The following is a 288,358-nucleotide window of genomic DNA, read 5'->3' on the forward strand; positions in this document are numbered from 1 at the left end:
AGTTCCCAGATCCAATCGCTGCCATCACCAGATAGGTCTGGGAGAGGTGCCTAGTCTCAAAACCAGGAAAGGTTTTGCTCAGCAGTGTAGACCAGTGGTCCCCAAACTAAGGCCCGGGGGCCAGATGCGGCCCAATCGCCTTCTAAATGCGGCCCGCAGATGGCCCGGGAATCAGTGTGTTTTTACATGAGTAGAATGTGTCCTTTTATTTAAAATGCATCTCTGGGTTATTTGTGGGGCATAGGAATTCATATGTAATTTTTTTCCCAAAATATAGTCCAGCCCCCCACAAGGTCTGAGGCACAGTGGACCGGCCACCTGCTGAAAAAAATTGCTGACCCCTGGTGTAGACAATACTGAACTAGGTCACCCAGTGGTCTGACTCAGTATAAGGTGGTTTTCTCTGTTTATTACACATATTTGTAGCAAGCTCTACAAATATGTAAAATTCACTGGGCTACTGACAGGACAACAATTATTATTTTAATTTTTATTATTATTATTTTGAAATCATTTTATTTGATTTTGCAAATACAAGTTATGTTTTTTTTAAAAAAAAAAAAAAAAACACATCCAAATATATATCCATAAACAGAGATTACTCTGCATCTCGGAATCACCCCCATGGGGTCCCATGTTAAACATTTAAAATTGCATAATCTTCCAAACTCTGTTATATCAAACCCATCTGAAGTAGCAGTAAAGTCCAACAAAACAGAAGGGAACACCCAGATATCATCTTCCAGTGCTTTGGGTTGAAATGCAGCTGGAGGGGTTGGGCATGACTTTGAATTAGAAATGAAACATGTCAGTGCTTTGGAGGTAACTTACTTGTCTTTAAAGAACATGGTTTCCCCTCGGAGAGAACAAACGGCATCAAAAGCCAAGCGGGGGTCACACAAGTCTGTGGACGGTGCCTCTGTTGGTGGCTCTGGGTTTCCCGACAAACTGTCATCACCATCTTCACCACCTTCAGGGGGTCCTTGAAAAGGGGTTCAAGAAAGAACTGAAGAACAAGCAAGATTTGCAAGATGCAGCTCAGAGCAAGAGACTTCATTGGATGATGGTCAAACCCGACAGCGGATGAAATAACAGGTTGGCTCCGCCAATTCACATCAGGTGGTGAGCTGAACTAGAATCCTAAACTAAGGAAATTCACAGAAGGAAAGTTCCCAATCCCTTCTCTTGCCCTGCCACCGCTGCCCCTGAAAAGCCTCTCTTGGGGTTTAAAGGGCTTTCCTAAAAATAACAATAATGAGAAAAAACAAAATCGAAAATTCTTTCTAGTAGCACCTTAGAGACCAACTGAGTTTGTTCCTGGTATGAGCTTTCGTGTGCATGCACACTTCTTCAGATACCAAGTGTGCATGCACACAAAAGCTCATACCAGGAACAAACTCAGTTGGTCTCTAAGGTGCTACTAGAAAGAATTTTCGATTTTGTTTTGACTATGGCAGACCAACACGGCTACCCACCTGTAACTGGAATAATGAGAAAGAGCATGTAGGGGTTGCTGGGGGGTGGGGTGGGGTGGGAAGGGGGAGGAATTGCCTTCAGGCTCTAAGTTACTTTAAGGAATTTCATGGAACTCCAGTTTCCTGCCACTGTCTTCCACAGTCTCTCCATAGCATACTGTTCAGAAGGCCACTCTCCAGAGTTTCTTTTGCTGGAAGAGCAGGCAGGAGGAAGTGATGGGCAATTTCCCTTCGGGGAATGTCCTTAAGCTAAGGGTCCAGGCCAGTGCTCTTCTTGCATGGAATAAACCCACACAATCATCTGGGATTCTGTACTTACCATAAAGGGACTGGATGCCTTCAATGTCATCTGGGTGAAGCCTGAAGTTTTGAGGGTCCATAGCTTGATAGGTTTTAAACATCAGAGCCCCCCAAAACCTAGAATGCCTGAGACCCAGTGAGTGGCCAAACTCATGAGCAGCAACAAGGAAAAGGTTGATTCCTAAAAGAAAACAGGAAGATTGTCAGTAGTTGCAAAACTCACCTTGGTATAAGATAGTGGAATAAAAAAAAAAATGTTTATCACTCAGGAGGCTTTAGGGATGTGATTTTTGGCAAATTCCTGTAGGGAATGACCCAGTTCCACCCTTTCTTGCCTAATGTGTGGCAGAATGTATCTATCTAGGATATTTTGTGCTTCTAATGTGATGCCTTTTTGCATTTAAAATTGCGTTATGTTGCATTATGCAGGCTTTGGCGGGGGGCGGCGCCAGAAGATTGGTGTCACCTAGGGCGCCAGAAGCCCTAGCACCGGTCCTGCCCACATGACCCATGAGAACACTGCCCTTGCTACTTGCCATGAAGGCTAGTGGCCACTGATAGCCTTATCCTTCAGGGATTTGTCTAATCCCCTTTTAAAACCACCCACATAGGGGGCTATTGCAGCATCTTGCAGTAGTGAACTCCATAGTTTAGCTGTCTGGCGTTGGGTGGCTTTTGTGTGTCAAAAACATAGAGTAAGGCCTCTAAACAAATAAGGATTTTCATGCCTAGGACCCTCGTACCTATGGTACCGCCTCTCCTGGTATTCCCCGCAGAGGACCTTAAGGTCCATAAATAGCAACGCTCTAGAGGTCCCGGCCCCAAGGAAGTCAGATTAGCCTCAACCAGGGCCAGGGCCTTTTCAACACTGGCTCCGGCCTGGTGGAACGCTCTGTCTCATGAGACCAGGGCCCTGTGGGTTCTGATTTCTTTCCGCAGGGCCTGTAAGACAGAGTTGTTCCGCCTAGCCATTGGCTTGGAATCAGCCTGATCCCCTCCCCCTCTTTCCTTTTCCTTCTGTGATGGTACCCCCTTTTGGGTACTTCCCTGGCTTTTTTTCTGGCCAACGTAGGACCAGTCTGGATAGTTTGCCTTGGTGAAGATTTGACGTTTTCTCCCCCCAAACAGTTTTGATTCTGACCTTCCACTGAAATGAGGCTGCATTCAAGTTGTATTTTAATCCTGTTTTAAAGTTTTATTTTAATCAATAGTTTTTATTGTTAGCCGCCCTGAGCCCGGTCTTGGCTGGGAGGGCGGGGTATTTATTATTATTATTATTATTATTATTATTATTATTATTATTATTACACCCTCAGATCTGAGCAGTACCCACGTCCCAAAATTTTGCAGTAAATGTAATGAAGAGTCACCTTGACAGCCACTGAATATATTACAGTTTAATATACTAAGCAGTCGAATAAATTATAACAATCTAGAGAATGTAAACAGCTGAATATATTAAGAGATAAACAATTAAAATACCTGTTAAATCCCTTGTCCAGAGTTCGTCCTCATCAAAATGGACCCTTCCACCGTAGGCAGGTGAAAATGCATGAGCCAAATCGTAACCTGGTCCATAGAAGGGAATACCGTCACCATGATCTTTTAAAAAATAATAATCAAAGGACATATATATGAATCACCCAGTCAGGAACTTGGGTAAGCCTACTATTCTTATTTGCATTTGCCTTACTTACCTCCAGTAACGAAAGAGATCTCAATATCTGCAGCTTCCCCATAAACCCTGGTGAATGTCAGGGGAGTCACATCGCTCCACACTTTCCAAGCTCTCTTGATTGCAACATCCACATCAGCGCGGTCCATGTCTGGCGTGTAATTCAGAACTCTGTGAAACACACAGTAGTAGATGAAACACACGTTTGAAAGAAAAAGCATCCCACGCCTTTCAAAGTCTTACCCTCTGGTGCAAGAGGAGACGTCTTCCTACAGCTGAGCACATCTGACACAAAATCCCTGCCCCTTCTATTTCTAGGTGCATTAAAGTGATGCAGTGATGAGCAGGCTTTTGCACTTCTTACAAACTACGGATGTGCTCAACCACACGAGAAATATGTAAAATAACCAAGCAAGTGTTAGAAACCACCCCAGAATTGGTCTTACTAAACATCTTCCAAGACAATAATGCCCACTTACAACACAAAGAACTCATAATCCATCTACTCTCAGCAGCCAGAAACATCATAACCAGACACTGGAAAGACCTGACAGGAGCAAACATGGACCAATGTTACCAAATAGTATGGGAAACAGCCCTACTAGAAAAATAACCAGTTACCTGAAAATGACACAGGGACAAACAGAAGAAGACACCTTCACCCCGATGTGGTTTCCCTTCATCACACACAGAGTCCAACAAGACAATGACAAAAATCTACTGACAGCATACAAATCAGTATGGCTAACCTGATCCAAAACACCCACCAACCCCACTCACACAGAAAGAAAAGATCACCACAGCCAACCACAAATGAACAATCACACCCTACGCCAACCCCGACCTCTCTCACCACCAAAGGAGCACAAACGAACAACAGAGAACCTACACAAACAAGGCTGAGACCAAACTCTACTCATATCAAGTAAAATAAAAACATTGTCACCCCACCCCACCTATCTCCCCATCCCACCCACCTCTCTTCCCCCCTTTTTCTTCCTAATGTCTCAAAAACAAAAACTGATTTGTAAAAATGTTATACGAGACATTGCACTACCTTTGTAAATCAAGAAAATCCTTAATAAAAATAATCAAGACAATCAAGAAAATCAATTAATAATAATAATAATAATAATAATAATAATAATATAACAACAACAACAACAACAAAATTGTGCCTCAGCTCTTCATTACAGAGGAACACCAATAATGGTGGACCAGACAACTTTAAGGAAAGACGTTAACTGTTCCTACTGACAAATGGTAACATTCCAATGAATTCAGGCTGAAAACAGGGTTGCTTACAACTGGGAGTTGTACTATCCAAAATTGGCAGCCTGGAGTGTTTCTGATTAGGATTCCAGCTGGCCAGGCAAGCATTACATCTTTTAGGATACTCCATCCCATTCTCTCTCCCCCCCCAACTGAATATTCCCCCCCCTCCCAGCAGTCTTTCAACATTCTGAGATAGCAATAAAAAAGGAAAGTGGGGGACAGCTTTCTGATTTGCTTCTCTCTTCTGGCACCAAGGTACAAGGATAAAGATGGAGAGGGAACTAGGCTGTCTGGTATCTATGCCCTCGCCCATGCTGCGGGCTCCCTGCAGTTGACTCACCTTTGCCTCTTACCCACAACCTTGAACTTGCTTCTCATTATCCACTAGAGGTTCCTGCGGGGAGTCAAGAGCTGAAATCTGGCAATAACAAGCATCTTACATTCAATCAGGTGCGCTGAAACCTTACCTATATGTCAGTTTTCTTTTCTTCCATGTTGGATTCCCATAAAAGGTGCTGTATTTTTCTACATCAGGAACCCCACACCTGGGCTTCCTCATTTCAGCCAAAGTGTTTGAATCGAATCTGCCTGTCACTTTCAGCCCAAAGCGTTCCTGCATCAGCTGTATTTTGTCAGCAGGAATATCGTCACTTCCTTTGCTTCTTACGACAGGTGTAGATGTTGTATCAGGATAGTAGTTTTCTATGTGTATCTGATGGGAAGAAAAGATGCATTTGATTGCTTGTATAATTATTAAATGTTACATACTAAAATTTTGATTTTTCTACCTCCCCCCAACCAATGAGGAAGGTTATTTGTCCATTGCACCCATTTTATAGACATGAAAACTGAAGCTAACAGACATTAACAGTGAATCCTATGCACTTCTTCTCAGTTCAGTGGAACGTCAACACGTATGGATGTCGGATTGCATGTAGGCGTGTAGTCTATTTTACCCAACCCCATTCAGTAAGCCTATGGAGGAGCAGAGGTTGGAATATACATTTTCACAGCCTTTAAGTATACACAACTTTACCTTGAGTGCTACTATGCAAGACATTTAGTGACTGACCACCTTTTTCTGCTAGTCAAACTGCTAGTGGAATTCTGCTTCCCTCTGTGCTACCATCGACCATTACCTTTGCAAAATCCAGGTCCGCTTCACCCACTTGATCAGCTTCATGGATTAGGGGCAAAGCACAAGAAAGTGTGCCACAGAGCGCAATTGCCAGTAGGAAACTCTTCATTCTGCTTTCACTTCTGTGCACCAGTCTTGGAGAACCCAGAACTGTCCAGTCCCTCTGTCAATGAATCTGCCTATGTGCTCCCAGTGGACCTCTATATATATTTCATGTCTGTTCTATAGAATCATGACTCACAACTTTATAACATCCGTTGATTTGGCAAACACAGAAAATGTCCCTTTTAGCAGAGTGACACGCACAGAGTCCGTTAAGTTCAAAAGTCCTAATTTGGCCATTACCAAGAAAGTGACTGGGACATTTCCTCCAAATAATTAAATAATTAGAATGGCACCATTCTCAATTTATTCAATAGAGGTGGAGCAAATAGAGGTGGAGTCTGGTGTCCTTTTTAGCAGAGTTGACACACGCGGCAGAGTCTGTTAAGTTCAAAAGCCCTAATTTGGCAATGACTAGGAAGGTGAGTGAGGTTCATCACACAGGGTTTTGCCTCCAAGTAATTAATTAATTAATTAGAATGACTCCCTAAAATTAATAAGCCCAAATTAGCTATACTCTTTAACCTCAAAATGTTTACTTTGTGTAAGACTAGTGGTGAACGCCACCAAACCTTTTCTTTTTAGTTGAAGAAATCCCATTATATTGGGATCATGTCAACTAATAGACTGAAATCTTATTATCTATATAAACTTGAAACAATTATAGCAATTGTGGCATTATCTGAATGAAACATTAACCATAAGATATGATGAAATAAATAACACAGACATTTCCAATTTCAAGTTCTGGAAATTTTAGACAATTTTCCTAGGAAATCAGCAGAAATTGTTAGAAAAATTCTGACATCGATCAGCATAACTAAGTCTGAGAAGTGACCTTGTTTATCATTTTTGGGTACAGAACATTATTTGCCTTCTCTCACTACAGTTGATAAGGAAAGAAATTTTGGTGTCTCACAGGGCAAAGCTGAAATTTCAAAGCCCAAAGTCTGTCTCTGCCTGGGTTTTTTTCCTTTGCACAATTTACACAGTAGTAGACCTATAATGCTGCTCTTCTGGGATTTTGTCAGCAGCACAAGAGAAAACAATGGTCTCAAGTTTCAAACACATACAATTTATGGCTTTCCCTCTGTACACACAAAAGATAAGCATAAATGCTTTACTGCAGGGAAACAACCCTATTATTTTACCTGTAACATAGATACCTAGTTCATTCATCAGTTATCTGAAAACAGAAATTGAGTCTGTTGGTGGGTAAAACACCATGTCCAGCAGGAAACTTTGCAGTTGCCAATAATGGACTATTTGGAATGATCCCTCCTAAAAACAGAAGCTGGGGGGTGGGATGACAAAAAATAATAATTCTGTAGCAATTTTAATTGACAAAAAACTCAACAGGGACAGGGGCAAATTCAGACTCATAGTAAAGTGGAATAAAATGATGTAACGAAAGGATGCAGAAGTCTGCTTTAGTTCGTTAATGAATCACTTCCTAGAAGATAGCCGAATGTGACTGAACAATGAAAACCTAAAGAATAGAAACACATGTGCACATATGTTGATGCCCAGCCTCAGCTGTTCATGTTATGCGACCTCCCATCTGAATTACTGTATTGTGGGGCTGCCCTTGAAGGTGGTCTGGAGGCTGCTACAAGTGCAGAACACGGCTGCTAGGTTGGTAAGTGGGGTCACCTGGTGGAACCATGTGTTCTCACTGGTCCGGAAAGCAAGGCCTTACCCCCACATGTGCCACTCTTGATCACTTCGATCGGCAGAGTTGGCACTACTACAAATAATACCCGTTCTGCGTTGTAAGAGCTTGATTGCTTAGTGTCGCAGTGCCTACACTTTGGAACTCCCTGCCTATTGAGATCAAGCAGGCCCCTCTTGTCGGCACTTGCGAAAAATATTATTCTCTAAACAAGCCTAACCAGTTGCTTAGAAAGATGACATAGTTTTAATCCGTTCTTCGTAGCTGCTTACAGCTGAGTGGTAGAGCATCTGCTTGAAATGAAATTAATGAAATTTTATTACGAAAAACACCTTTTTTCCCAATGTAAAAAATATGTGTAACTGGTAGCTGTCGGTACAGCCTATGGGCTGTTCTGTGTAATATATTTCATACATCCATAAATGGTATGGTCTCATGGGTTACTTCTTTAACTTAAAGACATTTCCTTTTTTTTCTTGAAAGAAAAGTTTCCTCTTTTAGCAAAAAGAGAAAGTGATGATTCAGGAGAAGCTCATCCACGACCCTACAGGGAAGGAGAAGTCACACAGTCAAGCTAACATCAGGAATGTGGAAGACTAAATTAGACTAAATTAGACTAAGACTAAGATTAGAAAGAGAAAAGCAATGACAAACCTAGACAGCATCTTAAAAAGCAAAGACATCACCTTGCCGACAAAGGTCCGTATAGTTAAAGCTATGGTTTTCCCAGTAGTAATGTACGGAAGTGAGAGCTGGACCATCAAGAAGGCTGATCGCCGAAGAATTGATGCTTTTGAATTATGGTGCTGGAGGAGACTCTTGAGAGTCCCGTGGACTGCAAGAAGATCAAACCTATCCATTCTCAAAGAAATCAGCCCTGAGTACTCACTAGAAGGACAGATCCTGAAGTTGAGGCTCCAGTACTTTGGCCACCTCATGAGAAGAGAAGACTCCCTAGAAAAGACCCTGAGGTTGGGAAAGATGGAGGGCACAAGGAGAAGGGGACGACAGAGGATGAGATGGTTGGACAGTGTTCTCGAAGCTACTAACATGAGTTTGGCCAAACTGCGGGATGCAGTGAAGGATAGGCGTGCCTGGCGTGCTCTGGTCCATGGGGGGTCATGAAGAGTCGGACACGACTGAACGACTGAACAACAACAAGATTAGAAATCTGAGTTAATTTTAGATCCCATCAAGAGACTGAGGAGAGCCAGCGCTGGCCATTTCGGCTGAAATCTTTCTGACACCTTCATTTATGTAGTTTTGTCATATGCTGAAGACCCTCCTTACCCTGACCCGTTACACCTGGGATACGTATTTCAGATTCCACCCTATTCTCACAAATGAAATAATTTTAACTGATTTTCAAATTGTATTTTAAATAATTGTAACTTGCCCTAAGACCTCGTGATAAACCACGAATAACAATAACAGTAATAATCATATAGCAACAGCAACAATAGTAATAAAAATTCACTTTATTACAATGTAGCATAGAACATACATATTCTTCACTGCAATAATTTATATTAAACATCTGTTAATTTATGTAACAAAAGTTATATACTTCTTGATTTTGAATAAAACCTATAAACAGTTTACAAAAAGTAAAATGAACGTTGATATAAAAGACAAAGATAGAAACAGGATTATTATTTTTAAAAAATAAAATAAGATCTTTGGTAAGTTACAGTGGGGAATTTCCATTTTAGAAGCTCCTTATTCAAAGCGCAGCTTGTTCCGTGGCTCATGCAACCACAGGACAGTCCAACAAGCACAATGCCCAGGAGATCCCCTTCTTCTGGGTTGCATCACTCTTTGTCCCATATCATTGGCACCCGAACCAGCTGTTGCTCTTCTTGATGCCAATAAATCTTTTGGTTCTGCTGTCAAACTCATATTGTTCTGAGCCAATGAATAAATAGAAATGTCCTGGAAAGAAAAATGAGGGAGAGTGAAAACTGTGGATCTAATGGATGATGGAAACTCTCAAAACCCTACAAAACACCTCAGTGCAGAATGAGTCTACTCACTTTTCCAGGAATACATGCATCCCAACCACTCTGCTCCACCACAATGCTCCATTCCTACCCAACCTCCCCCTGCCAATTTCTTTTTCTCCTCCTTTCCCATTTCAGCCTTGGGCTGTTCTGTATCCTCCCCCCCCCCCACCTCCAACTATTCCTTTGTACTTCTACAAACCTTGAGTTTCCCCTAAGCTGATATTCTGCTGATCAGCCGTGGTTCAAAATAATAATAATAATAATAATAATAATAATAATAATAATAATAATTTTATAATAACTTATTATTTATACCCCTCCCATCTGGTTGGGTTTCCCGAGCCACTCTGGGCGGCTTCCAACAAAAGATTAAAAATACATTAAAACATCAGTCATTAAAAACTTTCCTAAACAGGGCTGCCTTCAGATGACTTCTAAAAGTCAGATAGTTGTTTTATTCCTTGACATCTGCTGGGAGGGTGTTCCACAGGGCGGGCGCCACTACCGAGAAGGCCCTCTGCCTGGTTCCCTGTAGCTTTGCTTCTCGCAGCGAGGGAACTGCCAAAAGGCCCTTGGTGCCGGACCTCAGTGTCTGGGTTGAATGATAGGGGTGGAGACGCTCCTTCAGGTATAATGGGCCAAGGCCATTTAGGGCTTTAAAGGTCAGCACCAACCCTATGAATTGTGCTCGGAAACGTACTGCCTCTTGGAAAACTTTCTGCCTCTGGGGAATTTTCACACTCAGTTGCACTAGCACTGATGCTAAGCAAATGCTGTCGTCTGCAGAGAGTCCTCTATGACAGGGGTTCCTTAACCTGTCCTTTGTGGACCCCCAGGGGGTCCATGGACGGGCTTCAGGGGGTCTGTGAACTGGTCTCAAAAACTGCGAACTTTTGTACTCAGCTACCAACCTGGTTCTGAGAGCTAAGACCTACTTTTTAGATCCTGACATGGACGATGGGCAAGGGAGCAGTCCTGAGATGCTCAGGTCATTGAGCAACTTGCCACATTTGCAGATGTGGTCAAGTCCTCCTATGATCTCACCATCACACTGAAGAAAATATTGTGTAATAGACTATGCACCATGAAGATGATCATCTGCTCACCATGATTCAGAAAAGCAGCATCCACCTTGGCGCCAACCTGATGGAAGTCGGCTGCTATCTTTCTTGGGTAGCCTTTCTCCATGGACTTCTGGGCTTCATCATATCTATAGAAATGAATGGGTTGAGATTTCATTGCTCTTTGCACCAGCAGAAATAGCAACATTGAAAACTCCTTATATGTGAAGCTACATATGTACAGTGGGGAGCATTATGAAAGGACTTTCCTTCATTGGGGATTTTTAAACAAAGGTGTCTTCCATTGGTTCTGGGATGTGTGGCAAAGCAGCAAGAAGCACGTGATACATTATTTGCATTTCAGTTGCAAAGGATTTAAAGGAGGATTGCTCCTCCAGATGTCACTGAGACTACAGCTCTCAACATCCCTGCTCACTGGCAATTTTGGTTGGGGCTGATGGGTTTTGGAGTCCAATGGCATCTTGAAGACCACTAGTTCATCATTTCTGATTTAAAGAGCTTCTCAATGAACTTTCTGGATCGCTCCACGTGAGCTGGGTAAATTCCCCTTACCTCCAGTAGCTGTTTCCAGAGAAGAAATATGTCTTCTTTGAGTTGCTGTCATGAGCAGCTGCATCAATGCTCTTAACGCTTCTGGGGAGGCCCAGGCTGTGAATATTCTGGGGGAAGCCGCTCTGTATAATATTCCCCTTGGTGGCCCAATACTTGTGTCCTGTTAAGCAAAAGACCGAAAGAAAGAAAATGATGGAGAGAGAGAGCTTTGCATGAATATGGAACAAATCTGAATGAGAGAGCCGAGGATCCCAGGATGTTTTGAAGCACCCTGCGATCTACTAGCCTTTCTTGGCTTACACGAGAAAGATCCTGTTTGGAATCATCCTCCCCCTGAATCAAGGCAGGCCCCAATACAGGTGGTATTTGTGTACCTTGGTAGAAACTCATTGATTTCCTTAGGCCTTTCCAGGATATTGATACCACTTGACTATAATAATACGTCTCTTTTGGCCTAATGCTGGCTGCTCATCTATTTGTTTTGCAAGTTACATATTGAGGTCATATTGAGGTAATGTTTCTTCAAAACCTCATGATGGGTATGTCAAAAATGGCATTGACATGGTTTTAGTAAACAAATAAAGTGGCTGAGGTGACCCAGTCAGATGGGCGCAGTACAAAAAATAAAATTATTATTATTATTAGACTGATATCCTAAGAAACGCATAGTAGTTCCACTAACAGCAGCACAGAATGTATGTTATTTATACATTATTGTGTTTATATTCCACTTTTTCCTTCAAAGAGTTTCAATACCCTGACAGCAGTCCTGTAAGATAGGTTAGGACTGAGTTAGAACTTCATCCCTAGCCTCCCAAGGTCTTACACCGCATTCTAACAGCCACACTTTGTAGCTTAGGAGTTGGTAAGTAACATTCTGTAGCCTCTTACGCAGCTATTTCTGCTTAATAACACAACACCCTCCACTCAACTCCTTCTTAGCTCCTTTATTTGCCATTCTTCCACACTCACAAGGGACTCGGAACATTTACCTTTGAAGAGGAACACTGTGTCATCAGCTTTGACTTCATACGCAGCATCTATGCCCTTGCTCAAAGCTGGCCAGAAAGCAGAAATAGGATCCTTTTCAACATCTCTTCTTTGGGGATTCTTTCTCCAGAAAAAGCTGGGGGAGACAATGTGAATGTTTAGAAACACAGAATCATAGAATGGCGGCGTTGGAAGGGATCCCGAGGGTCAACTAGTCCAACTAGGCCAACTCCCTGCAATGCAGGAACCTCAGTGGTAGATCACCAGCTTAGCATGCAGGAGTTCCCAGATCCAATCCCCGCCATCACCAGATAGGTCTGGGAGAGGTGCCCAGTCTCAAAACCAGGAAAGGTTTTGCTCAGCAGTGTAGACCAGCGGTCCCCAAATTAAGGCCCGGGGGCCAGATGTGGCCCAATCGCCTTCTAAATGCGGCCTGCAGATGGCCTGGGAATCAGTGTGTTTTTACATGAGTAGAATGTGTCCTTTTATTTAAAATGCATCTCTGGGTTATTTGTGGGGCATAGGAATTCATATGTGTTTTTTTTCTTTCCAAAATATAGTCCAGCCCCCCACAAGGTCTGAGGCACAGTGGACCGGCCACCTGCTGAAAAAAATTGCTGACCCCTGGTGTAGACAATACTGAACTAGGTCACCCAGTGGTCTGACTCAGTATAAGGTCGTTTTCTCTGTTTATTACACAGCAAGCTCTGCAAATATGTAAAATTCACTGTGCTACTGTCAGGACAACAATTATTTTTAAATTTTTATTAGTATAATTTTGAAATTATTTTTATTTGATTTTGCAAATAAAAAGTTATGTATTTTTTTAAAAAAATCCAAATATATATCCATAAACAGAGATTACTCTGAATCTCGGAACCACCCCCCATGGGGTCCCATGTTAAACATTTAAAACTGCATATTCTTCCAAACTCTAAGTGTTATATCAATCCATATTATCCATGGTAATTGTTACACTACAAGTGAAATAATAATCCTGCCAATGTTTCCATCTGATTACAGTGGTCTCCTAGATAACTTATAATTTCCCTCCATTCTTTCATAAAGCTTTTATCCTCTTGGTTTCTGAGTTTTCCAGTCAGTTTTGCCATTTTGGCACAGACTTTTTATGTACGGAACAACAGCCGCCCGGATGCTAGTAGCCCGGAGATGGAAAGAAGACAAGGTCCCTACCAGAGAGGAATGGGAAACCAAGATGGCAGGTCAACAATTAAACCCATCTGAAGTAGCAGTAAAGTCCAACAAAACGGAAGGGAACACCCAGATATCATCTTCCAGTGCTTTGGGTTGAAATGCAGCTGGAGGGGTTGGGCATGACTTTGAATTAGAAATGAAACATGTCAGTGCTTTGGAGGTAACTTACTTGTCTTTAAAGAACATGGTTTCCCCTCGGAGAGAACAAACGGCATCAAAAGCCAAGCGGGGGTCACACAAGTCTGTGGACGGTGCCTCTGTTGGTGCCTCTGGGTTTCCCGACGAACTGTCATCACCATCTTCACCACCTTCAGGGGGTCCTTGAAAAGGGGTTCAAGAGAAGAACTGAAGAACAAGCAAGATTTGCAAGATGCAGCTCAGAGCAAGAGGCTTCATTGGATGATGGTCAAACCCGATAAGGGATGAAATAACAGGTTGGCTCCTCCAATTCACATCAGGTGGTGAGCTGAACTAGAATCCTAAACTAAGGAAATTCACAGAAGGAAAGTTCCCAATCCCTTCTCTTGCCCAGCTACCGTTGCCCCTGAAAAGCCTCTCTTGAGGTTTAAAGGGCTTCCCTAAAAATAACAATAATGAGAAAGAGCATGTAGGGGTTTCTGGGGGGTGGGGTGGAAAGGAGGAGGAATTGCCTTCAGGCTCTAAGTTACTTTAAGGAATTTCATGGAGCTCCAGTTTCCTGCCACTGTCTTCCACAGTCTCTCCATAGCATACTGTTCGGAAGGCCACTCTCCAGAGTTTCTTTTGCTGGAACAGAAGGCAGGAGGAAGTGATGGGCAATTTCCCTTCTGGGAATGTCCTTAAGCTAAGGGTCCAGGCCAGTGCTCTTCTTGCATGGAATAAATCCACACCATCATCCGGGATTCTGTACTTACCATAAAGGGACTGGATGCCTTCAATGTCATCTGGGTGAAGCCTGAAGTTTTGAGGGTCCATAGCTTGATAAGTTGGAAACATCAGAGCCCCCCAAACCCTAGAATGCCTGAGACCCAGTGAGTGGCCAAACTCATGAGCAGCAACAAGGAAAAGGTTGACTCCTAAAAGAAAACAGGAAGATTGTCAGTAGTTGCAAAACTCACCTTGGTATAAGATAGTGAAATATATATCATTTGGGGGGACTTTAGGAATTCGATTTTGGCAAATTCCTCTTGGGAGTGACCCAGTTCAACCTCTTCCGGCTTAATGTGTGGCAGAATGTATCTAGCCAGCAGATTTTGTCTTTCTAAAATGCCTTTCTGCATTTTAAATTGTGTTTTATTGAGAGGTAATATGTTCTGCAACATATATTTAGCAGTAAGGTAAAGGTAAAGGATCCATGGACGCTTAAGTCCAGTCAAAGGCGACTGTGGAGTTGCGGCACTCATCCCGCTTTCAGGCTGAGGGAACCGGCGTTTGTCCACAGACAGTTTTCTGGGTCATGTGGCCAGCATGACTAAACCGCTACTGGTACATTCAAAAATATGCATTTAACTCTCTCTCTCTCTCTCTTTCTGTGTGTGTGTGTGTGTATTTGCTGCTTTAATTTTTTTTAGAAGAATAGAAATATTGGATGGAACAGATTAGGCTTCTGAAGAAAAAGCTCCTATCAGACATGGTTTTGGAAGGAATAAATGCCATGAACATCAGAAGAGTCCTGCTAGATAAGCACCCAAGACCCATCTAAACTCACATGCTGTGCTCACGGTGGCAGTGGTGGCTGTCACTCATTGGGACTGGCGAAGTGGGAGTCAGAAGGGCAAGCAGCAGACGCGGCCAGAGCCAATGACAGTCAGAGCCCATTAATTCCAGGGTTGCCTCCACCCACCTCCCTGCAGGGCCACCCATCAGAATGGTTGTAAGTCAAAAGGAAAGAATGTTGGCCCCGAAGGAGGCAGCACTCCATTTGGTCCTAATGGACCAGCCTCCAGAAGCCTCCAGAAACCCACAAACATGATCTGAGAGAAACAATGCCTTTTCCACTTGCAGTTCCTAGCAACCGCTATTAGAGTCATGAAGTTGGGATGCATTAGAAGCCACTGGTAGGCTTATCCCCCATGAATTTGTTGAATCCCCTTTAAAGCCACCCACATAGTTTGACCGCCTGAAGACAGGTTGCTTTTGTATGTCAGAAACATACCGTATTTTTCCGTGTATAAGACGATGCTTTTTGCTATTTTTTTTTTTAAAAAATTAGGCAAAAATTGGGTGTCGTCTTATACACAGATAGTGAATGCAGAGGGGGGACGTGCAATTAATGGCAGTAGCAAGCAGGAGATTGGCTATGGCAATTGGGCAAGGGATTGGTGGCTGTGGCGAGGCAGGCAGGTGATTGGCGACTGTGGCAAGTGGGCAGGTGGGCTGTTGGTGGTGGTGAGCGGGCAGACAATTGGTGGCTGTGGCGAAGTGTGCGATCATCAGTGGCTGTGACAAGCTATTTGCAGTGGTGGGCAGGCGGGTGAGCGATTGGCAGAAGTGACCTCCCCCACCCCCACCCCCCAAAAAGATAATAAACTTAATTTCTTAATTTTGGGTTTAAAAAATAGGGGTTGTCATGGGGGGGCATCTTATACATGGAAAAATGACGGTAAACATTTTTATACCTTAGGATTAGAATGGTATCCGTGTCTCACTATTTTGCAGTATAGGTAACTAAGAGTCACACTGAAAGCCATTACAGGCAAGTGTACAGCTGAATATATTGAGACAAAAGTAAATAAATTACCTGTTAAATCCCGCACCCAGGATTCATCCTCATCAAAATGGGCATTTCCACCGAAAGCAGGTGAAAATGCATGAGCCAATTGCCCACCTGGTCCATCGAACGGGATATAGTCACCATGAGCTTTAAAAATAAATAAATCAAAGAACATGTACATAAATCGCCTGGCCAGGATCCTGGGTAAAACTGCCTATATCTATTTGTGTGTGATTTACTTACATCTAGCAGCAAAAGAGATCTCAATATCTGCAGGTTCCCCATAAACCCTGGTGAATGTCAGGGGGGTCACATCGCTCCACACTTTCCAAGCTCCCTCAATTGCAACATCCACATCAGCGCGGTCCATGTCTGGCGTGTAATTCAGAACACTGTGAAACACGGAGTCGTAAAGAAAATGTATGTATGAAAGAAATGGCACCACACATCTTTCGAAGTCTCTGCTGAAAGAGAGACTTCTTTCTATATCTCAGCACATCTGACACAAAATCCATGCTCCTTGTACTTCTAGGTGCATCAAAGCGATGCAATGATGAGCAGGCTTTTATGCTTCTTGCAAACTATGAATTACAGTGGTACCCCGGTTCTCAAACTTAATCCGTTCCAAAACCAAAGCATTCCAAACCCAAGGCACAGTATCCCCATAGAAAGTAATGCAAAACGGATTAATCCGTTCCAGACTTTTAAAAACAACCCCTAAAACAGCAATTTAACATGAATTTTACTATCTAACGAGACCATTGATCCATAAAATGAAAGCAAATCAATGTACTGTACTATAAAATAAATAAGACAGTATTGTAGATTATTAAAATTATTATTTTTTCTCACCTGCACTGATGATAGTCATTGTTTGGATGGGGGGCTTTTATCTATTTCCACAGTCACACAATCAATCAGTAGCTGAACTGGGTTCCACAAAAACAAATTAACCGAAAAAGCTTCAAATATGAAAACGCAAAATAAATAGCAAAAACAAAAGTGCCAAACTTAATTCACTCCGGAAGTCCATTTGACTTCCAAAATGTTCGGAAACCAAGGCACAGCTTCTGATTGGTGCAGGTGCCCCAGAAACAATAGCCAACAGCTGCATCGGACATTCGACTTCTGAAAAACGTTCGAAAACCGGAACACTTACTTCCAGTTTTTCGTCATTTGAGAACCAAGGCATTTGAGTACCAAGGCGTTTGAGAACCAAGGTACAACTGTAATTAATTGTGCCCCAACTCTTCATTATGCAAGAAGATCAATCATGGTGGACTAGACAACTTTAAGGCAAGACCATTACTGTTCTTACTGAGGAATGCCAACATTCCTAGCATCTTCCAATGGCATCTTAAAATCAATTAAGTGTACTGAAACCTTACCTATATGTCAGTTTTCTTTTCTTCCATGTTGGATCCCCGGGAAAGGTGCTGTATTCTGCTACATCAGGAACCCCACACCTGGGCTTCCTCATTAAAGCCAAAGTGTTTGAATCCAATCTGCCTGTCACTTTCAGCCCAAAGCGTTCCTGCATCAGCCGTATTTTGTCAGCAGGGATATCGTCACTTCCTTTGCTTCTTACGACAGGCGTTGATGTGGAGTCAGGATAGTAGTTTTCTATGTATTTCTGATTGGAAGAAAAGATATATTTGATTGCTTATAGAATTATTTTTCACATATATTCATTCGCGTTTTAAAATTAGCCATTCATACTTTCTGCCTTCGTTCGCAACGAAGAAGGTCATTCACCTATTGCACCTATGTTGCCGACAAAGGAACGGAATCTCACAGACATTAACAATGCAATCCTAGGCATGCCTCCTCAGCTGAATGAGAGTTGCTCCGAGGTGTATTTATGTAGGACTGCATGAAGAATTAACCCATCAAGCAGCCCTGAGGAGGAGAGGACCGAATCTACATTTCCCCCAGGCTATAAGCATCACATTGAATCAGTGCCAGATTTACGTATAAGCTAAACAAGCTATAGCTTAGGACCCCACTCTCTTGGGGGCCCCCAAAAAAAATTAAAGGAAAAAAACCTGGATATACATTTCCAAAATATAAGATAAAAAACCCAAATAAAATAAAACCTACATACAGCAACAGTGTTTTGTGTTGTGTAGGCTTCTATTTTGTTATGTGCAAATGGCTATAGATACCTATTAGGTCCGTAAATTACCATATAGCATATATTCAACACAAAAAACAGCAACAAGTTGTTGACAAAGGACAGCTGGACATATAAAGGGCCCCACTACCTTTCGTAGCTTGGGTTATCATCAAACCTAAATCCAGCCCTGCATTGAATGCCACTTTGCATAAAGCATTTAGTAACTGACTACTTTTTTTGCTAGTCAATCTACCAGCAGAATTCTGTTTCTCCTCCATGCTACAATCAACCATTACCTTGGCAAAATTCAGGTCCGCTTCTGCAACCTGATCAGCTTCCTGGGTTAAGGGCAAAGCACAAGAAAGTGCTCCATAGAGCGCAATCGCCAGTAGGAAACTCTTCATTGTCTCTTTTGCTTCTGCGTCCCAGCCTTGGAGTCTTAGAACACTTCGGTCCCTCTGTCGATGGATCTGCCTGTGTACTCCCAATTGACCTCTATATATACTTCGTGTTTGTTCTATAAAATCAACAGAAGCATGACTCACAACATTATAACATCCGTTGACTAGCCAAACACAGAAAATGCTCCTTTTAGCAGTGTGACACACAGCAGGAGCTGCCAAGTGTGAAAACCCTGATTTGGCAATTACTATGAAGGTGGCTGAGATTCGTCAAGTGGGACTTTTTTCACCAAAGGGAAGGGGAACAGTTCTTTTTTTAAAGATAAACAAAGTATAAGGACAAGCCCTTGCACGACTCAAATACTATGCTTATTTGTATTATCAATCCTTCCTAGACATTTGGTTGCATTCAACTAAGTCCTACTCAGAATAGACCCACTGAAATTAAGGGATTCGTCAGATCAATAGATCCACTCTGAGTATAACTAGGACTGAATATCACCCATCCGTTTGCTATTTAGTATTTGACAGGCTCACATTTGACCGACAGACTGAATTCTTATGATCTATATAAATTAGAAATCATTAGAGCAATTGTATGAAGAATTGAATAAAACATCAATTTGTAAATATAAGATACGCTGAAATAAATAACACAGGCCTTTCTGTTGCAGCAGGTTTTGGAAATTTTAGACAATCTTCTTAGGAAACAAGCAGAGATAGAGTAATTTTGACACTGGATCTGAAGACCAAATATGTGGCTTTGTTTTCCATTTTCCGGTACAGAACAGCATTTGCTGTTTACCACAATAAAACACCTGGTTCACCTGAAGAAGGCAAGAAACTTTAGGTGTGCTTTGGAAATGAGCCAATTCCTCCTTCGTTCCCCCCTTTTTACCAGTAAGTGACAGAGTAGGTTGGAGAAACAAACATGCTTTTCAAGCTCCCCCTACTGATGGTGGGGAGAGGTCAGGCTAAATCAGTTGCACTATGTGGAAGTTGTAAATGTCCATTTCCCATTGAAATTAATGGACCTCAGCATACATCATGACTAACTTTTCACATGGGTTTCAATGGGACTGAATTCCAATTGACTTGTTGATGTTGTAACAATTATATCCCTGCTTTCCTCCAAAGAGCTCAAGGTGGCATACATGATTCTGCCCCTCACAACAACCTAGGTTAAGTGTGACAGTGTTAGAATGCATATACAACACATATAAACGCTTTTACTTTACCAATCTAGCTGAGTCCCAAGTAAGCTTCATGGCTTTGTGGTGGTTTGACTCCTGGTCTAACAAGGTCTAGTAGTCCAACAACCTAACTGTGGCACAACACTTTCTCTCTTAGTCTGGAGGCAACCCACTATGGTTTCATGAAAAGAATATTCAGTTGTCTTGAAATATATTATAGACAGTCATGACATAGTTTCTTTGATTTTGGACTCTATCACTTCACACACACACTTTAATCTTTTGCATAATTTTATTCACCCATACCATGTCCCCTGTTACTTATTTTTTTCTCTAAACTAAAGGTAAAGGTAAAGGGACCCCTGACCATTAGGTCCAGTCGTGGATGACTCTGGGGTTGTGGCGCTCATCTCGCTTTATTGGCCGAGGGAGCCGGCATACAGCTTCCGGGTCATGTGGCCAGCATGACTAAGCTGCTTCTGGCAAACCAGAGCAGTGCACAGAAATGCTGTTTACCTTCCTGCCAGAGCAGTACCTAGTTATCTACTTGCACTTTGACGTGCTTTCAAACTGCTAGGTTGGCAGGAGCAGGGATCGAGCAACGGAAGCTCACCCTGTCGCGGGGATTCGAACTGCCGACCTTCTGATTGGCAAGCCCTAGGCTCTGTGGTTTAACCCACAGCACCAACCGCATCCCACCTTTTCCCTAAACTAAAAAGCCACAAATATTTCCTGATAAGAGTGCTGCTCCAACACATTTGGCTGCTTTCCATGAACTCGTTCTGTGGAATATGTTATGGTTCACTTTGCCCTCAGACTGTTTCTGGAGAACTTTCAAGGAGAGCCTCATGTCCAGCAACCCAGTAACCTGAATGTGCCCATCCCAAGGTTTGTCAACACCCACGGTTGCACTTTGTAAAGTGTGTCAGGAGAGGATCTGACTAATTCCACACGCAGGCAGTATAAAAACTTCCGACTAGGAGATAAGAACCCAAGAAACAGCTGAGCTGAATCAGGTCAAACATCCCTCTAGTCCAGCACCCTGTTCCCTCAGTGGCCAACCAGATGCCTATGGGAAGCCAACAAGCAGGACCTGAGCATAGCAGCAGTCTGTGATTCCCAGCTAGTCTCCCTACTCATGTCCTTCCTAACATCACTGTAGAAAGATTGTGTGGCAAAGATGAATCAGTAAAAAGAAAAGTGTAAGGACTCGGATCCAGCTAGAAGCCCCTTGATGCCAAATTCGTGAAGATGAGAAAATGGGGAAGGCCACGCACTCTGCACATGTTCAGATGAAGACTTAAAAACAAAAATACTTCCTGCATTCTAGAGCTGAGCCTTGGGTCAAATTAGCCCCCCTTGTCTCTCTGTGTCCTTTTACCTTGTGAAATAATTGAGAACCAATTGGGACAGCCCACTAATGCAACAGCCATTATACTAGCTGGAGTTTTGCTCCTATTGTGGCGCAACAGCCAAATCCATTGGACAGCTTGGACCAGTGAAAACATCTGTACTGTTTTTTTACTCTTCCGCTACTTCCTCTTGTGCCACTGCTGGCACAATGAAAGTAGTTTGCACAACAATGCCAACTCTCTTGCTTTAGGCACTCGCTTGACATTGGATCCCGACGGTGCTATTTTTCTAGAAAAAGAATTGCCGGAACTCACCATGAACATCTCCCTTGTTCTCTTATAATGGCAATGGCACCCACCTGAGAGATGCCGGAACTGAGTTCAGGCTGGAAAAAAGCCCTGGATCTCGCCCTTTGTTTTTGTCTGAAAAAGTAGAAGCTGAAGCCTATCAAATGTAATTTACACCCCAATAGATAACGTACAATTGGCAAGCTTTTCAAGCAGCAGTCCAACAGGACACCAGAAGTGCGTGCCCACTCTCTACACATCCATTTCGTATATGAAAAGATCACCTAAAGATGACAACATACGCATGAAGAGGCACATACAAACACACACACGGAGCCTCGCAGTTTACAGTCAGCATAGTTGTGGCCGTCTGCAGCATTTCACAGATGGCAGCGTGTAAACACAGGCCTCTTCATGCAGGAACTGACTCAGAGGAACCCCCTTCTGACTGCTCAGGAGGCTCGGATAGGGCCAAAAAATCCCCTCACGCCTCTTCCTGGCACACCTGTGGTGCCGAGGAGGGAGTTGGTGAGGGAGCAGGTGAGGCAGTTTGCAAGGTGTGGAGGACTGGAAAACGCAGCCTTGACTCTTCCTCACACACACCCCTTCAGAAGCTGGCAATCTTAATCTGCCGGTAGAAATGTAAAGAAAGGTACAGAGAGGTACCTTACTAAGACAACAGAAAGAGGTACTGAAGCACAGTATATCACCACGTTCAACAGTGCCTTGGAAGATGGGTGCTTCTCCCTGAAAATCCTTGAAGTAACTAAAGAAATTCAAGTCTATTTCTCCCTGCTAAAGACTTGAGGAACAGTTGAAGGAGCTGGGTGTGTTTAGTCTGCAAAAGAGGAGACTGAGAGGAGATGTGATAGCCATCATAGGAGCCAACTCCTAGGGGTGAAGGTCTTTGCCCCACCAATCAAAAATTGAGGGGGGCCAGGGCATTGCCATTCGAATCGTGTGCATGAACTGCATCATGTGGTCGATTATGGGGCTTACCCGCCCCCCGCCAATATTTTATTCAAGTTGGCACCCCGATAGCCATCTTCAATTATCTCAAGGGCTGTCACATGGAAGAGAAAACAAACTTGTTTTCTCCCGCTCTGGAGGGTAGGACTCGAACCAATGGCTTCAAGTTACAAGAAAGGAGATGCCGACTAAACATCCGGAAGAATGTTCTGACAGTAAGAGCTGTCCGACACTGGAAGGGTCTCCCTCAGGAGGTTGTGGACTCTCCTTCCTTGGAGGTTCTTAAGCAGAGGTTGGGTGGCCACCTGTCACGGATGCTTTAGCTGAGACTCCTGCATTGCAGGGGGTTGGACTGGATGACCCTTGGGGTCCCTTCCAACTCTACAGTTCTATGGTTCTATCATTTTATAACTTTTAACTGCATGGGGACACTTTTTTTCAGACCAACTCTGTCCCCCTCCAGGGTCTGGGCTCCAAAGAAGCAGGCACGAAGCCCTTGCTTTCAGCCTAAACTCTGCCTTACCCGGTAGAGAACTGGTGCCTCTGCCCTTCTCACAGCTGTTGGTGCTCAGCCATGCCAGGTTTGTGGGAAATGGGGACCTTTCTCACAAACAGGATCTGGATGCAACACCAGCCTCCCCTCCTGCAGTTTCCAGCGACTGGTATTTAGAATCGTATTGCTTCTAGCGATGGAGATGGAATATAGGCCATTGTGGCTCGTGGCTATTGATAGCTTTCACATCCATGAATTTTCTAATCTTCTTTTAAAGCCCTCCAAACTGTTGGCCATCAGCACTACCCCTTGTTTACACACTGTTCAAAAAAGTACTTTCTCTTGCAAGTCCTAGGTCTTTCAGCATTCAGCTTCACCAGCTCTGAGTTGGATGGCAACTCTGTTTCATAGAGTCATAGAGTTGGAAGAGACCACAAGAGTCATGTAGTTCAACTCCCCCTTCAATGGATGCAGGAATCCTTTTGTTCAATTTGGGGCCTGAACCCATGACCCTGAGATTAAGAGCTCTACCAGCTGAGAAAAGGGAAAATATCTTCCGTAGGACCCAGGTGAAGGAGGCATGATTTGTGTCATTGCAGCAGAATAAAAAACCCAGACAACTTAGTAATCAACAGAACTTTAGAGATCCAGTGAGCCGTTATTAATGAGAACCAATCTTTGTCGTCAGCATCTGAGTAACATGTTAAGTTCCAGAAGGGTTGCCAGACAGGGTCTTTTCTGCCAAAATCCTTTCCAAACTAGACATGCTGGGTTTGGGAAATGCCAGAAAAGGCCCGGAAACATTCATTCATTAAAATAACTCCATGCTTGGAAATACCCATGTGTCTCAGGTATCATGGTGTGTTTTGTTTTGTTTTGTTTCATTAATTCATTAATTCAATTCAATCATGCTCAAGTTTTGGTCACAGTGCCCAAGGTGGATTAGCAGATAACAATAGCGGATTTAAACCAAATATCCAAAGCTTTGAAACATCTCCATCATCAGCATATTTACATGCATCAACAGGTAACATCTGCGTAGTTATTAGATTAAATTGAAGAAATATTGGCCAGTTTAGGCAAGTGCCAGGAGAGAGAGGTATGGATGCTGGGAAGCAGTAAGCCCCAGAGGAAAAGGGCAGAAAAATCGAAAGGATGGGGCTGGGGCAGGTGTGAAACTTAGAATATACCCTCCAACATGTCGAAGGGAAAAATCAGGACGTCATCTTTTGGGACAACGTTTTCCTATTTTTTCTTCACGAGGTAACAGCGGCCATTTGGGGTGCCACAATAATAAGTGGGGGTTTTGTGGCATGGTGCCTTAAAATGCACATTTTGGGATGTTACACAAGATTGCTGTCCTGAGAAAAATCACTTTTTCCAGGGGAGGGGGGTGTCACAGTGCGGAATCGCGAGTGATTGAGGCACCCAAAATGGCCACTGTGCTCTCACGAGAAAAAACAATGTGTGCCGGTTTTTCCAGGACAGTTGAATAAGTAACTATGATAGGTTTAGTGACGAGAAATGTATTGGCACAGTGAAGATGCTAAGAAGGCCAGTCAAGAGAAAGAAGAGAAGGTTGATGACAGCAGGGTGGGGAGATCGACAATGAAATTCCAACTGTGCCTAGAAGGAACTACTGTTGAATTCAGTGGGTCTTATTCCTAGTTAAGCTGGGTTAAGAGGTGCACTCCGTTCAAACCAGAACCCCATATAATAAATTATATATATTGTCAGGGACTGGGCGAAGAAGAAGAAGAAGAAGAAGAAGAAGAAGAAGAAGAAGAAGAGGAGGAGGAGGAGGAGGAGGAGTAGTTTGGATTTGATATCCCGCTTTATCACTACCCGAAGGAGTCTCAAAGCGGCTAACATTCTCCTTTCCCTTCCTCCCCCACAACAAACACTCTGTGAGGTGAGTGGGGCTGAGAGACTTCAAAGAAGTGTGACTTAGCCCAGGGTCACCCAGCAGTTGCATGTGGAGGAGCGGGGACGCAAGCCCAGTTCACCAGATTACGAGTCCACTGCTATTAACCACTACACCAAACAGAGGAGGAATGGTGGAGAAACCCTCTCCATCCTGAACTGTCCAGGGAGGAGGAAGAGGAAGACAGTATAGATTTACAACAGGGGTTTGAGGGAGGTCACAGCTCAGAGGCAGATGAGGGGGAAAGTGGGAAATAAAGGGAGAAGAGGGGGCAGGACCGGAACGGCAGCTGACTGACACAGTGTCTTTAGAAAGCATTCCAGACCCTCCATCTCCCAGAATCTGGAGAACCTTAAAAGTAGGAGAGCAAAGAGCTCAAAGGCAGAGGGCATGTAGCAGCAACCGTAGAAGAGACATTGAGATTGGCGAATGAGGAAGTGGGAGAGACGGGTGTCTGGAGATTCACTCGGGACAATGCCATTGTGCAAGAGGCTGGGCTCTATAGCCTCTCTATGTACTTATTGGATTAAAAAGGATGGTAAGAAACTTTTCCTTGTCTTTATACTTTCCTGGACAGCCAGCTGGGAGCCACTGACAGCATCCTGACAGAGAGAGAGAGAGAGAGAGAGAGAGAGATCGCTTAAATGTGTAAAAAATCAATCAGACAAGCATTAAATTATAAGCATCCATAATCAGAATGCACAATAAAACTGTCCCATTAAAATCATAAAATATAAAGCTCCAGAAGTAAAAGATGCAATAAAACAATCCCATTAAAACAACAAAGCAATTAAAACAGGAGACTCAACTTGAGTGATTCAGGGAATACTTGTGCATTTAAGGTGTGCCCGTAAAAGCTGGCAGAATGCCAGTACAGACGGCTTATCTCATATACCAGCTGGGAGTGAATTCCATAACACCAGTGCCACCAGTAAAAAAAAGGAAAATGGGGGGGGAGGCTTTATATGTCAAAAACACGCACACAGAAAGATCTATTAGGTAATGATAAGAAGGTAATGTCAAAAATGTTTAAAATGCTGTTACAATGGCAAACAAAATTCAACAATGATATATTGCGTGGTCAGGCGGAGTCCCCCAAACCCCCAGGCAGCCCCTGAGCGGAATAATGACAAAAGACAACGTTATATGGGATTAAAATTGGCCACAACTTTATTAAGATTCAGATGTAGGGAGACCTTGGCTCAGGCATTGGGCGTTTATCCTTCCCAGCCCCCCAGCCGGGGAACTGAGTAAATTCAGGGTTATCCAGCATGTTTGGGGGTTGGGCTAGCTCTGGAGAACATATGTTCAAGCAGATAGCCCGCCCCCCTGTTCGCCGCCACTGGAGGAGGAGGGCAGTGACAACCTCTGAGCGTATGGCCATTGCCTCCCCCTAAGACCCCTCTAACGGGAACCCTGGTATCGCTGCTGCAATGGGGGTGGGGGGTCACCGCCCCACGCCCCCCATTTAGGTAGATGACTAAAGGATTCCACCCAAGGCCTGCAACCACCAAAGTTGTGACGAATTGCTACAGGAAAGGCAAAACCTGCCAATGCAGGGAAATTCCTTTCCGGCCCTTCAACAGCGGCCTTGACATAGCAGTGCCTGTGTGCGTGTGCGCCTGTGGAAGAAATGTTATCCTGCAAAGAAAGCGTTAATTGAGGGAGTGGATGGTGGGGAAGCTCTGGAGCCGACTGGACTGCGCTTCCCAGGTATGCCTCAGGTATGTCCCACCTTCTATTGTGTGCACTGTGTGGTCCCTCCTCCTACCTGGCCAATCCCCCTGGCAACACCTCCCCAGGCCAGATTGGACGGCTGGCTGGGTAGGCGGAGACCACGGGTATCTGACCTGGGAAGGTGGCGCCAGCCTGAACTACCATGTGCTGCCCTGGGATCAAAGGGGGCTGCGCGCGACCACGCAAAATGCACATCCCATTTGATGTGGGGAACGATCATTGGGCAATGGATATAGGACACAATATAGGATTGTCAGCATAGGAGTGATTGTGGAATGTAGACTTAAAATTTACAGCATGTTATGGAATAAAGGAAAATTACATGAAGATGATGTATAGATGGTACCTGACACCTAGTAAGCTAGCAAAAATTTATAAATCACAATCAGATACTTGTTGGAAATGTAAGGAGAAAGAATATACCTTTATTCCTATGTAAGAGGGAGAAAACATTCTGGGAAATGGTTTATAATGTGTTGAAAAAATGTTTAAAATAACTTTTGTGAAGAAGCCAGAAGCTTTCCTTTTAGGAATAATAGGAACAGAGATGCCAAAAGCAAAAAACAAAAACAAAAACAAAGTTTTATTTATGTACGTGACCATGGCTGCTCAAATAGTGTTTGCCCAGAAATGGAGAGAAGAAACAGACCCAACAAAAGAAGACTGGCAACAGAAACTATTGGAATATTCAGAAATGGCGAAACTTACCAGAAGGTTAAGAAATCAGAAGAGAGACATTTTGATTTGGAACGAAAATCCTTTATTGAACATTTGAAAATCTATTGCACACAACTAAAAACATTAGCAGGACTGACGCAAACATTCACAGTGATTTTTTAAAAATAAAATTAAAATAATAAATGATAAATAGGGGAATCATGGAGGTGCGGTAGGAACAAGATATATTACATGGAACTGCAGAAGGGAGGGGAATGAAGTCGAGGCTGGAGGAGTTCTTTTTCCTCTTCTTTTCTCTCTCTTTAGAGAGACAAAAACTGTGATGACTATGTAAATTGTAAAATGAAAAATAAAAAAATAAAATGTATAAACAAACAAACAAACTGATGCAAAGAACTACAAAAAAGGTCAAAACCTGTATTTTGAATTGGGTGCAGTTGTGCCAGAATTGGTTTTCTATGCTTGGACTGTTTTGCCTTGTTCAGGAGTCTGACTGCCAAATTCTGCACCACCTGCAGTTTCTGAACTATCTTTGAAGGCAATCCCATGTATAATGCATTGCAGTAATCTATCCTATCAGGGCATAGACAACAGAAGTTAGGCTATCCCTGGCCAGATAGGGAAGTAGATGCACCACCAGCTGAAGCCGATGGAAGGCACTTTGCACCCGAAGCAGCTTGGATATCCAGTGATAGGAATGGACCCGGAGGTACACTGGCACCTGCTCCTTCAGAGGGAGGGTAACCCCGTTTGAGGCAGGCTATGCACCAGCCAGCCGGCCAAGGGAGGCACCCACTAACAGCACCTCAGTCTTATCTAGAATAAGCTTCAGTTGAATGACTGTAATCCAGCCCATGACTGCGGCAGGACTTTGGTCTAGCACGTCCACTGCCACACCTGCAGATGTAAAAGAGAAGCAGAGCCGTGAATCATCAACGTATCACTGGCAACACACTCCAGAACTCTGAGTGATCCCACCCAGCAGTTGAGATGACCTTTCGAAAGCAGGATGGTGTACAGTGTATCCCAGCTCCCTTGTATTCAACTGACCACCTAAATACAGATAAAGAATTGCCCTAGACGACTCGAGAAAGCACTGGCGTTTCCCACAGCCACATGGAATATAGTGCTGTCCTGGATTTAGGCGAAATGTAAAATTGTATTGTAATTCTGATGAATTAGGATCCTTCCTGGCTGTTGCTGTTTTTGAGTGGGATTGGGAATATAGGAAGCTCTCTTACACTGAATCAGGCCACTTACATCAATACTGACGATGCTGAGTGGCAGTGGCTCTCCGGGATTTCAGGCAGGGGGTCTCTCCCAGCCCCACCTGCAGGTGCCAAGGATTGAACCCGAGGCTACCGGCCACAAAATGTAGCTGCTTTACCATGGTGCTATAACCCTCCTGCTCTCCGTCTTTCTCATCCTGACCGTATGTTTAATTGTGGTTTTAGAGAGCATAATTAAGCATTAGTCTCATCACCAAAGTGATTAGGGATCAGTTCAGTTTTTCACATTTCCATATTAGTATGCAATTTATTTATTATTTTGAAATCTCGTGAAAATTTGTCAGCATTTCAATGTGGGTTTCCTAATATACACATTTGTGCTAAGCGATTTCCCCAGTAGAATGCATTTTTGTATGTTATTTTTACACACACACACACACACACAGAAAAGCGCAACTTTTGTAGAAGTGCAACATATTCTGAGAAGCGCAAATTTCAAAGGGTGGCTGTTTCAATTCACGTATTGCTTCAGAAAGTAAGGATTCAGCAGATTCACGTTTAAATATGAACTGAATCAAGTATCTCTCCCAACCCTAGAAAGAAATAGGGTAAGGGATGGGAAGGTACAAAATGCCAGGCACTAGAGGGCTTTAAAGGAAAGGGTAGAATCCTGACAGTGGAAGTCCTGGTGTCTAGTCATGGAATTTCCAGCCTTCCTTCATGTGTCAGAAGTTCACTAAAAGCACAACACTCTGTCACTGTGCATTTGTTTAGATTTGGCAGAGGCGATCACCGGTCATTTACTCAAAAAGAAATCCCCCAGTTAATTTAGGGTGGCACTATATATACAATATATTATGACGCAAACAAGAGTTTCTCAATCCTGTATTTCCCCTGTAAGGCACCTTTCATCAGCTTGGCGTCCTCCACATGTTTTGGGATGTAGATCCCACCACCCCTGGCTGTTGGTCATGATGGCTGGGGCTGATGGGAGTTGTAGTCCAAAACATTTGGAATGCACCCCAGGATGCGGAAGGCTGCAGTAAAGGAGCTCAGCTTTACTTGGCTGGGTGGGGTGTGCTTAAATCTTCCCCTCTCTGCTGACCACCCACTCTAAGGCCTGCCATTTCCCTGCAGGCAAACTCTGAAATTGGATGCAAGGAAAACATGACTGATCTGGAGAGGGGCTAGGGAAGGGGGAATAGGCAGGAGACAATCAGGGGCATACCTAGGGGTTGGTTAGGTTGTCCCCTGCCAAGGGTGCAGGCTCAGGGATGAACAAAAATCATGCCTCTCCACTCGGACTCAGGGGGTCTAGCAGCCTATCTGTGTGCTCCTTAGGCTGCTCCTCCGCTGCCCTGGGTGACTGGGCGAGGCGAACAGGCTCCTCGGAGGAGGAATCTGGTCACTGGCATGGGCTGTTACAACAGACCTGCAGGCGGCCCTCCTCAGTTACTGTCAGCACTATTTTGAGTTTCTGGCCCAGGGTCTCTTCTAGATTTGGAGGCACCAATAAAAGCTCCTTGCCAAGGAAGATATGGGGGTGGGGCACCAATACATCTCCTTGCCAAGCATGCAAAGGTGCCTAAGTATACCTCTGGATACAGTTGGAAGGCACGGAAGGAACAGATCAGCCCTCCCACCGATTATTCCTGACACTCATGCTACTTGACAAGCACTGTTTGTGTATATGCATGTGCAAAAAAAGCATGTGTAGTTCAGGGGTAACGAACGTGGTACTAGCCTGATGCTGTTGGACTCCAGCTCCCATCCTCCCTGCCCACTGGCCATCCTCTCTGGGACTGATGGGACCTGGAGTCCAAAAGCAGCTAGGGAGCACCATGTTGCCAGCTCCTGCTGTAGTTCGATCCTTATAATTCTGTGTCCAGGGCAGCTGTCTACCAGCTCCATTTTGTAAACAGGCTGAGACCCTACCAACCTGCAGACTGTCTCACCAGAGTGATGCATGCTCTGGTTATCTCCTGCTTGGACTACTGCAGGCATCTTCAACCTTCAGCCCTCCAGATGTTTTGGATTACAGTTCCCATCATCCCTGACCACTGGTCCTGTTAGCTAGGAAACATGGGAGTTGTAGGCCAAAACATCTGGAGGACCGTAGGTTGGGGATGCCTGGACTACTGCAAATACACTCCACGTGGGGCTACCTTTGAAGGTGACCCGGAAACTACACTTAATTAAGAATGTGGCAGCTAGACTGGTGACTGGGAGTGGCTGCCGAGACCATATAACACCAGTCCTCAAAGACCTACATTGGCTCCCAGTACATTTCCGAGCACAATTCAAAGGGTTGGTGCTGACCTTTAAAGCCCTAAATGGCCTTGGCCCAGTATACATGAAGGAGCGTCTCCACCCCCATTGTTCTGCCCGGACGCTGAGATCAAGCTCCAAGGGCCTTCTGGAAGTTCCCTCACTGTGAGAAGTGAAGTTACAAGGAACCAGGCAGAGGGCCTTCTCAGTAGTGGCGCCCGCCCTGTGGAACACCCTCCCATCAGATGTCAAGGAAATAAACAACCACCTGACTTTTAGAAGACATCTGAAGGCAGCCCCATTTAGGACAGTTTTTAATGTTTTTAATGTTTGATGTTTTATCGTGTTTTAATATTCTGTTGGGAGCCGCCCAGAGTGGCTGGGGAAACCCAGCCAGATGGGTTTGGTATAAATAATAAGTTGTTGTTGTTGTTGTTGTTGTTGCCTTGTCAATGTTGTTGCTCTGTATTCTTTGAATTATCCACACTGGTGCAGAGTGGAGTGCTGCCTCCATTTATGTCCCCCTGCCAACAGAGAAATGGCATTCTGTATCCAGTGAGCATGCTCAGCCCTCACTGAGACATTTTGCCCCAATGCTTAAGGGTGGGGTGCTGCTGGTTTCCCCCCTTACCATTTCTGTAATCTATGTTGCCAAGCAAATGCAGGCAATTGAGAACACATATTTGTGTAATAGTGAGCTGACGGTCGCATAGATTTCGTTTGGATTCACGTGGCTTTTGAAGAGCTGACTGAACGGTACCATATTTGAGAGACAACGGAAATGTTTTCAGTCTCTCTGTTCCTGCTGTTTTCATGTAAGCAACGATCACAGAAGGTAGACCTTCACCTCATGACCTCTGTTGTTACGGTGGACTTTAGCACTTAGTCAAAAGTTTGTTCCAAATAAACAAAACCAAATTACAGTAATTTTACAGGGCACTTTTTCTATAGCGCTTTAAACAAGCTACCCACAATTTCTGTTACGGTCTGTTAAATATCAGTTGCTTGTTTTCCTGGAGAGTTGCAAAACGTAACCAAGGACTTAACTCACATGCCTAAGCTGAATCAACAAGATGGGATCACCAGGAAAAAAACAGATTTTTTGTTTCTGAATGTGATTCTAAGGCTTCATAAGGACATTTCCCATGCTAAAATATTTGCTGTTTGGAATACATGGTATTCTCAGCCCCATTGGGCATACAAAGTATGCATTATGAAGTACCTACACTTGGTTAACAACAACAACAATAATTTTATTTATTTCATTTCATTCCATGAAGCCACCTGGAAGAGATTTGCAATATAATGACATACCCGGTATATCTTTGGTGCCTGCTAAAAACATTCTTGCTTCGACAATACTCCCAGGATACTTCGAAAGTTGAATTTTAATTTGTTTTAATATTTTAACTTTTGTACATTTTAATGGATGGTTGTGAAGTTTTGCTTATTTTACCATTTTATCTTTTGGAAACTGCTTTGAGGATTTAACAGTCAAGTGGTGTATACATTTTGTGAATTAAGTAACATAAACAGATATATAAAACACTTCCACATATTTAAAAAAAAAACAGTTTGAACATTTGCATATAAAAAGAAGATGATGCGGATGAGGTGATCTTTGAGGTATCCTGGTTCCAAGCTTTCAAGGGACTTTGTACACTGATACCAGCACCTTAAACTTCACCTTGTAGCTAATTGACAAACTTTTGGTCAGATATTCATCAATGCCAAACCAGCCTTACACTTCAAAACTGCTACTTAAAGAAATACTATAGTTATGATGAATTTGCGAGCAGGATTTGAACTATGAGCAACAGAAGTACCGTAACTAGATGACAGAACTGTGGTTATGATTTAACAGATAGTCTTTTACAGGGTGCGGCAGAAGAGGAGAAACAACAACTCCGTGGAAAATGGGGTGGGGAGTCAACAGAAAATAAAGGGAAAAAATGTAATTGTGTATTGGATCGTATATGACAAAAATGTAGAAATTTCATAAAATGCAGTTGGAAAAGCAATACACTTCAAAACTTTGTGGTGGTTTACATTTGGGCATATGCTATTCTGGAAGGTGTTCTTTTGTAATCCTCTTTCTCTTAAATGAATTCACTAGTCCCTTTTCACCACACATGGGAAATCTTAAACCTTCCAATCACCACCCAATGAAAAGGAAGACCCAGTCATCAGACGGCTTCTCGCCAGTCATCATTACCAGACACATTCATCGGGACACATGCAGAGCTCCAAAATAAACACAACGGGCGAGAACCATTTGAAATGGAAAACTAGTGCAAGTGGACAGATTTAGTCTTCTGCTCTCCAGCAGCAGCTAGTGGAGCAGAGTGGGGTGGAATTGCATCACTCACCTGCCTTCCCAACACAGAGGCTGCTGCCAGTAACCAAGAGGAACATGGGGATGGGACAGGGAGGTTGGTGCAGTCGGGTGCAGCAGCAGAGCCAGTGAAACACCATGGCAGCTCATTGCTATTTTAAGTTCTATCTGAGGGCAGCAGGCTAGATCAGGCATGAGCGGGCTTGGCCCTCTGGGTGTTTTGGGACTGCAGTTCCCATCATCCCTGACCACTGGTCCTGTTGGCTGGGGATGATGGGGGTTGTGGTCCCGGAGCGTCTGGAGGGCCGAGTTTGCCTATGTCTGGGCTAGATTAAGTGGCACAGGGCAGGCCACAGGGCAGTTCTGTCATCCAGCATCTACTGCTGGCCCTGAACCCCTTACACACATACACAAACAAGCTATGAACTCTGATATCTGCCAAGTGCCAGGAAGTAAGAATCTTAAGATTTCTTCTTTGCAAATGCTAGCATCCTTCACGGTTTGAGGATGAGCACTCTGAAATCTGTAGAAGACAATGGTTGTCCCTGCTTGGTATCACAGCAGAGTTGATGGTATAGTGGATGATTATCAGGAATAGGATTCATTGAACTTCATAAAAGGTGTAGTCTACTTCTGATTCAAGTAACTTTTGTTGTTGGTCTTTATTTCAGTTTTGGGAGGGGCACAAATGGAACAATTACAAATGATTGCCATAGCTGAAAGTGTGTACCGGCTGTGTTGTGATCTCTGCACCATGCCCTCAGTATGCAAGCAAGAGTTGCCTTCTAAGGCCAGGTTCTAGAAAAATGGTCATTCTACCTTGTCCGATAATGGTTAGGTCTAAAGGATTTCCCCAGTGTGCTGGGCTGGACTGCCCTTTTCTCATCTGTACAAGCAATTTGAAGTTTCTTGCACTGTAGAACAGTGTTTCTGAAATCTGGGTCTCTAGCTCGTTTTTTTTTTGACTGGAACTCCCATCATCCCTAGCTAGTAGGACCGGTGGTCAGGGATGATGGGAATTTTAGTCCAAGGGCAGCTGGAGACCCAGGTTGTGGAAACACTGCTGTAGAAGGTCCTTGGAAGGAATCTTCTGTAAAGCAAACAAACATCTGGAGGGGGAGGGGGGAGGGTCCTGTCACTTGATAAACAGTTGAACCAGCAGAGGGAGGTTCCTGTAGAGTCACTGTTGGAGCAGCCTATTTACATTCGGCAAAGCAACATTGTGAGGGAGATGTCAAGTGAAAGGTTATTATAGTGCGGTACTTGAACACAAGGGTAGGCACTTAGCATGATGAATGAGCCTTCTGCATTTCCAGAACCTATGAAGTGTTAAGACCCAGTGCGTGCTCACCTGCCAAACTCTCAGCTAGTGGGAGGTCTTCAATTGTAACTTGGTCCCCCACATTGCAGAAGAGGAATTCTGCTTCCGCCAAAGCTGCAAATGACTTATTAACTAGAGTTAGTTAACTAGTACGGACTGTTTGTTCCTACTGTCAGTGCTGCTCCCTAACTTCAGACACTGAATGATACTAAGAATTAATATGCTATGGAGTGTTTTGAATTTGTATCAACCCTGTAAACAAGTTTATTAATACAAGCAATGTAAAGAGAGGAGGGGTTTAACTAAAGAAGGGATGGGGAATTTAATTAAAAAACACACATATTTATTGCTATTTTAAGTTCTAACCTAAAGAGGGGGAGATTCTCTGGGCACTTTGAGAAAATTGAGATATTAATGTTTTTATGAAGATAAATAAATGATAAATGTGTGTTTTTACTAAGGGAATCAGCTGACCTGGAAGTCACGTCTCTCCTAAGCTCATTACAGCTCTTCAACCATCTCAGCTCATGACCATTGGGTGACCAATTATTAGGCATGTTGCAGCCATGGGTTTCCTACATCAGCAGAGGGTGGATGAGATGATATCTGAGGTACCTTCCAACTCTCTGATTCTACAATGTTTCCAGTGCCCCCTGTTATAACCCTGGTGAACCATACATAAGGTTTTTTTCCAGCAACTCACTAGTGGAGAACAGCCCTCCCTTAGTGGTCAAGGAATGGTCGTTCCAAGTTCACCGCAGGCTCTTCTTCTTCTTCTTCTTCTTCTTCTTCTTCTTCTTCTTCTTCTTCTTCTTCTTCTTCTTCTTCTCCTCCTCCTCCTCCTCCTCCTCCTCCTCCTCCATCTTCAGCATACTTCACCGACAAGCCTTACGGCATATGTGGCACGTGCTTGGTTACATTTTTGATCTGCAGACGGTTTCAATGCCCTGCAGAAATCTGGAGGAACAGATTGCTGAAGTGACTCATTTGTGCTTTGATGGTATCAAACATCATGTGCTGGGGAAATATTTGCATCTTTGGTTGATGCAAAGCATCACACTGTTTATACCAGGACTGGGGGTGGGAGCTTTCTGCTCATTCTTCCAAGCGGGGCTCTGGGATTCTGCCCTAAAGTCTTGTCTGAACAGCACCGCTGAGCAAAAAAGAGGCACAAAGCTACAGACAAGCTACAGACAAGCTACAGACAAGTGAGGTGGGATGGGAAAGCTTTTCGACCAAATGCTCCCTTTCCCAATACTGGCGCCACTGAAACAAATGAATGCTTGGTGCACTCCTAATGGTTTGTCCTGCCTGAGAAGGCAGCCTATGGTTATTTATTGAAAGGAAGCTAGATATTTTTAGAGCCTCTGCTCTGCCTGTTGCTTTCAGAGGGGATACTTCATAATACGGTTTCTGAACAACAAAATCAGGACGCGTTTGCGAGGTGTTCAGACCAAACAGATTCAGTTGTTTGGGTGGTCAGCTTTTCCTGACATTATGGTAAAAGGTTGGAGAAATTTCTTGGTGTTCAGTTTCAAGATGGTGGGCTGCTTAACACCTCACCTACGCTTAAGCAACTGTATTTGCTCCCAGCATATTTCTGAATTGACTTGAAACCTTTAAAACGCTACACAACTTAGAACTCAGATATCTGGTGGGCCATCTGCTCCCGTATCAGTTGATCCCTCAGGCTCTGGCTTACCCAATATGTGGGCCTGGCGTCCCGAGAAGCAAACTCCACATTACGCTTGCAATCACAGTAGATGTCAAACCTCAGAAGAATTGGTCAGTATTAGGAATGGGGGATCAATTCACATTTAAAGTCAAATCCATCAATATTCCACTTTCAGAAACATTATGAGGACAGCTATTCTTCTAAATTTGCACTTATCCGAATTTTGTATCACAGTTCTCTGACAAATCAACGTTTACAAAAATGGATATATTGGGGGGGTGTTCATAAAAATGAATATACTAGTGAAAATAATGTGTGAAAATGAATGCTATTAGGATAAATTGCTTGCAAGCATGTGCACGTCAGTCAAAACTGCATACAAAAATGTGTTTATCAGGAGAAATTTGCACTAGAGCACTGAATAATTTCCATGAGGATTTTTTAAAAAGTGAATTTTTAGATCGCTGCAGAGATGTGGAGAACGAGCTTTAAGATGGAAACATGAGGAAGTGAGAGAACCGAAACTGACAAGCGCTTCTGTTGTTGGCCTGCATTAAGTTGTTTAAAAACAAACAAACCACAAAACCTCACAACCGCCAGTATTGCATGAAATGGCACATTCCAAGATACCCATTTTCAAATGCCGCCTTAATACCCATTCCTTTGCTAGGTGTACTTGAAAAGAGGAAATAAGCAAACTTTAGCATTTTTAGAAAGCAAATTACCAAAAAAAAAATTATTATCTTCCTATTCAATGGGTCATCTTGGGGAGGTTGCAGACATAATTCTAATAAGTAGAAATATTGTACTGAAAGAAGGAGTTCATGCTGGAATGAGCTTCTTCGCATACTTGCAAGTTTCTTAAACTCAGCCATGAAGCTGACTGGGTAATGTTGGGGCCAGTCACAGTCTCTTAGCTGAACCCGCCTCACAGGGTTGTTGTGGGGTTAAAACTGGGTGTGGGAGAACCAGGTATGGCACTTGGAGCTCCTGCCTTGCTTTGGAGCTTCATTTGAACTGCCCAAGGCCTTGAGAGGGGGAAAGGAAGATTGAGAGAGTGCAGTGTGGTCCAAATGTTAGGAATGTGAGATGAAAAGGCTCAGAATCATTTGCTTATCTCCAGGCCATCCTCACTTCAGCTGACACGCTCTCCTAATCAGATTGCATGTAACAGCAAGCATGGCTTCCTGTTATTTAATATCCCGGCGTGTTGTTACTTATGTAATTTTAGGCTTGGGTGTTATGTACGTCGCAGAGCAGAACTTTTGTCTTATCGCAAGGAAGGACAGACACACAGCGGCGAGGTTTTAACAGCTTCTTTTACTTAAGATGAGCAGCCCTGACAGGTCTCAAACAAGGAACGGGAGACAATAAGTGTCGGAAATGTAAAGGGGAAGAAGGTTATTTTTATCATATCGTGGTGGTCTTGTAGTAAGGTTAAGGCTTACTGGGAAATGATATACAATGAAATTAAAAAGATGTTTAAAGTTTGGGGGGGGGGAAACAAACAAACCAGAAGCCTTTCTCTTGGGAAATATAGGGACAGAATTATCTACAGGTAAATTGCATAGAAAATTATTCATGTATGCAACTACAATGGCAAGAATGTTACTCACCCAAAAATGGAAAGAAGAAGTTCCAGCAAAGGAGGAATGGATACAAAAACTTATGGAATATGCAGAAATGGCAGAACTCACCAGAAGAATAAGAAATTAAGATAACAAACTTTTCATAAAAGAATGGAAATGGTTTATTGAATATTTACAGATAAATTGTAAACAGATAGAAACACTGGCAGGATTGTTGTAATAACCTGGAGTTACGCTAGAGTATATATTTAAAGAAGAAAAATAAATGAATTTGGATATGCAGGAGATATTAAAAATAAATTTAAGGAACCACAGAAAGAGGAGGAAGGAGGTCAAGTTTTAAAATGTCAAAATGACTGTAAAATCAGTGAAATGTATATATCTGAAAAGTATAATTAAAATTAAAAAAGGAAGGGGAAACAAAAATCTTGGCTCACAACTTGAGAAAGCTATCCAGCCTCCAGATATATTAACCCCTTGGTGGCCTTTTGTTCTCAATACAAGTGTATATTGATTTAAGATGTTTTCCTATTCCACCAGGGTGAGTTGGACTGAAAGAGGTTCCCCACCCTTGGAACAGGACTTCCTGGGAAGCAGTCCGTTGAGTGATGGTGGTCTGGAGTCTGTGAACACACAGCCAGGCCACCTGCGCACTCAAATTTCTCCACAGACATCCACATGTTTGTTTCAGGAAAAGGACCCTCTGAAGCCATGGCAGGAGCTGTGATTCTCCACCCTAGGGGTTTGACTTCACCCCTGGAGGCACACTCCATTGTCTCTCAAGACGTATGGATGCCAACATCATTATTCAATATGGCGAAACACAACGGGAGATTTGTCTGCCTTCAGATGATTCCTGTATGTGGTAAATTTGTCCTTATGTCATTACCGCTCGATACATATCCTCATAAGTTCTTAAGAAAAAGACGAAACTGTGGTCATGAAAAGAAATTTTCATTTTGTTGTGAGAATGACCCTAGAAGGAAACTAGCTCTCGATGACAACATTCTTTCCTCAAAGTCTCAGAAACAGATTGCAGCATATCACAATGCCTTGTCCTCATATGCCCATGAGAGGAAGAATAACTGGTTTCCTCGAAGGCTCAAAAATGGCTTACAGGGTATCATTTCCCCCGCAACCTACTATCTTGTATACTGAGAAAGAGGGAAACTGTGGTTACAAAAAGGAAATTTTTACTAAGTGTTTGTTTTGATGATTTATGAAAGGAGATTTCATGACAAAATCCCTTCCTCAAGTCGCTGCATAATATTATTAATCTGTTGCCATGTGCAGTCTTAATATGGCCATAACTCTTGATAAGGCCATAACTCTTGACAAGGACAACGTGTTTGTTTCTCACCCATAGCTCCTGCTATGGGTACTTTAAGGACACTACTAACATCCCAGACATGCTGGGTATTGGTATTTGTAATACACCCTAGGCCAGGCATGTCCAACAGGTAGATAGTTATTTACTAGTAGATCGCAGGGTCTTCCTGGTGGATCCTGTTATTTTTTTTTTAATAAGAATTTTATTGGTTTTTTACAAAACAAAGAACAACAAAACACATACAACAACACAAACACAACAATCAAGACATAATGAAAAATAAATACAAACCACCACTAAGACACCAATAATTCTTTTTGTTGTTTAGAACAAAAATAATAATTCTTGTTTGAATCTATACTGGGTGACTTCCCCCGTTTTCTCTCCTTTGGTTCCGATTCTAATTTACTTTAATAACTTCTCATCTCTAAAGTTTAAATCATCCGAAAAATCTAAACAGACTTCTTAATAATTATTTTTACTTCAAAATAACCTATTACTTCTTAACTCAAATCATACATCTTATTTCACTTAAACTGCTGCTAATAAAAAATTAACATATCTCTTCACCAGTTCAAAATCTTAAATTCTTAACACACTGACTTCAGGGTACCATAATAAGCCATCCTAATTATATTTTAAATATTCTCACCCTATCCCTTTTCTGACCATTTTCCTTCGCCATCTCGGGGTCTCCCCCCAGACATTTCTCCATCTCCCTCCAACACCATTGTCCAGAATGTCCTCTTTTTCTTTTTCTATAAATCCACAGGTCCAGACGCAGTCCATAAATGTCCTTGCAGGGAGCTTCAGGGTACACAAATCATCACCTTCCAGCATCTCCATTTCAAAGTTCCAATCATCTTCTAATTGTAGATTCACAAATCTTCTTCCCTTCATTTCTGGGCTCTCACCCCAGAAATTGGATATAAATTGTCTTCTAACCCTGGGTCTCTCACACCAACAGGATTTTCCATCTTCTCGGAGTTGCATAGACACTGTACTTTTCTTCTCAAAAATTTCCTCAAGTTCCCTACCAAGGTTTTCTTCCAGTTTAACAAAGTTCTCAAGAGTCTTTCCTGTGGGATATAACTTTTCCTCGACATCCTGGTTCAACAGATTTAATTTCTGATTTAACAGTGCTAACTTCAAAAGAATAATCCTTTGTTCATGGGTCAGTCCTGAGTCTAGAGCCAGTTTAAAAACGAAACTGAGCATGGTAGAAGTAGGCATAGGGTATCAGGTTTCAGTATTTTTCCATCTTTAACCATAAGTTTCAGCCGCCGTTTTCCCCGGAGTCAGGGTGAAAAGATTGCATTCCAACAACTTCAAGAAGAAATATTTCCAACAACTTAATTCCCCTAAAAGGGATTCAGCCAGTCTCACTTGTAAAAAAAACCACTCCATCGAAACTTTGTATCCTGGTGGATCCTGTTAGATGTTTGGCCCCTCAGTGATCTCCTCCCCCCCAAGGGGGGGGGATAACAACTGTGGCTCAACAATTTTGCCTTTCCCCAAAAAGCTCAAGAACTTTGGCTTCCTAAAAAAAGCTCAACCGCTTTGGTCCATCCAGTGACAATGGGTAAACCACTGTGAGTAGATTGCTGTCCATTGGGAGTTGAGCGTCTGGTTTTGAGACATATCCAGTGCTCAAAACCCTACGCTACTGGTTTTGAGACATATCCAGTGCTGCAGCTTCTGCTGGTGCAAAGGACTTTTATGCACACAATGGGAGTTCCTCTCCCCTCCTGTCCCCTCCAGCTTCAAGGGTGAGGGTTCAGGGGGAGAAAAGGAAATAGAAGTCGCATTGTGCCAGCTTTGGATACAACCATATGTTCAGTGAGTTTGGAGGTGGAAAAAAACCCTGAGATGCTGGTACTCATACACTGGCAAAAGTGGCAGCACAAAATGGCTCCCATAGACAGAAAAAGAAGAAGTGGTACTTCTCTATACCAGTGAGTACTGTCACACAAAAAGCCCTCTATCAATGTTATAGGTAGGTAGCCGTGTTGGTCTGCCGTAGTTGAAACAAAATAAAAAATTTAAAAAATCCTTCCAGTAGCACCTTAGAGACCAACTAGGTTTGTTATTGGTATGAGCTTTCGTGTGCATGCACACTTCTTCAGATACTTTTTTTATTTTTTATTTATTTATTTGTTTGTTTGTTTTTGTTCCCTCTATCAATGAAATTTAACACCTTATAAATTGAATTTAATATGTGTTAGGATCGGATAAATGCTGGAGATGTGGATTAAATAAAGCAGATTACCTTTGAGAATTGTTCTCAAGTAGAAATATTCTGGAAATCTGTTTAGGGTAATATCTCCAATATGTTAGGATGTCATATATACGCATGGGGCCTAGAATGTTTCTACTTGGTTATCTAAAATATATTACTCTGGGAAATGGCCAAGCAATCGTGTTTAACCTTATAACTGCCGCAAAGATTGTAATAGCTAAAAATGGTGAGCATATCTTCTGCTATAGCTGAATGGATTGAGAAAATTTGGTCCAAAGCAAAGCCCTAAAACATCGCTTGGCGTGCGGCGGCAGCTGGCTTGCTTACTTGCTTGGCCGGCCGCCGGCGCCTACTTTCCTTTTTTTTAAGGGCTTTTTTCAGCGCTTGGCTGCTGAGGCGAGGGGTGGGCCAGCGAGGAGGGGTGTCACGCTTGTGGCTGGCATGACACCCCTCCTTGCTGGCCCACCCCTCGCCTCTGTGGCTCCGTCTGGGCCAGCGCTGAAAAAAGCCCTTAAAAAAGAAAAAGGAAAAGGAAAGGAAAGGAAAGCAGCGGCTGCTTTCCGTTCCTTTTTTTTCTTTTAAAGGGCTTTTTTCAGCGCTCGGCTGGGCGGAGCCGCACTGTACAGAGTGCACATGTGCAGCATTCCACACATGCACACTCCATTCCAGATGCCGTATAGGCGCCGCCCCGGGTCCTGGGGGGGTGACAAAAAATTGTTGCCCCCGGTACCCTCTGGGCTTGCTATGCCTCTGATCGTACCCACCTGCATGTTTGGCAGGTGGAGCTGTGAATGCTGTGCTGCACCAACGTAGGCCAGCAAAGGAGAAATGGTATGTCTGGAGAGACCTTCTGAAATAAAGAAAGGTTTTAGCAGACATCTAAAGATGCCTGCCTGCCCTTGTTGTGGTTGTTAATGGTGTGGCTGTTGTTATATAGCACATATTATGGTTTCAAGTTATTTTTTAAATTTTATTTTATTTAGCATAATTATTATATTACAAAATAAAAACAAAATATTACAAATACACACATACATACATATTACAAATATATGCGTATATATGAAAAAGAAAAAAAGAAAGGAAAGGGAAAAAGGAAAAATAGGGAAAAGAAAGAAAAGGGGGAAAATTGGAAGAATTTCTTCTAAATTTATTCTACATGTATCTCAATATGAAAATAATAATAAAATTTCATTAGTTGCAAGTTAACTAAGAAGTGGAAAGTGACACCTAGTGTTGGCTTGGAGAGTTTCCTTTTATTATCAGCCACCTATAGCAAGCATCCCCAAACTCGGCCCTCCAGATGTTTTGGGACTACAGTTCCCATCATCCCTGACCACTGGTCCTGTTAGCTAGGGGTGATGGGAGTTGTAGTCCTAAAACACCTGGAGGGCCGAGTTTGGGGATGCCTGATCTATAGGAAGTTTATTTAATGCTCCCCTGCACTCCAGGAGCCACAAATGAAGACCCACTGTTATGCCCAAGATTAAATCGCTCAACCCCAATTAGTACAGATGCACTAGGCAGTAAAATGGGGGTTGAGGAGAGGAAGGGATGGGGGATCCCTAAAGAAGGGAAGAGGCACTGAAATATTCAAGGAAACCCTGCTTTTTCAAATCCCCATCACCTGAGATGCCTGCAAAACATGTTTGGTGTTGGATTGTGAGGTGTGTGTGCATGTGTGCTCCCCTCACATTGCTGGTAAATTTGAAAAGGAGGGAATACTGGCCTTAGCTCAGTGGCAGAGCATCTGCTTTGCACGCAGAAGGTCCCAGGTTCAGTATCCAAAATCTCAATGTAGGATTAGGCATGCTCCTGTCTGAACCCTGGAGAGCCCTTGCCAGGTTAGGTAACACTGACCTGGGTGGACTGAGTATGAGGCAGCTTTCTATGCTCCTGGCACAAAGATGAGGAGCCCTCACCCAGCTCTGACACTTTTGCCAGCCCCCCCCCAATTGTCTGGCAAGGCCCCTCCCCCGCCCACCCAAAGCACAGTCTCACACACACACCTTAATGTGCAGAGAGCAATGGCAGACTCGATGGCTTTGGTAGTTCGTTGTTGTTTAGTCATTTAGTCATGTCCAACTCTTTGTGACCCCATGGACCAGAGCACGCCAGGCACTCCTGTCTTCCACTGCCTCCCGCAGTTTGGTCAGACTCATGTTGGTAGCTTCGAGAACACTGTCCAACCATCTCACCCTCTGTCATCCCCTTCTCCTTGGGCCCTCCATCTTTCCCAACATCAGGTTCTTTTCCAGGGAGTCTTCTCTTCTCATGAGGTAGCCAAAGTATTGGAGCCTCAGCTTCAGGATCTGCCCTTCCAGTGAGCACTCAGGGCTGATTTCCTTCAGAGTGAATAGGTTTGATCTTCTTGCAGTCCATGGGACTCTCAAGAGTTTTGTAGTTTAGTCAGGTGCATAGCTGTCAACTTTTCCCTTTTTTAAGGGAAATTCCCTTATTCTGAATAGGAAAAGGGAAAAGTTGACAGCTATGATCAGGTGCAAAGGAAGCAAGAGTGACTGAGCTTTTTGCATTTGTGCGTTAGGAGCAGAACAAGCAGCTCTTGAAATCCTACAACATGGAACCTATTGAGCAAGGAGACCAGAAGGTGGAGGCCAGAACAAGCCAGAAGCGTCTGGTCCTGTCAGCGGAGTGTTTTGGGGAGCCTACAAGAAAAAACCAAGCATTTTGAGTGTGTGTGATGGAGCCCAGTGCAAAATTAATAGCTGGGAGGTGAGGATGGGATCCAACCTTGCCCCTTGCTTTTCAGGTATCTCCCCCATCCCAAGCAAAAAGGTCTGGACAGTCATGGCTTTGGGTAGGGCATGAGTGCTAACTGTGTGGTATAGTGGTTAAATTGTCAGACGAGAAGAAGAAGAAGAAGACGAAGACGAAGACGAAGACGAAGAAGAAGAAGAAGAAGAAGAAGAAGAAGAAGAAGAAGAGTTTGGGTTTGATATCCCGCTTTATCACTACCCGAAGGAGTCTCAAAGCAGCTAACATTCTCCTTTCCCTTCTTCTCCCACAACAAACACTCTGTGAGGTGAGTGGGGCTGAGAGACTTCAGAGAAGTGTGACTAGCTCAAGGTCAACCAGCAGCTTCATGTGGAGGAGCGGAGATGCGAACCCGGTTCACCAGATTATGAGTCTACCACTCTTAACCACTACATGACACTGGCTCTCAGGAGCTAGGAGACCAGGGTTCAGCCACAAAGCTCACAGAGTAACCTTGGGCCAGCCAACATCCTCTTAGAGTAACCTACCTCACAGAGTTTTTGTGAGGCTAAAATAGGGAGGGGGAGGATCGTGGACACCTTCTTGAGCTCCTTGGAGGTCGTGTAGGATATAAATATAGAAATGAATGAATGGAATTAAAACATGACTGCTTCGAACAGTCTAGGCCCTTTGGGTGGCATGAATGGAATGTTTGCGAGTGTACTTCAAACCAGGAGGTCAAAACTGAGGAAAGTTTGCAGAAACGTGGGCCCCTTTTTGTATTATGTGGCGAGTCCAAGAGGTGCAATACAACCTCCACTTCTCCAGAAATCTTTTGGATTAGATTTATTACTGAGACACCTCCCTGGCTAAGCAGCCCCTTATGGTTGTTGCTAAGGGGATAGATTTTGTGTGTTTGCGACTTTTCTCTTTTAACATGTAGTGAATTGACGTGCACTGTATAGTTATTGTTGTGCTTACGCTAAAGTTCTTCTTAGAATTATATATTGTATGATGCTGTGATGTTATGGATTTATAAAAATTGATTTTTTTTAAGGAAAGGAAAAGAAAATAGAGAAATGAAGACTTTGCATGGGAACAGAGAAATGGGCATCATTAGTTGCTGAGACACCGAAGAAGGGATTTGCTTATGAAAAGCTATATTGTGAAATTGTCTGCCCCAACAAATTTCTTTGTAAAGCACATATCTCCTCTTCCTTTCAAGAGCATATGGGGACAGCAGGAGGGAGGGAGAAATGTTATAAACTCTGAGAAAATAATGTTGTCATCAAAACTCTGACACCACATCCTTGAAATAAATCTCCAAGCGAAATAATATCCCTTTGTAACCGCAACTGTCCTCTCAATGTCATCAGCAGTTAAGATTCCAACTGAGAATGGGGCAAGAGAAATTGACCATGAACAGCACAAAGTTAAAGGCAAAAAGAAATGTACTGCCACAAATGTACAGTACTGTGAGCTGTACTTTGTTAAGGGTGCTGAGGGTCGCTAGGAGACCCCCTGTTCTTCTCGCACAGCTACAGTTCCCAGAGTTCCCTCTGAAGAGGTCTTGGTTGTTAAAGCACTCTGAGAATTGTAGGGGGATTGTGAGTGTTTTATCTGTAAGCTGCCCTGGAAGCCATGACTGAAAGGTATCTCCCCAAATGGACAGGAGGCTGACGAAACTTCAGCAGGGTAGCATCCCTGTGCTCTGCATCTTTAAAACCATGGGTTAAAACCATCCTGGAGATGGAAGCTCTGCCTTCGTCTGTAGCATTTCAGGACTTCATCCTGAAAGCTGCCAAGTCTCTTTCACAAGCTGCCTGAGAGAATAGCAATGTGGCAGGAGCTGCCCACAACTCCTGGCTTGCTTCAGGATCTGTACTGGGAGGAAATGGTGCTTCTGTGGAGATCCACTCTTTATCAGGGGCATACTGACCAGTCTGTAACCCTACAAATGGCAAAATTTGTAACTTCCATAATGGATTGTTAGTAGGAAATTGAAATTGAAATTGCATGGAAGTAACATGCACATTATTTTTGTATATTTATTAAGTTTTTTTATTGCCAATAATTTTATTCTCGCCAATTTCCTTTTAAATTCAATTGTGTGAGTGTAATTGCTGTTTCTGCGTTTTTTTGTCTTGTCTTGCTATGAGCTTAAAGCTGAAATAAACTTAATTGTTTTATCAGGGGCAAGACACCCAGAACCACCACTGGCATCAGTCAAGTTTTGATGCCCTCAGGTGCATTGTAAGAACTGTAACGTGTACCTGAGCTTGCTCTTCCATCCTCCCGCCCATTCCCTTTTCCTTGTGTGCTATGTCCTTTTTATATTTTGTAAGCTTGAGTCCAAGGACCATCTAAATACTGATTTTTGGCAAGCCACTTTGAGAGCCTGTTTGACTTAAGGGCAGGATGCAAATGCTACCAACAAACAAACAAACAGTAAGTTGCTTGCTCACTTTGAGTTCTCGAGTAGTATAATTCTACAGGGACAGTTTTTCTATCAGCACATAACTGGAATGTTGCCTGCTTCTACCGTCATCTTTTTTGAACTGCAATGTCCCACAAGATATGAATGCTGTCATTTAAAAACATTTTTTTTTATTTCAGTTCCAGACTGATGGATGTAGTGCTATACAGCCTCATATACACAAAACAAAGTCAAAGGAAGAATGGCAAAGAGCTTGTTCACAGAATCAAGCTGACTGGTTAAAATACACACACTCAAAGACTCTCTCACTCACTAGGTAGATCTACACACAGGAGGAAAAAACCTGCTATAAATAAGTCAGAAATTAGATTGTTGTAACAAAAGAGAAAAAACCCCTATGGAAAATTGCGTAGAAAAAAAATCTGCTCTCTGGCGCCATCTGGTGTTGCATGTTTATAATGCAAATTGTTGATTTATTTTTTTTACTAATGTAGCTGAGCCCACTCACCTTGGCCTGAAAAGCAATATGAGTGCTGCACCCCATAGTCACCTTTGACTGGACTTAACAGTCCAGGGGTCATTTACCTTACCTTACTCTCTCTCTCACACACACACATATAAAACCAAACACCCACAGTATAATTTTTCATGGAAGGCATTTCCCCCCACAGTTCAGAACCTGATTCAGAGCAATCAGCACCAGAAAATGGAGTTGGTGTTCAAGACCCGAATAATTCTTTCACTCCAGATGTTGAATTCGAACTGCAGAGGTCCATTGAAAAAATAAATGTAACCTGCAGAGGAAGGAAACCATTCAAATAAGATTCCTGCTTCACGTTGCTGCTATTTCTTTTGGTTTATATTATTTCTTTTTAAAAACAGTAAATCAAAAAGCATTCCTCCCCACCCCCACCCCCCAGCTCACAAAGCAATTTGATGATTAAGGCTGCACTCCGACCCTCGGATTGACTTCACCCTGGAAGGCAAACTCCATTGTCTCTCGAGATGGATGCCAAGAAGCCCGACTGAATCGAATAGGATTTACTTCTGAGTAGACATGTTGAGGACTGTAAGGCAGGCATGTACAACTGACCACCTGTCCCACTTTACAGGGAGCAGTTCTGTTTGGAAGACAATATTCTCTTTGAAGATATCCTCTGTTTGAAGGGCTGTTGTGTTCAGGTTGGTTTTAATGATAAAGAACCCTTAGGAGAGAGAGCGGCGGGTGCCTTGATGTTGCCCATCAACACTTTTTTTGGCCATGCCCCACTTAAGCATCTCTAAAATCCTGATACCCACCCCCAGTGACATATAATTCTTATTATTCAGAAAGTGAACTCCTATTCACGTGGAGGAAGCCTAAAAGGCCATTAACTGTTAATAACTCATGTTTTAATTAAAGGTAAAGGGACCCCTGACCATTAGGTCGAGTCGTGTCCGACTCGGGGGTTGCGGCGCTCATCTCACGTTACTGGCTGAGGGAGCCGGTGTACAGCTTCCAGGTCATGTGGCCAGCATGACTAAGTTGCTTCTGGCGAGCCAGAGCAGCGCATGGAAACGCCGTTTACCTTCCCGCTGGAGCGGTACCTATTTATCTACTTGCACTTTGACGTGCTTTCGAACTGCTAGGTGGGCAGGAGCTGGGACCGAGCAACGGGAGCTCACCCCGTCACAGGGATTCGAACCGCTGACCTTCTGATCAGCAAGCCCTAGGCTCTGTGGTTTAACCCACAGCGCCACCTGGGTCCCTCATTTTTTAATTACCGGTAGGTAAAGGTAAAAGTACCCCTGACTGTTAGGTCCAGTCACGGATGACTCTGGGGTTGTGCGCTCATCTCACTCATCTCTTTCGAATTGCTCCCCCCCCAAAAAAAAATCAAATTTCCCCCCTTTGGGGCGTGTGCCCCATGTTGGGAAGCAGGGGCTTGGAGGGCTTCCCTTTACTATCAACCATCTATAGGAAGTTTATTTAATGCTCCCCTGCACTCCAGGAGCCACAAATGAAGACCCACTGTTATGTCCAAGATTAAATCGCTCAACTCCAATTAGTACAAGGCATGCCTCACAAATAGATGCACTAGGCAGTAAAATGGTGGGTGAGGAGAGGAAAACCTGGGCACACCTGGCTTGCAGAATGAGCAGGCTCACAAGGCACCTGCTGACAGTGTTTCCCACCATGGCAAGATGTCATCATCATAACTATTTCTAAATTTTAATATATACATATACATTAACATATGTACGTTTTTATTCAGCTCTATGCCCACTCTTGGCTTTTTGCAATCTAAGTGTCCACAATAACACTTTGTGATGAAACTTTGGAGAGCCCAAACCGGGTGCCTAGTGTAATGGCTCCCCCCACCTCCGCCCAAATGATTCTGGGAGCTGTAGTTTGTTAAGGGCGACCCCTGTTCCCCTCACAGAGTTACAGTTCTGAGAGAGGTTTAGCACTCAATCTCTCTTCACTGGGAACTCTGAGAATTGTAGCTCTGTGAGGGGAAATAGGGGTCTGCTTGCAATTCTCAGCACCTTTAACAAAGTTCAGCTCCTGGAATAATTTTGGGGAAAGCATTTGTGCTTAAAGTGGTATTGTAGTACTTTAGAGGTATATGCAATGCTGGATTTACATATAAGCTAAACAAGCCATAGTTTAGGGCCCTACTCTCTTGGTGTTTTGTGTTGTGTAGGCTCCTATGATGTAAGTAATGGCCCCCGCCTGCTAGCCTACTCCCTGAAATATCACTTGTTTGCTCATTTCTATATATAGTGTGCCTACATTCTGCATGGACTTTGCATTCTGCATGGACTTTCCAAAAATTACTTTGATAAAATACATATTTTGTTATGTGCACATGGCTTTAGATACCTATTAGGTCCATAAATTACCATATAGTATATATTCAACACAAAAAAGTGACAATTTGTTGTTGACAAAGGACAGCTGGACATATAAAGGGCCCCATTACCTTCTGTAGCTTAGGGCCTCATCAAACCTAAATCTGGCCCTGGGTATACAATGTGAACTTGACCAATACTGAGATGGATAGACCAATGGCCTGATTCTGCATGAGGCATAGCTGTCAACTTTTCCCTTTTCTTGTGAGGAATCCTATTCGGAATAAGGGAATTTCCCTTTGAAAAAGGGAAAAGTTGACAGCTATGGCATGAGGCAGCTTCCTGTATTTCTTTGACTAGCTATTACTCTAATTTCCACAAACTCCCAGAGCAACCTTATGTCAGTACAGTTGTGCCTTGATTTTTGAACAGCTTAGTTCTCGAACATTTTGGCTCCCAAACGTCGCAAACCCGGAAGTGACTGTTCTGGTTTACAAAAATTTTTGGGAAGCCGAACGTCCAACAGGGCTTCTGCGGCTTCCGATTGACTGGAGGAGCTTCCTGCAGCCAATCAGAAACCACGCTTTGGTTTTCGAACGTTTTGGAAGTCGAATGGACTTCTGGAATGGATTCCATTCGACTTCCAAGCTACCACTGTATTGCGAGAAATTAAAATGGTGGCTAGACAAAGCTGTCTGGCATGGTTTGGAGCACTGGGCCAGGAAAAAACACGAAGGGTCCCCCAAAGCAGGCATCTGGAATGGGCCAATCTGGGACCCTGGTTTTTCACCCCAAAAGGCCAGGTGTCAACACAAATAAAATGCATACCATTCTTCTCATAAGCTGCATCCACTCGGTGACCAATCCCAGGGAAATCCTCCTCAATATATCTAGGGTAGCCTTTCTCCATAACTTGGTTCTGTTCATCATAACTTCATTTGAGGGGGAAATAAAGTAAATGAGCAAGTGTTTTATTTATGTATAGCATTATGCAACGTAATTCTGTTCCAATTCAATGCAGCTGGCAACAAAACGCAAACATAAAAAGTCTAAAATCCAGACCAACAAATGATACCATAGAACTAAAAAGACAGGATACAAAAAGTGTCAGCATTTATGGCAGCAACCTGTAAATTCTTGCTAGAACAGAAACATATACTAAAAATGGCTGAGGGCGCATCACGCTATCTCTATACAATATTGAACATGAAATGGAGGCAAGTTCCTTGAAGCAGGTGCTGCTTTGCAAGAGAATTCTTCCCCACAACACCTCACACTCCAGAACAGGTAGGAAACACATAGCCAACCCTGGGGGTCTTCATCCTTGGGTTCCCAGGTGTTGCTGGACCAACTTCCACCATCCCTGACCTGTGACTAAGTTAGCTGGGAATGACAGGAGTTGTAGTCAAACAATAACTGGGGAACCAAGGTTGAAGGACATTGTTCTGCCCTATTCAGAAATGATACGCAGGAGCTCAAGCTAGCTAGCACATGCAATATCAAGGATGGGACTACTAATGGTGCGTTCGGACGTGGGGTTACCTGTGTTAGTTTTCCTGACCATAATGCTAGGGCTTCAATCCTGGGTTCTGATGTTGCTTTCACATGGCACTACTTGCTACATTATGGATCGCGATCAATATACCTCCACGTCATGCTAAATTTTAAATGCTGGGAAAGGACAGTATGCTGGAATACTGCCCCCAATTTTGTCATGTGAAATTACAATGAGAAACTATGGTTTTCTGGGTTAACGGGGACGCAAACGGATTTCCCCCTAGAAGCAAATAACCTGGAAATGAGTGCTTAAATGTCCACTAGTTTTTCAGAAGTGGCTTTTACCTATTGTGAAAAATCACATAAAAACTTGGAAACGTTGGGTAAGGAAATGTTGTGAAAGTGGAAAAAAGTGCTGCCTGAGTGTTCCCTCAGTGTGGGTCCTCCCTTGCTTGCCCATTGGTCTACCACAGCGCTAGTCAATGTGGTGCCTCCAGTTACCGTTGGACTTCAACTCCCATCATTCCTTACCACGAACCATGCTAGCTTGGGCTCATGGGAGCTGGAGTCCAGCAACATATGGAGGGCACCTGGTCTAACACATGAGTACATCAAAATGTAAGTCTATGGAATAGGCCTCATCAGCTTATCTAGAGGACTCATTGTTGTGGGCTTTAAGAGTGACAGAATGCAGAAAATGTCATTGAGTTAATACCATGCTCCCATATTTCTAAATTTGGTGGAGCCAAACCAATGACAAAAAGTTGTTTGGTACTAAACGTGGTTCTCACATCGTTGGAATAGTGGGAAATAATGAGAGAGAAACTGATGAAACTACTATGGGGAAGATAAGAATTTTCAACATACCTCCAGTATTTTTCTCCAGCGAAAAAGAGAGTCTTGCCACTGTCTTTGATGTGGACAGCGGCATCGACTCCCTTCACAGATCTTGGAAAGCCCAGTTCATAGATCTTTTTAGGGTAGCCTTCTACTATGTCGTAGGCATTCAACGCCCAGACTTTCCTCCCTGTGAATAAGTATGAATTAATGTATTAGGATTCAACCATGTGATTGCCAGATATCCTTAGTCGTGTTAATGTCTAACCTTCAGTTCCCCTTCTGTAAAAGGAGGATTTAATTCACTGGAATGAAGTTAGGATGGGTAGGATTGGTACAATCACACAATTATACAGCCTTGTCGGTGGCATTCCTTTCTGAGAAAACATCTGGGGGCCCAAGCCAGAGGTGGGTAGGGCCAGAGGAAAGAACAACAAATAGGCTTGTTTCTGCACAGACTCCCATGCCCCTCTCACTGAGGGTGCAAAGCAGGGGCAGTAAGGGGCATGGCCGGTGGGGAGGGAGGAGAGGGTGTGGTTGAAGAGGGTGTGTGGTGTGGGAAGTGTCATGAGGACCAGGCAGAGAGATTTCTGCAGAAGACCTACCCCTGAAAAGCAGCACATGATCGTTGGTAGGATGCTCATAAGCCGCGTCAATCTTGCTTGGGATTTCTGGCCAAAACGACTTAATTTGTACCAAATCCGCCTCAACCATCTGAGGATGTAGGCGCCAGAAGAACCTATGATAGGAAGAGGGATGTTCTAACATGGTAGGCTAGCGTTTTACCCAAGTTAAAGATACTGAATAGTACTCCAGAAATTAATTTGCTAATGCCATTTCTCAGACAACACAAATAATATGCAAATATAATAGTTGTCAAATAATTATAAATAAAGTCAACCATTCAAGGTACAAAGCATGTTTCTCCCAAGAGCTGGTGTTAATGGATTCACCAATCAGGCTCATCTTCAGTGTTTTGGAGCAGGTCTTCACAACATTCCTTGTTGCAAAGTAATTTGTGAGACACCAAGCCAAATGCAGGCCACTAATAAGGGCCCCCTCTGCACTACACATCTAAAGCAGTATCATAAAACTTTAAGCAGTCATGGCTACCCCCAAAGAATCATGGGCACTGTTAAGGGTGTTTCAGTGGCGGAGCTCATGCTCTGGCACCGAGGGGCAGAGAGCAGGCAGGGCAGGGCTGGCGTGCATCCTGGGGGCAGGGCGCACCACAAGCGGGGGTGTGGCACTCAGCGCAGGCGGGGGGCAGTCGCAATGGCACCCTACAGGGATTGTGCTGCCGGGGATGGTGCACTGCCCCCGCACTCCTCTTCCTCCACCAGTGGGGTGGTTGTTAGGAGACCCTACTCGTCTCATGGAGCTACTGTTCCCTGTGAAGAGGAATTGTTTGTTAAACCATTCTGGAAACTGTAGCTCTGTGAGGGGAATAGGGCCTCCTAATAAATCTCAGTACCACAGGAGAACCAGATTCATCCTATTTATAAGAAGAGCCTGCTGGAACAGGCCAATGACCCACCTAGTCTAGCATTTTGCTCTCACAGTGGTCAACCACAGATGTCCCTGAGATGCCTCCAAGCAGGAATCAAGTGCCACAGTGCTCTCCCCACTTGTTTTCCCCCAACAACTGGCACACACTCTCTGGCAGTGGAGGTAGAGCACAGCCATCATGGCTTCAGCCTTGGGTAATGGGAGAACTTGGCTATTAATGCTCTCCCTAGCCTTGCACCCACACACCACTGCCTTTTCAGCACCAGTTTCAAGACTTTCCTCTTCTCCCAGGACTTTTACGTTGGGGGGTTGGCTATTCAGTCGTGTGCTATTCACTGCAACATATTATACTGGTTTTCAAACGTGGCTTTATATGCTCTCTCTCTCTCTCTCTCTCTGTGTGTGTGTGTGTGAAAATTTTCAGTAGGGATTAAAGTGAAGAGAAATCAAAACAAGAGAAAACAAAACAAAGCCCCCCCCCCAAAAAAAACCCCAGTGCTTATATGTTGTCTCTTAACCTCATTGTGGTTGCCTTGCAGTGTGGTTATTCTCCTTTTATTTGTACAATGCCTACAGAACTGTCTGCAGTCATGGATATAATAGAATGAATAAATGACCCTTAAGATGAGAATTGGTTTTTTGTTTTTGTTTTCCACAAAGGTGGCCCTATTCAGCCTTTGCAATATTGGAGGCTTCTGTGTGGCTGGCAGAGGGCATCTGACTGGGTGGGCTTCAAGTTGCACAGGCCTGCTCTGTCAGTAGACAAAAAGTTTACGGGTGCACATATTTCGGTTGTGCCGCACCTGTCCTTGAAGATCACCATTTCTCCTCGAAGCTCCGTGATAGCATCTAGCGTCAAGTTTGCATCACATTTCTCAGGCGTTTTGGGGTGATCGGGATGGGGGTCGTGGTCTCCTGCACCTGTCCAGTAAAGTACATGTGTTATACAGGAAACTATAAGCCTTTTGACTGTATTTAGGAACACAGATCTGATCATTGGTTCATTTGGTTAAGCATTTTCCACACCAATTGGCAGCAGCTTCCCAGGATTTCAGTCCCTCCCAGCTCTAACCTGCATGAAATGAGGATTGAACCTGAGGCTTTCTGTATGCAAAGCAGAAGCTCTATCATTGAGCAATGGTCCTCCCTTATTTTAACATCTGAACATGTGCTCAGTGTTTCATGGGATCTAATACAGTGGTACCTCAGGCTACAGATGCTTCAGGTTACAGACTCCACTATCCCAGAAATAGTACCTCGGGTTAAGAACTTTGCTTCAGGATGAGAACAGAAATCACGCTGTGGCGGCAGCAGGAGTCCCCATTAGCTAAAGTGCTACCTCGGGTTAAGAACAGTTTCAGGTTAAGAACGGACCTCCAGAACGAATTAAGTTCTTAACCCGAGGTACCACTGCATATGGAATGCTGGTAGAAAATTGTGGTTTTATATGTGCAATCTAAAGTCATACAGTGACAGGTCTCGCCGCATCAGGCTGGTGAACAGAAACAACAGGGAAATTTATTACTCATAACTTCCATTGCGGAATTGTGTGTACACATAAGGAGAAAACAGGAAAAAAAATGCAGGCATACCATATAGAATCTGGATCCCTTGTACGTCATCATCTGGAAGCAATAAGCCTTTATTTCCCGTGTATGTGTAAATTGGAAACATCAAAGCTCCTGGGTCTCTGGAATGCTCAAGTCCCAGTGAATGACCAAACTCGTGGGCAGCCACAAGAAACAAATTATATCCTAGAAAACATCATGTGCATCTTGTTATATGAGCTACAAAACTTATATCACTAGGCTGCTTTAGGCTGGTTCTTTTGTTTAATACCTCCTTTTGCAACATATTAAAATATTACACCTGATATCATTCACTACTCTTTTCTTTGCATTACAGAGAGAACAGAAATAGTATCTGTCATCTGTTAAGGAAATGAACAACAAGACAGCAAGGTAGCACATCCCTGATTTAGTCCAGGGTTGTGGAATCTGCATCCCTCCATATGTTCTGGCACTACAACTCCCAGAATTTCTGGGCATTGGCCAAACTGGCTGAAGCTGATGCGAGGTATAGTCCAACAGCAACATTTGGAGAGTCACAAGTTTCCCAGCTCTGTTTTAGCTCCCTTTAGCCTTGGGCTGCAATCCTTTGCTTGGAAGTAAGTTCCACTGGATTCAGTGAATCACACTTCCAAGTTAATATGAAAGCCTCAGAGTGCCTGTGTTGCTTAAGGAGGTATGGCACAGGCAATATGGGTAAGGAATGACAAAAGAAGCAATATTCAAAACAACCTGTTCAGTCATTATTTACTATTTGTGAAATTGTTAATTTCCACAATTATGAGTCATGCAGCAAAACAAGACAGGAGAATCCGCTTGGTAAGTAATTTACTGGTCAAACATTTCCTGGCTTCACAGTGGATGTTATTTAGAATCAACAACTCGCATAATGGTACTGAAAATTATCTTCAAAGCATACGTTACCTTTGGAATCTGTTGACCACAGCTCGTCCTCATCGAAATGAGCATCTCCTCCAAAATTTGGCCCTGGAGGGAAAGCGTGAGCCAATAGCCCAGAAGGTCCATCAAAGGGATAGAAATCGCCATGCTCTGTAAATATTTGAAACAGCAATGAATATTATCAGTATGCTGAATTGCAAATCAAGCAAACAAGTAACACAGCCATTAATATAGCAATTTCACTCTAGTTACCTCTCCTTCCAAAAGAAATCATGATATCAGCAGTACCACTGTGAATTCTAGTAAAGTTGAGTGGCGTCACATCAGACCAGACCTTGAACGCTTTCTTGAATGCTCTGTCGACTTCAGACTTTTTCAGATCAGGGGTGTAATTTAGAATCCTATGAGGAATGCAACAACAAACAAACAAAATCCAAATACCTTCAGATGGTTCTCTGCAAACTTTAATAATAACAATAATTTATTTAAACCCCGCCCATCTGGCTGGGTTTCCCCAGCCACTCTGGGCGGCTTCCAACAGAATATTAAAATACAATAGTCTATTAAATATTAAAAGCTTCCCTAAGCAGGGGTGCCTTCAGATGTTGCAAAACATCCCCTATCACAATATTTCAAATGTTACATGTCTCTCTCTACTGTCAATTTAGCAAATAAAGTAAGAATACAGATATATGCCCCTTTCCTGTTAGAGAATGTGTGGTTTTTATTGCTGAGTTATAATAAATTCACCTTCTTCTTTTTTTGGAAGTACTAATAAAGGACAATGACCGAGACACAATGAAAGTGATTCCAAATAACAGAGGCCCAATTCAAAATAGGTTTATTTGGACTTGCTTTAGAACGCCAGCATTTAAATGTGTAACTTCCATTCTATGTTAAGAAGGTAGGGTATTAAAATAAATAAATAAAGCCAGACATATTGATGGTTCAGCTAGATATTTAAAACTTTACTTCCATTCCTGCTTTTATTAGATACATCTGAGCACCTGATTCACAAAAGGTACTGTGTTTCTCTTATCTGATTCCTCACTCGCTATTTGGAAAAGGAAATTGTGTGGGACAAATTAAATGAACTCAAAGCTTATAGACTTTGATGATCTAGAGACAGTAACATGAGATATGACGTGAGATTTTCAAATGCTGCACATAACCTTTTCCCACATCTTGTTAGTCTGCAAAAACAGCACACCAGGTTGGCTTAATGTCACAAAATGCATGCTAAATGCCTAACCCTGCTGTAAATGCAGTGCGTCTGGCTGTTAACCAAAAGGTTGGTGGTACAAGTCCACGCAGGGTTGGCTGTGGGCAGGATTCCCACACTGCAGGGGGTAGAACAGACGACACTCTATGATTCTGTGATTCCATGTTGCAAAGTGTCATACTATTAAACATATTACAAAAATAAATCCTTTACGTACTGACTCAGCTGATTTCAATGGGCCTTACTTCCACATTAGTTTATATCCTGTTTAAGAGATTGGCTGTAGTCCCATGGTAGGCTAAAATCCAGGAATAGGAAACCCGAGGCTCTGCAGGTAGTATTTGACTACAACTCCCATCATCCCTGACTATTGGCCAGGATGGTTGGGGCTGATGGGAGCCAGAGTCTACTGGCACCTTGAAGGTCACCTTGAAGGTTCCCCATTCCTGCTATAATTCTCACATATGAGATCAGAATTAGCAAACCCCCTGAGATCCTGCAGAGCACTCAAGTGACGAATGCGCCAAACCAAAGTCTCTAAAAAAAAATACCATGGCACAGGTGTTGTGCTTGTGCTGCATGAAGATACTGTCAAGCATCAGCACAAATGGATCTGGACCCAGAGCCAGGGTCATTTTTACCTGTATGTTATATTAGTGTGAGGCCACTTCAGCTTTCGAGGGAAAAAGTTGTATTGCCCAATATCAGGAACACCGCACCGCGGCTGTTGCATTAGTTCGTACGTCTCTTCGTTGAGCTTGCCCGTTACTTCCAATCCAAAAAACGCCTGCATTTCTCGAAGTTTGGATGTGACTGTATCACCTGCCTTCCTCTGTATCCCAGCCGGGTTGGACTGGAGATTGTAATGCCTCTTTAGATAGCGCTGGGGGGGTGGGGGGAGAGAAAACCAATTAGATTTCTAATTCACTGCTACTGCAATGTATTATTCTTATTAAATTTACAAACTCATATATGCAAAAAAGGACAAGCCTCTGCCCTGAAGAGCTTACAGTCTCAGTTTTGACAGGAGAGAAGACAACAGAGAGAAGGCAGAGAGAACAGAGAGCCTATTCTACTGTAGGTCCTATGCCATACCTCTGCTAACTCGAATTTTTCCCTCGTGAATTCATCGCTGTCGTCTTCGTCTGATATGGATATCGGCAGGGCAGAACACCACGATATGCCAAGCAAGAGAAAGAAGGCAGCTGCAGCGCTTGGATGATTCATGATGAATGCCACGGTTTTGGAGCTCTGATGGTTCAGCTTATAACGTGGTTTGGCTTTTATAGAGCTGCACTGGTGATTCATCATCTCTCAGGGACAGGTTACAACTTCCGAGTGACTGTAAAATAAACATGCTTTCCCTGCTCCCCTCCTCCTCCTCCTCCTCCTCCTCCTCCACCACCTCTCTCCCAGGGAGTCTTGGTTTTAGGAATCTGTTGACCTACTGGTGGTGCAGAAACCATGACTTCACATAAACACAATCTCAGCATATTCCCAGGTGCTGTGGGAAGGGTTGAGTGGGGCAAACGGCATTTTTGACTACGTTGCAATAACTTTATTTGACCTGCCTTTTTTTTCTCCTCTTTGGAAACAATCCTTCTTCCCTTTTGTTTTCAATAGACAACTGCGTTGCAAGCAATATGGGAGCCAGCAGCTTGGCTTAAAGGATTTCCCACCACATTTCTAACTTCCACATCTGTGCACGGAGCTTTTCTCGTGTGATTAAAAACTCCAAATGCCCCTGGAATATCAGTCAGCACCGGTGGCCTTGCCTCAAAACGTATATTGTAGAGCTGGAAAACCTTTCAGAAAAGGGCAACCTATATGATCAAGGGGCTGGAGCAGCTCCCCACTAGGAGGAAAGGTTGCAGCGTTTGGGACATTTTAGTTTAGAGAAAAGTGGCATGATAGAAGCGGGGCTTTTTTTCAGTCAGAATACACTCACACTCGGTTCCAGCACCTCTCAGGCGGGTGCCATTGCCATTATAAGAGAACAAGTGAGGTGTTCATGGTGAGTTCTGGCACCTCTTTTTCTAGAAAAACAGCACTGGATAAAAGGTAAAAGGCAGTGGCGTAGTGAGGGTGGGGCGTACGGGGCAGGGCGCCCTGGGTACCAGGGGAGGGGGGTGACACTTGGACCAGCCCTGCCCCGCCCCGCCGGCAGGCCCTGAGCAAGCCGCAGAGTGAGGCAGCCTCACCCCACAGCCTGCTCACAAACCTGCTCGGCGGCCTGCAAGCAAGCCACGGAGTGAGGCCACTCCGTTCCACGGCCCGCCCATGGCCCGCCCGCCGGCGCCGCTATGGGGCAGCACGCATGGGTTGGGCCCTGGGTGGAGGCGAGGGGCGGGCCAGCGAGGCGTCATGCTTGTCGCTGGCGTGACGCCCCTCCTTGCTGGCCCGTCCCTCGTCTCCTTCTGGGCCAGCACCGAAAAAAATCCTCAAGGGAAAAAAAGGAAAGGAAAGCAGTGCAAGCGGCTGCTTTCCTTTCCTTTCTTCTTCTTATTTTTTTTTTTAGGAAGGGAGAAGGGCCGAGGAGCAGACTGCACTCTGTAGCGCATGCGTCGTGATGTCACGACGCATACGCTACGGAGCGAGGCCCCGCCCCCAGAGGGTGCTGCTTGGCTTGCCACCCCTGGCAGCCAAGCAGCTCGGTACGCTGCTGGTAAAAGGTAAAGGACTCCTGGATGGTTAAGTCCAGTCAAAGGTGACTATGGGGTTGTGGCGCTCATCTCAGCTTTCAGGCCGACGGAGCCAGCATTTGTCCACAGACAGCTTTCTGTGGCCTGGATGTAGCCAGCATGACTAAACTGCTTCTGGTGTGACGGAACACCGTGACGGAAACCAGAACGCACGGAAATGCTGTTTACCTTCCCGCCACAGCAGTACCTATTTATCTACCTGCACTGGCATGCTTTCAAACTGCTAGGTTGACAAGAGCTGGGAACAGATCAACGGGAGCTCCCCCCATCATGGGGATTCGAACCACCGACCTCCCAAGAGGCTCAGTGGTTTAGACCACAGTGCCACCCACGTCCCTTTTAGCACTGGATAAAATAGAGAAATGGTAGAGAAAAGCTTCCTTTTTTCTCATAACATTGGAACTCGCAGACCTTCAATGAAGCTGAATGTTGGAAGATTCAAGGCAGATAAAATAAAGGACTTCTTCACATCCCTTTATCTTCTGCCTTACAGTCAGAATAACATTTTTACAAATTTATTTGTTTATTTCGCTGTTTTATTTAATTTCACTTTTGGCTCCCATTCAAAAGTGGCGCAGGTTAAGCGCCTTCAGGAGGCGGCAGGAGAGAGGGTGGTAGATGTCAGTGTGACTGGGTTGGACCCTGAGGCCCTTTCAAGACCCTGGGGCGCATTGCTTTCCTGAGATATTACAAATTTAAGGCCTGCTAATGCCTAACAGCATGGGCTGGTTTTTTGACTGCGCTATGGGAAAGTTTCCAAGATATCATGTGCTTTTTGTGTGTGCTTCAAGTTACTTTGCTTGAATTCCCTTGTGTTGGCTATTTTCTTTTTCAAAACTGTGCTCCTTTTGACGAAGAGCAATGCAAAAGTGAAATTAATAAAAAAAACTAATTGAATAAACCTGAAAAAATGTTGTTTTGACTGTAAGTCAGAAGATGAAGCAAATTTAATGCTTCTTCCCATAATACTTTGAAGGTTTGTGGTGTGTGGCCTTTTTTGCTTCCAAGGCAGTGAAAATAGTCTCTTCTGTTCAATGATATTCTTTTGAGAATTAAGATTTCCTATCACAGGCTGAACCTGTTGGTCTGTGTATATTGCATCAAGATTATTTTTATTACTTCCGGACTTTATCCATTATTCCCCATTTAGTCACAGAATATTTTGCTGCCCGCTATATATCCAGACTGTTGACAAAACCATAGTCAGACAGGAAACAGTAGTGGTTAAACTTCAACCACCTTTTTTTGGATAATAACAGCCTTATATCAAGCCATGCCAAAAGAGCAATAACAATGGAAGAGGAATAAAATTAATCAACAGGCTAATTTTCTAGTTTCATTCAGTATTACATATAGTAGTTATGCAGGGAAATCACGAATCAAATCATGAATTTCCCCTCCATGTGTTTGCAGAGGGAAGGAATTTGGACAATATAGGAGATTTATAGATTGGTTGTGTGTTCACTTCCTCTTTTATCACTCCACATTGGCTTGAGTCATAGGTGTTTTTATTTATTCATTACACTACATTAACCTTTGGTAGGGTCCGCCTTAGCGTAAGTTAATGGGAAGCAGTTGTATCAGACTGCAGGTTTCAGAAGGAGTGTCATTTTCCTGTCTCCGATCGCAATCTCTGTGTGGGTTTTGTACTGCATTTTTGAGGTGTTCCTGTGGAATTATTTCTGTAAGTGCAGTCAGGCAATTTGCTCAAGGCAGTCTCCATGAATCATAGAATTGCAGCTTCGGAAGGGACAATGAGGGACATCTAGTCCAGCCCTCTGCAATGCAGGGATTCGAACCTCCAACCCTGAGATTAAGAACCTCAGGGTTATCCCAGTTTGTTTAAAGATTGCCAAAGAGCAAGGCTGAACGCAAATAAACAACCGGGACATGGCACCATTTTCAGGGCTGGCCAGCCCATGAGGCAGACTGAGGCAATTGCCTCAGGTGCAGAACCCCAAGAGGTGGTGCCCAAGTAGGTGTCCTGGCCTGCCACTGCCAGAGAAGTATTGGCAGCTTCCTGTGAGATCTCACCGAATTTCTCATGAAAGCTTGTGTGCTCCGTGAGGCCTCCTAAGAGCTTCACGAGCTCTTGCAAGATCTCACTGGAATTCGCTGCCACCATTGCTGCTTTGTGGGTGCCACCATATGACCCAGGTAAGGAATTACATACCAAGATGGCCCATATTGCTTGTTTACCTAAGCTAGGGAGGCTGTGTGTCCTGCTTTACAGAGGACAGTCTTCCCACCAATTTAAGTCCAGTATAAAGTTAAAGTTCTCCAAGAAGGATTAGACAAATTCATGGGGAAGGCCATCAATGACTACTTGCCGTGATGACTCTACCTCCATAGTAGGAGGCAGCAATGCTTCTGAATAGGTAAAGGTAAAGGACCCCTGGACGGTTAAATGCGACTATGGGGTTGTGACACTCATCTTGCTTTCAGGCCGAGGGAGCCGGCGTTTGTCCACAGACAGCTTCCCGGGTCATGTGGCCAGCATGACCAAACCATTTCTGGCGCAACGGAACACCATGACGGAAACCAGAGCACACAGAAACGCTGTTTACCTTCCCACTGCAGCGGTACCTATTTCTCTGCTTGCACTGGCATGATTTCAAACTGCTAGATTGGCAGGAGCTGGGACAAAGCAACAGGAGCTCATCCTGTTGCTTGGATTTGAACCACTGATTGGCAAGCCCAAGAGGCTCAATGATTTAGACCCCAGCGCCACCCACATCCTGCTTCTGAATACCACTTGTTGAAACCCATGGGAAGAGAGGGTGCCCTTGTGCTCATGTTCTGCTCATCAGTTCCCCACAGGCAGCTGGTTGACCACTTCTTGCATTCCCTACTATGGTGAGATCTATTGCATTTCCATTTAATTTGTAGTCATTATTTCTAAACTTGCATTTATACATATAAGTTATCATATGCAATTTTTATGCAGCTCTGTCTTCTTCTTTTTAGTGATGTGTTAAGTGAACAGCCTAGCCTAACCTAAGGCTGTTTTGGGGTCAACCCACATATCAATGCATTTTTAGGATCATGTCTGTTGGAACTCAGAGATGGAGCTTCAGTACGCATTAAGCATAATTCTTGTCTGTATGCTACACAATGGGTTTCTAAACTGGTTAACATTACCCTGGGTGAAAAAGCAAGCCACACATCCTACATTGTGAAAAACTGGAAGTTTCCAAAATCTGGGTAAGCAAAATATTGATGCAGCTGTAGTATTTGGAACATGTATGAGGTCAGCTGGATTGATGGGAAATATCTGGCAGAAGGGGGAAGAGAGCATTTTTCTGGAGGGAAAACAAATTATTGAGCACTACTCAATGTTTTGTCCCCAAAAGAGGTCCGTGAGAGGATGGTGGAAAGGAGGGAAAACTGACCTAAGCTGCTGTATTAGTGCTAGTTATTAAAAGAAGAAAGTCAGACCCAAAAAGTAATTACAAAATTCCCACAAAGAACTATCAACTGTGCCACATTTGAGTTGATTGAAACTGGGATTTAGAAAAGCTGCATTGATGAACAGTTGGAGGAGTTGGCTATGATTAGCATGGAAAAGAGGAGACTGAGAGGAGCCATCTTCAGATATCTCAAGGGCTGCCACATGGAAGAGGGAAGAAGCTTGTTTTCCGCTCCTCTGGAGGGTAGGACTCAAACCAATGGCTCCAAGTCACAAGAAAGGTGATGCCGGCTAAACATCAGGAAGAATGTTTTCACAATAAGAGCTGTCCAACAGTGGAATGGACTTCCTCCGTAGGTTGTAGAACCTGAATCAATAGGTCCATGTTACAAGAAAGGAGATTCTTACTAAATATCAGTAAGAACATTCTGACGTCAAGAGCTCTGCAACAGTAAAACAGTCTCGTATGGGAGGTTGTGGACTCTCCTTCCTTGGAGGTTTTCAAGCAAAGGTTGGATGGCCATCTGTCATGGATGCTTTAGCTGAGATTCCTGCATTGCAGGGGGTTGGACAGGATGACCCCCAAGTCTACAATTCCATGATTCTATGCAGGTTATAAGAGGGAACCATTGCTGGTATCTGGTTGGAGAAAACACAATGGAAGCCACCTTCTTTGATGTCTAGGCCAGGGGTCAGCAACCTTTTTCGGCCGTGGACTGGTCCACCATCCCTCAGACCATGTGGTGGGCTGAACTATATTTGGGGGGGGAATGAGTGAATTCCTATTCCCCACAAATAACTCAGAGATGCAATTTAAATAAAAGCACACATTCTACTCATATAAAAACACGCTGATTCCCGGACCGTCCACGGGCCAGATTGAGAAGGTGATTGGGCCGTATCCGGGCCCCAGGCCTTAGGTTGCCTTTCCCTGGTCTAGGCTCCGGAGTAGTGTCCCTGCAGCTGCTCTAAGAACTTCTGAAAAGGACTCTGCCTTGCTGAGAGAGAGAAAAAGTAGAGTTGATACTTCAAAGCAGATGGTCATGATGCAAAGTTGGAAGAAAAGAAGAAGACTGGTCAGCCTTAGGTTAAAAAAGTCTGGGACAGATATGTATTGCCAAAGATCCAGGGAGAGATCTGAGCTTCACATTAGCCACACAATCATGAGTAACACGGTGCTGTGCTGCAATGGTGTAAATATGATGCACGGTCATAACAGAGAAACCACATTTGGGTGGCTTGTTATACTCTGGTTTTGAAAACACTTATGGCAAAATGGTCATTTCGCTTTACTGCAGTTCACACATGACTGCAGATTAAAGAAACCACATCCTTTAATCTTCCAGTTATTTGGGATAGGGCATAGGGGAGAAATCTGGTTTAGTTCACATTTTAACGTGAAACAGCCTTATGCACAGTTCCTGAAACAAGGTGTGAACCGAAACACAGCTATCCTTTGAAATTCACTCTTTGAATTTTGTGGTGTCGTTCTCCAAGCAAATAAGGGGCACAAAATGCATACATTAGGTGTGCACAAAATGCATACATTAAGGCATTATGTTAGGGGAAATTGCTTGCAAAAATGTGCATGTTTGGGGGGAATTGCATTTTTAAAAGAGTATAAGGAGAAATATCCGCTAAAATACTGGTGAGTTTAATAAGGACTTTAAAAAAAAAATAGTGCAAGTTGATCTGGAAATGTAGGTTGTAAAAATGAAAAACTGAGAGAAACTTAATTGGCATGACTGTCATTTGCAGAGCACAAGGGAAATGTTTTGATGCCCTCTTATAATACTAGAACAAAGCTAAATGTTGGAAGATTCAAGACAGATTTTAGGTTAGGACAAATCTCTGTATGTCTTAGCTTTTTGACACATTTGTTACTATTTCTTGACAAAATATATGCCAAGAAAGACATATTAGGATTACGACTATCTTTATGTGATTTATTGCTATGCAGTAAGGTACAACAAATCCTTTACTGTTTAGGAGGCAAATGGATTTACCTTGCCCCATCCAGGTGTATGGCTGAGTGATGAGATAGCAAAGAGGACAGTTTGAATCTGGGTTTAGGACAGATGATGAACTTCTTAGAGGGCTTTGTGAAGCATTTTTTTTTAATATACAATAAACGATTCCCATTTGTGTGGGCAACTCATAACCTGGTGAGAGAAAAGTCCTGAAATCGAGTAGTTAAATCTCCCTAAGTCAAAATAGACATGACATTTTAAAATGTCACAAAAACTACATGCACCTAAGTAAAGATATTTTCCTTGAAGCTTGATCCCGTAAAAGTATCTTGCTGTAGTGTCAGCAACTGGCTTTGAACAATAATCTCTTAACCACAGGCATTTCCCCCCCGTTAAACAATGTGATATAATGCCTGGACCTGGAAAAAGATTGTGCTGTTTTCTTGTAGATAAGAGATAAATCAAGCTACATGTCCTATATAAAATTGTCCATACAATTTGATCAACCACAAGCACTTCCCAAACATGGAACATTAGATCTCCATGATCTATTGCAGGGGTCAGCAAACTTTTTCAGCATGGGGCCGGTTCACCATCCCTCAGACCTTGTGGGGCGCTGGACTATATTTTTTTTTGGGGGGGGGAGTGAACAAATTCATATGCCCCACAAATAACCCAGAGATGTATTTTAAATAAAAGCACACATTCTACTCATGTAAAAACACCAGGCAGGCCCCACAAATAACCCAGAGACACATTTTAAATAAAAGGACACATTCTACTCATGTAAAAACATGCTGATTTCCGGACCATCTGCAGGCCAGATTTAGAAGGCGATTGGGCCTGATCAGGGCCCCAGGCCTTAGTTTCCCTACCCATGATCTATTGCATAAGCCTAACCCAAACACCAAGGGATTGGTGGGTGGCACTGTGGGTTAAACCACAGAGCCTTGGGCTTGCTGATCAGAAGGTCGGCGGTTTGAATCCCCGTGATGGGGTGAGCTCCCGTTGTTCGTTCGGTCCCAGCTCCTGCCCACCTAGCAGTTCGAAAGCACGTCAAAAGTGCAAGTAGATAAATAGGTACCACTCTGTCGGGAAGGTAAACAGCGTTTCTGTGCGCTGCTGTGGTTCGTCAGAAGCGGCTTAGTCATGCTGGCCACATGACCCAGAAGCTGTACGCCGGCTCCCTCGGCCAGTAACGCAAGATGAGCGCTGCAACCCCAGAGTTGGACACGACTGGACCTAATGGTCAGGACTCCCCTTACCTTTACCTTTAAGCCAAACACCAGGGGTGGCCCCATACATTTTGGCACCTGAAGTGAACATCAAAATGGCATCCCCCTCCCTACCAGGAAAGAAGGGGCATGGGAAGATCAACATTAGGAACAAAGGGGGAAAGAAATACGGACATCAGGATCTGCTGCCCTGGTGGATTCTGCCGCCTGAGGCAGCCACCTGACCTTGCCTCTTGGTTGGACTGGTGCTGCCAAACACTCTGTTCATCCAGAGACTCTACTCTGGATTCCTCCCCCCCCCCCAAAAAAAAAGAAATCAGGTGACTGGAGAGAGGTCCCTTTCAGCCACAGCATCCCATTTATGGATTGCCCACCCCAGAGAGATTCACCTGGCACCAATTCTGATGTCACTCTAGTGCAAGGTAAAGAGATGCTTGTATCTCACCCAACATCCAGCATTTTATGCTGTTGCTTTTGCACTGCTTTCTGTTTTAAATCATTATTTTATTTATTTTATTTCAACTCTATATGCCACCCTAATAGTGGTTTTTTCCCCTAAATCATGCTGTAAAAATCTTTTAAACAAATTAAAATACGTTTTCCTTCCCAAAGAAACTGCTACTGAGACCTAAAACCAAACCTTTGTGAGGTACCCAGTTCAGCACCATGGCCATTATTTTGTTTTCACTTAGGCTGACCTAGCGTTCACTACATCTAATCTCTTTCGAACTGATAAGGCAGGACTACAAGGAAACCTGAGTCATGTAAGATCTTGAATCAAGTCAGGCCTTGCTCAGCTAATCTTGTCAAACAACAGGAAGTCCAATGGAACCTGAAACTCCCTCTTCTAATGTTCCCCTGAGGGGAAAGAGAAAAAGTGTGCGAGATACCTCTCCCACGTGGTCATTTATCTGTGATTCACCACTGGGCTTTCCACAGCTAAAAATAATTCACTGATGGCACCAAAACCAAAACTTTTGAACTGAACCCTCACTGCCACCCTGCACCACCCCACCCCATTAGCCATTTTATGAGTAGGCATTTAATGCTGCCCCATTGCACCAACCTGTCCCATCCCAAAATAGATGCAAACATTTTGTCTTTAAAAAAATATGATTTTCAAGTTTATACATTTCAATAATTTTACAGTCATTTTAACATTTCGAAACTTGACTTCCTTTCCCCTCTTTCTGTGGTTCCTTAGATTTATTTTAAACATCTTCTGCATATCCAAATCAACTTAATTTGTTCATTTATTCATCTACTTTAAATATATATACTCTTATGTAACTGCTGGTTATTACAATAATCCTGCCAATATTCTTATCTGTTTACAATTTCTCTGTAAATATTCAGTAAACCGTTTCCATTCTTTTATAAAAAGTGTGTTATCTTGATGTCTTATTTTTCCGCTAAGTTTCGCCATTTCTGCATATTCCATAAGTTTTTGTATCCATTCTTCCTTTGCTGGGATTTTTTCTTCTTTCCATTTTTGGGCAAGTAACATTCTTTGTACTTTGGCCACCTCATGAGAAGAGAAGACTCCCTAGAAAAGACCCTGATGTTGGGAAAGATGGAGGGCACAAGGAGAAGGGGACAACAGATGATGAGATGGTTGGACAGTGTTCTCAAAGCAACTAGGCAGTGCCTGGCGTGCTCTGGTCCATGGGGTCACGAAGAGTCGGACACGACTGAACGACTGAACAACAACAACAACAACGAACATTCTTGCCACTGTAGTTGCATACATGAATAAGTTTCTATATAATTTAGAACAAAATCGAAAATTCTTTCTAGTAGCACCTTAGAGACCAACTGAGTTTGTTCCTGGTATGAGCTTTCGTGTGTATCTTTTCGATAGTATCTGAAGAAGTGTGCATGCACACGAAAGCTCATACCAGGAACAAACTCAGTTGGTCTCTAAGGTGCTACTAGAAAGAATTTTCGATTTTGTTTTGACTATGGCAGACCAACACGGCTACCCACCTGTAACTATATAATTTAGGTAGTTCTGTCCCTGCAATTCCCAAAAGAAAAGCTTCTGGTTGTTTGTTTGTTTGTTTTTACAAACTTTATTTTAAACATCCTTTTCAATTCATTATATATCATTTCCCAGTAAGCTTTATCCTTACTGCAAGACCACTACATATGATAAAAGAACCTTCTTTCTCTTTACATTTCCAACACTTATTTGATTTAGAGTTATACATTTTTGCCAAATTGCTCGGTGTTAGATACCATAGATATATCATTTTCATATAATTTTTCTTAGTCGATAACATGCTGTAAAATATGAATCCATTATTCCACAATCGTTCCCAAGCTTCCATGTCTATTTTATGACCAATATCTATTGCCCAGTGTATCACTGAGGATTTTACTTGTTCATCCTTTGTCTCCCATTCCAATAATATTGTATACATTTTAGACAGCACTTTTACATTACATTCCAACAGGTATTTGTTCCCCAAACTTATGGAGGCAAACATTTTGTCACAGCTGGCCCTACCATTAGACAGAGGGAGGCAGCTTCTTCAGGTGGCAAATTACGATGGCTTGATGGGTTGTGGAAATGGCCTCAGCCCTCCAGCCATTCTCGCTTTTGAAAGACTATAGTGTGTGTACCTCCCTAAGGTAGTTTGCTGCGGACCACTGACATTGGTAGACTTTGGGCTCTCAAATTTCAGAGGCACCCTGTGTGATGCTAAAATTCTTATTTGGGGGGGGGGTGCCTCTCTCACTCCATCCTACCTCATTATTGTGTCTCCCTCTGTGGCACCAGTGTGGCTGAACCATTCACGCGACCCTGAAGCCGTCTCTGCGACTGAGCCCAGTGAAACAATGAACTATTAAGGCAGCTTCCTCCTGGCCTCATCAAGCAAGACAAGCAGCTCTAATCAACCTCGTCTTAATAAGCCCCATAAGATGCCCACAAACATCTCTATCCCTTCGGTCAGAATCATTGCTCCAGGAGTCAAGTCTGGCTTCAGGGATCACCAGCCGGCCATCTCTGGTCTGTGGCAAGCGTAGCCGATAAAAAGCACTGCTTCCCAGCAGAGATGGCCTATGTAGGTCACACACCATCACCTACGTCGAGAAGGCTAGGGTGGTCAAGGAACCAGGTCATGCTCTGAACAAGAGCTGAATGCCAAGCCTCAGCTGTTTTCGTTTCTTCCTGAAAGGCTGCTTTGTGGGGCAGTGGCTTGTCTACTGTTACACCACAGCCTTTAAATAGAATGCGTACCTGTCTCCTTATTGCCTCTGCTGCTATTTATGCTGGGCATTTCTTACCACTCATACTGGCAGGAGAGGACAACTCTGGGCTGTTTAAATTCCAATAAATAAATTAAATTGCACAACGTGGAGATGTGCAAAATCTGAAGGATAAATACATTCCAATCCACTCTTTAGTCTGGGAGGGATGAGTCAGGTCAGTTCCCATCTCAATTCACCCAAAAAATAAATTCCTCAAGTATCCCCAGTGCAGGGTTCAAAATTAGCAAGGGCCCAGGCACATTTTGCACCTAAAAATTCTCCATTTGCGAGCACCTCCAAAAGTCTGGGTGCCATTTTTTTGTGTGTGCCTGGCTGACACTAAAGGATTACTGAAATGTATGTGCTTTGAAGCCTCAGAGAATATGTTGAGGACAGACAATATGTTAAGGAGTTCAACAATAAAGAGTGTTTTGAAAACTGAAGTATGGTATCAATATTTTTATTGACAACACCAAATTAAACACACATTAACAATTTCTGCTAAAAATGTGATATTAACTATGTGTGACTTATGTGAAATGCATATTAATTCATGCTTATCAAAATAATATATAAAAAGTGTTGTTGACCCCCCCCCCCCCCGCCCAGTGGCGCCTAGACATTCTGTTTTGGCACCCAAAACCAGAAGCTATTTGGCTCCTAGCTTTTCTATCCCAGTTTCTAACACTCACTGCCCTGGTGTAATGTTAAAAAACACTCCTGTCCTTTGATGTGTTGCAGGTATATTTCAGAAGGAGGAGGAAAGGGGAAATAATACTTTTCACCTATGCTTCAGACAAGGGTGGGCAAATGTGCCAATTTCAGCTTCTTCTAGTTTCCCTTTCTTCCAATTTTCTGTTCAGCTCTCCGCATTTTCACATCGGTTTGTGAAAATTCATTTCAATGCAAATTTCTCTTAGGATACAATATATTGTATCCAAATATAGCCCAATGCACATATTTTTCAAAGCAGTTTTCTCCAGTATAAACAATTGTTATAGTATGTTCACGAATATGTGCTCTTTTATGCACACCTTACTTTAGCATTTGCCTTTTTGTAGACATTACTTTGCTGCAGAACTGCATTGCACAATTCAGATGAGAGTCAAAGGATGGTTCTGTTTTGCTTCACCTATTGTTTTGGAAAGTACTGATTATGTAAGTTTCCCTTCAGATGTGAATAGAATTGATCTACCCGCATCCCTAGCTAGAAAGTTGTGCCTGCCATGTTTGTTAATACCAACTGACATGTTACAGCAGCTCTTAAGTTGCTTCTCAATCTGCCCAGGAGTAAATGTGTGGGAACATGCCTCTCTCTGTGTACATAAACCACAATGCCATCTGGGATTCAGCTGCCACCCAGTCAAACCCAGTCAGCTCTGCTCCATTGGAGTTGGCTGGCATCTGTCCTTTGGATGTAGAAAGACTGGAATCTTCTTCTGTGCATTGGAAATTCCCAGCAGGGAATATTTTCTGACTCTGCATTTTTGCCAGACGTTGGAAATAATAACATAAACACGCACAAAATCTCCCCCAAATATCTTCTTTCTGCACGGCTGGCTCATCTTCAATTCACGGTGACCTCAGGCTAATAGTCACATTCATGTTTCGGAGACAACATTGGCAAGCCGCCATGAAATGCCACCAAACGAAAATAAGAACCGGAGCAAAAACCACCAACACAAATATTATTATTGCAATGCCGCATAGAGGAAGCGGAACACCACTTGGAAGATACATTTCTATGCAAGTAAAATAAAATGCGTTTACAGCATTGGCCAAAGAAGGGGGATGGATATCATCGTCCTGTAAAATGTTAAGAGAGCCAGGGTGGTGTAGTGGTTAGAGAGGCAGAATAGGACCCGGGAGTAAAGGTACCCCTGACTATTAGGTCGAGTCGTGGATGACTCTGGGGTTGCAGCGCTCATCTCGCTCTATAGGCCGAGGAAGCCGGCGTTTGTACGCAGACAGCTTCCGGGTCATGTGGCCAGCATGACTAAGCCGCTTCTGGCGAAACCCGAGCAGCGCATGGAAACCCCATTTACCTTCCTGCCAGAGTTGTACCCATTTATCTACTTGCACTTGACGTGGTTTTGAACTGCTAGGTGGGCAGCAGCTGGGACTGAGCAATAGAAGTTCACCCTGTCACGGGGATTCGAACCCCCAACCTTCTGATCGGCAAGCCTTAGGCTCTGTGCTTTAGACCACAGCACCACCCACATGCCAGGAGACCAGAGTTCAAATCCCTGCTCAGCCACAATGAAGCTGTCTAGGTGAACCATGGGCAAGGCACAGTCTCTCAGCCCAATCTACCTCGCAGGGTTGTTGTAAAGATAAAATGAGGTGGAAGAGAACCATGTGCACCTTGAGCTTCTTGGAGGAAAGATGGGGCATGAATGCAGCGAGATAAATAAACAAAATCAGAGTCATCTTGGAGACCGTTCCAATAAAAGAGAAGCGCTTAATCCGAAAGGTGCAGATGCGAATATTGCATTTGGATTAAAATACAGACGCTGCTAGCTGTAATGAAATTTAAGAAAGAGCATGTGGGGCATGCAACAAATGGTTGGAGTGTGACATGCTCCTGGTCATAATTCCAGCAAACCCGCTTCATTCTCCCTCTCTCCCCAGCCTGGTTTTCCATTCCTTATCCCAGGCCAGCTGAGGCCAAGAACAAGATGGCGTCAACACCATTCCTTGTACAGAAGCCAACTAGACTAGCAGCTGAGTCTTACTTTAATACAGGTGAGTGAATTGTCAACACCTTCCAACATTCCTCTGATGGAAAATAGGGACTTTTCTCACTTCCCCCCAGTGACCCTCATTGACTGCCCATTTTTCTTCCTTCCCCCCTGCAGAGTACTTCCTATCAGAAGAAGGATGAGAACTATCACTGCTACCCCAAGAAGACACACAGCACACACACCCTCCACTGTCCTGATAGAACAGATATCTTATTTTTTTACTTTGGTAGATTTACAAAAAAAGAAAAACCCATACCAAAAAATAAATTTTAGAAAGGGGCAAGATTAGACGTGGATGCCCAAAGCACCTCAATGACCTTTCCCTACCTCCCTGTGCAAAATAGGTCACTGAGCAATAGGTGGCTTCAATGTCTTTCTCAGTTGTTTGCTGTTTATCATTCCAGGACATGTTGAAACCCTTTGCATTTATTTGACTACACTCTCCGAGTTCTTGCTTAGGCTGGCTCGGCTCCCCCCTCCCTTCCCCCCTTCTTTGCTGGGGTTGTAAGATAATCTCACTGCTGCCAGCTCACCCTTACCCTCAAAACATGGGGTTGACATTCCTAGAAGCTCGACTTTGCCAGGAATGGCAACCACAAAAATTGTCACTGTCAGTACTTTGCAGTCAGGAAAGGCAAACCACACATTTCTGCCCTTCTCCAAATGGGAAGCAGAAAGGGTAGGCCTAGGCCATCCCGACCAAGAGGTGACTTGGTTTCTGTGTCACGCTGCAGGTGGGGAGAAAGACATCGCCCACAGGAAATAACTGATTTCCCAGTTGCCAGGAAAGAGTGAACAGAGCATAGCTTCTTGGCTGGATCATGGAACTAAGAGTTTTTCAAGCAAGGTACACAAACCATTGGGGCATTTTGTGTACAAGTCCCCCGAAATCAAACAACTGGACCTGAGAGGCTTGGGCAGAAAACTGAGAACCTGTCAAATGACGTTCCTCTATTTGAAGGGTTGTCCAGTCCATAAGAACACAAGAAGATCCCTTTTGGATTAGGCCAAAGACCCATCTTATCCAACACCCTGTTCTCACAGCGGCCAGCCAGATGCCTGTGGGAACCCTCCAAGCAGGAGCCCAGGCCATTTTCAAGACGAATAACCCAAAAAATGGGAGAGCAGAGGTCTGGATGTTGCCCGTCAGCACCTAGACAGCAGGCAGAGGGGGCACACGGTTTAGGTCACATGGTCACAGCCTTCTTCACTAGGGCAAGATTTCTCTTTATTAAATCATCACCATTCTTTCCAAATTTGTGTCTATACTTGTCACACAGTGTTGAAGGAGAACTGCTGTCTGAGCAGTGGCGTAGGAAGGGGGGCTTTGGGGGGTGGTGCGCCCTGGGTGCCACCCTGGAGGAGGGGTGACACTTGGCGCCCCCCCGTGACACCCAAGCCGAGCCCTCCCGCCCGGTTGAAAGCGCGCGCCAACGGTTTGCTCGCAAACCTGCTTGGTGTGCGCTTTCCTTTTAAAGACTGGGGCAGAGGTGAGGGGAGGGCCAGGGAGGTCCCTGGCCCGCCCCTCGCCTCCGCCTGCTCTGTAGCGCACATGCACATGTGCGCTACAGAGCGGTGGCGCGGCAAACCCTCTTGCTTGCGGGGTTTGCCGCAGCGCCACTGCAGAGCGCGCATGCACTGCTCTGTATGACGCATGCGCGCTTCGGAATGGCGCTGCGCATGCACGTTCTGTAGTGATGCCCCGCCCCTGGGGGGGGTGCCCCCGGTTTTGCCACTCCCTGCAGCCAAGTGGCTTCGTTCACCACTGTGTCTGAGGCGAACCTCCCTGCTCCGCTCTAAACAAAATTGGGCTCATGGAACTAGTTTCCGTTATTTGGGTCTTGACCATTGTCCCTGGAATATCTACCAACACCAGAAGGTCATCACTTTCGCCATTGGCAATTCCAAATCACCTAGTTGAAAAGGCTACAAGGATGAAGCTCAATCTTCCCTTCTCATCCCCCCCCCCACAAACAGGGTGGGGGGAATCTGGATTCATTCCCCCAATCTGAATTTTTGAACCAGATCATACCTTTGCTTAACTGCACATGTTGTGGTGCAAGCGGGCCTTGAAAGTGCGCAAACACCCCAAGAAAAATAAGGAAAACTCCACAGTGCTGTAATTTTGTGAAAACTGCAAAGGAGGGGCTGGAAATGTACGATGAATCATGAGTGACTGGACTTTAGTTGCAAGCGCTTGTTATTCTGCAATTTAAGAAATATATACAGATAGCTTTTCATATTTCACACTATAATTAGGCACTGCTCCTCAGGCATATATTTTGCCAAAATAAAAGTGGTCTCTTGAAATTACTGAAATATGCAACATTCCTATAAGCTAAATATCTTCCTGGGATTAAATCTTTTCTAAATAGACAAACAGACTCCTTGGGTTGCATTCTGTCCTGTGCTGGCAGAGCATGTCTTGCATTGAAACCAAATGATGAGACAGCTGTTTCAGCATTCACCTTTCATGCATAGGCAGCACCCCTGGGGTGGGAAGCCAGTTGGCGTAGTAGTTAGAATGCCGGACTAGGATCTGGGAGACCAGAGTTCAAACCCCTACTCAACCATTGGGTGACCTTGGGCTAGGCTCTTACTCTTAGCCTAACCTACCTCAAAGGGTTGTTGTGATGACAAAATGGGTGTGTGTATGGAGAACTATGTAAGCCACCTTGAGCTCCTTGGAGGAAAGGTGGGATACAAATGTAATAAATTAACAACAATAGCAATAAACAAGCATCAGGGGTTGCAGAGGCCTTGGGATGCAGCCCTGACACAACAGGAAAAATGCCTCAGTAGTACAATTTTAAAAACTGGGCATAATCAGTGCCAGTAATACAATACATAATAGAAACAGCATTTGTTTTCATCTAAAAAGAAAGGCCCATTCAGAAAAAACCAGGACAGCATCCTTTTTGCAGCTCCGTGGAATTGGGGTGCCAAGTGTTTCTTGGCTCAAGCCTACAGGGCAGGGCAACCACTGGGCACAGAGCAACATTTCTCCAATTAAATTTGGAGAGGCTGGCCAGCCATTGGGAGCTCTGCAGCAGACAGCTGCGAGTCGGCATCGAAGCTGGCGGAACATCAAGTGGCTTTGCGCTCATCTGGCAAGCACAAAGCGGCGACTGTTTTAACGCGGAAAGCTCACAGCAGCCTGGTACTTCTGCCGCAATGGGGCATGAAAAGTGATCTGATCTAGCCCCATCACAGTTTTTTGGCTGTTCAGCTCCTTAGCCCATGCTGTGCCTTGATGCGAACTAAACGACTAGCGTAGCAAAAACAAACAAACCTGAGCTCACCAAGGGAGACATTAGTAAATGCAGGCAGCAGGAAAAGCATTTGTAAATCAAGACCCTGCTCGGATGAGAGCTACTTTCTATGGACCATGTTGGTATTCTAAAGAATGGGAACTGGGGGGTTTGCTGCGGTTTTTGTCCTCATAGCATGGTTTTTAGGGCCCGCACGGTGGCTTACGACTTCCAGTATGAAAGAAGTTCCAGTCCTAAAGCAAATAAAAGCAGTTGAGAAAAAAAAAGAGAACCAGGACAGGATTATTAACAAGATGTGTAAATCCCACCTGTCCAATGCAGTCACAATATTCAGGATTACAGGGATGGGGGAAGAAATTCAGTTCAGTTCACATTCATAGGCAAACCTACTTAAAGTAGGGCTGCCATATTACAAAAAGTGAAAATCCAGACACTAAAGTTGTTGAGCTTCCAACATAGGTTGTCCGGGTTTTCCATGACGTTTTCGTGATTATCGCAAATTCCGCCCGGACACTACGCTATTTCCGACACACGAATTCCTAACCAGCATAAAGATAGGCAGGTGACAGCAAGCCTAGTGGAGGCTGGTCCGTTAGGGAAAATGAGGTGCTGCCCCAGCCACTTCAGTCTGCCCTCAACCAGACCCCACCTACCTGCTTTGTGACTTGTATCCAGTCCAGGGGTGGTGCAGCCTGTCAGTTTCCTCCCCCTGGGTGGGGGGGACCAAATGAGAATTCGTTGGCTCTGCCTATCATGGGGCTCTAGCACCACCTACTGTTGGACTCCCTGTCTTCCACCCAACCAACCCCAATGGACACCAGCGGCCAGGCTGGGCAACTAAGTCCACTGGGTAACTTTGAGCCAATCACTCTCTCAGCCTAACCTAATAACCTCAGTTATTTGAGATTCCATGGATTCTTCTTTGTTGTTTTGTGTATGTTTACATACAATAATCTAAAGTCTGCCAAAGTACTAGAAGACCCCTAGTGGTAGCAGCTTGTCATACAACATAAGGTGATTTTTGCTTTTCCAATAATAGACAAGCAGAAGCTGTATTGCAAGCAGTGGTTGGAGTGCTGGACTAGAACTGGCAGACCAGGGTACAAATCCCCACTCAGCCATGATGGGCCAGTCACAATCTCTCAGCCTAACCCACCTCACAGGGTTGCGAAGATAACATGCATAGGGTGGGGAGGGCCCATATATGTCACCTTGAGCACCTTGGAGGAAAGGTAGGGTAGAAATAGATAAATAAATCCTGGGGTATGGTCTGTAAATGTGCAAGGCAGCCATCTTGCTGGAGCTAAGCTCATATAGGTCTGCTCCGTGTCTGGCTGGGAAACACACTTAAGCTGCCTTAGGTTCAGTGATAAAAGGAAGGCAGCATATAAATGTAAGATGAACAAGCAAGGGACAATCTTGGTGGGCCAGGCTCTATAAGGCGAACAGGCACAACTGTCCTTTTTAACAACTCGCAATACTTAGTACCAGCTCTGAGGCAAAAATACCAATGGGACAGATAAAATATCAAACGGTTGGCAACTTTACAGGAGAGAAATAAGATCAGCATCCACTAGGGCAGGGGTCGGCAAGGTTTACCTCGCCTGGGCCGGTTCACTCCAACGGAGATCCCTCCAGGGGGTGTGTATGATTTCCGGTGTCTGCGCAGACGCGATTTCCGGCGCCGCGAAAGCGAGTCCCCGCTCCACGTTGCACCAGTTTAGTGCAGCGTGCAGGGAATTGCCAAGCAGGTGGCTCGTGGGTCAGTTAAACGACCCCCATGGGCGGCTTGTGGCCCATGGGCCTTAGGTTGCCTATGGCTGCACTAGGGGGAAGAATTCACTGGTAAAGGATGCTCTTGACAAGAATTATTAAAGAGCAACTGCTGAAGGATCAGGTGAATGGTGAGTTCAGGTGAGTGATGTTCACTGTGTTGAGGGAACAATGCAAATGGGGAAAGAGGTCATAAAGAGCCTTTTGTTCACATGAGGAAGTATTAATAGTAGTGGAAAAGTGGAATACATAGGTGCCTTATATCGAGTCAGACAATTGTTTCTCCCAATTCAGTACTATCTACACAGACATGCAGCTAATATTCAGGATTTCAGACAAGATTCTCTCCCTGCCCCACCTGGAGATGCTGCGGGTTGAAACTGGGACCATCTACATGCAAGTCTAGATTTAAAATGCACAACCGTTTTTAATGAGGAATTTTTATAGTCAATGGAAACTTTTATCCCATTGGTTTCAATCCCAGTCTACAATCCTATGGAAAAATTGAAAATCTTGACATAAATTCGGAGCAACTTCTCAACAAACCACAATAAGTTTTCCTAGGTCATGCATCATAATCAAGTTATCTATCCTATGTGGTAAAAACAAAGGCAGAAATGACACGACAGTATCAAAGCTCAAACTTGCGGCTTTATAACTTGACAAAACTTCTGAGCTGCTTTTAACCCTCCTCCCCGTAAATATATACCTATGATTGGCAACTGATTTTCTTCTTGTGGGATGGAAAGACCGCACTTGGAATTGAGCAAGCCTAAATTACAGATTTGTTTATAGTTGTTCATAAAATGCTGGACGCACGTTTCTGTTTCTGAACTAGCATAAACTTTCTAGTTGTCTCAAGACTTAAGATCACTAGAGCTCCTACCTTCTACATTCCAGAAAGCTAAAGACACATACAAAATTGCATTTTGGCACACACATTTTTTTTTTAAAAAAAAGGTTTCACAAAAAGTCAATCAGCCGCATCCCTGAATTTGTTGAATCTGAGTGGTACATTTTGTAAGCAGTACCAACGCTGACCTCTCAAAGATAAAACACTGAAGACAATTGAGCCTAATGAATGCAGTTCTTTCAGGCAGCTGAACCCATGGCTTCAGGTTCTTGCCACAACAAACTCATTCACTGTGTGTCAGTAATTATTAACATCTTCATGGGAATACTATTCTGTTTGGTACCAGCATTTCCACAGTTGGCAACAAGTGCTTTTGCTAAATTAACCCATCACACCAAAGAGACAGAGAACAACTCCATTATTCTGTGATGAAATCAATTGGAGACTCTGTATCTGGTCAGCTCTGTTAAGTTGCTTGTTTCACAGGGATTTAAATACTTAAGCTCCCCCACTCTGCCCCATGCTTGTCCATTTCAAGGACTCGGGTGCTCTACCAATTTGATGGAGAAAAAGCAACACCTCACTAAAATAAGGTGGCAGGAAACCAATAATTTTGTACTTTGGAATGAATACACTATTATAGAAGCTCTAGACTGGATTTCACAAATCTAGTCAAATGGGACCTATGAAGATTTATGGAGAATTTATCACCTTGTTGGTTGAGAGATTTTCTTCAGCGTGAGTCGGTATCCATACCTTATCCATATTTCCACTGTCAATAGTTAACATGCATGAATGACTTTAGAACCAGTTGTATAAGTATCCCCACCTCCAAAAAATGGCCTGAAGTTTGCATATGTTGAGCCTCCCTTTAAAATTAGTTTTGGTTAAAACATTACTTGTGTTACAAATCAAACTTTCTTATGCTACCACAGTATTTGGAAGTATTCCAGTTTTAATTAGTGTCTGATAACTGAACACTGAATAATTTTCTTTCTCTCTGTCTTTACTTAAAAAAAGCACTATGGAAAATCTTCTCAATGAAATTCTATCTTCTTGCAGAAGTGGCTCTTAACATGTAACATACACCTATTATCATTTTAATAGTATATTGGTACTTTAAAAACCACTCACAAAAAACAAGGTCTAAGTCCCTGAAACATGGTTTTATTATAAGAATAGTGATAAAACCTCAGAGATACAAGTCATACACAGCAAGTTGATACCTTCACATTAAGTAAAGACACTGGCAATGGTGGAAACAACAGTCTATCGATTTACCATGTTAATACCAGCTCCTTTGGGCTAGCTTTTTTTTAATTAATCACTTGAATTAAAAGATGGTTTTGTTTACATTATAAACATAGTTGCGCTTTCCTGATTCGTATCTTGAGACTTTAAAAACCTGAGAGAAAGGTTGTCTAAAGCACAACACAAAGGACTGGATGCCAATTAGGATGACTTGATGGTTCAATCCTATGCATGCTTGCTCTGAGGTCTGACCCATTTTCTTCGGGGTTTAATCCCCAAGAGATTGTGCATATCACTGTAGACGTAATTAGGATGGGGACATGTTGCAGGGGAAGCACCATGGCAAAAAACCAGGGGAGGAGAATGACCATGTGGCGACCTGTGCCTTATCACTAGATGCAATTTCAAGCTGCTCCATCCCATCGGTATCAGAGCGCAAGAAAGTGCCCATACCAGAGGCCAGTCCAGCACTAACTGTGACAGGCCTCCCTCGTGGCTGTACTTCTTTTAAAGGCTGCATTGCCCTCTTATGGGAAGGACTTCATCCTAAATCAGAGCCTGTCCTGGGAAACACCAAAAAAGCTTGTACCAAGGATTGGGGTTTGGAACAGTAAATAGCACTTTGCAAAAGCAATCTCTTAAAGAAAACATCTCATGTCTCATTTAGACACACTGCAGCATTTTTCATATCCACGATATTTTTTATCTGATAATGCATTTTCTTCTGCCCACTCGCACTCTGGAGGTAATCAAATAGCCATCTTGTACTGTCCAACAGTGTTCTTTTGATGCACAAACTTGCAGCCCAGTACCACCAAGTTCAATGGGACTTGCTCCCAGGTGAAATATGCTTAAGACTGCAGACATAGGATGGTATGGCATCAAACATTAGTAAGTGGCTATGTCAATGCAAAAACAAAAACTGGTACAGACCATGTTCATATGAGGCTAATAACTCTCCCAAGGTTTTCTAAAATGTAATGGCATACACATTAACACAAGCAATGAAGTAAGAGCAGCAAGTTTGAAATGTTAGATGCTTCCCCTCACTCCAATCTCCTTTTTCCTGTGCAGAATTACAGAAAAGCAAAATAACACAGTGTAAGGTCATCCCTATAAGATGACGCAAAACAATTCCAATGTCTAAATTGGGTCACATACATCTGAACAGCTGGCGGAGCTGCAAAAGAAATAGCCCTTTTCTATTGAATACCCAAAACAGATACTTAAGGACTCTATGATCAAAAGGGGGAAAATGCAACAAAGCAACGTCTTGTCTGGACAAAACATTTTGGATATCTTGTACTACCTGAACCTGCTTACAGTGCACACAACACATTTCCCACTATCCTGAGCCAAATGCTACCATGTCTCACCTATCATGGTAAGCTATGGGGGTAATTAATAAAGTTGACCTAGATTTGCTAAAAGGATGATGATGTAAACAGAAATAGCATCCTGAGTGGAAGAAGGGATGCAAATGATTTCTTTAACATTCACCGGACCAACTTGTTGCCATTTCACCCCATGCATTTATTTATTTATTACAAAATAGGCCTTGGGAATTCCTATGTTTGACAGACTAAACAGCCAATCTCTCTGTCTCAAGATATATGGAAGTAGAATTTGAATGTTATGGCAGTTATGATGGTGCTCAAATAATAAACAAGAGAGATAACTGAGTACTTCAACTTTCTGCACATGCCTTGATTTTCAATGCAACTCAGCACACACAACTGTGCCTTTTCACGTTTTTGCTAAATGGCAATGAAACACATGAGGATTCTGCAACTTTTCTTAGTTCAGGCTAAGTAGACACATGAAATCAGGTAATAAAACCATAGGTCCCACATTAGGAGCTGAAGAGGAAGGAGGATCATCTGCAGTGTTTTCATTAAAGTTCTAGCTCTGCCTTCCTAGGGTTTTTTCAAAAAAACATTTAGGCCAATTTCTAATCAAACACAGTTTAATGTTTTCAAGGTCCTACAGATGCTACAGACATCACCATCCTTTTAGTACCTTTTAAGTTAATTCATAATTAAGACAATTATGAATGTTTCATTAGAAGACAAAATGTTGGGAACTGAAGAAAAAAATATTTTAAGGCCATGTCTCCATATGAAGCTGTAAACTATGGCACAAGCGATGGTGGGTGTTGGCAAAACACCAGCCAAGGCTTCAATGTTAACATTTCTTCCTAAAAACAATCATTTCATCAGCGACCTACCATATCAGATTCCTTTACAACTACAATTTTAAACACATCTCCAGGATTCAAACACTCATACAAGATACTTCTGATGCACTCTACAATGTTTTGGTTTTGAACATGGAAACCACAGTCATATTCAAGGGATATCCTTCACTTTTAAGACTGTTACAAATCTGAATCTTTATTGTTCTGAAATGCTAGAAACTTAAGACGAAACCCTCCAATTTTCAGTCTCAGAAGAGGTGTGGTTCAATGCCCATTTCACATGTAACAAGGCTTCCTTTAAAAATAAAAGGAAAAAAAATGACTAAAGTTCATAAGGATGTGAACGCAACCCTTGGTTTTGACTCAGTTTTTGCAACATCACAAGATCCAGCACCTTCTTCAAAGCTGCTCTTGCTATGATGCTTGGCGAACCTTTTGCCACTCCACAAATTCATCAAGAAGAACAGGCCCTGCAGAAGAAATAATGCCAGTTATAACGTGTTGCGTTTTAGTTGAATCATGCCTCTTGGCAATAACAAAGACAGAAAGTATTAAGTCCTAAATTATCTTAACGTGTAGTAATATCTAGCTCAGGATTGGCTAACCTGTTTCAATCATCCCTGAGGGCCACATCTCACGTATGCAGCACCCACATTCGCTAGGCATATACCGCCTCATATATACTCACACACACTCACACAAATATGCAGAGATGCATGTACACGTGCAGCACTTCCAGCCTTACCCATTCTAGTACTGTGGCAGGAGTGGGAGAAAATCCTGCCTTTCATATGCACAGAATGATTGAAGTAAAAGGCAGCATTCCCACTCACCTGTTCTCCAGCGGTGGGTTGGGGGGAGGATCCTGCCCTTTAAAGAGCTGGCAGGGGACACTCCCTTCAATCTTAGCACTGCTTAGTGCTTACACTGAGGGTAAAAGATCCCTCTGCCTGCTCTTCAAGGAGGATAACTCTCCCTATTTAGAGCGGATCTCCAAAGAAAAGGAAGAGGGATTTTTATTTCCTGATTTCAGTGCCTGAGACTGAGAGATAAATCTGCGGGGATTAGGGTATCACTTAAGAGTATTTTAATAAAAATGGGAATACTCACATGCCCCATCTTCATCATAGTTGCTAAGATCTGCATGGACAGTTCTGCTGAATTCTAACACATTGTACCACTGATCTTTGTTAATTACTCTGTATTTTGACTGCTGCAGAAAAATAAGACATCAGGTCTCAGCCCGCAATGTGTTGCATATAGAAACAATGTGTTCAGTTTTCTTTGCACAAGTCAAGTTATTACAGTAGCTGAGGAAATGTTTGAGGAAGAAGTAGGTGTGGGGTGGAGGAGCCGCCTTGAAGATTTCTTGCCTAGTAATGGGGAGCAATGTTGTGCAAGGCACAAAGGAAGGCATGCAAACATGGGAAAAAGGCAGCTGGTAGCAAATGACATCATGTGGAGCAGAAAGGCAATCAATGGGATTGATATGCATAAGGACCAGGAGCTGAAGTTGATACAGAAAGCATAGGAAGTTCCAACATTTTTTAATAGCAAAATAATATGGCCTGAAATAAATTTGTTAGCAGTTGCTTGCCAGGATCCAAAAGGCAAGCTGCTATTGTTTACTCTGACAGCAGAGCTAAAGGAGGCAGAAACCCACCTAAGGGCTGCCTTATCCACAAGACCCACCTAGTGGTGGTGTCATGCAAATCTAATTCTGCTTGTCCATTCTAAAGTGGTGCCAACAATCATAAAATATTTTGTTTCTAGGGGGTCGAAACATATGTAGCAACCCAAACATTTCTTCTGAAATATGAAGGTTGGGTGGACATAACCACTCAGCAGATGAAATTTGGTTGATGGTCAGTATAGAAATGGAACTAACTGAGTGCATATAGAAATAAGAGGCACTCTCTCCCATTCCAAAAGCAAAGAGGAGATGAAAAAAGGCTTAAACTGCCTGACTGGATTGCCTATAGTGAGACCAAGAAGCTACACAGTCATAAACGAAGATCAGCTGAGATTTTGTTTTTGTTGTTATTTATGGTGTTTTTGTAGAATATTCACAAGGCAAATCAAAATATGCAACACCTTTTATTTTTTTTAAATGTGTGCTTACCTCCAAGTATTGGTAAAATACTGAAAACAGAGGCCACGTTCTTCCAAGTAGAAGAGCTAACATAGATTTTGCAGTGTCAATATCCAGACTTCTCTGGTCTTTATCCTAAAGAGATAAAAAAAAGGCAGCACTCAGATATAAATGGCAAGTTCCTTGCATGTTTTTATAAGGAGAAGATGCACTTACCCTTGCAAAATCGAAGGCATATCTGTAGATATTCTTAAACGTTGAAATATCATTCAGTTGCGAGCGCAAAAAATCAAATTTACTCTGCAGCTTTTCTGTGCAGTCACATCTTAAATAAAAGATTAAAAAATTACATGCCAAACCTTCTTTTTTTTGGGGGGGGGGTAGGAGATAGAAATACATAAAATACACTTTTTCAATGCACGCTTTTAACAAAATTGTAGAAAAGCATTTAAACTACCAGGATTAGGGCTGTTTCTACAGAGAATATACAAACAGAGGTTCAAAGGACATTCTCGGAACAAGGAACACTGGAAGGTTGTACCCTGTCTACCCTCACTGACCAGTGAAGAAATAGCTGCAGTGAGCTTGCTTACCTCTTGGCTGCCAAAAAGATGCCTGCTCTAACCACCAATTGACCTAGGACTTCAGTGGGGAGGACATTATTACTCTAGTTCAGCTTTCCTCAATGTGGTGCTCTTTTGTTTTGGACTATGACTCCTATTAGTCCCAGCCAGATAAAATAGGAGGAATATTCTTATGCAACAAACAGCCTGCAAGTTGATTTTTTTTTACAACTGTATAAATCACACAGCAATAATTCATGGAGTACTGGCTTTTCTGATATATTTTTTTAAAAAGTAGAATTCAACACAAAGTTCCGTGGTCTTTAAGTTAGGAGCACCAGAAAGTGACAGGACCTTTCCAGGTCAAAGCCAAAAGCCCTCTTGATAGTAGTGCCCAACATTCCATCTGTAGTGCTCTTTGCTAATGTTCTGTAGAATAAGTTTGCACTTTCAGCCATGCATGAAGATGATTTCAAATATAAAAAGCTTACTGTAATGAGGTCATCCCCTTTAACCATTCTTCCTTTGTAAAAAATCCCATGCTTTCAGCCTCCAGTTTCCAGGCTAAAACTAGCATAATAATCTGTATGGGAATGGGAAAAGGGAGAAATTAAAATTCAAGCTATCTGGTGGACTGCCTGCACCTGTTTCTGCCTGCTGGACATGGAGATCTATAATGGAGGCCCTCCTCATGTGTTCATTTCCTACATCAACAAGGTTGGGCGCCATGAGGGAGAGAGCCTTTTCCATGGTTGTTCCATGGTTTTGGAACTTCCTGCCAGCAGATCTATGGCAGGCTCCTATGCTTCAAGCCCTTTGGAAGGTCCTAACAACATACCTCTTCTGACAGGCATGCTGTTCTGTCCCGCAGGTACTAGTGTAGACCAATCAGGACATAAATATATTGATGGTTGTTTTGCATCCTGACTATTTTTTGCTATTGATTTTAATTGTCTGACTGACAGGTTGTTCTGGGGGGGATTCTTATAGTTTTATGTTTGTTGTAGTGATATTTTGTAATTATTATGTAAGTAGCTTCAGACCAGCAGCCTAGCAGTTACGGGATGATCCAAGATTGCGAGGTAAACTGTGGTTGTTTGGCTGCTTCACTGAGGAGCTGTCTAGTGTACCACTCCTCTGAGCACCCAAGCTGGTCTGCTCCTTCCTGGCTTTTCCTATAGAAAGGCTGGTGGGAGGCTGGCTTGGCTGTAGATGCATGGAGGCACTCAACTAACAGACTCCTCACCTTCCTCTTGTACAGAAAGGGTGGTGGGGAGTATTTATTGGAATGGGAGGGGAGAGAAATCTGGTGACCACAATCTCTGGTTTGGATACTAAGGCCAGCCAAAATTACAGACCCCTAGATCAGTGTTTTTCAACCACTGTTCTGCGGCACACTAGTGTGCCGCGAGATGTTGCCTGGTGTGCCGTGGGAAAAATTGAAAAATTACTTTATATATAGTCAATATAGGCACAGAGTTAATTTTTTTAACATTTTCTAATGGTGGTGTGCCTCGTGATTTTTTTCATGAAACAAGTGTGCCTTTGCCCAAAAAAGGTTGAAAAACACTGCCCTAGATACTGTTATTTATTAAACAACTGTTCCTATTATGAATTTGGTGTGTTCAATACTTATATATATTGTTATAAATGTTTTTTGTCTGCTTCGATACAGTGGAACCCCGGGTTACGCACGTGATCCATTCTGGATCGCTGTGCGTAATGCGTGCGTGCGTATCCTGAACGCACCCCCCCCCAAAACGGAAGTAGTGTGATTTGAGCCCTTCTGCACATCTGGGGGGCGCACGCGCTCCAGAAATGCTTCCGGGTTGCAGGCGTTCTTAACTCAAACGTACGCAACCCAGGGTGTGCATAACCCGGGGTTCCACTGTTTTTTGTAGCTGATTGCACAGCTACAGTGAGTCACTCTAAACATCATTTTATAGAAAGGCAGCATAGAAATCTGATGAAGAGGCACCTGTATTGCAGAACTGGTGAATGGGGAGGGGTTAAGCACATCAATTTCCACCAGTAAAATTAATGCACAATGCAAGTGAAAAAGATGTTTGTTGGGGAGAAGACCACTTCTGCGCATGCACAGGAGGTGGCATTGTGGGCATTTACGACTCGATCACGCGCACAGGGGTTGAGAGCTCAGCCCCTGTGCGATTGGAAGGATTCCCGCCGCATCACCTGAAGGCCGACCAACCTGGTCGACCGGAGGCGGAGGGGGCGTGTCCTGCTTCCCTTTAAGCAGGAAATGGCGGGATTTTTTCCACTTGGACTAGCCAAGGCGGTTTTTTCGCCTACCTTGTAGCAACTCGTCACAACTTTGGTTTGGCGGTTAGGCATTGGAAAACATCAATAGAGGTGAGAAGGGGAGGTAGCGCCATCCTCTGCCCCTCATTCAAAGGGTATTCCGTTAAAGGATTCCGGGGCCATGGCCCTGTCCGAAGCCTAGGGAGGTTAGGGCCTAAGGCACACCCATAACGGTGATCACAGGGGGAGTTCCAGTAGATACGCATCACTGGGCTCCTTCCTGGTGATTAACCCTTCCCGGACTTCCAACACACGGGTTGGGGTCGGATATAGTCAGTTAGGGTACAATGCCTAAGCCAATACCGCTCAACATCCATAACCAATAAAGTAGTGGCCTTTCCGCCCATTAAACCCCTATTACGTCTCGTGTCATTATTTCCTATGGGGATGTAGGGGCATTGCCACGCAAGGAGAAAGACTTGAATATCTGACTCTAACGATTTGCACAAAATAGCATATTGATCATTAAGGGCATGACTTACATTTTCAGGTTCAACGCCAATGTCCTCACAGAATTTCTCCATTCCTTCTGGCCCTACCACTTCATCATCACCTTCAAAACAAAAGAAATCAAGCTAACACATGCCATACAAATATCATAGTAGTCTTACTTCTGATCAAACAAAATGCTTGGCAGCACATCCATATTTGGATTGACACAGAGATATTAACAGACAAAGGAAGGGTTAAGCACTCCCTGCCTTTGTGCCAGTTATCTACTATAAATTGCCCCTTACCCATGTTGTTTTTCAGTTGTTCAGACACCTGGGGTCCCTGGACCTAGAACAATGCCACTGAACACATGGCTGCAAATTCACAAGACCAATTTAAGCAATACATTGTTGGATATATTTGGTTTAAGACTACTATCCTGAACCAAGAGTCCTAACTGAGAAGCATGTCCTCCAGCTCATCAGCTCAGTTCACTGTTTGTTTGGAGTGAGATATCCAAATTTCAACCACTTTGGTATGCCTCAGGGAATGTCATGCCACTGTTTACAGTTCTGAACAAACAGAGGCAATTATTCAAGGGATTCTCTTCAATGCTTTCAGTTCAGCCTCAGATTAACCCCTTTTCTGTGAAAGCACAGAGGTTTAAACAAGCTAAATGGTTTGTGCAGCGTATCTGATTACACAAAACAGGCTCTCATTCACTTACATACAAAGACACATTACAACATAATTCTGCAGTTTGGAGCGAGATATAATCATCCCAAACTGGTGTTCTTCTCAAGAGGCTCCAAATTCTTGATGCTTCAGTATTTTCTTAAGGTTCAGTAGATGTTTATGAGTGAAACAAAAACAGGGCCTGAGATAAGAATGGCCTTTTATTGTTGACTGACAAGTGCCAGCAGTGAACCTCCTGGACTTTTGGGTAGAAGGGACAGGCAAACAATGTTAAGGTAAGCAATCATTCCTTCAGTAATTGTTTGCAAGGCTGTCTTGCAAGCTTCAAGTGGTTTTTAAAAATTGGACACTGTATACAAATGCCCCCTACCCCATTATGCCTAAGTTCGTGTAAGTGAAATAGTTATTTGAGGAGGAAAGAAACATCTATCAATTATTACTAAATAAATGAAGCAAAAACTAGAATTTAGAAATGTACCAACTTCATACCTGCATATTCATAAAACCAAGCCAGGCACTTCTTGCTTGAAAAATGCTCCTCACCGCTTATCACTTTACTAGAAGCTTGAGACCTGCAGTAGCTTATGAAGACATAAGAAAAACCTATGGTAAATATCACTTCTTGGAAATATTCCCAATAACAAGTTATTAAAAACAAGCAGCAGGAGCAACATGGGAACATTTCAACAGTCTGCACCAACATGCTGCTCATTCACATTAAACCACTTTGTTTTAAACTATGGTTTTAGGCAGTACACAAACTGGACCACTATATGTTTGAAATCAGTAATAAATTAGGTCCTCACAAAGTGCACTTAATAGTTAAAATAACTAAGTATCTTAGAAAACTTGGGAAACTGCACTGCCATTCAGATACACCGTTGAGCAAAGGAGCTCTGCATTTGGAAGTAATCATAACTGATGCAGATCTTGATGTGCATCTCCTCTAGGCAAACTACTGGTTGTGCCTTCTGAAGCATATGGGGATCTGGATCCCTATCATGGCCACTAATTGTTATGCACAACATTGCTTGCAAGTACAGGCACTAATACTAGTTTAATTGTAGAACAAAGTTCCAGTTACAGGTAGGTAGCCGTGTTGGTCTGCCATAGTCGAAACAAAATAAAAAAATAAAAAAAAATCCTTCCAGTAGCACCTTAAAGACCAACTAAGTTTGTTCTTGGTATGAGCACACAAGAAGTGTGCATGCACACGAAAGCTCATACCAAGAACAAACTTAGTTGGTCTTTAAGGTGCTACTGGAAGGAATTTTTTTATTTTTTATTTTGTGTAGAACAAAGGATAAACAAAATGATGCATGGGAAATTGAGGGAAAAGCTCTGCCCTCAGACAAGCATTTTCTATTACTTTCTGACCTGACAGTAGCAGTGATCATAGATGTAAACTAATGTTGATGGACTATGCAAAATATATTCTCAGCAATCGCTAAAATTAAACTCTCTGCTGTTCTGAACCTAGCCTATTTGACATAATGAAGTTCTTCGGCCACGGAAATGGACTGGCTACTTACTAGAACCTCAAACTGTGTGAAATCTGTTACAACCTGAAGGGGACTCTAGCTTTTACTATCCGTTCACTCAGGAAAGCAAGTTACTTGTTTCATTTGATGGTGGACTGGCAACTGAATGAGTTCAGGATGACTTTATATTCCTGTCTTTATATTATATTATGATGCCTTGAGTGCTGTTTTTAATGTTTCAAGTCTTTTGTAGGCAGCTTGAAAGCATATCTAAAAGGCAGGGAACAGAATAAAATTGTAATGGTTTCATCTTAATTATGTTACCTTGACTGTATGCCGTACTAAATGCAAAGGGAATTGTTTTCTAGTTTTCAGCCTTAAAAACACATGTCTTCTCAACTGTACATGGCAGCTAAGAGTCAATCGTTTTTACATGTCATGTAATAATGATATCTGTGACTATCAGTTTCAGGTTTAACTGAAAGTCTGAATCCCAGGTGCCACTGAACACTCATACCCCATAAAGTGAGTATTTTAATGCAAGTCATTACAGTGCTGCACTTCACTCAACTGTTGCTGATGACAAGCACTTGACAATCTGATATTTAAAGTGAAGCATCTAATCCATTCTATTCCTGAATAGATAATTAAACATAGCTTCAAGTACAGAAAAGCACAGTGCAAGAATTTACTATTCATGGTGTTGCCAATTTTGTGCATATGATATCTGCACAGATGCCTTTAGAATCATGTTGACTTCTGCATATGACAAATGGCAACCTGAGTAACTGGATTGTCAGAAACTCATCCTCTTAACAGCCAACACATATGCAGCTAAAGCTGCCCCAAATTGCTTCACTATTTGCCTCTGCCTCCACTTTCCTCCTGCTCCTCTGTTAGTATCCCTCACATTGAATGTCAGATGGTAAGGTCCTCTGGGCAAGGACTTGCTTTATTGTACTCTAAAATACTGTGGACACTGAAAGCACTACATAAATTTTGCTCTGCTGCAGCCACTGCTCACTCTACTCATTGCCCACTTTCTCCTTCCTCTTATTTAAGAAATCTGTCCTGCTGCAAGCTAGAAGGGAAGACAGATGACAGAACATGAAGGGGATGGCTGAATCTATATTCCTAGCTGGGGGGCAGGCAAGAGATGAAAGTTGCAACCTGGCTATCCCAAATGTATTTCATTGCATCATCCTAAATATTTCTGCCATCTGGAATGTGGCAAGATTTTTCAGTGACACTATGAAATTACATCACCATTGATCCTAAGAGCCATCTTCGTACCTCATAATGTCTGGACAATTTTATCCTAAAGTATCTCCTACTATGTTTCATTAACTGTGTTGTCTTCTGATCCATGTATACAATGCACTTTTTATGCCAATAAAGGAGACTGATTGATTGTATATTTCTGTCACTGCTTCTATCTACAATACCAGCATATTTGATTATATTACACTGGTGCACATTAGTAAAAATAAATTAAAAAATTGCTTCCAGGAAATTAAAATCCAATAGTTTGAACGTAGAACAATGGTGTAATGGTTGTTCACCTTGCACTTAGCAACAGATACTGATTTGTGCAAGCATTTGGCTATTTGTGTAATAAGAAATCTAATGGCAAGTATCTCTTTGTAGATAACACAGGTTCTTACCACACATAAAACAAAACATGCTTTGCCAATGTGCAGGACATGGCCATGAGAAACTCATGGCCTAACACCCAGACAGACTTTATACTAGATATAGTTGTTCTTTGTCCAACATAAAAGCCACTAAATCAAGGTTTCTCAAAGCAGTGCAAAATACAGTACAGGTTGTTGGGGCGGTGCAGGGAGGAGCTGGTTGTTCACATGCCTTCCCAGAACTGTCATTGCTAGTTCCTAAGAGGAAGAGACCTAGGAAGCTCAGCATGATGTGAAGCCAATCCAGTGATCCTGCAAGCATACTCACACTGTTCTGTGCTTCCCACTCATCTCAGGGACCAGCAGCAATCATTGGTGTTGGGAAGGCACATGAGCAACTCTGCCCTGCCCTGCCCATGTTACCCAACTGACTGCTACTGTTCAAATAAGAGTAGCATGCAAAATAAGATAGCAATAAAGGTTGCATTAAGCGCTTCCTTGGAAATCACATATACACCATAATTTTAGAGCACTTGTATACTACTTCAGCAGTAATGGAGAATCCTGGGAACTGCAGCTTGTTAAGAGTGCTGAGAAATAACACTGGAGGGTAATTTGAAGAACTGTTTCCCTGAATCTTAGTTTACATTAGAGAAAGCGGTTGAGATCTATAATAGAGATGGGTGAGACCTTGGTATAGATGCTACGGTGGAAGCCAAATGGGAGGTCTTTGGAATTCAGACTGTGCTCCTGCAGTGGTGGTTGCATCTTTCTGCTGTATAGTATTAGCATATGTGAAATGCAGAGGATAAGTAGGTAGGAGTTTAGGGATTGAGTTGATTATCTCTGGATGGATAAAGCACACAGGCATTTCTGTCACAGGGAAATGGTCTCACAGGAGAGTTGAACGTATGCACCTTGGAGCAGAGACATATCCTGTTACTCTGAAAATACTATGTAAACATGAACGCACCACTATAAAATTATCAAGTGATTCATTCTGCTGCATGGAGGAAGTTGGGAAGAGTAGTAGGTGGGGAACCTCCTCTTTTCAGAGGTGCTGTCAAAGTCTGGCATCATAAACCAGCACAATATGACGCAGTTATGACATAGTTTGGCAAGAACTTAGAGAGGAAGAGCTACAGCACATATTTTGCACACATAACGTCCCACATTAAACCACTGGCGTCATCGAACAAGGTTGGGAAATGCCCTTTTGAAACCATGGAGATCTGCTGCTGGTCTCGGTAGACAATACTAAGCTACATGGAGGAATGGCCTGACTCTGCATTAGCTGGCTTCCGATGAGGCAATGCCAATTCAAGATCTACAGGCTAGGGACACAAAGTGAATCAAGTCCATACATGAGATAGGGCCTGGCTGGTGGTGCAAAGAAAGGCTGTTGGTGTTTCTGTTCAGCACTAGCGCCTTAAGACAAGCAGGCGCAACTTTTTGACAAAGGCCTATTACAGCATTATGCATTCCTTGATAGAACTACAGCTGCACATTCGCAGCACTGCTTCAGTGGTACAAAGGGAAGGAGTGTGTGTGTGTGCATGCGCATGTGTGTATGTGAAGGATGCCTGTGACCCAAGAAACATACCAAGTTTTGCTCAGGCTGGGGCAGAGTTAAAACATAAGGGTGAAAAAAATGAAAGGATATGCATAACCTGCAATAAGTTACTGAAGCTTCACTTCGTGCAAGGATAGGGTACAGCCTGGCATATATGTCAGAAAAGGTGAGGTGCAAACATAGGAGCCAACTCCTAGGGACCCGGGGTCCTTTCAGCCCCCCCCCATAAAATATTTGAGGGGACCGCCCCCCCCCAGTTGAAGGCCATTGCCATTCAAATAGCATTCATGTGCCTCATCATGTGATTATGTGGGAAGGGGCTTACCTGCCCCCCCCAATATTTAAGTTGGCACCCCTGGGTGCAAATGCAAGAGGGGAGGGGAACCCCTCGCTAAAGGCTGCCTTTCTGGTATCACAAAAGACCCTCTCCCGCCTTGTGTCACCAAGGCAACGGTGAGGAGGGGGAAAGGGAAGGCGCTCGGTCCCCACCCCGGCTCCCCCGCCCCGCCGCGGAGCTGGGCCCGTCCGCCGACGCGGTGGCTGTTGGTACCTGCTGATTTTGCACTTCTTGAGGCCCGTCTCGTCCCCCGCCTGCCCCGAGGATTTGCGCTTCTTCTTCACGGGCATCTCCCTCGGTTCGCCCCGGACGGGGGCGCGGAGGCGGAGGGCCGCGGGGCCCCTCGGGAGGGGGGAGGGAGCCGCCGCCTCTTCCTTCCCTCGCGGCTGAGGAGGAGGAGGAGGCGGAGGAGGAGGCGGAGAAGCTGCCGGTGCCGTCGCGGCTCTTGCCTTCCTTCCCTTCAGCTCGCCACCGCCGCCGCCGCGCCTGGTAGATTCAGGCGTGGGAAGGGGGAATAACTGGGGTGGGGAGCGAAAGAAAGAGCTTTCCTGAGGGAGAAGCGGCGGCGGCGGCGGCGGCGGTGGCAACGCCGGTAAAGAGCGGAAGAGGAGGAGGAGGAGGAGGAGGAGACGCGCCGCGCCGCCCCGGAGAGGCGGGAGCAGGAAGTGACACAGGCGAGCCTCCAACGCGCGCGCGCGCGTCTCGCAGCGAAGGCTCGTCCCGCCTGCCCCCGTCGCCGGGCGGAGCTAATAGACGGGGGCGGAGCCAACACTGGCCCCGCCCCGCCTGGCGCGGGGGCGGGGGAGGTCGTGACGCAGCCCGCCTCAGGGCAGCTGAGGGGACGGCGGGGCGTTGTGAGCCGACAATAAGCCTGCGCTTCGCCCAGCTCCCCTCTCCCGCAATTATTCTTTTAAAATAAAATTGCGTGTGTGTGGTTTTTTTTTTTTAAGGATTCGAGCCACACCCCCCCTTAGTTAAGCAGCATCGCTAGCCCTAGGCATGTTTACTCAGGACAAGCCCAGTGGAGGTCAAGGGGGGCGGCTGTTACACCCCAAGGAAATGCGTCAGGGCATCGCATCTGAGGAAGCGAGCTGTAGCCCGCTCTCTTGTCGCTTTGGACTACAACTCCCATAAGCCTGCCTGGGGGACGGTGGCTGATGGGAGTTGCAGTCCAAAGAGGCTGGCAAAGGGGGGGGGGTTATGTCATCACAATAAGCTTGCTGCAGACAAGCTACACTCTGCCCCAAGGTCGCTAGGGGGGAAGCAGCATCTGAAGCCCAGCCGGCTCCTGCTGGTCAGGGTGGAAAGCGAGGTATGGGGTGGCTTGTTTTCTTTTTTCCCCTCAGCCAGCTACCCGCTGAGACAGAAGGAGATGGGCAGGTTGGGCCCCTCAGCCTTAGCAGCGCCGGATTGAGGGTGCTGGGGGCAGTTCCCCCACATACAGTGTGCCGAGCCCAGGCGGTACAAAATAACAATAGGAAGAATATTTGTTTCAAAAGCAAACTGTACCAAAAGGAATTACAGTACTGTACTGTGAAGATAAGAAATAATGGGGGGGGGGGGGAAGCAAATTTTGTCCTCGCTCAGGGCGCCACATCGCCAAAGCCCAACCCGGCATCACAATCCGGTGGCTCCTGAGCCAGCCCAGCTCTGCCTTGCACCTGAAAACGCCACTTTCGGGGGTACCACCAACTAGACTCCCAATATGATTAGACAGAGTTCGGGGCTTCCCACAGCATAACAATCAGTGATGGTCCTCTCCATAAGCGGAGAGAGGGTCGTGTGCTTCATCGTAGCTGCCTGTCATTCATTAACCTCTGCGAGTTAACAATTGCAACTTAGCTGCCCAAAGAGTTTATGTTGTTCAGGAAACAGCATGTTGGTTACTCAGTCAATGATGTACACTCGCATTGCAATTATTATTATTAATTATTATTATTATTATTATTATTTTAAAAACCTTTTAAGAGAAAACAATCCATTCAGTTAAACTGTTGTTTAACATAAATAAATAAAAACCAACAACCCAGCAGTTCCCTCGGACTGTTTCCGGAGTAGCAAACAAGAGGCTTGCTACCCTAGCCCTGGGCGATCCGAGCCCCGCTTTCTTTCGTATTTCACGTGGCGCGCAGAACCACACCGGGGAGAGCCGCCTGGCCTGGCGATTGCCGATCTCGCCGACCGATCTCGAGTTCTGGAAAGCGGCCGTCGCTTGCTCTGGCCTGGGAAGGCGAGCGCGCATGCACAGACGACTTCCTCGGGGGTTGGCGGCCGCCATTTTTGCCCGCGTTACCATAGCAACCCGGCCTCGCATCGCAGCCTGGCCTCACAAACCGGCTTCTCTCCTGTCTCTTGAGGTTGGGCCATGTAGTAGCAGCTCTATCGTCCCCACCCCACCCACCCGCCTCTCAGCGAACAGCTCCCTGCTTGGTATGCGTTGTCGGGCCCCTTCCCCCTTCGCGACACCGGTTTCAGGGCAGCTTTTATTATGAATACTACTTAAGTAGTCCTCCCCGCCCACTTTCGTTTCTTATCGTGAGGCAATCCTAACGAGGCCTGGAAAATCGTTCTCCTCCCCCCCCCCCCGTCTCTTTCCCCAGATCCCGGGTCGAGTCCCTAGTGTGATGCCCGTCTGAAGAGCTCTCCTCCTCCCAGGTTCCCCGAACCTCCCGCGCTTCTGTCGGCCGCCATGCCTCTGGACGGGGACGGCGATGGAGACAAGAGGAAGATCTTCATTTCGTCCACGGCCGCCAACTACTTCGGTCTGTCGTCGTCCGCCAGCCTCGCCCCGCTCTCGGGCGGCCCCGAGCTGGCCAACTTCTTGGACGACGGCAACGAGTTCCTGCTGTGCGTGCAGCACTCGGAAGACCGCCAGATCGTGGTCTCCAACAGGGTACGGGGCTTGCCTTCCTGAGCTTGCCTTCCTTGAAAAAGTTGGGTTCGCTCCCAAGAAACAAGCCAGGAGCGAAACGAGGCATAATTTCAGCCGGGTCAGACACCCAGTTTGGCACCCTTCCTTGCACATTTGCGTACACACACACACACACACACACACGCAGGCAGGCTGGGAGCCCCAGTGGTGTCTCTCTGGAGGCTTCATCTGGGGCAAACCCCCTGCCAAATGTAGCTTCGGCTTCCTAGGATTGCACTGTTCTGACTGCAGCCTGCTATACAGCAGGGACAGATAGCTCCCTTGGTAGAGCACAATCTCAGGGTTGTTGGGCAATGCAGAAACCTTGTGGTCTCTTCCCCCTCTGCAATTCTATGATTCTTTGGCATCCTGAGAACTGAGGGTGAGGAGGAGGATTGCAGCTTTGTGGCATGTTTGCATGTTTCGAGGATCCCCTTGTGAATCCAGGCTTCTAGGCACTTGAATGCTGAGATGCTATGCCTCTTACAAGTCTGCTGCTCTGCCCTGCCAGGGCTCCTGTGCTTTTAACAGCTGAGCATATGACTGACAAGTGGAAATTTGACACAGGAAGTTTTTCCTTCCTCACTACTTTTTCAGTTGAATTGAACCTGGAAACTGGTGGAATCAGGCCAGAATCAATGCAATACACTCAGGCTTTCTGATTCCTATCAATAATCTGGTTGCTGAATTCTGCACTAGCTGTAGTTTCTGGACTTTCATCAAAGGCAGTCCCACATGCAATGCACTGCAGTTATATAAGACAGAGATTAGATTACAGCAATCAAACATCCAAGTATACAGTGTGTGATGTATGATCCAGTTACTTAACTGACAAGAGCAATGGGTGTGTAAAACTCTTTCTGAGCAGGTGCTCATGCTTTGTGGATAGATAGACTGAGGCTGTGTGCATCCTCATTTAGGATTTTATAGGAGGCCTACAAGTTCCCCTGAAATCAATGGAGCTTAGACTGTAGTGCTGCAGTGCTTAGACTACATTTATTTTAATCTGCTTCCACCGTTTTTATTGCATACGTATAAGCTGAGGTGGGCAGAATTAAGTTGGCCATGGCCACCTTCAGGTGGATCACCTGTTGCATACTATTTGTTGGAATTCTTATAAAGAATGCTGAACTAGATGGTCAGATCCAGCAAAACAAGCCAAATTCTTAAGCAAAAAGACTTGCACCTTTGTTTTTGTTTTTTTAAAAGGAGGACAAAATAGCAGGTTGTGGATCATGGGAAAGACCTCTGCTTAAAAACTCTTGAGACTGGGCTAGGTAGACAAATAATCTTCCCTGGTATAAAGTAGCTGCTTTGACACAAATTAGCTGCAGTTTAATTGATAAGTGATCTTGAGCATTCATGGTTTATACATTCCAAACCATTGGAAAACTATTGAGATTTTAGCAAAACAAAAAAGCAAGTCACAAACCTGAAGTGAGTCTTACCCGGTATAAACCATATGCTGTACAAAATGCTCAGGCAACATACTACTGATTCTTGTATATAATGTAGAGCAGTGGTTCCCAAACTGTGCTCTGTGAAGCATCTCCAGTGCTCTGTGAAGAGATTAGAAAGAACAATGCACATACGTGCCTTTGGCATAAGAGCAACAATAGTGCTGTGTGACAAATTTCCCTCCAGAAAAGTGCTCTGCGACTAAAGTTTGGGAAGCGCTGATATAGAGTATGAGCAAGAAGCACATCACTATACGTGTAATTTACATGCACTATAATTTTAGTGGTTTATAAATACTACCACTTTGGTTAATAAGTTTTCTTCTTTAGACTATATGAATATATGTGTTTCTTGATTGTATAGGTTGAAGCTGGCAGTTCAGAAGACAGAATGCTGGTATTCTTCAAACTACGACCAGATATCATCACAGAAGAGAACCTTCATAGCAATATTCTTGTATCATCTATGCTAGATTCTCCTGTAAATATGCTTTATCAGGCAGTACGGCAGGTATTTGCACCAGTATTGTTGAGGGTGAGTAATGCAATATTCAACTTATTTCAATATGCATGCGGGTTTGTTTGTTTTTTTGCTGCTATTTTACTATGGTCTGGTTCATACTTCACATTAAACCATAGTGGGGTTTTAAAAATGCTTTAATGTGAATGAGTTGAAGTTCCTGAATAGCTCCTCCATTACTCTTGCCACACTGGGGATGAAACAAATCAGAGGCTGGCTTTATATGCAATCCAATGCTTGTGCTTTATTTCCCTAAAAAAAACACCACATTTTGGGAATCCGAGGTTTGTTCTTGGCCTCCTGATGATGAAAACAAACCATGAGTGCTGGTTTGCACATAAGTGCTGCTTTGCACATGTGAAGTCAGCATCTAGTTTACTTCTTCCCTGACATAGCAAGAGGAACAGAAGAGTAGCTTGGAAACTCTTGAGTAATGTGCAGAACAGAGCTCTGGGTGATGCCTTATCCCCTGGCAGGATGGATGTTTGCAAGAGAGCTTGTCTCTCTCATCTCTCCACTCCTAAGGGCCAGTAAAGTTCTGCCCCAGGACCTTTACCCCTCCAGCTCCACCACAAGACCATGGAGAGTTTTTATGCAAGGACAAGAAGTTTGTGTTTTGTTTGGGAGCGGACAGGGTAGAGCTGATAGGACTGAGATGAGATGGTGGAAGATCAGAGAGGATAAGGGTGCATTCATTAACGCAAGATACGACTAGGGCATAAACCATAGTTTTTCCTACATAGGTAGAGGACGAGGCCATATTTTTGCAGTGTTGTAAAGAGGAAAGTGGTGCAACCTTGCAACAAATAAGGGGAACAAAGGAGGGAGAGTAAGCTTTTACCTGTTCAGCATGGTGACATTGTTAAATTAAAATACTCAAGAAGAAGGGGACTCGAGGGAAGATTAGAAGTTTAGTCTTGAGCTTGAGTTGACAATGTAGCATCCGAATGGAAGTGTCACAGAGGCAGAGGTGATGGAGATGATGAGAGAAGGGTCTGGGGTAGACAGGTTGAACTGGATGATGTGTATATGTGGTACAGAAAGCCATGAGATTTTATGAGCTCACCTCTGAAGAGTGTGTAGTGAGAAAAGCAGAATAAAATCCTGGGAGACTTCAATAGAGGGAGGGAAAGCAGAAGAAGAGATTCACACTAAGGAAACATGAACAAGAGAATCATTGGAAGAAAGAATCACTGAGACTTAGGGTATAGAGGTAGCCAAGAAAAGGTAAGAGACCAAACATGTATCAAGGACAGCAGAGGTACACACAGAGAGAGAGAGAGAGAGAGAGAGAGAGAACTGGGCAGTGAGGAGGTCATTGATTATTTTCCAAAATATGGTTTCAGTGCAGGAGACAGAAGCTGTATTGGAGGGAATGGAAAATGAAGTTAGAGAAACAAAGGAATATAGGGGACTGCCTAATACTGTGTCAGATTGTTGCTCTATGTAGCTCAATATGGCCTGTACCAAGGGTAGGAGGGCCTGCGGCTCTCCAGATGTTGTTGGACTACAGCTCCCATCATCCCTAACCATTGGCCATACTTTCTGGGGTTGATGGAATTGGAGTTTGACAACATCTGGAGAGCCTCAGCTTTCCATCCCATAGCTAAACTCACTGACTGTGGCTTTTAGCTTTTCAGCTTTTGAATCTTAGCCCTTTCCAGAGAACCCAAGTCTTTTGAATGCAAAGCCTGGACTCTACCACAGAGCTATGGCCCCATAGTCTGTAGCCAGTGGGAATGCTCAGAAGAGTTTGGGGAAAACAACAGAAGGGAGAGAGGGTGTGGTGAAGAGGAGGGATAATGGTAGGGCAGACGGCAACTATGAGTTGGAATGGGTAAAAGAGAGTACATGGGGGAATCAGATGAGGACCACAGAGAAGGCAACTTATTAGCGGAGATCAGGATGGAGTAGAAGAGGAGAGGGTTGAGGGAAGTGTTGGATAAGGGATGGTTTTAGTGTGAAATTTTCATCACTTGAATTTCTTATTACAGGATGAGAAATGGAGTAGAGAATTTGATCCCAAGCTTCAGAATCTTTTACGAGAGTTAGAGGCTGGTTTAGGTTCTGTTCTGAGGAGAACAGATGCTGCTTATGTAGGAGCCAAATACCGGGAAGATGATGTTCAAGGTATGTGTTTTGACTCTGTTTAGTTGTTTTTAGTTACTGTTGTTTGCTAATGTTTTCAAGGTTTTAAAAATATTTATGATTGTCTAGAAATTTTTTTAATGTTATACCCTGCCCTAGTATCAGTTACCAGTGAAGAGTGGGGCTTTAGGTTTTTTTTTATAAATAAAAATACACGAAGCACTTATTTACAGACAGTGGAATTTAAATTAGAAATGAATTTGTAATTTGTGTGATACAGCAACCTGTCACTCCAAGTGTCACTTGTAAATGTATTCCCTTGATTTCAAAGTTCCCTAGATTTTGAAATAAGCAAATTGAGAATTATGATGTTATGTTTCAATACTAGTTAATTCTGAGCCATTCTTCACATTGTATATTTCCATATGAACATATTTTTATTCAACGTTGAACTGCATTGCACAGTATAAATTTACTGAGATTTAACAGAAATTGATTAAATATTGTAACTCTAGCATATCTTCAGTCTGTTTCATATACATTAATAGACACAACTCTGAATGTTGTATTTGCCGGATTTGTTTCTTTTTTTACAGCAATACTTTGCCCAAATGATGAGTTTCAGTTCTGGACAGAGCGTGCTCAACGTGGAAGCAAGTCATCTAGCAAGGAGAGAGCCTCACATTTTAAAGAATTGTTTGAAGGCATTGCATATGTGTGTAACTTTTATTTATTCAGTGATGTTCTATAAAAAACCTGCCCCCGTCTAGCACAATAGTCACAGTCAACAGCTCCACATGCATGCTTAATTACTATTCCCAGCTTTGAGAGATTGAAACCCTCTTTGCATCTTCAGGAATTTGGCTTCACTGGAGTGTAGTCTTTGCTTGGAAGCATAGTTCAGTGATTTCTTGAAACTGCAAAGAATGGTTTGAAGGATTAGGTACAGGGCCCATTAGGAATTTGCCCAGTTGAATATTTTTGCTCTCTACAGAAAACAGCAGTTACTGTCAAATGTTTGAGCTTATTGTTATCTGGCTCCATTTCAAATATTTAGGAATAATGTGGGACAGCACGTGCCCTGTGGCACCCAATGACATCCCTGAGATTGCTGAGAATGTGCATTCATTCATAAACCTTTGGTTGATTGAGCTCTGTTTGTGAGATGTGGTGGCTGGTGAAGTGGCATGCTGGGAGGAAAGTGGTTACAATTGATAAGCAGAATCTGTGCGGGAGGGGCTCCTGATTCCTTACCTGAAATGTTGTGAAACAGAGGCATGGGCATGCTAGGCTAGAATTGCCAGCACACAGCTCATAAATGACCAGACAAAGCTATGCAGCTGTTGCTATCTTGCAGTACTGTCAAGGAAGGGCATTGGGATCCCCTCTTCTTCTGCCACCTCTTCGTTCACTGCCAGTCACTAGTTGCCATTGTTTCGTATTGTAAGCTGCTTCAGACAGTGCATTTGAAAAATGGGCTAGAAATAATTTCAAGAAAATAAAATACATTTGCATGTAACTGCATAAAAAACAATATTTTCACAAAAATGAACAGGGCTGTCAGTTCTTGTTGTATTAGGATTTTACTGTGTGTCATGCCTCCAAAGATGTAAGTCAGCTTTCACTAATCTAGTGGCCTCCAGATGTTGATGGACTACAACTCTGGTCAGCCCCAGCCATTGGGTTGGCTGGAGCTGATGGGAGTTATGGTCCAGCAATATCTGGAGGGCACTAGGTTGGCAAAGGCTGGCGTTAAGAGGTGAGTAAATACCACAAAAAATTAACAATCAAAATGGCAAAATCCCAAAGCATTTGCAGTCAAGTTTCTTACAGTGTTTTCATTAAAATATTCATAGGTAAAGTCCCGTATAGATTGTAGCCCTGTTCTTTAGGTAGAAAGTTATGTTTTTAAAATATGTATTGTATCTCTAGGATTATTGCAATTTGGACAGCTTATCTTTATTTGAAGTTGTGGATTTAGTCGAGACTACACGGGATACTGTAGATGATGTGTGGAGACAGCCTGAACATGAACCTTTTCCTCAGCCACGCATGCAAAATCTTTTGGATGTCATAGGTAAAGTTGTTTGTAGAGAAACTCAATTGTGATGAACAGAAGCTTAAAATATAGGTTGTTGCTCTTTGAGGAATTTCTAGCATTTTGTTTTTGTACTTATGTGCTTCTCTAGAATTGTGTGGAGAAGTGCCTCAAAAGGGAAGGTAATATGGAGTAAAATTATCTGAACCAACATCACTCTTCTTCCTCATGTATTCTGCGCAGTATGAGATTCCAAGTTGTCTCCAGTGTGTTGCAGATCTGCATGGACTGGACACAGATGCTCTATACCTTTTGGGGAATCAGATTTATTAAAGGAGGGTACTGGGTATTTGGCCATTCTGTGCGAACATACCCATAGTCCGCTGAGCCAATGTTAAATATAACGTGAAAATCTGGGGGTTAGCGTTATTCCTCAACCCTTACAAGGATATTACTGGCTCCTCTACATGTAACCTGTGTGCTGATATGGCTGCTGCTCAGAGCTTTTGAGGTACATCTTATTTGGGTCTGCCTAGATGTGCCCCTGAATTAGATAAAGACATCTCTAGTTGACCCTTCAGCCCAAGTCATTGAACAATCTGTAATGATGCTTGATGCTCCTCATGTCAAGTCAAAATCCAGCTAAGATATGATTCTAGTCTGCAACATGGATTGGCGACTATTATCTCTGTACCTTTTTTGGTATTGCTCTGCCTGTACAATCTTCTTCACTGTGTTGGTGAATGCAGGTTTGGAACAAGTATTTCTGTTGAAAGTTTTAAAAAAGATAAAGTAGTAAACATGATTATAGGGAAATCCAGCCATGGCAGGTCTACCCATTTAGTGGGGGCAACATTGATTGGGTTGGACTTTGGGGTGGGGTAGGTTTTAGATAATATTGAAGTTACTGGTAGTCATTTACTAAGTAAAGTATCTGTGTTGTCCCTTGACCGATGGAGGTTGCATATTATGTCCAATTATACGAAGTATTTGACTCAGTGGTATATAATTTTTTGTGATTGCTGCTTGATACTGACAACATAAAGGTGTCATGTTCTGAGCTGAATTATTACACCTGTCTAGTATGTTAAAAAAAAAAAGCCTAAAGCCATAAGTAGTGATGGGGAACATTTCAGCTAGAGAAGGTACAGCACGTTTAAGTAATTTCCACTATCTGTATGTGATTTCAGCTGGCTCTCTTGGAAGATTTGTTCAGAAGAAACTAGGAACGTTAAATCTATGGGAAGATTCCTTCCACATTGTGAAAGAAAATCTGAAGGCTGGCATCATGATCTGTGAACAATGGGTAGCAGCCTGCGATCACCTTACTGGGCAGCTGTGGCAGCGTTATACCCCACATGTATGGCAAGATGAGAAATACGTTCCTGAAATGCTAGGGAAACTTGGTAAACGACTTGAAGAGGTATCAATTTGCTTCATTTTCTCTTTTAGGGTGAGGGGAAAGAGTGGAAGCTTTTAAACATAATGCATTCTATTGGGGAGTGCCCAGAGCTCAGTGACAGAGCAAAGTTCAGTCCCAGGCATCTCAAAACAGGGTCAAGCAACTTGATGAATGATGGAGATCCGTGAGTTGCATCTCTATTTTTGCAAAAAGCTGCTGCAGGGGACCTTATTCAGACTGGAACCCTGATGCTGAAGGATGGGGTGGGGAGAAGCACTTTTTTAACCCTTTCCATGTTTGAGTTTCTCTAAAGGGGGAAGTAGAAACTTCATATTTGGGGTGATTTTCATCAATAAAATAATGTGGTGCTGTGAGGAGGAAAAGGTTAATTCTTTCCAGCACTGTTGCAATTTTTAAGCAGGTAAGGGAGATAATCATGGATGCTTATTGGATCTCTAGTGTGGCTCTGAGACCAAGCTGCTATTCATCAAAATAGACAATATTGGGTTAATAACATCAATGATCTGTCTCAGTATAAAGGAGCTTCATATGGTCAATTCCTAGGAATTTTTTGGGGTCAAAACTATATTATTAAGAGTTCTATTCTCTTATGGAATTCCCATTAATATTAATATGGCATGCATACATTGGAGAAAATATTGGGTATAATTCTATAAGGTGCAATTGAGGTCTGTTAATGTTAAGTAGAGGTTTACTCTTGGCCTCAGTGGTATGTTGTTGTATTTATTACTTCAAATAATGCAACATTATAGATATTATAGATTACTTCAGATAATGCAACATTATAGATATGATTATAGGTATAATAAATTATTCTATTTATAGCTATGATCACAAATCTAAATGTTAATATGACAATGGGTTATTGTAATTTTCACTTGACAATGCTTTTGTTGAGTGCTTTATTGATAATTTTTAAGAGAATGTTTTAAAATGCTCTTTTATTGCCTCTAGAATTGGTTGCATGCAGTTTTGTTAGTTGATAGCCTGTTACAGGTGAGGGGTTCATATATATAGTTAAAATATTCATTTTCTTGTATAGGTGCTAACTATTAGAACACTTCATGAGAAACTTACATATTTTTTGCCAACTGGTGAACAGCAAGCACTGCACCTTGCCCAGGTCTTTGAGCCCTTTGCTGGTTTGAATCCTGTGCACTATAATCCTTATACAGAGGTATTAACTCTTATATCTTATTGTTATACCCCCTTTAGCTTGTATTTGATAGTTTTGATGAAAATGTTCCCCAACTAAATGGGTGTTCTTTTTCCCTAGCCTTTATGGAAAGCAGCAGTATGTCAATACGAAAGGATTATTTCTCCAGCAGAACAAAAAATAGCAAGCAAATTGAAAACATTCATTTCAGAAATTCAAGACAGTCCACAACAGGTATTTAAAAAAACAAAAAACAAAAAAACCTAGGCATTTAAAGAAATACCTGCTGGAAATAATGGATGCTTCAAGACTCTGGATTAGGGGGCGGCAGCTGACCTTTTTTGCCTTGTGGGCCACGTTGAAAGTCAGCCACCTCTCTTGAGTGCTGCATGGCAGTAGTGGGGAAGCCCAGCAAACATATATCCATGCCTATACACACAAACAGAGACCTGACAATCAAGAGGCAATATTTTCTCCTCGTTGTAGTGCTGGGATAGGAGGAGAGGGACCTTTCTTCCCAGCCCAGCTCTGTGATGAAGAGCAAATCCCCTCCCTTATTTACAAAGGCACCTTTCCTGCCCGCTGGCACAGTGCAATTGCTATGTCTTAGCATGCAGGAAGATGTGTTCCTGTCTGTGCTTGGTGCCACTTGAGAGGGAGAAGAGAAGCCTTTGCAAGTCAGTGAGGACAAGAACTGGTTTGGGGAGGGCTGCCAGGCCATTGGAAGTGACTTCACAGGCTGGATGTGGGCTGAAAATACCTCATCCTTGCTCTAGATAAACCATTCCCTGGTTTTATTTAGGGGCTCACTAATTAGCTATAAAGCTGAAGTATGTATTGAAAAGTCAAGCTGCTATGTTGGGTGTGTTCACCATTCTCTGGGTGTTGGGTGGGAAGCCTCCAGATCAGTGATGGGTTATGGTCTCCACTACCAATTAAAAAGATAATAGTTAATGAACACCAGTCCATGATGATCCACTGCATTTGGTTTAGTAGCAATTTTTTAATGTATATTTCTAGCTTCTTCAAGCATTTCAGAAATATAAGGAGTTAGTAAGACGCCCAAGCATTAGCAAAGAATTGATTTTAGAAAGAGAAACTTTGTTGGCGAAACTACAGGACTCTGTCAAAGGTAAGAAATGCAATTGTTACTTTTGAAAATATGCATTAAAATAGTGTAAGGTTTGATTGTTCACTTCATTAATGTATCATGTTTGTTTTTCAATTGGGATAAATCTAATTGCATGTTTCATGATGTAACCCACACTGAGATTTGCTTGGAGATGAAGAGTAGGTTAAAAAGGTTATGAGTGAAAGATCACATGGTGAGAAAAACAGGATTGAAATTTTATGGAAGGAATGCATATTCATACTTAAATCTTGCAGTTTAACAAATTCAGCAGAAGCTAGGACGTACCAGTATAGAACTTTTTCAAAATGTTAGTCAAACTCAAGCCTTTTTAAGCTGGGCACAAGGAGAAGAAGTTCAGTGATTCTAGAGCTGTCAGTAATATTCACTAACAATTTGCTTTTTACTGTTATACAGATTATCAAACAGATTTTGAGGCACGATGCCATGGTACTCCTGGTGAAGCATCAGGGCCACTTGCTGGCAAAAATCTTTCTGAAGTTGTGAATAATATTGTTTGGGTGCGCCAGCTAGAATTAAAGGTACCAGTTAAAATCATTGAATAGATTAAATAAATAAATAAATAAATAAATAGCAGTTTACAATATCATAAAAACACAAAAATACCCAATTCAACTCAGTATTTGGCACTAAATATCACCACCGTAAGTAGAGAATCAAGGAGCCAGTACCAAGGATCATGAAATATTTGAATATATGTATAATAGTAATCCAAAACACACCATAGTTGCTGCCATCTTGATCCCTGTTAATCCAAGTAATAGGGAGAGTATTCCATAATGGAATAGGCTCTCCTCCACACCCCCATCAGATGGCATCTGTAGGGGATTGTTTGGTCAGGAGGGCCCAAATAGGTTATTTTTAACTGCTGTTCTGGGTTCCTCAGTACAATAAACTAATGCCAAAGCCTACTTAAAAAAATTATGTATTTATTTTTACTGCTTGCTTCTCAAGGTACCCTGCTGAGAAAATTATTTATTGTGGCCCTTCAATATTCATCCACTTTTTATTTTAAAAAGGATCTTTTTATATATATTTATTTACTAACCACTCCTGTGAGCCCCTTGCTGTGATTCTGTGATGTCCCCTCTTTTTTGCGATCCACCAATTCACAAAATATGCACACCTTTTTTAATTGGCTACATTGACTTTTACATTGTGACGTTCATCTCCTGGAGGGTTGACCATGGGTCGGTGTGACCCTCTTACTGAAAATGGCTAGGTACTCCAGTGGTGGTTGCATTCTTTCAAGTCTCATATAGCGCACAATCTAGGTTGTGCTCTGTGAGAGAAAATGTAGGTCCACAAGTGTAAGGGAACCTGACAGTTTGAGCAGATTTAGGCAGTCTGTAGTCTGATATTCTGAATAATAAATCATTGTCTACATGCTAAACTACACACTAAACTTCCAATCTTTGAACGTTTAAGGTAGATGATGCCATTAAGATCGCAGAGGCCCTTCTTTCAGACCTGTCTGGATTTCACAATTTCCGACGAACTGCAGATGATCTTCTAGAACATTTTAAAGTATATGAACAGGAACAATTTGATTATTGGTCCAGGGACATTCAGGCAGGGTTGTCAAACCCCAAGTCTGGTCTTTGGTAAGTGTAAAAAAAATTGCCCTCAGGGTCCCTTCAAACTTTACAATTCAATGATTCTAAGAGCAACTCTAGAACCTGTAGTTAAGCATTTTAGTAGGATAAGGTTTGAGTCAAGCAGGTACATTTTTAAAAAAGATCTAAAGCTTCTCTCTAGAGGACTAAAGAACCCAGATCACGACAGTAGAACTTTTACAGAATGATTTACAACTGTTGTGGGTATCCATGCAAATTGCAGATGCAAAAACTAATTTTGCTTCATGTTTCTCACTTCTTGTGCTTCTTTCGTGAGGTTCTTGTTCTGAAATGAGCTGTTAAGTTGTAGAGTAGGAAGTAATGGCTTAACAGGGGGAATGGCAATGCTGCTCAGCATTGAGAACAGTGCAATGACTCAATCTGTTTTGCTCATAGACCCCCCTCCGCCATGAGGCAAAGTTTGAAGACCTTCACTCCAGTAGCTTATTGTAGGGGACATTGAACTAAGGGGAACTTGCACTCCCTTGAATGTGCCTAGCAAATAAAGGAGCAAAAACAAAACAAAACAAAACAAAACAAAACAGTGTGGCTTCTGTTGCTTCATTGAGGAGAGGAGTGAGCCTCCTTCAGTAGAAAGGTGTGTGAAACACGAATGATGAGTGGATGCATTCCATTGCTTCCACTGAAAAAGCTGTAGCTGCTTTACGGGCTGCTTCTTTCACAGTGCTCTGAGCAGTGAGAGGAAGTGCAAGTTCTCACACAAATTCATTCTCACTCACCTGACTGCCTCTACCACCAACTCCTCATGCAGGGGAGGGTTAACAGTTGGCAGCTGCAGAGACGTTAGGTGAGGTCCACAAAGGAGAAGAGGCCGCACTGCTTCTTCCATGCTTGGGAACCCTGCTCAGTGTGAGAGGATTGGGATCCTATTTGGTTTGTTGCATGTAAGAGAGAAATAAGGTGGTGGTGGAGATGCAGGCAGAGTAGATGGACATTCATAAAGGGCTGCCAAAAAGGGAGGAAACAGAATAGCCTCCTGCATTCTCAAGCGCCCATGTGAAATAACGAAACCACAACTGCGGCCCTTTCTTAATCCTTCCAACCAGAAGAGGAGGTAGCAGCGGTAAAAATGTTTGGCTTGTACAGTATATTTTATGCCTTTGTTATAGCTGTGGCTTAGAATGGAAACAGCTGGCAGAGGTGATAGCCAGTTCAGCCCCTACATTCCAGTTTATAGTGCAGGCTATATTGCTACTGAAAAATAATGTCTGGTAATGGAAATGTTTTGGTTTAGCTTACAGGCCAGCAGTCCTGTTATGGAACTTGATCACTCTGATGGAGCATTAAAAATACATTATTCGGATCGCTTGGTGGTGCTCCTAAGAGAAGTGCGTCAACTGTCTGCACTTGGCTTTGTTATTCCTGCCAAAATACAGCAAACGTCAAGCACAGCACAAAAATTCTGCAAACAAGCAGTTATTCTCAAGCAGGTATGACACCACGAGCTACAAGTTCTGACTCTACTGAGCGCTGTCAATCTGAATGGATTGGTTCTATCTAGGATGGGGCTCATGATAAATTTACCTTGAGTGTCTGCTTCTGTTACAATGTATTTTGTGAGAGTACGAGTAGGAAGTATGTTCAGCCCCAAAAGGTTTTAAAATTGTATCTAGTTCTGAAACTGAATCAAAGGGTATGGTGGAATTTGAACTAAACTTTGCACCCAAACATAGATGTGCTGTTTATTTCTCTGTAGCAGAAGATACATACTTGATACAAATTACAGTAATATTTGTCAAATGGTGGTCCTCAGTGCTCACTGCATTCTCTGTTGCCTGCCCTTCCCGCTGGTTGTGCTGCAGCCTTTTGATTCCCTAAATGCTAAGTACATAGTCATGTGTGGGAGGTGTTTATAGAGTGAGGCTGTAGCATGGAAAGTTTGGAGGGATGAGAAGAAGAAAAGAAAGACAGGAAATAGAAGATGAAGAAATGAAGTCTGAGAGAAATAATGGGAAGTGGAGGTAGAGGGCAAAAAGGATGGATGGACTGAGGAACAGGACAAGAGCCTGGGATTTCTGCTGTGCAAGTAAATAAATTAAAAAGTATGAGCATATCCTGGACACAGACAATTTTGAGGATTGTCTGACTGATTTTTATAAGCAAGGGCAAATGGCTTAGTAATAAGTAGTGGCAGAATGTATGCTGGTGTCTTGTGATTGAGGCTAACATTTCAAGCACTTATTGTAGAGTATTATCTGTAAATGTTTATCTAGTTTAGATATAGTAGAAGCAATAAAGAAGGGGATATATGTGTGGCCATTGTATCTGAGTCTCATGGTCTTTCAAGTCATTAGATTGACATTGCAATCTTGTGCACACTTGCCTTGGAGCAATCCCCGTTGAATACAGTAAGACTTACTTGTGGGTAAACATGCATATGCTTGCACTATGAGTTGCTTTTCTGTTTAAATGAAATGGAAATAATATTCTAAAGAATAAACAGAGAAGAATACATTTAAATTTAGAAGTGGTGCTTATGCATAACAGACTTCATATGCTTTGTTTTTATAGGTGGCACATTTTTACAACAGTATTGATCAGCAGATGATTCCAAGTCAGAAGCCAATGATGCTACAGTCTGCTTTAGCATTTGAACAGATAATTAAAGTAATATAATTTTTATTGTTTCAATATTTTATTACTCTGTCTCCCGGAACCTGTCTTGTATATTTCCTGTTTTGTATATTTCCTGTGCTGTCTGTTTTTTGGCCATTATTGTTCAGTGTGTCTGATTACATCTCTTCTTGTCCATGGGTATTGATGTTTTGCATGGAATTTCAGAAGATGTAGAGGAGGAAATAAATGCCTTTGTTGTAGTAATCATGTTGTTTGAAACATACATATTTACACCAGATTGTTTTCCTCTGAAAGCCATTGTTAGGGAAAGCGCACTTGACCATCAATTCTCCTTCACTGGAGCAAGTTATCCTAAAATGGATTTACCCCTACTTGCTCTATGTCAGTCACTACAAATATTTAAGCTTCTGTTAGTGGAGATCTTACCCAGTTTCCAGTCATGTCTGCTTTATTTACTGGGACTGCAATCCTATTCACATTTACACATTGTTGTCCTGCTGTTTTAAAACTCCTTTGGAGAGGGCATGCTTGGTGATATTTTAATATCGATTATATGCTCCTTCCCTCCATAGCTGCATGTTCATATATGCTATCCATCTATTATGGAGTCCTGGAGTTGAAACTATAAATGGATCCTACTACAGTGTCAAGGCAGAACAGTGGCATTAATAAAGTGGTTGTCAGTGCAATTCATAAAACTTTGAAACTGTAGCAGAATTGCAGTGGTAAAGGGGGAAACTTGTCAGTTTTTTGTTTTCATTCAAGTATGTCGTGTGCATAGCCAGACTACAGCAGTATTATACTTACACAGCTTTGATCATCATCTGTGCAGATAGCCCAGTTACAATTTCATGGTAAAAATGATAATCCCCTGTGTCTGTTTCTCCTCTTATTTCTTTGTGGAGCAGCAATAGCATTGGCACATGAGAGGACAGGGAATGTTTTTCTGGCAGCAGCTAACAGGAACTCAATTGAGAGTAATTTTATTTGCCTTGAGCAGTGGCAGTGCTCCCTTTTATGAAGAAACAAGTAAATATTTCTACTTCTTCTTTTGCATGCGCTTCCTTTCCTTGATAGCATTCGAAAGCAGAGGGACAGATAACATGGGATAATCCTAAAGAGCTCGAAGCATATATCAAGAAGCTTCAAAGTGCAGCAGAACGGCTTGCTACTGAAAACAGAAAATTAAGGAAATGGCATACTAATTTCACAGAAAAGGTATGCTTGACTGGCATATATTAATTTGCTTTATTATTTCCTTCCACTTGATTGATGACCACATTTAGTATGTTTTGAATTCTTCTTGATAGGTTGTTGGCCTCATGAACATAGATCTGCTTCGGCAACAGCAACGCTGGAAAGATGGCTTGCAGGAACTCCGAGGGGTGTTTTCCAGCCTTGAGTCACAGGCATGGTTACATTGTTACTTAACTGCCATACTATTTAAGTAAAAATAAATACACATGTATTTATAAGTGAATGTGCAGTTCCTGGGAAGATTCAAAAACTGGATAAGCCAGAGGGATTAGTTCAACTCACTGCTGTACTGTAAGATATACCATAGCTACCGAATCCTGTTCGTTGCCAGGATTATCTTTTCTTGAAAAGGAAGGTGGTTTCTATGCAGTCTTCTGAGTTGATTAGTTCTCATGGTGAACTGCTTCTACGGTTAGGACTTCTTAACCTTTGACTGTGTTCTAATATTGTCAAATGATAGGGTTTCCTTGCACGTGACATGAAAGCATGGAGGCTGCACTGGAACCATCAATTGTATAAAGCTCTGGAGCATCAGTATCAAATGGGCTTGGAAGCACTCAATGAAAATTTACCAGAAATAAACATTGATCTAACTTACAAGTAAGTTTATTTCTTTCAATTAGCAAAATCAATAACAATACGTACATTTCCATACCTACTAATATACAGTAGTAATTGCAACCTGGCTGGTCCATGGTATGTGATTCTAATCACTAATGTGTTTTAAAAACATTTTTTTTCAGACAAGGAAGAATACAGTTTAAACCTCCTTTTGAAGAAGTACGAGCAAGATATTATAGAGAAATGAAGAGATTCATATCCATTCCAAACCAATTTAGGGGCGTGAGTGAAACTGATGAGGAGTGCATTTTTTCTGTCATGACTGAAAGAAACGCAAGTGGATTTCTCACCACTTTCAGTAAAGCGGAAGACTTGTTCCGAAGATTGGCAGAAGTTGCGGACCAATTTAAGGTGCAGAAATAGTTGCGTTTGCTTCAAGGCTTTTGAACATGGGCTTAGAAGCAGTTTAACCTTCATTTATATTCCATTCTGCTTAGTCAAGCACCTGAGTGCTTCTTCACACTTCATGTTGCAATCACATTTGTTGCAGGTCATGTATCTACATTGCTTGCAATAAACATGTAAGGTATATAGATTAGAAATGCATCTCTTAAGGGCATGCACCAGAGTATACTGATTGGCTGTGTCTTCCTAGCACATGTCTGCTGCATGCTAATTGATGCACATCTGCCAGCTGCATGAACATACTCAGATACAAGTTCCACTAAGATCAATGGGAGTTATTTGTAAATTTGCTTAGAACTGCAGCCTTTTGTTCTGTATATCAAAGATGAAATATAATAATTGCTGTTCAAATTTTATGATTATTAGAGATGGATTGCCTACAAATATTCAATAAATGTTTAGTAGGAGGTTCTTAAGTGTGGCTAGGACATGCTAACCAGTAGTATTTGGCTGAAGTGGTGCAAATATGGTGTATAAAGGAACTTCTGTTATGAGCTTCAATCCCACAAGGCACTTAATTTGAATGTCAGCACATGTGAACTAGAGTTCTTTCAGAATTTTCTTTTGGATTAGCTGTCTGACCTTAACTGTAGCGTTTTGGAGGAGGAGTTTGAAAAGAAGCTGGGGAAATGTGGATATCGTTGCATGACCAGCTGCTTAAGAAACAGCTGGAACATGTGAATCTCAGCTATTGTGTTTAAAATGATTAATTCACCAGAGGTGGCTTTAAGGGCCATGTATACACTGTGTGTGTAGACAGGCTGTAAGATTTCTGAAATGTCCAGATAGATGGTAGGACAGTGCATCTGAGACTTGCAAACACAGAGATCTTTGGAGTCCTGCAGTTCCTTCTCATTTTTTGGCCTCATGAATGCGTGGCCATTTAAATAAACAGTGTACCTCCTCTATCTAGCATGAGATGCCATCATGGGCAGTGAAACTGCAGGGAGTGTATACCTACAGTTTCCGGAATGAAAAGATGGGATTGTGCTTTGATTTATGATGTCAAATGTTCATGTAGGTAAGAACCAACTTCATCAGAGTCATTTGAGTCATGCTTTGTTTGCCTGTTTAGAAAATTAGCATTTTGTTTTTAAAAATATGTTGAGTATCTTACACAAAGGACCTTTTATCTTCTCTGTTATAAAAATATGGATGCTACGGCAAAGGAGTGGGTTATAATTGGACAAGTAGATATGGAAGCTCTGGTGGAGAATCATCTTTTCAATGAACAGGACTGGGAAAAAAATTTCAAAGCCCTAAAAGTGCGAGGGAAAGAAGCGGAGCGCCTTCCAAGGTATTGTACCCTGGAAGAACTATAAATGAGTAATAAGTTCCTGCATGTGTTAGTTTTGATAGCATGGAGTGCATGAGAAAATTCATTTTATGCCTGAATAATCTGTTAGGAAATTGGGAGGTGGGGGAATCTCATTTGGGGTAATTTTTAGTGTGAGTGGACGTGGAACAGATCAAAGTTATTAGGCATACTCATGCAGGGAAGTACTTATTGAGATAATTTAGTCACAGGATGTATAGGGCTGTAGTGATTAAAACCAGAATCTTGAACTGAGTCTCACGATAAATTGAAAATCAGAGAAGCTAGTGCCAGATCAGTCTAGTGAAAACCTCTCTAAAGAGCGTTAAACCACAATTTGAATGATTGGAGTGTCTGACGTAGGACAGTGTGGGGCAACCTTCTGGTGTCCCAAAAAGCTGAACAACTTGGGGATGCACATGAATGGTCTCAGCACTCATTCCCCTGAATTTGAATTTGCATGCTCTGTACTCCCCTCCCTTTGCCCTGCATGCATGAGAAGAGCTTTCAAATAAACTAGTTTCTTATTATAGTCAAATATGAGAGACTTTAGTTTCTTCTGATTGTGGTTAATTAATGAACCAAGCTATTAAACCACAAACAGGTTTATTTATTCATAAGCAATGTGAAAAGCTTTCAGTAATTTCTACTTGAATGTGAAAGAGATGGTGGAGGTGTGGGAGAAGAGTCAGGTTTGTTCAGGCTCATGCTTATAATGACACCCCATGGTTTATTGTTACAACTGAATAAGACAAATGGATCATATTTCAAATCTGTACAGTTTAAAGTTTATTTTAAACTCTGTAATCTATATTATTATATAATTGGTTGTCTTTATTCTTGAAGCAATGTGAAGGTAGATTGCATAATAGTGAATTGCAACCCTGTGAAGTCTATGATTGATGATCTTATCCAGAAGCTGTATGATGTTCTCGTGATGTCTTTGAGAAAGTCCATACAAGGTAATGCTCAAAAGAGAGATACATTCTTGCTAAAGTTTTAGAAAATAGCAATAGATTGCTCCCTCTGTGAAAAACAGTTACCTTGCATAGCATTATTTTAGTTATCAGATATATTGTGACATATAGTGACTCTGGTGGGTGTGCTTGCCTGCCTTTGAAAAGTAACATTTGTGCACTTGGTACCCAGTTGCATCATCCATAATAACCTTTCATAATAAGAGTGATTTTGTATATTAAAGAGTCTTATCCTATGTCCATCTTTTGCTGCTCAGTAAGTACTATTACTATTACTCAGTAAGTACTATTATTAAGGGACGCGGGTGGCGCTGTGGGTTAAACCACAGAGCCTAGGGCTTGCTGATCAGAAGGTTGGCAGTTCGAATCCCCGTGATGGGGTGAGTTCCCGTTGCTCGGTCCCAGCTCCTGCTCACCTAGCAGTTCGAAAGCACATCAAAAGTGCAAGTAGATAAATAGGTATCGTTCCAGCAGGAAGGTAAACGGCGTTTCCGTGCGCTGCTCCGGTTCGCTAGAAGCAGCTTTGTCATGCTGGCCACATGACCCAGAAGCTGTACGCTGGCTCCCTCAGCCAGTAACACGAGAGGAGCGCCACAACCCCACAGTCGGAGACAACTGGACCTAATGGTCAGGGGTCCTTTTACCTTTAAGTACTATTAACTGCAGTGGGACTAAGCATTCTTAAGTTATATTTCACCAATTAAACTGTTTTGGGTTGTATTTTTAACTGTTGCCTTATTAAGGGCTTTACATTATGTCTAGTTACAGCCCCAATTTTTTTAAAAAAAACTGTTAAAATCCAGTATGATGCTTTTGTTTGGTTGCTTATGCTATTTTCCTTGTGGAAGGAAAGAAAGAATGTGGGAATACACTTCGTGGGTTCCTTTGAACCCGCGGTTATTTGTTTAATTTAATATTATTTATGTACTATTTTATGTGTTCTTCCACGTAAAAGTGAAAGCAAAAGCAGGGCTCAGTAGGCATCTTGCCACTGAGATCCCTCCGCCTAAAAAGTTAGTTCCAGAGGTTTTGAAGTTGTCAGTGGTCGTTTATTCTGCTTCCCGCCTTTTTTGGGGGAGCAACAGCGTTCCTATTGGTAAATATATCAATCATGACGTTGCACTTGGTTGTCAATAAAAGGCTGCGGCTCCCCGCTTTAGGGGTCTTTTGTTGCTTATCTTTAGTTTAGTTCAGTTTAGTTTAACGGGGTTTCGGGGAGCGGGTTGGATGGGTTGGAAGCGCGTGCAGGATTTAGTTAGGACTTAGCATTGCGGAAGATTTGGCGGTAAAGGTTTAGATAGGTTTAGTTTAGCATAGGCTTAGATCGCGGAAGATTTGGCGGTACAGATTTAGTTAGCCTTAGCATTGCGGAAGATTTGGCGGTGCAGGGTCTGTTAGCTTAGGAAAAGCTTAGTATAGGGCTAGGAATAGTGAAGTGTAAAAGCCTATGCAGGTCAGCCAAAGCCATTCAAAGAAGTAACGTTGTCTGTCTTTATTTCATCTTAATTTAAAATTTTCTGGGTCTATCTAGCCTTCATGCTTGGGTATGTAACTTTAGAGTAACTCAGGAGGTCGCAAGTGTTTGTAGATACTTTCACGAGGCATTTTCATCCAAACCACTCACGCACCTTCAGATTTAGCCTGGCGGACAGCGGAACGGTGCGAGTTTATGCTCCAGAATTATCGGCCGCTTTGTTCGCAGGCTCGGCCGGTGCCCGTGCTTTTTACGCATGTGAGGTGCTGGCCGCAGATCCCCAGCAACTGGAATCCCATGTGTAGGTGGCCTAAACTTACACGTGGGAAGCTCCAGCAAAGAATCCCCGCAAAAGAAAAGACTCTCCTCTGCTGTACCATTTGTGTTGTGTTAAACCAAAACTTTTGTTTTCTATTTTCCTTTGTTTAGGTCATCTACATGATATTTCTTCATTTCTCAATGATGCCATGGAAACCTTGATAGCAAGGCCCCAAACTGTAGATGAAATAACAGAAGATAATTTAAAATATAAAAACTTAAAAGAAAAAAAAGAAGAGGTAATGTTTTTCTGTACTACCAAGTCCCCCCTGCACAGAGGGGATCATTGTAGGATACAACAGACCCTCTCCTGGCACTGCATATGGGCATTCAACATGCCAAGTGGTTATGGTGAATGGGAGATCTGTAGCTACCTTTCATATCCCTGTACAGTTCTCCTCACTCTGCTTGGTCAAGGACACAAACATCAGGCTCCTGTTCCCTGACCAAATGGAGGTGCCTGGCCAGGTAGGGGATATGGGATGTGATTACAGGTCTATTGTCCTTTGAGTGAATGAGTATCTCAGGTGGGGTGAGAGCCATCTAGTGCTTACAGGCAGGATTGCAGTTGAATAAGAGATTTCTGCTGTCACCTGGCCAACCCCTACCAGTTGATACTTCTGCCTTCATGCTGAGAGATTTTTCTGTGCTTGTTTGTGCTTAAAAAAGAGTTGTGTTTGCAGTGTCATTTGTGTGGGGAGTGGGACTGCTGGGTGAGCCTGGGCCTGATTTCTGAGGACCACTCCATTATTGATTTCATTGTGTGGTTTGACTTTACAGCACCCTTTTTGATGGTGGAACTTATGCCAGGTTGCCAGATCATGTTACCGAGCTGAATTGGTTTAGCACCTAGTGTAAGACACCTCTCACACACCATTCCTGTCCCTTTCCCGTCACTCACCTGGAGCCTTCGCCTTTTCAGGACCTACACTGACTTGAGATCCACCAGGATCAGCCAACTGATGCCCTGTTCAGCCAGGGTGAGAGACCTAAGCTGCCATATCTCTGGCTGAATGACAATTGTACCCAAAGTCTTGCTCATTATAAAGAAAACTAAAGAAACTTGGAAAACTGTTAGGGGCAATTTATTGCAGTTTGAATAAATCTAAAACAAAGGTTAATATTGTAGCAATTTACTGATATATACAAATACATTGGGATTTACAATTTTACTAATTAAAAAACCTCTTTGTTTAGATCTTCCGTCTCTTTCAAGAAGCAGAAGGTAAAAACAAACTTCTGCGAACTGTGGCTGGTGGGGGGATTGAAACAATTGGCAACCTGAGAGCTACGTGGGATAAATTTGAATTAATGATGGAAAGTCATCAGCTTATGATAAGAGAACAGGTAATTTGGGGTGAATTGTAAACATTCTCTCCCTTGGCTTACTTTTTTCAGTTGTGCATGAACATCTTTTGATTCTGTCAGGTGATTATGTAGGGATGATAATGTTTTTTCAGCTGGAAGGCAGTATTTCCTTGGGGGCAACTTTCCAGGGGCCACATGCCAGTGGTGGGCAGGGACTGGAGGCAAGAGTGGGGAGAGCAACACATGTAAATTTTACCTGTGTACATTAGGCTATTTCCTGCACACCCTCACACCCCCCTTTCTAGTCTTCATCAAGCAAGAGTTGTTAACAGAATGGGAGAATAGCCTGCTGGATCAGGCCAGTGGCCCATCTAGTATAGCATCCTGTTTTCCAACCAGATGCTTGTGGGAAGCCGGCAAACTGGGCATGAGCAGAACAGCGTTTTTCTTACCTGTGATTCTCAGCAACTGGTATAACATTCAAGGACATGCTCAAGCCAGGCAAAAGTGCTCTGCATGTGAAGCAGAGCTGTAGAGAGAGTTGCAGGGAACAGATAGAGAAGTCTGGAGGCCTGTATTTTGTCCTCAGGCCTTCAGTTCCTGACCCCTCTGATAGTGTAACTTTGGTTTAGAGGGCCATAATGCTTTTGCCAGTACAGTGGTACCTTAGTTGTCAAACCTAATCCATTCTGGGAGTCCATTCGACTCCTGGAACTGTTCTAAAACCAAGGCATAGCTTCTGATTGAGTGCAGGAAGCTCCTGCAGCCAATCGGAAGCCACGTCGGACGTTCGGCTTCCAAAAAACATTTGCAAACTGGAACACTTACTTCCGGGTTTGTGGCATTTGGGAACCAATTTGTTTGGGAGCCAAACCATTCGAGAACCAAGGTACCACTGTAGAGTGTTCTGGACTGCTCAACATGTTTTGCATCAAGATTTTGGATTTTGGCAATTCTAGTTTGAATAATAGCCACTCTAATATGTCTGTAATGCAGTATTAGGCAGATTGATAGCATCTGTCTGCTTTTAGTATAAGCTTTCCAAGGAAAGTAGTAAGATTTTCATTTTAAACCCCACTCTTTGTTCTTTAGATTGAAGTGATGAAAAGTAATGTGATGTTGCGTATTCATACATACTTTCAAGAGCTGGAGAAGTTTAAAGCTCGCTGGGACCAGTTAAAACCCAAGGATGATGTAATCGAAACAGGTCATCATGATTTGCTGCAGAAGAGTGCTGAGACCATAAAGGAAAAGAAAATTGAGTTTGATGAACTTGAGAACACAAAACAAAAGTTAATGTATGTTTATTTCTCCATATGCATGAATATATATATTGCCATACAAGTGGTGAGGGGGTGGAGGGGTTAGTGATTTGTATTTGTTATTATGTATTTTGTGTTTTTTATCTTGTATTTGTATGTTGTGAACCGTCCTGAGATCTACGGATGAAGGTTTTAATAAATATAAACAAATAATAAATAAAATAATAAAGTCTTGTAAATACAATTTTTGAAAGCAAGCTAGACAATATGGAGCAGAATATAACCATGTATAAAGTGTAATTTCCTGAAATGGTCAATTCTGTGTCTTATAATGCTTAAATAGCAAGGCAATATATGTAGTAATTATGATAATGTTGGAATGGAAAGATCCTAAATTTTATTTAGCTTTGCGTAAAAGATATCTTGTGAATGCAAACATCCACATTAGCAGAACCTTAAATTGTTCACCTGGCCAGGATACTATTGTTGCCTAGAGAACTTTAGTTATGTAATAAAAATACAATGGCCCAGTTAATGGTTTGAGAGCAGCTGATATTTCAGCATTGTTGAAACCATGTGGACGGAAACCCCATTTAGCCCAGTCTGAGCTCTTTAATGGAAGAGGGGGATATAAAATTTTATCTGGGATTCAATTTTAACATTGCCATGTTCTTTTCCTTCAGCAATGACTGCTGTCACTTTGAGTTAGAAGAGCCTGATTTCTCTTTAGCCGATGAAATACGCAGAGACATTGAGAGCTGTGCAGAAATTTGGGCATTATATGAACAATTCCATGAAGGTTTTCAAGAAAAAGCCAATGAAGACTGGATTACATTCAGGTCTGTCTTTTTTCTGAACTGCTGGCATTCCTTGGTTATAACAGTAGTTGACCCATTGTAAACTTTCTTTGACACGTGTTCCATTGCAGAAGCAAGACCTACTTGTTTGAAGAATTCTTACTGAACTGGCATGACAAACTGAGAAAGATTGAGGAACACACTATAATGACTGTGAAGTTGCAGAAAGAGGTCGACACATACAAAGTAAGGTGCTGAATTTAAAAGGGGAAGAAAGCAAAAAGGATGTATTGGAATACTTTGTACAAAATTTATCAGAGGTGTTTTTATATATAAATGTATATTTGTTTATGGAGGATTAAATTCAATAGTTGTGCAAGAAGAAGGTTTTTCATATTAATTAATTTTTTAACCCACCCGTTCTCGCAAAAGGAGCTCAGGAAGATAAGGAATTGTTCTGCCATGTAGAAAGTTAGATAAATCTTGAGCTTCCTTCCAGATTTTAGTAATACTTTGCATGCATATAACTTAAGTATTTAGAAGAAGAATCTAGTTATGTGTCTGAATGTAACAATGATATATTAAAACGAGGTAGACTCATACATATACATTTATTTATTTATTCCCAAAGATGACACTTCCTGTCTTGAAATATGTTAGAGGAGAACATCTGTCACCAGATCATTGGCTGGACCTCTTTCGTATTCTTGGTCTTCCCAAGGGTACTAGTCTGGAGAACTTGGTGTTTGGAGACCTTCTAAAAGTGGCTGATGTGATCGTGGAAAAAGCAGCAGAACTTAAGGCAAGAATCACTTTTTAAAGTTGTACTGAGAAGCAGAAAATTATGTGGAGCAGTTACTTGGCTATCAAAACATTTTTGTAGTTTCCATTCTTTTGTGGTGCTGAATGGAGGGCATGTGGTTCAAGGTTGCCCTCTAGTGTCCAAAGCTGGGAAACACAGTTCATTCTCAGTGGGTCACTCTCTGGATCAGAGAGACGTGGGTGGTGCTGTGCTCTAGTCTAAACCACTGAGCCTCTTGGCCTTGCCGATCAGAAGGTCGGCGGTTTGAATCCCCGTGATGGGATGAGCTCCCGTTGCTCTGTCCCAGCTCCTGCCAACCTACCAGTTCGAAAGCATGCCAGTGCAAGGAGATAAATAGGTACTGCTGCGGCGGGAAGATAAACAGCCACATGACCCAGAAGGCTGTCTGTGGACAAGCGCTGGCTCCCTCGGCCTGAAAGCGAGATGAGCGCCGTAACCCCATAGTCGCCTTTGACTGGACTTAACCATCCAGGGCCCCTTAACCTTTACCTTACCTTCCTCTCTGGATCATACAATCATAGAATTGTAGAGATGGAAGGGATCCCGAGCGTCATCTAGTTCAACCCCTTGCAATGCAGGAAACTCAACTAAAGCACCTATGACAAATGGCCATCCAAAGTCAGACCATTGGTCCATCTAGCTCAGCAATTTCCTGTCTTTTGCCTGGAGCAGGTGTGTGTGTGTGTGTGATCTATTTTGTGGTCCTGTTTTTCTAGTTGTGTGAGTGTCTGCTGCTTGGAGGATGAGCAGCAGGTTTCAGATTCCTTTAGATCCTTTCCTGACACCTAAGTTAGTGGAAGGAGAGTGGAGTGATAGAACAGAAGTGGAGGAGCGTGTTTCTCCCAGATTGTTTCAGGAGGCTCACTGTGTGAACATAAGAAGATCCTGCTGGATCAGGCTAGTGGCCCATCTAGTTCAGATGCCTGTGGGAAGCATGCAAGCAGGAATTCAGTGCAGCAGCATTCTGCTCCTCTGTGATTCTCAGCAACTGGTATTCAGAGCCACATTGTGGATTCCATAAGATTCATGGCAGTGGCTGTTGTGTGAATGAAAAGAAGGCGTTTGTCATAGAATCTTTTATTTGCAATGTGTAGCTAGTTCCATAGTGTTTGATTTTTTTTAAAAAAAGATAATCTTGTATTGATTAACAAATTATATTTCATAGCTTGTCATTTGTCTGAAATCTCTTTTTGTTTTTAGTTTGCCTATAGTAGAAATGAGAGTCAAACATTTGCTTGAATGTGATTTGTGTCTGAAAACAGGATTTGAACAGTCGGGCTCATGGCGAAGTCACGATCCGAGAAGCCCTGCGTGAGCTCGAGCTGTGGGGAATTGGAGCTGTCTTTTCATTGACAGATTATGAAGACAGCCAGAGCCGGAAGATTAAATTGATTAAGGACTGGAAAGACATTGTCAACCAGGTTGGTGACAATCGCTGCCTCCTTCAGTCACTCAAGGACTCTCCATATTACAAAGGTTTTCAAGATAAAGTTTTTGTTTGGGAGAAGAAACTTGCTGAGCTGGATGAGTATCTTCAAAATTTAAATCAAATTCAGAGGAAATGGGTCTATCTGGAACCCATTTTTGGGCGTGGAGCTTTACCTCGTGAGCAAGCCCGCTTCAACAGAGTAGATGAAGACTTCAGGTCAGTTTTATACTGCACAATGTCTTTCAATCCAAATATCTCAAAACATGCTTCAGAATGAAACAATGCAAAAAAGTATGCAAAGCTTATTTTAATCTCATGCTTTTTCATACCCAGGAACAGAATTAATAGTTTTATAACATGGATGCAACTGCAGCAATCATTTAGGAATTAATCTATGACCTTTCACATTATAATGACATATTTTTACCCCTCCCCGTTTTTTAAAAAAGATCAATATTGACAGATATCAAGCTTGACAACCGCATAACATCTTTGAATGCTCGAGCAGGAATAAGAAATGCCTTGATCACTATTCTTGACCAGCTTCAGAGATGTCAGAAATCCTTAAATGAATTCCTGGAGGTAAACATTTCTAATCTAATAGTGAGCTGACATAGATGGAGTCAAAATAGGGTCACTGAGAAACAAGAAAGAACGTGGTTGTGCATCCCAAGGATTGTAGAAGTAGGGAAAAACAGAAGCAACCTAAAAGGACAAAAAACAAAAACAAAAGACCCAACAGCCCAGTGAGGATTGAGCAAGTCCAGTTGCTACAGGCTGGTGAATGTCGGGGGCAGGGGGGGGCATGCAGAAAAGCAGGCTGCATGGAGTAGCCTCTGATTCTATTAGATATATATTATTTAAAAATAAATTGTTTTGGGTATTGTATTAACACAAACTCCTGAAAGTGTAGGAGAGGCAATTGCAGCATCAAATAAATGCAGCATATAACAAGCAGAGAGGTGCTTGCAGCAATCTATAAGAATGGGTGGGCTGTACATACTGTACGTTGGTGCACGGATAGCAAAGTTAAAAGTACAGAGCTATGCCTATTTTCATTTATTAAAAAGTGTGGGATATGATATTAGCATTAAAATTGGAATGAATTCATCTATTTTGAAACAGGAAAAGCGCTCTGCATTTCCTAGATTCTATTTTATTGGGGACGATGATCTTCTGGAAATCTTGGGACAGTCTACCAATCCTTCTGTTATTCAGTCTCACTTGAAGAAGCTTTTTGCTGGTAAGTTGAGACATTTCATTGCTTCAGGATGCCACGTGAGAAGCAATTCATGTATAAAACAATGTTGTGTACAAGGGTTTTACAAGCCTGCATATATCTAGGAACAGTTGGGAGTCAGTTCTTAGTTTCCTGGCAATAGAAGCCTTCAAAGCACCTTTAGTTACAATCACCATCGCTTTCAAAAAAAAGAGAGTTCCTTTTTAGCAGCTGATATGGAAAAATTGGAAAATGCTACAAGTATAACCCCTGATCCACAGAATGCTGATGAAAATCTTTCCTCGGGGTCTTGCTTTTAAAAAATAATTGTCTTGTCATTTATGCATGCATGCATATACCAATGATGAAGCATTTAATAAAATTATGTCATTAATTATAAACACATTTATTTAGATTCTGAATCCTCTCTTATGAAACATAGTATTGTAGTATAAAAGCTTCATTGTAATCTAATAACATGGAGTAGATTATACTTCATTAACTGAATATTATGTTGTTAATTAACAGGAATTCATAGTGTGAGCTTTGATGAAGAGTTTAAAAACATTGTTGCAATGAAATCTTTAGAAGGTGAAGTTGTACCTTTAAAAAACAAAATCCTCTTATCAAATGATGTTGAGGTAAGAAAGTAGATTCCGAACATAATAACACAAGCTGGGAGAAGTAAGTGAGATTTGTGATGTTTCCTTTTATATTATTTGCCAGGTTTGGCTAAACAAACTTTCTTCGGTGATGAAAGAAACATTGAAACAATTACTGTGTGACTGCGTAACTGCTGGGAAAAGAACTCAGGGTTCAATTGATCCATCACTTTTCCCCTCACAGGTAGTTTTTCTTCCTTCTTTTGCAATACGGTAGTTATTAAAATTGTTTAAGGAGAGACTGCCTTTGGAGAAATATCTGACTTGAAAAGAAATAATATTTTTGTGCACTTTGAATTAAAGCTAACAGGCTGAGATTAACAGATAGTTGTATTGGATTTTATTCATTTATCTTTGAAGGCCAGGCACAGTTTTGGTAGAAAATTCTGGTAAAGGTGGGAACACGTTTGTTTGTTGGAACACTGTATTTTTAAGAAGCACAATAGTAACTGAAGCTTCATCTGGACCGGCTTTAAATAATATTTAATGGAAACCTAAAAGTTAAGGGCATGACCATAAACTTACTGCGCTGCTACCTTCTGTTCCCAGAACCCCAGCAGACCCCAGGCAGGATTCAATTCTCCTGGTTTTTGCAAACAACTCCCAGTGCTTTTGTGAGTGGTGCAGTGAGCTACAACCGCTTGCAGCCAAGAGCTGCCTGTTTGAGTCACTTTACTCCAGGCTGAGTAGTGGGTGACTCTTACCAATCACTTATGGTGCCTGTAGCATGTAGCTGTTGCATAGCAGCTCAATCGATTCTTTGAACCTCCAGATTATTACTGTCTTCAAATAAATAATCATAACCCTTTATTTCCATACAATTTTTTTTGAATGATTTAGTCCCCTTTAGCTGGGACTAAGCCCCATTGAACTCAATGCAATTTGCTTCTTAAAAAACATATATTGGATTGTTAACCAGCTACTTGAAGAGCTCTTTGCTTATTAGTATGTTTTAGCAGAGGAGTAGTGTGGATTTTGCAGTTTGCTTAACACTGAATAAAGTACTGAATACAGTAGTAAGATTTGTTTAAGCATCTATCAATGAATACATATAAATTCATTCTTGCTTATGAATATTGTTTTCCCAATAGATTATTTGTTTAGCTGAACAAATTCAGTTCACAGAAGATGTTGAATGTGCAATCAAAGAGGGTAATTTGCAACAGTTAGAATTAGAACTGATGGCTAAATTGGAGCATTATACCAGCATAGACACTAATACAGAAGATTCAGGCAATACAGGTATGAAAGAGGATTGCAATGCCTTTTTTCCCCAGGCTTGAAATTATTTACTCATAACTGAAGCGCACTTGCTGTTACTAATTATATTAATAATTTCATCCCCCTAATTGTACAATCGGAATGACGGCTGGAATTTTGTGTGGTTGTACCCATTTTGACTGTAATCCAGAACTGCTTTGTATGTGATTAATGCATAGTATTTCATTTTGACTGCTCCGTATTACAAAGGTATCACAGTGGCTTCCAAAATAGTATAAAACAATATATTAGAGAGAGAAATTACAACTGAACCGTTAACATTATCAATGAATTGCCAAATATCATCAGTGAACTATGAAAGCATTGCAGGTCAGCCCATCGTAGCATTTTGATTTGCCTAGAACACCCAGAAAGACTGCTAATTTCAAAGTCCAGGTGGGGGGATACAGGATTCCTTGTGCATGTAAGGTATCCTCAGGTGGTACTTACGCTTCCCCAAGGGAAGCATTTTGTCCTAAAAGGGAAAGTTGGTGATAATAATAATAATTTATTTATACCCCACCCTTCCCTTAGAAAAACAGCTTAAAAATAGCATAAGCTACAACATAAATGTAGCATCGCCAGGGCTAACTGGCCAAGTTAGTCCTGCTAGGGCCAGCAAGGAAACCAGGGAAGAGCTTCAGTGTGGGGTCTCAAGTGTTTCTTCATAGAAAAAGGGAAGGAAAAAAGAAATGAAGGGTCAGGCTAGATTGAAGGCCAGGTGGAATAGCTCTGTCTTACATGCCCTGCGGAAGGAGATCAAGTCCTGCAGGGCCCTAGTCTCGTGGGACAGCGCATTCCACCAGGTCGAAGCCATCACTGAAAAAGCCCTGGCCCTGGTGGAGGATAATCTGCCTTCTTTAGGGCCCGGGACCCTTAAGCTATTACTATTCATGGACCTTAGGGTCCTCTGCGGGACATACCAGGAGAAGCGGTCCCCTAAGTACGAGGGTCCTAGGCCAGGTGTTGGGGTGGTAGTTCTCAGTGTACTGAGTGTACTGCTACCTCATCTGTTTATCACATCCAATAATTTTAGGTTAAAAATAATGGATATGACTTTTGGGCATCTGCTGGGTGAGAGGTTTGATCCTCTAATAATCCATTTGAATTGGACGTTCCAATGCTAACTGTAATGTAAACCATTTAATGTATACCATAAGAGTAGCTGGGGAAACCCAGCCAGATGGGTGAGGTATAAATAATAAAATTATTAAAAATTAATACTATAAGACAAGCCACTTGGCAAGCTGCTTGCTCTTCTAAATTCAGATCCTAAAAAAATTACATCTTCTGTTAAATAGTTATATTGTATACAATGGGTGACATTGTTATACTCTCCCCCCCTTTGTTACATTTCATTTGTAAGAGTAAATGAGAAGCTTATGATTGGATAAAGCAAGATAAATAAGAGGCTAATATAATTGCTTTTAAACTTTTAATGGTCTGCTTAATGGTCTCCTGGAAATAATATTTATCTTCAGAATCTGGGATCCTTGAGCTGAAGCTTAAAGCTCTTATTCTTGATGTTATTCATAACATTGATACTGTGCGGCAGCTAAATGAAGCCCAGGTGCAGAGCAATGATGACTGGGCCTGGAAGAAGCAACTCAGATTTTATCTAAAGAATGAAAGATGCTACATTCAAATGGTGGATGCTGAACTCCAGTACACTTATGAGTACCAGGTACTGTTCTCATTTCAGTTTCAAAATTTATTGCTGGATCTCCTAATAATGCATTTTTCTTGCATTCAGAAATACTACTGCTTTCCCCATCCCTCCTTCACAGCACATTCCATATTATTTAAGGGGAGTAAAAACTATAGTCATCCCTGCTCACTAGTTGAAGCACTTGAAACACTTCCTGACTCCTATATCCCAGAATGAATGGATACCGGTAATAATTTTCATTTGTGTTTGCTTTTGATAACATGGTCCCCATCAACTGTAATAGCCATTTTTGTTTAGCTTTTTTCAATCATTTACTGTCCAACCATATGACATACATAAGGTACCTCTTTCACTTCATGGTTTCTTTACTTCCATGGCAAGCTAACAGATTTGTGGGAGTCTTCAAGAAAGATAGACTTACGCACATTTGCATGGTTTCCCTCATATCTGGCAAGCATAGATTATTACTTATTTGGAGTTTGCAGTTCTGTTTTCTATTTTACATCTGTACGATTGAGCTAGGATTGTAAATTTGATCTTACTGTGCTGGGTGATAAGATATGTTTCTTTATGTCATTAGGGTAATTTGCCAAAGCTTGTTTACACACCATTAACTGATAAGTGTTACCTCACGCTTACCCAAGCTATGAAGATGGGCCTTGGAGGGAATCCTTATGGTCCAGCAGGAACTGGCAAGACAGAATCTGTAAAGGCTCTGGGAGGACTACTTGGAAGACAAGTTTTAGTTTTTAATTGTGATGAGGTAAGGTAGCATATTCAATTCAAAGTCCTGGTTTTGGTCTTTACAAACTACTGCTGCTTTATTTTTAATGCTATATTTTTGCAAGTCCCTTTTGAAGTCAGGTTGTGAAAAGCAAAGTAAAATTATCCTGAATTAACAATAATTTATAATGTTTTTGTAGTAATAAATATAACAATGTTCAGACAGTATTTGCCACTGCCACAGACCTCTGCGTGTGACGAAATCAAGAGTGGGTCTTGGGCTCTCATGTTTCCTTTTGCTCCCCCAGTGCCATCTCTGATTCCTTGTAAGCATGTGAAAGAGAAACACAGAGCCAATATTTAAATTAAGGCAGAATCTCCTAGTTTGTGTGCTATCTTCTAGTGACAGGAATTGAGTAGGAAGTATGCAAAACCTGTGTGCAAACTAGTCCCCCCCTCCATGCATGAGGAGTGGGAGAGGGAAGCAATGTCTGAATAGGCCCTAATGTATTTTTCAAATACCATTACTCCCCCCTTCAGTGTATTTATTAAAAATTTTCAAATAGGAAAGTGAATACTGAAGGCTCCATATCTTAACTAACATTCTTATTTCAAGGGCATTGATGTGAAATCTATGGGGAGAATATTTGTTGGTTTAGTGAAATGTGGAGCCTGGGGCTGTTTTGATGAGTTCAACCGGCTGGAGGAAGCTGTTCTGTCTGCTGTATCTATGCAGATCCAGACAATTCAACATGCTTTAAAGAAACACCAACCTGTGTGTGAGTTACTTGGAAAGGAGGTAAAGTATGGTATTTTATCCTCTTTTACAACAGTTCTGCCATTTTCTTTATTTTGGGTTATGTACCTTGTCTGTTCCTGTACTCTTGCAGTGACACCCTAATCTGTAGGATCTTGATGAGTGAAGGAATCATCCTTGGAGCCCATCTACTTTTTTTCTTTCTTCTAAATTTCTTATGAAACCCCCTTTTTTCCCTTGAGAAAAATGTAAAGGTCAAAGAATTGTCCTAACCTTAGACTAGTATAATTCGAAGGATTTTAGTAATTAGAATTTTCAGCTTGTTTGTGTCAACAATTATCTTTAGAAGCTTCTCGTAAAGAGAAAGAACATAAAAACTAGATAGATGTTTAAAATGTATTTGTTTGGCACCAGTGGATCAGAGCAATTGCCTCTTTAGTACAATGTCCTGTTTGGGTCAGTGGCTGGTGCCGGTGCTTCAAAGGAAGATGTGAAGAAATAGCTTCAGGGTAGAGTTGTTTCTTGCCATTTCTGGCAAATGGGGAATGAGAATACATGGGGAAATGGTCACTTTGAAAAATAGTCATTAGATATACAATTGTTTCTTAAGTCCCTTATGAATGCATTTTTTAAATGTCAGGTTGAAATGGATCACAACTCTGGAATTTTTATCACAATGAATCCTGCTGGAAAGGGCTATGGAGGAAGGCAAAAATTGCCCGACAATCTCAAGCAACTTTTTAGGCCCGTTGCTATGACTCGGCCTGATAATGAACTCATTGCAGAAGTGATTTTATATTCAGAAGGTTTCAAAGATGCAAAAACTCTGGGAAGAAAATTAGTGGATATTTTTAATTTGGCAAGGTAGGTGTTTTATTCTATCTCCAGGCAGTCCATTTAGGAAATATAAACTTTGGCTCTTTGGGATGCATGCTAATTCTTTAATATCACCTCATATGGTACTTTGCTATTCCTGAACACTAAAAATCTTAAGGGGGAGAAGTCATGGCTGTGAAGCATTCTTGTGTTCTTGTTTTGATCTATCTTAGCATATTAATTTAGGGTAGGTACTATGAGCTGGAAGACCCAGGTTCAAATGCCAGCCCATGCATCAATTTCCTGACTGGCTTTAGGAAAATTACTGACCTACATCTACTTCCCCAATACAGTGGTACCTCTAGTTATGAACTTAATTCGTTCTGGAGGTCCGTTCTTAACCTGAAACTGTTCTTAACTAGAGGTGTGCTTTCGCTAATGGGGCCTCTTGCTGCCACTGCGTCGCCAGCACACGATTTCCGTTCTCATCCTGGGGCAAAGTTCTCAACTCGAGGTTAGCGGAGTTTGTAACCTGAAGCGTTTATAACCTGAGGCGTTTGTAACTCAAGCTACCACTGTACAAGCATAGTAATGCCGACTAACTTTATAGGGCAGAGGTGAGGAACCTCCGTCAGGGGCTCCTGTTTGGCTCATGAGGCCGTCCTTTTGAAACCACACCTACCTGTCAATTAACTGATGTCACCTTGATGTCAGCTGATAGGTGGGATCAGCTCAGTTTAGCTGCATGTGGTAGTTCCCTGCTCATTGACTGATGTGGTGGTGTTAAATCCTGCTAGGTTTGCTGCTGATACCAATTCCATTCAGGGAACTCCTCCACATAGCTCAACTCCACACCCATCAGGGGATGGATGAGGTTAAATCCTGCTCTGTAACTATCTCCCACACCCTTGCTGACCAACATTGAAAGGGGGGGCAGTCCACCCAACTGTCAATCACCTGTTGTCATTAAGATGATTGGCTGGCTCAACCCTCTGTCAAAGTTGACCCATGCAGTGGGGGGAGATAAGAATCTGGTCCCACAAGCCAAAAAGGCTCCCGACCCCTATTATAAAGTTATTGTAATAATTACAACTGGCAGTCGGATTGGAGACTCTTGTTAATGAGGGATATGGACAGAGAAAGGAGCTGATTGCTGGAGATTAGAGAGAGAGAGATTTGTGTGAAAGTGCTGTTGAATGTCTCTTAGCTATGCTATTAGTTTCGTTTTCCAGCTGCTCTTTCTTTTAATCTCTGTAGCCATTGAGGCAGAAGGCACAGAGTGACACAGCAAATTAAGATTATTATGTGCTTTGACTTAATAATATACCATAGTTAATGCAAGCTGAGCTTCATAATCCAGTTTCAAACTATGGTTTCAGATGAACTGTAGTTAGTGAGCCTAGCCAGTGGCCTATCTAATCCAATGTCTTGTTCTCAGTGTCCAGCCAGATACCTATGGGAGGCCCATATCAGCATCTGAGCACAACAGCACTCTTCCCCTTCTGTGGTTTCTAGCAACTGGCATTCAGAATCCTAGAACCATGGAATAGTTGAGTGGGATCCTGAGTTCATCTAGTGCAGGAATAATAGAAGCATACCACCTCTGACAGTGGAGTTAAGTTGAACTAACCATGGTTTAATGTTGAGTTCTAACTTAGACCCTGGTTCTGCATCTCTGCATTACTCTATTAAAGCTTTTGATTTCTTCACAAGTACTAAAGGGAAGTAGATCAATGATTGTTCATGGAGAAAGCATTAAAATATGACTCTTTTTTTAAAAAAAAATCAGGGAACTCTTGACACCTCAGCAGCATTATGATTGGGGCTTGCGAGCCCTGAAGACTGTTCTGAGGGGATGTGGGAACCTTCTTCGACAGCTGAAAAAAAATGGAATGAAAGAGACAGGTAAAACTTAGATGTTGTCTTTCTTTATATATTTATATGACTTCTCAAAATCAAGCATTCTGTTTTTGTGGGAATCTTTTTGTCAGCAGATGTGAAATCCCCACCCCCAATTAGAATCCTGCAACTCACCCACAGTCATTGGAATAGCTGGGGCCAGGTTCACACAGAGGTGATGTATTACCATGGCTGCTGGTAATGCCCACATTGATCTCGATTCCTAGTTCCATTCTCAGGAACCTACCGGTAGTTGCTTCAAATAAGAGCCAAAGTTGGATGCTGCTTCACAGTAGTGTATTATCTAACATGGCTGCAGGAATCCTAATGTCTTTTGAAGTCATGGGGAAATAGCAAAAATAGGAAGTTTGTTGAATCTCTGGCGTTCTGTCAAGCAGGTTTAAAGAAGGTTAAGGGGTGATATGATAGCCATGTTCAAATATATCAAAGGATGTCATATAGAGGAGGGTGAAAGGTTGTTTTCTGCTGCTCCAGAGAAGCGGACACGGAGCAATGGATTCAAACTACAAGAAAGAAGATTCCACCTAAACATTAGGAAGAACTTCCTGACAGTGAGAGCTGTTCGGCAGTGGAATTTGCTGCCAAGGAGTGTGGTGGAGTCTCCTTCTTTGGAGGTCTTTAAGCAGAGGCTTGACAGCCATCTGTCAGGAATGCTTTGATGGTGTTTCCTGCTTGGCAGGGGGTTGGACTGGATTGCCCTTGTGGTCTCTTCCAACTCTATGATTCTAAATATAAGCAGTAGACAGTGCTTGGCACAGTGGGTTTGCATTAACAATTAGCTATTTTTTCTGAGTTGTTGAGCTTGTTGTTAAAAAGACCATAGCTTTCTTATGAGTTGTGGCATAAACCTAAGAATTAATGTCTTCACCACACTGCTGAATATTTTCATATTCAGTGTATCATGTAGCTCTTATCCTTTTGTGACTGAATTTTCATGTGAAATTTAAGGCATTACAAATCCACCACCTGTAGGGATTGCATTATCTTGTGATGCTAGAAACCAAACTAGTGTGCTTCTCTTACGTCTTGAAGCACAAAGAAATTAAATTGTATCCTCTTATCCTTTCTCCTATGTAGTTAATGAAAGCCATATTGTGGTCCAAGCATTGCGACTCAATACGATGTCAAAGCTTACATTTGCAGATTGTGCACGGTTTGATGCATTAGTTAGAGATGTCTTTCCTGGTATTGACTTCAAGGATGTAGATTATGCAGAGCTAAATAATGCTTTACAAGAAGTCTTTGAGGAGGCCAATTTGCAAATTATATCTACTCAGGTAAGTATCAACTACAGCCCTAACTGATACTGAATACCTTGAGTTTGGTCTTTGCCTAAAAGTCTTAAGAAACTTATAGTGAATCTGTTGTGGTTATATAAATTCTAAAGGGGGGGGGTGGAATCTTAATTCCATAGTTACTGGAAATATGTTTGCGGTTTATATAAATGAATATATGCAACATGTATATATGTAAAATCAAACATAAAAATCTTTTACTAAGGTACATTTTAATAAGCTTCATTGATTCTTGTGGCAATTATTCTTGCAAACCTGTAAGATTAGAGTCAAAATAATTTAGGACGGTTCTTGATCTGATCTGAATTGCTTAACACAAAATCCCTCCATGCAATTTTAAGACACTAAAAGCAATGATTTTGTTCCCTAATTGTGTGAAAGAAGCATCCAGTTGTTTTTTCACATTGCTCAGGAAAACGGTACAGTTGAACTAATTTTGTGGTCTAGACTTGGTCAGATGACTCCTTCCATGGGTGTGTGTGTGTGTGTGTAATTCTTTTTTTTTTCTTTTTCTTTTTTGCTCTTAAGTGTTTTTAGGTTGCAAACAACCCTGTGATCGTTATTTGCAACATAAAAATTACCTGCCTTAGCCCAGGACAGAACTGTATTCATGGTCTCAAACCACTAGGTACCTTTACTTACTCACTTTTTATTGCTGATCAGTCATCTCCTTTCCCCCTCATATAGTGTCCTCTTTTAATCCAGATTTTTTTTTTGGGGGGGTGTTCTTTTGTTCTCTCTCTGCTATTTTTCTTCTCTTATGGTTTCCCTCTTTCAAAATGAACCCTGCAAAAAGAAAAAAGGAAGCATACTGTATCCAGTTCCCACCCTAGAGATCAGGTTAGATAGGGCACATTCCACACTATTGGATGCCTCTCCCACTGTAAATGGATAAAGGAACATGGGGTCCTGGCTTTGAAGTTTCATTCTGGTTTGGGATGAATGAGGCATCCAAGGCACACTTGGCTATAACCAATGGCTAGCACTTTATACACATAGCAACTAGGCTTTACTTGGCAGAGAGCCTTGACTTGTGCCAGTCCCCTGGGAGGCAGGATGAGGGACCAAGGTTCTGTTCTCAGGTGTCATTATCTAATTGGCTGTGGGTATTCCTTAGTCTTTTATTTTAAGCTTGGCCATGAGACAGAATTAGGGAGCTATCATCTGATCTGGACTAAATGGCATAACCTGGTTACATGTTCCTTTCTTCCTTGGGTCGTGAGATGAGTTAATCCAGAATATCAAGTGCCTTGTTCACCCAAAACTGAAAGGAACCAGTACTTGATGTTCCTTTTTGTTTTTAACAGGTGAACGAAAACTTGAAAATGTCTTATTGTCTGCTCCTTATTTGTTTGAGGGATGGCATCTGTAAACATTTATCCTGTGTTTTATCCTTCTACTTTTTCTTTTTGGTAAAGATCAAGAAAGTTCTGGAATTGTATGAGCAACTACGCCAGAGAATGGGGGTAGTTATTGTAGGGCCAAGCGGCGCAGGCAAATCAACCCTCTGGAGAATGTTGAGGGCTGCACTTGGGAAAGTTGGCAAAGTAGTGAAACAATATACCATGAATCCCAAAGCCATGCCTCGCCGCCAGTTACTGGGCCATATAGACATGGACACCAGAGAATGGTCTGATGGTGTGCTTACAAACAGCGCCAGACAAGTGGTACGTGAACCAGCAGGTACGTCTGTGAATTAGAAACCTTGGCATTCATAAATAAGGAGTTTTATTTTTAGACCCCAATCTTGATTACTCTGAAATAAGACACACTGTAGGTATTAAAGTGTGCATAGAATTATAATTCTAAATTATATCACCGTAAGAGGAGCTGTGTTACTATGTGTGTTTACTTACAAGACACTAAGTAAATAAGAAAATGACTATGGCAACAATAAGAATTGTTTGCATTGTAGCCATTTATATAGAGCATGTGGTTAGAGAGAGCATATTCATCCGGCTTCATCTAGTTGTTTGTTCATACATGCAGTTACACCCATTGGAATTCCTCAGAATTTATACTTGTCATCCCCTGTATCCACTCCAGTTGCAAATGTTAAAATAAATCTAATTTGAATTCCTACTGAAAAGTGACTAGTTTGAGATACAATGTTTTGTTACTGTTTGTAAATAGATGTTACTTCATGGATAATATGTGATGGTGACATAGATCCAGAGTGGATTGAGTCTTTGAATTCTGTCCTTGATGACAACCGTCTACTTACTATGCCCAGCGGAGAAAGAATTCAGTTTGGCCCAAATGTTAACTTTGTTTTTGAAACCCACGATTTGAGTTGTGCTTCTCCTGCCACAATATCTCGTATGGGGATGATCTTCCTAAGGTAATTTGACATTTGACATAGATGTGCATTATTTAAATAAACCTTTTAGCTGCCATTCAAAAAACAAATATAAGAAGAAGAAGAGTTTGGATTTGATACCCCGCTTTATCACTACCCAAAGGAGTCTCAAAGCGGCTAACATTCTCCTTTCCCTTCCTCCCCCACAACAAACACTCTGTGAGGTGAGTGGGGCTGAGAGACTTCAGAGAAGTGTGACTAGCCCAAGGTCACCCAGCAGCTGCATGTGGAGGAGCGGAGACATGAACCCGGTTCCCCAGATTACGAGTCTACTGCTCTTAACCACTACACCACACTGGCTCTCCAGTGACTTCTGGGCTTGTTTGTAGGGCGTCACAAGGGGGAGGGGGGCGGCGCGCCCTGGGTGCCATGTCTGGGGGTCGGGGTGTCGAGGATACTGCCACCGGCCATACGGCGTTTGAGTGGTTCTGGCAGCAAACTGCTACGTACAACACACGCGTGGTGTTGCACGCATGCGCTATACGTAGTGATGCTGCACATGCGCTGTACATAGCGGTTTGCTGCCGGCAATGCTTGAGCGCCGTACGGACGGCGGTGGGATCTCTCCGTCGCCACTACAGCTGCAAGCGGAGGATCCCTCCACCACTGCTGCAGCCACGAGCAGAGGATCCAGTCACAGTCCATATGGTGCTCGGGCGGAGCCGGCAGTAAACCGCCACGTACAACGCATGCGCCCTATGTAGTGATGCCATGCATGCGGCGTACGTAGTGGTGCAACGCATGCGCAGCCAGCGGTTTGCCCTGCCCCGGGTATCGGTTAGCCTTTGTTCACCCCTGTTTGTAGGCTTGGGCAAGGAGGCTGTGTGTGCTCTTCCTATACTTGTTTATGTATTGTTTTATGGCAACATATATTCTTGCTTTAATCTGAGGTATATCCCATTCTAGTGATGAAGATACTGATCTTAATTCACTGATAAAATCCTGGCTAAGAAACCAACCTGAAGAATGCAGACAAAATCTTGAAAACTGGATTGGGGATTATTTTGAGAAAGCTCTAAATTGGGTCCTAAAACAGGTGAGTGACATTATATATATAAAATAAAAAATAAAAAAATTCATTCCAATTTCTCTTTATTTTTTATTTACTATGGCAGACCAACACGGCTACCTACCAGTAACTGGAATTATATATATATAAACTGTGTTTAAGTTTGGGCTCATTGAGGGGCAGTATTTCAATATGAGTAGGATAATGAGAGTATCCCTAAACGTTTGGCTTTTTTAAAGAAAAAAGCACTGTATATAAATATTTTTAATGGACAAGTTCTAAGCTGAGTGTCGGACGTGTTTTAGTGGGTTCTAATTCCTCCTGTTTCAAAGGCAGGAAATAATATTAGCATTTTCTTGTTTAAAGCCTCTCCCTCTGCTGAACTTCAATTTCATTTCCTTCCTTGCTTGGAGCAGTACTCACGTGTCTCTCTGTACATGTATTCTATCTTACTCATCTGCATGGATAACACTGTGATCAAAGCCTCAACAGGCAAGGGGATATTAGATTCGGTCTCTCCATTCTGAGGGGACAGCCCTGATCTCCTGGGCCAAGAAGCATCTGGTATCCCTGAGGTCAGAACACATTTGAGGTGTGAGAGAGTGGAGAGGCAGAAGGAGGGAGTAAATCAGTCCCATCCTATCTTTTCTTCTTGCTTATCATTTATCCATTGCTCTCCTGATTGTGGCGCCTATGAGGATTAACAATAGGCATTGTGTAGTTACCAGAGTAAATGTTTTAAGATACAGTGGTACCTCTGGTTAAGTACAGTGGTACCTCGGGTTAAGAACTTAATTCGTTCTGGAGGTCCGTTCTTAACCTGAAACTGTTCTTAACTTGAAGCATCACTTTAGCTAATGGGGCCTCCCGCTGCCGCTCCGCCGCCAGAGCACAATTTCTGTTCTTATCCTGAAGCAAAGTTCTTAACCTGAAGCGTTATTTCTGGTTTAGCGGAGTTTGTAACCTGAAGCATATGTAACCCGAGGTACCACTGTAGATAGAACCTATGTGTTGCTTCTTAAGACAGATGTTCTATCAGACATCTTGCTTTTTCAAGATTGATGTTTTAGGATTGTATATGTACTTTGAGTGCTGTCTTTGCCACCCTCAAATTTCTGTTAATATTTGCCTCCTTATTTAAATAGGACTCTACACTAGAACTTGGTCCTGCTGTTGCAAACTAGTTTACAGGTTGCTTACTGCATGCTCTATTTTACAGAATGACTATGTGGTAGAAACAAGTTTGGTTGGAACAGTGATGAATGGTTTGTCTCATCTTCATGAGTGCACTGAACGTGGACAATTTATAATCAGCCTGATAAGAGGATTGGGTGGAAATCTCAACATGAAATCACGGCAGGAATTTACAAAAGAGGTATTATTTAGAAGATAAAATTATTTTAATCATTAGCAGTTTCAGGGAGAGAGAGAGTTTAAGATTAAAAATATATCAAGAAAATAAGAAGCCAAAAACTGATATTGGCACTCAGTTGTAAAAAAAAACAAAAAACAACCACCAGAAACAAAAACTAGTAGTCTAAACCAGATGTGAAGTGCAACAAAATTTCTTGCATAAGAAATAATGTGATGAGGGAAAATGTACAGTGATTTCTAGATAGCATATGAAAATAAAGCATTCTACAAGTTTTGCATGTCTCAATACAAAAAGATTAGTACACTCTTTTTGGAAGCTAAGCTTTTTATTGTTGGCTCTCAGGCAGAAGCAAGAGAAGTTATATAGCGGGGTTGGGCAGAAGAACAGCAGTGAAGCCACTTTGCCACATCGCTCTGAATATTTATTGTTGAATGTCACATTGAGTTTTGTTAAAAGAAAAAGAAAAAAATAAAGGAGACCCATAAGTCTAATAAATAATAATGAAATAATACCCTGAGTAGCAGAAACTTAGGTTTCATGTGGTAGAGAATGAAGAGTCAGTGTTTTGGATCCAGACTAAGTCATGCTTTAGTCCCAATGATTTCAGTAGGACTAAAATGTGGCTAACAGTCTAGATCAGGGGTCAGCAAACTTTTTCAGCAGGGCTGTCCACTGTCCCTCATAACTTGTGGGGGGCTGGACTATATTTTGAAAAAAAATATGAACGAATTCCTCCTATGCCCCACAAATAACCCAGAGATGCATTTTAAATAAAAGCACACATTCTTCTCATGTAAAAACACCAGGCAGGCCCCACAAATAACCCAGAGACGCATTTTAAATAAAAGAACACATTCTACTCATGTAAAAACATGCTGATTCCCGGACTGTCTGCAAGCTGGATTTAAAGGCAATTGGGCCGCATCCGGCCCCCGGGCCTTAGTTTGGGGACCCCTGGTCTACATCTAACTCTGTAGAATCATTAGAAGGGAACATGCTTTATATGTTCTAAGCATGAACTGACATGTTCAAATTTGAGAGACAATTTTCTAGATGAAAAGAGGATACAGTTATTTTCTGTATCTAAGTTTCTATATCCAGACATATGGTCTAGATATAGAATGTTTTGTTTTTAACTGTTTTTAACTGATAATTTTATTGTTTTATTAACTTTGTAAACTGCTTTGAGGTTTTATTTCAATCAAGTGTTAAATAAAATCTGGCAAAATAAATAGATGTGTTTGTGAAGGGTGTGTTTTATAGCAATTATGTTTGGTATTTTTAGGAGTACATTTTAAAATGTTTTAAATACAATTTTTGAAAGGTGTTTGCTTGGGCACGTGAGTCTCCACCGAATCCCAACAAACCACTGGACACCTATTATGACCCAGATACTGAACGCCTAATGTCATACCAATTGAAAAAGCCTGAAAACCTGACTGCTGATGATTTCAGCAATGTCCAGACTCTTCCAGTCATTCAAACGCCTGATATGCAAAGAGGCTTGGATTACTTTAAACCTTGGCTAGGCTTTCATAGTAAGCAGCCATTTCTTCTTGTTGGGCCTGAAGGATGTGGAAAAGGGTATGGATTTTCATTTTCATACTAACTGTGATATCAGTGCAGTCCTACTAATACTTAAAATAATGTTGATGGCTGTATTACTTGAAAATCAAATGTTCTCTGATGGATCTGTTCCGCTATGCCAGGCATGTGGATTTCCCCCTTCTGTTTCCTTATACCATGACTTCACTGCCCTGTGCTCCATTCCTTCTGAATTGCAGGTTAACTAAGAATATTCCTAAAATATAATGTGCAGGTTGCTTTGGGTTTTCCATGCGTGTCAGGCTGTCACATGGTGTCAAGGCTGCTCCCCAGCCAAAGGAATGCACATGGCAGATAGTTAACTCTTTATTGTCAAAGAGAACACCTACAGTCATTTCTATGGCTCTGAATACCTATACACACCAATCTAGCGCCTAGGCAACTATTCCCAGTTCCTAGGCTATATGTTGCTACTGCAAGTCTAGAGCTTATCTGAACATTTAAGGAACCAGCTCTAGTTGAGCTAGAGAGAGTCCGAAGTGGTTGGAGCTTTGACTTGAGGTTGAGTTGTGGGTGGGATTTGGATTAATTGTTAGCTAGCAAAATGAGAGAGAAGCTTCCAAATGAAGTGCTGTGCAAGAACAATCAACCTCTCAAATAACTGAAAATTCAAAGAAGCCTGAAGGATTAGAACAATTTTAAAGTTTAGCTTACTAGCCGTGCTGTAATGAATACTCATGTAAAAACCATGTACTTGTCCAAGGTTAATGTTTTGCTTTCTGATTGTTGCATGTTCATTTCACATGGCTAAGACAGACTTTTGATGTTTTTCTCCCAGTGTGCTGTATTTGCATCTTTTCATTTTCCTCCCCCCAGAATGCTACTTCGTTATGCCTTTTCCCAGCTTCGGTCCACTCAAATTGCTACAGTTCACTGCAGCGCACAGACTACATCTCGGCATCTGCTACAAAAATTAAGCCAGACGTGCTTGGTGATCAGCACCAATACTGGGCGCGTATACAGGCCAAAGGATTGTGAAAGACTGGTTTTATACTTAAAGGATATCAATTTGCCCAAACCAGATAAATGGGGAACAAGCACACTTGTGGCTTTCCTGCAGCAGGTGAATAGAATTTGGTTTAAATGTTGCTTTCAGAATTCTAGTATAGGAAGGAACTTTACACTTCCTTTTCTGCTTTGAGTCACATTTGATGTTTTCACAAAATTGCACTATAATATCTGGTATAATTTTTTCCCCTTGAAAATCCTTGTGTATTTTTTTTAAGCATGTTTCTCTGAATACATTTATGTGCCTGTCAGTAGAAGACTTCTTGTTCAGGAGGGTGAGCTTCTGGGTGCGCTGCATGGCTATTCATTACCATCTCAGGTCGTAATTCTGACAGTCCTTTCCCTAAATAGGAAATTATGCAGTACATTAAACATGGGTACAGAATAAAGTTTTCAGCTTAACAAGAGTAGGCAAGACAAGTAAAGATGCATAATGTTTGGTTTAAATAACAAGTTCAGAAGTGTTTGTAGTGCAGCATTTTGATTCAATTATTGTGGAAAACAGGTCACATGTAAGACAACCTACATTTATATGAACTTCAAATTGCTTCCATTCAGTGTTGTTTGATTTCTTACCAGCCATTCACCTTAAGGTTCCAGCGGGAGGTTGCAACAATTAAAATATTAATATTAAAATCAGTTAAAGCAAGCTACAGCGTAAAGAATAGGGTGGGTTTGAGATCTATCTATAGATACAGATAAGGTACCAAACACCCAGATAAAGAGGTGTATCTTCAAGATTCAGTGGAAGCTATATAATGAACGTTGCAGATGCACCATGAGGAGGAATTCTACAGGTTGCTCTACTATGCCAATTGGGGCAACTGATAACACTGAGGCAGGACTCTCCTGGCAACCCGCTTGGTCCCTTCTCAGCCTCCAGGATCCAGTTCTACACAATCAACCCATTCTTCCTCTTGCTCTGATCAGCCCTGTTTAGATATTTCCATGGGGCTCACAACATCAGTAGTGATTTGGGCAGTCTCTTCAGCTAACAGTGGGCTTGCTGTAGCATTCCCAACTTATAAGATCGTGTCTTCCCTCTTTTCCCAGTGACTAGTTCTCCCCGCAGTGCCTTGCATTTTGAGTGTTACCCACCTCATGTGCACCTTCATATACTGTAGAAATTTCATACATTCAGAATTAATGAATGAAGGAAGTCTGTTTGTTTTCCTTAGTAGATTTTGTTTACATAATTCAGCATTTCTCCTTGAAGAAATGTGTGCATATATACATTTAGCGTAGAGTTAACCTTCCCTTTATTAGACCACATAAAGTCATAGTTACTGCTATTTGTGTAGTCTTTAAAAGAGCCTCTTACAAATATTAAACATTATTTCTGCTTATTGTATGTGACTGTTCTGTAAATTTTATCTTATCCCAAGGTGCTGACGTATCAGGGATTTTACGATGAAAATCTTGAATGGGTGGGGTTAGAAAACATCCAAATTGTGGCTTCCATGTCTGCTGGGGGAACACTGGGAAAGCATAAACTTACTTCCAGGTTTACTTCTATTGTCCGTCTGTGTGCAATTGAGTAAGTATCTTGATAATTCTTCATATTTTCATACATTAGACTAACTTTATGAACTCTTATTATTCCTCTACACATCTATATTCTCTAAATTATAGCTTAATGTACATTATCCTCAGAAGAGTAGTATGCTTAATGTCAGGGCTTGGATTGAAGGGGGAGAGATTGAGGAGGAATGGTGGAGGTCACCCCCCCTTTTCTGGAGCTTTCAGAGGAGAGGAAGGCAGTATTGAATTACAGCAGTGGTTTGAGGAAGGTCACAGCTCAGAGACAGGCGAACAGAAGATTTGGGAGGTGTTGGGAGAAGGGAGGGGGGGAGACAAAGCAGCCAGCTGGTGTTATCACTGGAGAGTATTTCTGACCCCCCTTCTCCCAGAACCTAGCATTCATTGAGGGTGCAAGAGCAAAGGACTCAGAGACAATTAGCCCCTGGCAGCCACCGTAAGGGGAAGTGCTGTTGGTAGGAAGAGAGGCAGACTGCATTCCTTGTCCCTTGCCGTGATGGTTGAATAAGCTCATTAGTAAGAACTCTTTGTTTTTCTCTGCTCCTTGCGGCCACCGGGGGAGGTAGAGAATTCCCCGGAGTCTGACACTTATGGAGAATAGAATTTTTATTTATACGTTCTCTTTAGACATTGTGGTGAACATGTCCACTCTTTAAAGAAGGGAGCAGGCAGTGTTGCACATGGAAGCCTCTGCTGGCTCAATTTCAGACCTTCCCTCTTCAACATGGAAAGTTTGAAGGGAGATTCTAAGAATGTTTGGGTGCACACATGTAGAATCCTCCCCATTATCTTAAAGTCATATCCAAAGTTCAACTTGGATATCATCCATATTAAGGCAGTCCCCCATTAATCTACCAGTAATTGAAAGCATAGCTAATGAAGTCTGGATCTGACTCATCTTTTGGTTACTGGATAAAAAATAGTACAGGCGGCGACCATTTTGTGCATATCCAATTGAGGTGGGACCACAGATGTACAGGTCCTTTTGGTCCCGGAAGAGGGCATAACGGGGGCAGGGCGGGCTTATACACACTCCACCTATGTACACAGGGTCCAGGAACAGAACCTTTGTGCAAAATGGTCACTGTATGTAATGATCTTATAGATTAACATTTTTAACCAGTTACTAGCACAATCTTTTGGATGAAGATCTTCAAAGAAGCCAAACTGCATTTCATTTTTGGTCTGTTCAGCTCATACTGATAGCTTATAGTTCTAAGTAAACAATACAAATTAATTTAAAATAACTGTAAAAGTTTGATACTTATAATTCCATTTTCTAGTTATCCAGAAAGAGATCAGTTGCAAACAATTTATAGTGCATATTTAGAACCTGTTCTACACAAGAACCTAAAGAATCATCCTGCTTGGGGATCTTTGGCGAAAATCCATCAGTTGGCAGGATCTATGGTTCAAGTATATGAGCAGGTACAAATGATTTAATTTGGATTCTAATGATACAATATAAACTTTGGTGTAGCATTTATATCTCCTGTATTAGAGTGTCTACATCCTGGTGAAATAGCAAAATACCTAGTGGCACAAATGAATCTGTTCAATTGTGTCTCCCATTCTATGTTTCCTCTGTGCTTTACAAGCTGTTTCTGTATGTATACCAGATTCTCCTGTATCCAAGTTTTAATTATTTTAATCTTTGTAGTCATATTTATAATGGTGAATATCTGAACTCCCAGTGTCTTTTAGAGCAATGCAGCTGCACTGCGTACAATACATCTGAAAGCAAGATTCATTGAATCATAGAGTTGGAAGGGACTATGAGGGTAATTTAGGCCAACCCCCTGCAGTGTAGCAATCTTTTGCTCAATGTGGGGCTCGAACCCTCAACCCTGAGATTAAGTTATATGCTGAACACCGTTATTTTGTCTATTCACTAATGAAACAATTCTATACTGTAGTCCTGTGCACACTTACTTGAGAGCAAGTCCTGTTGACTTTTGTAGGAAGTAAACTTGTGCATGATTGAGCTTCTAGGCATGTAAATGTATATACATTTATTCTGTAGAAAAATAGGAAATTACTGCAGTATATTGTTGAAAACAAGTGGTAGTCTTGTAGTAAAAGAGGTAGCTTTGACATCATTTATATTTCCAGATTCGAGCAAAATTCACAGTAGATGACCACAGCCACTACCTATTCACACCATGCATTCTTACTCAGTGGGTTCTAGGATTGTTCAGATATGATTTAACAGGAGGTGAGTAACTCTGACTTACTCTCTATAACTAAGCACCTAGTTTTTGCTGGACTTGAAGTTGCCAAGCTGCTTCTTAATCTCTGCAGACTGTTCTGATGCATATGCTGCTTCAGGTTCAATACTATTGTCTGTCAAAGATAATAAATGCAAACAGTATAAATGTAATCATTGCGGTCAGTATGGTGACATATGCATATGTGGTGGCCATGTCCTGTTGTATCCAAGTTTTGGAACCTGCTATTTGCAGAAATGGCAAACATTACACATCAAACTATATGCCACACCAGAAGTAGCTCTTTTAACCATTTGAGAGGAGCAAAATGAGAAATTAATATCTAAGGAACCAATAGTAATTACTTTGTTCATTTATCACAGGGTGATAACCAAAATATGGAAAACTTCAGAACTTCTGACATTGAATTCTTGGTACAGTGAGCTGTGGCAAATAGCCCTGGTAGAAAAAAAAATGATATATCAGTTTAAATAAGCAAAAGGCACAGCTTTTATTTTATAGATAGATAGATAGATAGATAGATAGATAGATATTATTTTATCTCAATTACAAGTCAGGGACATATGCAGCAACATCTACTGAAGTCTTTCCTCACATTATGAAAAAGAGACAGTATAATAATATTATGATGTAGCATACATATTTTATTTGTCACACCATTTTGCTGTCTTACTTGCTGCTAAGATGAGGTGCAACTATACTTAGATAGCTATCCTGCCAATCACCTAAATGAAAATTCTTACTAAGTTCCATTGTATTGTTTTTGTGTATTGCTTATGAAGAGCCTGATTTTACCATGTACTTTTGAAATTAGAATAGTTTTGAAGCCATCATTTTTATTCTTTATTTTTATTTCCCCCTTTGCTTCTTGATGGTCTCCTTCTGGTATGTAACCTTTATTGCTGCGTTAATTTCTTTTGAAATACAGAATTTAAGAGGTTGAACTCTATAATGTATATTATTAATTTATACTTCATAGGGTCATCAACACACATGGTAGATACTGTTTTGGAAATTGTTGCTTATGAAGCCCGCCGTCTCTTTCGTGACAAAATTGTTGGATCCAAGGAACTTCATGTATTTGATAATATTTTGATGAAAGTTTTTCAAGGAGATTGGGGTTCAGATATTTTGGACAACATGGCAGGTAAAATAAAATAAAATGGTTTTGTTTTCATGTTTCCAATATTTATTGCATTAAAATAAAAATTTATATACAATATAATATGACCCCACTTTCATTATATTTTCGCAGACAGCTTCTATGTAACATGGGGTGCTCGTCATGAACTAGGAACTGCTATGGCCCCTGGACAAACATTGCCATCGCATGGAAGGCCACTTGGCAAACTTAACTCAGCAGACCTAAAAGATGTCATCAAAAAGGTATATCAAAACAGATCAATATATTTATTTATATGTATTTCAGAAATTCATATGGGACTGAATACTAACTTGTACAAAAAGAATTTCCTTCACTCAGTGGGACTTCCCCTTCTCTCTTCCTTTTTGTAGCACGCTCACTACCCCAAAATTTGCTCTGAAGAGTCCCCGAGCTGCCGTAAAAACACACAGTGCTGCTTATTCTAAACAGTTGCTAAAGACAGCATCTTATATAGCTAAGGTTGTCCCTCATAAACTTATTTGTAGGACTGACTTCTGTGTAAATATGCATAGGATCAAGTTTCTAAGCTCTTAACCCTTTATCATGGCTGCTAAATGAGTGTAACTGCTTATTAAAGCATACATGCTTATCATATGCTGGCTCCATCGATCCAGTAGTGACTTGTATGTACAAATAAGCCATTAGAGCTCATTGTAAATTTCACATGACAGCCCATTGATCATTTAAAATTTGCTGACTCACAGCTGAATATGTGAAATTCACTGGAAAAAAACGCATTCTCTAATTGGCCCTGGGACACCACCAAGTGGATTGTGTTGCTCCAATTATCTGAATGCAGAAAAACATTCAAACTCCACAGGAAGCTCTTGGTCATACCTCCCTTGGAGTGTGTGTTCATTTTCCTGCCTTACTTCAGGAAGATGTATATGTATTCACTTTCTGCTCTCCCGGTTTTTACTTTCAGTTAGACAAGTTTGATTTTATGAGTGTTGGTGAGTTCTCAGAGTGACTAGTTATTTCTTTGTGTTTCAGTAGTGTCAGGTGTATCTTCTCAGGGTTAGTGGTGAATGTATTTTTTTCTGGGGTTTTTTTTGACCTGCTTCTCCTCGGCATCTGTGTGATGATTAATCATTGTCTGTTGTCATTTAGCAACCTCGTTCTTTAATCAACAAAATTATTTAATCAACTGAATTGCTTGATTCCCTTCCTAAAATGAATTGATCAGTTGATTCTTTCCTCCCCAGTCCTAATTAACTGTTATGGATTAATTTCAAACTGATTTGTCTCGTTCTTTTATCTCCTGGGGGGTGGGCTTCCCCTTTGTTTATCCTTTCTGCTGTCCTCTCTGAGGCTCTAAACTTTTTAAAAGAGCAGCTCATTCCCACCCACAGTCACCAGGGTCAACTGTAGAACAACCCACTTTATGGTATCCTAGTACTCACCAGAGAAGGGATTGTTGATCATATCTGAATAGATTTTCAGAGTGGGCACTAGAACACCACCAAGTGAGGTGTTCTATAGCTGATGACTATGGCTGGGTGCATGCTTGGAAACTGCACTGTCCAGAGAGTAGCCTTATTGTGGTAAATTATTGTCTCCTGCTGGATGTGAATAATATACCACAGTATTAGGTGTCTTATACACTTAGCCAAGAGACGGTTGACCAAAAGCTTCCTGAAGAGTATGAATCTTTCCCTGCCTTTAAGAAACTGGAGGAACACAACCTACTTGGTGGTGTTCAAATGCTCACTCAAAAGCACCTTTCAGATAAGACTAATGGTCCCATTTGAGGTGATGTAACATGCTACTAATGGTGATGTTTCATCTGTGATAGTGGTTTCATATCTTCTTGTTGCTTATTGAGTGATGAACATGCGTGAATCAATGAATCACCTGCTCTTCTATTCCTAATCAGGGAGATCTAGACACGACTTTGGTTTTATAATAACAACATAGACTCCATTTTATAGCGGGCCACCAGATTTCATCACTCACCCAAACTTTCCAGCTGTACAAACATTTTTTCCTCAATATAAATTGAGGTGAGAAGCCTATGAAGAATGAATTAAGCAACTTCTATCCTCTAGAATAAAAGTGGATTTTTATAATTCCTCATTTTTGCTAGAATATCTCAAGAATCAGTAAGCCACATAGGAACAAACCAGTATTATGTCTCTGCTGTTGCATATCATTATATTTAATGGTTGCATTTACATTTGGTTTACTTATTACTTCTTTCTCTTTAGGGCATTATTCACTATGGGCGTGACAATCAGGAGATAGAAATTTTGCTGTTCCCAGAAGTCCTTGATTATGTATCTAGAGTTGACAGAGTACTGAGTTTTCCTGGAGGGTCGCTTCTGTTAGCAGGCCAAAGTGGAGTGGGCCGTCGAACTGTTACTTCATTGGTTAGTCACATGCATGGAGCTGTTCTCATTACACCCAAAATTTCCAGAGGCTATGAAATGAAGCAGTTCAAAAATGATTTGAAACATGTAAGTTGCAATATATATATATCGTATGTTATTCAAGCTTGCTTCTCAAAAAACTTAAATAAAGGAAGATCACTATTGGACAATCGGTTGTCTATAGGAGTTGAAACATTATGCTGTGTGCTGTTTATATGTGCCAAGCTGAACTGGGTGGTACTATATATACACCTTCTTAAATTATTTTAAAGTGGTCTTTATAAATGAGTAGAGATTCGGGGATTTTCAGTTTCTTTTGTTTATCCATTAGCTGCTTTAGTTTTGACAAGATTTCTGGATTAATACCATTCACCTTTTAAAAGTGTTATCTGTTCCTCCCATATTTTTGTGTTTTGTTTCTTTCCTCAATCTTGTCTGTTCTATTTTGAGGTGTATATCTGACTATGAGGAGGATAGTATCATTAGAAATATATCAACTGTCTCAATAACTTCACATCATAAACTTATTTTTCTTTAACATATTTTGAATTATAGCTTGTCAAATAAACCTTTGGTGATTTGTGATGTTAAACACACTAAATAAACCCAAAACTGCAGTAAAATAGTTGAGGCCAGGCACCTCTCACTGCATTTACCCTCAAATCATATGCTTATAGCTTATGTGTTGAAATATTATGTGGCTTGCTGCATTTGTTTATACCATGAAAATATAGATACTGTGTAATCCTAGGTTAAAGTGTGAAACAGATCTTATTTTGGGAACTTTATTTTCAATATTTCAGATAATTTATTAGCGATGTTTCAATTCTAATGATTTGGCAGGTTGATATATCTTCCCATAAACAAATCTATTCCATTTTTCCAGGTGATGCAGCTTGCAGGAATTGAAGCTCAACATGTTGTGTTGTTGCTTGAGGACTACCAGTTTGTTCAATCCACATTTCTTGAGATGATCAACAGCTTACTATCGTCAGGTGAGATTAAAATAAGAGGTCAGTGGCCTACAATAGGGCCTGATGTGATGGCTGCGGCAAAATTCAATAGGCACTGGATTCTAGTTGTGTCTTGTAAAGTACAATGGCCCTCAGACATATCACTTGTCAATAGTTCAGTGTTACAAGAATTGATCTATGTGATCCGCTCAGCCCCGGCTTGAGTTCTCTTCTTCCTCCTCACGGTTTTTGGAAGGTTTTCCTTCCATTGTGGATTAATTGTTGTTTGTATTGTTGCCTGAACCAATATGGACTGTGGTTACTCTTAAGTTTAGAACTAGCCAGAATCTTAAACAACTTTGAACTATGATTCAAGATCTTGGCTTGTTCCAGAAGCTGGTTGCCATAGTTTTCTGGTAACTGTGGCTGGGAAACTATGGCTAATTGGACATTTCCTGGCATCATCGTGGCTTACATAAGAAAAGGATTAAGGAGCCTGCATCTTAAAGCAAAAGGCTAGTTAGGTTTTCTTAAGGAAATAGTAAATTGATTGTTTATTTTATAGTGATATGGAAGTGTATTGGCTTTTCCTGTACAAGTCAAATTTTTAAAATTTCAGTTAAAAAAGGAGAAATATAATACTATTGCTATTGTATTTTCCTTTATCTGGTTTTATGTTCGAATTAAAATATTTTCAAGTAAAGAAGTTATAAAACATTTATTTAATTGTTCACAAAATGGAATTCTGAAAATGATTTTAGTGATTTTAGATTTTTTAAAAAACCTGTTCCTGAAATAGGTGAGGTTCCTGGCTTGTACACAATAGAAGAATTAGAGCCACTCCTGTCTCCTCTGAAAGATCAAGCATCACAAGATGGATTTACAGGACCAGTTTTTAACTATTTCACTTACAGTAAGTGAATCACAGTATGTATGTATTTGTGTATGTATGTGAGTCATTACAAAGGAATCTGGGGAGAAACATGGCAATTTTGCAAGTATATATGATAAAAATTACCTATTACTAAAATTTTATATGCATTAGGTTATACAAACACATAATAAGTGCTGTCCTACTGGATACTTTTTCAAAACAGAATTCATGTAGCCCAGAGGGGGGTTCCAAATCTTGTTTGTCTCCAGATTGTGGCTGTGATGTAAAGGAAGCAAGCAGGTGCACAGCCCCTAATATCATATTAAAATGTTATGTAAAGTATTAAACACAACGTTTATGATTTACAAACACACCGTATACATTTTAGGAATTCAACAGAACCTTCATGTTGTGTTGATTATGGATTCAACTAATCTGAACTTCACAATAAATTGTGAAAGTAATCCTGCCCTTCATAAGAAATGTCAGGTCCTCTGGATGGAGAGTTGGTCTGAAAACAGTATGAAAAAGGTAAGCACAGAGAGAAATACTAAAGTTCCATTCAGTGTATTTAATGCCCTCTAGGATTAATTTCTGTTGCTTCTGTATTCATATATTCAAAGTTACGCAATTTTATTTAATTACTGAATTAGAGGGATAGCAGTTATTGTGAATGACAGGCTACCCAGGGAGTGAGCAAGAGGACTACTATTCTATGTAGATGTAGCCTCTACTTCATCTTAAATGGTTCTAGACTGGTTTAACTCATCATCCTTTTACCCAAAAGTAGATGCTTACACCTACTTTTTCATCTCTGCATCTGCTTCCAAAGTGTGGAAGCAGAGTAACCTCGAGATAGAGCACAATTACTCTAAGTGTCCCAGCCTTAAGAAGCCTTTTCCTTGTGCCCAGCTCCATTTTCTAAGAACTAACCACTCCAGGAGCACCCAGGATTCTTTCATAAGTTTGGATTGGGTGGGACCCATGCAATGATATTTCCTTGGTAAATATCTACTTGCAGTAAAAATATCCAGTGATACTGTTTGTTTTTATCTTAAACTTCATGTTTTAGATACCTGAAATGTTGTTTATTGAATCAGATGAAAAAGAAAAAAGTAAAACAACAAAGGAACGCAGAAAGAAGAATTCTGGTGAGATCTTTGCTTATTCCATTAAACAGAATCCAGATGGGGTATAGGCTGCTCAAGACCTGGCCCAAGCACTTACTGCAATTTCACCCATTCTTCCAAATTACACCAACAATCGGATACAGTCGTACCTTGGAAGCCGAATGGAATCAGTTCCAGAAGTCCGTTCAACTTCCAAGGCGCAGCTTCTGATTGGCTGCAGGAGCTTCATGCAGCCAATTGGAAGCCCCGCCGGACATTCGGCTTCCAAAAAAAAAAGTTTGCAAACTGGAACACTCACTTTCGTGTTTTCAGCGTTCAGGAGCCAAAACGTTTGACTGCTAAGGCGTTTGCCAGCCAAGGTACGACTATACTAACATTTGTTTGCTATCAGTGTCCATTGTCATATAGGTCTAAGCCAGGGCTATAGTTGCTCATGTTGTATACCAGTGTTTTTCAACCTTTTTTGGGCAAAGGCACACTTGTTTCATGAAAAAAATCACGAGGCACACCACCATTAGAAAATGTTAAAAAATGTAACTCTGTGCCTATATTGACTATATATAAAGTAATTTTTCCCACGGCACACCAGGCAACATCTCGTGGCACACTAGTGTGCCGCGGATCAGTGGTTGAAAAACACTGTTGTACACTATACAGCAGCTTGTTGAAAAGAAGCCTGGGCCTACGGGGGCAGGGGCGGGGATTACTCTCCTCAATTGATTGGCAGATGAGAGGCACATGGAGGAACAGCTCTGATGACATAGAGGATGTAATATACCTCACTCAACCCAGGCTATTTGAGTCCCCTCAAGGTTCTTTTGAGGAGGAGGATTTTTCTGTCTTGCCTTGTCAAGCTGTTGAATGCATTACCACCCCATACCCCTCAGGCTTTTCAGGTTAAACACAGACATTTGGAAAGAAATAAAAGGCATTTTTGTGTTATTTGTCTGTAACTTGACTTGAAGGGAACTGCGGCCTGAGGGAAGAGGAGAGCCACCTACTTCCTCAAAACTACTGTGTGTTCTGCCTTTGAGCACCAGATGGAACTCATTCCCACTTCAGAGCTTCAAATCATTGAAGGAGAAACGCCTTTTAGATGAGAACAACAGTTCCTTTTCTGCCATGCTTCAAATAATTTGGCTTTTCGTTATAGTTGTGTTTGTATATTCTTTGCCTACGTATAAATGCTGATTTTCTAAACATGTTTAATAGGCGATTCTGAGTTCCTGAAGTCATTTTTGATGATCCATGACTCATGTAAACCGTATGGAGCTACGCCCAGAAGATATTTGACTTTCTTGCATATGTACCGTGCCATCCATAATGGCAAAAGAGCAGAGCTGATAAAAAGGCAAAGCCATTTGCAGGTACTGGTATATAAGACATAGGTTACTTTGGATTTGCATTATCTTTCCAAAACAATATGTTTGTCTTGGATTATTTTGTCCAAATAAGAAGGCATTGTTTCTGTATATTTCTTACTATCTAAATGACATTTATTCACTCTCCACTTGTCAATAAGGCTGGAGTGGCTAAACTAAATGAAGCAAAAGCTCTTGTTGATGAATTGAACAGGAAAGCTGAAGAACAAAGTATATTGCTGAAAATGAAGCAAGGTGAAGCTGATGCTGCACTCCAAGAAATTACTGTTTCTATGCAGGTAATGTGTATAAACACAAAGTTGCAAACACATTACAGGAAGGTTGAGAATGGAGACTGTCCAGTTGATAGCATGCTGGTAAAGATGCTCAAAAAGATTGAATGAAGTAATCAACAAGGCATAGAAAGGTGGAGAAAAAGAGTGCAGTTAGTAAAGAAAGGTGAATCTTCTGGAGAGAGGGGAGCTGCCCCTTCAGTGCTGGCTTTTACATGAGCCTCAAAAACCCATTTATTCAGAGCTGCTTTTAATGATGGTGCTGTTTTGAATTTTTTAAAGGATTATATTGCTGGTTTTAAACATGCTGATTATAAATTACCTTTAATTTCATAAGAGTACTCTGCTGCTTTTTGCAGTGTTTTAACTGCTGGTTTAATTTCTTGTATATTTGACAAATGTTTAATGTAAACTGCATTGAGAGTGCTTTCCTTCTAAAAACAGCAGTGGACATGTGCTGGGGTGGCATTGCTCACTTAACCTCCCGACAGATGAGCTACTGCTCTTGTCAGGGAGAGAAAGGGTGGGGAGGGTGCAAACACACTGGCAAGAGTGCCAGATTGGCTTCACAGATGTGTACGCACTGCAATGACCTGCCTGCCTGCCCTCTTCCTCCCAGTAAGTTGTTGAGAAGTCATTCTACCACGATGTCCACTACTGTTGAAAAGTCTGCATGGAAATCTTGAAATAAATAAAAATAAAGATAAGGTGGTAGAAAGAGAATAGCATGAAGCAGAAAATGGTAAGAGATTTCTGCAGAAGCCACAATTGGCAAAGAAAAACATTGGCAAAATTTCTTGCCATTGTCAACATTGCAAGATTTAACATGTTGGATGTAATATAAAATTGTTCTTAGGGCTGTAGGACTTCTGAATATTAGATCTGTTATCTTGAAATATATGAGGTTTTATATTTTGATTTTATTCTGTGAACTGCCCGGAGACCTCCAGGTATAGGGCAGTATATAAATTCAAGCAATCAATCAATCAATATATTTAGAGAGAGGGAGAGAGCAACCTAACTGTGGGTGACTGCTGCTGTGCTATAAGGGCTGGGTTGAGTCTCAAGGCCAGGGGAAGCAGGGTTTTTATCTGATCCTGTGAGCCTCTGCATCAATGCACCAGGCTGATCTGTGTACAAGTACAAAATCACCATAAAGGGTAAAAGTCCTCATCTTGCGGAGTAGCAGGGATGCAGTATTCAAACCCGAAAAATGGGGGGGGGGGGACCACCCATGTTGTTATCTCCTGTGGATAATACCTATTTTCTTATAGGATGCAAGTGAACAGAAATCAGAAATGGAGAAAATAAAACAAAAAATAGCGCAAGAAGTTGTAAAAATCGAAGAAAGAAAAACGATAATTGAGGATGAACTGAGAGAGGTTCAGGTAATCACAATGGAACTTTATTGGCTTTAGATCCTGGTTTATAAAACACAAAGAACATAATGGAGCTTCATGGAGCTTTTATTTGTGCTCCATTATTTCCTTGATGTGCAATCAAGAATGAGTTATGTATATTTTAAGGGGACAAGTACTGAAAAAGACATGCCTGAGTGCATAATGGCTTTGAATGTTGGCTAGAGTAAAAACAAAAGTATGTGAGCATCTCCATTTATTTTCATGTAAGCTTCTTAAAGCTAACTTTGGTCCCTGTGGAGATAATCTCCATGGCATGGCTGGATAGGCCATTAAATGGGAGTAGGATTATTTTCTTTCTGACAGAGCAGCAAGACTTGGAGTGATTGGAGGGGCAGGAAGTTAGGAAGAGATGAGTATTGGGGTAAGAAGCCTCTCTCAGGCTAGTATCACACTGCTTCTCATCACTTTTTGAGGGGGTCTTTGATGTCATGTGACATGCTCTCAGTTCTCTGCCTAGAAGGCACATAGCTGTGGCTCCTCATTGACTCCTTACTTGTCCTTTCCATTATCTTTTCTTCTTCCTCCTCTTTGCTTTCTCTTAGCAGCCTCCTTATTTTCTAGTGTTCTGGTCTCTGTCTAGTGCTTTTCCTTTTTGGTACTTTTTATGGCCCTTCAGCTATATTGTGGAACTATGCAAATTCTGGCCGCAGCATGAACCAACAGCTTCACGCCTGACAAGGAGTGAAGAAAGTAGCCATGTTTGTGGCAGTGAAATGAGGAACAGAAAGAACACACTTAATAAGCAAGGGACCGAGGGGTGGGGTATAGCAGAATGTGGAAAGGTTCATTAGTGGTCACAGTGGGAAAATTGGACAGGAGAGGGAGTATTGCTTATTATTGCACCCCCTGCCCAATCCCCTCTCATCCATGTGACTATAAGACCTAAATTAATATTCCCCACTTATTGCCACCTGATTTTATTATTTATTGAGACATTGGAACTGCAATTAAAAAAATGAAGTTAAAACTAATCAACTTTGGTAATTTTCCTGTTTTTCTTGTTTTAGCCCCTGGTTAATGAAGCTAAGCTAGCCGTTGGAAATATCAAACCAGAATCTCTGTCAGAAATCCGCTCCCTGCGTATGCCACCTGACATAATTAGAGATATACTAGAGGGTGTCCTGCGGTTGATGGGCATCTTTGATACATCATGGGTGAGCATGAAGAGGTAATTGAAGATTTTATTCATTTATTTCATTATTTATAGTCTGCCTCTCAGGACAGAAATCCTTCCAAGGTTTCTTACAAGTGGTGTCAACAAATACACATTAATAAAATCACAATAAAAATGTTGAAACCCAAGTCATCAGGACTGGGAATAGTCCAGATCAAGCAGAATCTGATGGTGTTGTAGGGTGGTGGCGTTTAGCTGACGTCCCAACAGCTGAGTTGCTGATGCTTATGGGGACAGAGGGGGTGGGGAAGTCAGTCCAATGCAAACACATTGGCAGGAGTGCTAGACTGGCCCTGCTGGTGCATTTGCACCACACTTACCCCCCTGTCTCCTCCCCCCCCCCAGGAAGCGGCATTAGATATTGGGAGACCAGGCAAGTGCTGTCTGCTGTTGCTCTGACGCCTTGCTTGCTTGCCTACCTCTCCTAGAAATAAAATCCGGGGGGGGGGGGGGGAGAACTATTGTTAAGAAAAACAACTTGGTTGTGTATCTTTTCCAAATATTATGTATTTTATTCTGAATACAGTGGTATTTCTGGTTAAGTACTTAATTCGTTCCGGAGGTCCGTTCTTAACCTGAAACTGTTCTTAACCTGAAGCACCACTTTAGCTAATGGGACCTCCTGCTGCCGCTGCGCCGCCAGAGTACAATTTCTGCTCTTATCCTGAAGCAAAGTTCTTAACCTGAAGCGTTATTTCTGGGTTAGCGGAGTCTGCAACCTGAAGCGTATGCAACCTGAAGTGTATGTAACCTGAGGTACCACTGTACCAAAGAAAGACCATAGCGATACCTGCTATGAAGTGCCCATTTCTGCCTTTGTATTCAGTCATTTAATATATTTTGCAGTTTTCTTGCCAAAAGAGGTGTGAGGGAAGATATTGCAACCTTTGATGCTCGAAATATTCCAAAGGAAATCCGTGAGAGTGTGGAAGAACTTCTAGCTAAAAATAAGGGATCTTTTGATCCAAAGGTAATTTCTTTGTGTACTTAACAATTTTATGACATGTATCTGAAGAAGTGTGCATGCACACAAAAGCTCATACCAAGAACAAACTTAGTTGGTCGCTAAGGTGCTACTGGAAGGAATTTTTTTATTTTATTTTGTTTTAATTTTATGACAGTGCACTTTTGCAACTGGTTATTTGCTGCTTCTACTTCAAATTGCAATCCTATACACGCTTCCCTGAGAGTGAATTTCATTGAACCAAGCAACACATGCTTCGCAGAACACACATAAAAATTACTCTGTAGTGTTATGCTTGACTACTCAATTTTCAATTTGAAGCTGTAAACATTTTTGTGGTTTAGTACATTGAAAGGCATAATAAAGAGCTAGTAAAAAAGAACTATAAAATGAAATAATAAATACTGATTAAATGAATTATATATTGGAATCACTCATCATCCAGCATTACAGAAATGGTGGAAAAGGGGGGAAACCTTACTTATTTTTATACATTGAAATGGCAGTGCTGCTTTGTACAGTAAGTTAATCATGTTATTGGTTTAATGCAGGATACAATTTCCATTGACTCTGTATTGCCTATTTTATGTGTGGGGATGGAAGCATTATATTTATAGAAGTGTATTTAAACAGTTAAAATGGATGCACGCCTTCTCACAATAATATGAGTATGTTTCAATATTTCAGAATGCTAAAAGGGCCAGTACTGCAGCAGCACCCTTAGCTGCATGGGTTAAAGCCAATGTTCAATATTCTTATGTCCTGGAACGAATTCAACCTCTGGAAACTGAACAGGCATGCCTTGAAGCGTAAGTAATGCACTTTTTTTTACAGTTGCTTTTAATTCTTCAACAGTAATATGAAAGTAATATGAAACCAATGTTTGGGTTCCTGAAGTGAAGACCACAGCCACAGTGCTCTTCTCCTAGGATCAAGGCATGGTTTAGTTTAGTTTTACATTTGAAGCATGGGACTAATCTGATGGAAGAAGAGTTTGACTCAAGTCTGAAAAATAAATTCAGCATTCCTATGAAATATAGTTTGGAATCAAACATGCTTTTTGCACTGGTTGTTGTCTACTCTTGGTCTATACCAACAGTTATTGGCACTAGGAAAAAATTTCGTTACCTATTATATCTAATTGGATTAATACGTTATCTCATTAGGCCAAGGCTGCAATTCTGTGTATACTGCAAGCGTCATTCTGAGACTTACTTTCAAGTAAGCTTGCGTAGTGTCATGGGCCCATTTGATCTATTGTGATCTGGCATGGTTTGAGATCCCTAGATAAGAAAGGAGGAGGGAGAAGGAGAAGAAGTGGATTGGAGGTTAGTTGGTTGGGAGATGTCTCCTCCTAAAGCCTTTGCCCAGTCTTATGCTAATTCTTTATTAATTTGGGAGACTAGTCCTGCCATGGCCTCAGTCTCGCCTTCTTTGCCTGCATCTTTCTGGCCTGTTAGCTTCCCTGGGGGGGCTTTGCTGTCATGTTGAGATCTCTCAGGCCTGGTATTGCCACCGAGGTAGAGATTGATACAGGTGGAGAAAACCAGGACTTGAGGGTTCCTTCTTTGCTTATGCTTTGTCTATGAGGCCTATCCCATCTGCAGCCCAAGAGATTCCCACACAGCAGGGTTAAATCTATATGCTACAGATCCCAAACATTGGAAACATCCATCTTTGAAAGGTGCCTACACTGTGTGTGTGTGTGTGTGTGTGTGTGTGTGTGTGTGTGTTGATTGGTAAGGATCTCAATTATTATTCTTAATATATTTCAGTAATCTAAGGAAAACAGAAGACAGAAAAAAGAAGCTAGAAGATTTGGTTAATTCTGTTGGTGAAAGGGTTGCAGAATTAAGAGATAGGTATGTATTTTTCATCCAAACACTTTACATTTTTAATTAATTGATTAGAACTTTTAATTATGTCCCATCTACTGGTACTTGTGTACAGAGTGGGACAAGAATACCTAAAAGATAATCTCACCAAATATATATCTCAACCAAATCTCACCAAATATATATCTCAACCAAACAAAGAGGGCCTCCTGCTGACACAATTCCATCAGGATTCCTCCAGAAGATGTAGCAATCAGGCCTTTGGTATAGGGGCACCTACTCTTTCAAATCTCTGCTGTTACATACCAGACAGGTCCTATCTTTTATCTTTTCAGCATCTGTTGAAGACTTTTGTTTTCCAGTAGGCATTTTAAGTAGAAATTTCTCCACCTGTCCGTATCTGTATTGGACTTAAATTATTATTATGTATGTTCTTGTTGATGTTTTTTTCATTGTTAAATTGCCTTGAAATGTTTTACAAAAAGTGACCATTGCTTTCCTTTTTAAATTAAAAAAGCCTTTATGTCGAAACGCATTCTTTTGTTCCTTAAGTCTTAATAGTTCAGTTGGTCTACAGGTTCCAGGCCAGAACAAGTGAGGCAGCTAAGCTTGAAGCAGAAGTTGCTAAAGCACAAGAGACAGTGAAAGCTGCGGAAATATTGATCAAACAACTTGATAGGGAGCATAAAAGATGGAACTCCCAGGTTGGTTGCTAAAGCTTCAGTAAATATATGTCTTTTCTTCTTCAAACTGAAGTCAGTGTTTTATTTTCAGAAAACTTAAATGTCTCTGTACAGTATAACATTCTACAGTAGAGTAATTGTGTGGAATTATTTTACTGTTGCATATTGTTTGGCATTCACCTCTTGAAGGCGCCTATTGCCTTCACTAGAAGAGGGGTGTGTGGAATGAAGCTATGCTTATTCAACAGTAAGGAACCCTAGATTAATTGCTAAGAAACCAAAATCCCTCTTCTAGCGAAGGCAATAGGCACCTTCAATAGCAGGCAACTTGAACAATGTACTGTATTTATTGTCTTCTGTTGTGACACTACTGGCTGTGGCCCACCTCTATGCTAGATTTGATTGCCTTAAGTATTAAAAACTATTTAAAGGCCCTGAACTGACTTTGGGAGGCATACTTTTATTTTCCAGTTCAGCTATTCCATAGAAGGGACTTCCACTTCATCTATAGTATCCAATGGTACCACTTTGAAATGTTACTTTTTGGCCTTATCTCAGTTTTGGGGCTATTTTCAAAGGTTTTGGTAGCACAGTTCTGTCATTTTACCATTACTTGGAACTTGTCTAACATCAGGTTCAGCTCATGCAGTTATTTACCATGCTTTCCCCAATCCCCAGTGATGTTCTCTGCTCAGTGGAGATTCACTAGATAACATATTTTTTTTAATAAAAACTTTAGCCCGTGATAGTGAAGGAATTATTCCCAGCCTATACTTGCCTGCAGTATTTTCACAGGCATTTAAGCTGAAGTCGTTGCATGTGAAGATGGAGTGGATGATATGTGCGATGGATCCAGTATGCATTTCTATATGTTGTCTGTCATGTGACCCTGAAAATTATTCAAGGCTGACGAAGTTACTAGTGTGGCTATATTATTATTTAGTAAGACTGCTCTACTCATGTAAAAAAAAATCACTTAAGTACACAAAGAAATACAGTATCGTGTTGGAAATCTATTTTCAGGTTTCAGAGATAGCAGATGAATTGAGTACACTGCCAATGAGAGCTCAACTGTCTGCTGCATTCATTACTTACCTTTCTGCTGCGCCTGAAGATCAAAGGAAAGCAAGTTTGGATTCATGGACAAAATCAGCTAATCTGGAAAGTAGGTATTGCTATATCTTTGATAAGAAAATAAATAAAATATTAATCAGAATTATAAGGTATAATTATGTGTAATTGAACATTGATTAGTCAGTAGTGTTGTACTAGGAAGCAGAGTTGTAACTCCTTTACTCAAACATAGTCATAGGGAACCTGTCTACATCAAGGGAAGGGGGGGGGGATTCCTGAAACCTCTTCAAATAGAACTTGAACAAAATAATATCAGCTACTTTCTGCTTAGAAACAGATAATCTGTTTTGACTTTTGTGTGCAAATTGTGCTTTAGAATCCAATGAAAGCAAGCTATGTGTTCTATATAAGGGGTTGTCCCTCCAACTAGCTCTCAGTGATCAATTTATTTATTTTACTTATGAGGCCCCTTAATGAAATACTGGTAACACACACATATATAATATGAGGAGGTAACCACAATTTAATATGCCCTAGATGCTCATCCAAATGGTGAGAAGCCATACAAACATAAAATGCTCTCGCAAATTTAATGGAATTAAAAGAAGCGTCTTCTGTTTGTTAGAATTTGATCTTATGCGATTCCTGAGCACAGAGAGTGAGCAATTGATTTGGAAAAGTGAAGGGTTGCCCTCGGATGATCTGTCAATAGAAAATGCCCTTGTGATTTTACAGGTAAATTGTATTGCTTTGCTTTTTTGTTCTTTTGGAGGCACTGCCTGTGTAGCATGATGGCACTCTCATCCTGAGATAGTATGTGCAGTGAGAAAGGCTACAACCTGACAACCTCATTCTAGGGGGTGCAAGTGAAGAATGAGGTTGTCTGTCACTTTTTATCCTCAGTGCAGTCTTTTAGATCATTTTCTGCCTTTACTCAATGTTGTCTGTGGAGTGGACCCATGATCCCAAGAATACTATATTAGATTATCTAGGAAAGCTTGGGCTCATTTGCAAGGAAAGGTGGGATATAAATTTAATAAATAATAAGTTAAGTAAAACAGTGTCTCCCCAAATATCCCCAAGTGAACTGTTAAGCATTTAAAATTTCTTTTCCTGCATTTGAAATCCTTGTAATACAGTAGTTGAATATCTAAGAAGGATACTGCAGTGTTAAATTTGAAATGATTTACACATGGAATTTTATTTCCTATCTTTCCGTCCCCTTTCCTGTGATATCTTTTTTTCTTTATATACGATTGCTGTACCCAATGCAAACATTTTCAACTTTTCATTACTTCCTTTCCGGATTGTTAATGGGGTGTTTCAATACAAATTATATAGTTGTGTAGTTTCTTTCAAACAGAACCATGATTGAAACACATTTCTCCCCCCTCCTTTTTTTAAACAGAGTAAAGTTTGCCCATTTTTGATAGACCCATCTTCCAGAGCTACTGAATGGCTGAAAACTCATTTGAAAGAATCACGCTTGGAAATCGTCAACCAGCAGGTCCTATTTGAATCTTTTAGATGGTTCTTTAATTTTGGAAAAGAGATCCCCTCGTACCTTTTTTTAAATTATAAATTTTCCCTCCACTGATCCTTCAAAGATGAGCCTGCTTATGCAAATACCTGATCTGAAAAAGAATTGTCCACATCTGTAGTGTTTTATTCCCAATTTGGGGGTGGGAGTTGTAGGAACCCAATTTCACTTCTTCCTCATTAGGTTCAAAGGCATTTAAATGACAGAGGCATTCATATCACTCCAAACATCAGCCTCCTTCTGCTGTTTAGAGGGCTAGTGACAGCCTCCACAAGGTGCAGTGGGTGTACTCACTTTCCTCTCCACCTTATGGCTAATGTTGCATGTGACAGTGGTGCTCCTCATTCAAAGTACTGTGCCAGATTTTTCTGTTATTAGAGGAGGAGATGTGGAGCACAAGAGCCCATAGTTTGGCATTGCTTCCAAACAGGGACTGTGTGTTTTAATACAGCCTTGATAAAATCATTTCACTGTATTTTGTTTACGTCTTGACTGGATCTGAAAATGTCTTGATGATGCACATTTATTTATTTTTCCTATCATCGACTTAACATGTTAATATTGAAGTTGATCGAACAATGATGGTAAAATTTTATTTGTGCAGGATGCCAACTTCATTAACGCTCTTGAGCTGGCTGTGCGATTTGGGAAGACTCTCATTATACAGGAAATGGATGGAGTAGAACCTGTGCTTTATCCATTGCTCAGAAAGGACCTTGTTGCGCAAGGTAAATTTTCAACTTTAACTGTGGCAGGAATACAATACTCCCCCCCCCCCCAACCCGGCTTCTAAGTCAGATAAATGGACAAAACAATTTAAAAGTAGCTGTGCTGTTTGCATAGATTTTTTTTCCAATCCAATATAATTTAAAATATTATATCATCACTAATAATTCTCGTCAGTCTTCTAGTTCACTCAGGTCTGGACGTGAAACAATAAGCTCTGATGTTGTTTAACTGAGGAAATAGGAACAATTCAGCCATGCAGAATTCCCCTCTGTCTGCTTTGCAGATGGACACTTTTTCATGAGTGCAAGTGTAGCTATGGAGTATGGGTTCTTTATTATTTTGCGTTTGACCATCATGCATTGGTAATGTTTCACAGCTTGTTATAAAAATAAGATTTATATGTTACAGTGAATTGGTGCATACACAAATCCTATTTGGGATTCAACATTTTTACAACAAGCAGGTGAAATTTATGTGTTAAATAAGTAAAACCAGTGCACGTCCTTCACCTGAAACAATCTGCCGACTGATAGATTATACTAAGGTTCACATTGACCTCTTCACACCTGGACATTTTTTCTTAATTGCACAATTATCCTTAAGTGACACTTCATTACGACCATCTTTGGTCCACAGTTAGCACAGCAAGGACTCCCCCTGGGTCTGATTCATTCCATGTTTGTTCAGTTGGTCAAATTAAGCAGAGTTTAAGATTATTATTATTTGCTATTTTTTGTTATAATTGGATTGCCAATCAGTTCCAGGAATACTTACTTTCAAGAAAGGAAGCAGGATCTTCTTGTGTCAGTGTACACAAAGACTACACAAAGACTCTCCTGCTTGGCAGGGGGTTGGACTGGATGGCCCTTGTGGTCTCTTCCAACTCTGTGATTCTATGATTCTACTTGTGTGTTTTGCATCTGGTTCAGAACATGGTGGTAGGTTACCAATAGCATATCACAGATGTACTCCATTATAAAACATATAGTGCCTTATACCATGGTGTCTATCAGTACACCATACTTTGGTTCGTATTGGGTAGATTAGTAATGGGAATTGGTTACAGATTGATTGTCCAGCCTACTGTGTTATACTAGGCAGCCACTAGATATACAGCAAGAAGGTGTTGATAGTGAATGGGTCATTCGCCCATTTTCTTGGATACTTTACTTGCTTGTGAATACAGTGGAGCTGATATTATGTTAATTATGATAATTATTAGATAATATGGAGCATGTAAAACTAAAAAAAATCATTCATCTTGGTATGTTTTCCTCCCACAGGTCCTCGATATGTTGTACAAATAGGTGACAAAGTAATTGACTATAATGAAGAATTCCGCCTGTTTCTATCAACCCGAAACCCAAATCCTGACATACCACCCGATGCAGCTTCCATTGTTACAGAGGTTAACTTTACAATAACACGGAGTGGCTTAAGAGGGCAGGTAGGCATTCACATCTCCAGTAATGATACTCTTCATTTTAACTTAAAGGCATGGGGCTGCATAAGACAATGCTTATACCACTGGTGGAAGATCCTGATTTCTTTCCCTGAGAGGCCCTTTTGCAGAGTATTAATGCTTATATCAGAAAAACCTGTAAAGGAAAAATGACCACGCCTAAACTTTGGTCAACCACTGTTTCGTGACAAGGAGATGGGATGGGTGATGAAGAAAATGAGAAGGTTCTGAGAACATACAGGTGGTTCTGTAACCACAATGATAGTGCTTATGTTGATGAACATATTTTGAGCTGGTGCCAAAAACACATTGTGCTATGATATAGGGAAGTATGTTAGTGGGGGTCCCCCCCATATAAGCATGGCATTCTCTGCTTAGGGCCGAGCAGCTTATGGCCCTCTGTTGTTAGGCTATTTCTCCATGATTGTAATAAAGAAGCCCCAGGCAGTGTTTGGATCAAAACACAGTGAGTGGCTATTTTTCTGCAACATTCCTCATGGTGCATTAATCCCTTTTAGCACTCTTGCACAGTTGGCAATCTCTACAGAGAAAAAAATATTCTCACTTTAGCTAACATGTCCTTAAGTGGTTAGATTAGAAAGTTCTGTTATAATAGAAAATGTCTTGTGAGAAAGGTATACAATAACATGCAGCTTATATGAGGGTTACATTTTGGAGATTGTGCCTAAAGCCAAAATTGTGAAGAGTAAAAACACTTTGGGTTCAATGGCAAGTTGGATTGCCATTTTCCCCAGAACCCTGACTCCTTTCCCCTCCCTTTTAATTAAGATTTTTCCCCCATGCATGCAAAGCTGTATGTGTAAAAGTTTAATGTGTGCAAGTTACTGTACTTAATACTGAAAAATGGGGTGAGAATCCATCTGAATCACTGGGCTGAGTTGGATTTTGTGGACTAGGAAGTTACGCTTAAAGTCTTTACAGTCCAATTATTTTTGTGGGTTCTGATTCACATATAGGGTTCCCTTGCCTGTAAAATGTCCTCATTTCTTCTGTTAAAATGAGTGTTGCACCCCAGTCACATAAAAAACCTGTTGGAACAACCACGGGGCTGTGAGCCAAGGCACTATATTTGAAATATGTCTAATGAGTATAAGAAATCAAAATTATTTAAGGTCAGTTTAGAGTAGACTAATGGCGAAGAAGCAGTAAATAATGCTAGAAGGTTCTCAAATTCTTTTTATTGTGCTCTTGTTGGTGCTAACAATGGAAATTAATTTGCTTATTTACATGACTGATAAGCCAAGCAATGAATGAAAAGCATTGTCTTGGAATAACATTTTTCATGTTAATGATAAACAAAATATACTAATAAACCAGACATCTGTTTGTGTTTGGTACATTTGTGTTTATGAATCTAGAAAACAACAGAGCTTCAGTGGCTACCATTACATTCAATTCGTTTTCACTGAAAACTTGAATAGTGTGTTTTAGATTTGGAGAGCCATGAGTGGTGAAATCAGAGGAGCTTCTGTGCCTTCTCTTACTCACTAGTCCCCTGCCTCGGGGTTGGAGAGCTCTGTATTAGTGTAGGATAGGCATAGTATCTGAGAAGGGCAAGGGAATCAATAGTATTGAGTGGGAGCAAGTTTGGGGGAGTAAAGTGCCTTTTTCCTGTGCTGTTGTAATGGACTCAAGTGGATTTGACTTCTCCTAATGCTCAAAAGTAGGAAGACAACACAGAGTCCATTATAACATATAGAAATACCTTTCAGTTAATACAAACAGCACCTTTTGGACCCAAACCAGTGTTGGAAAAGCAAATATCTTGATTTTATCAGAAAATCAGAACAAAGGGATATTAACAGGCCGAATCACTGGATCAAAACCAGCAAGATGAAATTCAAGAGAGAGTAATGTAAAATTCCGTATTTTACTATAAATTATAATAAATGCACAAGTGAAGAAAGGGGGGGACCTGTATTGCTAGCAGTACATAATGAATAGAATCGTAGTGAATCACAAGCTTAACACAAGCCATTTGTGCAGTCGGGCTGCTAAAACAAAATGAAACACCAAAGTCATTCTTAGGCTGGAAACCAATCCTATGTGAAACACTTGAAAGAACTGTTTATCCTGTAGAAGAGAGAGACATAGCAATTTTCAAATACATGAAGGCCTGCCACGTGGAAAATAGAATAGACCTGTTCTCTGTTGCTCCAGAGAACAGGACTGGAACCAATGAATGAAAATTGTAGGGAAGCAGATTTCAACTAAATAGAAGAGAAACTTGGACAGGAGCTATAGTTGAATCCTGCTGTGATAACCTCCAGGATTCCTCACATTTCTGTGATAAACCATTGCTTGAAAATTCTGTCGTCTCCAGTGCTTGTGATATTCTCTTCTGACATCTCACTAATTGCCTGCCAGCTTCTAGCTTTGACTATTCAACATGAAAAACCAGATCTGGAAGAACAGAAGACAAAATTGTTACAGCAGGAAGAAGATAAGAAGATACAATTAGCAAAACTTGAAGAATCACTTTTGGAGGTAAACTGTAGATGGGCTGCATTTATTTAGGAGTTTCTGTATGAAAGAGAGAAACATACTTAGAAGATTGTTACTGCCAGAAATATGTTTACGTATCTGATGACTATAACTATTTTAGGCCAGCTTGCCATAGAATATGGATTGCTTGCTTGGGGAGAGTTGGGGAGAAAGAACAGCAGTCTTAACATTGGAAATCTGCTTCTAAGGGCTGCACTGTGCTCTGGAACAATGCATAAGGAAAAGGGAATGTGGAATCAAGCTTGTATATGGAGCAGAGAGTGGCTTAGGGCCATCCACTTGATGTTGCAATGATAGTGGGTGACTTTTTTGCCTTATAAGGGGTCTCCAGAAGCCCCTTTCAAGGTACTGTTTTGTTCAGCTAATTGTCAGGTCTTCAGAAGCCTCTGGGCAAGACAGTAGATACATAGATAGATAGATAGATAGATAGATACTTTATTGTTATTGTACGTAGTACAACGAAATTGAATGCCATCCCACATTTACAGACACATATACACATTTATACATTTACAACCACACATACACATACATACCATCCATCACGACTCCCCAAATATCATATCATTTGGTTACAGCATTTAAAATAGTTATAGCTCTTGGATAAAAACTGTTTTTTAGTCTATTTGTTCTTGATTTAATTGTTCTGTATCTCTTGCCCGAAAGCAACCGTGCAAACAGAGTATATCCAGGATGAGATGAATCCTGTAAAATGTTGTTTGCTTTTTTGAGACTGTGTTTTCAAAGGGGCTTTTGAAGATATCAGGTATAGGGCAGGTAGGCATGGCTTGGCTGAAATGGTATTGTGGGCCAGATGGGGAGGCCTGATGGACCTAATTAGGACTGTGGGCCGGAGGTTCCCTATGGCTGCTTAGAACAAAAAAAGTGCAAAATTTGAAGGTTTTTCTTTGGGAAAGTATGAAAAACACTTTGAGATCAGCAGTGTTTTTCTCCCTTCAGAAAATTATTATACATTGGTACCTTGGTTTTCAAACATAATCCATTCTAGAAGACCGTTTGACTTCAAAAACCGAAAACTCAATACAGAAAACTCAAACAGGAAGCCGCCTCAGATGTTTGACTTCTGAGGCGTGTTTGAAAACAGAAGCATTTACTTCCGAGTTTACAGTGTTCGAGTTTCGAAACGTTTGTCAACGGAGACGTTCGAAACCCAAGGTACCACTGTGTAACTGATACAGTTGCAAGCACATATGCTGTGTAAGATTGAAAGTGTAGCGGTCCTTTTTCATCTTTATATGTAAAGTTTCTCAGGCATGCCTCATTACCTGTGGATTAATAACACAATCCATATCTGTGCATGATGTCTTTTTAAAAATTACCTAGTTGATCATTAGTGAAGCACTTCATTGACTACGTCAATAACTCATTTAAAATCACAGCAAATGTTCTGTATATTCTTGGAATATGTCAATAAATCATTGTAAATTTACTCATTGAACCCTATCAGTTCAAGCCCCTATCAGGGCTTGTTCAAACTTAATGTGAAAACCCAGATTTAGAGATGAAGAGAAAGCTGTGGGACTAATAAAATCCAATTTCAAAATGAGTTCAGGAGCATACCCAAATTCATTTTAATGTGAATTGGCAATAAGTGAATGAAATCCTGTGACTAGGATGGAAGGGTAGGGTAGCTTGGTTCCAGTATTCAAGAAATGTAATGCATACTTAGATTTCATCAGTATCTCTCTAATTTTTAAAGTATTGCCACATATTCCATATTTACACCTCACTTTTCCTTAAAATTGCCCATTTATAAGGAAACTGAACTGTTTTTCCTCCCTGCAGACACTTGCAACCTCTCAGGGAAATATACTTGAAAATAAAGATCTGATTGAATCCTTGAATCAGACAAAAGCAAGTAGTGCTCTAATTCAAGAATCACTTGTTGAATTTCATAGACTTCAGATTTCTCTCGATCAGGTAACTTGGCTTCCTTATACTTGTTTTATTTGGGTGCACTTTTGCTAAGTGAAATATTTTATAATAGCTCTTATTTGGTTTACTTGGCCCTAATTCTGCAGTCTGTTAGTACATCTTATGTTGCTTGGTAGAACTATTTCAATTACAAATATCTAATAATAATCTTGTATTTCACAAGGAAGAGACATAGGGCACCATCCAGCTCAGAATTATGCTTGGCCCTGCTGTGTCCCTGTGATTTCATTGACAGAGTTCAGCAGGGTGATTCATTCATCCGTTGAAAGCGGTGGTTTGTTCATTCATATATTAAGCAGGACACTGTTTTCTCTACCTTCACCAGTGCCAAGCCAGGTGATGTAACTGAAATTCTCAAACTGTGGAATGAACACACCTTTTCTGATGTCTTCAGTCACTAGCAGAGACATTTTTGTGTTCTTGGACTGAAATTTTATCTCTTAAGTTTGGGTATACTTCGGTGAACTGAAGGCAGTTAATGGTATATGACTTCTATGACTGGCTCCATGATACGTCACAAATAAAATTTGCATACATGTTAGCTACCAACTTTTTAAATTCAACACACAAGATGATGTGAAAAGGAAAGGAGGTAGAGATGAACAGGGGGGAAATGTGTTATTATTGTAGTTATGCACACCTGGGCTTATTTTCATGCAATAGAGGATTTATGGAATAAATTTTACCCACAAACCCAGTGTTCTGAAGTTATTTTTGAAGAACTTCATTGGCTTAATACACAGATGCAAATCCAGACAGAACAATTCTAGATGTATCTAAGGGTTTGTAGTGGAGCCGGTAAGACATTTCACTTGTTCGTCATGCTACGCTAGGCAGTTATGCCAAATCATAGATGGCTTTTGAAACTGCCCGAAATTTGCAGATAGGTTTGCTTCCCTCTTGGAAATGCCCCATCTTCCTGCTGTGCTTTCTTTCCCAGTTCTACAGATGAGCATTTGTAAAATATATTTTAGGTTTGCAGAATTTTATAGAAATGTATATAAGAATGAGGGATCATATAATATGCCTTGCAAAGTGCTGGACTATTATTGTACTGTATATATCTTTATTTTGTTAGTAGTGAATTTATTTTTTGTGACCAGTAGATGGCGGTAGCATTCTAATGCTAACTCTTCTTTTTTCTTAGGAAAGGGACGCCTATCTCCCTCTGGCAGAAAGTGCCAGCAAGATGTACTTTATTATCTCTGACTTGTCCAAAATTAATAACATGTACCGCTTTAGCTTGGCTTCTTTCCTAAGACTTTTTCAAAGGGCCCTACAAAGTGAACTGGTATGTGCCATTATCCTGAAGCAGGGAACGTTGTTATTTATTTTTAGAGTTTTATGTATGTATTGCTTTTAAATTGTTAGTTGCCTCAAGTCCTAGGAATAGGGCTGTTTGAAATAAATTGGAAAGGAAAAGAAAAGAAATAAGGGGGAAAGCAATCTATTAATGGTAGCACAAAATGCCTAAGTACTTTGGATATTTTAAATAAGAACATAAAATTAATACTGGCAGTATTACGTGGCATACATTGTACTGTCAGGGTATGAATAAAGAGAAATTCTGTCCTGTGTGAACTGCAGAATCTTCCCAGAGAATGTCTTAATAAAATACTGTATCTCTAAAGGTTCTTGGATACAAAGGTAACAAATTCTAAATAGCAAGTTCAGATGAGGATATTAAGATGTATTTTATGTAAATATGTGATCTCTAGTTATTTGCTAATTTAAAGCAAATTATTTTTGTATTTGTCAGAATAGGGAATCATGCTTCAAGGGTTGTTGTTTTTTTAAGTTGCTCATATGTTAATAAATCAAAGTTAATAGCAGCTGTAAGGGGAGACTTTTGAAGACCCAGGATACTATGAAGTTAGGGCTGTGAAGGCATAATGCATCTTTCAGTTAGTCAAGATGAAATAGCCGTGGTGAGGCAGCATGGGACCAGCAAGGGGCAACCTTCCCAATAATCAGTTCGACTCCTTTTTACTCAGAGCACTTTATCTTAGAAAGATAAAGTGTTAAACACCCTATCAAATGAAGACCCAAATTGCTACAAAACTCATGCATTAGCATGTTTTCAGTTTCTACTGAAATTCCCCTGAACTTTATTTTTATGTAAGCTGCCATTAGTGACATTCTGCAAAGCACTTGCTCTGACTTGTTGCTTTGAAGATGCAGTCTTGGATTCAGTCTTACAAGTATTTATCTTGCTTTAATGCATGTTAACTGTGGCCTGTTAATACAGGTGCAGCACAAAAAGCATTCAGGGTGTTGCGCCCATGCCACGACTTCCCATGGGAGCTTTCATCAGCCCGCCTTGCTTATCGCAGTGCTTTGGTATGGCGGGGAAACAAAGGGGCGGTTTTACAAGAATCTCAACTCTTAGATTTAGGAAGCCCAAAGTCCAGGTTCTAAGGAATCCTGAAATCAATAGAATGTACATGTAAGCAGCGGACCACAACATGATGGGGCTGTGCCACCCACCTGACCTCCATCCAGCTGAGTCACTTCTGCATACTGCGCTGACGGAGGGGAGGAACAGGATGGTGGTGGGATTGGCATGGAGCTCATGGTTGACTCCACCAATGCCTTTGCACTGTGGTGTGCCAGCCTTGCTCCTACCATTCCCCTTCTCCTCTCCATCCTAGTATGTTGCATTGACTTATCTGGGTAAGGTCAGATGAGTGGGGCAGACCCAGCAAACCTTCTGCATGCAAGTCTTTATTTCTGTCTCTGAGCAGGAAGAATAAGATTCAGGCATGATGAGCCAACCTCCCAATTTCAGGGGAAAAAAGAGTATCAAAGGACACAATTTACTTGGATGAATTCTTTCTGATGGGTCCATTGCATTAGTGTAAAATAGAGCAATTAAAATAGTATACAGGCTTAAACTACTTAAGGATTGTAAATGGAAAAGGTTCCAAAGCAGGCTTATTTCATATTGCCAACTAACCTCCTTCATATTGCAAACAAACTTTGAGAGTCCAGGTAATTTTTTCCAGTATTCCTTTAGTTGTACATTGTGTTCTGAAAAGTTTATATAATCTGTCATGGTAGTACTCCTCTCTGATAGGCCATACCCAGGCAAGCTTCTCTCAGCCCAGTGTTACTGCTGACATGCTTAAATTACTTCTCTGAATGAAGTAGATCAGGCTTCCTCAAACTCGGCCCTCCAGATGTTTTGAGACTACAATTCCCATCATCCCTGACTACTGGTCCTGCTAGCTAGGGGTCATGGAAGTTGTAGGCCAAAAACATCTGGAGAGCCAAGTTTGAGGAAGCCTGAAGTAGATGCTTGCTGATTATAGGGGGAGCCTATTGCTTAGTATACATACACAATTTCCGTAGGTTGACAATATAGCACACCAGATTTTCTTAAAGCGATATTCGAGTCTCTTTATGTAGGTTTTTATCTGTAAAGTGATAGTTAACATTTTAACTGGCAACCCAGTCAGATAGGCTGAGTACAAATAAATTATTATTATTAACCATTATTTTCAGGACCTGGGAAATACTGAAGAAAGAATAAAGTCTCTTATCAGCTCCTTAAAACACATGGTATATGAATATGTCTGTCGCTGTTTGTTTAAGGTAAGATTTTATTTTCCTCTGCACTGATTCACAGTACTGAATGTGAAATTATATTCCCACTGCAGCCATAGCTTGGCGCGCTTGAATATATGGATCAGTAGATACAGAATAATGCTAAAATTTGCTTATTTGTTAGTAAGAGGTATTTGCTTTTTACTCATGAGAGCTGTACACAGCAGCTTTTTGCCTTGTTTGGCAGAACAAATGAGTTTCCTGCTTTATAAACAGCCTTTTTGCTCACCTTGGGACTATTGTCTTATTACAGCACTGGGACACCATTAACTTCAGAAACACCAGTATTTGGAAAAAGAAGGAAAGGAATGGTACCCAAAACAAACAATGTTCTTTCAGGATTCACTTATGGCTTTACTGATAACTCTTTTTTATTAAGGGCACATTGCCTTAGTTCATAAAATCATCAATCTCTTGAGTCATACTGGATCCTGGTATCTTTGTATGCTGTAATATATAGGAACTCTTGTGCTGAGCAACATATCAGCCCCTTCCGACACCCCAGAACTGATGCAGCCCATTTTCTCTGCCTTTTCTAACAAAAATAGAATTTAGAAGAAAAGTGTATAACCTGTCCTATTAAAAAAAACCCTTGCTGGAAGGAAGCTGGAAACCTTGATCAGGAGCAGGAGCTGCTTTCACCTCATCCTGTGCTGCCCAGCCAATTGATTTATGCCAGTTCTTCACATTAGCACACAGTGCACTGCGCTGTACCCCCAGACACATACTGAAGGGTACCTGGGGGCAACACTGCAACAAGTCTGGTGTCAGATGAGGAAGGAACAAACTTCTGGACTGTAGTTGAATTTGTGGGAAGATACAGCTGTCATATACACTGGAACCACTCCAGGCCTTGGTGGAATCTTGCATTCATCACTTAGGAACTTGTTCTCCAGATTGCCGTATGTCAAGGGTGCGAGTCCCAAACATGATAGCTTCAAGCACATTATCACCACAAAGTGTTACCTTATTATTTGAGAACCATTTTGGTGAATGAGCAGTGGGTTGTGCATTATTGGCTTAGTTCACTAAGAAGCATTATTGCACAGGAATGCTTCTTGCATGACCATAAACTTTCTGAGAACACATGATTTTGTAATTACGTATGCACATCACTATAGACTGAAAGGGAATTACCTGGCACTGAAAAATGATTGGCCTGTTTTGTAACAGACCATATAGCACATTTTTCCAGTGGACTGCCCAATTATTCAGTTTGAAAAGAGTGACGTGGTCATATCTATTGTGGTTAAAATAAGCATACAGTTTATAGATTGACTGTATTCACAGTCACAGTACATGCAGAGGTTTCATTGAGCTCTAATGAACAAATCCACCCGTCCCCCTGGAAAAAGTTTATACATAACAAATGATGCAAGGCAAATCATTCATTTAATAAAACTAAATACTTATTTATGTATTTCAGTGGCTATATTGTAGAGCTAGTGTAGTGTGTACGAGACTCAGAAAGAGCTAAGAGTCGGGCAGTCCCTGATTCAAACATATTTATTATGTATTTTTAAAATTCTTCCTTCAGCGATGAAATGCAGAGTAATATTTTATTTAATGGAAATAAAGCAATACCACAAATGAAAATGTATTCATAAAAGCACTGAAAATGGCAGATAATAAAACCCCACAATGTCTTAAGAGATCAAAACATCTGAAAAGTCTGGGAAATCAAAGAAAAACTCTTTGCCTAGCACTGAAATACCATTAATGTAGCTGCCTGGCAAGCTGTCCTGGGAAGGCCATTGCAAAGAGGGACTGCCACAGTTGCAAAGGCTTTCTCTCCCATCACTACTCACCTTATCTCAGATGGCACAGAACCTAGAAAGAGCCTCAGGTGATGATTTCAGTGATTGGGCAGCTTGGTCAACACTAACACTTTGAATTGAGCTTGGAAATTGACCAAGAACCAGTTATGCTTTTAACACAGATGAGATATAAATTGGATATGCAGTCCCAGTTAGCAGCCTAGCAGTGACTGGATTCTCCAAGCTGTCTTCAAAGAAGGCTCCACATATAATAACATTGCTGATGCCTAGTTCTGTTCCAGCTGGAAAGCAAGTTAATAAAACCTCAGAGCCTCTTTCGCCTGGACTGCCCTTTGCCCACAGGGCTATCTACCACCAGCTGTCTATAGGAATAATTCTGGGGGGGGGGGGAGAGAGAGGCAAGTGAGGATAACCCCAGTTTCTAGCTGCCCTCTCCCCCTCTGAATCATCTGCCAACTGCCCTATGGGAAGCATTCTGAGGGCTTTAATATTGTTTACTGTAATTTTATTAAGTTATCTTATGTTACTTACAAGCTGTTTTGGAAGAATTTGTATCCCGAAATATGAGCTATAAATAGTTTTTTTTTTAAAAAAAACCACCAATTCATTACATTTCACTCCACATTATCAGGTGACACCATACAGAATTAAAAATACATATACTTAAGCATGTAATGATATCCTTAAAAAGGCACTCAATCTCTTTTTATATGCGACCACCACAGCTAGAGTGGTTTATGTAAAAAAATGGAAATAAATTTGGCAGAATAAATTGATAGAATACACAGAATTAGTAACTATGACCGCAAAATTAAGAAATAAGGATGAGCCGTGGATAAGAGATGAGTGGAAGTTCTTTGAAGAGTATCTTAGAGGGTATAATAGTCAATTTAACCTACAAGCAGGAATGAACATATGAGCAGCAGATAAAACTAAATAAAGGAAGATTTGAGATGAAAATGGATGGAATAATAGAATATGCAGCCGACAAAAGACAACCTAGAATGCCATAGAGAGATGGACTGGGAAGTCTGAGGATAAGAGATAAATGATGAATATTGTATGATGCATATATAAGTTGTAAAATGTGTGTGTGTGTGTGTGTGTGTATCACAAATTATCAAGTGACAATCACTCAGTCATTTCATGCACATGTTAAATAGTAAGCAGAACAAGAATGAGCCCTGCAGAAGCAAGTAGCATAAATTTCACAGGCAGAACTCTCCAACCCTTTTACCATTCTCTGAAACAGCCTCTCCAGGTAGGATGCAACCAATAGAGCCATCCAGTTCCCAGTCCCGAGAACCTACCCAGAAGGATACTATTGCTGCTAGTATCAAAAGCCAATAATTGATACAATAGAAGCAACAGCTTCTCTCTCCTGCCTCTTGAATGTATCAGGGCAACCAAGGCAGTTTCAAACCAAAGTCTGCTGCCAGATTTAAATGGATCAAAATGCTTAAGTTCGTCTAGCAATTTCTGGAGCTGCTCAGCACTTTTGCTAGTGTGATTTCTTTTGGTGGAAAGCTAATCCTTAAACATTTTCTTCAATGTGTTTTTAATTATTTTCTAGATTCCCCCCCCCCATGATTAGCATCTATCAGAAGAAAACCTCAAGCTACTCCAACAGTTGAAAGCAAGCTTTTCAGTTCAATAACTAAGACTGTCTAAGGAGGCTGCTGTTGTTCATTATCCCCATCTTTGCATTGAGTCCACTGTGCTCTGTTCTAGTCCCCTTGAACGGAATGGGGTTGCACAATAACTGTGCTTTTGGAAGATTGGAGTTTTTCTTCACCAACCTAAATAGTTACACTGGTGTCTTCCATATGTTTTCAGCATGTTATATGACTTTGCATTACCACAGAAGTTGAATGAAATAGCACATTCCAAGCACTTCATAATATACAGTATATGAGAGATTTCTTGTTTTCAAAATCTCCCCTGAAACATAGAAGATGAATGGAAGGTTAAACATATAATTTTGTGATATCAAAATGAATTATTACCATTTGCTTTTGTTATGATGGTGTTTTATATCATCAACATTGGTGCATCTGACCCTTTGTTTCATCTGGGTACTGTAGATGAATTTAAAATGCTACTGGTTAGTTCTGAAAGTGAATTCATTGAAAAACTATAAATTAGTGGTTAGGGATTTATGTAGTTGCTAGGTTCAGAAATGAGCTAGTTCAATTACCCTTTCACTTCAGCTGATATATGGCTATAATGTAACACTGTGTACTGCACTGACACTGTAGCCATTCAATATTAAAAGATTTCCAAGCTAAAGTTATAAGCCTTTGTGCATTACAAAATTAATTCATTAGATCTGTTTTGCATCTTTCATATCATTTTCAAAATCATTGCATGCCACACTTAAAGACATAGTAACCGTGTTAACAGTAACAGACTGAAATAGGGCATATGATCTTATTCACAAAAATGAATAATTTGAAGCACAATTCAGATTCTGATTAAACACAACCTTAGTTAGCATTAACCAATGGTTATAGTTTGTCGTAACTGCTCAGCCACTGTTAAGACTGTTGGGGAAAATATCTGCACGAGAGGGGAGATAGGAACATGTGATCACACAGCATGTTCTCTTAAACTTGATTTTAGAAATGAAGAGAGCAGTCCTGTGCACAAGAAGCTGGCATAAAGTATGCTGGTGTAAACTAAGCCAATGTAAAGTTACATCAGATCCAAAGCCCATTCAACAGAGGGACTGCTGCTGCTGCTCTGCCTAATGCTCTGATCCCACCCCTGCCATGTCAACAGAGATATTCCTTTGTTGTTGTTGTTGTTCAGTCGTTCAGTCGTGTCCGACTCTTCGTGACCCCATGGACCAGAGCACGCCAGGCACGCCTATCCTTCACTGCCTCCCGCAGTTTGGCCAAACTCATGTTAGTAGCTTCGAGAATACTGTCCAACCATCTCATCCTTTGTCGTCCCCTTCTCCTTGTGCCCTCCATCTTTCCCAACATCAGGGTCTTTTCCAGGGAGTCTTCTCTTCTCATGAGGTGGCCAAAGTACTGGAGCCTCAACTTCAGGATCTGTCCTTCTAGTGAGCACTCAGGGCCGATTTCCTTGAGAATGGATAGGTTTGATCTTCTTGCAGTCCATGGGACTCTCAAGAGTCTCCTCCAGCACCATAATTCAAAAGCATCAATTCTTCGGCGATCAGCCTTCTTGATTGTCCAGCTCTCACTTCCGTACATTACTACTGGGAAAACCATAGCTTTAACTATACGGACCTTTGTTGGCAAGGTGATGTCTTTGCTTTTTAAGATGCTGTCTAGGTTTGTCATTGCTTTTCTCCCAAGAAGCAGGCGTCTTCTAATTTCGTGACTGCTGTCACCATCTGCAGTGATCATGGAACCCAAGAAAGTGAAATCTCTCACTGCCTCCATTTCTTCCCCTTCTATTTGCCAGGAGGTGATGGGACCAGTGGCCATGATCTTAGTTTTTTTGATGTTGAGCTTCAGACCATATTTTGCGCTTTCCTCTTTCACCCTCATTAAAAGGTTCTTCAATTCCTCCTCACTTTCTGCCATCAAGGTTGTATCATCAGCATATCTGAGGTTGTTGATATTTTTTCCGGCAATCTTAATTCCGGTTTGGGATTCATCCAGCCCAGCCTTTCGCATGATGAATTCTGCATATAAGTTAAATAAGCAGGGAGACAATATACAGCCTTGTCGTACTCCTTTCCCAATTTTGAACCAATCAGTTATTCCATATCCAGTTCTAACTGTAGCTTCTTGTCCCAAATAGAGATTTCTCAGGAGACAGATGAGGTGATCCGGCACTCCCATTTCTTTAAGAACTTTCCATAGTTTGCTGTGGTCGACACAGTCAAATGCTTTTGCGTAGTCAATGAAGCAGAAGTAGATGTTTTTCTGGAACTCTCTAGCTTTCTCCATAATCCAGCGCATGTTTGCAATTTGGTCTCTGGTTCCTCTGCCCCTTCGAAATCCAGCTTGCACTTCTGGGAGTTCTCGGTCCACGTACTGCTTAAGCCTGCCTTGTAGAATTTTAAGCATAACCTTGCTAGCGTGTGAAATGAGTGCAATTGTGCGGTAGTTAGAGCATTCTTTGGCACTGCCCTTCTTTGGGATTGGGATGTAAACTGATCTTCTCCAATCCTCTGGCCACTGCTGAGTTTTCCAAACTTGTTGGCATATTGAGTGTAGCACCTTAACAGCATCATCTTTTAGGATTTTAAATAGTTCAGCTGGAATATCATCACTTCCACTGGCCTTGTTGTTAGCAAGGCTTTCTAAGGCCCATTTGACTTCACTCTCCAGGATGTCTGGCTCAAGGTCAGCAACCACACTACCTGGGGTGGATGAGACCTCTATATCTTTCTGGTATAGTTCCTCTGTGTATTCTTGCCACCTCTTCTTGATGTCTTCTGCTTCTGTTAGGTCCTTTCCACTTTTGTCCTTAATTGTGGTAATCTTTGTACGAAATGTTCCTTTCATATCTCCAATTTTCTTGAACAGATCTCTGGTTTTTCCCATTCTGTTATTTTCCTCTATTTCTTTGCATTGCTCGTTTAAAAAGGCCCTCTTGTCTCTCCTTGCTATTCTTTGGAAATCTGCATTCAATTTCCTGTATCTTTCACTATCTCCCTCGCATTTTGCTTGCCTTCTCTCCCCCGCTATTTTTAAGGCCTCATTGGACAGCCACTTTGCTTTCTTGCATTTCTTTTTCATTGGGATGGTTTTCGTTGCTGCCTCCTGTATAATGTTACGAGCCTCCATCCACAGTTCTTCAGGCACTCTATCCACCAAATCTAAGTCCTTAAACCTGTTTTTCACTTCAACTGTGTATTCATAAGGAATTTGATTTAGATTGTATCTTACTGGCCCAGTGGTTTTTCCTACTTTCTTCAGTTTAAGCTGGAATTTTGCTATAAGAAGCTGATGATCAGAGCCACAGTCAGCTCCAGGTCTTGTTTTTGCTGAGTGTATAGAGCTTCTCCATCTTTGGCTGCAGAGAATATAATCAATCTGATTTCGATGTCGCCCATCTGGTGATGTCCATGTGTAGGGTCGTCTCTTGTGTTGTTGGAAAAGAGTGTTTGTGATGACCAGCTTGTTCTCCTGACAGAACTCTATTAGCCTTTGCCCTGCTTCATTTTGAACTCCAAGGCCAAACTTGCCAGTTGTTCCTTTTATCTCTTGACTCCCTACTTTAGCATTCCAATCCCCTATAATGAGAAGAACATCCTTCTTTGGTGTCATTTCTATAAGGTGTTGTAAGTCTTCATAGAATTGGTCAATTTCAGTTTCTTCAGCACTGGAAGTTGGTGCATAAACTTGGATTACTGTGATGTTAAAAGGACTGCCTTGGATTCGTATCGAGATCAATCTATCATTTTTGAAATTGCATCCCAGTACAGCTTTCGCCACTCTTTTGTTGACTATGAGGGCCACTCCATTTCTTTTACGGGATTCCTGCCCGCAGTAGTAGATATGATAGTCATCTGAACTGAATTCGCCCATTCCCGTCCATTTTAGTTCACTGATGCCTAGGATGTCAATGTTTATTCTTGCCATCTCATTTTTGACCACATCCAGCTTACCAAGGTTCATGGTTCTTACATTCCAGGTTCCTATGCAATACTTTTCTTTACAGCATTGGACTTTCCTTTCGCTTCCAGGCATATCCGCAACTGAGTGTCCTTTCGGCTTTGGCCCAGCCGCTTCATCAGCTTTGGATCTACTTGTACTTGTCCTCCGCTCTTCCCCAGTAGCATGTTGGACGCCTTCCGACCTGAGGGGCTCATCTTCCAGCGTCATATCTTTTATATGCCTGTTGTCTTTGTCCATGGAGTTTTCTTGGCAGGGATACTGGAGTGGGTTGCCAGTTCCTCCTCCAGGTGGATCACGTTTGGTCCAAACTCTCCACTATGACCTGTCTATCTTGGGTGGCCCTGCACGGCATAGCTCATAGCTTCCCTGAGTAATTCAAGCCCCTTCGCCACGACAAGGCAGTGATCCATGAAGGGGGAGATATTCCTTAGAAGTGACTAAGAGCTAAACAAGACATGATTGTCACATAGTTTGGGTTGTGTTTAATTTTTCTTTCTCCATTGGGAATATGTAATCTGGATAAGGACTAAGGTGTAATTTGAATTAAGCCTTAACTCTTAGCTCCTATTCACAATGGAATGAAAGCTCTTATTGGCATCATTAGCTTTCCCCTCATTATGAATAGGAAGTGTGTGAGGCAGTTCTGATTGGGGCCATGGTGGGTGCGAAGAGTTAAAGCAGGCTTCCTCAACTTCAGCCCTCCAGATGTTTTTGGCCTACAACTCCCATGATCCCTAGCTAGCAGGACCTGTGGTCAGGGATGATGGGAATTGTAGTCTCGAAACATCTGGAGGGCCGAGGTTGAGGAAGCCTGAGTTAAAGCCTTCATACCACACTCCCAAACTGACTTGATAAAAGGAAAATGAGCTACATCTAGTTTCACCCTCAAAGTATGTCGCCAGTTCTCTGAAAATAATATATGGTCTTTTAATTAATATTGCCTTTAGTTCCTTTGCATATATGAAAACTAAATTATAGGGTTTAAATTCCTAGAAAATGTAGCCTAGCATACTGTTCTTAATGTATCTAACTTTTTGCTATTGTAGGCTGATCAACTGATGTTTGCATTGCATTTTGTGAAAGGCATGCATCCTGAACTTTTTCAAGATAATGTAAGTGATATAGGAATGTTTCCTTTTACATTTGAATGATTTGATAAGCAGAAAATAAAAATAAGCACTAGAATATCTTCCAGCTACCCAGCTAAATAAAAAATAAAATAAAATAAACATAATAAATACAATGCTTTCCCTAAGGACACTGGGACATCTTGTAACATCCCCAGTGGATGTTATTCTGACAGTTGTAATGTCTGGTGAAATATTGCCACAGGATATGAGAGATACGCAGGACAAAATTAAATGGTGGTGTGCAGAGTTTGTGATTCTTTAACACTATCAGCCCTTAGCTATCCACATTTTGCTAGAACAGCTGTGTGTTATGGGTGTGAGTTCTTTTAGAAGTTACTTGTGATTACATAATATATGGCTAAAAATGGACATGTAGCTTCAAAGTATAAAACAACATATGACACAAATGTAGCTACCACTAGTCCTCCATGTGTTTGGGGGAAATTATTCAGGATATTCCTAAAGGGGTACTTAAGGAAAGCAAAGATGGTAACAACAGGTTTTTTCCATCCACAAAGATGAGATAAAAATTTCAATAATTCCTTTCCAGATTGCAATATAAGCTTTGTGATTCCACATGTAGTAGACTTCTCTGGTTCAGACAGTACAAAACTGGCAGACCTTGTCTCAGTGGCCTTAGCTTGCCCGGTAGATGGTTTTGAGACTAGCAAGAAGGGTATCTTCCCAATGATTCCAGGCCTGCCCTGGTTGGGAGAGAAGATTGTCTCACAGCACTAGTAGGAGCAGTCTACCGCTGACTAATAGGTACTATAGATGTTCCTGCTCAAATGTTCCCTGGAACTGTCCCAGTGCCACCAGTCTCGTTCATACTGACCTCCTGATCCAGGAATTTCAGAAAGTAGCTAAGAACAACATTATCAGCTGGATGTAGGATGGGTTTAGCTGCTCTCTTGCCTACCACCTCTGGACTTCAAATTCTCTCCACGTCTGTCTTCCTTTTACATGGTTCCAAACACATATGCTTTAGTCATTGCTAGACAATAATTGTCAAGTTCACACGTAACACTGAACCAGGAATGATCCTTAACAAGTGATGCATCCCACTCTCATGCTCCCTACTCCTCCTTGCACATGACCAGGACTTCTACCAAGGTTACTTTAAAACACAATGCTAAGCTGAGATTCTTTTAATAGTTTAACTAAATTCAGGAGAAGTGCTCCTGCTGTCTACACTGCAGCAGGAGAGCAGAGGTGTGACATTTCACTTGGGCTTTTGGAGGCTTTTCCATGTTTCGGCGTTACACGTGAACTGGGGCATTAAATTTCTTAGGTCCCTTTGAAAATGTAATACTCATTTCATTTTGGCTTTCAGAATTTACACTTATATACGTTATGCTTCAGCATATTTTAACTTTGGTTTCTTTCATTATTTTATAGGAGTGGGACACATTTACGGGTGTGATCATTGGAGACATGTTACGAAAATCTGTGAGTCTTAACGGATATTTCTCATTAAAAGTAGTGCATTATAGCTTCCAAATTCTGTATACCTACGTGGCCCAGAGGCTTCAGAGCTTCCTTAAAACATTGGAACTGTTTTGTGCTGATGAGAATTTTGGACTTTAACCCAAAGCAGGTACTTGATTGGGCCAAACCAGTAGTTCAAGTTCTTGTAATGGGTGGCGCCTTCTGACCACTCCAGACAAGCTGAGATTCCAAATATCATAGGAAGTGGAGATTGCTTTTGTAGTGATTTCATAAGACATAGCAATGTTGAAGAACTTTATTAAGAGAGATCCCTACTATAGAAAAAGGGTGTTACTCATGAGATTACAGATATCATTTTGAAATTAGAACTAACCCTGCCCCCCCAGGACTGATTGAAGGAGAAAAAAACCTCTAAAATGGGTGATTAGGGTATGTTCACATCACTTGTTTTCAATTTTAGCTGTGCGAGTACAGGTAGTGAAATATATGGATATTTCTGAGGTACATTACAAACAATCAATATAGAAAAGCGATGGTCAAAAGCTATTATTGATTATGTACATAACTCCAGCCTTGTGTCTTCTTCTGTACTGTACCTTTCCATAACAAATATGCACTTTCAAATTATTTTGATTTCAATGAAGTAAGGTTGAGGTATGCCTAACACTGCCTTTGAAACCAGTGGAAGTTAAAATACTTCAATTTTACTGTGCTATACCTTAAAACTTGCTGGTATATGTGAAACATTTTCAAAATACAGTAATCTGTTCTTGTTCTATTAAGGATTCCCAAAAAAGCATTAGAGACCAGATTCCTTCTTGGATTGAACAGGAAAGAGCATGGGCGGTAGCAACTCTAAAGGTATTATTTCAGTTAACATTTTTTTTTCATATAACACTAAGAAAATTGGTGTTTGCTAATATGATTGGATTAGTTAATTTAAATTTGACTATTCCAAAATGAATTCTTCACTCACTTTCTTGCATTAAAACCACACTCATATAATATATTTTCATTCTGTAGGGTGGCTTGCCTTTTCTAGATAATAATGCAACAATTGATCTAGTATTGTTGAGGTTCAGTTATATATATTTATATGTAACATGTACCCTTCACTTTTCAGAATGTCTTCTCTGTAGTCCTTGTTTTTCTTCCTCATTTCTCAATTTACCAAAACTGTATGAATTGCATTAATTAATATTTTAGCAGAAAAATTATACAAGTATGGAATAATAATAATAATAATAATAATAATAAGAAGAAGAAGAAGAAGAAGAAGAAGAAGCTGCCAATTTGACTGTGTTGCCCCAGCCACTCTGGGTGGCTCCCAACAAAATATTAAAAACACAATAAAACATCGAACATTAAAAACTTCCCTATACAGGGCTGCCTTCAGATGTCTTCTAAAAGTCAAATAATTGTTTATTTCCTTGACACCTGATGAGAGGGTGTTCCACAGGGCAGGAGTGACTATCAAGAAGGCCTTCTGCCTAGTTCCCTGTAACTTCACTTCTTTCAGTGAGGGAACCACCAGAAGGTGCTTATATTAAGGCGCTGGGATGGTTGAAGGCACTGTAAATCAGCACACCAATTTTGGTGGCCAAATTGCTGTGCATTATTTGTGCCTGTGTATGTGTGCATGCATGCATTTCCTGGGAAAGTTAATCACACCTTTGAGCTGTTTTCAGTTTGACTGGTATTGTAAAAATTTACTAAATTGTTAGTTTTATGAAACAATGCATTTTTAGAAATTGAACATTTTCCATGGAGAACTTTAGCAGTGGAACAATTCTGCTGCTCATCACTGGTGATGCTGTGGGATTATGCATGGGGTATAGCTTTCATTTTACTAGTAATATATGTAAATGGGACCACATTCTTAAATTAGCAGTGGTCTTATAACTGGCATATTGTTTTGACACATTGGGTACGTTATAAGCCACATGAGTGCACTTCTTTAGAAATCAATGAAAAAAAGTTACTCCTAAGTAGCTTGTTAAAGGGCTGCAAAGAATGGATTGTTCAACAATTGCAATTATATGACAGTTTATTCAAATTATTCCTTGTTAAGCTATTAAAAATAGATCACTACTTTTTTGCTGTTAAATATAAAACTTGCACAATTGTTCTTCAGATCTCTCTTCCGAATCTGTATCAGACCATTTGCTTTCAAGATGCACCTCTATGGCAGACTTTCTCACGGAGTTCAATGTGTGAACAAGATTTCCCGTCTATTATTGCAAACAGAATCTCACTCTTTCAACAGGTATACTTTGATATTTCCTTATTTAAATATTAGACCACAATCTAGCTAAAGGTGGCCGTTGCAGCCATGTTCAATGAAACTACTCATCCTTAGTATCATTGAAACCAGTGCAAGAAGTTTGTCATTGCTAAAATACCATTTGCAATGGAACTTCGGCAAATTTAAATTTGGTGTTTTAATATGTAATTTTATTATTGCTTGAAGTTTTTTTTTATAACAAGTAGCAATAAAACAAAGAGAATTGCTGATGGCTAGCACTGTAGACCACAGTTCATTCAAAGCAGACTTATTCAAGCTTCACAGTGTAACCAACAATATAAAACTACCCAAGACAAAATAACTGTTACGTGTGCAAAGTGATACCAGGGCTATAGATTCAGATCTATGTTGTGCTGTGTATGTGTGGCCACTGTTCTCTAGACGTTTATAGGGGAAGAACCGTAGATCATTAGTAGATCATCCATGCCATGCTTCAAATCTGCAATTTCCAGAGTGCTCTGCCAACAAGCCTTTATCCTCGTTTGCCTCCATAGCATGCTGCCCTCTTTTTAGCATAAGCCTGATTTTTCTGTGGTGCTTTGGAAATAAGTATTATGTTCTCAGGTGGGCACTAGGGCAAATGCTTGTGCATTTCTGGTCTTGCTTTGTTGTTGGTTAGTCTGTGATTTGTGTGGTTTGTGAGGGTGTGAGTGGTGTGCCTTTGTCCCTGTATTAAGGGTTTATTTAAGGGCTTTTAGGTTTATTTTTTCCTCAGAATGTGTGTGTCCATTGGTTTCTTCTCTCTGTTGTTATCCTTTGATTCCTTTTCCAATTTGAAATGGATTCTCCCCATAAATTAATTGATTGATTTTAACATTCTTTCAATTGATTGTTATTCCCTTAAAAAAATGATTTTCTTGATAAATCCACTCTTGTTGCACTGACATTATTTAACATCTTATTTAAAAAGTTATTTCAAGTTCACACCTTACTAAGCCAGAATCGGCCTGTGAAAATGTGAACAGTGGACCTTGTAGGAATGTTTTGGAGCCTGCAGAGTGATTTTTGTCAGTCTGAATCCATTCACGTCTTTGGTATGATCTCATCCAGTGATGAGGCAGGAGAGCACAGAATTCTAGGAGGCAGAATTCTACTGCCTCAGTCTACTGAATACGGCGAGTGGCAGTTAGAATTATTGTGGGTCCCAACGGACAACTAACAGCTGCATGATTTCTAACTCTGCCTGAGGGAAAAGTATACATAGAAAGAGTTGTTTTCAGCAGCAGCGGAGCATATGCCTGTGCTGCCCAGGGCAGGCATGCTCCTGAGGGGGGCAGGGCGTGGAGGGGGCCCTCCCAGGCTGCTCGGGTGCCTGGAGCAGGAGCAAGCCACCACGGGGGTGGAGTGAGCCACCTTTCCCAATCTGTCTGTTCCCTCAAAACCATGGGCGGAGGAAGGGGTGTGTGGTGGTGGAGGACCTCCCCCGGTGTCTTCGCTGGGGGGGGGTTGACATTTGGCGCACTGCCCTCCCACAACTCCCAAGCCTCCCACGAGCTGTCAAAATGAAGGGAGAAGGGGGGAATGCCTCCGGCAAAGCGGCACAGCTCCCCCCATCCCCTGATGGCTCGGGGTAAGCTTGGGAGTTGTGGGCAGGCAGCACACCAAATGTCACACACACACACCCCAGCAAAGACACCTGGGGAGGTCCGCACCCCTCTTCCTCCGCCTCTGGTTTTGAGGGAACAGACAGATTGTGAAAGGGGCGTGAATTGTGTGAGGGGAAAAGCATGCATTAATCTGTTTTTATTTACCCCTCTTTAATTTAAGTCGATCTCAGGGCAGAGAGCTGAAAAGAGAGAAGAAAGAGTGGTTGATGTCAGGGACTGGACAGAGGAGGAATGGTGGAAACTGCCTCCCCAGCCTGACCCTTCCAGAGAAGAAGTAGACAGTTCAGAATTACAAAGGAGTTTGAGGGAGGTCACAGCTCAGAGGGGGAAAGTTGGGAAATAATGGGAGAGGAGGAGGAGGCAGAGCCAAAGCAGCTGACTTGAAACGTTATCAATAGAAAGAGTTCCAGACCCACCATCTCTCAGAACCTGGCGAGCCTTAAAAGTAGGAGAGCAAAGAGCTCGGAGACACAGGTACTTAGCTGCAACTGTAAGCGGGGTGGTGCTGTTGAGGAATGAGGAAGTGGGAGAAAAGGGGGTTGGAGATTTACTCGGGACAATGCCATTATTTCAAGAGGCTGCATTTTCAATGCTATATAGAACTTGGATAATGGTGTTGTCCCAAGTGAATCTCCACCCCTGTCTCTCTCACCTCCTCATTCGTCACTTCTATGGGTGCCACTAAACAGTGGCGGAGCATATGCCTGCACTGCCCAGGGCGGGCATGCTCCTGAAGGGGGTATGGCGCAGAGGGTGTCCTGCCAGGCGCGGGGTAGCCGCTGGTTGCCTGGAGTGGTGCACATGCCCCGCAGCCGGAGGCGGAGCAAACCGCCCATGGTGTACATTCGGCACACTGTCCGCCTGCAACTCCCAAGCCTCCCCCAAGGTGTCAAATTGAAAGGGGAAGGGGGGGGAATGCCACCGGCAAAGTGGCACAGCTCCTCCCCTTACCTGACGGCTCGGAGTAGGCTTGGGAGTTGCAGGCAGGCGGCACACCAAATGTCACCACCTTCACTGATGGCACCCGGGGCGGTCTGCCCCCTTACTATGCCCCTGCCACTTAGTACCCTCTGTCTTTGAGCTCTTTGCTCTCCTGCTTTTAAGGCTCGCCAGGTTCCGGGAGATGGAGGGTCTGGAATGCTTTCAAGTGGCAACATGTCAGCCAGCTGCTGCTCTGGCTCTGCCTGCTCTTCCTCTCCCATGATTTCCCAATTTTTCCCTTCATCTTCTCTGAGCTGTGACCTCCCACAAACCTCTGTTGTAATCTATACTATCTTCCTCTTCCTCCTCCCTGGAAGGGTCAGGATGGGGAGGCGGTCTCCACCATTCCTCCTCTGCCCAATCCCTGACAGTCAGGCGGGGGGGGGGACTGAGAGAGGAGGTGCTCTCCTGCCTCATCACCGGATGAGGTCATACCCAACCAGTGAATGGAGTCAGACCTCCGAAATCCATTCTTCAGGTAAGACCAATCATACTTTTCTCTTGGTGCCGTCTGGCCTTGCTACCTTGCTTGAATTCCTGTTTGAGATAGTAACCAAGCCCTTAGCCCAGGAAGGAGAGGAGAGGAGGAAAAGGTTTAAGATACGAGACTTAAGGAAATAAGAACACACTTGTGCCTGTGATCTGCCTGCCTCCCTGCTTTTATTATTAAGTTGATGGGATCTTGCCAGAGAAGTAAAATCAATTAATTAATTATATTTTCAAGGACTATAAACTTTCAATCCATCCTTACTTTTGACTTTTTGATCCAGCTTGCTTTATTAAAATGTACACACACACAGACACAGACACACACACATATATAATAATAATAATAATAATAATAATAATAATAATAATAATAATAAAAACGGCTATAATAAGGAGATTGGCCACTGTTCCTGATTGTCTAGGCAAATCTCTGTATAGAGTTAGCCCATCTGTGTAGGTAAATTTCGGGCTTTGATAAGAGGAAGTTAGTTACTTCTCACCTTCCAGGCAGTAGCAGACAATGCCAGGCAGGGGGTACATCACTTACCTGACCTCCCTCCAGCCTAGTCACTTCTACCTACCTGGTTGGAGAAGAAGAGGAGGAGTAAGGTCAGAATGGCAAAAACGCATTGGCAGCAGGACTGGATTGGCTTTGCCAGCATGTTTTCAGTGTCTCTGCCTCACCCCTCCTCCTCTTTTGTCTCAGTATGCGTGGCGATTTGGCCAAAGGGATGACAGGTAAGCAGTGCAGCCTCATTAATACATCTTCTGGGGAATAAAACTATCCCTCAGGTAGAGGTCTTAGCCTCTGACAGTATGCCTCTGGGAATCGCAAATGAGGAGAAGTGCTGTTGCACTCTTGTCCTGCTTGTGGACTTTCCATCTGGTTGATGATTGTAAAAACAAGATGCTGGACTAGATGGGACTTCGGTCTGATCCAGCAGGGCTCCTCTTATGTTCTTACAGTGGGTGCTACAATGTTTCCTTTTCCCCTGCAATGCTGCTGTTTTGTCAGCTTCTACCGGCTACATCAGATTGCCATATTGTAAAGAGAGAGGACTGGAAGCATTGACTGACTGAGCAACAGAATTAATACAAGGGTACCTCGGGTTGCATACGCTTCAGGTTGCAGACTCCGCTAACCCAGAAATAACGCTTCAGGTTAAGAACTTTGCTTCAGGATAAGAGCAGAAAACGTACTCTGGCGGTGCAGCGGCAGCAGGAGGTCCCATTAGCTAAAGTGGTGCTTCAGGTTAAGAACAGTTTCAGGTCAAGAACGGACCTCCGGAACGAATTAAGTACTTAACCAGAGGTACCACTGTAGATTAATGTATTAGTCACATATTGAAAACTGCCATTCTAATTGATTTTAATTGGAGCTGTCACCTGTGAGAAGGTTATCAGTGCTGATGGAACTGTTAAAATTACTTTAAAAATAATAATCAGGCACTACTTAAGAAGATTATCTGTTCATTTTAGTAAAATAAAGCACTCTTTCCATTAAATGCTTTTAAATCTCACCTATACAACAGCTCAACAATTGGTGTTTATTTTAGTTGCTTAACTTCAAAAGTCAATCACCCAGAAAGCATACTTTAATTGGTTGACAAGCCTAGAAATACTGCAGAATTTATATTGAATTGAGATGATGCAAAAAACATCTGCTGTATCAAAACTAAAATTTATCTAGTCCAGGTCTCTTTACTCCCATGGTGACTAGCCAGATGTTTCCAGGACTAACACTGATAAGTCATGTTAATAATAATTTACTGCTGTCCTCCACATACACCATCAACTGGTATTCAATGGCATTCTGAACATGAATATTCCATTACAGTTGACATAACTAATACCCATTTGCAGATCCAATATCTTTTAAAAAAAACCATCCAATTCGATTGCTATCACCACATCGTGTGGCAAAGAATTTGATAGATTTACTCTCTTGCTCTCTTACCTGTCCTGAATCAAGCACCAATTATTTTCATTGAGTGCCTCCTATTACCAAGAATCTGAACCTACAAGTACAGATTTTTTTTTGAAAAATCATAACCTCAAAATAACACACACCAAACAACATATATAGCAACTTGTATCTCCCTTATTTGTTGAATTATTGATGTATTTTAAATCAGCATTATATCTTATCTGGAAAGCAACTTCATCTAATTTTATTTAAAAGGTCATATTTTTAAAAGCACACCCAGTTTCTTTTAAAGATTTCCATATTACATTTTCCTCCCCTAGCAGGAGGGTGGTGCAGGGCAAGGAGAGGGGGGAATTCCCTCTGTGCTAACGTGAATCCTTGCGCTTAGGTTAATCATGTGGTAGGAGTATTCATCATCATCATCATCAATTTTATTTATATCCTGCCCTCCCCTGCCAGAAACGGGCTAAGGGCAGCTAACATCAAAAAAGGCACACTGGTATTTGATAATATGTTGGAATCTTAATGTGACTATATTTGTTTCAAGGTCCTTGTGGTCCAAGCTGTCAGGCCAGATAGACTACAGAGTGCAATGGCCCTTTTTGCATGTAAAGCTCTGGGTAAGTTGATCATTGAGGTAAAAAACAATTACACCTTGATTCTGGTATGGGTACTATATATTCCAAAGCACATGCATATCCCTGTGCAGAGAACCATATGCACATTTAGGTGCTGCATAATTTTTTCTTTCTGATCCAGTAGTTGAGGCAACATGTGAGGCCATTTTTGAAAACTAAAATCCAGACAGTGGCTCGGTGGGAGTTGAAAATGAGAAAGCGGGGAGTTGATTCAGTGGTACTGCAGAACCAGATTCTGTCTGATGTGAAGAGTCATTTATACCTACATGTGGAAAACTCAAGGTTATGGATTAGAACATGGGGACTTAAGCTGAAGAACACAAGAAAGAGGCAAAACGAAAAATGTGCTTTCCTGTCCCCCAAATTCCTTAGCCACCCTTGCTATGGCTAGAATTACATGTGCTGAATTAATCATAGTTATCTTCTAGCAGCTTCTGTGTTTGAAATAAGTGTTTGGCTCCTCCAAATATTCTGGGCCCCTTCCTGGCCAATGTTTTATTTCTAGTGCTGTCATTGAGTAGGGACTTGACCTTGTTTTTTGGACTCTCTCCTCATCCTCACCCCCAACCTGATAATCCTTAAATTTCTGCTGCCCTGTAAGTGACTCTCTTTTATTGCTGCTATTGTATTATTGATACTGATATTATTGATGTCCCACTGGTGTTGTTAAACATTGTCAAAATGTTATTTGAAGTCTGCTCAGGATATCTTCCTAGGAATCTAACCCCTCCCCTTTATGCCCATGAATCAATTTTTGCGGCAGCTTTGCTTATATTTTCCTTCATACAAAAGGCAGCTCTTGTCGCTATTCTCATTCTTGCCTTTTCTGTTCATTTTTCTACATGGTAACATTCTGTCATTAGAATCTAAGTGTGTGCTTACCCATGATTTTTTCAGGAAAGCCTGAAAAATGCTCATCAGACACACTAAACAGGAAGATGTAGTTTCTTAAAACACTGACAAGTAAATGGCCTGACAGTTGTAACACAGTAGTTCTGTGCATGAGTTTGCCTTTTATGACTACTTTTGCTTGGTGTTATTTACTTGGAGGTTGTGTACATTTTTAACATACCGTTGTACCTTTTACCATTCTCTCTTCATTTTTCTAATAGAGGTGGTGTGATTTGTAGTGTTCAAGTTCTAAAATGTATCTCCTTTTCAGCTCTAGTATTCGTGTATATCACCTCAAGACTTGAATTATGGTATTTTTAGCTACAGTAATATGTTTCCAATACAGGCACTTTTATCACCAGCTTCAACATTACTAGAAAGGAAGGTCAATATCTATGACAGGATCCACCCTGTTGTAGTTTACTATCTGATTTTTGCAGTGTGATTTTCTATAACAAGGTATTTTATAGATCAAAGATCTATGTTTTGTTTTAAGTGAAGTCGGGAACTTGGGAAACTAGTCTGTTCCAACCACTGATGCAAAGAGGTAGCTGCTCAGAATGCATTCCCAACTTTACTGGTATTTTAAAATTTATATATATATATTTGTCCATTTCTAGGGATCAAAGAGTTGTCACCTCCTCCACTGAATCTGAAACGCTTGTATAAAGAAACGCTAGAAATTGAACCTATCTTGATCATTATTTCTCCTGGTGCTGATCCTTCTCAGGAGTTGCAAGAACTTGCGAGTGTTGAAAGAAATGGGGAGTGCTACCATCAGGTAAGTTTCGTATATGTCAGTGCATTAAAAAGCCCACAAATTATTTGCATGGTAAGGGTTCATGCAAGCACATGCAGAGCTTGTCTGATGCCCAGGGCCAGGAGTGTTGTTAGGATAAAGTTATAACTCAAACAAAAAAGTGGCCAATCCCTGGCAGGGCCTCCCAACCAGCTTAGCCCTCAGAGCACGCACCCCTCCTTGCACAGGCCTTTAAAGAAATAAGAATATTATCGATGGCTAGACCTGTTTGCTTATTTAGTAGATTTATATACCTCTATTTGCTGTTTTCAAATTGGTTTACAATATAAAAGATTTAATATGATATCACAAATAAAGCAATTTTAAGTCAACTTCAAAACTAATGAATCCCTAACAGAACAAACCAAGCAGCAATAGGACAAAACAATACTTATAAAAGATTTTCCTTGAAAGGAGACATGATCTGGGGCTAAACAAGTCTCCTGGAGGAGGCCATTCCACAACAATTGAGGCAGCTACTGAAAAGGCCCTGGTCTGGGTGAATGCTAGTCTTTCAATTTACAAATAATGTCATCCTAAGTATGACGCCAATAACAAATCTCAAAGCTGGGGTGGGTGGGAATATTTGGGCAGAGATGTTGTTTGAGATACTCTGTGCCCTAAACATTTATCACTTTAAAGCCAGCAGCTTGAATTGGGCCAGGAAATGCACTATTTTTATACAAGTTTTATTAATAAATATACTGGAATGAAACAGAAAGCCACTTCTGCCCTGAAGAGGAGGTGGGGTTGGGGGCAGTCACGGCCCTTCCACGTGCACAGGGGCTGAGAGCTCAGCCCCTGTGCGATAGGGGGATTCCCAACCTCGTCACTCCCACGCTGACCAATCCGGTCGGCTTGGGGGTGTGTCCTGCCCTATTTAAGCAGGACACAGGCGGGAATCCCTCCTGCTTTGCTCTGCTCCCCAGCTGCACCGTTTTTTTGCACGCTGTTGTTTCCCCTGCTCCTCGCCGCATCAGCACCATCGCAGTGACACGGGCTTGTGTACTCACTGCTGAATGAACAGACTTCTCAACATCTTGTTGCGAGCTGCTTCAGCGCTCGCTTGAGGTTTTATTCCCTGGTGGGGTGGCGAGAAGGAACAGCTGAACGTTGGGGGGTTGGCGCAGTTCAAGCTGCTTTAAGCCTCAGTGGCTAGCACTAGCAGGAGGATCCAGCCTTGGTTCTATGTACTGTGCCAGCTGGGGATAGAGTCCAAGTGTCGTCGCCGCTGCGTGATTTTTCTGCGGGGTTTGAAGCTTTGCTTCCCCCCTTCCCACCACTCCGTTGGTTTTTTCTCCCTGCTTGCAAGCGCAGCAGTGCTGGGCAGTGTTGCCACGCCCACAAACCTTGCCTCTCCTGGGGTTAGCCTTTCTAAACACTTGTCCCTGTATTTTTATACAAGTTTTATTAATAAATATACTGGAATGAAACAGAAATCCTTTCCTGTTTGTCATATTTTCTTCTGAAAGTCTACTTTAATATATTTGGCTGCTAAAAACTAGATCTTCCAAATGAAAAGACGCACAACACTATGCAAAGACTGATGGAAGCTGTGTTAACTTGCTATTCTGCTTCCCTCTAATAAAAATAAGATGTAATATGAAGAGGAAGGATCCTTCAGCTTACACTGAAATAATTTTGTATAGAATAAAGGCACAGAACAAATGTAAATGAGACCAACAGAGCTGCAATCTGTCTCCATTAACTATGGAGATTGAGATTAACTAGAGATGATGTGATCCAAAATGATTCAAAAATAACTGCCAATAGCAATTCTAAACTTACCATATTGTGCATTTTCACAGTGTCATAGTGTGGGAATTCTGTTTATTTAAAAATCTCTCCAAGCAATCTATAAATGAAATTGGAGATAAAACATAGCTAAAAAAATTAAAAAACTATACATAAAACCATATTTCCATGATAAACTAGAACATTTGATTGTCTTTTGTAGGTTGCTATGGGCCAGGGCCAAGCTGATCTAGCTATTCAAACTGTAAAAGAATGTGCACGAAATGGAGAATGGCTCTGCTTGAAGAATTTGCATCTGGTTGTGTCATGGCTTCCCATATTAGAAAAGGTAAGAGAATACACATATTCAGCAGCAGGGCCAGATTAAGATCTCCAGAAGCCCTATGCATTGAAAAGAATATGGTGCCTCCCCAATGTATAATTCAAAATTTATTTCTTTAAAAAATGCTAAACCATTGAAATACTATGCATTGAATTTCCTTAGGAAAAAATGACATATTTCAGCTTCCTAGAAAAATGTGCTGTGCTCCAAGGGCACAAACAACAAAAGAAGAGCGGAATCTATTGGAAGCTGAGTTCAGACATAACCAGAAACTTTGTTTTCCCACTATGTGAATGAGTCAGCACAAACCTTGTGCTTCCATTCTTCCTACTGTTCTCCTGTTCTACATGAAACAGAAGATTGAAAGCTTTTACTGTGAGTTTTAAGATAACTGCAGTTCCCAATAACATCCAAATTCATGGAAATTGTTTTTTTAAAACAATAGTTTGTGACAACAAGCCAAGACCAAACCATAGTTTCAGATCCTGGCTTATTCCCGCCCTTTGCTTAAGTCAACACTAAAGTTCATCTGAAATTATTTTTGGATGAATAAGGCTTGTGCTTCCACTAATACCTTTTGGTGTGTTAAAATATCAATTATTGCCCAAAGTTTTCAGACAGGAATCGTGTGCATCAGTGGTATTGCTTAACTTTGTTTATATGAATACATTTCTTTTCTACAGGAACTGAATAATCTGCAACCCCAGCCTGGTTTTCGTCTTTGGCTGACTGCTGAAGTCCATTCTAAATTTTCTACTATTTTGCTTCAATCAAGTCTGAAGATAACATATGAGGCAAGATTAAATTACTACCGGTAGCAAAATATAACATAGTGGGGAATTAACAAATAAATTGGCACCTAAAGCCACACATAGGGTTGTATTCTGAGTTATATGAGCAGATGTCCAGTGGGGAATTTGGGGTTTCCTGTGCCTTCTTTCCCACTGCAGCCCTTGAAAAACCTCTTCTGGGAGTTGGGGACCCTCAGGAAAGTTCTTGGCTATGAAGGCTGCAGCGTGAAGGGAGAATCGGCAAAAACCATTTGGAGTCAGATTGTGCAAGGGGGCAAACTTCCTGCACTCAGTTTTTGCCAGTCCTTATCTCCTTGTAGCTCTTTGTGTCCCTTGCTGTGTGTCCCAGTTGGCTGTAGCAGGAAGGAGAGAGCACAGGAATGGTAAAGCCCTATTGCACGACTCCTGCTTGCAGATATAATTTTTATACTAAGACTTTTTCTTCCATAGGCACCTCCAGGCCTGAAAAAGAACTTACTGCGAACATATGAATCTTGGAGTCCAGAGCAAATTAGCAAAAAAGGCAATTTGTCTCGAGCCCATGCTCTCTTTAGCCTGGCTTGGTTTCATGCTGCATGTCAAGAACGAAGGAATTATATCCCTCAGGTATGCGTCTTACTCATTGCTCATGTTTTTATCTTGTTTTTCAGTTACTAATTGTTTCCTTTCATTTCAGATGTATTCTTTTATATTAAAATAAATTGCAAACTTTCCCTGTCTCGATTGTAAACATTGAACCATAAAGACCAGTGCTGAAAAAGTAAGGGGTGGGTGGGTAGATCTAATTGAATTCAGTGAACTTTTATTTTTTTGTAAGCTAACATTTTATTTCTGTTGTATGGGAGAAGCTTTATAAAGAACCAGCTTGTTTCATATAATAGCTGTTGTTCCATGTCCACCTAACAGAAGATCCCCATGATAAACCCCACTAGCTTCCACTGTTTACTTGTACTAAAATGAACTGTTACAATGTAGTAACTGGGGTTTGTTTTCCCAAACTGGAGTTTTGGTTGAAAGAAGCTGTTTTAAATGCCTGCAGGCCATGCAGCTGTCATAAATTCTTACAATTTGCTTGATTTGGAACTATGCCTGGAGAAAGCTGTCCAGGACAAGTGTGGGGTGTTTTTTTAACCCCACAAAATTGATACTTGCTCTTATTTTACTTTGGGAGGTCACCATGACTTAAATGAAATAAGACTCTTTCCTCACTTGCCAAAGCTAACCCTGCCTTGTTGACTTGTGTGGTGCCCCTGTGATTAATTTGGATCTACACACTTGCCCCCCCCCCACACACACCTTCGAATTTTAAAGCATTTGAAAACAACATTATTCCTCAATGTTAAGGGGTTTTTCTTCTTCCCAAAATTCAAGCTAAAAGCATTGTAAATTAATTTAGAATTCTGGATCTCTGCATTGCTCAGAAACATTGCCTTGCATGTAGGGCCTGAACAGCACAGAAGTTGAGTGTGTTGTGTGTCTTTCTGCGACAGCTAGCAGTCCTAGAAATCTGGGTGATGGTAATCTATAGGTTAGCAGACTGTTTTGGAAGTTCTTTCATTATTTACTGGTCAGTAATAATTCACTCAGACCTGTAGTATGTTTTTGGTCTAGGGTACCTTAGTACTGTTTTCTTTTACATTTTTTTTACTATGTTTCTGCAATTTCACATGGGACATAGTTTTGAACATTTTCTTATCATCGTATGGCCATGCACATTTAATAATGAGTATTAGAAACTGCCTTTTCTCTTACAGGGCTGGACCAAATTTTATGAATTTTCTTTATCTGATCTTCGTGCAGGGTATGACATTATTGACAGACTCTTTGAAGGTGAGTCATCTTGTTCTCAGGGAACTCTGATTTCATTGTCTGACTTCATTTTGCTAAAACCATAAATCCATGTGAGCTTCCCATATTTGAACGTAACAAGGAATGGAAGGCTAACAATTGCGGAAAAGACTAGGGAAGCACCAAAGCCATTGATGCAAAATACTGTTTATTGTCCTAATTCAAAACAAGACTTTCCTCAGAGGGTAATTTAAAACTAATTCTTAAATAGTTCGCGAGCATATTTACATTAAAAATTCATGAATTTTCTCCATATAAGAAAATCTTTGGAAAAGAATGTGGGAATTTTTATAAAAATGTGTAGTTATTCAGATAACTTTGAATGAACTTCCCAAAAATCCCAGCCAGACTATTTTTCTCTGTCACGCTTTTCTTCTCAACACATCTGAAAATAGATCACTTGGAAATTAAACAGATAGCTGCCAAGTTAGGCAGAGCCACAACAGCACGTTAAAAAGACACACAAAGAAAGTTTAAGTAGAAGGTTTGTGTTGAGACTGGGGAAGGAAGGTAAACAAGTAAGAAAAAAAGGAATCTCCATTTGAAGTGTCTGTCTCTCCTTCCTACTGCACTTTGGAGAAGGGGAGGGTTCTAATGGAACATGCTCCAAGAAATTGTCTTTACATTCTCTTATTTGATATACAGTGGTACCTTGGTTTAAGAACTTTACCTCGGTCTAAGAACGGAATCTGAATGGTGGAAGGGCACCGGCAGTGGGAGGCCTCATTAGGGAAAGCGCACCTCGGTTTAAGAACGGTTTTGGTTTAAGAATGGACTTCCGGAACGGATTAAGTTCGTAAACTGAGGTACCACTGTATAGATTTCACTTTCTAGAGTGTATCCTCAGCTGCTGGGGATACTTATGATTTGCTATAAGGAAAGAGGGACTATCTAATGTCCCTCAGGCCAAAATGGTTAAGGCTCCTTAGGGATCTATAATGGAGGTAATGTCATAGTTAAATGAAAACATTAGGTCATCTGCAGTAGACATGAGTCACTGCATGGCAGAATATATTTGCCCACAGTATTAAAGATTGCTTTAATGATGAAATCCGAAACCAAGCCATTGTGCCATATTTTTACATGCTTTATATTTAATAATTTACAGGCGCCAAAGATTTTCAGTGGGAATTCGTGCATGGTTTATTGGAAAATGCTATTTATGGAGGTCGTATAGATAATTACTTTGATATGAGAGTCCTTAGATCATACCTGGAACAGTTTTTTAATTCCAGAGTCATTGCTGACTCAAATTTCCGGGGCAAGAAGATGAGCAGATTTCCATATTCCATCACTCTCCCTAGCTCCTGCAATATATTGGTGAGTATGTGTCCCTTCTTATCAGATGTTAAAATAATATTAATTTTCTTTGGCTTTATTAAATTGGAAGGTGATTATGCTTCTTGTTGCTTAATTGTGGACCAACTTTAGTACTATTAAAGACTAGTTTTATTATGGCTGCTGGCATGCTGAAAGCTGACCAGAACTGAGAGAATCTCAGAATTAGAGACTTATAGCTACCTTATTCTGTCAGAACTAGTAGTACAGCTATAAAAAATACAAATGCTGGGCTCATGGTTTTTTGGATTGTGGGTAATCATCGGACGTCTTTTCCTGATTTGAGCACATGATAAGCTGCATTTTAAAAACAACTCTTGTTGATTTACTGTTAATCACCATATTATTCTAAGAATTTTTACTCAGAAGTAAATTGAATTGAGCTCACTCAGACTTACTCCCAAGGAAATGTATATAGGATTATAGCACTAATTATTTTATTGTTAGTTACGTTTATTATCAAGTTTAAACTTATAAAGTTAAAGAAATTAATTTTGTGTCACTTTGATTGATTAATGATAGCAACCATATCTAAGGGCACATTCAAAATTATATATTTATTAGTGTATTCAGAAAGCTGGCTAAGAACTTAACTAAAAGACTGAAATCTAAATCTGAAATTTATTTCCCAAGTATGTTACCCACATGTTTCACTTCCTTTCATTAAAATAAGAGTGATCAGAGATTTTTTAATAACACATTGAATACCAGTTTTCCTTTTTGTATAGGATTACCGTCATGTTATTGAAAGTCTTCCAGAAGATGATAAACCTGATTTCTTTGGCTTGCCTGCCAACATTGCTCGCTCATCTCAACGAATGACCAGTTCTCTAGTAAGCATGTGTTTGTTTGTTTGTTTGTTTGTTTGTTTGTTTATTATCAAGATGTCAAATGTCACTTGCTAAAAAGATCATATCTGTTAAAAAAAAGCTTACAGGGTTCACTGTGATAGTGAGATCTATTGCTTCCAGGCTCATTCCCTTTTTTAGGGAAAAGTAAGGAAAATAATTCATTCTGAGGGATAATTGATCAAAGGTGATGAGATTCAGATAAAGGATCTGATGCCTCTTCATACTCAGAACAGTTGTGTTGAACCTGTGTTGTATAGACGATGCTGATCCTATGAATATAAGGAAGGTGTTGGTTGCTTCTTCTGTCTTATCCAGGACTCTCTATATAGAAGGAATTTCTCTCTTCATATGAGGAGGAAATCTTATCTGTCAGTAGAGTCATGGACACCCGCTCTGCTATAGATTTGGGGAACTTTGGTTCTCTCATGTTGATATATCACAGTACAGTTGTACCCCTGGTTACATATTTAATTTGTTCCGGAGGTCCGTTCTTAACCTGAAAATGTTCTTAACCTGAAGCACCACTTTAGCTAATGGGACCTCCCACTGCTGCTGCGCCGCCAGAGCATGATTTCTCTTCTTATCCTGAAGCAAAGTTCTTAACCTGAAGCGTTATTTCTGGGTTAGCGGAGTATGTAACCTGAAGCGTATGTAACCCGCGGTACCACTGTAATTGGAAGTGTGATGATAAAGACCCCTTCTGTAATTTTGTGAAGATTTCACTCCTCATGATATTAGTGGTAGTCCAGCTACCTAGAATCTTATGAAATCATATGCTATCAAATATTAGGTAGGTTTTTTTTTAATATTTCCAAGCTACATTAAAGATTTTTCCCCCAGTAAACTTAGCAGGCAAAACATTCCTCATGTGAATTGTTTGTATAACTAGCTAGAATATGTCCAGGTACATTGGAAGAACCCACACAATTAGAACAATTGAAACACATCCAGATCTATGGCCAGAGAATGGAAAATAGTTATCAGTTTTACAGTGAAATCATATGTCTCTCTACTCAGAAGTAAGTCTCACCATGTTCAGTGGGGCTTAGAACCAGGTGAATGGGTGGGGGATTGCAGCTTTATTTTAAGATACAAAAAGGGGATTGCAGCTAGAAAAGCTATCTTCCAATACATACTTTCTAACTCTAAACTTTAAATATGCTGAGCTAATTTTTCCTAAAACAAAATACTATCATGTAGTAGTTACTTCAACTAGTTAATGATAGACAATTAGAAACTTGCAGGCTGGACAGATGGGAGCCAGAGCTATGCCACATTTCTTCTAGAATCCATGGCTGTGGCTCTGGAAGAAGCAAAACCCTCTTGGGGTGTTAATGTTGTGAACCCCTCCATCATAGGCTCAGGTTGTATACGTGTGTGTGTGTAAATAAGCCATATATCATAAAGACACCAGTCTTTGCTGTCCTTCGCACCTGGAACCTTGGAATCTTACACTGCTCAAAGTTTGAGGTGGCGTGCAGACAATATTAATTGCAAATTGAGTTGCTTGTCAGCACAAATACTCAAAAGAAGGTTCTGCAACAGTGATTAGAGTGCAATGTTAGACTCCAGTCAATTGTTTAATGTATTTCTATTTGGGGTAAGTCAATTAAAGTGCTGCTTTTGGTGGTGTGCATTCACTTCTCCACCAGGCAGATTGAAGGTGAGAATCTGCTAGCTTCTGATACATGCTTTTGCAGCTAACATCTCAACAGACAAACCATAAAGATGGCCATAAAAGAGCTGTGTATCAGTTTACCTTGTTCATACATGAGTTCCATTAAATCTGGTGTATTTTCTAATGTTCTGATTCTGGTGGTAACAGAAAGAAATGGGGAAAAAATGACGGCAAATTTAATTCAAAGATGAAACAAAACTTACTATAGTGCTGTCTAAGGCATTCTGGAGGAAACTGACTATCTAGATCCACTCCAAACTGGGTTCAGTCCCACGTTTGGGGCTGAATCTGTCTTGGTTGCGCTGAGAGTGAAAGTGAGAGGGGAAATGTGACCTTGTTGGTCTTACTAGATCTTGGTGACTTTTGGATAGCATCAACCATGGTATCCTCCTGAACCATCCATGAGAGATGGGTATTGAGTGCACTGTTCTCCGATTCAAAAAGAACAGGAAAATGCAATCCTTATTCTGTGAAAAATGTTTGGAATGTCTGTGTTAGAGCTCAGTTACACTGAGGTATAATGAGTTACTCTGAGATTTAATGAAGATTAATTGACAATTAATAGCCGTAAATCATTTTTGACAAGAAAAGAGTCATAGCCTTACTGTTTTGTTCACTTTGTGAGCCCATTTGCAGCTTACCAAAGTCTGAGTTCAATTCACTGCTGCTTAACTGAAGAAATACTGTACACAATTACTCTTACAAGATATATGTAAGCGGAATCAGTAGAAAAGCCCCTGTTTTATCAGGAGACCCAGCCCTCTGATAAATTACTTTAACATATAAGAAAGGTGAACTGAATTAAGGGGTGGTTATTTCAGGATGCATTTTGCTGTAAACGAGACTGATTATAAGCATTTCACCCTAAACAAAAAGTAAATAGAAAGTGTCATGTTGGTGATCCTTTAATTAACCATTTAAACAATCATTTTTATTTCTCGCTTTTTATATTTCAATTGTAATGTGTTTTTGCATGGAAAGCCATTGTTGAAGCATGCTGGCCCTTCTTTGATGCAGAATACAAATATACGCTGCAGCACAATGCAGCATACTGCAGAGTCATGGGATCCCCTTTGAAATCTTACTGCATCACAAATGCATTTCCGAACTGAGTGGCATGGTCAGTCAGAAGCAAAACTCTAGTATTCTGTCTAAGCAATGTTAGTGACATTCTGCATATGTGCCTTTGGTATATAAATGCACACAGACACGATTATCACTGTATGCAAGTATCTCTGCAAATTACCATTTCATAAACGTGACCTGAAGCATGAAATTCACACTGTTCTACTTCTAGTCCACATAATTGGAGGATACAGAAATCATTTATAAAGCACTGTTTGCTTTTTATTATTCAATCATACACTCAATTATCTTATTGCCATATGGAGTTTTGAACTCGGCTCTGAGCCTCAGCGTTGCAAATTCCTGCCATAAAGATACTTTACGATGCCCTTGAAACATTGCATCATGTTACAACAGCCATTTACAGCAGATAATACAGTAGTTATAAGTCTTTGATTAATAAGGTGTGCATTTTTATAATAATGAAAAATGACTAGGAAAAAGTGAAACCTGCCCTTAGCCCATGTTAGTTTAAATTCTGGTATAAAGATACTGAGATTTCACATATGGAATTATCGCTTGGACTACACCATGACCCAGTTCATACTTGACAACAAGCATTACTAAAAGAAAAAGAAAAATTCTTAACCAAACAGCTGGTTGTTTCTCGAAATGGTACCATCTCCTTATCCTGAATCATATATATCCAAAGTAATTTGAAGAGCTGATTGCCCTCTGTTGAGGAAAGCTGGCTGAAGATTGCTTATTTCTAAGCAATGCCTTTCTCAGAAGCAAAACCATGGAATCCTAGTCAACCAGTGCTTACGTGTGTGTGGCCTAAACACAATAGACAACACATTCATTACCTCCGTTACTGTCAACTTTATGTGAATCTCATATTGAGGGCTTCATCCTAGATTTTAGAGTCTGGTTTTACTTGCACTTGCTTCCTCAGTGGAACAAATGCATTTGGAATTCTACATTGTACCTTTTTAAATCTCTGATTTCTGTACAAGGTACTATACAGAGCACTTTGCATGCTCGCTTTCCCTCAGCTTTCAGTTTCTTTGTCTGAGTTTCACATTATATGTGCACTTGTACAAACTGAAAAACACCACAAAAGCAATTTTATGTGATTGTATTTGTGATTGCATCCAGCTTCTTTAGAGCCATAATTTGCACATGTGTAGTTGTGCACAGTGCACATTCATAAAACACTGCCACAACACAATTACTTGATGAAATTGAACATAGGGTTCTGTCAAGTGTGTTTGGTGCTTTACCAGTGTACTGGTGTTGCATCAATGTTCTGGACCCACCTGCATGCTACATGTTGGTGCACAGTGAGAACATGCTGGCCATTTCAGCCCCCTCCCGCCCTGCCCCGCTCCTGCTGCTGCCCAATACTGGGAGTGAAGCATTGGTTTGGCTTTGTGTTACATCCAAATCAGAGCTTGTGGTTTGCTTTGCTCCAGACAAACAATGAACATTGTCAGGAAACCCCCCTCCCCGAGGCTGGAAGGGTCGCGGGAGCGTCTACGGTACAGAGAACCCCCCAAGCTGCTTTCCAGCTCCTCCTCCCCAGACAGCACAGGAAGCGATCATTCCTCTAGCGAGGAGGGAGGAGTGGAGGCAGGAAGGCGGTGCAGGGGCTCTGAGAGGATAGCAGAGCCTCCACACCGTGGGGAGAGCTGGGAAAGGGGTCAGGTTCCCACACTCCGAGATAGGAGGCAGGAAGGACGTGGAAGAGGGAGGCATGGGTTTAGAATTCCGCACCTGTTTTGCTGGACGAAGAGTCGGAAGTCCTCATTCCAGGGCTCTGCAGACGATTGAGATGGACGTTTGATTTCAGTTCCACTGTATATAGCTGTGCACAATAAAGAACTTAGTTTAGAAGTTCTGCGTTTGGCTTTTACTCATGAGCAACCACTGAACGTCCTTACAAGCATTAACCAAGGTTTGTTCTGGACTTACTGCTTGTGGTTTGTTTGGAAGAGAAAACAGCATAACTGAGGCTAAACTGATATTAAGGCAAGCCATGGTTTAGCTTCCAGTACTAGAGAGGCAGCTTGAATATGATTTGACTCATCATCACTTTATTGTATGGTGGGGGAGCTAGAAAGTGCCTTCCCTCCTTCCCAACTGGCAGAACCTTCCTCCTTCAGTCCTGGGTGTAATGCTTCATTACAGCGTTCATGTATAAAATCAATTGTAGGCCCAGACTTTATGGCCAAATAATGGATATTATCTAGTATATCAATGTGATCTGTAGACCTTCATATGCTGTATTTTACATGCATATGCCCTGGAGATTGAAGTCAAATGGGCCTTAGAAAGCCTTGCTAACAACAAGGCCAGTGGAAGTGATGATATTCCAGCTGAACTATTTAAAATTTTAAAAGATGCTGCTGCTAAGGTGCTACACTCAATGTACCAGCAAGTTTGGAAAACTCAGCAGTGGCCAGAGGATTGGAGAAGATCAGTCTACATCCCAATCCCAAAGAAGGGCAGTGCCAAAGAATGCTCCAACTACCGCACAATTGCACTCATTTCACACGCTAGTAAGGTTATGCTTAAAATTCTACAAGAGAGGCTTAAGCAGTATGTGGACCGAGAACTCCCAGAAGTGCAAGCTGGATTTCGAAGGGGCAGAGGAACCAGAGACCAAATTGCAAACATGTGCTGGATTATGGAGAAAGCTAGAGAGTTCCAGAAAAACATCTACTTCTGCTTCATTGACTACGCAAAAGCATTTGACTGTGTCGACCACAGCAAACTATGGCAAATTCTTAAAGAAATGGGAGTGCTGGATCACCTCATTTGTCTTCTGAGAAATCTCTATGTGGGACAAGAAGCTACAGTTAGAACTGGATATGGAACAACTGATTGGTTCAAAATTGGGAAAGGAGTACGACAAGGCTGTATATTGTCTCCCTGTTTATTTAACTTATATGCAGAATTCATCATGCGAAAGGCTGGACTGGATGAATCCCAAACCGGAATTAAGACTGCCGGAAAAAATATCAACAACCTCAGATATGCTGATGATACTACCTTGATGGCAGAAATGAGGAGGAATTAAAGAACCTTTTAATGAGGGTGAAAGAGGAGAGCGCAAGATATGGTCTGAAGCTCAACATCAAAAAAACTAAGATCATGGCCACTGGTCCCATCACCTCCTGGCAAATAGAAGGGGAAGAAATGGAGGCAGTGAGAGATTTCACTTTCCTGGGTTCCATGATCACTGCAGATGGTGACAGCAGTCATGAAATTAGAAGACGCCTGCTTCTTGGGAGAAAAGCAATGAAAAACCTAGACAGCATCTTAAAAAGCAAAGACATCACCTTGCCGACAAAGGTCCGTATAGTTAAAGCTATGGTCTTCCCAGTAGTAATGTACGGAAGTGAGAGCTGGACCATCAAGAAGGCTGATCGCCGAAGAATTGATGCTTTTGAATTATGGTGCTGGAGGATACTCTTGAGAGTCCCATGGACTGCAAGAAGATTAAACCTATCCATTCTCAAAGAAATCAGCCCTGAATGCTCACTAGAAGGACAGATCCTGAAGTTGAGGCTCCAGTACTTTGGCCACCTCATGAGAAGAGAAGACTCCCTAGAAAAGACCCTGATGTTAGGAAAGATGGAGGGCACAAGGAGAAGGGGATGGCAGAGGATGAGATGGTTGGACAGTGTTCTCGAAGCTACTAACATGAGTTTGGCCAAACTGCGAGAGGTAGTGAAGGATAGACGTGCCTGGCGTGCTCTGGTCCATGGGGTCACGAAGAGTCGGACACGACTGAACGACTGAACAACAACATGCCCTGTTCAAACATTTTACCTACCCATGGAACATCTAGTGGCATTGCATGTGTGACAAGTTTCTTAGGTGCAAGGAGGGGTGCAAACTGGGTCTATGTCTCCCTGTGTTTTGTAACTGGGACAGTACAAATGAATGTACTCCCTTGGTTTATTTACACACAGTATATGCATCAGTTTGCGTGTTGGTCTCCTTTTCATTTTAGGCTTATTTATAATGACTTACAGTTATATACAGATAAAGACTAACTGACTGTATTCCTAATAAAATGCAGTACATGGCCTCTTCACAGAAACAAGTGGCACATAGTTTTGAACTTTGATGATATTCATATTCACAGCTGGCAGAATGAATGGGTTTTTCACTGTGACAGAGAGGTTCGCTTTTAGTTTGCTTAAGTTAAAATTGCATAAGCTAGCATGTCTCCTGTGATTTGTATTCAAGCTTTTAAGACCTAATTCCCTTGAAAAATATGCTGATGCAGTTCCTTGACATAGTATAAAGCCTGCACATTTTACTTCTGATACTTAGTAAAAACCTCATCTTGCAAATCACTGCCATAAATTATAGTTTGGACATGCACAAGACTAGAATGCATATTGGAAGGATACTGAAACAATCTATGTTCTCATAATATTCACTATCCTGACAAAGAGTGCCATTATTGTAGTTACGAATCTTTAGTTCTGTTTCATGCTAACAGATCCTTAGTCAAGTTCTCAGTGATATAAGTAAATAAATGATAAAAAATGTAAATGGCATTTGGTGAAAGCAATGAGGAAGCTTATGCAGTTTAATTTTTCGTACTTAAAAACACATTTCATGGCAGGCTTATGGAAAGAATCCCAGTTTTCTTTTTTAAACATTTGTAAAATGTTGGATTTCATGTAACCCTCGATTTAAATACTTAACTTAATACAAACATTAAATCTAACTAAGCACCAGGAAGCTTCCCAAAAGACAAACAATTCATTTTCAGGAATGTCAAATTACAAGAGACAAAGGATTTTAACATTAGGGCTTAAGTCTTTAGCATTCTTTTCTGGAAGTATGTTGACTGAAGGTTTCCTTCCATGTAACATGATTTGTACTGCAAATTATGGACCTGATCCAGCCAGTTTCTTCCACACTCCCTCAGATATGGTTCTCTCATGGTAGGACAAGGAGAGCTGGTTAACAACACTTGTGTCAGCTTGCCAATCTAGCGAGCAACTGGTGTCTTGAACCTGTTTTCCATTGGCAATGAAGGTAGCCAGAAGGAAGTACTGCAGCCTCATAGCTGACATGGCCAGTATGCTTAAGCCATTTGTCAGCTGGCACAAGAGCTGAAGGTGTTCAGTTTTCACCTTGGCCTAAAATCCTCAGAATCTTCTACGGATCCTCAGATTAAGCTTGTTGTCCACCAGCTCCTTTGCCTCACCCTGCACTTTCTACACCCATTTGCCATGTGCTGCCTATCTTCAGGGTTAACTACCTTGAGTGTGCTTTCAAGCTGCCAGCCCTGACATAGAACAGTGCACTATTGCTTCTTATCTAACCTTCCTCTGGCTGCATAAGTTGAGGCTCCCAATCTGGACCTACCCATAATTTTGTACAGTACAGATGTATCCTTAACTAAGTACTGTGCTAGCATATACCACAGCACCACCTATATACACACACACACACATATATATATATACAGTGGTGCCCCGCTAGACGGAAATAATTCGTTCTATGAGTTTTTTTGTAGAGCAAATTATTCGTCTAGCGAAGCGGCAATGGAGCGCAGAGGTTCTCGCGCTAAAAAAAAAAAAATTCGTCTTGCGAAGCAGCCCCATTGACTTTTTCGTCTTGTGGGGCAGCTTTCGCTAGACAAATGTTGTTCGTCTAGCGAGTTTTTCGTCTAGCGAGGCATTTGTCTAGCGGGGCACCACTGTGTGTGTGTGTATATATATATATATATATATATACAGTGGTACCTCGCTAGACGAAAAACTTGCTAGATGAAAGGCATTCGCTAACGAAAGGGTGACTCGCAAGACGAATTTCCCTATGACCGCAACTCGCAAAACGAAAACGTTTTGTGTTTTTTTTTTTTTTCCCCGTAAAGCCGCACTTCCTCCGACCGTGCTTTGCAAGACGAAATTTCCATTATACGACAGCACTCGCGGAACGAATTAATTTCGTCTTGCGGGGCACCACTGTATGTATATACACACGGGATATAAATATAGATGGGTGCAGCTTTGGTCTAAACCACCGAGCCTCTTGGGTTTGCTGATCAAAAGTAGGCAGTTCAAATCTATGCGGCGGAGTGACCTCCCGTTGCTCTGTCCCAGCTCCTGCTAACCTAGCAGTTTGAAAGCATACTAGTGCGAGGAGATAAATAGGTACCGCTGCAACGGGAAAGTAAACGTGCACTCTGGCTTCCGTCATGTTGTCCCTTTGCATCAGAAGCAGTTTATTCATGCTGGCCACATAACCTGGAAAAGCTGTCTGCGGACAAACACCTTGGCCTGGAAGCAGAGATGAGCGCCCCACCCCATAGTTGAATTCTGGACTTAACTGTCCAGGGGTCCTTCACCTGTACTTATTAGTAAACACAACAGTTACAGTCATAGAATTGTAGAGTCGGAAGGGATCCCCAGAGCATATAGTCCCACTCCCTGCAATGCAGGAAACTCAGCTAAAGCATCCATGACAGATTGACATCCAACCTCTGCTTAATGACAGAGGCTCCACCACCTCCCAAGGGTGTCCATTCCACTATCTTTTCTGTCAGAAAGTTATTCTTTCAGACGATGAAAGCCAGTAAAGTACAGATGAAGCAAAATATAATTTGACACCTCAGCCTGCTCCAGCAAAAGGCTAGGAGAAGAATAAATTGTTTATATGTACCTCCTCAAAGAGTCTTTCTTGTGGTTAAGCAGAGGCAGGAAATCACTGCATTGGAAAACAGGTTCCATTTTACATTCATCAAAAGTGGATCATGTGACTGGAAATAGCTTTTCTGTGTTTGGATTGAATCAGGGTTATCTTTCATGAGTTTCTTTGCTAGTATTTATTCAGGACACGTAACATAATTTTTAGATGCTGCTACCTATTTTGAAAACTGTCTGTTGCCATTAACATGGTAAAAATAGTATATTTTCAAGCGGGGTGATAAGATCTGAGGAAATAACATTTCTGTCACATATATTATACAGTAACTAAATATGATAGGTGGCAGTAGAGTACTTGCCTTTTTATTTTCCTATTTTGATGGGTAGGTGGAAATGTAGAAGAAGGTTTATTGGCTGATTTTATAAGAAAAAATAATCAAGTCATTAAAGATTTTGTACTTTAGTACAAAAGTCTGCCACAGAGTTTTGAAGAGTTAATTCTGCAGAAACTGTACAAAACTCATTTTGTCACTTATCTTTGAATTTAATGTATGTTTACATTCTGTGAGTTGTTAAAACTGTTGAGTAGATTTGCTTAAATAAACAAATGGTTCAGCCATATTTAATATGGAGTAGGGGAAATCTGTAGCTGAACTACATTGCAGACAGAACAGAATCATTTTTTTATATATATAAAAAATTAACTTAAACATATGCATGTAGTTACTAAAAATTAAAGCAATTTTTAGTTCATGTATTATTTTCCAGTTCAGATTTTATCCTTTAAATTGTACATTTCTTGTGAAAATCAACCCTTTCTGTATTCATGTGTATAGACAGCCTTTCCTATCAACCTTTGCATCTAGTGGCTTAGTTCATTAATGGATGGGAAAGAACTAAAATGTGAGGTAGAATTATTTAACTCAGGTGGGTTCCTATAACTGTTAGGACTGCCACATATGAATTACAGGTAGGTAGCCGTGTTGGTCTGCCATAGTCAAAACAAAATAAAAAAATATAAAAATTCCTTCCAGTAGCACCTTAGAGACCAACTAAGTTTGTTCTTGGTATGAGCTTTCGTGTGCATGCACACGAAAGCTCATACCAAGAACAAACTTAGTTGGTCTCTAAGGTGCTACTGGAAGGAATTTTTATATTTTTTATAGTATTGTGAAGTTCAGGATGAGATAGGATTTTCAGCACTAACATTTCACTGTGCCATGGAAAAGGCTCTACTTAAGAAAAAATAGTGTGCAAGCACCTCCTCAATTTCTGGCCCTTCTAACCTCAAGTTTGCTTCACAGGCTTCCAGCTTGCCCTTTGTATTCTCATTTGAACTCCACTGCAGTTTTTCTGCTAGTACGTACTTAGATGGTTGTTTAGATTGCAAGAACTTCAGTCATAAGCTAAGATATATATACACACGCAGGTGGTTTCTTTGCTTGTTTGAGGGATCTTTTCTTTAGAAACAGACTGCATTGTTGGTTTATAGTGGTTTAGAGTGTTTTCCCCTCTTCCAGTTTTCCAGAAATGGGCATTAAAGTATCCATTGTGTAACTTCCAGGATTCACCCTGAAGCTCTTTTAAAAAAATGGTGTTATGTTAACCACTCAGCTATGGGCATGAGAAACTTTATTCTTTCTTGGCCTCTGAAAGAAATAATTACTAGTCTTCACCTTCATTTTGCTTCTCTTTAGAGACCAGATAAAATTAGTTTGGCTAATATGAGTACAATAAAATATACTCATTTGACAGGATTATTTTTGTCATCCTATATATGTTGGAAGGAATGGGCGGCATCTAATGTATTTTTCCATGGATAAGACTATATTTTCCCCCAATTTTTTTAAGTTTAAAATGGGGGGTGGGTCTTCTTATACACGGAATGTTTAAAATATCTATTTCTTAATTTTGGGCTCAAAAATTAGGGGTTGTCTTATACACGGGGGTGTTTTATACACAGAAAAATACGGTATATGACTTAGTATAAATCTGTGAATCTAGTAGCAGAAAAAGCAAGGTTGCATTTTGGATTTTCAAGGGAACAAAACATTCCCAATAAATGATGCATTTCCATCAAAATTCAAAATCTTTCGTATCTAGTTTGAGAATGGAAATGTTTTTTTTAAAATTTCTCGTTTGTGTCTATGTTCATTTTAAAACTTTAATTTGTTTTCTTCAATGTTTAGCAAATTAATCGATAGCAGCAATTATAAAAGTTAAAATAATACTTCCACAGACTACCAACTAGTGAGGCTTCATGTTCTAGCAAGTCTGATAAATTATTTTAATTTGCTTTCACTGAACCAAACAACAGTACATAATTTATCAGACAAACAAAGAAAATGAAACAGTGCATCATCACACATTTTTCAAGATTAGAAAATCAATCAAAAATGCACTGGTGGGCTTTAAGTGGATAATTCTGACTATTTAACAACTAAATAGTTTGCCCTAGAGAAAGATTAATGTTTATTTATTTCAAAAGTTATGTGTGGCCAAGCAAAACAGGAAATACACTGTGGTTTTAAAATCTTAGAAGAAACAACCATTTTAAATAACATGTAAACAGAAAATAAGCATGCCGCTATTTTATTTTATTGATCTTAAATTTAAAATTGTTTCATTTCTTCTTGGCAGCCACCCTGACAGCTCTGTTACAGGGCAGCCTATAAATACTGATAAGATAAATAAATGTCAGTATAGGCAACCCAGGTGGCGCTGTGGGTTAAACCACAGAGTCTAGGGCTTGCCGATCAGAAGGTTGGCGGTTCGAATCCCTGCGACGGGGTGAGCTCCTGTTGTTCGGTCCCAGCTCCTGCCCACCTAGCAGTTCGAAAGCACAACAAAGTGCAAGTAGATAAATAGGGACCGCTCCGGCGGGAAGGTAAACGGCGTTTCCGTGCGCTGCTCTGGTTCGCCAGAAAGCGGCTTTGTCATGCTGGCCACATGACCCGGAAGCTGTCTGCGGACAAACGCCGGCTCCCTTGGCCTATAGAGCGAGATGAGCGCCGCAACCCCAGAGTCGGACACGACTGGACCTGATGGTCAGGGGTCCCTTTACCTTCACCTTTACTGCATTGCTGTGAAAAAACGCAGAACAATTCATAGATATTTAATTATTCCAACAAGGGTGAAGTAAAATGAAACTATCCCACTTAAACTTCCAAAAATCACAATTGAATTTTATTTTTTATTATTATTTGATAAATCTACTGATTTCTTGTTAAGATCAAAACTAATAAATGCAGCTGATTTTTTTTAATATTCCTTGTTGGAAAGATCCCCCCCCCCTTCTTCACCAGAGCCTCTAGCAAGGCTTATTGCAAGACAGGCCCATGAGGGCTGTGCATGGCATTCTTACAGCTGCCTGTCTCTATAGGCCCAAACGAATGCCAGCATCTGTGCCTCAATAGTGATAGCAGCAAGACCAGGGGTCAGCAAACTTTTTCTGCAGGGGCTGGTTCACTGCTCCTCAGAACTTGTGGTGGGCCGGAGCGCATGTGCACACTCCCCCCCTTTCCTCAGAGACAGAGCAGCTGAGATACCTCCACTCACCGCGTTCAGACGGAGCGGGCTGGGCTGGTGAGGGGGGCGCCCCACCGTGCTGGGTCTCGGCTTGCACGGAGGGGCTGCAGCCACCCCGCGGGGAAGGGCCCCTACCCCAGGGTGTCCATGACCATGCTGCTAATGTGCCACCACCAAGCAACACGGAAGAGTCCTCCTCCTCTACTTCTTCCTCCTCCTCCTCACAGGCTTTCTGCTCCCGTTTCTTCCCGCCCCTTCACTTCTCTTCCTCCCTTCTCGAAGCTAGATGTCATCAACGTGCCCTCCCCTGCGCCTCGCCCCGATCGGAGCAGCGAGTCTTGGGAAGGGTCGCCAGCTCGCATCAAACTAGCCAATGGAAGGGAGGCCTGAGGTTGCTAAGGCTTCAGATTGGCCAGCGTCGTGGAAGTCTGAGCACCCTCAGAGCATGCTGAGTGATGTAGTCTGGGGGGGGGGGGAATGGCAAAAAATAGCGCCCAGGAAAATAATTGGTGGGAAATTGTGATCGCGCCGATCCAAGCGACGGTTGCAGAACCGTTCACAAGCCGGATGCAGGGGGCACTTGGGCCAGATCCGGCCCACAGACCGTAGTTTGCCAACCCCTGAACAAGACAATGTATGCTTGCTTGCTTCTCCTACCATATCACAAGGATTTCAATAATATGTGATTCAATCCTGCATATATTTATGATTGCTACAGTTGCATTTGCCACCATGAATACATGCATAACTGGTTAGGGTACTGCAACCCTGAGATGGATTTGAAGTGCTTGATTCCACCCTGACCTCCAGAAGACAATTCTGTTTATTTGACTTGCACATAACCTTACTAGAGAATTGTCTTAAGTGTTCACACACTGTCCTATTATCTTTTTATCTCACAGGTAATTTCACAGCTTCGGATCTTGAGCAGGGCTGTAACTGCTGGCTGCAAATTTGACAGGGAAATCTGGTCTAATGAGCTTTCTCCAGTCCTCAATCTATGGAAGAAGCTTAATCAGGTAAGAGGGTCATTTGTTGGTAAACATTTCAGTATTACTTTCAATAGAACAATCTAGGTAAAATGTCTATATCATTCATTTGAAAGATGGGCATTCCACAAAAAGGGAATTCCAGTACAACATGGATTTCAGATAATATTTTGTTGGAGCCAAAGATTCCTTTCAACTGAAAGAACTTTGTTTTCTGTCAGAGAAAAGAATGCGGCTGCGGGTTGTAAGGTAGACTTCTTTTCGGTACAAATTTTTCAAGAAACAAGTAATATCACCTCACAGGTAGTGAGCATATCTCCAGAAGTGGCACTGCTCAATATAATTGAGGAGTTGGATAAAAACTTGAAAAGTAAAGACCTTTCAACCCACATACTGATGGCAGCATGTCTCATCATTTCAAGATTCTGGAAAGATTTAGTGAGCCCCTTTAGGCAACCAGTAATCTAAGTTATGTATGATTCTGAGTATTGGTAGGAAAACTTAATGCAAAATTTTCAGCTAGCTAAGGACTAGATTAAAAAGTTTACTTTCTGTATGGGTCAGTTCTTCTTTCTGTACAATTGTGGCGTATTCCAGGGATCTGCAGCTCCTTGTTAAATTTTTACTAAAATAAATTCTGCAATATATACTGGTTTATGTAAATTTGTTTTGATTTTCATCATCTGTTTGAATATTACATGTTTTCTTTGTGTATTGTTTTAAAAGTGGGTACAATAATTAGATCAGTGGAGTGAGAATGGATGAGAAATCTGTACGTTTAGGAGACAATAGTGAACTATGGCACTAACATAAAACATGTTAGTTTTATACTGCTGACATGAAATTACTTGAGCTTATTCCAAAGCCACAATTTGAATTATGTCCCTTTCAGTATCAACCTTAAGTCATTGCTGTGAGTGGGAAATATAAATTTAAACAAATAAGCAGTTGATTGGATGAAACCAATAGCATCAGTGTGTGGAAATGCTGTCATGAGTGTTGACCACCACATGCAGGATTTGACTTGGATCCAGCTTTTAGCACACCTCTGTAGATGATCCTCCTTCCCCTTTACACATTCAATAAATGCATATGGGTAACATCTGAAAAGAATTATTGTGGTGCTCTCTTTCTTAAGCCAGCGGTGCAGCTTTTCTGTTGTAGCCAAATATCTCAGTTGTGAGTTGATGCTCTGGGCTTGGACATTTTCAATCATTGCTTGGAAATCATCCAGGTTGACTGTTGGCACTGTCAAAACCGACTCTGAAAACCATTAGTTGGGAGATATGTATGCAGGTCTGCTCAAGTAAGGATCATAATTATTATCTTCCTGATTCGGTTAGTAGAAACTGCCAACCAAAAATTATACTTTCGTACCTGAAAAACTATGAATATTTTTAACATAGACACCTCTTTCCAAATTCATTTGGATGAATCACTTTCCATTTTTTATCTACATAATTAGTCAGTACATTTTATATTTTATTTAAATCAATATGATTAGCTATAGACACATTTCCTTCTGATGGTCATTTTGAATTAAAAATTACGCAGTTAAGAATACTAATCAGCATTAAGTGCAGTTTTTGCCCCTCAAAATTATAATTAATTTGCTTTTGAAATACTTTAATTTTTAAGTGAGGAAACATTACAGACTTGAAATAATTTTAATAGTCATCTTTAGTATATAGTAATGTATATTTAAAATATATTTCACTATGAAAATTATGAAAACTTGAAATCTCTCCACAGCTTACTAAACTACAGAATTTTTGTTACTAAATATTATAATGAACAGCTCTGCAAAGTGTAGCCATTTTAAAACTTTTTATAATAATAATAATAATGTTGATGATGCATATGTTTGTAGTGCTTGGGATGTAGTTCTGTAGTCAATAAACTAAATTACCTTCATTGTATTGCACTGAAGTGGAACCACTTATCATTTCAAAGTTTCTCTAAAAGTATTATTTCCCTGTTTGAGCAGGAGATATCCAAACTGATGTAGCCCCACAAAAGTAATTTGCATGATACTGTTACTAGGAGTCTCTGCAACAGTTTGTGAGGATTTTTCAAGGGTCCACAAATTTAGTCACCATAGCAACCACACAGTCCCTTTCTTTGTCTCTGATCATGCTCTCAGAGAAAATGCTCTACCTCTCAACTGAGTCACCGGCACTGGGGTGTGGCAAAACAAATCTCTGATTTTATGCTGCAATTTATATAGAGGCATTCTAAGTGTCACTGAACTGCAGGAACTCCCCAGCAAACCCTTGTGCACAACAACTTTTCTGTCCGGTTTTTCACTGTTCGAAATATGGCAGTCCTGGAGTTGGTGCTGATCACAAAAAAATGAGTTGACCACTAAGGCTTCTATCCTATTGTAGTTTGTAGTCAGTGAAGACACATTATGGCAGTCACAGATCATCTGTGCTGTTTTCCAGAAAAGTTCATGAATGGGATAATTTTGAAACCAGACACAGAATGCAAAAGTGTTGCGAAGTTTGTATATTTGTGTCTGTGTAGCAAATTCCTGTCACTAGAAATGAGTACATGATAACTCAATCTGGACTGGATCTTATATTCACCACATGGATTACTATTATTACTACTACTATTATTATTATAATTTCTATACAATTTCTAATTAATTACATTAATATACAGTCCTTCAGCCAAAGATCACAGGGCAGTTTACAATATAAAAACACAAAAATGCATAGCATAATAACAAATAAAAACAATAACTCATACATAGTTTAAAAGGCATAGATCATTGAATTAGCCAAAGGTCTGGCAGAACAATGTTTTTGCCTGGCACCTAAATATATGTAATAATTGGCATCACCATGATGAATTTCCCACCCCGTGGCCTTAACATCTAGTAGGACCCACTGTGTAGTGATTTTTTTCCACTAGTAGTTATCAGTGACATGGATTGGTGGTGAAAAAGCTCACTATATAAATGTGGGAACAGCGCAGCTGACAACAAGAATAATGTGGTGTGCTAACGTTGTCAAAATAAATTCTGGCGGGGCTTTCCTATTTATTTTCCTTTCTTTTGACAATGGTGACTGGAAAGAGAGTGGTAAATGAAGCCCATGAAAAGCCACCTAAATCAGTTGCAGCCGTCAGGCCATTTTCTGAAGCAACTTCTTGGTAAAAACTGACAGGCAATGAAAGTATTGTCACTGCTGTGCCATACAGTAACTGTGATTGATAACTTTTTTCTACTTATTGAATTAAAATTCTAAATAAGTCAGCCACTGTGCTCTTATGAAATTTAGTTCAGCACACTTGTACGCACATAGCAAGAATTAGTCCATTGTGAAATAGTTTGGCATGTTCAATTGTAACTTTCTTTCCACAAAGTATTATATATATATATAGGCTACATTAAAACAATAGATAGGTAAAATCATATATATGTAATCTGTTTCTAATTAAAATCTGAGAAGAGCTTGCTTTAATGTAACCTTTTGCCATATACATAAATGTTTTGGTCCCCATGGTTTGTGAGTCAAACGAAGAAATCTCTGAACATACTTTCCCATGGTTTTATTAATTAAATAAAATGTAGTTTTATAAAATTTAAAAATAAGTGCTGAGTGCTTGCCAGTTGTCCCAGTGCCATCACAAGCATTGGCCAGAGGCACACACTCACTTGCTTGTGTGAATAGCTTTTTTTAAACACATGTCAGGTTGGCAAATCATCAGAACCAACTCAAAACCAGCTGATAAAAATGACTGATCTTATTGTACAATTATCAAAAAAGAAAATTTAATTCTGTAAATGTATAATTTATGTAAAGACTTTTAGTCTGTGTAGCTTTTTTCCATTACATATAATATGATTTCTAAGCTTGATTTTGGGGGAAATCAGGAAACAGAAAATTATATCTGAAGTAATCTTCTGCTAATGGCTTTAGCTGAGCAATTTGCAGAGTTCTGAGGATTTAAGAACATTGATTATTGAAGAGGAAGCACTAATTAGCTGCATTTAAACTACAGCATCAGATGTTTCCCCAAAATACGAGTTCCAGGTTCATCATGTATAATTCACTTGTTATAGTCTATTTAAAACATTGTTTACTTCCCGCTCTCTCTCTCTCTCTCTCTCTCTCTCTCTGTGTGTGTGTGTGTGTAGGCTTTTAGCTAGGAATAAAACCAAATTTCATAATTGACCTGTCTCAGAAAACAGACACAGTCTGCTCATAATGCACAGGAGCATTATTCAGTGACCATTTGCTGCTAGTGCATTCTGCACTAGATGAAGCTTTTGGACGAGATGCAAGGCATGACACATAAAACATGTTATGGTAATCAAGGCTTGAGGTTACCAATGCATGCACTTTTGTGGTCAGGCTGTCACGTTACAAGAATGGTTACAGATGGTGTACTAGCCAGAGCTGGTAAAAAGCACTCTTGACCACGTGGGTCACACTGGACGCCACTCACAGAGATGTGTCAAGGAGTACCCTCACTGTGTATCTGCTCCTTTAGAGAGAGTGCCACCCCATCCAGAACCGGCAGTCCTGTGTTCTCCTGGACACAGGAACAACCCACCCACACATTCTCCATCTTTCCAGGATTCAAGTTCAGTTTATTGACCCCTATCCAGTCCAGCAATGCATCCAGGCACCAGACCAAGGCTTGTACAGGTTCTCCTGACTCCAATGTAATGGAGAAATAGAATTTGGTATCACTGATGATACCCTGTTCCAAACCCCCTAGTGACGAGTCCCAACAGCTTCATATATATGTTGAATAGCAAAATAATACCCTGTGGCACCCCACTGAATAACAATTTTTCCCCTTCTAGAATTCAAATCTGATTCATCAGAAGGTGTCCCCTCCTTCTGAGCGTCAAGGATCTCCAATCCTTTCATTCATTATTCTTGAGCAGTTCAATGCCATTCGCTTAGTTCAGAGTATTCATCTGTCTCTCGCTGCTCTCAGTAAAGTCATCAGAGGAACCTCGCTGTTGAGTTCAGAAGTACAACAACTAGCAAGTGCTTTGCTAAACCAGAAGGTAAGGTCTTCTTTTAATTCTCGTTGTACATAATACATCTTTATTCTGTAAATATGGCAAGCTTGAACCGAAGCCAACTAATTTAGATAAGTGCAAGTTTTAATCTTCAGTTAGGTTCTTGTGTGACTCACAAAGCTCAGCAACGCCTGCAGTTATTATCTTCTTTTTTCAGTGTCCCTTAACATGGCAGAGCAAATGGGAAGGCCCAGAAGATCCTTTGCAATATCTCAGAGCTGTTGTAGCACGAGCACATGCTATCCAGGTACAATTTAATATTTCTCTAAGATTCAGAATTTTAATAATAAAAAGTAAAGTTCACGTGTGTTCTATTTATATTTCATATTCATACCTACCTTTCTTTTATTAAAGACAATCTCTAGGTAGCTTGTATTGGAGTGTTCCACAAATACAGTTTTGTCTACATAACACTTTCACATATAGCAAGGCAGGGGAGTAGAAGATGTGGAACCTATTTCATAGAACTGACTAGAATCATAGACTTGTAGAGTTTATACCTTGTAGCATAAATTCCCACTTCACTTACTTAAAAAAACCCATGTCATTAAATTTATGTAACACTTGATTGTAAAAAACCTCAAAGTGGTTTACAAAAAAATAGAATAAAATTATCAATACCAACAGTTAACAACAGCTGTGTGTTTAAAACATCCAAATAATAAAATCAGTGATAAGCTAAAAAAAAAAAAAAGTATTATTGAGCATCTGTAACAATGTCAGTTCCACAAATCATCTAGTTGAGGTAGACGGGTTGCAAGTCGTTTAGGGCTTTATATACTAATAATAATGCCTGGTAGCAAATTGGCAACCAGTGCAGGTCTCTGAACACAGGCATTGACAGGGTCTCACTCCTGCCAGCAACCGTGCTGCAGTATTCTACACTAATTGCAGTTTCCAGATCAAGCACAAGCACAATCTGGTTCCATAAACCTCAGGATGCAAAAGCTGCAAACCCGGAAGTATTTGACCAGGTTTCTCTGCATGCACATGCACAGAAGCGGTCTACCACCACATGAGCATGCACAGAAGCGGTCCTCAGATTGCGGAAACCTTGGGATTCGACTGGATCTCTGGAACGGATCCCATCGGCAACCGGAGGTACCACTGTAATCTGGTCTTGAAGTAGTATGAACCCCTGTGACTAAAGGTTTCCAAGCTTTTACATGAATATATTGCCCTTGCATCCATAGTTTCAGGAATGGTGATATAGTCCCAAGCCCTGTCCTATGAGCTATGCTCTCCCTCTCAGGAGTTGATGATTTGCTGGTGGTGTGCTATCACTAGGCTTGGAAGTTACTCTTATTTCTATATTTCACCATGGTAGCACAAGCAGAACACAAGGAGATGGCTTTTTGCTCTCCACTAAGTTCATATGGCTTACTCTACTTCAAAAGCTGGCATAATGTCATAAGCATAGGAAGAGTATGATTTGGCAGGTGTCAATTTTTCAGTGGGCACTAGGGCACCAGTGTGTGGGGTTGTGTTCTTCTGTTTCTTGAGGCAGGAAAAAGTCATTTAAAGGTAATTTAATTTGAAAAAGTAACTCATGTCTAGGGTATTCTAAATACTTAGTGGATAGTTTCCCAAGAAAGCTAACAAATATGAAGAAACATTTTAGCTTTTCTTTAGACAAATGAAAGTGCACATTGGAGTAAATGTGCAAAACTCTAGTTGTGGTTTTTGAAAGTCAGATAACATTTTTCATTCTTACGGAAGAAGATGGTTATATTAAATGTGACTCATTCAGAAGCTGAGGTGAATTTGTATGCAAGCATTCCCTTTGGTACTACAAAATACCTCCATGGTGGTTCTCGGAACTTCTATGAAGATCCAACCTTAGCACATCCCATGACAGATATTGTAGTCAAAAGGTTATTATTGCCAGCTCCAAAATTCATTTCCTTAATAGGCTCCCTTGAATTGTCTGTAGGTGATGCATATTGCATTAGGAAGTTCTATAATAAAGAGTGTTTTAATTTCATTCTTTCATATAAAATGACTTTACCCTTGGGAACACGTAATGAGATGAAGAATGCACTAGCAAATTAACATCTCAGCCTGTCATATTGCTAAGGATTATTAGATACATTAGGCCACTCCACAGGCATGAAACCTTATTAAACCTTGAGGAAGCTTTGTGACAATAATGTTTTGTGTGTGCTAGTTTCTGGTAGTTATTTTAGCCAAATTTGCATCACCGAGGGAATTATTTACACTGTTCTGTCTCTGGCTTTCAGAGTGCAGTCTCTGCTTCTGGGAATAGCACCTCTTCCTTGTTGAAGACTGATTTAATCTTCTGATTCCACAGGACAGCTGGGAGAGGGGAGCAGAGGAGAGGCTTCCTGGGTACCCAGATTATCCCCACCTCTTGGGCACAAAGCTGCTGTGATCCCTCCTACATTCTGACTATAGTTTTCATTTTCTTTAGTCTTGAATAGTACATCCTGCCCTCTTCCCAGTTAGCGACACTGATGTGGGTGGGGACGGGGATAGGAAACTGTAGTTTACTTAATATCAAGACTCTAATACAGCAGTTGCTGTAGCCTAATGCCGACCCTGCCCCTTCTCTGCTCTACAGCCAAGACAATGATGTAATAGAAGGAGTCACAAAAAGCTGACTCAGAATTTTTGGGCAGTTCCCCAGAAATCCAAAACTGGAATGGAAAGAAGCATTTTCCCCTCAAGGGAAGAAGATCTATAGCATGCAGTGGCCCCTCCCCTAGTCCAGGAAGGCGAGCACCAATCTGAAGCTGGAAATGGAGGACCTACAAATTCCTGCATTTTAGAACTAAATCTTAGTTTCCACCAGCAATTCTATGGAAACAATCTCTCTGACAATGCTGCAAATGGTCAAAACAAAATAAAATAAAATATTCCTTCCAGTAGCACCTTAGAGACCAACTAGGTTTGTTCTTGATATGAGCTTTCTTGTGCATGCACACTTCTTCAGATAGGTGCAAATGCTTCTTCAGATGCTGCAAATGCTTTGCCTTCCCACCTTGCCTCCAGCACCCTAGCGCAGTAGAGCTATGTCATGAAGAGGATGGAGAAGATTCCTGTCACAACACCATGTGTGTTCTGTATGTGCTTAAGCCGTAGCTAAATCGATACACTAGCAGGAGGGGACAGGCTAGTTTATTATGTCCAGAACCAGGACTAGAATACGTTTTCCCAATTCCAAAAGCTGCTGCCTCACTTGAGGTCAATTCTAATCCCTCATTTTCCTTTAGCTCTAGTAACACTGGAGTTCTTTCTTGTAACAATATCCCACAGCACCATGCATGTGAATACTTAAATCGCATGGGTGGACCAATGTGATGTTCCATTCCCATCTGATTGGTTGCCCTCTTGGCCAGGCACTATCTGTGTGGATTTTCTGACATTTACAAAAGCACTGTGGAATAATTCAACTGGAAATGTCAACACCTTTGCTCTAGCTTTTGTATATAATCTCTTGGTCATTTCAATGCAATCTAAAATGGGAAGAGTTCACAATGAATTCTGCATTGAATTTAACTGTCTAATAAGTACTGTATATATTTTTAAAAGAAAGATTCTGGCATTAAATTAATATATAGTGATGTTAAAAAGTTTGTGTATTTAAATATCAATCTCCCAGCCAAGCTCACAGATTTTATTAAACAGCAAATTAGGAGTGATTACTTCAGACTTCGTGTGATTGTCAAACATTGCAGTCTCTTATAATTTTATTGAATATAACTGCTTGCCCATAACTTTCTTGAGGAACTGAATTAAATGTTTCTGAAGGCGCTACTAAAATGAATTTATTAAAAACAAATTACAAAATGATTCCCATGACCACTTAGATACTGAACAATTTACAAAATGCTGTTTTTCTAATGGGGAATTGCAATTATGGCCATGCTATAAAAGGAACTGTTGTTAAATCATTGAAAGGAGCATGCAGAGATGCCCAGTGTACAACTAATGAATATAGAAAAGGGGAACAAAATCAAATCACTCTTAATTGTCAGGGATGAACATTCATAATCTGTGTTGTGACACATTTAAAGGTCACCTGATTAAATGGCTGTGTCTGAGAGAAAGACCACAGCAACATATTTTGACCCTGACAGAAAAGCAAATTACAATTTATTTAGTGATATTGTTTCAGCGGCTTTTTCAACTATGACTCAGTGCTATAAAACTAGCAATATTTTTTGAAAAATAGATATATATTTTATATGAAGCTAGCTAGCTCCCCACGCTTTGTCACATGAATCAGGCAGCTCCTACGAAAGATGAAGGTGACCAGAGCCAACGAGAAGGATATCCTGATGGCACTAGCGTAAAAGGTTCCAGCTGTGTTTAGATGAGAAGAGGAGACACTTCAATGCAAGGCGCTGCATAGCATGGGCAGCACGTCTACCTGCATCAGGGATTTCTGTGCTTCTTTGCTGAACAGAACATGCATCACTCAGCATAGAAACCGCAGAGATGGTTAAGTAGTTATTGTTTGAGGACTTGAGGGCTGTTTTTTTATGAAAGAGTGCAAAGCGTAAAGGAAGAAGAAATCCATATGAGGGTATAAAGAGGAGCCCCAGTCTTGGTCGTCTTCCTTGAAGCACATGTGATATATGACTATAGCAAGGAGGGCTCTGTTCATTGAAACAGTGGGATGCATGAACTTCTCATGAATGTGAAGTTCATCCATATTGTCCTGGAAGAAAAAGGAACAAAAAATATGAGGTCAACAGGCACTCACGTGTTCTCTGTCAGTTGTTCGCTGAACTTCTGAACCCATCCAATGTATTTTGGATAAGGATAGATTTCAGAAAATGAATTAGTTGCATTTTGGTTGGTTGTGAGATTTCATTTTATGACTGAGAATTTCATAGTCCCTTTATTCTGATCCACAGCACATGTGGATTTCACTTTATGATAAATATTGCACTTCAAAATCCAAAAATTGTAACTAATGGGCCTCTTATTGTCCAGTGTATTGTGTTGAGCTGAAGGAAAATGTCTGTTACAGGATATGTGAGTGTGATAATGATACGTATTTATGAAAGCTGTGTGGCACTTCAGCTATTTTATTTCATAATATATTGTGACAATTGTTGCCATAATTCACCAACTTTCACTTCACATGCAAAATTTATGTGGGGTACTATGTTTCTCTAATGTTTAGTGGTGCGTATGTATTATGATTAGCTGTTTATAAAATTCAGTGTAATCTGTGAATTTATGTGTGGTAACTATAAGGCTTACTCAGAAGCATAGTAAATATTGTTATATACAGTGGAGTATTCATTTGAGAAGAGATTTATGTTCTTTGTGACATATTGTGTACTAAGAAGGGATACATACAGAGAAAACAGACAAGCCCAGGCAGCCAATTTGAATTTGTGGGCCAGTTCACAGCTTGTATCCCACAAGTCCCATTCATCAAACAAGACTGTTCTTCTTTTCATAAAACTATTTTTTTTGTGTCAACGTGGAAACATTCATTTCCAGATAATACTAGAAGATTTTTATACTTCATTTTACCTTATAGATATGACATACTGAGCCCACTCTATCATTCCATAAGTCATACAGTCTGTCTTCTCTGAAGAAGATCAGGAACAAATAAGCCATTTTAGAGCTAAAAAGCTTAACTTCATAATAATAATAATAATCCAGGATGGATATCCCAAAGTAAATCCTTTGACATTGTCAAGAATGATGCTGGCTCAATGTTCCTGGGTTTCTCTCCACAAGAAGGCGAATGGCATCAAACATTATTAGTTCAGGGTTCTCCCACAAAAAAAATCTGCTCCTAGGACATTAGTAACACCCCTTTAGTAGAAATGAGACTTCACAATTTCTTTTTGTTTAGACAACTGTCAACTAGAAGGGAAACCTTCTAGTTTCCCAGACCACTCTGTTACATCATAAGCTCCTTTCTGAAGCACCAAATTTTCACTTGAGGGTTCACCTACATACCAGGATAGACAGATTCTTTCTGAGAAGAGAAAATGGAAGAGATGCAGTCCACAGTTCTCAAAATCACTTTAATTATGTGTGATTTATATATTCATTTTAAGCTGCCTTGAATTTGATTTTTACCATAGAAAGATTATATATAAATGTCAAAATAAATAAATTGAACTATCCAATTTAGGGGATTAATAGCATTTTATATGGGGACTGTTTGCTTGAATGGAAAACACAATGCAAGTTAAGTCTCTTTTTTGCAGTCTATTGTAAAAGGGGTGACTTTCCATGGCATTCACTTACATGACAAGACACCCCCCATTCTCATTGTACATGAATTTCTCGCTCCCTGAGCTGGGAGCTGCCATATGAGTAAAAAAAACCTAGTCATGTTGTGCATCAACATCATCTTTCTTGGTCCTCAATCACACTAAAACCAAATTCAAAGTGCATTTATCATTTGCGTCCAATACTACAGTCCTTAGTTATATGCATTGATGTCAGTGGGACATATAAGCATACAATGTATAGAGGATTGGTGGGCGAATGTGTTCAAGATTCAAGACCATTTACAACAGTAAACTAGGTGTTTCCCCCCAATTAATGTGCAATATTGTTACCTTTGTAGAATTGGGTGAGTAAAGCAGAAAAGCAGATATTGCTCTCAGATACCCTCGACCTCTCAGAACTCTTCCACCCTGACACATTTCTGAATGCCTTACGACAAGAGACCGCAAGGTAGGTGAATTGGTTGCCATTTTATGAATTTCTTAACACCTTTGCTTTCCTTTTATTGCCTCCTGTTTGCCTTTCTTTCCAGGAAAAAACTAAATGGTAGCAATCAAAAACATTCTCTTTTGCATGGAGCCCAGTTGGCCCCCTCTCTGTCTCTCTCCTGCCCTCTTGTTATGACCTTTTTCTATTTAGAGAGACTTTTAATTAATTACCTTAGAAACCTGTGTTTTTTATCTTCTTTTATGTACTCTCTTTTAGATATATGTTAAAGATATTATACATTTTGCGTTAAAATTTAATGTGGGCCACCCTGAGTAGTGTTTCTAAAAATGTCAAAAACAAAACAAAACAGGATATAAACTTCCTAAATTAAATAATCGGGTGAAAAACCAATATAGCAATCATGTATAACTTGTTAGCCACCAACCCTAATGACATGTAAGATAAGTTGAGAAACCTTCATCTCCAGGCATTGTAAAAGCAGGGGAAGGAATGGAGGAGGGATATCAAGCATCCATTGAACCACAATACATTGCTAGAGATCTGCATTTGGCATCCTTGGCCTGATGTTGTGCAGACCCGCAGCACAACTTTCTCTCCAATATTAAGGACTTCTTTCTGGCAGCAGCTTCTGTGTTATTTTAGGGAGCAACCCAAATTAAAAACCCGCCAGGATGAGCAAGTTCCCAACACAGCCAGAGTGTGCTGGCATAACTTCCTTATCCTGGCTCAACCAGCTGAACTGAAATAAGTGGATGTTACTCAAGCAGAAGCCCTGAAAAATGAGTGTTCCAGCGGCATAGTGGGGACAGCAAAGCTAGCCAGGCTTACTTGAAAGTAAATCCCATTCATTTCAGTGAAATCTATTCATCTGTAAGTGTAAATAAACTTTTAAGAATGCTTAGTTCTCAAGTACTAACTATATGTTGCACTCATCTTTTAAGAATCTTTTAATAATGCTTAGTTCTTAAGTACTAGCTATATGGGGACACTCATCTGCATGCAGCAAGTGCCCTTAAAAAAAAAAAAAAACACTTTGGGAGAGAATATTTCAAAGAGAATGTTTTAAAGGGGAAGTACTGGCAGAGCAAGACTTTGCACAGTAGATGACCACTGTGAAAAACAGAATGCTAGGCCAAATAGTTGTTTGGTTTGATCTGTTAGAGCAGAGGTTTTCAACTTTGCTGAGTCCATGGTTCCTTTGACTAATTACATTCTTTCTGCAGCACCCCTGTGGGGCTCAGCAGCCCAGTTATGTCACCCCCTTGCCCTTTTTTGTGGAGTGTTCTCTCAGCCTCCTCCCCTCCCCTCTCCTTAGGAGTCCTCTGTGCAGCTGTAGCTGCCGCCCCGGTCTCTGAGCTGCCCCCCTTACCCCAAAGAGAGGTGTCTCCTCACACTGCCCCACAGGGGCCTGCGAAGCAACCCCTGGCCAGCCCCAGAAGCACCATTTGCCTGGGGAGCTTGTAGCCAGGGCTGCTGCAACATAAAGCCACGCAAGCCTTTAGGAGGCAGAGACATGAGAGGGCATCAGAGGAGGAAGGGAAATAAAGAGGGACAGTGGCCAGTGCTGCCTCTGACCATCATTCAAGGCACCCTAGGGTGCCATGGCACACTGGTTGAAAACCACTGTGGTAGAGCATCACCGACACGAGAAGAGCTGAAACACAAGAAGCAAAGACACACTGTCCTAAAGGAGCCAAAGCTCATATGATATATTGGGATTCAGCCAACAACAAAAAAATATGTAGGATTGTTCAGACAGTGCAGCCCTGAAAGCCTTACCAATCAAGGCAGTGTTTATCAGTAATTAGTTAAAACAGAAACATGTGGATACTTTTGTGCCTGTGGTTGGAATTCCCTTGCCTGGCAGCAGTAGCTCCATTAGTGCGTAGGCCAGGTTCCCACATTTTCTGCTAGCGGTTTCTGGTTAAGTCCCAGCATTTCTACTCTTTAGAGCCAGAACATGAAGACAGCTCTCGGGGGAATGTTTTGTGGAGACAGAACATGTTTTTGTGCAGAAAATGTTATCTTAAACATAGGTATGTAAATTAGGAATTCATAGTCTAGGAAATAGGAGATTTTGCTTCTTCAGAAATTACTATGTAGTTTTTTTAAGCTCTTAAATACTTATTCAGATTGAAACAATATTGTTTGGAAAAAATACATCTATCTTATTTTTCATTGCCAAAATATTTTGTTTTACAGAATGGTATTCTGTATTTTCTCTTGCTCCTTTTTTAAATAAAAAAAATCCAACTCCCTTACTCAGCAAATGAATCTGTTATTTTAAGTTTCTTATGGTCTTGTGAAATACATCATTTAGGTTTTCATCTTATTTGTCTCTTCTAGGGTGATGGGCTGTTCAGTAGACAGCCTAAAATTTACAGCATCCTGGAAAGGTCAGATACGAGCAGCAAAGCTCCAAGTTCAGGTATTCTGCATGTTCATGTTTTTCTCATTCACTGAAGCTTCCATGAAACTCTATGAAAGCCATTTGAAATGTCCCTTCATTTGTTCTATTGAACTTATAGCCTACGCAGTCCCCAAACATGTGATGGGTTACCTAATTACCCTAGACACTCTCTTATTTTCTATGGGAACTGAAAGCCAATAACATTTTTCACCACTTCCGGAAGACAAACATGCAGGTCTCCAGAAGAAATTATTCTAAAAGCTGAGTATGGGGGTCACAAAAACATTACTAGAAGCCACTATTGTAGCATACAAACCAAATTCTGTTCCTTTAAGATGCTTTCCTCTTAGAGTGGTTCTGTGGTAAATGGTGCTTTCTATAGGCAGCTGTAACCAGCTTGATGATGTTACACCCCTAGCTTCCCAACACTGAGCATTGCAGCTGCTTACTAAAAGTGGGAGGGATGGGGCACAGGGAGCTCAATGTGTTGTGAATGCAATAGTAGGAACATCTGATTGGTTGCACCGTCCTGAGCTTCCCATGCCCCACCCTTCTCAGTTAGCAGCAGCAGTGCTCAATATTGGGAAGCCAGGTGTGCAGTGCTGCCCTGCCTGTGCCACCCCACTGATCACTGCTGGCTATAACATGTGGAGTATTGCATAAAGGTAAGCTTGCCATTTCAGCAACTATTAGTACTGGTGCTAATAGAAGCCTGGCAGAAGTCATCACCTTGAGGCAGAAATAACACTTCAAGGACTGACAGAGTCCTCGGGGAGGGGTTGGGGGGACAGCACGGCATGCATAACAAGAAGATGTTTAGATTAAAAATGAACTGATTAAGAAAAAGACCAGTTGACAGGAGCTAAGGCATTTGTTCTGGCTTAATGAAGGCTAGGACTTGCAGACCATAAATCTGGGAGAAGATTGTCAACAATTACAAATGCATTTTTCAGACATTCAGACTTCTGATACTGTATTCAAGTGTGTCTGTAAAGGTCACCTAACAATTTTGGGATCCTCTCTGAAAGACAATTTGAAGTGCAGGTGCTCTTCAGTCAGGTACCTGAACCAAGTTTATAGCTTGGTCCAGGGGGATTTCCAATCCTGAAATGGATAATTAATTCACCAGATAACCTCAAGGCATGATTAGGGTAACAAGTCCTTCCTTCTAAGGCTATGATGAATTCTTGGTTCAGAGTCAATTTGTACATAATTATATCTTTTTAATGACATTTAGAATTACTTGGACAGAGACTCTACCCTGACACATCTCATGTCCATATGCAAATACATGCCTCTTGTGATAATTTTAGATCACTGGGAAATGAAAAATAAAGAGATGTTCCCAATGACATTTTAGCAGTAGCATGAATTCAGTTAAAGCAGAATATAAAGACTTTAGAGAAAATATATCCTAAGTTATGTCTTCAAGTTTTGCAAACATCTATCAGGTGTGCTGCTTATACACTCAAATATTAAAACCATACACACACTGTATAAACTAAAGAGAAGCATGGCTGTGCCTTCCTGGTGGCTTTCCAGTCGAGTTGTGATCGCACTTAATGATCATTCAGTTCCTACTGTGGAGAACTTGAACTCTGAAAATAAGAGATTCTTTGCAATCTGCCAGCTTACACATTTGTTTGAAATAAAGTGAAGCTTGATGTGTGAGGACAAATTTATCTAATAATGATAATGAAGGCTGCATTGCTGCTTAAGGCACAACAGTATTGTATTTTTCTATTAGTGCTGCAAATCATTCCTTCCTTTGAATCGTAGGAGGAAAGATAAGGAGTGAGCTCTTTCTTTCTCCCTCATTTCTGCCCTCTGCCTGCCTGCCTGTGCATACAATCAGTATGCACAAGATAGCTTCTTCCCTGCCATTCCATGTTCCCAACTCCCAGCAGTCAAGTAAAACTGCTGCATTATTTGTCCTGGATGGCACCAGTCCTCATACAATGACTAGTGGCACAAAATTTGCCTGGGGATCCAACAAGGACCCCTCCCCCCAAAGCAATGAGGTTTTGCAGTGAGATAAGGCAGGGGAATATAGCAATGACCAGTAAATGTCTATATTACCTTGCCTGCACAGGGAATTACAAGGACAACACAGTTATTACATTTAAATGTGTTTATTTACACAAAATGGTTGACAGAGTAATAAATAGTTCTTCTGGATGGAAGCACAAATACTGAAAATAGAATAGAATGATTAGTGGTTAAAATTATGCAGACTATCTGCCCAAAACAATTCCCAACAGAGATAGGAAAAGACATGCCGTATAAGGGATCATGAGGTAGATGTTTAAACCCAACATAAGCAAAAAGATACTAAATAAACCAAGAGGAGGAAAAGTTCACATGCAAATAGTTGCTTTTCAGCTCTCCCAGGAGCTGTAGGTGCGTAAGACTCATGAAATATGAAAGGCAGAAAGAAGTGAGAGGGTTGGGACCCAGTGGCTACCTGTCTCATAAATGAATATTAAGAAGAATGAATACTAAGAAGCAGTTTCTTAAGATTTCACTGTTGCCACTGAAGCCTTGTTGTGGCTGGGTTTGGAGGGGTTTCTTTTGAGAACAGAGAGTTAACTAACTCGACCTGTATTCTGGAGGATAGCTCAGCTACTAAAGCATGAGACTCTTAATCGCAAAGTTGTGGGTTCGAGCCCCACATTGGGTGAAAGATCCATGCATTGCAGGGAGTTGGATTGGATGACCTTTGTGGTCCCTTCCAACTCTACAGTTCTATGTCTTCAGTTATCTCCACCACAACCTTCCATATTGTGGGCCTTGACTGGCTTTATCCAACTTCACGGGAATACAGGAGTGAGAGATAAAGCGAGTGATGCTAGCTAAAGCTCAGGTAGGGGAGAGAAGGCTTCCCCCTCCCCAGCAGGTCATGGGGTCAAAGTATCTTGAAAAGGAGAGGCATGGAATCGTCTTCTGGATAGGTTCAAAAAAGCTGTACAACTTGGGGGTGCAAGACAGAGAATTGATTTATCAGCTGACATTTAACCTAAATTTGCAAGGTCATCTAATTCATGTCTGGGATAAGCACAAATGACACTGAAGAACAAAAAGTGCAGTTAATGAGCTACCATGAGTAATAGCAATTACATTTCCCACCACAGTCACAAAAGGTGACTTCACCAGTCAAGATTATGCTTTAATACTATGTACGCTACAGGGATTGACCTTGGATTTCTAAGGAAATACAAACAAGGTTGCTTATTTTAATTAGGGCAGCATGTTTGCTGGAGATAGCTCATTATTCGCACAGCATAATTAATAGCTGAATTTGAGGTGTTTACCTGCATTTGACATGACACAGAGTCCATTGGATTAATTAGGCATGCATTAAGGTGGTTCATTTGTCACAGGGAAAATCTCATGTTCAGCAATCACTCGGGTGAGCATCCTTGGAACAAACAACTGGGGATCTACTTGAATATGGCATAGTAGGTTTGAGGGTCCTCTTATTAAATGTACTCCCTTTCAGTGTGAAGCTAAATGATACACAGTTTTGGGGACATGTGCAGCACTTCCATTGAACTGAGCTCTGTAACAGTGGCAAGTGGTAACAATTTTTTTTATTATATATATCGCTTTTGAGAAGCATATTGAAATTGATTTTAAAAATATGGAGCTGGGAATGCCAATGACAAAAATATATAATTTACTTTATTATTAATTTCAGCAAAAATTAACTTCCCCTAAATGTAGGAATAAGAAACTTCATTCAGAAATTGTATGTGCTGCTTCAGTAATTACTTGCTAAAATCAAGCTTTCAAAACACATCACTCCTAGAATTATACAGTGCCAGATTTGTTAGCACAATAGAAAAAATAAAGTGAGCAGCAGACCTTGTACAGTCCCCCCCCATGCCTTTAAGATTTCTTTTATTCATTCCCCCTTGTGCATTATTTCTACACATAGTAAAGTGGCAAACATTTCAATGACTTGCAGAAAACATGCAGTAACTGAATTCGTTCTTTGAATGTGAATGTCAAACCTCTCAATGGAAAGCCATGCCTATTTGAGCATTTGTTTTCTCCTCTTTATGTGGCATTGTTAATGTTTATTTGGCTCTTGCTGCTCTATTTCCATTACTCTAGTGCCCTGACACTTGCCACTGACACAAGTACTGACATAGACTGATACTTTTTCTCTAGCAATAATAAAGAATTTGTATCCAAAACATAGGAAGTGCCCTTTATTCTAGAACATACACTTCCTACTGTGTTCTGTACTATTTTCAGCTGATTTTTGTTATTTACATGAACCATTCAGAGAACTGCTTTAGCCTATGCTAAGATATAACACGATCACTACTCACATTTTCAATCCCTAACACACATTTGAATATTTTATATGTTTCCATGACAGATCAGTGGCCTTCAACTGGAAGGCTGTAGTTTTGATGGAAATCGACTTTCAGAAAACCAGCATGATTCTCCCAGTGTGTCATCTGTGCTCCCTTGTTACATGGCCTGGATTCCACAGGTAATTCATTATTAAGGGTCCTAAACTTTAAGTTCTGTAATTGGTTTCCTTTGTTGTAATAGGTTTTCAGTATGACGTCTGACCTGCTTTTAAAAAAAGAGGTCAGATTCCTTGCAGTTTAATAAGCTCCATTCTTCATATCTTCAAAAGTGGATTTTCTTTTTATCTAAAGCCATACTTCTCAGGAAGAGGAAATAGGTTTTCATAGAGCACATGGTGCTCATTTACCCTTTGTTGTTGCAGTGTGGACCTGTAAATAGAGAGTTCTATTCCTGGTACAGTATAGGTTAATATAATTTTCATTTCCTCAAATATTACTTGGTAACATTTAACCAGACTAACCACAAATGCCATATTGCATAACCGGAGCCAGTTTTCATGACTATTTTTTAACACATTGATGTTACCATAAATTAGTTCTTTTCAATGGATATTCACCTATTGAGCTAGTCTCAAGAATGGCTTCATATGTGCCCGGATCACATTCAACTTACTGTGATTCAGTAAAATTTCCCACTTATTTTTTATGATCTATTTGTAGCTTTATACAAACTTTGGTTTGAACAATTTCATGCAAAGAATCTGCAAAGTTGATTCCAACACGCAAATAATTATTGAGTGAAGATAGGGCTGCCATACATCCAGAATTTCCCGGACTTAGCTGGAATATGGCAGGCAGAATCAATGTCTGGGCAACCCTTGTCAGAAGTGTAGATTTTGGCAAATTTTCTTTAAAATCGCTCAACAACTTTGGCAAATAATAGTAAAGAAAAGCTCAACAACTTTCCCCAGAAGAGGTTGAAATATGGCAACCCTAGGAAGAGTCCCTCAGAATAGAACGAATGACTAATTTTCCTATCTATGTAATAAGCCAGATATATTAAGGCTTTTCTAGAACATGATGGTCACAGTTGCATTAGTTTTACATAGTGAAACAATTCAGTCATACAGGTATCTCACTATGTACTGATGCAGAAACAATTGTGCGGAGGAGAGCAGACTGAAACCAAACAATAGGTGTCAGCCTTTGGAATGAGCAAGGAGCAACTGGAGGTATACACAGCGGTCTGTCAGGGTGCAGGTCATACTTGGCCAGTGCTTTTTTTCCTGTGGGGATGCAGGGGTACACATACCCCTAAACATTTTGTGAATCTAAGTTTGGCCTCATTGAGGGGCAGTATTTCAATTTGAGTAGAAAAATGAGAGTACCCCTAAACTTTTTTTTTTAAGAAAAAAGCACTGCACTTGGCTAATCAATAGTTGCTGAATATCACAGAGCTCTTAGATGAATATAGCATAGCGCTCCAGACTTTTTCATATGACTGGTTGATAAATCCTTATGGAAGAAAACTGCCCTGAAGAATAACTTTTGTTCATTGTCTGCCATTTATCACACTTTCCCAATTAACCTCAGATGAATAATTATTGCCAGATTGTCTGCAGCTTATTTCCCCATAAAACTGAAATCTGAACCAAATTAGGTGTGATATGCAGTCATATGACTCTTTCCCTCTAGTGTTTTCTTAATTAAAAACTGCATTGAATATTGCAGTGAGGAACAGGAAAGGGAGTATTTTACTCTTTCCCCTCTGGCTGTTCATTCGCTCAGGACCTCGCTTTTGCTTTCTCACCCCAACCTGTTTGCTCATTCTCAGGGGGGGGGGGAAAGGACCTTGTATATTTTCTGAAGGGTGGGAAGCATGCTTGGGGTGCTTTTGAGTTGACAAAGTGCTGGAAGGAAATAGACTGTGCAGCCCCTCCATACACCTACCTCCTCCTGCTCTCAAAACTGCTATCCCTTTTTTTGTTTAAGTTGAGGGAAAGGAGACACATAGCTGCATTTATTTGACACTCAGATTTTTGGGGTGCTGTGTGTATTTCCTGTGTTCATAGTCTGAATATAACACTTTGATAAGAATCTTTATATGATTTTTTTTAACGAAGTCATGATTTTCAGGTATCTTATTTTCCATTACCAATGTTGGCGCATGTGTAGAAGCAGTGCAAGAGTGGTTCAAACGCAGTTTTGAGTCATGTGTAGAAACTTCTTATGATCCCATAAGACTTCACCTAATGCAATTCTGAGAGATCAGCTGGGGAAACCTCAGCAAGGGCAGATCAAAAGAACATTTGATACAAAGACATGGACAATGGCATTCACTACTGGACCTCAGTAAAGTGTATTGTTGTTAGAGATGTTCTTCATATGAACTCTGGGTCAACTGGAGTGTCTCAGAGCCTTTGGGGGCTTTTCCACAGCAGAATCTATGCAAGGTCCCTCATGTCAAAGCAGAGTCTCCAAAAAGGGTTGTTTCAAAGTGGTAGATGAACTGCTATTTTATTTTATTTTATTTTTTTATTTTATTTTATTGTGAGAAGCAAAAACTTTCAGTGAACTAGGTTGAGTTTTTTTCCTATCTCCACACTTTCAATTTCTTTTTAAAAATTCATTCTTTTTTATTTAATGCAGTGCTATTCTACACACACACACACACACACACACACCTTAGTTGTATGTAGTGTTGGTGCATTAATGTTCCTTTTCATTCTGTTCTTTATATCCTTTATTGGAATTGGTGCAAAGTTTCATCACAGTGCAGTATTATCCCTCTCCCCTTCAGTTTAATGCTGGAATTATTTGTGTTTCTATTTCATTCCGTTTTTACCTTGCTGTACTTCCATTTTTGGTAGAGTTTCATTCCTCTGCCCCCTCTAGATTTGAGACTTTCTATATGAGTCTGTTTTTTAATTAAGCTGAGTTATTTCATTTCATTTTTAGCTCAGCCTGCTTCTCTCATATACTCAAGTGAGCCCCTAGTTGCCAACAGTGCCCTTCAGCTCTCTATATTGGACAAACAGGCCAAACCCTACGCCAAAGGATAAATGGACATAAATCTGATATCAGGAATCACAAGACAGAGAAACCAGTAGGAGAACACTTCAATCTCCCAGGACATTCTATAAAAGATCTCAAAGTAGCTGTCTTAATACAAAGAAATTTCAGAAATAGACTGGAAAGAGAAGTGGCTGAATTACAACTAATCACCAAACTTAAAACCACGGAGAAACCTGGTCTGAACAAAGACATTGGATTCTTATCTCATTATACATAACAAAGCTATCTTTAGCCATCTCACCACTTGCCTTTCCCTGCAAGACTAATTACAGCCGTTAAGAGTTGTCAACAGGTTTTCCACACCTATCAGCTGATCACCCATTCCCACCACCCTTCTGAGCAATACCCCTCCCCACTCCCTCACTATATTTAAGGATCTGGTGACTTCTGTTTCAGTGTATCTGAAGAAGTGTGCATGCACACGAAAGCTCATACCAGGAACAAACTCAGTTGGTCTCTAAGGTGCTACTAGAAAGAATTTTCGATTTTGTTTTGACTATGTCAGACCAACACGGCTACCCACCTGTCCCTAGTTGTGTGTGTGCCTCTCTCTGACTCTGCCAAAGTGAATTGCTTAATCTTAGTCTACCATAATTTATTATCACTCTCTCTCATACACACCTACAGTATCTGTCCTATATTATTTGTGATGATAGAATCATAGAATTGTAGAGTTGGGAGGGACCACAAGGGTCATCTAGTCCAATCCCTTGCAATGCAGGAATCTTGAGTAGCCTAAAGCATCCATGACAGATGGCCATCCAACCTCTACTTAAAAACTTCCAAGGAAGGGGAGTCCACTTTTTTTTTTTTTTTTGCAAAGAGAAAAAAAGTTACTTTTTTAAAAAAAGGTGTTTTAAAAATTTAAGAAGTAATATCTTCTCTTCTGTGATCTCCTCTGTCGCACAGCCTTCCTCTGCGCCTGGCCTGCTCTCTTGGAGCGCTAGCTGCCGTAGAGTAGGCTCAGGTCGGGCCTGGGCTCGGCCTGTGTCCTTGCTCTCCTACCTCTTTTACTCAGTGGCGGCAGTGGCGTGGCAAGGTCAGGGCTCCCCTCTTTTTTCTGCTAGGAATTTAAAAAGGGGGGAAAACTATACACATTTCCATTAAAAATCAAATTTAAAGGCACCCAGTGGAAACGTTTCTGGCTGGCTTAATCTACTCTAGGCGGGCTACTATGCCTGCACAGTTTATCCACTTCTGTCCACAAGGGGTAGGAAGCTGGGATCCTGATGCTGGTGCACACTCCTAATTGCTACTAATTTGCCAGGAGGAGCAAAGTGAGAAGTTTTGAATGTTTCCTAAAATAACATTTTAAACAGAATGTTCTATAAACAGTATACAAGGATTGTTTTGTATTACATATACCTAAAGAAAAACAAATCCCAAAGATTATTTAAATGAATAGAATTAGATTTTAAAAACCTTGAACATTAAGAATTGTACTCCATACAACTTTCCAATTAAAGTAATAATCTTTATTAAATGCAGATTTGGACGCCTCAGATAATTTGTTCTACATGCTAATTTCATTAAACATGTGTTTTCACTATGAAAGTATAAACTGGTAATTTTATTGCAGAAAAATATATGTTGCTTTGTCCTTGAAGAAAAGGAAACACAGATTTCTGGGACATATTAGAAAACAAGAGGGTGGATAAAATGATTGGGGCACAGTTTACACCTATCAAACCTGTTTATTTTTCTGTAGCCCTGGTTGTAAGCCCTGTTGAATTCAGCAAGGCTTGTTTTTATAGAATTGTGTTATTTATTTAAAAAATATATGCTTCTTCCTAACAAACAATGAAAAATAATAACAATAACTGGGAAAGAAGCAGGCTACTCCCATAATCTCACTCTGTTACTGCTCTGTTTATTTACTTTAACATCTGTCCCCTAAATCACCAATTGTGGTGGCCTCAGAAAATAATTCTCTGCTTAAACTAGACCTGTCTATCAAAAATGGTGTGGGGAACCTTTTGCCCTCCAGATGTTGATGAACTACAACTCCCATAAGACATAGCAAGTGTGGCCAATGGCCATGGATGATTGGACTTGTAGTTCAGCAAAATCTGAGGAGGCCAAAGGTTCCTCACACCTGGTCAAAATGAAATATCTCTCTCTTGCACACACCTCCACCTCCTCCCCTCTCAGACTCTGGGTGTTTCACCAGTCTGGTTGATTATATATCTCAGAAAATAAAATAGAATTAAAATGCTGTGTGTTTAACTTTTTGAAAAAACCCAAGCCACAGAGTGGCTCAGAAGCTTTCGAGGCCCTTGATCAACCTTAAGACACCATATTAATCAGTAATGTGAGACCACAACCTGAATCACCCCAATTCACTGCATTATTCAGGTTGCACATCCTTAAAGACTTGTGCACACATGAGGACCCTATTGCTAACTGTGGAGACTAATTTCACAGGTGTCAGCCTCATTGAGTTCCTGGCATTCTTACCTAATTTTGCAACCCTGTATGAAATGAGTCCTGGTAATTGCTAGTGACCTTGAATGCATTTGGCTAGCAAGACTTTCTAGCAGTTGACATATCCATTCCTACTCTGCTCTCTCTTACTCAAGTTCGTCACACTTGGCCTTTACATCCCTGAGCATCATGAGATTAATTCATCTAACGCCTTCACATTCAAATGGATGGTGTTTTTTTTCTTGACAGAATGCTTATGGGTCCTATTCTCCTGATGAATGCATCTCTTTGCCAGTTTACACCAGTGCTGAGAGGGATTGTGTGGTGACAAACATTGATGTTCCATGTGGAGGCAACCAAGATCAGTGGATTCAGTGTGGAGCTGCTTTATTTTTGAAAAATCAGTAAGAAGAAGGAAGACTATAAATGTTCTTGCTGCTAGCCACCAGATAGAGCTCTGTTATCTAAGAAGAACTGTCTCTGTTTGCAAAGTTAATTTAAAACCAGAATGTGAAAAATCCAAAGATTATATAAATAGCTGTACATAAGAAATTCTCACATTGCATTCCAATGGGCTGACAGCATAACTTAGGACTTGGTTATTTTTAAATTTTATTTTTTTAAAATACTTCTTTTTTTTAGTCAATGGACACATCACTCATTGCAGCACAATCAACCAGGAAGTTCTCCTGCAAAAGCTGAATTCAAATAAGCAGAATCTGAACATGAAAGCATAGTGTCATTGCACAACTCCCATATATTTCAGTGGGACCTGAATTTCTCTGTGGATTGTGCCCATTATGCATAATCCATTAAATTCATGTGCTTTGCAACCTCCATTCATTTTGTGCACCCTGGCATTAAAATGAATCAAGGTTGTGCATCACTAGTACTTTCAGACTCTTTCCGTTAACTTTACTAACTCTTTACTCAGGTGGTTTACTAAACATCATCCACGCAACTCTACATATTCTCAAGGTTGTAATACTGTCTATTTCAAGCTGTATGTTATAGTATTTTAGCAGATTTAGTCTTTGAAATTCCTGTGATCTCTTTATTTTTCCATGTTCTACATTTCCATCTTCTATGAGCTGTCACTTTTTTAAAAAGTATATTTGTTTGTGCACATGTAAAAGATAAAAACCTTAGAATTGTCCAGGTACAAATTTTATAAAAACAGGTTATGCTGATATATTTACTGAAAATATATGTGAATTATATTTATTATAAATCTCTCATTAAATAATGTTTGTAGCTTTTCGGTTGCTATTTTGTTTGAGTGTGGTTTGTGAGTAACCAGATTCTTCAGTGTGCTGTGTATTAATTGTTTTATCTGACTCCTGCAGCAGAAAGACTTACGTCTGGACTGGACTGAATTCCAGTCAGGATCTGAATACATATACAACACAAATTAAGTAGAATGTTAATAAACTCCAGATTAAAATGATAGGCCTATATTCTTCTTACATCACATGCCTCACTTTGGGGAAAAGGATGGGGGAGATGAAAAATAATGAATGCACTCTAACTCAACAGAGCCAGCTGTGGGCTGCCATTTCAGAGAGATCTAGATTCTCTTCCAATGTCCTGTTGCATCATCAGTGGTGGCACTGTGGTTTAAACCACCAAGCCTCTTGGGCTTGGCCGATCGTAAGGTCAGCAGTTTGAATCTTCACAACAGTGAGAGCTCCCGTTGCTTTGTCCCACCTCCTGCAAACCTAACAGTTCAAAAGCATACCAGTATGAGTAGATAAATAGGTACCACTGTGGCGGGAAGGTAAACAGCATTTCCGTGTGCTCTGGTTTCCGTCATGGTGTCCCGTTGCACCAGAAGCAGTTTAGTCTTGCTGGTCACATAACCAGGAAAGCTGTCTGCAAACAAACACCAGCTCCCTTGGCCTGAAAGCGGAGGTAAGCGCCGCACCCCTTAGTCAAATTTGACTGTCCTTTACCTTTACCTGCATCCGCAAATGAGTTTTGAGATGGAGAAAAGCTACTGAGCTAAGGGAATGCCAGGAGCTTACTCAGAACTGCACCTTCTCAACAGTGTGCCTCACTGCTTCTAAGTAGTAATAAAAATACTATGAGGGTGTTATTGTTTTTGTATGTTATTATGATATGTGTTTTTTATATTGTAAACAGCCCTGTGATCTTCGGATGAAGGGTGGTATAGAAATTTATTATTATTATTATTATTATTAATAATAATAATATCTAGGAGTAGCCCCCACCATACCTGATTCATGAAAGCAGCACATGGATCAAAGACAAGGCATAATATTAGTCTGTGTGGAATAAGTTGGTGCAGCTCTAGAGGCCTCATTGACTTCAAAGCTATCAGGACTTTTGTGATGGAACTTCTACAAAATATGTTCACTTGGCTAAAACATGTTCTAGCATTTCCCAAAGGTTATTGAGTATTTTGTATTGTGCGTCAAGGGCCTGAAACATGATATAGCTTAGGTTGTCTTTGACAAGCACAGTTTGTGGGAAATCTTCCCTTCTCTTCTTGCAAATGAATTTTTAGCATTCAGGGTCCACTGACTTTGCAACTGTGAACAGAATGCTACCAGTAGCTGGTGTCATGGTGTCAGTAGAGAGCTTGGAGCAGCAACTCAGATTTCAAACCCCTCTGTTCCCGATTATTCTCAGCAAAGCGTCAGCCTAGCAATGGCATTTCAGCATCAACACCTTTCTGTTTCAATTGCTGATCATTTTGGTAGTTGAAATGAAGATGCCAACTAGATATGTGAGTCCTTTTGAGGTGTCAGTAATAAACTGGGAATTGACAAAAGGAAACAAGGGTGCAGAAAACAATACATGGGTTTTTTTAAAAAAACTATATTTCATCATTGGCTGTTACTCCATCCATCTCATCTTGGCTAACATTGTTTGATGAGGTACAGAGAGACATTATACCGCATAGTTTATTAAACATAAGGCTGGCATTGACAGATTCATATACTGAATAGCTCATTGGAGCTTGCACATCTCAACCTGCATTTTGCAACAATGACTTTGTTCCCGGCATGTAACGTGCAGAAACAAGTTGCTCAATCCATTTTAGCAGAAACTAATTCTGTTCAAGCCTGAAAGCGTGTTTTGGTCCTGAATTCTGCAAACATTCAGACACTCATAAGCAATATATTCCTGCCAATATATTATCAAATTATAGTAGGAATGTTGAAAGTTTTTTATTTATTTACTTACTTACTTACCCTCATCTCGAGGCTTCCTTTGCAGACTATACGCAGTGACACTGGTAAGTGTGACCTTGGGGTCTAAGTCTGGGATCCTGCACCTCTGCTCTTAGTGAGTCTTCAAATGAAGTATAGAGTAGCCACCTGGGCTGCTGTTGATCTCTCACCATAGCTGGATAAAACTTTCTTTTAATTTCAACTCTGGTTCTAACCCAAAGCTATGTGAGCATGCGAGAAGAACACAGAATTCTGAAATGGGTAGTCCTGGGCACAGTGGAAATAGGAAGCGATCAGTGGCACTGCCAGGTTTGAGGGGCCCCGCTGTCTCCAACACGACCACGATTTCTCTCCCTGCTGCCACAGCCTATCCTCCAACATTTATCCAATGAAAATAAGGATGTCCTATTCCATAATAATAATAATAATAATAATTTTACTATTTATACCCTGTATGTATATATGTATGTGTGTGTGTGTGTGTGTGTGTGTATACACACACACACACACATACACTGTACATAACTAAACATTAAAAACTTCCATACACATGGCTGCCTTCAGATGTCTCCTAAAGTTTGTATAGTTACTTGTCTCACATAACTCCATACTCTCCAACATCTCTCTGAGGAAATGGGGAGGTCCTACCATACCCTCCAACATGATTCTGGGATCAAATCAGAAACCGGGATGGCTTTTGTAAATCTTGGACTGTCCCTGGAAAAGAAGGACCCTTGAAGGGTCTGCTTCAGTTTCACTCTCAAAGCAGCCCCTTCTCCTCTTCCCTTGCCTCTATTTCCCTCCAAGGGGAATAGCACCAAATGCAGCCTTGTTTGAATGCCTGGTGCCTCATCCCTCCTTTGAATGGGAGAACTTTCAGAGTTCCAGGCATTTTGAAATTATGAACCACTTTCCTTCCTGAGATAGCTGTAATGCTGAGGTTTTCCTGTAATACTCCTGTCAAGTTGTCAAGCCTTTGAAACAGAGCAGTTAAGGAGTGAAACAAGTTCAGCACGAGAAGAGGTATGGAAGAGGAGTGTGGGCTTTGCTTTATCTTGACACCTGCGCTGCCATTCAGAAGTAATGGAACAGCCTGTACATTCTGCAATTGCCTTGCCAGAATGGAGGTCACTCGAGGAATTAACATTGACTGTAAGATCTTGACAGCTTTTCCTGATGAGCTCCTACTGTTTCACACAGAAGGCCTTGAGTTGAACGCTGGACACTTTCACTTCTCAAGAACTGCCCGTGGAGGATGGTCTGGCGAGGTCTGAGACTTTAATTACCATGGGCCAATCTAATTGACCCGACTCTGTGGTCCTCTACCAAGGTAATTAATCCCACTGTAGTTTTAATACATCTAACAGTACTTTACACTTTTGTTTGATGGTACCGGTTAACTCTACACTGGTTAATCCTAACTTTACAGCACTGAGAGGACTGCTAGAAATGAAACAGATTTTGGATATATATATATTAAAAAAAATACTTCGGAAGCAAAAGACAGTCAATTGTTGAAAAAAAGAGGATACTCACATTTAATCAGACTAAAATGAAGAAAATTATGGGGCAACTCAGTTTAAAATTCACTTATGTATTTTATGTAAAATACATCAAAGTTGGGCACATGCATCTGAGAAAAATACACGAGCAATTAGAACAGATATTCTACCTTAGACCCCTGTTTATCCCAAATCATCAAGAGTCTGTATTGATACTTAGTACAGATCCAGAAAACAAGAAATAGATGTTTCTTCAAGTAGAGAGAGGGACTGTAGCTCAGTGGTACAACACAGGTCTAATCCCTGGAAGATCTGGAAGAAGATGAGGAAGCAGAAAATCACAAGTAGAAAATGGTGGGTGAGCTGGACAAAGAGTCTGATCCAGCATAGTTCTTCTTCTTCCTCAGTTTTCCACTATGGGTCTTGGTCTGCCAGCTGAACACCAGTGCTCTAGTGGAGACTGCTATGAAGACAGCTTTTCTTCAGGAAGTGTCTGTGGCTTCAACTGGTATTAATTAATCTTTAGTTGAGTTAACAGAGCATAAAATCAGAAGCAACATAGCATACGATAAAGCAATTTGTTAATGCAAGTGGTTTTTACCAGATGATCCACCCAGGCATGAAGAACATGGTGTGCAACAAATTTCACCTGACATCTTCCTAACGCTGCAGCGTGCAGCCTCTAACTTTGCGTCTGTGTTCACCGTTGTCATTGCCACAGGTAGGATGAACCGTGGTGGATTTCGTGATCCATTGTCTGATGTCCTTAATGAGCTTCTCAGTCAACAAAAAGGATGCAATTTAGCAAACCTCTGCAATATTTAGATGTTAGCACGGTGCAGTCGCTCAGAGTCAACAGCATTAAACATTGATACTATTAAAGTAGTTCACAAGAGACTTCAGAGCAGAATGTGTGCTGCGGAAATACACTGGAATGAGCCCATGTGTCACCCATATGTCTAAAAAGCACATATGGAAATTCATACATATTTCTAGCCTGGAGAAAGGTAGGTGTTCTGCATAACTTCAAAAGTAGCTTGTCAAGCACCTGAATCTTCTCTAAGGGCATATCCTCATATCAGTTCAACTGACACGGCTTCCTCTAAAGAACTGCAGTTTGGTAAAGGTAGTGGGAATTCTGAGTTAAGATATCCACAGCCTCCCTCACAGAACTGCATTTCCCAGGGTTCCCCAAGGCAAGTGAATGATTTGGAGAACAACAGGAAGAGCCTTGCATGCACAAGGCTCCAGACTCAATCCCTGGTGTCTTCTGTTAATAGAATCTTGTGTAACAGAGCTAGGAAGAATCTCTCTACTTGAAAACTTAGAGAGTTGCTGCACAGATTGTACAATTCTGAGTTAAATGAATTGATGGTACAACGCAATACAGAGCATCATCGTATGTTCATCTGAAAGGGGGGAGGTGTGAACAAAGACAAAAGACAAAAGAAAACAGTGAGCGGAGGGGTGGCACTGGGCTTTGAAGTCCCAACAGGTTGGAGGCATCAAAGTGCAGTGCCACCTGACATCACTATGGCATCAGGGAATTGAGCCCCGGGGGTGGAGACATAAGGATCTGGCCCACTGGCCAGAAAAGTTTCTCCAGCTCGTTCCAGAGTGTAGGACTTAAACCCACGGGTTCACACTACAAGACAAGGGATTTAGGCTAAACATTACAAAGAACTTCCTTGTGGCACATGCTATTTGACACTGAAACAAACTATCTTGGAAGGTGGTGGAGTTTCCATTGCTTTTAAGCAGAGGCTGGATGGACACCAATCAGAGATGCTGTAGCAGTGGATTTCCTGCATCAGTAGGGGGTTGAGTTAGATGATAAACCAAACCAAATCACCACAAACTGGCTAATAGATATAAAAGGGGACTTACTGGAAATAACTAAATAAAGATTGACTCGTAACCATTCAAGCAAGTAAAAACATATCACAAGGCCATGTGCAAAACAGTATTAGTACTGTCAAGACCATGGAATAAATTATATGCACAGGGAATGTATCAATGTCTGAATAACCGAACCATTCAACATGTGGCTAAGTATGGAACGATATTCTGGTGCCAACAAGGTGCAAAACAGAACAGTTAACACAAAATAAGAAACTATTCACAGGCACAGTTATTTTGTGTTAACTGTTCTGTCTGATTAGCCTTGAACTGATGAAGCTTTGTGGCGAAACCTGTTGCCAATCCGGAGGACAGGTCTTTGGTTATTTGCCCACCTGTGTTTATTCTGTCATGAGGGTGGCTACATAAGGACCTACTGGAGAGCAGTCCATCTTATTCCGTCCTTTTTCCATCTACGTTCATTTCACCAGGGTGGTGTTTACCTCAGACCCACTGAAGAACTCCCCGCTTGGTTCATCTTTTACAAACTGCTTTGATACGTTCCCTGTGCATATAATTTATTCCATGGTCTTGACAGTACTAATACTGTTTTGCACATGGCCTTGTGATATGTTTTTACTTGCTTGAATGGTTACGAGTCAATCTTTATTTAGTTATTTCCAGTAAGTCCCCTTTTATATCTATTAGCCAGTTTGTGGTGATTTGGTTTGGTTTATCGTTATATTATTATCACCACTGTGATATTTTGCGTAGTTTGGTTGAGTTAGATGACCTTTGAAGTCCCTTCCCACTCTGATTCTATTACAAGTTGGAATGGAAAACCTAAGCCAAAGATTCAAGAGTTACATCTAAGAGAGGAAGGGAGGTTGAAACCCTAAAACAATACAGATTGCTATGATCTGAAAGCCTTCATTAATTATGATGCAAGGGATGATCAACTCAAATAAAAGGCTGATTTTACTGGCATCCAGAATGTTCAAGCCACCTTTTTTCCCCCCATAATGAAAATTAACCGCCAGCCTTTGTTGGTACCTGCAACAGAGCGCTACGTACAGGAACTATCTGTTCTCTACGAGGATGTACTTGGCAGAGAAACGTTTTCATTTCGTTAGGAAAACTGTATTAATGGAAATGTGAATACAAGAGGTGATAAACATTAAAGGTAATTTGATTTCAAAGCTACTTGGAGAGAAAGAAAAATATTACCCAGGCAAATTATGCCTGATTCAGACTTCATTTTAAAAGCCAGCCTGAAAGAGAAACTGGCATTTTCCAACTGATATTTTTTTCTCTTTCCCCCCCAGAGCTTAGATGAGAATTCAGCACACAAGAGACAAGCGGGCTGACAATACACAATTGCGCTGAAGTTTAAGTATGCCCAGGCTGGCAGAGTTAATCAAAACCTCTGCTCGTCCGCCAGCTCTTTATGCATTCATCAAAGCCCAGTGGAGAGTTATCAGCATAGACGATTCATACATCAAGGCATCAGCCCGGGGTTCCTTGACATTCCAAGCAGATTAGCCTGTGGCTGATTTTTGCAGTCCGGCAAAAGGGAAAAACATCCCCTAAAAGCGAATCTCAAATGGAAATGACAAGCGGATTCAAGAGCGTTTGGCATCAAGGCTACTTGTTCCGTCAAAGACCAACAGCAGGTGGATCCAGAGCCAGTTACTGGCAGTGAAATGTATGTAGCCTATACCAGTAAGACATACAACAACTCTTGGTTTCTGTTACACAGTTTCTGGTCTGGTATCTATCTTGGAACGACACTGAAGAACACAGGGCTTGAGCATGCTCAGCTCCACCTTTTTCCCCTAAGAAATAGCACCTTGTCAGGGTTCGGGGAATCAGCTTCCTCCCCCGGGGCAGTAAATAAGAAGATCAAACGAAAGGAACGTTTGATTCTTTAATAATCACAATGAGAGACAAAAGAACACGTCTCCCTAGAAATGGCGGTGCTCCCAATTAAGGACCACACCCCCTCCATCCCTATTAATCTACATCACTCCTACGTTTTGTAACCTGAGCTTGTACCCCCTGTGCTTTCTGTTCTGAGACTTTCTGAGCTCTTCTTAACCTTGGGGAGGGTGGTGAAGGAGTGCTGTCCAATGACTATGAATCTGTTAACCCTCTCTCTTCCAGTGTTTCTTCTCCTAGGTGTTCCCTGTGGCGGAATAAGGCCTGGTTCATCATGGGTTAACCTATCACTCCCATGTTAGGTGGGTGTTCCCTGGGAGGCGGAGCTACCTGGCATTCTAAAAGGAGGGGGAACAACCTGAAAAGGGAGTTGGGGGTTTGGCAGTTGGGTGTGGAGGTTTAGAAAGAGAAACTGCGAGGTTAGGCTTTGGGGAATGGGAGGAAAGGTCATTACCATTGCTAACGGGATGCTGGAAAGATTATAACTGAGCTGAATTATATAAGAAGATTTGTATCAGTATTAACTCAAGACATCCATGTTTTCAAGTTACCTTAATAAAGTTTAAAGTGCTTAAACGTTCGCTGACTGTGGCAGTGCGTCAGTGCCTCAAGAGGTGTGGCTGAGGGGAAAAGCACTAAGGGTTTCCTGTGATAGAGGGAACGGGTGGCTTATTTTCCTGGCATACAGAGGACTGGGCAGGGAAGCCAAAGGTGCCACGCAGTTGCCAAAAAGGGAAGGCAAGCTGCAGTAGTTGGGGAACCCAGGGCGGGAGATCCCAAAGGTGGCAAGAGTTGTTTCGAACGTAAAGCACTGAGGTACCCCAGAGACACTCCCATATAACCACTGAAGGATTCATCCTAGTGGACAGTGAAACTTAGGGAGAGTCACGGTTTGGGGAAGAATCGAAAGGGGAGGGAATAGGATCCCTCACATTCCCCATCCAGTATTTCCCAGCTTCTGCCTTCTGAACTACGTCCCTCTGCAAACCACTTTTCCAAATCTATACTGTCCTCCTGCTCCTGGGAAGATCAGGGGGAGGGGTGGCTCCCACCATTCATCCTCAGTGCAGCCCTCCTCAACATGGTCCCTGACACAACCTCAGAAACCAATTCTAGCTTTGTCCCTGCCCCCCTCCCCAACACTGGCAACACTGAGGCTCAAGAGGAGGTACCTAACCGGCAGTTCTACCTCCTGGACTGGTAAGCGAGAGGCAGAAAGGTCAGGCTGGTCAAGGACAGCTCCAATGCATGGCAACGCTCATTTCATCCCTGTTGCTTGGTTGGAGGTTAAACAACAAAACACCCAGGCTGGATCTAGGCTTACTCTTTAAACGTTCCTAGAACGATGTTTTTTTGATATCGTTCTAAAGCATAAAGGCATTTTGTTTCTCTTTCGCTTCCTTGAAGGTCTACCCATTTATTTGACAGGGAGAATTCTGCAGCACCCTCCGGTGTCACATTTTAATAACAGATTATTGACTTTTTTTAGCATTAAAAACTATGAGTGTAGACAAGTCCCTAATCTCACTTGCTATGTCTCTTTTGGCAACTGATTCTGCTCCAGCCCTCCCAAGAGGGCAAGGTCTCTTTAAAAAAGAATGAGCGAGCTGATTCTTGAAGATATACAAAGACTGCTGTTTTATGTATGGCAGATTCAATCCCTACTAAAGCTACTGCAACATTTCCCAACTGCTACTGATATCCCTCTGTAAGAGCAGCACTGGCATTTGAGTGAATTATTCAATTAGTGAGCCACACACACAAACCACATTAAGTCAGTGCTATGAGCAGCTCACCCCATGAGAATATCAGTAGACTTTTTAGAAGGGCAAATTATCTAGGCAATATGTGGCTATTTGAAATCCACCTTTAAATACGACTCTCCTCTTAGCCTTTGGATGCTTTCACTAATCCTTCCGAGAAGGTCACTAGAGTACTGTAAATGTTAGCAAGTCTTTTATCCACTAAAAGGAAGGCCGCTATATTGCAGATATTAACATTCCAGTCTGAAGTAACTGGAAGCATAAGAACTGGCTCCTTTTGGAAGAAATCATTGTCCACACCCATGAAATTATTATTGAAACTTTTACTTGCAGAACTCTTTAAAAACAGAATATCGGCATCAAAGATACATTCAAAATAGCCATATAATGCCTTGTGCTGTCTTTACTAGTATCAAAAAAACAAAAAACCTGCTACCCAACCACCCCCATCCAAAGCTGCTATTTGTATTGAGAAGGCAGCTGCTGCCTCTGTTCTTAATATAGGGAGGGGCAATTCTCATGGGCAGTAGGGCGAGGGAGAAAGGGTTTCTTTTTTCTTTTTAACCTATTGTCCTGGATTCCAGATAAGTCATATTGTGAAACTGGCAAACATATTCTAAGAAATAGGAATTCCTAAGGCCTAAGTGAAAGCAATGCACACACGATGCATATAGCTGTAGCCAAAGCCTTGATTAATTATAGAGTTATCTAAATCTAACAAGCTGAAATCATAACTCTGAGCTGAAAGTCATGGCTGTTTTTATAACCAGAATAAACCACATTTATAGCTTGGAGCGAGAGTTTGTATCGAGCTTGATGAAGGAAAGACAGGGCAGATTCCAGCTACTGTACAAGGGGACGGGTTGGTGAGAGTGAGCTGATATTCTACCCAACTCATATTCTGGGAGAATATAAAGGAAACATGGATTTGTTAAATGATACCATATACACCAACTCCTAGGGTCCGAGGCAGTTTCAGTTCCCCCTCTTTTTTGAGGGGGCTAGGCCCCCTCAATGTTCAGAGGGTGTTCAGATCCACCCCCTGGCTCCTCGCAACTTGAGAAGATGGCGCCTCTGATTGACACTAGCAAGATGGCATGACAGTGACACTGAGTGAAATGTAACAAGAGCTCTGGCTAAGGATGTAAGGAGACAGCAGTTGTCACAGCAACCTCCACTTGTCACAATGAGCGACTGCTTCCCTTGAGCGGCAGTTTGGTTTGAGCCAAACACCACACTCACTATCTGTCTCACCTTTTAACTAAAGTTATATAATTTGAATTTGTTTCAATGTAAAGCGAAAGTCAAAACAATGTAGAAAAAGTCCCAGCCATTAATCACGTGTCATTTGCAGACTTGAAAAGAACAACAATTATATTGCGAACGCAAGAACCACAGCAGTTTCTGATTCCTCTTCCGTTTCCATCCTAATCCTCCAGCATCCCTAGAGCTTGCACAGATGCAGGCCAAGATACCTTTCCAATGCATTCGCAATTTGCAATTTCTTACCTGCAGGCCACCCCCACACACACCCCATTCCTTTTAAAGTTACGAAACGTCGTGCTTCTTGATGGCATTATGCTGCTCAGTCTGGGGAGACGCATAACTGAATGCACGAGAAGCATAACTGAATGCATCTCAGTCTGTGGTTTGCAGTGGACCACGGCTGCTTTTTGGCTTCCAAACGTAGAAGCCACCATGGTGCAGCAGAGTGTTTGGAATAATTTTCCAGTAGTTGACTCTCACCGGGGCCATTTTCAGCTGAAGGTTAATTGCTCACATGATGGCGGCGATTTTCTGAAGGTCAGGATATTTACACACAAAGAGGAGTCGATGCAAAAAAAGAAAGAAAAGAAAACCCAACGGAAAGAAGAGGCATGTTTTTTTCCCCCCTTATGTCCACATTGTACAGAAAATTCAAGGAAGAATTGCAGGTGCTGAAACCGCAGGGCCAGTAGCTTATTTCATGGTGAGTAGCAAAACAATATCTTTAACACGAGTGAAAAGGTAAACATATGTCACAATAAGCCCCCAATTACTTCAAGCATCCACCGGTGGGATGTCCAATTAGCTCTTGCCGCTATAACATCTCGTCCATCTGTTTTTCCTAATGCAGCCCCAGGTGTGCCCTTTAAGAGTTGCAAACCATGGGGCAGGGTTGTTTTGTCAAAGCCTGTGGCATCTGCTTCCAGCTAAGCAAACAGCACTTAAAGGCTGTTTGCGAAGCCACAACTGTGATAAGTGCTATATTTTTACCATGCCAAAGAACACGCAAAACATTTACATACAGGGTGATTATCTCCTTCTTTGAAAAGAAGCTAAACCAGCTCACATGGTCACACACCTTTAGAAAATGTGGACAAAGAGTCAAGCTATGCAGTCATCACCCTCGCCCGTACCATTGCAGTGGGCTGCACCATTTTAGACTTCAGGAGGTATGGGTTAATATGGTTATCTAGTCTGGGTTCCTCTTCCTAACATCTTCCAGAATATCTAGTTGTTAAACAAAAAATGCTAAGTTCCCCAGCATGGTCTCACTTCTAAGTGTCTTAGCATCCTAGCTATGGAACATGATTCTATGGTCTTCAGCTGGCTGAGAATCGGTGCTATTTTTCTAGAAAATGAGGTGCTGGAAGTCACAAATCCCATCTACCCTGACCACTGGCTATACTGCCTGAGGCTGATGCTTTTATTCATTGCATTTTAGACCCAATCTTCCCTCCAAGGAGATCAATGTTGTCTATATGCTGCCCACCCATTTTATACTCAAAACAATCTTGCAAGGAGGTTAGGTTGAGAGATTGTGACTGGCTCAAGCCCATACTGTGTCTTTCATGGCCAGACTGGGATATGAACCTGGGTCTCCTCAGCCCTAATCCATGACTCTAACCTCTGCAACACACCAACTGTAATACTAGGCAGTCATAGAATACATAGACACTTGTGAAATACTTTTTTCAGCAATGCCCCAATTCTCCCTGGTAATGAATATATTAAAAATTCACAGCTTGCTACTATTAGAAGCAACCTCCTCCTGCCCCTCTTCCCTCTCTCTCTTAAACTGCAAGAGAGTTAGGGGAACAAATCTCTTTGAGCTGCAGAGAGTTTTCCCTCCCACCCTTGAAAGAGGTTTGGGCTGAGATATTTTTCTTTAAGACAAGTTGTGATGGAGAATTTGCTCTTTAATTAAATGGTATAAAACTAGTGAACAGGGAAATTAAATTCTTACCGAAGCAATTTTACAGAGATGTTTAGCCCAGACTGGAACTTGTGGCAATGAAGAAAGGGAAAAGTTACTTAAGTTTTAAAAAAATCACAGTATATTCAATATTTCCTTTTTCTTTCAAAATCATTCATATCTCTCTCTCTCTCTCTCTCTCTCTCTCTCTCTCTCTCTCTCTCTCTCTCTCTCTCCCTCTCTCTTTCTCTCTCTTTCTCTCTCTCTCTCTTCTCTGATTGTGTAGCTATGCTTCAAAACTCACCAACAAGTACCAAATCATATTAGGGAAATGTATGTACAAAAATGCTTACATTTGTGAAAATAATGCACAGAAATGCATTATATCAGGGGGAATGGCTTGCAAAAATGCTTATACAAAAGACACATGCATTCAGCAGTGACCTGTGCATGAAAATGCACACACATTTTTCATGAAGGCTTTAAAATAATAACAATAATAATTGCAACCTGATGTGAAAATGGTGGGGAGAAATGAAATTAAGATCAGAAAAATGAGAAACTGCGAGAAACTGAAATTGACAGACACATCCATCTTTAGTGAAGAGTCTCTGTGTATGTAGCAGTAATAATAGTGAGTGATCTAGGTGTGTTTACATTTGTGTGTGGACTCTCTGCAAACATGTACATAGGTGTAGGTGCATAGCTGTCAACCCTCCCTGCTGTTCCCCACTGCTATAATAAGGGAATTTCCCACAAAAAAGGGAAAGGTTGACAGCTGGGAACCAGAGTCTGATGCCCCATGCCCAAACATTCATCTTATCTCTCCTGAACAAGGGAGAAGAAGCTAAAAGCAACTGTGGAATCAGCAGCACCCAAAATTTGGAATGCCCTGCCTATTGATATCAGGCTGGAGCCTTCACGATACTATTCTTGACACCTGCTAAGAACATTTTTGTTTAGGCAAACCCAGTGCTTTTTCTTTCTTTCTGGGGGTACGCATACCCCTAAACATTTTGTGAATCTTTGTACTTTTGTCCATTTACTGTATTTATTTTCCTCCGATTTGAACTATAATATGGTGGTTTTCTTGAGTCAAAAAGAGAGTATCCCTAAACATTTTTTTTAAAGAAAAAAGCACTGGGCAAACCTATCCAGAAATGTAGAATGCTGACATGTGTTTTAATCTGGCTTTTAGCTTATCGTTAACTATTTCTTGAATGTTTAAAATAGTAGTTTTTGACTGGTATTTTTATTCTTTTTGAAAACTGAATTGAGGTTGTTGGGTTTTCTCCTGTTACAGGTAGGTAGCCGTGTTGGTCTGCCATAGTCAAAACAAAAAAAAAAATTCCTTCCAGTAGCACCTTAGAGACCAACTAAGTTTGTTGTTGGTATCAGGGTTTTCTCCTGTTATAATAAAGTGGTATACACATTTTATGAAATAATACATAAAAATACATTAATAAATATTCAATATAGTTTACTGGCCCGGCCCAAATAAAACCTTACAATCCTGGTGAGCATTCCAAGCAACCAAAATATCTCCCATCTCTTCTCCTCTTATGCCTGTATTACACTTGTCTGGAATGCCAGTATTACTTCCCTTTCCTTTACGCAACCAACGAGGAATGAGAAATTGCAGCCAAATTTCTAGGAATGCTAAACACAGTAGGAAAACAGGAAGCACATGGTAAGTCCGTGTGCTTGAAGGCAAGAAGCAGAATTGTACAAAAACAGGGCTATCCACACCTCACATTTGGTAAACCCTCCTGGGAAATAAGAACAATTGACTCCACACTGCCCAAGTCTGTTTCCTGAAAGGGTAAGTCTCATTGACGTAAAGCAGTGTGAAGATATTCTGGGCAGATGGAGATTTAAACCGAAAAGCTCCCCAAAATGGATTGCTCCTAAGAACATTATTTATGGGGCCAATGTTTGCAAAAGCCACTGGCTCTTCGCTTCAAAACACAGCCCCTAAAATCTGATTCTGGGTCCAAGCATGGTGAAGTCCATCAGCGTCTCTTCTTAAGCCTGTCATTCAAGCCCGTGATGTCACAACTCTTTAATACCGGGCAAAGGAAACTCATTTTGACACATTTCTTCACGGTGCTGGAAACATGCAATCATTAAAGTGGCCCGTGCAGAAATCGCTGTCCTCAGAACCTTAACAGCAGCCTCTCTTAATGTGGCAGTCATTAGCTGTGAGATTATTAACAGACAACGACAGCAGACTAGTCTCACCTCTCCTTATTATAGAACAACAAGGGAAGGTGGCAACAAAGCACAGCAGGCCCAGATGTTCCCCTATGTCAAGGCAGCGAGTTAGTCTAACAGATCATGATAAATGACTAGATGGCCCCTACCTTCTGCTTTGCCATTTGCAAGGGGAGGCTTTAAGCATGATAAATATTTGTCTAGGCTGCGCAGCTGAGCCATCAGCAAATTTGCATAATAGTCATCAAGGTGGTGGGATGCATAATAATGGCTTGTACTCCGATGGAGCTGATGATGCAAAGGTATGTGGCTGCATATGCATGGACAGATAGCAAAGGCAACACTCAGCCTGGTTCAATAATAACATATTGTTATGATGAGGAGTAATGGGGACATGGGTGGCACTGTGGTCTAAACCACTGAGCCTAGGGCTTGCCGATCAGAAGGTTGGCGGTTCGAATCCCCATGACAGGGTGAGCTCCCATTGCTCAGTCTCTGCTCCTGCTAACCTAGCAGTTCGAAAGCACGTCAAAGTGCAAGTAGATAAAAACTCTGGTTGACACAGGAAGGAGATCTTGGGGTGAATGTGGTGACTTGTTCAGGTTGAAGCTAATTTTGTGTGTGTTGCCTTTCAACAAAAGCGTTCTAGCTTTGGGATGTAGGAATGCTTCTGAGGACCAGTGGCTGGAAACCACAGGAAGGGAGAGTGCTGTTGGGCTCAAGTCTTGCTGGCAGGTTTCCCCTGGGCATCTGGTTGGCCGCTGTCAGAACAGGATCCTGGAGTAGAGGGGCCTCCAAGCAACTGCGCATGTGTAAGGTAAAGAATTGTGCCATTTATTTTAAGATTCTGCTAAAAGGTTAAGAACTTGCAGGCAATATAGCCAGGGTTGGCCCACCCATTAGGTAAGGTGAGACAACTGCTTCAGGTGGCAGAACCCACTAGAGCAGCAGATCCCATGTCGATGGTTATTCCATCCTTCTTCCTAATGTAGAGCTTCACTCACCTCTTCTTCCCTGGCAGAGAGGAGGAGCAACATTTTGTGGTTCACCTTAGGTGCCAACATGTCTTGGGCTGGCCCTGAATACAGTTTCTATTTGTATCATCATATAAAGTATGGTGTGGTAGGAGGTCCTGTGTTACATGATGTTTGAATTGCTTTAGCAAAAACCACTGAGTGCAAAAAGCTTATACTTAGTTATTGCTGTTTTATTTTTCAGGAAAGCTAAGGGCTGCAGGAGAAAATTAGATGTTAATATCCACATTAGGACAAGTCTTCACCTATATGATTGCCAGCTTGTAAAAACAAAACAAAAACAAAGCAAAAATCCCCCACATCCAACAGAAATGTCAAAATTAAAACTTGCAGCAGCAGCAGCAACAACAACAACAACAATTTCATATGCCCCATCCACTCTGGGTGGCTCCCAACAAAAAATAGTAAAAACACAATACAACATCACACACTAAAAACTTCCCTGACCAGGGCGACCTTCAGGTGTATTTAAAAAGCTGTTTATCTGTTTGGGATCTGCTGGGAGGGCGTTCCGAAAAGGCCCTCTGCCTGGTTCCCTGTAACCTTCATCAGCAAACAGTGTATATGTAATTAGAAAATGAATATTTATCCCTGCACAGGCATCTTGGTGTGGATAATTTCAGAAGGGTAGCAATGCAGTAAGTTACAGGTGTGTTCATTTGGGCAAGTTCTACATGCAGAAGTCAATGGGACAATGATGGCTGCTAGTAGGAACCACAGACTGTTTTATGGTGATCAAGGGAGGAGGGGAATTCTCACCCTTATTGAAATTTGTCTGTTTTACCCTACCAGAGAGGAATGGCAAACCAAGCTGTTAGACTACGCCGAAATGGCAAAGCTAACCAGAAAGCTCAGAAACCAAGAAGACAAAAACTTTCAGAAAGAAGGGGGGAGAATATAATTTATTTAGGAGACCACTGTAAGCAGATGAAAACATTTACAGGATTTGAACCTCACTTGTAATGTAACAAATACTATAGCTATCTATCTATCTATCTATCTATCTATCTATCTATCTATCTATTTATCATCTATCTATATCTATCTATCTATCTATCTATCTATCTATCTATCTATCTATCTATCTATCTATCTATCTATCTATCTATCGATAATATGGATAGATACAAAATATAGACTATGAAATAATATGCAGTTGGAAATGTTGACAACAGGACCCATGGAGGGGATGGAGGGAAGTCTCAAGATTCAGAGAAATCTCTTTTTATGGATATGTATTTGGTATTGTAATAAATTTACATTTGTAAAATCAAATAAGAACAATTTCAAAAAAGAAAGAAAGAAATTTGGCGTTTTTGGGTCATGTAAGATCTGGTCATGACATAATCTCACTCGTTACGTGAACACTGCTCTGCTTGAACCTTGCAGTGAAGGAGATAAAATTGCATCAAATGAGGGAAGAAGAGTTTGGATTTGATATCCTGCTTTTATCACTACCCGAAGGAGTCTCAAAGCGGCTAACATTCTCCTTTCCCTTCCTCCCCCACAACAAACACTCTGTGAGGTGAGTGGGGCTGAGAGACTTCAAAGAAGTGTCACTAGCCCAAGGTCACCCAGCAGCTGCATGTGGAGGAGTGGAGACGCGAACCTGGTTCACCAGATTACGAGACTACCACTCTTAACCACTACACCACACTGGCTCCCAGGGAGGCAAACGGCAGCAAATGCTTACAAATAAATGCAAAAGTAAGATACAGTTGCAAACACCCCAAAGTCCTCACTTCACCCCACTTTGCCCCATATTGAAATACTGCCCCTCAATGAGGCCAAATTTAGATTCGCAAAATGTTTAGGGGGTATGCGTCCCCCGGTGTCCCCCCAGGAAAAAAGCACTGGCCACAAGTAGGGAAGAGGTAGCTCAGTGGTCGAGCACATGCTGTCTTAGGGGGATACCTCTGTCTGAAGCGCCACTGCCAAAGTAGACAGCAATGGCCCAGATAGACCAATGGTCTGTCTGACTTAGTATAAGGTACTTTCCAATGTTCCCAAGGTGGTAGAGTTTTATTATCCACCATCAAATGAATCACAGTTGGTACATAGCCACACAGCAGTGAGAAGAACAATGAACAGAACACCCTGAGGAAGTGTGACATGCGGCCTTGGAGTGCCCAGAAAATGTGATTTGCTTGCAGTGAAAGTGTGACCTTGCAATAAAGGGGTAACTGTAAGACACAGCAAGCAGGCTGTGTGCAACAAATTGGAGACAAATGTGTGTTTATTGTGCAATCCCAACCCACCCACCCACCCCCACACAAAGAAGCACCAGTTAAACTTTTTTGGCACTCAGTCAAGCATTTACAGAGGAGTACATTGAAGCAGTTGGACCCCGTTAAAAGAAAACCTTTCACATCTGATTTCTGGGCAGTGCTGCATTTTCACCCGTTGAATTTGCCTTATTTGTTCTCCATAGTAGCAAACAAGCAACATAGGACAGGCTAAACATGCCTCGCTTTGAGGGAAATAACATGATAAAAAATGCATTTCTTCAGTAGGCTGAAGAAGGTAATTGGGCAAACTTGGGCAGGGGGCAGAGCTTGTGTGAGCACAAGAACAGAAGTGAAGGTCATGGCGATCAATTAAATGGTGGCCTGATGTGGACTCTGGGGAGTTCATAGAAATCCAGTCTTTTGGTATTTTAAAACTGACTAATGCCCTGCCTTCAAAATGTGTTACAGAAAAGGAAAGGGTTGCGGGAATCTGTAGCTCACGAAGAACTAATACATCGCTTCCATTTGCAATTTGTTATAGTTCAAGGAAGGTTATATTTCAGAAACTGGATGTGAATCAGAAAGAGGAAGGAAATTGACATTCCATGCTCACTTTGCCACTTTGGAAAGGCGGAAGTATTTCCTTTCGGTTCTCTTTCTGAAGCCCGGCAGTGTCTCCCCTGCATTAAGGAAGCAAAGACACCATTTAGTGTAGTATTAATAAGAAGCCTTCTCTGTGGGAAAACAGCTCTCCTTGCTGATCGGGTAATTGATGGATGACCGGAAATGCCCAAACATGGATGTTAAATTACATTCGCAGACACAGTTACTGTATTTGTTTGAGCAAACAATCACTGTGGTCATTTTCTCTTCACCTTTAAGGTTGGATGATGCTTCATTTTCCCAGCATGGGAGTTTTCGGGCACCCCAAGCTGATTGGGATTGGGTCTTCTCCAGAACTGGAAGGTGCCAATGGAATTTGAGGATTACCACACTGTTTGTTTGCTTTTGTTTTTGTTTACAAAAGGCCAACCCAGTATAAATCCACCTGCAAAAGCATTTCATGAGGAAAAAAGACAAGTGACAGAAAGAAAAAATTCTAAATGAGGGCACACATCCTGCTTTCTGAAACTCGTGATAGAAACTCAGTAAGGCAAACAGACTTTTGGGAAGTTACTGGAAAGGGTAGGGAGTAGACTATAGGGAGAGTGGTTTGGAGCAGAGAAATAGTGGGTGAGAAAGGGTTAAGCACCCCATCCTCCCCTTCACACATTTCTGCTCTAAATTTCCTCTTCCCGGAACAATGTTTTATTTTTAAAAATGACACTGGGTCTCTGCTTATCTGTAACACAAAAAAATTGTTTGGTTGTTTGAAGTAGTTGCACTTTCTAAGTCATTTGCAGCATTTCATTATGTGTACTGGCAGCTGGTCATAGCCCAAGGTTCTGGTTTTAATGCAGAGAGCCTCAGAGAACTGGATCCTGCAGACCTTCCACTCTGTGATATATCACAGTCTTTAGCACACATGCATCAAACAAAAGTTGTTCTGATGGCACTTTTTGGCTGTAAAGCTTCTTCCTTTAGTAATGCAACAAATACAGTACAGGTAATCCTCTAGTTCAGGGGTCACCAAAGTGGCCTCCAATCTTGCGGTCTGTCCCTGGTACCCATGAAGCCTCTGACCCTTCCTCGCTCATTGCCCCTTTGGTCATGAGATGGTGAGGGTGGTTACCTTTCCCCTCCTTGAGAAGTACATAGAGATGAAGGAGGAAGTTGGAAGAGTGACACTCCTTCCTACTTCCTGTTTCAACTCTATGTCTTTAAGGGTCAGATTAATTCTATCCGAGCTGACCTTTATTCAGATCACTTAGAAAAGTGAAGTGTGTGTGTCTGTATGAACTTTCTCTGAGTGTCTGGGCAGGTTGATCCAAGAGATGTGGCTTGTTCATTTTAAAGACTTGAATAGTTGATGTGGCATAACTCATATGCCGGTCTTTAGTTAATGGAGGATGGTGAACCTGTGGCCTCCAGATGTTATTGGATTCGACTCCCACCAGGCCCAACTAGTGTGGATAATAGTTAGAGATTATGAAAGATGGAGTCCAGAAACATCTGGAAGACCATCCCTGTTTTAGTTAATGGTGACTAAGTTTTTTTTTGGGGGGGGTTGTTCTTTTATCTTGCTAGGGTGCTGATTAGGTTAGAAGCCCATGACCAACTAATTGGTGTCATTGCTGGCTGGAGTAGTGAGATTTAAAAAAAGAAGAGGAGGATAGAAAAAAGAATACCTTAAAAGGTACGGTTTCATGCTGTAGAAAGGATGAATGCTCTCTCTCTCTCGCACACTTTTTTAAAAATAGGACAGCCAGTAAGTCTGTGTTTAAGATTAAAAGATAAAGAGAGCAAAATTTCCACTTAAATGAGAAAGTCAAAGAATGTGAGATCCCTTTATCCCAACAGTGCAGGGACTATTCCCAAGTCAAAACTTACTTTTTTGGAACATATATATATATATATATCTCCTTTAAAAATAAGAAAACTGATGCATAATGCAAAGCAGGGTCGTCACACTGAAGAAGAAAGTCATGTGACAGAAGCCATTAGTTGATGGGATATTACATTTCTGGAAGGACATCCCTTTCAATTTAGAGTGTGGAAGTTCCAAAAAATCTCTAGGAGGTAAAATCTTTTTTGCCCAGGGTAATGCACCAGGGTAATGCCCCTTCATGGATCACTGCCTTGTCATGGCGAAGGGGCTTGAATTACTCAGGGAAGCTATGGACAGGTCAAGATGGACAGGTCATAGTGGAGAGTTTGGACCAAACGTGATCCACCTGGAGTAGGAACTGGCAAACCACTCCAGTATCCCTGCCAAGAAAACTCCATGGACAAAGACAACGGAGGAGACTCTTGAGAGTCCCATGGACTGCAAGAAGATCAAACCTATCCATTCTCAAAGAAATCAGCCCTGAGTGCTCACTAGAAGGACAGATCCTGAAGTTGAGGCTCCAGTACTTTGGCCACCTCATGAGAAGAGAAGACTCCCTAGAAAAGACCCTGATGTTGGGAAAGATGGAGGGCACAAGGAGAAGGGGACGACAGAGGACGAGATGGTTGGACAGTGTTCTCGAAGCTACTAACATGAGTTTGGCCAAACTGCGGGAGGCAGTGAAGGATAGGCGTGCCTGGCGTGCTCTGGTCCATGGGGTCACGAAGAGTCGGACACGACTGAACAACAACAACAAATGCACCAGATGCAGATTGAACTGCAGTGAGCCCTGATACCCGGAGACTTTAAGGAAGCAAGGTGTCTTCAAATTATGGCAGTTTTTGAAGCATTCATAATTAAAACCACAAGATTGCTCATATGTTAATAAACTCCAATCCCATGTGTCTGGATGTGGGTGTAAGGCCCTTTGCTCCAACAGTGATCTCCCTGAGACCATTCAGCACACTCATTGGGTTTGAAACCCAGGAGCAAATGCCTCTTTAAGGAGGAGGTTCAATGAGCGCCCTTGAGTAGATCATGTTCATGGTAACCTAACAATTGTCTAGCATGAGAGGGTTGTTGTGAGGCCAAATTGCTGCTCTGAATTGCAAGGGGGAAAGGATGTCACCGTAGATGAAGGAAATCAAAAAGGAACATAAGAAGCTCCATATACTGAGTCAGACAATTTTTCTGTCTGGCTCAGTATTGTCTACATTGACCGGAAGCAGCTCTCCAGGGTTTCAGGCAGGAGTCATTTTCAATCCTGTCTTGAGACACCAGGGATTGAACCTGAGACCTTCTCATGTCAAGTGAATGTTCCACCACTGAGCTATGGCCCGTCCTTTGAAGGAGATGGTGATCAGGTATACCAAATAGTTCAGTCTCTGTTTATATTTTTCAAAAATCGTCAAGAACGACTGGCACATCCTCATAACGGTATGTGGTCAGGCTCAAACACCACAAAGAGAAGCTTTTGTAGTGCTTCTCTAATTGCCCTTCCCCATCTAAATTCTGGAGCTCCACCCCATGGAAAGGGGTGGATTTTCAGCACCTTTTGAAAGTGACCTAAGGCTCACCTTTAAGGAACCAGGGATCAACTGGAGTAGAGTGGGGAATGAAATGTTGTTCTCTTTTGCTGGGGTGGTGGGTGGGTTGCTCACCTGAAGCTTTTGGAATGGGGGTGGGTTAAATTTAAATTAATGAGCAGATCCAACAGAAACAATGAAGAAAGTTTGGATGTACTGTGTCTAATACCAAGATGCCATTCATTCCCTACCAACTTGATTTGCCACGTAACAAATGCTCAAGATTGCTGTTCTCAGATTTCCCAAGAAGGTAACCCATTAGATGTGCAAAGTTGTGTGGATTTTTCCTCTTCTCCTCCCTTTCCATTAGTCATAATTATCATCAACATGAGTTCAAATTTATTTTAAATATTCAGAATGGTAGATTTAGTCATTCATTCAATTATGATTAAACCAACACACTGAGAAATCAGTCTCTCTTTCCCCCTCCTGTTGCAGGTTAATTATTACTGCTAATAATTCTCATTCTAGAAACTCCTGCTTAGGATAATTGTCCTCATAAATCTCCTTAGATAAGTGTAAAATTCTCATTACTTAAATGATTAGGCCACTCATCTGCACCCATTTTCTCCATAAAGATTGTACACCATTTGAATGAAGGCTTAATATGGTCCACACTATGTTTTTGTGTACAGACTTTACGTAAGTGGCTTTCATGGATAAGCTCCAAAGTCATTAGGGGTTGGACTCGAAAAACTGCGAGCTGCAGGAAAAGTAGCCATTAGTGCTAGTTGCGCATTGGTTCTGTAGCACACGGGTGGCTAAACTGTGGCCCTCCAGATATTGTCATGCTCCTGCCAACATAGCGGGTGCTGAAGGATGATGGGAGTTGAAGTCCAACGACATCTGGAGTACCACAGGTAAGCCATCCCACCTCTGGTGCTTCCCGTTGCGCAAGGGATTGAGCTAGTGATTTCGTTTTGCTTATCTCATGCGGCACAACAGCATAATTGGTAAAGCGGGGGATGGCAAACTTTTTCAAGCCGAGGGCCACATTGACCTCAGGGCGCCTCATGTGGAAGTGGGTGTGTCCCAATTATAAAAAAATGGCTATAAGCGGGGCTTGTTTTCAGTCGGAACTCACCGGAACCCAGTTCCAACACTTCTCAGGCGAGTCCCATTGCCATTCAAAGAGAAAGGGGAAAGGGGGGGTGCTCATGGTGAGTTCCGGCACCCCCTTTTATTGAAAAATAGCACAGGATATACGCAAAATGAATACATGGGTATGGTCAAAATTATTTATTTATTTGAAAATGACAAGTGAGAGGTTAAAACAAAATCGAAAATTCTTTCTAGTAGCACCTTAGAGACCAACTGAGTTTCTTCCTGGTATGAGCTTTCGTGTGCATGCACACTTCTTCAGATACACTGAAACAGAAGTCACCAGATCCTTAAATATAGTGGGGGAGTGGGGAGGGGTATTACTCAGAAGGGTGGTGGGAATGGGTGATAGGCTGATAAGTGTGGAAAACCTGTTGACGACTCTAAACGGCTGCAATTAGTCTTGCAGGGAAAGGCAAGGGGTGAGATGGCTAAAGATGGCTTTGTTATGTATAATGAGATAAGAATCCAATGTCTTTGTTCAAACCAGGTTTCTCCATGGTTTTAAGTTTGGTGATTAGTTGCAATTCAGCCACTTCTCTTTCCAGTCTATTTCTGAAATTTCTTTGTATTAAGACAGCTACTTTGAGATCTTTTATAGAATGTCCTGGGAGATTGAAGTGTTCTCCTACTGGTTTCTCTGTCTTGTGATTCCTGATATCAGATTTATGTCCATTTATCCTTTGGCGTAGGGTTTGGCCTGTTTGTCCAATATAGAGAGCTGAAGGGCACTGTTGGCATTTGATAGCATACACAATGTTGGAAGATGAGCAATCAAATAGTCCTGAGATGGTGTGTTTGATGTTGTTGGGACCAGTAATGGTGTTATCCGGGTTTATGTGGCAGCAAAGTTGGCATCTGGGTTTATTGCAGGCTCTGGTACCAGTGTCCATGTTGAGTCCTGTTTTTGAATTATTGTGGGTGAGGAGCTGTTTGAGATTGGGTGGCTGTTTGTATGCGATGAAGGGTCTTCCTCCCAGAGCTTGAGAAAGAGAACTGTCATTGTCTAGGAGAGGTTGTAGATCTCTGATGATGCGTTGTACTGTTTTAACTTGGGAGCTGTATGTGATGGCTAGTGGTGTTCTGTTATTTTCTTTTTTGGGTCTGTCTTGCAGCAAGTTCTCTCTGGGTATCAGTCTGGCTCTGTCGATCTGTTGTTTAACTTCATCAGGTGGATATTTTAGTTCTAAAAAGGTTTGCTGTAGATCTCTTAGGTGAGAGTCTCTGTCTGTAGAGTTGGAACAGATGCGGCTGTAACGTAGGGCCTGGCTATATACAATGGATTGTTTGGTATGTTTGGGATGGTAGCTAGAAGCATGTAGATATGTTTGTCGGTCAGTTGGTTTACGGTATAAGGTGGTGTCTATGTGTCCATCCTGTATTTTTATAGTAGTGTCCAAAAAGTGTATTTCTTGCATAGATTGGTTCATAGTTAGGTTGATGGTGGGGTGAAAGTCATTGAATGTCTTGTGGAAGGTGTCCAGGGTCTGTTGACCATGTGTCCAGATAATAAAAATATCATCAATGTAACGCAGGTACAAGAGAGGTTTGAGTGGGTAGGAGTTTAGGAAACGTTGTTCTAAATCTGCCATGAAGATGTTGGCATACTGTGGGGCCATGCGGGTGCCCATTGCTGTGCCGTTGATCTGAAGGAACAGGTCCTCACCAAATTTGAAGTTGTTGTGGGTAAGGACAAAATGACAGAGTTTCGTAGCAAAGTCTGCTGTGGTTTTATCTGAAATGGTGTTCCTTATAGCTTGTAAACCATCGTTGTGTGGGATGTTGGTATACAGAGATTCCACATCCATAGTGACTAGAATAGTATTGTTAGGAAGGTTATTCAAAGATTGTATTTTTCTCAGAAAATCTGTGGTGTCACGTACGTAGCTGGGAGCACTGATGGCATATGGTTTCAGAACAGAGTCCATATAACCGGAAACCCCCACTGTAATGGTGCCAATACCTGAGATGATGGGGCGTCCTGGATTTCCTGGTTTGTGTATTTTGGGTAGAAGATAGAAAGTTCCTGGTCGAGGTTCTGCTGGTGTGTTCATGAGGATCTGTTCTTGGATGTGTGGGGGTAGCTCCTTAACAATCTTGTTCAGTTCTTTTTTGTATTCTTCCGTGGGGTCTGAGTCTAATTTTATGTAAAAGGTGGTATTGGAAAGTTGTCTGTGAGCCTCCTGGATGTAATCAGTTTTGTTCATGATGACAACAGCTCCACCCTTGTCCGCCTCTTTAATTATAATGTCTGGGTTGTTCCTGAGATTATCTATGGCTCTCCTTTCAGCATGGTTTAGATTTTGTTGTAAGCGATGGAATTTTCGATTTTGTTTTGACTATGGCAGACCAACACGGCTACCCACCTGTAAGTGAGAGGTTGTTTTTCTTGGGGGGGGGGTTGGGATCAGAAAAACCTTTAAAAGGCTTTTACTGGATTTAAAAATATATAAAAGAAAGCAGCCATGCAGACAATAAATGGCCTCATTCAAAGAAAATACAAACAAATGACTGAAAATAACATTGCGTGTGTGTGTGTGTTTGTGTGTGTGTGTCATGTACAAGCTTAAGCAACAACAAGTAAAACTGGCTGCCAGGTAAGAGTTTCAATGAAAATTCAATATGAGATCATTTTTAAAATAACACACACACACACACCTTATTGTACATTCATTAATAGATGGGGAGGATGGCAGAAAAGGAAACTCCTTGCGTGGCACTTTTGTAATATTTGGTTTATGTACAAATACACAAGTAGCTCATACATGAAGATGTCATATGTTGAACCTGTGGGCATCTGCAGGCAAAGTAGATACCTACTGTTAAGCTATGTCCCTTCCTTGGTGCATGATAATGGAGGGATGTTTCAATAGTAGAATTGGTTGAATGGCACGTTTTGCTTAGCATACATATTGTATTCTGTTACATGCCCTCGATGAATGGAGTGTTGACAGGTCTATGAATAAACTAGAACAAAACAAAGAAACACTTTTACATCAAAGGAGTCGGCAAATTCGCCTAACTTTTCACTATCAGTGGAATTCCACGGGGACTCAGGTAGTGAAGTAACGCTTCTGCAAACAAGGCAGTGAATTTGCATCTGTGAAGAAAAGGACCTGCGTGGCTATGTCCCTCCCCTCCCCGTAGAAGTAATGACACAGACACATTATGCCAATTTTAATGGGCATAAAGGCCACAACTTTATCGGTTACGGATGTTGAGCGGTATTGGCTTAGGCATCGGACCCTATCAGCTATATCCGACCCCAACCCATGTGTTGGTAGTCAGTGAAGGGTTAACCACCAGTAAGGAACCCCAGTGATGAATATCTCCCAGAATTCCCCCTGTGATCACCGTAAGGGGCGTGCCTTAGGCCCTCAGCTCCCCGGGCTTCGGACAGGGCCACGCCCCCGGAAACCTTTACTGGAATACCCTTCAATTGAGGGGCAGTTGTTGACGCTACCTCCCCTCCCCCCTTCATATGGAAATTTCCAATGCCTAGCCGCCACTTGAGCCTAATGGGCTCGCCGCCAATACCCTCACACCCGCAACCAATTCCTAATACCCCTTATAATATCTGCCAACCAAGTATCATTTCCTGCATCTGAAAGGTGCACACTGTCGTCACGATATAGGGCGACCTCAGAGCGCCTTATTCCTGGGTGACTGATCACTTGGCCCCTCATCATCACCACCTTGCGCACCACAGCAGAGTCCAAGAGCCTCCTTGTATTGTAGGGCAGCGCCCGTCGCGCCACATGCGCCTCATATTGTATTCTGTTACATGCCCTCGATGAACAGGGTGTTGACAGGTCTATGAATAAACTAGAGCAAAACAAAGAAACACTTTTACATCAAAGGAGTCGGCAAATTCGCCTAACTTTTCACTATCAGTGGAATTCCGCGGGGACTCAGCTAGTGAAGTAATGCTTCTGCAAACGAGGCAGTGAATTTGCATCTGGGCAAGCTGTACAGGGAAAGCAGAGAGCAACCAAGTGTGAAGGCCCCAATTCTGTATCTTCCTACGTCAGCTGGCACAGGTTTCACTCGAGGTCAGGTAATCTTTGAGGTGTATTTGCATTTCACATATTGGCAAGTGGAAAAGGTCCAGCAAAAGAAAACTGTATTTGAAAAGCTGGTTGAAATGCAAACGACTTCGACTCTGCTGCATAATTGCCATCCCCGTTCCCCCCCCCCCCGTCTCTGGTTATCCAATTTTATTTGATCCTGAGGGGAATCTCCTGCCTAGCACCTTCCACAATAAGGACATGCTTCAATCTTCCCAGACTCCTCAAACAGATGAGAGGTGGTGGTACACAATCAGAGAAAGCGGATACAAAGCTTTACGAAAAAGAAAGAAAGAAAATTAAACGGGGAAATGGTTGCATTGGAGCAGGAGAGGCATATAATCAAGTGTGGTACACTCCAAGCACTGAGGTGATTATTTATGCTCTGGCATGTTAACAACCATTTTTGCTGGAGGAACTGTGTTTTGATTTAAAAAAGAAAAGAAAATGAAAAGCCGCTCTTAGATGCAGGCAAGTCCTATGTTATTGTGAAGCTCACAAAACAGCATTTGTGGGGGTAAAGGTCTACACTTCTAAAAGCTGCGGGAAATTACTGGAAAAGAACGTGTTATTTTTGCATGGATTCTATCTGGTTCTCGAGTTGCATCTGGAGTATATTCGGATCCCAGGATTATCTGGTAGTCCATAAAACAGTAAATGCATTTTATGGAATGTCTAGTACACTCCGGGAGAAGAACGAGAAAGAGGTAATAAACCATTATGGTTCTTTATTTGTTTATCAGAAGACCCAAAGGAACAGATTCTTGCATTTGATACCGTAAGCACCTGGGATAAGCTTTTGTTGAAATCGATGTGAAGTGCACCATTATTTTTTTGGAAGCCGGAACAAAAAAAAAAAAATTCTGGGGTTAAAATATGAATTGCGGGTTAGTTTGTGTAGATTTTTTTTTAAAAAATTAATTTTTATAATTTGTAAATTGTAATTTCCTTTGAAGATTATCCTGAGACGTTGAATTGAACAGTGTGGATTGAGATTTGTTTGTTTGTTTATACTTTTACATTTATTTCCCACCAAGGCATTCAGGGTGGCATACATCCCCCCCCTCCGTTGGTCGGAGGGAAGATGGACCTCCTCCTCTTGCACTGGCAACAGGGATATTGAATGGGGGAATCAAGAGGACTTTGCTTTCAGACTGACTGTTTGACGTCACCACATAACCAATCAGATCTGGCTACCTGGGAACCGAGTGCAAATTCAGTCCTCTCATTGCCCACACTCGGAAGGGAAGGAAGGGGAAACACTTCTTAGTAACAAAGGCAATGAAGTTGACTGTGCTGGCCCCAAGGGTTTGTCCGTGAAGCGAGGTCCAAGTCCAGTCCTGGGTCTAGGGGTCCAAAGGAGGTCAGTCTGGCGGGGAGCGAGGCAGGGAGCAGATCAAGGTCCAAGGCAGGTGCAGGCACGAGGTTGCAGGTCAAGCAACCGTTTGCAGCTACGGTAAGTTGCTCACGCAACTTGGGCTGGGACTGGCTGGCTTTTATCTGGCCCTGTGCTTAGGGCGGCCCCGATCCTCCGGAGACTCGCCTCTCCTCTGGGCCTGGAGGCGAGCACTCCTCCAGTAAGCACTTAGCTCTCTTCGCCTCTCTGCCCTGAGCCTCTGCAGCTCAGGAGAGGCTGGTGGGCTACTGGACCCAGGGGCTGCCTCAGCTTCCTCTGAAGAGGCTGGGAGTGGAGCACCTGCAGGCAATGGGTCCTCCCTCCCATCAGGAGCCAGAGCAGACTCTGCTGATGTCTGCACCTGGGGATCCAGCACAGGTGGGGATCCTTCAGGCTCAAGCCCTGGCCCCGGCTCAGCTGGTTCTGGAGGCGGGGAATCCTGTGCAGGCTGGGATCCCTCAGGTTCAGCATCTGAGTCTGACTCCCAGACCATCACATTGACATTCCCAGTTTTGCCGTACAGAGCTGACTGGCAACCAACATTGAACAAAGATTGTGCCCCTGCCTCCAGAAGTGCTGTATAGACCAAGAATTTCAATGGAGAAAGAAATCTACATGAATTCCATTGCATGCCTGGGCTGACTCACTTCGTTCAGATTAACGAGGCAGCATTTGCAGGCAAGAATTCCATGGATGCACATGTGAAGAGTACTGTAACAGAGTAAGCAATGTACATACTAGAATCATAGAATTGTAGAGTTGGGAGGGATCCCCAAGGGTCATCTAGTCCAACCCCCTGGAATGCAAGAATCTCAATTAAAGCATCCACGGCAGATGGCCATCCAATCTCTGCTTCAACCCTCCAAGGAAGGAGAGTCTACCATCTCCCAAGGAAGTCCATTTCACTGTCGAGCAGCTCTTACTGTTAGAAGGCTCTTCCTGATGTTGCAATACTTCTTTGAGCCACTCAAAATTATGCAGCGCAAGTCTAATTGATTGCTCTGAGAAAGTCCAGGCCAGGTTTTAATCTGTCCTATGAAAGTCAGTGGGGTTTACAAGTACTAACATTTGGCTAGACTGTAGCCTTAGTGCTCATAAAGTGCATCTCAAGTGCTTGAGGAACTTCTTATATATTATTTCAGGGATTCTTTTGATTGCACTTTTGGGGGCCGAGGTGAAATTAGAGACAGATAACTACTTTAGAAAAAGAAATAATGAGGTAGGAAGCTGCCTTATACCAAGTCTGGCCACTGTTCAACCTAGCTCAATACGCGTTGCACTGACTGGCAGCAGCTCTCCAGGGTTCCAGACAGGAGTCATTCCAAGCCCTAACCTGGAGGTGCCAGGAATTGAACCCGAGACCTGCCATCTGCATGCTAAGCTGATGCTCTGCTGCAGAGCTACAGCCCTTCCCCCAGGTCACTCAGGGATACAGCTCTGGGGAAGGGGACCCTGCATTTCCGTTCATCATCACTCGAGATGCAACGATTGAGGGCCTCCTTGAAAAAGTGAAGTGCAATCATGTGTAGGAGCTCAGAACCTGGCACCCAAACCTGATTTACATACGGAAGAGAGCAATCCAAATCTATTTTAAGTGGGAAAGGGGGGGGGGATAGAATGCCAGCAAGAGCACTAGAGAGAAAATAAATTATATTGTGAAGCTTCATGTTTAGAGAAGTGTAAAACGTTCGGCTAATTACATTTGCTGCCGATATTCCCATCTACGCGAGAGGAACCCAGGTGTGCTCCCCCCCCCTGAGAAATAATGAATCGGCGGGAGAGTGAAGCAAAGTAGGAGGATTTCACCGAAGTTTCCCTAACTGGCCTTAGTCAAGTCCGGCATTGTTGAAATTGCATTTAGGCTGCAGTCCTATATGTACACATATCCCTGGGATGAAGACCCCTTGAACTCACTTCTCAGTAGACTCGTACAGGGCTGTGTTGTTACAGTGCCAGTTAGACTATGCTGTTAAGAGTAACACCTAGCAACATTTCTTCCTACCTGATATCTCTCACAACTTGTAGAGATGGTCAGGTTTGTCCCTCAGCTGAGTATTGTGGGCAAACTATACATGACTGGAACTCCCAACACAGATTTGCTATGCAAAAAGCAGCTGTTGGGGGTGGAGTATTTGGATTGGGGCCATGGTACAAGTTAACAGCAGCTTGGGGAGGGGGAAGAGATTTGTATCAGGGCTGCACTATGTAGTAGTAAAAGGTTGGACCCCCTTCCTATCATGCTGTAACCTCAATTCAAATTGCTCCCTCCCACTGGTTTCTGAAGAACAAAATTAGCCTGAGTAGTCCACTCATGAAACTCCAACCTAAAGTGTTACTGGGCCCTCAAACTAGCCCAGGATAAATCTGATTGCGAGGTGTAAAACATGTCTTAGTTATATGTTGGCTGGATTATTGCAACATGATTTCTACGAGAGAGACATGTTTTGTTGCAGTTGGGACAGATGAAGTTGTCTGGTTGTGCTGCTGCAGACGCACCATGCCGTTTCTTCTCTCTGCGCTCCTCCCATCAGTCATTCCTCCTCTGGTCACTACTATGGATGCACAACCTGACTGTCTGTCTGCAGACATTGCAGTCGTCTGCAAGGAATTCCCACGTGGCAGGGTTAATGTCACCAGCTTTCATAGCATATTTGCAGAGTTGGTCTGCCAAACGGCCTGGTGCCTGAAGCCAGCTCCCCGTAGAGCATGTCCTTGGGGCTCCTGCCAACTTCCATTCTGTGTACATGACGAAACCTGCATAGACATAGCTGATACAGAAGTGTGAACATGCTGGGAATGTGGACTTGGGAAAGCACATCTTTGTTTGAGACTCTGTCCTGTTGTGTGATACCTGAAAGCTTTCTGACGCAGTGCATGTGGAAGGCATTGAGGCATCACTCCTGGCAGGTGTAAGTTGCCCATGTCTCACTACCATGCTGAACACATAAGCCTGGCAAACCTTCATCTTGGTATTGCATTGATGGAGAGCATTGATGGAGAGGTTGCTGGTTATGGTGGAGCCCAGGTAGGCAAAATCATCTACCACCTCAGGTATGCTGATACATGGAGTGCTGGCGACATCCCAATTCAGGATATTGGTCTTTGTCAGACTGATGCTAAGACTGAACTCCTTTCAAGCTTGGGCAGAAGAGCTCATGAGACTCTTTAGAGCTTCACTGGAGTGCACTGTCAAGGCTGTGTCATCTGTAAACAACATGTCTTAGATGAGGACCCACCACATCTTGGTGTGGAGAGTGTCAGGTCTCCACACCAAGCCTACCCTACCTCTCAGGGCTGCTGTGAGAGCCCTACCTTGAGCTCCATGGACAAAGGATGGGAGGCAATTTTTTAAATATATAAATAAATTATCTTTAGTTTGAAAATGTTTATGGCTCCATCATTGGAAATTTTTCTTCTGTCTGTTGGAATGAAGCATTTCATCATTGTTCCATTAATCAAAGAGTGGCATGAATTCACTTCTCTTTTCTCACTCAACATGAAATGATTATTGAAACAACCCTTTATAAAGTGATCAGCCAGCCAGTCTCATGTTGGAACAATCTTCTCCTGAGACTGACTAATCATTAATGGGAGAAGCAGCCATCCTCAGCAAAGTTGCTCAAGCTACATTAAAAAGTCTTGGTGCCTGGTATTTGATAGTCCGTTAAAATAATCCATAAAATCTTAAGGACAATTGCACCTTGAAGTATTGTTCCCAGAGGCCTTGTAGGATGAGCAGAGTAAGAACAATGCAGATATATGACTCCACAATATTACAACAGTATTTCAAATAGTGTGTGGGAGCTCATGCTTAGAATGCATCACAGTCATAGTCACTGACACCAGGGAAGCTTGAGGGATCCAGTCTTTCTGACTTCCACTAAGAACTGACTGGACCTCCCAAACTGATGTGCTTACTTATCTATGGGTTTTTGCACTTCCTAAATGTTCTGACACAGTTCTCAGTTTCAAATAAAGATGTATCAAAATACATTTGCTACCCTAACCTTATAGACTCAGAAGTAAGTCCTGTGAGGACTTACTCCCAGGTAAGTGTGGTTCATGGAATCATAGAATCACAGAATCATAGAGTTGGAAGAGACCACAAGGGCCATCCAGTCCAACCCCCTGCCAAGCAGGAAACACCATCAAAGCATTCCTGACAGATGGCTGTCAAGCCTCTGCTTAAAGACCTCCAAAGAAGGAGACTCCACCACACTCCTTGGTAGCAAATTCCACTGCCGAACAGCTCTCACTGTCAGGAAGTTCTTCCTAATGTTTAGGTGGAATCTTCTTTCTTGTAGTTTGAATCCATTGCCCCGTGTCCGCTTCTCTGGAGCAGCAGAAAACAACCTTTCACCCTCCTCTATATGACATCCTTTTATATATTTGAACATGGCTATCATATCACCCCTTAACCTTCTCTTCTCCAGGCTAAACATACCCAGCTCCCTAAGCCGTTCCTCATAAGGCATTGTTTCCAGGCCTTTGACCATTTTGGTTGCCCTCTTCTGGACACGTTCCAGCTTGTCAGTATCCTTCTTGAACTGTGGTGCCCAGAACTGGACACACTATTCCAGGTGAGATCTGACCAGAGCAGAATATAGTGGTACTATTACTTCCTTTGATATAGACACTATACTCCTATTGATGCAGCCCAGAATTGCATTGGCTTTTTTAGCTGCGGCATCACACTGTTGACTCATGTCAAGTTTGTGGTAGCATAAGACTAGACTGGGAGTAAGTCCCCTTGACATCAATAAGACTTCCTTCTGAGTAGATATGTACAAGACTGTACTTGTTACATATGTTAATTTTGAGAGAAAATATGTTTAAATATTTAAATATATGATTAAATATTTGAATATATGGTTAAATATGTAAATATCATTTAAATGCAAATTTTCATGCAGATTTTTAAATTATTATTTTTTAGCTTATTGCAGAAATGGAACAGAATGGACCTATGGTGAACACATGCTAAATTGGTAATGTCCAGAAAAAGGTTTGATTCAACCATCCTTGGTTGATGCTGCCAGATACCATGGATGGAGGGTGCGGTGGAAATAACCATCTTATTTATGAGGAGGAGGAGGAGGTAGAAGAAGGAGGAACCTTGTTTTTTTTAGTATGCAATTGTCCATGGAAAAATGACAGGGTATTTTACTACCCCTCTCTTGCTAACATTGGCTGGAGTAATAAACACACTCCAATCACAAAATCCAATACGTTTCTAGCGCATTTTATGTCAAGTGTGTGTGTGTGTGTGTGTGGTGTTGATGGTGTGCAAGTGACAATTTGTTGCAGCATTATAGAAGGAATATCTTGTAGGTCTACTTATATGTAAGCTGCATGGTGAAAGGTGCACCACGGGTAGGTTTATGGTATGGTTACCAGATGTCCCTGTTTCCTGGGGACAGTCCCCGGATTTACAAATCTGTCCCCGGACAAAATCCGTCCCCAGAATGTCCCTGGATTTCATTTAATATCCCCGGATTTATATTTTAAGTGTTGTAGATTTATTAGTAGGGAATGAATGTTGCGTGATTGGTTCAACGGCAAGAGACACAACATATGGGGACTTCCAGAGAGGTAAAATGGCGGGCGCCAGCCAGAGCCAACTGTGCTATCAGGCTGGCTCCGGTCTGCTGAGACTGCCGCCACTGCTGCCACTGCCGAGGGGGAACCGGGGATGCCTGGCACGTCAACTGGGGGAACTGCTGACAGACACCCACTGTGACCCAAATCGAGATGGGGTCGAGAGCGCCCGGCCACCTGGCTGACTGCCCAGTGGTGCTCCGGGGACAGGAAAACCCCAGAGTTGGCACAGGGAGAAGGAGGAGGGGAGGAGGAGAAGGAAGAGAGAGAAAGAGGAAGGAGCCCCGACCTTGCTGCTCTGCTGCCGTTGCAACCTCTGAGGAGAAGAGGTAGGAGAGCACCGGGAGGGCAAGGACACATGGCTGAGCCCAGGCCCAAGCTGAGCCTACTCCACGGCGGCTAGCGCTCCAAGAGAGCAGGCCCAGAGGAAGGCCGCGTGACAGAGGAGACCACAGAAGAGAAGATATTACTTCTCAATATTTTTTAAAAAGTAACTTTTTAAAATAACTTTTTTCTCTTTTCAAAAAAAGAAAAGTGTCCCCGGATTCTCTGAAAAAAGATCTGGTAACCTTAGTTTACGGTCCTGGAATTCTGCATGAAGGATAAGAAAGGAAGTCTGTTTTATTAGTGCAGGAAAAAAGGTCAATTCATTCTTAAATTTATGACTAGCAAGAAGAGTGCCATTGGACATGGACATATTGTGATGGGGAGCAAAAAATGAAGCATGAAAGAGCCATCGCTTTCTTCTGATGGCAGCCTTTGAGATGGCTTTGTCGCTTCCGAATGGGGATCTCTCTGAATTAACTGAAATATTTCCTGATAATGAGTCAGTGCATCATTTCACTTTTACTTAGCTCAAAATAATAATAAAAAACCTCCCTGCAACTAAGGTGGGTTTCATCCATTATGTTCTTTCTCTAGTTATTTATGCTGTAAATAACAATCCTTCGATTTATAACGGGAATCAAGTTTTCACCCCTGTCTGCTCCTTGTTGAAGTGGATCCTTTTTAAGTGAGGCTAAGCTGAAAAGGAATTATCATTTTTCTCCTGATACACAGCATTGGAGACAACCCCTATCACCTGCCGTGGTAAGTACTGTTGACTCCAGAGAATATAGTTGCAGTCACACAGTCCTATGCTGGGGCACAGATTTTTCATCCTGATAAAACAGAAGGCTTAGGGAGAAATCCTTACATTTTCCGTATCCAACTGGCTGGGTTTTATTGTATGTTGGGGCCACTGCTCATCCATAGTCACATAATGGCTGGGGTAAAAAGTAGGGCATAGAGCAGGCAGGTTGCAGTATTCTCCTCCTCCTCCTCCTCCTCCTCTTCCTCCTCCTCCTCCTCCTCCTCCTCCTCCTCCTCCTCCTCCTCCTCCTTCCTTGATCACTGTAGCCGAGTACGATTGTCTTCCATAAACACGATTTTAACAGTAGGTCCGTAAGTGACTGTGGAGGCCACTTCTGGATCCACACGTCCTTCCACAGTGGGGATATAGGTTCCCGGGCAGGAGTTGATCACGGTGAGGGTTTGCCAAGCATGCCTTCCACTTAGCACGTTTCTCCCTTTCATCCTGAGTTTGAGCGACTTCAAAGCCCACGACACCTTTCGTAAAGGCTGTTCTCCAACTGGAGCGCTCGCAGGCCAGTGTTTCCCAGTTGTCGGTGTTTGTACTACATTTTTAAAGATTTGCCTTGAGAGAGTCTTTAAACCTCTTTTGTTGACCACCGGCATTACGCTTACCATTTTTAAGTTCGGAGTAGAGTAGTTGCTTTGGCAAACAATAATCAGGCATCTGCACATGACCAGTCCAACGAAGTTGATGCTGAAGAATCATCACTTCGACACTGGTGATCTTTGCTTCTTCCAGGACACTGATATTAGTTCGCCTGTCTTCCCAAGTGATGTGTAAGATTTTTCAGTGACACCGCTGATGGAATCCTTTGAGGAGTTGGAGATGGTGTTTATAAGTCGTCCATGTTTCACAAGCATACAGGAAGGTTTGGATCTGATGCCATCACTCAAAGTCAGCTTCCTCAGCCCCACTCCCTCTCCACTCCTGAAAAGCCCCATTTCGAGGCCTTCCATTGTTTGCCACCAGTGGGGATTCTACCAGCAACATTTCCACCCACTCACACATTGGGTGGACAGGTGGGAGAACTCCACATCAGAGGAGTGTTTCCAGCATCAATCCACAGGTAGCAGCCAGTGGGAGGCATAGCTGATGCATATCCCCAGGTGCTGCATAGAGAAGAGCTAAAAAAAACCAACCCTAAATGCATGCTTTCATTTAATAACTTTGCATATTTTTTAGAGTGACTCCAAAGCAAATCCTGCTGCTGTAAAGGAGTCTGATTTAATATGTAGCAGTATTACTCACCCTAATTTTAATGGCAGAAGGTAGAGCATCTTTGTTCTTCAGCTCTTTATTTCCCCCACTTCCCCCATCCCTTCATTTGATAGAAAGTGACTTTGCCACATGCTGGTTAAAATACTTCAGAAAATATTTCAGTAAGATAAAAAAAAAAAATACAACGGCCATCAAGATCATTTGCAAATCTCCATCTGTTTGATCACAATGGCAGCTCAGCATTAGAAAGAGAAAGGAAAAGACTGTGGTTGACAAGAAGAAGAAGAAGAAGAAGAAGAAGAAGAAGAAGAAGAAGAAGAAGAAGAAGGTGGCATTGGGAGAAAATGTATTTCCTAGATAAAATGCTCATATCAAGATTGCTGTGCAGCCCAATCTCAGACGTGTTTACTGCAATCACTGGAACGTTTCTACCAAGTAAGGTTGAACGGAAATGACATCCTAAAAATTATTGATGCTAATTGTAGGTGACAATAAGCTTTTTCTTTTTAAAAAAATAAATAGAGCTACACATTGCCTGCATGAAAACCCCTTGACTGATCTGTCTGCAATTTGGGAGCTTAATTCAGTCTGGAGGGGCTCCTTTGCCTGCAAATTTCATCCACTTCTGTGAAAAGGATGTAAAGTTATAGGTGTCCCCCATCATAATCAGTGTGAGGAAACAGAACTTCAGGTTTAATAGCTCTGATTCAGACCTGAATATTGTTAAACTGTAAAGACACAGAATGGTCCCAAAACTGAATGGGTTGCTTCCCAACAAGGCAAATCTTGTGGTTGGTGGAGTCCCTAGCATGTTAGATTGGTTAGCAGCTAATAAGAAAGACCTCTGCTTGAGACCCCAGCAGTGATCAACCCTCCAGATATTGTGAACTACAACGCCTGTAATCCCCGTTAATTGGGCTAACTGGTGTTTTAGTACTCAGCATCTGGAAGGCATTGTGTTGGCTCCTATTCTTGTGATTTCTTCCCACTCCATCTTTCCTTATGAATCTTACACAGAGTCAGGCATCTGGAAATGCTGGGATTTTTCTTCTTCCTATGAGTCCAGCACAGCTACTTTTGCTTTTTTTCAGGAGGAAACAGTAATCTTTTGCAGCATCCAGGTTTCATTCCCTTCCACTTGCTGCTCCTAATAGGTTGTTCTCTCCACTCTGAGGGAGAAACCTTTTTAACCTTCTGTTCCTTCACCTCTCCTTAGACCTCTGCCAGCTTGCGCCGGGCTCTCTCTCTGAGGTTAATTAACTTGGGCAACCTTGGGCAACCTTATCATGCAGTATCTCAATACTGCTAACAGAACTGGTCTGGGTCAATGCTGACTGCAAGGAAACTTACCTTGGTGCATGAAAAAAGTAGGCAAGGAGAAGACAGTCCCAGATTCCCAGTACAACCTCTTTTCCTACTGGGGATTCTGTGATCGGTAGTCACAGATCTTGAATGGGAAATGACTGCTTGCTAGGGGCTGCAAATGCCCTCCGGAGACCATCTCTGCCTTCACATGTTCCAGGGTAAGGTTATTAGTCACAGAACAGGGGAAGATGGAGGTGAGGAGTGTTTTTTGTATGTATTTGCTTGGAATATGCCCAAAGCCACAATTCTTTTCAAGGCAAAGAGGGATTCTAATGCACCTGTATTTGCACATACTGGAATTGCTCCCTGGAATTGCATTTTAATTGCTTAAGTCTGTTTCCGATGAGTTGGATGATGACTAGTATAATGTTAAATTGCCTTCCTATCATTAAATGCAACAATAACTCTGAACTGCTAACATGCATCATTGAATGTATACTGCAGTACCCAAAGAGATGGGGCGGGACGGGGCGGGACCGGAATATCAGGAATACCTAAGGGATTCTACAATGTTCTGAGCATTCATCCTCATTTGCTTGATCAAAGAGAGGTTAGCTTATATCTAGCCATTATTGAACATTTGCCCTGATGTCATTGTAGGGAGTTTGTACAACAATGAGCACTCATCCTGCATACATCCTGATTTGCTCGTGGGGTGTTTATACATCTTCCCATCAATCATTCATCCACTCAACACTTTCTGATGCATTTCCCCATCATTTCCCTGAGAGCTATAGATCTGTTTCTTTTATAAAGTGGATTTGTTGTGCGGGGATGACAGATTCTACTTTGATGGTGCAAACCTAAATTTCCTAGAATACCGGTACACTTGAATCCCTCCCACAAAATACTGAACATCTGCAGGTGCAGATGGAGAAGCTTGGTCCTGGGGGCCAATTGTGGCCCTCCAGGCCTCTCAGGGCATTCTCTAGACCACGCCTCCTAAACCCAGGCCACACCCCTTAAAGGCCTTGCTTTATACTCATAGTGTTTTTGCCTAGATGGAATGTAGTATTGAATTCTGCTAATGCCTCTTGCCTTTCTGCATGGGGGATAGAGAGGGGGAGTGTAAGCATGTGTAGAAACTAGCCTATAGCACAAAGGCAAAATTTACACCACTTTTGTCTCTGGCCCCACCCATTACTGGTATGTGGCCTTTAAAAGGTTATCCAAAAGGGAAAGTGGCCCTCGGGCTGCAAAACGTGTCCCATTCCTGCCTTTATGTAACGATGGCTGGGATAAATATACAGGAAAATAGGGCTGTGACTGTAGGTAAATACCAAGGAAATATTATCAACAAATGTATCATAGAGGACAATTTTGTAATGAAGTGGGCTATTATGGACAGACAAAATGTTCTGTTCCTCCAAAGGAGTCATAAATGAATCGTCCAGATTAGCAGCAAAAGGAATTTATTGTGACATGCAAAATTCCCATTCAAGGAGCTGAACAGTTGGTAATGTTTGAAATATAAATATGTAAGGACAGCTTAAAACAATGAGCAAACAGTCAAGAGATGGAGAGTATCATGTCATGGTGACCTTCACTGTACAGCAGAAGCAAGAAATCGTCCAGGAAGTCATTTTCACTGCAAAAAGCAACTTCTGGTCCTTACCAGGACTTGCCATGGATGGGTCATCCAAATCCCGCATTGTGCATTTTCTCACGGGAGCTGCTTGCAAAATAATAAAGCTTAACACCCTTCAGATTTATGTGAATAAATATCTATCTGATTACAGATACCTTGCATCTCTTTAGCTGTGTCACTTTTGTTGTATTTATTAAGAGCTGGATTAGTCAGTCACCCCAGGATGAACCTAATGAAAGTGAAGTGAGAGAGAAAATATTAGGTACTTGGGAAGACTTGCTGGATGCATTGAAAATACAAAGCTATTCCATTTGTGTTCACAGGGTTTGTTTCCTGAGCACTGCCAGCAAGATATATGACAACCTGCCACAAATGCTTGACCTATTTTCCGTGCAGCTCATGGCCAAGGGGGGGGGGGGGAGTAGGCAGAAAGGGCATTTCAGTTGCCCTGTGGCAGGAACTATGGGTTGTAGGCAACATTCTCTGTCTACTAGCACAAGACCCCTTGCAGTCACGGAGGACAGAGTTTGCAGGTTAACTCAACAAAGGAATCCAACACAGCAGTTGTGTTAGTGGAAGGCTGCTGAGCAAACAGCTGCTTCTTGTGCCATCTGTTGCACAACCATCTTGTGTTTTCCCTTGTTCCAGAGAACAAGGGATAGATATAAATGTCTCCAGGAGGAGCCTCACATACATCTAAATGGATTTCAGAAGAATGTATGGAATTAGAAAGGGTGCAGCTTTGAGATTTGGGGGGTAGAATTATTATTATTATTATTATTATTATTATTATTATTATTATTATTAAAAATGCTTGGTATTTCATTTAACGGAGAAGTCTCCACTGCCCCTACCCATAATAAAAATACAAAGCGGTAGCACACAAAAACAAAATAAGGCCCAATACTTTGTTTCTCTCTCTCTCTCTCTCTCTCTCTCTCTCTCTCTCTCTCTCTCTCTCTCTCTGTGTGTGTGTGTGTGTCTGTGTGTGTGTGTAATTTTATTCTTTTATTACGTAACAAGCGCCTTTATAGGCTTTCTCTGTGCAAATAAAACCTCATATTTATGCAATGCCACATTTGATATTAAACATCTGACGACAACAGTTGAAAAACAAAATGAAGTCTTTTACCAAATCACATCACTTATTTGTTTAAGTTTGCAGCTGTAATCTGAACAATTGTGTCACAATTTGGCCTGATGACCAAGTTGTAAAACATACCAAATGCTCCAAAAAGGGCAAGTGTCCAAATTGGAAGCCCCCTTTCAGATTCAGACCCCAGGCCAAATACCCCTCCCCTGCCCCACCTCAATTGGCTCTGCATCTTGCAGCCTGCCTAGCTGCTAGCCACAGACACGAGGTGGGCTAGAGAACATTTAGGAGGTGATGGAGGGGTTGGGTACATCTCATGCCTTCCCCTGAAGCTCTTCTTGAAACTGCAAGAAGTGCTCCCTAAAGACGCCGTGTCTCCTTCCATACCTCATTGAGCCTTGTAATTTGGACAATGGACTGAAAAACAGAGCAGCTGGTGCTATAGATATGATTTAGTTGTCACGAACATCTGGTAACTGATGGAGGGATTATAAGGAAGTAGGGAAGCCTGCGAAGGTTGCAGGCTGTCCCCCAACGCAATCTCCAAGCAGTAGTGAATGGGGGGGTGCATGCCCGGTGTTAATGAAAACAGTAAACAGTTCTCTGAATGGCTTCTTACATGCCTAATTTGAATGCAAAATCACAGCTTCATGTTCATTATAGATGCTATAAAATGGCCATAAATCCTGGAATTTATAACCAGCTGAGTTTTCTATAAATGATGTGCGGTTTATTGTCTGTTACCCAGTTACGGCAGTTAAACGTTCAGTCCCGCCAATTTTATAACTTTTTACCATACATATTAGAACAGAATGTTCACATCCGCATAGTTAAAGATGAGTTGCAGTTTCTGTTGAAAACTTCTGTTTTCAGCCTTAGAGAAGTTATTCCATGCGCTAACCAGACAAATATGTGTGTTTATTTGTTTTTGTTTTTTAATGCCAAAAACCCAGAGCCATATTTTTGTACCACACAAGCAGCCAGATTGGCTCTTTGTGAGATTCGTTGACGGATGAGTGCAGATCATATCAGAGGCTTTTGGTTTTGGCTGGGTTGGGGCCTTAAAGATGGGAATAAAAATATCCCTTAATTAAGACGTTGGGTCAAAAAAGATGTCGATAGGAGGAAACATGATGTTTCGCTGATATGAATTAAGCTCCATGGGGTAATATCCAAGGAAAACGTAGTTAAGAACAAGCGTGGGTATAGATCTGGGCCCTGATAACCGTCTATACCCACCCTGATCTATAGTGGTCTTCCAGTACGGTGGCATTAGTTTGCCTGTCTTCCCAGGTGGTGTGTAAATTTTTCTGGACACATTGTTGATGGAATCTTTCAAGGAGTTGGAGATGGCATTTATAAGTGGTCCACGTTGGACTGGTCATGTTGTGCGGATGCCTGATTATCATCTTCCAAAGCGACTACTCTATTCCGAACTTAAATATGGTAAGTGTAATGCTGGTAGTCAGCAAAAGAGGTTCAAAGACTCTATCAAGGCACATCTAAAAAAATGTAGTATAAACACCGACAACTGGGAAACACTGGCCAATTGGAGAACAGCGTTTGCCAAGGGTGTCATGGGCTTTGAAGATGCTCAAACTCAGGACAAAAGGGTGAAATGTGCTAAGAGGAAGGCACGCTTGGCAAACCCTCACCATGATTAACTCCTGTCTGGAAACCTATATCCCCACTGTGGAAGGACGTGTGGATCCAGAATTGGCCTCCACAGTCACTTACGGACTCACTTTTAAATCGTGTTTATGGAAGACAATCTTACTCGGTTACAAGTGATCGCCAAAGAAAGAAGAAGATCTGGGCCCTGATCCAACAGTATCTGGAAGGGTTGTAACTCAGAGATAGAACACATGCTTTGCAGTAGAGGCTGGGAGCAGGTAGGGACAGAGCTGCTCTCCTGGCTTGCCAGTGGTACAGCTTACTTGAGTGGGGCTTGGATGGGGCCAGAGCACACCTTATAACAATCTGTTCCAATACAACAACAAAAAATCATAATAAAAACATAAACGACTAAAATAAATGACTTATATCAAATAAACTAAGTACTATTCACTATTCAATCGCACACAATAAAATTAAATATCAGCAAATAATAACTAAACAGAAATTCACTCTTAACAATTACAATAAATAACTACCAAACTACAATGAATAAAAACAACAGCAAGTCACGATGCATAAAATATCACATTACATGAAACCGTGTAAAAGGATCACATGGATAAATAAAGGCACACACCTTATATTTAAAAACAGTTTTAAAATCCCTAAACTCTTCTTCTCTCTTCCAGGATGCTTATGCTCTTCTTCAAGTCGTGGCCTGGAGGGTGGGGAAAGGCAGGTGGAAAAAGGCATTCCCTGGTGGACAGAACAATGTCTCCCTCCCCTCACAGTTCTTCCTCTGGAAGTATCTCTGTTATGAAGATGCTTACTGCCTCTGACAGTGGAGGTTGAACCAAGAAGAAGAAGAGTAGAAGAAGAGTTTGGATTTGATATCCCGCTTTTCACTACCCGGAGGAGTCTCAAAGCGGCTAACATTCTCCTTTCCCTTCCTCCCCCACAACAAACACTCTGTGAGGTGAGTGGGGCTGAGAGACTTCAGAGAAGAGTGACTAGCCCAAGGTCACCCAGCAGCTGCATGTGGAGGAGTGGAGGCGTGAACCTGGTTCCCCAGATTACGAGTATACCACTCTTAACCACTACACCACACTGGCTCTCCCAAGCCACCGCAGCCAGTAGCCACTGCTAGCCTAATCCTCCGGTAATTTGTCTAATCCAAATTGGAGGCCCTCCCTGCCTGAATTCCATAGTTCAACAATGCACTGTGATGAAATCCTTTCTTTTGTCTGTTCCGAATCTTCCAGCATTCTGCTTCATTGGAGGACCGTGGTTTCTAGTGTTCTGAGATGGGGAGGGGAAAAAACTTCTCTCTATCCACTTTTCTCCATGCCATGCATAAATCTATACCCTTCTACCATGCCGTCCTTTACTCACCTATTCTCTATACTAAGAAGCCCCAAATGTTGTGACCCTTCTTCATAGGGGAGCTGCTGTATCACCTTGACCATTTGGGTTGCCCTTTCTCTCCAAAGGACTTCCTGCATGCATTCGTCCTCTTAAGCCTTTTAAAAGAAAGCTCCGAGATTTAAGGGGTGACCATTCTCACCCATATACAAACCAGCGCTTATAGTATTTTTCTTCTTCTTTCCATTTTACAATTGGAATTTGGCTACTGGCCCAAATACTCTGCTGAAGTATTTCTACATGTCTTCTGCTGTTCTCCCAGCTGCCTGCTTCCAAAACACAATTTCCCTTTATTGAGGTTCTGCAGGTATGTTAGTTCACACTACAGGGAGACCTTTCATCCTTTGCAGCCCTTTGTGTTTTCAGAGTAAAGAACTGTTTTAAAGTCTAGAAATTTTGAAAATCCCACTGATTGGTAGAAATGGGGCAGGTCAAATACCTTGACTCTCGAGGGTCTAAAACGAACAGCGTAAGATTGGGCTGCTGATGCAACTTCCAGGCAGGAACTCAAGCTAAATTTTCTCATTCTTCCCCCTTTGTAGCTATGACCTACTTGTTATGAGTTTTCAGGAAGGAACAGTTGGCAGGAGATGTACTTTTAGAATCCAGAAATGGCTTTTATAAACCCACAAAGGACTTTAAGGCATGAAGGCAACTACCACCCCACCATTTCCAAGCTAGATGTGGAAAAAAAGATTGAAAACTATTTATTCTCCATCTTTTCTTCAACATGTTTCCACAGAAGGAGATGCAAACGCTTTTGGGGGCACAGCCATGCCTACACCTGACATCAGGTATGTAGGGCACGTGGGCGTGGCTTGGCCAAAATGGCCTCATGGAGTAAATGTGGAGGCCTACTGGGCCAAATTAGGCCTGCAAACTAGCGGTTCTGCACCACCAAACCCTACCATCAAAACACAGGACAATCCACCCACATTTATTTCCTGTCCCGATCTAGCTAAGCAACTCAGACCACCATAGGCTTCCAGTAGCTCCCTAGTGGTTGGGAAAGTTGAATATCTGCTGAGCTTCTGCTCATGGTCTCTGTATATTCATTGAACATTTGAAGGGAGGAAGTGTGACTGAATGCTCTGGCCCCCAGTCCCTGTTGGTGCCTGAGTACACGGAGATAGACCTCGCTGGGCTTCTTGCGCCAACTAGAGAACACCAGGCAGCTACGTTGTCCCCCACAAGCAACCCTTGGGATGATTCATCACTCTTCTTTCCCGATGCGCTTCTGCGACACATATCTGAAGATATATGCACACAATACAATAGCAGAGTCCAAGCAGAAGCTAGGCATTGGAGGTGTGGATTTCTAAGCTACTTTATTATGTACAAAACAGAACAAAGGAGATCATGGCTCCTCTCTCCTTCTTCATCTCCGAGAGAGCAGAAAAGCAAAAGTACAACATAACAGAACAGTGTAACAGAACTTCCGTTCTCATAACTCCAACAGTATGGAATGTCAACACAGACATGTGATGAAAACAATCACACATCCATCCTGCAACGGGGGAATGAAATCCCAACAGTCCCAACCACTTTCTGTTCAGCAGAAGGTCTGAACAAATCTTTCACATAGACTGGTGCATAAACAAAATCTCTGTTTACTTCATCACTAAAGCAAAATGAGATAGATTGTCTTCAACTGTGGATGTGGAACATAGCCATTGTGATTAGTAGCTATCAATCACGTTATCCTCCATGAATTTTCCCCAATTCTTTTTGAAGCCATCTAAGTTGGTGGACATCAGTACTTCTGGCAAGAACAAGTCCCACAGCTTAGCTACTGTGTTGTTGGACTCCAACTCCCATCAGCTTCATCCAACACAATGAATGGTCAGGGTGATGAGAGAAGCAGTCCAAAATAATCTGGAGAGCCACAGGTTCCCCATGCTTGCTTTAGAGTCACCCTCTCCCTGTTGTGTAAACTAATTATATGGGGAAGCTTTTATTTAAAAAAAAATTCAGGGCAGCATTAAGAAGAACTCCCCTCACTGAAAACTGAAGTGGTAGAATCCAAAATTCTACCATCTAATTCCATTACCACATTTTCTGTAGTTGCAGAATCCTAAATTCTGTCCAGAGAGCATGGGTGTCCTAAATTTAAGCCAAACAGCAAGTGAACACTGTTTCAGAGAAATTCATTTCCTGGTCATTGTCACAAGACAGTGTTGCAGAAGCAGTTTGTGTCAGAGCTTAAGGCAGCCTCTCAGCCATTTGTATTAGAGATGTCTGACTCATAGCAGAGGGAAACGAGCAAAGCATTTAGCAATGTGGATCCCATATATTTACTGGCTTGTGCAAATGGCTTTAGGTGACAGGTACAATAATACTTGGTGACATGCCTGCCTCTGGATTATTACATTTTTCTCTTGTTCCTTCCCAAATATAACTGGATTAGGGTAGAATGATACTAGTCTTTGCACTAGGATGGCTTAAGGTGGCTCTGGGGCCCCGGAGCAGTTCCCAAAATAGGGCCCCTCCTGAAAAGTTGCCAGAAACAAGGTACCAGAAAATCGTCTTGGGGTATCTTAAAGACTAACAGCTAAAATTCTCAAAGTTCACTGGGAGGAGGGATTAGCTGTTAAACAACTCTGGGAATTGTAGCTCTCCAAGTGGAATAAGGGTGTCGTAATAACTTTCAGCACCTAATAACAACTACAGCTCCCATAGCTCTTTGAGGGAAACCATGACTGTTTCGATTGCTATCGTAGTGCTTTAAAAGTACGGTGCGAATTTGGCCATAGCGTCATTCCAAGGGAAATGATGAATGCCAATCAGTAGCCAGATGGACAACCTCTGCTGCAGTTTTGGTCCCAAATTTTGTCCCATATTCGGTAACTGCTGTCAACACACACATGCCGCCAATGCCAAAATGTCCCAATCACCACTATTACCATCACTTGTGGCTGAGGTGGAAAAAAATGGAGAGAGCGTTTAAGTTCAGCCCTGCAATGGGGAACCATCTCCAGTGAAATGCATTTGTTTTTGTGGAGATATGAGACAATATGAAAGTGCTTGATATTATAACTGTGGTTACCCATTAATACATGCAAATCGTCAACAGATACCAGACATTATTCGAGGCTGGAATCATTCAGGGCAAGTTTACACAGGGTGTGTGCATACGTGTGTGTTTTGTGTGTGTGTGTAAAATGGAATGGATTCCATGTTTTGACAGGCTCTGCTCATGAGTGTTTAGATTCCACTAATCTCCTCCCTTGCCCTCTCAGTTTCTGCTGTGGCACCATCCCTAAGCTTCGTCAAATGAAATGTTCACAGATAAACAGCTGTTACATAAATACAGAAAGTGCTAAAGAAGGTGTGAGGAACAGGCTTACTACAAAATTGCAGAAAAGCGATACACTGGCACAAAACGTTTAAATGTGAGAATACAGGCACATTTAATGCTAGCACTTCATGGTGATGGGAGAGAGGTGTGGCATAGTGTGGTTTTAACCAAGCATTCCAAACTCAGATTAAAACCATACATTCAAAGCACATGGCTTCCCTCAAAGAATTTTAGGAACCGTATTTCCACCTTTTCACAGAGCTACAATTCCCAACATCCTTAACAAACTACGGTTCCTCATATCCTTTGGGGGAAGTCATTTGCTTGCTTTATTTATTTATTTAGAATATTTATTGAATTTTATAACAATTAATGATACAAATCTCATTCATCATGTTATTTACAATTAATCTCCCTCCCCTCCTCTGGACTTCCCTCAACTCCCCCTCTGCTGAGTTATTTAGTTTTATCTATCATATCCTGCTTTTCCTACACAAAAATAAAATCCCTTATCATTTCTCTGAAATATCTGTTACTCAAATGAAATTGTGAATCCAGTCCATTCTGTTGTTTCTGCAAATAAACTGTAAATGGTTCCCAGACTCTTTTGAAGTCCCCTTTGTTTTTCTCTTGTAGTTTGTCTGTTAGCTTAGCCAATTCTGCATAATTCATCAGCTTTTCTTGCCATTGTTCCTTTGATGGTATTTCTTCCATCTTCCAGTATTGTGCAATCAAGATTCTTGCTGCTGTTGTAGCATACATAAATAATGTCCATTTTTCTTTTAGTAGCTCTTGATTTGAGATACCTAACAAAAAGGCTTCAGGGTGTTTGACAAAATTCATTTTAAACATTTTTTTTTCAATTCATTGTATATCATTTCCCAATATTTTTAATGCATTTGCATTCCCACCACATATGATAAAATGTTCCTGCTTTTTCCTTAAATCTCCAACATCTGTTATTTTCTTTCCTAAACATCTTTGCCATTTTCACTGGTGTGATATACCATCCACACATCATTTTCATGTAATTCTCTCTTAATAGTATGCAATCTGTGAATTTTATATCAACTTTCCATAATTTTTCCAACCTTTCAAACTGGATGTTGTGTCCCACAACCTGAGCCCATTTAATCACAACTGATTTAACCTCTTCATCTTTGGTTTCCCACTCTAATAAAATACTATATCCTTTTTAACATTCTCTTTCACTATTTCTTTTTGAAATGTGGAGATTGTATAACTAAACCCCTTTTTATTGTCTTCCTTAAAAATTTCATTTAATTGCCTATGGTGTAACCAACTTTGTAAATATTCTTTCAGCTCATCATACTCTTTTACTTTGAGTTTACCTTCTTCTTCTGTTAACAACTCTCTATATGTCAACCAGCTTAATTTTTGGGTTGACTTAAGTGAAAATGCTTCAGGGGGTGACAGCCACCATGGTGTTTTCCGCTCTAACAGATCTTTATATTTTCCCCACACTCTTATTAATGACTTTCTTATTATATGGTTTGAAAAGCCTTTATGTATTTTCCCTTTCCCACACCAGAAATATGAGTGCCAGCCAAATCTATTGCCATGTCCTTCTAGTTCTAACTCTTCTTCTTTTTCCAATTTGATCCAATCCCGTATCCAAACAAGACATGCTGCTTCAAAATACAATTTCAAATCTGGGAAAGAAAAGCCCCCTCTATCTCTCAAGTCTGTTAGTATCTTATGTTTTATCCTTTGTCTTTTCCCATTCCAGATAAATTTTGAAATATCTTTTTGCCATTTTTTGAAGGATATATATTATTATATAGTCATTTGCTTTAAACGTGCTTTGGATGCGCTGTAAATGTATGGTGTAGTTCTGCCTCAAGTTGTCTTGAAAGGAAAGTGGGGCATAAATGTTACACACACACACACACACACACACACACACACACAATGATAATAGGTGCATGGGTGGTCGAGCAATGAGCAGCATGGTTTGAGTAGAGCTGACATAACCAAAACAGCTCCAGCAAATCAGTGGAGGGCAGAATTTGGTAGGTCTGGGGGAATCTGCTGAGTCAGATGCAGATCACCATCAAGGTTGGTGGATCAGGAGCAGAAGACCCAAAGCACAATGGGATAGGAATGAAGGCAGGGCAGTCTCTGAAAGGTGGACCTTAGCACAGTTTGGATTTTACTTTATTTGCAATCCCTGATACTTGACCACCTCGACTACTTTCTAGGCCATGATGGCTATGTGTATCTTCCAGGATTAGCAGCATGCTCCTGAATAGCAGTTGCCAAGGAACAAGAAAAATAAAAAGTTATTGCACTCATTGTCAGGGACTGGGCAGAGGAGGAATGATGGAGACCGCCTTCCCATCCTCACCCTTCCAGGGAAGGGGAGGTAGAAGACAGTATAGATTTACAACAGGGGTTTGAGGGAGGTCACAGCTCAGAGGCAGATGAGGGGGAAAGTTGGGAAATCATGGGAGAGTAAGAGCAGCTGCCTGGCACGTTGTCATTACAAAGCATTCCAGAATCACCATCTCCCAGAACCTGGCGAGCTTTAAAAGTAGGAGAGCAAAGAGCTCAAAGACATAGGCCACTTAGCGGCACCCATAGAAGTGACGAGTGAGGAAGTGGGAGAGACAGGGGGTGGGGTGGAGATTCACTCAGGACAATGCCATTATCTAAGAGGCTGGGTTCTATAGCCTTTCTCTGTAAAGATTGAAATAAAAAAGTACAGTAAGAAACTGTTCCTTGTCTTTATACTTTCCTGGGCAAGCAGCCGAGAGCTGCTGACAGCATCCTGACCCTCATGTCCTGCAGGCAGGCTTCAGTGAGGCATCTCTTAAATGGGACGTGGCATGCTGGACAGTGGATGGGCTTTGGTCTCACCCAGCAGGGCTCCATTTACATGCTTACTGGGCTTGAGCGAAGGAGAAGGTGTCTAATGAGAATGGACCCTGAGAGAGAGAGATAAGAATGCATTTCAATGCCGAAGGAAGTTCTTTATTCCTCCTGGCCCCCTTCCCATGATCTCTTCCTTTTGCTCCGTTCATTGAGGCACAGGTGTTTTGTGAGCGAATCCTTTCATGGCAGAACAGCCTTAATAATTAATAACAAATTCTCTCTCCCAGCCAAGCTGACAGACAGGATCTTCTTAGCCTCCCGCTGCCTTCTAATTGGCACCTTTTGCGCTGCGTGCCGCACAAAGCAAATGAGTTAAACAGGATATCTTCCTAAGGACACCCTCGACGTCCGGCTACAAGTGTCTATGCAAATGGGATGCTGTCAGGGAAGAAGGAAAAACGAGGAAGACAAAGTGCATACCTGTCAGGCACCTCGCAGCTGAAGCAATGCCGAGAAAATAAGAATCGACAGTTGTTGCTGTGTTGGTCCCAGCGGATAGTAAAAAAGGGATTTTTAAATAAAAAAATCAAGCTGACATCTGTTTATGTTAGGGTGGAGCGCTTGGGCATCCAGGAAGGGGGGGGGAGGGGAGCAGGAGGAAACACATTGCCTAAAAAGCAGGGCAAAAGAGGATGCAAATTTACATACAATATGCATATGCTAATTTACAGGTATTGATGCAGATTTGGAAATGATCACTCTAAATAGAAATACAATGCATCTCACCATAGTGAGGAACAAGGCTGTGAAGAGGTGGAACTCTGCCTCTGCTCTGTCTGCTGTTCCAGGGGCATAGCAAGGGGGGGCGGGGGGCGGTCTGCCCCATATTCCATAATGGAGGGGGTGACAAATTATCAAGGAACAATTACTGTCCTACTAGGGCGGTTCATAAAAAAAACTTTTTTTTTTTTAAAAAAAAGCTTGTTCTGAAGATCTTATCTTACTATACTAGGAATTATACAGCTATATATGAAATTTCATGCATATCGGTTACTATCTTGACCCTCCTCCACCAAAATAGTTGTTTACTTGGCTGTTTTCCTATGTCCTGAAGGCTGAAATTTCAGTTCAGTGGAGCACTTACTGTACCCAACCATAACCCTGTGGAAAGCCACCTAATTAGACTTTAATTTGATTTTCAGATGTTTTTGGGAGGTAATTTAATTATTGTTTGATTTTATACCAATGTTATGTATCTGATGTTAGCCATCCTGAGCCTGACTTCAGCCGGGGAGGGCGGGATATAAATAAAAGTTTATTATTATTATTACTTATTATTCTTCCATTGTAAGAAAATATGAAATAACGTAAAACCATTTTTGCAGGGGGGGGGGGAAATCAATGGTGGGGTTGACAAGAAATTTTCCGCACTGGGTACCACCTGACCTTCCTACGCCTCTGGGGGGAGGGTGACAAAAATTTTTTTTGCCCCGGGTACCAATTTACCTTGCTACGCCCCTGTGCTGTTCAGGTGCTCCTGGATGTGTTTGTGTGTATACACACACACAACATTTTATTGAAAGTTTTCAACATATACTGCAATAAAAGCCAAACTAATCTAAATAAAAAATAAAACAGAGAGAAAAGATAGAAAAAAGACAGGAAGAGGAAGAGGATGTGACTTTACTCTTATTCCACCCAAAGGAGGGTGAGCCCTCCCAGCTCTCACCTGGGAGCTTTCCCCTCTTCCCCCAGGCTCCCACCCTGGGAGATCCTCCCTACCTTGACCTTCACACAAGGCTGTTCATCTCCCATCCTTCACCTTCCTGTGTGCATCTTCATTAACATGGCATGGGAAACATAAAAAGAGACCGACCATAAATATAGAGTTAGCGGAGGGAGGGGAAATGAAAATTAGAAGTTATAGAAAATAAAAATGAAATAAGAAATAAGAAAAGAAAAAAAAGTGTGAAGGGATTCGGATTCTCTATCTGCCAATTAAAGACTATTCAAAGTATTCAAAATATACACTTCAGGAGAGCATCTAGCTGTGTTCCAAGAGAATATCCAGCTGTTTCTCAATATGCTCAGCAGTGTTTCCCCATTTTTTCAGTCTCAGGTACCTCAAGTTCGTTCATTCTTTCTTCAGTCCAAAAAGTCCAAAGGGAACTCTTCAATTATTATCATTGCTAAATGACAAAAAATAGTCTTTCTCTGATCCAATATGATAAATTTCTCTCCAAGGGTTCCAACAACTCTTAACAGCATATTAGTCACAATTATTTACTTGTTATGTCTTCGGTAATTCATACCCAGTTCCATATTTTCCAGTCCCATTTCCTGTTGGTCATGATTCTCCATCCTAGTTTTTTTTTTTTTTTTAAAGGAAGGGGTCCTTCTTTTTCCATCCCCTCCCCCAACCAGTCGCCAAAAGCTTAGAGGCTTTTTCTTCTCTTCAACTTGTACAAAAGGCCCTTTCTCTCAGGTGCTCCTAGCTGTTGATGAGCAACTTCCAGGACCTGTCTTGCTCTTCTTTCTGATGGTTCTTCATCTTTAAAATGGACTTGGACCAGGCAGTCCTTCAAATAGAGGACCATCCTCTGTGAAGTAGGACACACGGCCACTCTAGGTTCAGCTACAAAGAACTTCGCATCAAGCGGACTGGAAAAAAAAGCTAAGGGGTCAATCCTAGGGCAAGATCCTCCAGGTGAGCTTCTTAGGATGCAGCGGACAGTGGCAGAACATCCCTAACTGCCACCTGGGGTGGGCATGCAGGGTGTACCTATTGGGAATTCCATTCCACCCTTTGCTGCAGACATGGGATTGTTACATGTCACATATCTGTTTACATTCCAGCACAGATTGCTGGTGTGAGTGGAACTTCCGCTCTGTATTGCTTTGGTTTTCAGTCTCTCTCTGAGAAGATGGCAAGGAGAGATGCCATGTTTTCTTTGTTCTGATTTATGTATAATAAATGCCTAGTTTAGTATGTGTCTACAGCCTCAAGCTCTTCTGTTGTGCAGTTTGCACTGCTGAGGAAAGTGTGCTCAAGTCTGCAAGCTTGAGTCACTGATGCACAGCAGAGCAGAGGTTGCTGCATCTCCGCAGCGACAAGGCTGAGGGGAGACACTCCAGC

At 41.6% G+C, this 288,358-nt stretch overlaps 5 protein-coding genes across 5 annotated transcripts in view; 1 reads left to right on the forward strand and 4 right to left on the reverse strand.

The window, feature by feature from the left end:
- Positions 1-5,972, reverse strand: part of LOC117045282 (stromelysin-1-like) — a 9,500-nt gene extending 3,528 nt beyond the window's left edge. The window contains exons 1-6 of the mRNA XM_033146192.1: positions 5,865-5,972; positions 5,193-5,437; positions 3,473-3,621; positions 3,258-3,377; positions 1,795-1,956; positions 832-982 (exon numbers count right to left, since the gene is read on the reverse strand). Of these exons, the coding sequence (XP_033002083.1) occupies positions 832-982; positions 1,795-1,956; positions 3,258-3,377; positions 3,473-3,621; positions 5,193-5,437; positions 5,865-5,972 (935 nt within the window). The remainder of the gene's footprint in view (positions 1-831; positions 983-1,794; positions 1,957-3,257; positions 3,378-3,472; positions 3,622-5,192; positions 5,438-5,864) is intronic.
- Positions 5,973-9,262: 3,290 nt separating this feature from the next.
- Positions 9,263-18,733, reverse strand: LOC117045283 (stromelysin-1-like). The gene is made up of 10 exons (XM_033146194.1): positions 18,584-18,733; positions 17,560-17,804; positions 16,415-16,563; positions 16,199-16,318; positions 14,373-14,534; positions 13,649-13,799; positions 12,267-12,400; positions 11,275-11,434; positions 10,747-10,850; positions 9,263-9,569 (listed from the first exon to the last, which is right to left on the reverse strand). Exons 1-10 carry the CDS (start codon positions 18,689-18,691, stop codon positions 9,466-9,468), a joined length of 1,437 nt encoding a protein of 478 aa, XP_033002085.1. The 5' UTR covers positions 18,692-18,733; the 3' UTR covers positions 9,263-9,465.
- A 28,391-nt stretch (positions 18,734-47,124) lies between these two features.
- Positions 47,125-58,049, reverse strand: LOC117045284 (collagenase 3-like). Its single transcript, XM_033146195.1, has 10 exons — positions 57,924-58,049; positions 57,470-57,711; positions 55,859-56,007; positions 55,631-55,756; positions 54,731-54,892; positions 53,942-54,059; positions 52,235-52,368; positions 51,660-51,819; positions 50,124-50,227; positions 47,125-47,254 (listed from the first exon to the last, which is right to left on the reverse strand). The coding sequence occupies exons 2-10, from the start codon at positions 57,619-57,621 to the stop codon at positions 47,154-47,156; spliced, it is 1,206 nt and encodes a 401-aa protein (XP_033002086.1). The 5' UTR covers positions 57,622-57,711; positions 57,924-58,049; the 3' UTR covers positions 47,125-47,153.
- Positions 58,050-79,188: 21,139 nt separating this feature from the next.
- On the reverse strand, positions 79,189-92,906 carry DCUN1D5 (defective in cullin neddylation 1 domain containing 5). The gene is made up of 8 exons (XM_033146196.1): positions 92,830-92,906; positions 88,081-88,172; positions 86,946-87,016; positions 84,636-84,727; positions 83,798-83,906; positions 83,612-83,716; positions 82,600-82,702; positions 79,189-81,959 (listed from the first exon to the last, which is right to left on the reverse strand). Exons 1-8 carry the CDS (start codon positions 92,904-92,906, stop codon positions 81,904-81,906), a joined length of 705 nt encoding a protein of 234 aa, XP_033002087.1. The 3' UTR covers positions 79,189-81,903.
- A 2,296-nt stretch (positions 92,907-95,202) lies between these two features.
- Positions 95,203-234,963, forward strand: DYNC2H1 (dynein cytoplasmic 2 heavy chain 1). Its single transcript, XM_033146197.1, has 89 exons — positions 95,203-95,509; positions 97,349-97,519; positions 99,499-99,634; positions 100,189-100,307; positions 101,525-101,669; positions 102,821-103,053; positions 104,096-104,230; positions 104,330-104,443; positions 105,230-105,341; positions 105,756-105,880; positions 106,788-106,963; positions 108,231-108,426; positions 109,508-109,603; positions 110,651-110,791; positions 110,884-110,982; positions 111,291-111,430; positions 111,574-111,802; positions 113,026-113,153; positions 114,018-114,133; positions 116,052-116,179; positions 117,138-117,287; positions 118,341-118,546; positions 119,194-119,349; positions 119,439-119,553; positions 119,939-120,109; positions 121,393-121,775; positions 122,009-122,141; positions 122,685-122,802; positions 123,307-123,419; positions 123,505-123,624; positions 124,532-124,682; positions 126,182-126,384; positions 126,950-127,132; positions 127,709-127,891; positions 128,490-128,713; positions 130,455-130,570; positions 131,663-131,862; positions 133,299-133,563; positions 134,014-134,221; positions 135,146-135,275; positions 136,468-136,623; positions 137,948-138,207; positions 139,045-139,291; positions 140,622-140,773; positions 142,059-142,203; positions 142,888-142,990; positions 143,983-144,150; positions 144,259-144,389; positions 146,376-146,624; positions 147,424-147,532; positions 148,290-148,403; positions 148,753-148,895; positions 149,437-149,515; positions 150,707-150,861; positions 151,017-151,154; positions 152,423-152,536; positions 153,577-153,737; positions 154,590-154,713; positions 155,395-155,516; positions 156,483-156,569; positions 157,120-157,246; positions 158,249-158,390; positions 158,925-159,034; positions 159,708-159,806; positions 160,444-160,567; positions 161,852-162,015; positions 164,419-164,538; positions 166,363-166,497; positions 167,660-167,803; positions 170,017-170,106; positions 178,546-178,611; positions 180,028-180,078; positions 180,862-180,939; positions 182,213-182,344; positions 187,935-188,007; positions 189,537-189,697; positions 191,673-191,798; positions 192,476-192,586; positions 193,034-193,189; positions 194,338-194,413; positions 195,540-195,751; positions 196,498-196,602; positions 210,474-210,590; positions 215,383-215,592; positions 215,765-215,854; positions 222,179-222,288; positions 224,635-224,716; positions 229,086-229,202; positions 234,772-234,963. The coding sequence occupies exons 1-89, from the start codon at positions 95,306-95,308 to the stop codon at positions 234,928-234,930; spliced, it is 12,915 nt and encodes a 4,304-aa protein (XP_033002088.1). The 5' UTR covers positions 95,203-95,305; the 3' UTR covers positions 234,931-234,963.
- Positions 234,964-288,358: the final 53,395 nt, after the last annotated feature.

This window comes from Lacerta agilis, chromosome 4 (assembly GCF_009819535.1).
Source record: "Lacerta agilis isolate rLacAgi1 chromosome 4, rLacAgi1.pri, whole genome shotgun sequence".
NCBI classification, from domain to species: Eukaryota; Metazoa; Chordata; class Lepidosauria; order Squamata; family Lacertidae; genus Lacerta; species Lacerta agilis.

What these genes read in the sequence shown, in the direction of transcription:
- LOC117045283 (XM_033146194.1), bottom strand. Translation starts at nt 18,691, where the DNA reads ATGAAGAGTTTCCTACTGGCGATTGCGCTCTATGGAGCACTTTCTTGT. An exon ending in GATCTCTTTTGCTGCTAGAT is followed by an intron (nt 16,319 to 16,414) that starts GTAAGTAAATCA and finishes TTATTTTTAAAG; the next exon opens with CTCATGGTGACTATATCCCG. An exon ending in CACAGTGTTCCTCTTCAAAG is followed by an intron (nt 11,435 to 12,266) that starts GTAAATGTTCCG and finishes TTTGCTTAACAG; the next exon opens with GACACAAGTATTGGGCCACC.
- DCUN1D5 (XM_033146196.1), bottom strand. Translation starts at nt 92,906, where the DNA reads ATGCCCGTGAAGAAGAAGCGCAAATCCTCGGGGCAGGCGGGGGACGAG. An exon ending in AAGAAGTGCAAAATCAGCAG is followed by an intron (nt 88,173 to 92,829) that starts GTACCAACAGCC and finishes TGTCTTCATAAG; the next exon opens with CTACTGCAGGTCTCAAGCTT. An exon ending in TTGGTTTTATGAATATGCAG is followed by an intron (nt 87,017 to 88,080) that starts GTATGAAGTTGG and finishes TTTGTTTTGAAG; the next exon opens with GTGATGATGAAGTGGTAGGG.
- LOC117045284 (XM_033146195.1), bottom strand. Translation starts at nt 57,621, where the DNA reads ATGCAGGCGTTTTTTGGATTGGAAGTAACGGGCAAGCTCAACGAAGAG. An exon ending in GATTTCTTTTGGAAGGAGAG is followed by an intron (nt 55,757 to 55,858) that starts GTAACTAGAGTG and finishes AAATATTTACAG; the next exon opens with AGCATGGCGATTTCTATCCC. An exon ending in TGCAGCTTATGAGAAGAATG is followed by an intron (nt 47,255 to 50,123) that starts GTATGCATTTTA and finishes CTTCCTCTGCAG; the next exon opens with GTTACATTTATTTTTTCAAT.
- DYNC2H1 (XM_033146197.1), top strand. Translation starts at nt 95,306, where the DNA reads ATGCCTCTGGACGGGGACGGCGATGGAGACAAGAGGAAGATCTTCATT. An exon ending in ATACTAATTTCACAGAAAAG is followed by an intron (nt 110,792 to 110,883) that starts GTATGCTTGACT and finishes TCTTCTTGATAG; the next exon opens with GTTGTTGGCCTCATGAACAT. An exon ending in TAAAAGAAAAAAAAGAAGAG is followed by an intron (nt 116,180 to 117,137) that starts GTAATGTTTTTC and finishes CTCTTTGTTTAG; the next exon opens with ATCTTCCGTCTCTTTCAAGA.